Raw genomic sequence first — 288,358 nt, forward strand, 5'->3', positions numbered from 1 at the left:
AAAGGGGGGATGAAGATAGATTGGGCAGGGGATCAGGGATCAATTAACACTTACAGTTGTAGTGTTCTTTCTTCTGCAGGGATTGTGATGCTACAAGCTGTGGCACCACAATACCCAGCACAGGAGCTCTTGCTGCGTCCGACCTCTCTGCAGGAATCCTCAGCTAGAGTGAGGACCCCTGCAGACAGGTCAGGGGCAGGTCACAGAGCGGTCACATCGCTGCTGTGACCTGTCATTGGTGGGATCGAATGATTACATCGATCCCACCAATCCCTGCTCTGCCTGGTGACCATGGTAACTGCCTAGGATCCAGAGCTCACAGCTCTGATTCTAGGCAGGTCATGGCCAGGTCTTCAGCAGGGCACAGAGCGGTCACAGCGTGACCGCAGCTGTGCCCTGTGGCTGGCGCGATCGCCGATCTAATCAATCGCGCCAACCACTTCCTGCAGGCCCTGCTGGGCCTGTCCTAGGCTCTGGCCTAGGATCGGTGCTATTACAGCACCGATCTGGGCCGGTATTGGCAGGGCACAGCGGCGATATTGCGCCGCTGTGCACTGCGATTGGCGCATTCGATTAGATCAGCGATCGCGCCAATCTGGGGGCGGTCCTAGGATCGAGTACATCGGTACTCGATCCTAGCCTAGGTTCCTGTTTGTTTCAGCCAATCTGATTGGCTGAAACAAAGAGAATTGCTGTGATTGGCTGTTCTGAATTGAACAGCCAATCACAGCTCACAGAGGGGCGGGCTAGGGCGGAGACTGCCCGGGATGCCGAGGCCATCTATCCTCAGGTAAGATGGCATCGGCATTTTAATGCGATCACCGCGACTTAAGTCGCGATGTCGCATTAAAGGGCATGACGTAATATTCCGTCCATGGGACTTAGGGCCCAGGTCACATGGACGGAATATTACGTCCAATGTAGGAAAGGGGTTAAAAACAGGGTGGCACATGTTAAGGAGCTTAAAGTCCTAAACCCTTCATCCAATTTTAATGTGGATACCCTCAAATGAAAGCTGAAAGTCTGAACTTCAACTGTATCTGAATTGTTTTGTTTAAAATTCACTGTAGTAATGTCTAGAACCAAAATTGGAAAAATGTTGTCTCTGTCCAAATATGTATGGAGCTAAAGGCCCCTTTACATTTAGCGATGCACCAGCGATTCGACCCGGTCAGGATCGCTGGTGCATCGCTAAATGATCGCTAGTGAGCTGTCACACAGGCAGACCTCACAGCAATGCAGCAGCGACGCTGCGCACGATACTCACCTTTCACACACAACGATCCTGACGTCCTCCCGCCCGCTTCCACGCGTCGCTCGTCGGCGCCAGCAGGAAGCTGACGACGAGAAATGGAGCCGGGCATTCTCGCGCGATCAGCGATGGACAGCGGGGGAGCCGGTCGGAGGTAAGTATCAAAATCGGTGACGTTATAGTGATATCGCTAGCGATATCGCTATGTGTAAAACCCCTTTTACTGTATGTTTGCAAGCTTTCAGAGCACAGTGGCTCCTTCAGGCAAGATAACAAATGGATTAATAAGAAAAAAGGACCTGAAGAAGGAGCCACTGTGCTTTGAAAGCTTGCAAACATATTATTTTCTGGTTAGCCAATAAAGGTATCACTCTGAGAATACTTTTGTCATCATTGGGTGGAAAAGTATTGACATCGATTTTTCTGGCTTACACGGTACCACAATATAATTTGTTATTGTACATCTCTTCCTTTAAGAATGGATTAGGAGGGTTGATCCTACTGAAAGATTCCCTTTACCCCTTTCATGATATGCTCAAGCATCGGAAACCCCCCCCCCCCCCCCCATACCTGGCAGGCGATGGCTATGTAATACAGCCAGGACTTGCTGCTAACAATCATGGGTGGCGCGCACCAACAATCGCACGTTTGCTTCCGCCAAGGGATCGGATCGATCGGACGCTCGCAACTTCAAGCCCCCTTAAAATCAGTCAAAGGTGAAAAAATATTTAAGATTAAAAATAAAACTGGAAATTACCTCCCCCCCCCCAGTGAAAATAGAGCTATTAAAATTAAAAAAAAAATTGGTGTTGCTACATGCAAAAGTCCAGTCTCCAACTATAAGAACAATTAACCCGATTGGTAAACAGTAAAGAATTCAAGAACGCCAAAATTACAGAATGCTGTAGATAAGCCCCTGATGGCTGTGGCCGCAGCTGATACTCGAAAAATGGGGTGATAGATTCCCTTTAAACCCTTGTATTGCAATGAACTTACCACATTGATTAACTGGAACAAGAATGTTTCCATTCAATACCAGTATGCAGGCATGTTTAAAATATTGAAAGTTTATTAGAACATTGCAAAACTTTTCATCACAGAATGATCAAGCTTCATTTATGGAATGATTGATTAAAATCTCCTTTCATTTATTTTATGTTGACCAATCTCTATGATTTGCATGGAGCAATCAGTGGAAATAAATATGTAATGATAAGATACATTGACTCGTGTCAGGATCAGGTGGTCCTGCTGAGCTAGAAATGTCTCTTATGTTACAGGAACCACAACAGAATGGAAGAAGCATGTGACAGTGTCACAAACAGAGTAGTAAAACAAACTGCAGGATGTTAGAGTAACCGTCATTTTTATTTTTCCATAAATCAATAGTACAAGTAAAGATAAGAAACCCTTTGTTACGTTGCTAGAGAAAAGAGTCTCTCTCTCCTCCTAGACTGATTAAAGGGGTTGTCCGGGCTTTTCACATAATCTCAGTACATATCTGGGCTGCAGAATTATGACAATAAGTAATTTACTTTGTCACTAGTTTGCACGATTTTCTAGATATTCTGAACAGAACGTCCAAGGGGGGGTGTTATGGCATTGAAATGAGAACTAGTCGTAACCTCCTACTCTACTCCAAACATGCCCTCTATAGCAACAATCCCACCCTCCATAGCTACAGGCCCTCCCCATCCACATGACATAACTCATTATCAGTAATTCCTTCCCTCACTGTCCCAGGCTGCTGGCAGCAGTGAGAACAGACTGTGTGATGGCCAGTGATGGGGGTCTACAGCTTCTAATCTGCACAGGGGATGGCAGTCACTGATGTAATCTGTTCTGTGACAAAGCCTCTGCTGTGTGAATGGGACAGTTCTGTGTCACTGATGTCTTCACACAGCAGATTTGGTGCAGTGTATGTGTGAGCACTGTGTCTCTAATGACACAAATACTGATGGGAGCAGCCTGTCCCAGAATACAGGACGATTTTCCCTCCTCCTCACTAGTTTCACTTTCCATAGATCACTGTTCAGGATGTGTCTGGGGAGGAGCAGCTGGGTGGTCTGCTCTCTGCAGTGAGGCTGCAAGAGGGGGAGGATTTGTTACTGTGTGATGAGGGCTTCTTCATGTGAACAGGGAGGGCCTGTAGCTATGGAGGGTGGGGTTGTTGCTATAGAGGGCATGTTTGGAGTAGAGTAGGAGATTAGACCAGTTCTCATTTCAATGCCATAACACCCCCCCCTCCCCTTGGACGTTCTGTTCAGAATATCTAGAAAACCGTGCAAACTAGTGACAGAAAGTAAATTACTTATTGTCATAATTCTGCAGCCCAGATATGTACTGAGATTATGTGAAAAGCCCGGACAACCCCTTTAATTACTCTCAAGTCACTGGTAAAATCTGACCTCAGAGAATACGGATTTTTAGGTCACTGAGGCATGAGATGACCGTGCTAAAGCCAGAAGTAGATATTTTGATGCGTTTTCATCTGAAATGACCGTTCCAGTCTAATAGGTAGAAAGGCAATTACATTATGGATACATGGTGCCATTGCCACCGGTGTATCCAATCAGTTTGCCTTTTACAGACATTTTGTGAAAGTATGGATTGCTATGCACATCTCATTGAATTTGTACGTGGTATGGTAATAGGACTTCTGCATTACAATTGCAAAAGGTCAGTTTGTGAAATTTGTTCTCCGAAGTCTTCCATAATCGAATATGGGTGGTGTTATTGAAAGTGTAAGTGTTTAGAAACCTCAGGATGTGGAAGACCACAAAGTTAGAGTGAGGTCACAGATTGCTGAGGTGCAGTGTGTATAAAGGTTGCCAGCTCTCTGCTTCTTCAATAACCACAGAGTTCAAAACCCCCTCTTTCATTAACATTAGCACAACAACTTTTCTCTGGAAGATATATGGCTTGGGTCTCCATATCTGAGAAGCTGAATGTAAGCCTTACATCATCAACCATCCCACGTGTCAGATGGAGTGATATAAAGCATGCCACCATGTCATTGGCGGGCAATTGCAAAGGGAGCTGCCAGCAGTGGCTCTTGATGAAATAAAAGAAGCTTGATCAGATTTTTTATGACTTAATATCATATTACAATTCACTGTGTATGCAGCTGTCGTCTTTTCAGAAATATGGTCTATAGACATGTACCACTTAATAATAATAATTTTTTTTTTTTTATGTGTCTGCTAAAAAAATGTTGGCTGTGAGAATTTTTGATAGCTGTCCAGAAAAAATAAAAAGTCAAGTTGGCAACTCTATGAGCAAGTGGGTATTTGTGTGATGTTCATATTTGATGCTGAATAAATCGAGATATTTTGAAAAAAAAATTTCCATTTTTTATTTGCATATTAACCCCTTCAAAGCTCATGTCCCTGCCTTTGATGCAGGCTCTAACCTCTGATACCTCATCTTTTCCCGCAAATGATAGCTGATCTGATCTGCATAATCGGACTGACATGGGAAAATCATATTGCCAGGTCAGTTTTACTGAAACAGCACAGAAAGAGGGCTTAAAAATCCTCCAATAATAGAAAACAGCAAAAGAGCAAAAAGGTTTACCCGTCCAGGCCTCCAGACAAATGCAGGGTGCAGTGGACCCATATAATTAAGATGGTAACACAGGTGCAAGAATACCGATGAAACCACCGCTCACAGCCTACCAATACATGGAGGGGGCGGTTGCCTGGTATGTTAATGCACAATAAAAAAAAACTTGTATGCGGCGCTGTTCACACTATGGCCATGCACAGCATCCAGGCCAGCTTAGTAGTGACACCCTTCTATTAGCTCAGGCGAGCTGCCCAGCGCCATCAAAATGCATGCCATGTGAACAGACACCGCAGTTTACAAGACCAAATGGGCCCAACTGCACCCTGAAAAAAAGTGCAAAAAACACATTAAAAAAATGTGGAGTATTAGCTGATATTTTGGCCAAAATACGTGAGCCCGCAACCTGCGCCAAAGGTCTCCACGTTTACGGGTACCTAACACTAAATCCTAACACTGAAACAGCACAGAAAGAGGGCTTAAAAATCCTCCAATAATAGAAAAGAGCAAAAAGGTTTACCCCATCCAGGCCTCCAGACAAATGCAATATCAGGGTGCAGTGGATCCATATAATTAAGATGGTAACACAGGTGAAAGAATACCGATGAAACAACCGCTCACAGCCTACCAATACATGGACAGGTCAGTTTTAGCTGACATCAGCGCGCATTGTAACTTGAGGTCAGTACTTTAGGCAAAAAATAAATAAATAATATTGTCATCATTTACATTTAAAAAATTTCAAAGTGAGCTGATACAAAAGTTTGGGGACACTGCATGGTTAGTATCTAGTAGCACCCCCCTTTGCAAGTATCACAGCTTGTAGATGGTTTTTGTAGCAAGACAAGTCTTTCAATTCCTGTTTGAGGGATTTTCATCCATTCTTCCTTGGAAAATTTTTCCAGTTCTGTGAGATTCTTTGGTCATCTTGCATGAACTAGTTTGAGGTCTAGCTCAAATTCTCAGATTTTCAATGATGGTCAGATCAGAGGACTGTGAGGTCCATTGTAAAACCTTCAGCTTTCGCCTTTTGAGGTAGTCTATTATGGATTTTGACTTGTGCTAAGGATCATTAATCATTTGTAGAAGCCATCCTCTTTTCAACTTCAGCTTTTTACATATGGTGTTATGTTTGCATCAAAACTTTGTTGAAATTTCATTGAATCCATTCTTCCCTCTACCCATGATGTTCCCCATGCCATTGGCTGCAACACAACCCCAAAGAATGATTGATCCGTCCCAAGGCTTAATGGTCGGCGAGATGTTTTTTTTCCTGAAATTCTGTGCACTCTTTTCTCCACATATACCTTTGATGCTTGTGGCCGAAGAGTTCTATTTTAATCTCATTGGTCCCCAGGGCTTGTTTCCAAAATGTATCAGGCTTGTTTAGATGTTCTTTTACATACTTCTGAATCTGAATTTTATGGTGCGATAGCAGGAGAGGTTTTCTTCTGATGACTCTTCCATGAAGGACATATTTGTGCAGGTGTCTCTGAACAGTAGAACAATGTACCACAACTCCAGAGTCTGCTAAACCTTTCTGAAGGTCATTTGCAGTGAAGCGAAGGTTCTGATTTTCCTCTAGCAATCCTAGGAGCAGCTCCACTGAAATTTTGCTTGGTATACCATATCTTGACCTCCACTTTTCCTGTTAGCTGCCATTTCTTAATTACATTTTGAACTGAGGAAAGAGCAACTTGAAAACGCTTTGCTATCTTCTTATAGCCTTCTCCTGCTTTGTTGGCCTCCACCATTTTCATTTTCAGAGCTGCTTAGACTTGCCCATGGCCGCTGTTTTGGGCACAAAGTTAGAGGAGGCTGAGTTTTTATAAAACTGGGAAATTTGCATCACCTGGCCTTTCCTAATGATTTATAGTGAATAAGCCATAACCCTAGCAGGTTAATTAAATGTCTGAAACCTTGGTCAAAGTTATCCGAGCACATAAATTTCCAAGGATGTACAAACTTTTGCATTGGCCCATATTCCTTTTTGTAATTTTTTATAAGAAAAAATAACAAGGAAATGTGTCATCTTTAACGTTAGGACTTTTATAGATCACTAGCTGAAGAGCCTGGCGCAGCCCGGGCATAGTAACTAACTACGGTTAGTTATAACAAATTATAATGATTATATCTATCTATATATACACTCACTGGCCACTTTATTAGGTACACCATGCTAGTAAGGGGTTGGACCCCCTTTTGCCTTCAGAACTGCCTCAATTCTTCGTGGCAGAGATTCAACAAGGTGCTGGAAGCATTCCTCAGAGATTTTGGACCATATTGACATGATGGCATCACACAGTTGGCGCAGATTTGTCGGCTGCACATCCCTGATGCGAATCTCCCGTTCCACCACATCCCAAAGATGCTCTATTGGATTGAGATCTGGTGACTGAGGAGGCCATTTGAGTACAGTAAACTCATTGTCATGTTCAAGAAACCAATCTGAGATGATTCGAGCTTTATGACATGGCGCATTATCCTGCTGAAAGTAGCCATCAGATGTTGGGTACATTGTGGTCATAAAGGGATGGACATGGTCAGCAACAATACTCAGGTAGGCTGTGGCGTTGCAACGATGCTCAATTGGTACCAAGGGGCCCAAAGAGTGCCCAGAAAAAATTCCCCACACCATGACACCACCACCACCAGCCTGAACCGTTGATACAAGGCAGGATGGATCCATGCTTTCATGTTGTTTACGCCAAATTCTGACCCTACCATCCGAATGTCGCAGCAGAAATCGAGACTCATCAGACCAGGCAACGTTTTTCCAATCTTCTACTGTCCAATTTCGATGAGCTTGTGCAAATTGTAGCCTCAGTTTCCTGTTCTTAGCTGAGAGGAGTGGTACCCAGTGTGGTCTTCTGCTGCTGTAGCCCATCTGCCTCAAAGTTCGACGCACTGTGCGTTCAGAGATGCTCTTCTGCCTACCTTGGTTGTAACGGGTGGCAATTTGAGTCACTGTTGCCTTTCTATCAGCTCGAACCAGTCTGCCCATTCTCCTCTGACCTCTGGCATCAACATGGCATTTCCGGCCACAGAACTGCCGCTCACTGGATTTTTTTTCTTTTTCGGACCATTCTCTGTAAACCCTAGAGATGGTTGTGCGTGAAAATCCCAGTAGATCAGCAGTTTCTGAAATTCTCAGACCAGCCCTTCTGGCACCAACAATCATGCCACGTTCAAAGGCACTCAAATCACCTTTCTTCCCCATACTGATGCTCGGTTTGAACTGCAGGAGATTGTCTTGACCATGTCTACATGCCTAAATGCACTGAGTTGCCGCCATGTGATTGGCTGATTAGAAATTAAGTCTTAACACACAGTTGGACAGGTGTACCTAATAAAGTGGCCAGTGAGTGTATATACTAGATTATGGCCTGATGCTATTGCATCGGGAGGATGCGATAGCATCACACCTCTCGCCATGTTAACCCTCAACACACACACTCCTCTCACCTTTCACCATCTCCACTCACTCTTTCACTCCACATACGACCCCTTCTCTCACTCCGTCTCTCATACTCACGCCGTCATCGCCGCTGCTCCACGAACCCCGACATCTTCCGCCGGCGCCATCTTGGATCCAGACGTTGTCCACGCCGGCGACATGTTCTTGCGGCGACGCCATCTTGAGTATCGTGAAATCCTGCGATACTCAAGATGGCGTCGCCGGAAGAACATTTCGCCGGCGTGGACGACGTCGGGATCCAAAATGGCGTCGGCGAAATCTCGCGAGTTTTCGCCGACGCCATTTTGGATTCCGACGTCGTCCTCGCTGGCGACATGTTCTTGCGGCGACGCCATCTTGAGTATCGCGGGATTTCGCCGATCCAAAATAGCGTCGCCGCAGGAACATGTCGCCGGGGTGGATGCCGTCGGGATCCAAGATGGCGTCGGCGAAATCTCGCGAGATTTCGCCGACGCCATTTTGGATCCCGACGTCCTCCACGCCGGCGACATGTTCTTGCGGCGACGCCATCTTGACTATCGTGGGATTTCGCCGATCCAAATGGCGTCGCCGCAAGAACATGTCGCCGGCGTGGAGGACGTCTGGATCCAGGATGGCGCCGGCGGAAGATGTCGGGGATCGTGGATCAGCGGCGATGACGGCGTGAGTATGAGAGACGGAGTGAGAGAAGGGGTCGTATGTGGAGTGAAAGAGTGAGTGGACGTGAGTGGAGATGGTGAGAGGAGTGTGTGTGTTGAGGAGTGGTGTGTTGAGGGTTAACATGGAAAGAGGTGTGCGGTGACGTCACCGGTTACAACTGGACGGAAGTTGTTACAACCGGAAGCTGCTTAGGGCATTTATTATTATATATATATATATACACTCACTGGCCACTTTATTAGGTACACCATGCTAGTAACGGGTTGGACCCCCTTTTGCCTTCAGAACTGCCTCAATTCTTCGTGGCAGAGATTCAACAAGGTGCTGGAAGCATTCCTCAGAGATTTTGGACCATATTGACATGATGGCATCACACAGTTGGCGCAGATTTGTCGGCTGCACATCCCTGATGCGAATCTCCCGTTCCACCACATCCCAAAGATGCTCTATTGGATTGAGATCTGGTGACTGAGGAGGCCATTTGAGTACAGTGAACTCATTGTCATGTTCAAGAAACCAATCTGAGATGATTCGAGCTTTATGACATGGCGCATTATCCTGCTGAAAGTAGCCATCAGATGCCTGTTCTTAGCTGAGAGGAGTGGTACCCAGTGTGGTCTTCTGCTGCTGTAGCCCATCTGCCTCAAAGTTCGACGCACTGTGCGTTCAGAGATGCTCTTCTGCCTACCTTGGTTGTAACGGGTGGCAATTTGAGTCACTGTTGCCTTTCTATCAGCTCGAACCAGTCTGCCCATTCTCCTCTGACCTCTGGCATCAACAAGGCATTTCCGGCCACAGAACTGCCGCTCACTGGATTTTTTTTCTTTTTCGGACCATTCTCTGTAAACCCTAGAGATGGTTGTGCGTGAAAATCCCAGTAGATCAGCAGTTTCTGAAATACTCAGACCAGCCCTTCTGGCACCAACAATCATGCCACGTTCAAAGGCACTCAAATCACCTTTCTTCCCCATACTGATGCTCGGTTTGAACTGCAGGAGATTGTCTTGACCATGTCTACATGCCTAAATGCACTGAGTTGCCGCCATGTGATTGGCTGATTAGAAATTAAGTCTTAACACACAGTTGGACAGGTGTACCTAATAAAGTGGCCAGTGAGTGTATATATATATAAAGCTGGGTGTAGAGCCCCGCCCACTCGCATAGCCACAGTCACTATAATATCACACATCATCCCGTCAGTGAGAGCTACCTGACTACTGCCCATAATATCCCACATCATCCCGTCAGCCAGAGCCACCGGACTACTACCACTAATATCCCACATCATCCCGTCAGTCTGGAGTCAGAACCAGAGTGCTGAGTGGAACAGTCCTCATTTAAAGGGATTCCCAGTATGGAAGAGAGGCCTGGCGCAAGAACCAGAGCGCTGAGTGGATCTGCCCTGACTTCCATACCAATGATCCCTTTTAATAGAAGTCTGGGGTGAGAATCAGAGCGCTAAGGGATTTACCCTAACTTCCATACTGGAGATCCCTTTAAGAGAGGTCTGGGGTCAGTACCAAAGCGCAGAGTGGATTATCCCTCACTTCCATACCGAGGATTCCTTTAAGAGGGGACTTGGGTCAGAACCAGAGCGCTGAGTGGATTTGCCCTGACTTGCATACCATTGATCCCTTTAATAGAACCCTGGGGTCAGAATCAGAGCGCCACGGGATTTGCCCTGACTTCTATACAGGAGATCCCTTTAAGAGAGCCTGGGGTCAGTACCAGAGCATTTGAAGGCAATTGCTCCGACTTCCATACCGGGGATCCCTTTAAGAGAGGCCTGTGGTCAGAATTAAAGCGCTGGATGGATTTGCCCTGACTTCCATACTGGAGATCCCTTTAAGAAGGGCCTGGGGTCAGTACCAAAGCGCAGAGTGGATTTTCCCTAAATTCCATACCAATGATCCCTTTAAGAGACCCTGGGGTCAGAACCACAGAGCTGAGTGAAACTGTCCTAACTTCCATACCGGGGATCCCTTTAGGAGAGGCCTGGGGTCAAAACCAAAGCGCTGGATTTGCTCTGACTTCCATACCAATGATCCCTTTTAGAGGGAAGATGTGCCTACGGGATGGAGGATGTGTGATGGGCATGGGAGGGGGGATTCATTTCTGTCATGTGCTCTCTGCTCCTTTCAGGGGGGCAGACAATGGCTGGGAGCTTATGTTCCCAGGGATGCTATATTTCTCCCACCATGTCATTGTCTGCTGAGGTGTTGTCAAGTGGGAAAACTGTTGGTCATAGCAACCAATCACAGCTCAGCTTCTTTTAACCTGCTCTGGTGAAATGAGAGATGCTTCGTGATTGGTTGGTGATACACACACACACACACACACACACACACACACACACCTTTACCACTATATCCGCCATTATGGGCATACTGGCATATAGAATATTAATCGCAGACTGCCGGTTTGGTTCTCCATGCATTGTCAGCTTTCTGACAGGCTGTATGATTTTATTTTTTTTTTTACAATAACCCATTGTATAAGGCTATGTGCACACGCTGCGGATTGGTCTGCAGATTTGTATGTGCGGAACCGCAGGTAAAATGACCTGCGGTTTTACCTGCAGATTGGCCTGCGGTTTTCCCCTGCGGTTTATCACCTCTACAATGGAGGAGATGGTAAACCGCAGCAGAATCCGCAGAAAAGAAGTGACATGTCATTTCTTTCTGCGGATTCAAAACCGCAGCTTTTCCGCAGTTAAAAATCCGCAGCATGTGCACAGCAGACTGTAAATCACATAGATTTACATGCTACTGTACACTGTCTGCAGAACTGCAGCGGATCCGCAGCAAAAACCGCAGCGTGTGCACATAGCCTTAGGTTGTAAAGAAGCAGCTTTTTGTATGCTGTTTTCTGAACAGAGAAGATAAGTCCCTGCTTTTTTTCCTTTTACATACACTTTTGAATTTGGCTAAAAAAAAAAAAAACTGCATAGAAAAAATGCACATGTGATTACAACATAAAAAGCAATGGTTTGGGGGAGTGTGGCCTACAGAAAAGGGTAGAGTGTATGTTTGTAAAAAAAAATTGAGCTGTAATTATTGCTTCAATTATCAAAAAACAAATGTGAGCCGTTATGATATTGGAGTGTGTAGAAATTGAAGAGAAGAGAGACTGCGGAGCTCTCTACACACTCCCTGTGTATATGGTGTAGAGACAACATGTCTATGGTATAGATTGTGCACATGGGCGGACACACCGCATGTGCAGCCCGTGCATCATAGAATGCTGTAGATAAGCTCTGAAAGGTAGTGGGTCACATCTTATAGCGGCCAAAACAGGTGACAGGTTCCCTTTAACACAGTCCCTTAGTACATAGTGTACTTATTATACATAGAACAGGCCCTTAGTATATAGTGTACTCACTTATGTATTGCACAGTCCCTTAGTATATAGTGTACTAGCTTATTATGTATAGCACCATCCCTCAGTATATAGTGTAGTCACTTTTTATGTATAGCAGTCCCTTAGTATATAGTGTACACACTTATTATGTACAGTAGTGGCCAAAAGTATTGACACCCATGCAATTCTGTCAGATAATACTCAGTTTCTTCCTGAAAATGATTGCAAACACAAATTCTTTGGTATTATTATCTTCATTTAATTTGTCTTAAATGAAAAAACACAAAAAGAATTATCCTAAAGCCAAATTGGATATAATTCCACACCAAACATAAAAAAGAGGGTGGACAAAAGTATTGGCACTGTTCGAAAAATCATGTGATGCTTCTCTTTGTGTAATTAACAGCACCTGTAACTTACCTGTGGCACCTAACAGGTGTTGGCAATAACTAAATCACACTTGCAGCCAGTTGACATGGATTAAAGTTGACTCAACCTCTGTCCTGTGTCCTTGTGTGTACCACACTGCGCATGGAGAAAGAAGGAAGACCAAAGAAACCAAATTGTGAGGAAGCATGCGCAATCTCAAGGCTACAAGTCCATCTCCAAAGACCTGAATGTTCCTGTGTCTACCGTGCGCAGTGTCATCAAGAAGTTTAAAGCCCATGGCACTGTGGCTAACCTCCCTAGATGTGGACGGAAAAGAAAAATTGACAAGAGATTTCAACGCAAGATTGTGCGGATGTTGGATAAAGAACCTCGACTAACATCCAAACAAGTTCAAGCTGCCCTGCAGTCCGAGGGTACAACAGTGTCAACCCGTACTATCCGTCGGCGTCTGAATGAAAAGGGACTGTATGGTAGGAGACCCAGGAAGACCCCACTTCTTACCCCAAGACATAAAAATAGCCAGGCTGGAGTTTTCCAAAACCTACCTGAAAAAGCCTAAAACGCTTTGGAAGAATGTTCTCTGGTCAGATGAGACAAAAGTAGAGCTTTTTGGGCAAAGGCATCAACATAGAGTTTACAGGAGAAAAAAAGAGACATTCAAAGAAAAGAACACGGTCCCTACAGTCAAACATGGCGGAGGTTCCCTGATGTTTTGGGGTTGCTTTGCTGCCTCTGGCACTGGACTGCTTGACCGTGTGCATGGCATTATGAAGTCTGAAGACTACAAACAAATTTTGCAGCATAATGTAGGGCCCAGTGTGAGAAAGCTGGTTCTTCCTCAGAGGTCATGGGTCTTCCAGCAGGACAATGACCCAAAACACACATCAAAAAGCATTAGAAAATGGTTTGAGAGAAAGAACTGGAGACTTCTAAGGTGGCCAGCAATGAGTCCAGACCTGAATCCCATAGAACACCTGTGGAGAGATCTAAAAATGGCAGTTTGGAGAAGGCACCCTTCAAATATCAGGGACCTGGAGCAGTATGCCAAAGAAGAATGGTCTAAAATTCCAGCAGAGCATTGTAAGAAACTCATTGATGATTACCGGAAGCGGTTGGTCGCAGTTATTTTGGCTAAAGGTTGTGCAACCAAGTATTAGGCTGAGGGTGCCAATACTTTTGTCTGGCCCATTTTTGGAGTTGTGTGTGAAATGATCAATGTTTTGCTTTTTGCTTCATTCTCTTTTGTGTTTTTTCATTTAAGACAAATTAAATGAAGATAATAATACCAAAGAATTTGTGTTTGCAATCATTTTCAGAAAGAAACTGAGTATTATCTGACAGAATTGCAGGGGTATCAATACTTTTGGCCACAACTGTATAATACCATTCTTAGTTACATAGTTTCCTCTTTTGTTATGTATAACACCGTCCCTTATTGCATACCATCCTCTCTAGTTATATATGGTGCCGTCCCTTATTAAATAGCTTCCTCTGCTGTTATGTACAGTGCTGTCTCTTACATAGTGTATTCTTGTTATTTTTGTTCTTCACGGTGCCCTCTTTTATTACATAGTCTGCTCTCTTGTTAGAAAAAGAATGACTGCTGATGGAGGAGCCGGTGACCAGACTACCAGTACATTATCTTCTCCATTAGAAAAGGAGCTTTTCCATGCTCCATCAGCCATCATTGCATTATATATTTAACAAGAGAGGACGGTATGTAATAAAAAACAGAGCTCTATATAATCCAATATGTAAGGGACAGTGCTGTACATAGCAAGAGAGGGTACTGTATAATAAGGGACGACAATATACATAATAAAGGAGACTATGTAATATATATATACATGTATGTGTGTGTGGCACATATATTATAATAATAATCTTTATTTTTATATAGCGCTAACATATTCCGCAGCGCATTACAATTTTGCACACATTATCATCACTGTCCCCGATGGGGCTCACAATCTAAATTCCCTATCAGTATGTCTTTGCAATGTGGGAGGAAACCCGCACAAACACGGGGAGAACATACAAACTCCTTGCAGATGTTGTCCTTGGTGGGATTCGAACCCAGGACTGTATATATATATATCTTTGTCGCTATAAAAGGAGGGGAAGCCCAGACACATTTCATGCACAGGGGCCCCAAGCTGTCAGTATCCTTCCCTGATTGTGGATATATAGTGTAGATGGTGTGTGTATAATGTGGACTAAGCATGTACACTGTATGTGTGAATCACGGAAGCAGTAGCTGTGGCTCTTTTCAGATCTATAATAGGGGAGCACCACTCCAGATGGCTCCGTTTTCATGGATTCTGTGAACCCATTCCCTTATTTATAAATAAGACATTTTTCCTGGAGTCATGGGTCATATATAGTTTTCATCTTTCATTCTTCCGGTATCCAGAGAATGGTGCATGCTTTTTTAAACTCAAGGTGAATTTTCTGCAAATGTTTACACCTACTAAGTTACAAAGATATGGGCAGATTCTGTTTGCTCAAGCTGTGGCCTATGAGACTGCTTAATCTACTGGCCTTAAAAATCAATTCTAGCATTGCTGTCACACTGAATAACAAATGATTCAGTTACAATAATTTGTGTGTTTAAGCTGTGGAGTGCTAGACATACTTTCACGCATATTTGTACGTTGGTGATTCATTCTTTATAGTTGCATAGCCTGTTTGACTAGTACATAAAGCACAGACGTTCATCAGATAATTTAATGTTATTTTTAATAGTCAGATGTCTAAAGAAACTCAAAAGCACAGTAGATAAGTAATCATAGGGAACAATTTTATTATAGAAACTAAGAACCAATATAACATACACTGTGCTCCGAAAGGGAACATGTCAGGTCCCTCGTGTCCCCAGAACTACCAGCAGGTGAGATTACATCTTTAAATTCCCTGCCTAACAGTCCCTGGATTACATTACATACATAAACAGATCTTTAGAAAAAGTATTTCTAAACTCCGTGTATGATATGTAAATGAGGTCTGTGACTAGCCGATGGGGCGTTAGTTTCCCCAGATTAGCATGCTATCACGACCCTGCGAGCGTGACAACATGACTTACAAGTGCCGCCGTTCTCGCCAGCGATATACATTTCTCACGCTTCTTTCCCTCACTGCATTGATCCTCTGAACCCGGCTGTACGCGTCCCGGCTTCTGAGAGGCACACTGCATATGATTGGAAGTGAACCAAGTATTGTTCATGGCAGTGGGAGGCCTTACTAGAATTCCTTGCAGATATTTCTGCAACGTCTGACGCTCAGGGCTTGATATGGGTACTATGGAGAGTGTCAGAAAAAGCAGGGTAGGACTAATTACTAAAATACTATTTTGTTAAATACGATTAAAATACTATCTGAAGTGACACTAAAACACAAACATATAACACATACAGTACATGAAATCAAAAGTACCCAAAATAGCAGAAAAATTGACCAGCAGGTCAAATTCTTTCAAAAGTTACTCAGCATGAACATCACAACTATCAATGCTCAAATGACAATACTCTTTAAGTCAATGTTGTGCTCATAGTATGAGGTAGAGTGTAGTTATCCATACTGTTTAGTATTCCGGAGTTAATAATAATGGAACAATCTCACCTCATTTGTTTCATCTGTCCAACCTTTTTGAAGGGCCACCGATTCCTATTATCAGAGGGGGGGAGGTATTCATTTTCACCCAGCCAGTACCCCACAGAAGGAATTAATGTGGAACCCCTTATATTATGACCCCATGCTAAGCGCTTCACGACACGTTTCGTTTTAACATACTCATCAGGGGAAGTTAAAGTGCATTGTATTGGGGAGTATTAGTAAAAGTCCATCAAGAATACGGGGATAAAAGGCGTACCAGATTGCACAGTATGCCTGGCTTAAATAGACCGCCAAGAATTCCACGTGTCAGCGGCGTGCGGACGTCACTTCCATGCGTTCCACAGTGTCAGTTCATAATTTGGCGTCTAGTTCCGATCAATATGAGCTGTATCTATCTAATGCACTCACTTAGAATGCGAGTAAACAGTATCGCACTATGTCTAAGGTATACCCAATAATTAATTTTAATCCCTTATTCCGCCTCAGTCAGAGGGGGAAGTTACCTTTTTAAGGGGGAATTGTCCATAAAAAAGATCCTAACAGTACGTCCAAATAGGAGGGAGGATCAAAGAGGTCATGGCATGTGCTGATTCAAGAAGAAGAATTCAATAACCAATAAAATGTTTCTGATTAAAGGTTATGATATTAACTTCAGATTAAATAGGGAAACTCCACTCCAAAAACTTATCAGGTGGAAGGAGATTTTATATAACATTCAAACTACCGGACAATTATGGACAAAAAAAAGGAGAATTGGTAAGGAGAAACTTATGAACTAATATGAGATGCAAGGGCATTCATCTCAAAAAAGGAAAACAAATAGTAGGAAAGATAGATGTATGTAGAACCCCAATGTTGTCCCTCCGCCTGATCTATACGCTGTATCCAACCTGTCAGTGGAGGTTGGCACCCTAGGATAGAAAATGAGAATGCCCCCCCCACTCCTCGATGGCTCACCCTAGCCTAGCTCTGGGTGACCCTAAACCATGTAAAAAAGGAGGGAAAAATAGAAAAGAATTATACCAATGGTATATACGGTGTGTTACTATTGAGAGTGCCTTATTCTCTGGCATCCAGGTGACGATGGACAAGGAACCACGAGAAGGGAAGGTAAATGATCCCGGGTGAACTGTAGGACAGGATGGGAAATCCCAGGGGATGAGAGGGCCAGTGAACATCAGGATAGCCCAGGAGGAACAGATAGTGATTGTGAGGGCATGCTGTGCTAAGGAAACAAGTAACGGGAAGTGTGGTGCCCAATACTTTTGGTTGTTAAAATGAACTGGGTGTCCCTCGATAAATGTGCAGCTTCTCCTGAAGATAGAGGCCTGGAGAAGGCGAATGTGTGTGGCCTACAAGTGAGTGTGATCCACCCTACACATAATAACACATTGGGACTGGGACATGATTTCCTGTAAAGTGCCAGCATGTTATGGAGCAGCAGCTCGGTTATGTCTACTGCCTTTATTCACTTTTCACTTGGATAGTTTTTGAAGAAACTCAGCAGTGAGGTTGTTGTTGTTGTTCCAAATATCCCTTGGTCTTTTCAAGTACGTAAATCCCAGCCTGACTTGATGATGAGATCAGGGATCTGTAGGGCCATATCATCACTTCCGGGACTAATTGTTCTTCATGTTGAAGTTAGTTCTTAAAGGAAATTTGTTGCAAGGTTTTTTAAAAAAAAGGAATCTGAAAACAGCATGATATTGAGCTAGTGACCATGATTCCATTGATTTGTCCCTTACTTGGTGTAGTTTTGTTAAGCTCAGTGTTTTATTAGATTATCACTCGGACTAGTAAAACTGCTGCAATGTAGTCCAACCATGCCACCAAGGCAGCTTTCTGCCTATGCACAGTGTACACATAAAGCTGCAAATCAGGGATATGAGTTGGCATAAGAAGAACTCAGCATTCAGAGAACTGGTAGATTTGCAGACAATAAAATAGTGATTTTACCAAAACTACAGAAACTGTGCTTATATAATTTACTTATATGCCCTTACCCTAAGGGCCCCGTCACACATAACGACTCACCAGCGATCCCGACAACGATATCAACTTGTCAGGATCGCTGGTGAGCTGTCAAACAGACAGCTTCACCAGCGACGCTGAGCGCGTGGCGTCACTGTGTACGTTAGTTACCAGCGCGCTGATGCAGGGAGCTGGTAACTAAGGTACACATCACATCGGGTTTCTAAGGGGCGTGCGTCACTTAGAAACCCGATGTGTACCTTGGTTACCAGCTCCCTGCATCAGCGCGCTGGTAACGTACACATCGGGTTTCTAAGCACCGCCCGGTGCTTAGAAACCCTGCGTTTACCTTAGTTATCAGCGCGTTGATCGCTGGTCTCCCGCCTGTCACACGCAGCGATGCGTGCTGGCCAGTGGGAGACCAGCGATTAAAAAAAATGTCCTGGCTATTCCAGGACGATCAACGATAACCGGCAGGGGGGCCGGTCACTGGTCAGTGTCACACACAGATCTCGCTGGTAAGATCGCTGTTGAGTCACAAAACTTGTGACTCAACAGCGATCTCGCTAGCGAGATCGCTGTGTGTGACGGGGGCTTAGACCTTCAGTCCAGAGTACCTTTGTTGTAGTAATCTGGCTGCCTCTGAGGATTGTAAGTTTACTGAAAGCCCATGTTTATGGGCTGGTAATAAACCTCCTGCCCCTCCAGTTTTCACACCTGAGATAACAGAGGACCTCTACTAACCAAAAGAGCCCTCAGCCAGCAGGGAACTGGACCTAGTCAGCTGGTGGGGAATACTGACATTTGTTGTCGTCATACACGTTATCCCCCACACCAGTCACTGCACAGGGCCTCATATCAGCTCAGTTACTGGGCTTGAAAAGACCAAGAGCATCACACGCCTGAGTCTTGCTGACTCCCAGCCCCATCACAAGGGGAACGTACCATGGGTCCAGCACACAAAAGACAAGCAACCCAAGCTGGCTGAGTTTTCACTTAAAAAAAGGGTGACAGATTCCCTTTGAGATATCATATAATGATATCATTCAATTGTGTGTCACATAAGGATTCTCTGAGTACTTTTGCTTCCCCCTGACCCCTCACCATTCATGCATAAATACCTTTTTAATATCAGTTCAGATGTATGTAAACTTCCGCGGTCCAGTCCGATGGGCGGGGCTTATTCACCTGCTCCCCCCTCCCTGTCTTGCTCTACGCATTTCTTCTTGTGTAGAGCAAGACAGGGAGGGGAGGAGCAGGTGAATAAGCCCCACCCATCAGACCAGACCGTTGCAGTTTACATACATCTGAACCGATATTAAAAAGGTATTTATGCATGAAAGGTGCGGGGTCAGGGGGAAGCAAAAGTACTCAGAGAATCCTTATGTGACACACAATTGAATGATATCATTATATGATATCTCAAAAAAGGGGTGACAGATTCCCTTTAACCCCTGTTCTTGCTTATACATCAGCAGCATTTAACCTTTTACTTCTCTACACTCAAACCCAATCCTGAATTAACTCTTGCTTTCTCTCCCTCCTGTAATCCCTGTATTCATAAATACCCCTTTTAACCGCTATACCCTTGGCTACCTTCTAGAGGCAAGGTTAGTCAGCATTGTTCATTGCTGGAAGAAGAGATGTGGGCAGATAGATGGATTCTTACTGGGATGGTGAATATATTATTTTACTTTTATCTAAGTATACGGATGTCCTATATTGATGGTTATGTGTTCTGAAGAATACTGATATTATACCACCCTAATATACTGTATATATTTGTAATAATAAACTTGTTTTATTTTACCAACACTATGTGTCGTGAATCACTGTGAACACTATATAGTGTAAGAGGGTAAAACCATTAGGGAAACCTATTACAGTAAGTGTCACATCGCTGCATTCATGGTGTCTGCCCCTACATCATGCTGCTCTCAGATGGGGTAGGAAAAACCGGTGACAGATTCCTTTTCATCACATCTGCTGTATGTTTGCGGTCATTGTTCTATTGCAGAATAAGAAACTTGATGGTATTGCATGATGGACAAGTATCTGCCTTCGTTTCTCAGCATTGAGGACTCGACTAATCCTGACCTGATCACTAACTCCATTTGCTGAAATGCAGCCCCAAAGTTGCAAGGAGCCTCCACCATGCTTCACTTTCCTGCAGACACCCATTACTTTACCGCTGTCCAGCGCTTTGGCTAACAAGCTGCCTTTTGTTACAGACAAATATTTTACATTTTGACTAATCATCCTGAGCATCTGCTGCCATTTTTCTGTACTCCCATTCCTATGTTTTTATGCATAGCTGAGTCTCTTGGCCTTGTTTCCATTTCAAAGGTACAGTTATTTGACACAATTCTTTCATGAAAACCGCTTCAGGCCAGAATTCTCAAAACAGTAGCTGGGTCCCACTGGATGCTGCCAATACTGAGCTCGGGGCAACATTGTCCTTTTCATAGAGTTGATTCACAATAGCAGATCTTGAAACGCTCATCTGCTGTGAAATCTTTACATGGGAGAGGCCTCACTGATGCAGTATAACTACTTTGTGTCTTGTTGCGGTGCTCGGCCTTGTCATGTGCATGGTCTATGCCTTGAAACGGTTTTCCTCAACCACACCTTAGCATCCTAGTTTAGCTGTTTTAAGCCTCTTACACACTGGTCAAAAACTGCCACAGCACTGTATATAGTAAGTACTTCTAACAGAGGCCTGAGTATTTTTCTTAGCGGAACAACATGGACCGATAAAATTTGGAGCATCTCCATTGTTCCAATGAGGTCTGTAAGCACTGTGGACCAACCATGTAAACAACGCCGTAATGTAGCTGTAGGGAGTGTAGTGGTAATAGTCAAACTTGGGTACTAGGCAGCACTATGCCATATAAGAGAACACTATTACTATACATGATGTGTGGAGCCCCTTTACCGTTTTAGCATTGGGGTCCAAGCATATAGTTACACTCTAGATCAGTATTCCCCAACTCCAGTCCTCCAGAGCCATCAACAGATCATGTTTTCAGGATTTCCTTGGTGTTCTACAATTACAAAAGGTATAATTTCATCACTTGGTCAATACCATGGAAATCCTGAAAACATGATCTGTTGTTGGCTCTGGAGGACTGGAGTTGGGGAACACCGCTCTAGATGCTCTGCATCCAATGGCTCTGCCTCATGGACATATATGTAGCCACCCGACATCCAGAAGATCAAGGTCACCTCAGGGACTACTAATTTGACAATTTATTAAGGCACAGCACCTTTTTAAAATGTGGTATTACAGGAAAAGCAGGTTTTGATTCTTTATCTTACCTCTTTTCATTTTGTCAGAGTACAGATGACTTTAATGGGGTGGACATTCCACATTTAACAAAGGCAATAATTAACCTTTTGATTATAAATATAAAACCAAGTTACGTGTAATGTGATGTTTCATCATGATGATATTAATGATAATGTTTTCATTTACTAAGGAGGAGTCAGAGAAAAAGCGAAAACTTTGTTCTATAGAGAAATAAATCTTGTAATTAGCTTCACATTTTACAGATTTCTAGTTTTATGTCTATAATGTTTAATCATTATATAGATTAAACACAGCTTTGGACTCTCTCATTTCTCCATTTTTAAGATATAGTATTAGCTTTCTGTTCATTTTAGCTGAGAGCAGTGTCAATGTCATAAATGTCCATCCGGTAGGGGTTCAATCAACTATTCTTAGCTCCAACAGCAATTGCGGGGCTGAACAGCACAGATCAGTAAACTGTGTAGCGGCAGCTGATGGGTACTGCAGATCAGCTCCTATTCAAATACACTGTAGCTGCGAACAGCCAACTGATGAAATTATGGTGCTGTTCTGCGCCACAAGTGTTTACATCCCACTGCTGCCAGGGCAAAGAACAGTTGATTGGTGAAAGTCCTAGGTGTTAGGATCACACCATTCTTATCCAAAAGATAGGTCATTAATATTAAAGTAGTGAAAATCCCCTTTAAATTTCCGGCACTGTGTCTTTTAACGTCTACTTATGCAAGCTCTCTGTGCTGTAGAATAATATTCAGATATTTTGACCTAATATTGGCATATATGATACAGAAGAATAGTATCCTTAGTATAGTAATCGGTTTGTCTATAGTTTTCCTATTTACATAGTAACATAGTTTTGAAGGCTGGAGGAAGACCTTATGTCCATCTAGTTCAGCCTATTTTTAGTGCAGCTGTTCTGCATTGTTGATCCTGGGGAAAGCAAAAAAAAAAACCCACAGAGTAGAAGCCAATTTTCTCCATAGGGAAAAAAAATTCCTTCCCCTAAGCTGGGTCAACCATCTACCTATAATATTCTGTTATTCGTAACCTTCTGTACTGTTACTCACAAGAAAAGCATCCATTCCTTTCTTAAATTCTTTCAGTGAGTTGGCCATCACCACTTCCTCAGGAAGAGAATTCCAGAGCCTCACTGCTCTTACCGTGAAGAACCCTCTTCTATGCTGGTGCAGAAATTGTCTTTCCTCCAAACGAAGAGAATGCCCCCTTGTTCTTGTCACAGTCCTTGGTACGTTTTCATTGGAGAGATCTCTGTACTGCCCTCTGATTTACTTGTACATATATATTAGGTCTCCCCTAAGTCTTCTCTTTTCTAGAGTAAATAGGCCTAATTTTGATAACCTTTCTGGGTATTGTAGTAAACCAACTCCATTTATCATTTTAGTAGCCCGCCTTTGAACCCTTTCAAGTTCAGTAATGTCTTTCTTGAGCACCGGCGTCTAAAGTTGCACACAATACTCCAAGTGTGGTCTGACGAGTGATTTGTACAGAGGGAGAATTATGTTTTCATCTCGTGTCCCCAGACCTCTTCTAATGCATCCCATGACCCTATTTGCTTTGGTGGCAGCTGCCTGACACTGGGCACTCCAATTTAGCTTCTTATTGACTAAGATGCCCAAGTCTTTTTCCATGTCTGATTTCCCCAGCAGTTTCCCATTTAGTAAGTAATTGTAGCATCTGTTTCTCCTTCCTATGTGCATAACCTTACACTTATCTGTGTTAAACATCATTTGCCATTTTTCAGCCCAATTCTCCAATTTACTCAAATCTGTCTGTAGTTGCAAACTGTCCTCCTTTGTGTTAACTACCTTACATAGTTTTGTATCATCTGCAAATACTGATATTTTACTGTGTAAGCCATCCACTAGATCATTAATAAATATATTGAATAGGAGGGGGCCCAATACAGAACCCTGTGGTACCCCACTAGTAACCCTGGCTCAATCTGAGTATGCCCCATTAAAAACCACTCTGTTTTCTATCACTAAGCCAGCTACCTACCCATCTACACACATTTTCCCCTAGCCCAAGCTTTCTCATCTTACTTACCAATCTTTTATGTGGGACAGTGTCAAATGCTTTAGAGAAGTCGAGATAAATGACATCCAGTGATTCTCCTTGGACCATTTGAGAGCTTACATCCTCATAGAAGCTGATCAGGTTAGTTTGACAGGAGCGATCCTTCATAAATCCATGTTGATATGGAGTTAAACATTTATTAACATTGAGATATTCCATAATGGTGTCCCTTAGAAACCCTTCAAAAATTTTACCCACAACAGATGTTAAGCTTACCGGCCTATAGTTTCCAGGTTCCCTTTTAAACCCCTTTTTGAATATTGGTACCACATTTGCTTGCCGAAAATCAAAAGGAACAGACCCTGTTGCTATAGAGTCTTTAAATATAAGGAATAGAGGCCTGTCTATCACATTACTTAACTCCCTTAATACCCGAGGGTGAATGCCATCAGGGCTTGGTGATTTGTCAATTTTAATCTTACTAAGGCGGTTCTGCACTTCTTCCTGGGTTAGGCAGGTAATACTTAATGGGGAGTTTACATTATCACTCTGCATTTCCCCTGGCAAATCCTTTTCCTGTGTGAACACTGTTGAGAAAAAAGTATTTAAAACATTTGCTTTTTCCACATCGCTCTCTATGATTTCACCCTCATTTTTCTTTAAAGGGCCGACACCATCAATTTTAATCATTTTACTGTTTATATAATTAAAGAATAGTTTGGGGTTTGTTTTACTTTCCTTAGCAATGAGTCTCTCAGTTTCCACTTTTGCTAAATGTATTTGTTTTTTTTACACATTTTATTTTTTCTCTATAACTTTTTAATGTTTCTTCATTGCCTTCTTGTTTTAGCTTCTTAATTGCCTTGTTCTTGTTATTTATTGCCCTTTTTACATCCTTATTTAGCCACATTGGTGTTCTCCTGTTCCTAGCCCTTTTATTTCTGTACGGTATGGCTAGCTCGCAGTGGGTGTGTAAAACTGATTTAAATATTTCCCATTTATTTTCTGTGCTCCTATTTTTGAGGACATTGTCCCAATCAATTCGGCGAAGGTCCTCTCTAAGCTGATCAAACTTTGCTTTCCTGAAATCCAGCGTTTTTGTAACCCCCTTCCAGGGCACCTTACTGAAGGACAAGTGGAATTGTATTATATTGTGGTCACTGTTCCCTAGGTGCCCATCGATTCGTACTTCTGCTATTCTATCTGGCCTGTTGCTTAAAATTAAGTCCAGAAGGGCTGTCCCTCTAGTTGGGCCCTGCACAAGTTGTGACAGATAATTATCCTTGGTCACTGACAGAAATTGGTTTCCTTTCTGAGATCCGCAGGTTTCCGTTTCCCAGTCTATGTTGGGGTAGTTTAAGTCCCCCATAATAATCACCTCATTGTGATTTGCTGCTTTGTCTATTTGTTTCAATAATACATTTTCAGTGGTTTCTGTTATATTTGGTGGCTTATAACAAACCCCTATGAGGATTTTATTACTTTTCCCTCCTTGTATCTCCACCCATAGAGACTCCACCTCTTCATTTCCCTCTTGTGTATCTTCTCTTAGTGTGGGCTTTAGTGTGGGCTTTAACCCCTTCACCCCCAAGGGTGGTTTGCACGTTCATGACCGGGACAATTTTTACAATTCTGACCACTGTCCTTTTATGAGGTCATAACTCTAGAACGCTCCCATGGATGCCGGTGATTCTGACATTGTTTTCTCGTGACATATTGTACTTCATGATAGTGGTCAAATTTCATTCAAATAACTTGCGTTTATTTGTGAAAAAAACGGAAACTTGGCGAAAATTTTGAAAATGTCGCAATTTTCCAACTTTGAATTTTTATGCCCTTAAATCACAGAGATACGGCACACAAAAAACTTAATAAATAACATTTCCCACATGTTTACTTTACATCACCACAATTTTGGAACCCAAATTTTTTTTTGTTAGGAAGTTATAAGGGTTAAAAATTGACCAGCGATTTCTCATTTTTGCAACTCCATTTTATTTTTACGGACCACATCACATTTGAAGCCACTTTGAGGGGTCTATATGATTGGGTATTTTCTAACGTGACACCATTCTAAAAACTGCACCCCTTAAGGTGCTCAAAACCACATTCAAGAAGTTTATTAACCCTTTAGGTGCGTCACAGGAATTTTTTGAATATTTAAAAAAAAAATGAACATCTAACTTTTTTTCACAAAAAAAATACTTCAGGTTCAATTTTTTTTATTTTACCAAGGGTAACAGGAGAAATTGGACTGCAAAAGTTATTGTGCAATTTGTCCTGAGTACGCTGATACCTGATATGTGGGGGGAACCACTGTTTCGGCGCATGGCAGAGCTCACAAGGGAAGGAGCGCCGTTTGACTTTTTCAATGCAAAATTGGCTGGAATTCAGATCGGACGCCATGTCATGTTTGGAGAGCCCCTGATGTACCTAAACAGTGGAAACCCCCCCCACAAGTGACCCCATTTTGGAAACTAGGCCCCCCAAGGAACTTATCTAGATATGTGGTGAGAACTTTGAACCCATAAGGGCTTCACAGAAGTTTACAACGTACAGCGGTACAATTAAAAAATCATATTTTTTCCACAAAAATGATCTTTTCACCCCCAATTTTTATTTTCCCAAGGGTAACAGGACCCTAAAAGTTATTGTGCAATTTGTCCTGAGTACGCTGATACCCCACATGTGGGGGTAGACCACTATTTGGGCGCATGGCAGAGCTCGGAAGGGAAGCAGCGCCATTTGACGTTTTTGGCTGGAATTGAGATCGGACACCATGTCACGATTGGAAAACCCCTGATGTACCAAAACAGTGGAAACCCCCCACAAATGACACCATTTTGGAAACTAGAGCCCCAAAGGAACTTATCTAGATGTGTGGTGAACACTTTGAGCCCCCAGTGCTTCACAGAAGTTTATAACGCCCGGGCGTGAAAATAAAAAATTCATATTTTTTCCACAAACATGATCATTTAGTCACCAATTTTTTTTTATTTTCCCAAGGGTACCAGGAGAAATTGGACCCCAAAAGTTGTTGTCCAATTTGTCCTGAGTACGGTGATACCCCATATGTGGGAGAAAACTACTGTTGGGCACATGTCGGGGCTTGGAAGGGAAGTAGTGACGTTTTGGAATGCAGACTTTGATGGAATGGTCTTCGGGTGTCATGTTGCCTTTGGAGAGCCCCTAATGTACCTAAACAGTGGAAACCCCCCACAAATGACCCCATTTGGGAAATTAGACCCCCTAAGGAACTTATCTAGATGTGTGGTGAGCACTTTGAACCCCCAAGGGCTTCACAGAAGTTTATAATGCCCGGGCATGAAAATAAAAAAATCGTATTTTTTCCACAAACATGATCAATTAGTCCCCAATTTTTTATTTTCCCAAGGGTAACAGGAGAAATTGAACCCCAAAAGATGTTGTCCAATTTGTCCTGAGTACACTGATACCCCATATGTGGGAGAAAACTATTGTATGGGCACACGCCGGGGCTCAGAAGGGAAGTAGTGACGTTTTGGAATGCAGACTTTGATGGAATGGTCTGCGGGAGTCATGTGCGTTTGGAGAGCCCCTGATGTACCTAAACTATTGAAACTCCCCACAAGTGTCCCCATTTTGGACACTAGACCCCCCACGGAACTTATCTAGATGTGTGGTGAGCACTTTGAACCCCCAAGTGCTTCACAGAAGTTTATAACGCCCGGGCGTGAAAATAAAAAAATCATTTTTTTCCACAAAAATGATATTTTTGCCCCCAATTTTTTATTTTCCTAAGGGTAACAGGAGAAATTGGACCCCAAAAGTTGTTTTGCAATTTGTCCTTAGTAGGCTGATACCCTACATGTGGGGATAAAACACTGTTTGGGCGCATGGCAGAGCTTGGAAGGGAAGGAGCACCATTTGACTTTTTCAACTCAGAATGGGCTGGACTTGAGATCAGACGCCATGTTGCATTTGGAGAGCACCTGATGTGCCAAAACAGTGGAAACCCCCAATTCTAACTCCAGCCCTAACCCCAACACACCCCTAACCCTAATCTCAGCCCTAACCCTAGCCCTAACCCTAACGGGAAAATGGAAATAAATACATTTTCTTTTAATTTTACTATTTTTCCCTAACTAAGGGGGGCGTTTGATTTACTATTTATGGCGGTTTTTATGTTTGGCAGCTGTCGCACGCTAAAAGATGCTTTTTATTGTAAAAATAGTTTTTGCATCACCACATATTGAGAGCTATAATTTTTCTGTATTTTGACCCACCGAGTCATGTGAGGTCTTATTTTTTGCGGGACGAGTTGATGTTTTTATTGGTACCATTTTCGGGCACGTGACATTTTTTGATCGCTTTTAATTCCTATTTTTGGGACGCAGAATGAACAAAAACCAGCATTTCATGAATTTCTTTTGGGGGGGTGCGTTTACACCGTTCTGCGTGCGGTAAAATTGATAAAGCGGTTTTATTCTTCGGGTCAGTACGGTTACAGCGATACCTCGTTTAGGTTTTTTTATGTTTTGTCGGTTTTATGCAATGAAAACTATTTTATATAAAAAATAATTATTTTTGCATCGCTTTATTCTGTGAGCTATAACTTTTTTATTTTTTCGCTGATGATGCTGTGTGGTGGCTCGTTTTTTGCGGGACAAGATGACGTTTTCAGCGGTACCATGGATATTTATATGCGTCTTTTTGATTGGGCGTTATTGCACTTTTTGCTTGGCGGTATGATAGTAAATCATTATTTTTTGCTTCGTTTTTTATTTTTATTTTTTAAGGGGTTCTCTAAAGGGGTTAACTAATGGGACAGTTTTATAGGGCAGGTCGTTACGGACGCGGCAATACCTAATATGTGTACTTTTATTGTTTTGTTTTTTTATTTCCAAAAAATGGATATATTGGGGGAATTTTTTTATTTTATTATTTTAACACTTTTTTTTTTTTTTAACTTTATTACATAGTCCCAGGTGGGACATCACTGTCCTGTGACAGATTGCTGATCTGTCACATCACAGATCACTGTGACAGATCAGCGATCTGTCACAGGCACTGCTGCAGACTTCCTCATGCCTGCGCTTTGCAGGCACTGAGGAAGCCAGCTCCCTGCAGGCCCCCGAAGGCCCGTCGCCATCTTGGATTTGGGGGCCTGCTGGGAAGGAGCCCCCGCAGCAGCGCTGCACATTGCGCTGCTGTGGGGGGCTCAGGGAAGCACGGAGGGAGCCCCTCCCTGCCGATGCTTCCCTTTAACCCCCAGTACACCGCGATCATGTTTGATCGCGGTGTGCAAGGGGTTAACGTGCCGGGTGTCAGCTGTGATAATCAGCTGACACCCGGCCTCGATCAGCGGCGCTCACCATGTGGGCGCCGCTGATCGCACTAGACGTACTATCCCGTCCATGGGCATAGGGGCCCGGGTCCCATGGACGGGATAGTACGTCTGATGTCAGAAAGGGGTTAAAGTGGACTTTATATATAGACAGACTCCACCCCCTTTCCTTTTTTTTACGATCCCTCCTAAACAAATCATATCCTCGCAAGTTAGCTGCCCAGTCATAGCTGTCGTCTAACCATGTCTCAGTTATTCCTACTATGTCGTATTTTTCCTCATACATTACCATCTCCAGATCTTCAATCTTTTTGGTCAGGCTTCTTGCATTGGTCAGCATGCAGGAAAGAAGTTTTGCTTCCTTTTTCTTAGCTTCCTTCTGAGTACCCTGTCTTGGGTCCTCTTTACCACATCTAGTATCCTTGATTAGTTTGTCCTTCTGCTGCATGCTCTTGTCTGCTGTTTTTCCTCCCATCCCCTCTTCTTCTAGTTTAAAGCCCTCCTGATGAGTGTGGCAAGTCTTCTGGCGAATGTGTGTTTCCCAGGTTTTGTGAGGTGTATCCCATCTCTTGCGAGAAGTCCATCGTAGAGGTGATTCACACCATGGTCCAAGAATCCAAATCCTTGCTGCCTGCACCACCGTTGTAGCCAGTTGTTCACCTCTAGTATCCTATTCCATCTTCTGATGCCATGACCATCGACTGGGAGGATTGATGAGAAAACAACCTGTACTTTCCGTTCCTTTATTTTCTTCCCCAGAATTTCAAAATCTTTGCAGATAGTTGGTAGGTCATTTCTTGCCATGTCGTTTGTGCCTACATTTATCAGTAGGAAAGGGTAGTCGTCCTTGGATTTGAGGATAGTTGGTATCCTGTTGGCCACATCCTTGATTTTTGCTCCTAGTAGGCAGCATACTTCTTTTGTGGTTATGTCTGGCCTGCAGATAGTTGCCTCCGTGCCGCTTAGTAGTGAGTCGCCCATAACTACCACTCTTCTTTTCTTTCCGGATGCACTGCTTGTTGCTCGGGAGTGTTTTTGAGTGTCATTTGTTTCCGCTTTTGTTGACAGAGTAACTTCTTTTGTTGATAGTGTCTTCTCTTGTAGATACGGTATCATCCTGAGCTGTGCCATTTTCGTTCTCCAGCATGAGTGCTTCATATTGGTTGCTAAGCTGTGTGGGTGGTGATGACCACTTGATCCGTTTGCTTCTTTTCGTCACATGGCTCCACTTTTCAGCCTCTGTATGTGCTCTGAAGCTTTTCTCACTTTCCGTATCCTGAATGGTTGCTTCTGCTTCATCCAAGAAGTCCTCATGTTCTTTAATTACCTTCAATGTTGTTATTCTTTCTTCCAGTCCCTGCACCTTTCCTCTAAGAGGGCAACAAGTTTGCACTTCTGACAGGTAAAGTTGAGTTTTTGGTCCGGAAGATCCGTAAACATGTAGCATGTGTTGCAGGTGACCATGTGGATTTTCTTCTCTTCCATATTGCTATTGCTGATGCAGTCTATGATGGGTTTTGCGATGTCCTCAAACAGCGAGACCCGGCAAGTCCCAGCGATCGATCAGCTTAAGGCGACTCTTCTCCTCTTCCCAGAATGCACCGGAAATATGCAGATGAGCTTCCTGCTTCTCCAATCCCATTTACAGTTCTTTATAATTAACAGCTATGGTAAATATTTTTTCACAATTTATCTTGTACATTCTGTATTACAGGATTCCATCTTATTACAGTTACAGGGATATTTCGATCTGAAACAAAACAGAAATGATCACTGTGCTTCCTGAAAATATGATCTCATATGGTGGATATTGTACTAAATAGGCAATCTGCAGCTTTCATTGCTTCTTATCAAATGTAATACTTTTCTAGCAGCAGGGACGTCAAGACGGATTATATATAGATGGGGAGAATTTGTCTCCACACGTGCTCTCCTATCTGTCACACTGCATCCAGCCAAAACAGAGATATGGAATTTTAGTTCATGAATGTCAAGCCATTGGACAAGGGCGGTTGCAATGAATGCTGGGAAATGAGGGAAAAGAAGTTCCAACATCTATTGTGCTGATAGAATGCTGATGGAGAGAACTGCCCTCTCAAAAAGTGGGAAAGAAGAGTTACACAGCATGAGAACGGGGACACTTCCTGGCCATTTAGTACTGGTATGTGCTCCAAAAAGCAGCTTTACCTTGTGGGAGTTTGACCATGCTTTTCTACAAGATTTAGGTAAAAGAATATGGCTTGCATTTCATGTGATCACCTTTTTAAATAGAAGTTTAATGTTAGTGAGAGGAAATATTTTTAAAGTCCAGGTCTGGATCCCATACATAGCTAGTCCTGCTCTCAGCATCAGAAAGGTCATCGGAGTTCAGAGCCAAGGAATTTCAGCTCAATGACGTCAGCGCGAGCGCAGATAGAACTTTTCCCACGGCGCTCGCAGTGACAGTGAGGTAAAAGGAGTTCACGGCGAAGTACTGAGCAAGCACACGCAGCTCAGTGTCTCTGCTGGATGGCAGGTTGCATTGTCGCATCATGCAACAATGCAGCCTGCCATCTAGATGTAGCAGAGCTAGATGTGTCACGGGACAGACAATTGGATTATTATCTTGAAGAACATTGCCTTTGAAAACGATGTATAAATTACAGAGAATTGCTCTATGTAAAAGCTCATGTTAAAATCGCATTGCAATCAGATAGCATTTGCATGTAAATCAGATGCTAGGTGTTAAAAATCGGATCGTACTCGCAAGACACTTGCATTACACTCGTCCCACTTTTCTGGACCAAAATAGGACAGGTTTTTTGTTTGCACGGTAATGGATATGAGCCATAAATGGCATTATCAAGTGTCATAGCGACATTTAAAAGGCCTCCAAAATGGAAGTCATGTATCCCAGAGCAAACATGGTGTGCCAATGGCTTATCGTGGCAGCCGGTAGCTTTCCAAAGTCCTCTATGACTGTGATGATAGAATTTTAAAAAGCACGCAAGTTTAAGTGTGATTTTTTCTGTTTGGTTGTGGTGATGCCAATTTCCTGATGATTTTAGTAAACTGTAAGCCTAAGGTTTTCATGTATAAAGGATGAAAATTGTGTTTGACATTGTTTTATTCCTTTATGTGTTAGTTTTCAAAATTTGCTGGGTCAAATGTTTTGCATATTTTGTCTTGGGCAGTCAAAAATATTTGTTAAATATTTTTTGTTTGTGTGTTTTTAGGTTAAAACATGGCAAAGACAAAGACAAATTTATCACCAGATGTCAGGAAAATTATTCTGAGAGTGAAGTTAGGCAAAAGCCAAAAGGAGGTAGCAGTGGAATTCAACTGCTCTCAGAGTTAAGTGTCAGATATAATAAAGAAAGAAAAAGAAGGTTATGGAACAGCTGACAAACCTAGAAGTGGACGACCATGGAAAACTTCCTCCAAAGTTGGTCACATTATTAAGAAAATGTATCTGATCTGCATAAAACTGCTGTACAAATTTCGCACGAAATGAATGAAGAATACGGGGTCAAAGTGCGTCGCCAAACTGTGGTGTGACAGATAAGAGCAGTAGGGGTGAATGCACGAGTTCCAGTCAAGAAGGCAAGGCTTTCATCTCTACAAAGAACCAGAAGGTCCGACTTGAGTTTGCCAAAGAACACAGCTAATGGAAAGAGTCAGATTGGTCTAAGGTGTTGTGGTCAGATAAATCCAAGTTCAATCTGTTTGGTAGGGATGGCAAGCACTATATATACCGCCCAATTCAAAACCGTAATGAAGTAAGGTACGAAACACCTACAGTAAACCATGGTGGTGGCAAGGTCATGGTTTGGGGCTGCTTTTCTGCATCTGCCCTCTGCATAAAATTGATAGAAATATGAATGCTGCCATGTACAAGAATATACTGGAGAATGTAATGCTGCCGCATGGTAAAACTAAAGTAGGCAGAGGCTGGAAATTCCAGCAAGACAATGATCCTAAGCACATATCCAATTTAGTTAAAAATTGGCTAGCAAAGAAAAATGTTCGCCTGTTGCAATGACCAAGCCAGTCACCTGATTTAAAGGGAATCTCTCAGCAGGATTGTGCACGTAAACCTACAGACATTGTCAGGTCGGCGCCGTTATACTGTTTAAAATGATACCTGGGTTGATGAAATCCGTCTTGTGGCTGTTGCTTAATCTTTGTTTGCAATTTTCAGGTAATGATATGCTTGTGGTCCGGGGCAGCCTGAGGGGGTCTTCATGTGGTGCTCTGCTTAGGTTTTCATCTGTATGGCTTCTGACAGATAGCTGATCCCTTAGTGATCTGTCCTCTAGTTTACATAATGAATATTATATATATTGAGAGGAAAAAAAAATCACATGCAGCAGGCAGGCACCTACACTGTAGCATAATCACGTGTAATGTGCTTTTAAATCTTTAATGCTATAAATTCATTAAAAAAGTGTCTAAAAATGGCGCCGGACGCACCTTCTCAGTAACAGCTATTGGCGATCCGATAGCTTCTATTGCACAGGCGCCGCGGCGCCATCTTGCTTGAGAAAAAAATAGCTATCTTGTAAATGCAACCCTCTTCTCCCTCTCTTAACACACTGATAGCAACACTGCAGAAGAAATGCTAGCACAGGCTTCCAGTATCCGTTGTTTCAGATGCTGCACATCTTGTATCTTCACAGCATAGACAATTGCCTTCAGATGACCCCAAAGATAATAGTCTAAGGGGGTGAGATCGGGAGACCTTGGTGGCCATTCAACTGGTCCACGACGACATATAAACTTTCCAGGTAAGTAGAAATGTTCATGTAGAAATGCTCGAACCTGACACCCATAACTGATGGTATGGTGTGGTATATGGGGTACAAAGATAGTGAGGCCATTCTACATCAATGGAAACCTCAATGCCACTGGATGCCTGAAATTGCTACATGATGATGTGTTGCCCTCTTTATGCACTGAAGATGGCACGTTCCCTGAGTTTTTCCAGCAAGATGGTGCACCACCGCATTATGGGTGTCAGGTCCGAGCATTCCTACAAGGAATCTGACCCCCTTAGACTAGCATTTCTTCTGCGGTGTTGCTATCAGTGTGTCAAGAGTGGGAGAAGAGGGTTGCATTGACAATCCTACATAATGGGCAGCACTTTGAACACATTTTATAAGTGGTCATAAACTTGTAAATAACTCAAGAATAAAGGTACGTTAAAACCAAGCACATCATTGTTTTTCTTGTGAAATTCTCAATAAGTTTGAGGTGTCACATGATCCTCTTCCCACTGGAAAAAAAAAGTTGGATTCAAAATGGCCACCATGGTCACCACCCATCTTGAAAAGTTTCCCCCCTCCCTAATGTGCCACAAAAAGGAAGTTGATATCACCAACCATTCCCATTTTATTTAGGTGTATCCATATACATAGCCCACCCTGTATAATATTCATTATGTTAAAAACATTAAACAACAACCACAAGATGGATTTCATCAACCCAGGTATCATTTTAATCAGTATAACGGCGCTGACTTGACACTGTCTGTAGGTTACTGAGCACAATCCTGCTGACAGGTTCCCTTTAAACCCTAAAGAGTACCTTTGGGATGAGTTAGGGCGAAGAGTTGGGGCCCATACCCATAGCAATAAAGATGAATTGTTTGCAGATTTGCAAATAGAATGGAGCAAGATCCCTCAGGATGTCTTGAATACTCTAGTGGCTTCAATGCCCCGTCGGTGTGGTGCAGTAATTAAACCAAGAGGTTATGCTCCAAAATAATAAGTTATGGCATTGTAAGAAATGAATTACTCACTATGATGTGATCAGTAAATAGTATTTGCAAAACTTTGGCAGTCAGTGGAAGAGAAAAAAAAAAAAATCAAAAAAGTCAGAATTTTGTCAGTGCACTTCAGCTATGAAATGTAATAAAATGTGATTAAAAAAATGTATACACCAGAAAATGGTATTAATAAAAAACAGCTACTTAGCGCACAAAAAGAGAGCCCTCACAAAGAAAAATGTCAAAAGTTATTGACCTCTGAAAATGGCAACACAAGCCTGTTTTTTTTATAATCAGAATTTTTGTAACCATTAAATATCTCCTAGTGCAGAGAATCATAATCCAGGTCATTATTAACCCCTCAGTAAATGGCATAAACGAAAAAAAAAAAGGCTTTAGTGTGTTGGTTTTTTTCCCCTCATTTCACCACACTCAGAATTTTTTTCCCCTTTTCTCAGTACTTTATTTGGTAAAATGAATAGTGTTATTCAAAGTTACAACTCATCCAATTGATGGCTTGATGTCAACGCAAAAACGAAAAGGTTATGGCTCTTGGAAAAGGGTGAGGAAAGAATGGCGTTTCACATATTTTTCAGAACATTCTATTCTGACAAAAACACCTGACAAAATCTGTGACACCATGATGAAAAGCAGACAAACACCGTTATAGTGAGCAGGTCTGCTGGTGTTTGTCCACAGATGTGAACAGAGCATAAAGTTGGGTTTACATTACCCGATTTAACACGACTCCTGCTTGGCAAACATTTCCTGATGGGCGGTCATTTAGCAGTCGGATTACACAGGCAAATCTCACTTGCCGATGGGCACTGAGCAATCTGGAATAGATCTCTCACTGTTTACACAGGACAAGGCGCAGTCCAGAGCAATGATCTTTTGTGAAAACCATACGATCATTTCTCCCTATGAACGAGCATTTTACTCATTCATCAAGTGATCATCTTAGACTGCAAGATTATGGTGAAACGAGTCTTCCTAGGATCTTGCAGCATCAACACACAAACTCAGTGATGCAGAGGGAATTGTCGTCTTCAGCATATGTGCTGACAGAGCTATACAGGACTAATGGAGACTCAGGCTTTTCTAATAGAAAGGAAAGCACTCTAATATTACTATGTAGCAGTCACTACCAGGTCAATCAGGAAATATTAAGCATAAGTTGCAATGAGACTAGCGGTGAACTACCAGTAACGCAGTGTATGGCACTGATATCCAGCCAGAGCAGCGGTAGACTTACCCGCACATGTCATACTCAGTACCATATACAGTATACAGATAAGACATCGGGTACAGATATGCCTGATAATACAGGTCTTTACCACCAACACTGCCAACATACTGTACATTATCCCATGACAACACACATAGGCCTTATGAAAGGCTCTATACCTATATGATATTGCTATGCTTTGACCAATCACCTCCACACATTGCTCTACAGCAGACCTGGGCAAAGTGCAGTCCGCGGGCCACATCTAGCCCTCTGGCTGTCTCTGTCCAGCCCGCGGACCGAGACAGCCGTGCCTGCCTGCTCGCTGTCTCCCTAGGCACAAAAAGCATTAGTGGAGGTGGGGCCTCAGGCCACTTCCTCTACCAATCAGTGTGTGAAACAGCTGACGCGATGACGTAATTTTGTCACGTTAGCTGTGTACCACTGGAGAGTCAGCGCACTGGAGGCAGAGAGAGGAGCAGAGCGCCTGGGAACGGGACCGAGGTGAGTGTTTTTTTTTTCATGTGTATGTATAAATGGGGGTGAACATGGGGATTCTATGGGGGGTGAACATGGGGATTCTATGGTGGTGATGTACAGCACATGGGGATTCTATGGTGGTGATGTACAGCACATGGGGATTCTATTGGGGTGACGTACAGCACCTGGGAATTATATGGGGGTGACGTACAGCACCTGGGGATTATATGGGGGTGACGTGCAGCACATGGGGATTCTATGGGGTGACATGCTGCACATGGGGAGGCTATGGGAAGGCAGTATACTGTCATGCATAGAGTATCTGTAGGCCTATTATACTGTGTATAGAGAAGCTGTGGAACCATCACACTGTATATAATGGAGCTGTGGGACATAATACTGTGGAGTTGTAGATTGGGGGACTCAGTGGACGTTAGCAAATATTAAGTTGGCACTTAAAAAGCATTATTGTTATAGGGGCACTAAGTATTGTTGCCATAAAAGGGGCAAAATGTGGACACTGTTTTTCATGGTATATTCCATATATTCTATGGGACAATTTTACAATATAGAGCAGGGGTGGGCAATTAATTTTCCCAATGGGCCACATAGCTTGAAATTAATTCCACTCAATATTAATGTATTAATATTAATTGTATCACTTAATATTTAGCATAATTAAGTATGCTGACACCCCCCCTATATATATCTTAAAATCCCCCCACTGCCCCTTATGTACAGCATGAGCCTCACACAGCCTACTACATATGCGGCATGAGCCTCACACAGCCTCCCCATGTACAGCATGAACCCCACATAGCCTCCCTATATACAGCATGAGCCCCACACAGCCTCCCTATATACAGCATGAGCCCCACACAGCCTCCCCATGTACTGCATTATCCCCACACAACCTCCTTATATACAGCATGAGCCCTACAGTCTCTCCACATACTGAATGAGACCCCCACAGCATCCCCATATACTGATTAAGCCCCACACAGCCCCAGTTTCCCCATATACTGCATGAGGCCCCACACAGCCTCCCCATATACTGCATGAGGCCCCACACAGCCTCCCCATCTACTGCATGAGCCCCACACAGCCTCACTATATGCTGCATGAGCCCCACACAGCCTTCTTATATACAGCATGAGCTCTACAGTCTCTCCACATACTGAATGAGGCCCCACACAGCCTTTCCATATACTGCATGAGTCCCACACAGCCTTTCCATATACTGCATGAGCCCCACACAGCCTTCCCATATACTGCATGAGCCCCACACAGCCTTCCCATATACTGCATGAGCCCCACACAGCCTTCCCATATACTGCATGACAGTATACAGCATTCCCATAGCCTCACCATGTGCTGCATGTCACCCCCATGGGGATTCTATGTGCTGCATGAGCCCCCATAGAATTCCCATGCCTTGTACGTCACCCCCATTGAAACAACAGACAACAATGGTGGGCACCACAAGATAACTTGAAGTGGGATACACCCGAGGTCAATAGAATACCATGTACAAAGACAAAGGAAGCTATAGACCATATATACGAGGATTACCACAAAATATAATTAAAGTGAGCAAACATTTTTATTGGATACAAAAACAGCAAACAAGACACACATTAGAAACATTTAAAAATCACAACTAGTGACAATAGCAGCAAAATCATGTGCTTACAATAAAGCATGCAGTCCTACACCAACAACAGACATGCGTCGCTATGATGTATACAATATCTGCTATCTGCTGCTACTGTCACTAGTTGTGATTTTTAAATGTTTCTAATGTGCGTCTTGTTTGCTGTTTTTGTATCCAATAAAAATGTTTGCTCACTCATAACTATATTTTGTGGTGATCCCCGTCTATATGGTCTTTAGCTTTCTTTTTCTTTGTACACCCCCATAGAATCCCCATGTTCACCCCATAGAATCACCATCTTCACCCCCATATTCATACACATGGAAAAAAAGCACCACATACTCACCTCGGTCCCACTCCCTGGCGCCCTGCTTCTGGTGCGCTGACTCTCCGGCGGTACAGAGCTGACGCGGTGAGATGACGCTGATTGGTGGAGGAAGTGGCCAGAGGCCCCTTCTCCACTAAAGCTGGCTGCGGGAGACAGCGAGCGAGCGGGCGGTCACGGTACGGCCTGCCGGTTTCCAGCCCCACGGCTGTCTCGGTCTGCGGGCTGGACAGAGACAGCCAGAGGGCTGGATGAGGCCCGTAGACCGCACTTTGATCTAGAGGGCACAAAAGATGCATCATTATTATGTAAGGGGCAGTGTTGGGTATTATTATGTGGGGCACTAAGAGGAGTGCCGTTATTGTGCCAAATAACAGGTGCAGTAATAAGGGCCATACGGCAGCAGAGGCTCAGTATTGGGGTATCAGTAGGATGAGGAGGTTGTGCAGGTTGGGAATAGATGGCGACAGTGCTAGAAATGTGAGAAGTCAAATGTGTCTTTGTTGTAATCTCTGCAGATAAGTTGTGTGTGAAAGAAGTCTGGGCCAGATGAAAAAGACAAGAAAAACAAACTCCATCAGAAAGAACATCAGCTGTAAGCCACTATACATAACTGTACTGCAATCACTTATATTTTATGCAGTACTAGTATCTATCACTATATATCACCATTATCCGTGCACCACCATAGTTCTAATCAGGGTTACCAGGGGCCCATTTATATGTTTTGCCCCTTCCCTGACCTGGGCCCCTAGCTACGCCTCTGCATCAGACTACTGAGCTCAGTGATTGGCTGCAGCGGTCACCTAATGTTAAAACTGCATCCAAATCACAAAGACGGTATGAGAAACAAACAGTCAGCGCTGGAGCAGCAGGAGAAAGTATAGTAATTGTTATTTTTCTTATACATGAACACACTTGACACCTCCATTAGACTGACTCCAGATCAAGCCATCACTTGCACTACCTGCCATTTTTAACAAAATTTCTATATACAAGAAGCCAATTAAAAAAATGTAAACTGTATAATCCCTTTAAGTCACATATTGTTAAATACTACAGGTGCTCCTCACTAAACTAGAATATCATCAAAAAGTTCTTTTATTTCAGTTCTTCAATACAAAAAGTGAAACTCATTATATAGAGTCATTACAAACAGTGATCTCTTTCATGTGTTTATTTCTGTTAATGTTGATGATTATGGCTTACAGCCAAATGAAAACCCAAAAGTCATTATCTCAGTAAATTAAAATACTTTATAACCCCAGCTTGAAAAATAATTTTAAAATCCGAAACGCTGGCCTACTGAAATGTATGTTCAGTAAATGCACTCAATACTTGGTCGGGGCTCCTTTTGTATCAATTACTGCATTAATGTGGTGTGATATGGAAGCGATCAGCCTTTGGCACTGCTGAGGTGTTATGGAAGCCCAGGTTGCTTTGATAGCAGACTTCAGCTCATCTGTCTGCATTGTGGGGTCTGATGTCTCATCTTCCTCTTCACAATACCCCATAGAATCTCTATGGGGTTAAGGTCAGGCGAGTTTTCTGGCCAATCAAGCACAGTGATACTGTTGTTTTTAAACCAGGTATTGGTACTTTTGGCAGTGTGGGCAGGTGCCAAGTCCTGCTGGAGAATGAAATTTCCATCTCCAAAAAGCTTGTCGGCAGAGGGAAGCATGAAGTACTCTAAAATTTCCTGAGAGATGGCTGCGCTGACTTTGGTCTTGATAAAACACAGTGGACCTATACTGGCAGATGACATGGTTCCCGAAACCATCCCTGATGGTGGAAACTTCACACTAGACCTCAAACAGCTTGGATTGTGGCCTCTCCACTCTTTCTCCAGACTCTGGGAACTTCATTTCCAAATGAAATGCAAAATTTACTTTCACTGAAAACAACACCTTGGACCAGAGCAACAGTCCAGTTCTTTTCCTCCTTGGCTCAGGTAAGATGCTTCTGGCGTTGTCTATTGGTCATGAGTGGCTTGACACAAGGAATGCGACACTTGTAGCCCATGTCCTGGATACATCTGTGTGTGGTGACTCTTGAAGCAATGACTCCAGCAGCAGTCTACTCCTTGTGAATCTCCCCAAATATTTGAATGGTCTTTTCTTAACAATCCTTTCAAGGCTGTAGTTATCCCTGTTGCTTGTTCACCCTTTTCTACCACACTTTTTCCTTCCACTCAGCTTTCCATTAATATGCTTGGATACAGCACTCTGTGAACAGCCAACTTCTTTAGCAATGACCTTTTGTGGCTTACCCTCCTTGTGGAGTGTGTCAGTGACTTGCCTTCTATTTATCTCACAAGTCAGCAGTCTTCCCCATGATTGTGGAGCCTACTGAAATAGACTAAGGGACCTTCTTAAATGCTTAGGAAGCCTTTGTAGGTATTTTTAATTATTCTAATTTACTGAGATAATGACTTTTGGGTTTTCATTGGCTGTAAGCCATAATCATCAACATTAACAGAAATAAACACTTGAAATAGATCACTCTGTTTGTAATGACTGTCTAATATATCAGATTCACTTTTTGTATTGAAGAACTGAAATAAATTAACTTTTTAATGATATTCTAATTTTGTGAGAAGCACTTGTGTAATTAAACAATTTAATATTTGTTGGACATTATAAAGACTTAAAATTCTACAAAGACATGTTTTCCCCTTTTAGAAATAATGTTCAGTGTAGACACTTAATACATGACAAAATTTAATTTATTGGGAAAGAGACAATTGAAAATCGTAGAGAATATCAAATAAAACCACTAGATGGCGTAGTAAGACAAAAACTACATATAACAAACTAAAGAGATAAAAAAAAACAATTAATATTAAATAAATGGGCCAAAGTATAATATCATACAAAATCTATTACTTAATACCAACCACTCTTAATTCGATTAATGGCAGGTACACTAGCCTTCAGCTCAGGGGTAAGTAATTAATTTTGAATTCTGTTAGCTACTAAAGAAATCATGGACCACAACTCTAGGAATGAAATCAGCAGTAATAAGGTGACTACCACATTTATTCTTATAGGCATCATCTCCATAGGGCAGAACATCCTGGGTTGTACGTTCTGTGTTATACAACATTTTTGGCGACTGCGATACGTACTACCAGAGGTCAGGATGAGAGTTGGTGGGATTACTGGAGCAGAAAATTAAAGTGGAGCCGGACTGAAAGATGCTTTGTGAAAAGGAAAGATCTCCAACTGCAGCAATTAAGAGAAAGAAAACACAAATAATTTTGAGCTCCTCTTCAAAATCACTGGAGTGAAGGTAAATGTAATTTTGGTGTACAAGTTACACATAATTGGACATTTACATGATGGAGGACCCTTGATGCAGTCAGGATAGGACCAGAGCTGTGGATGACGAATATCATTTAGACACAATTTAGAGAGATAGTAAAATAGAGAAGTGAAACCCTGGAATAATTGGGGTCAGAATATTGACCGGCCACAGGTCATTACTCCAGTGAACATAAAGAATAAGAGTCTACAGCGTGTCATCTGTGTCAGCAGGGGCTGCAGCATAGTAATGAGTCTGAATACAATGGACATATTACATCCGTTTTCACCAACTAAACCTAATATAGTGGGGGCATCAGCTCTGACCCGAGTCATTGATGGCACTTTTGAAGGTGTTCTGTGGTATCTGACACCAAGACATTAGCAACAGATCTTTCAAGTCCTGTAAGCTGCAAGCTGATACTTCCATTGATCAGACTGCATTGGGGAATTTGGAGAACAAGTTAAAGTACCACTCCACCGTTTTTTTTGTTATTGCAGGCCTGGAATGGGGCTACTAATCTAAGGTCCCTGCACCTATCTTATATTGACCGGCCACTGGTTGTGACCTGCCAATTCGTTGCAGTGTTTGCTGGAGCAATCCGGAAGTTACAACTCATTGTAAGAAAATGAGAACCAGAACTTACATTAAGAGCATATGACTCTTAGCTCTGCCTTCCGGTTGGTCAGAAGTTGAGGTCCCAAGATGGCAACGTCGGAAGGCGCTTAAGACCTTGGCTGGTAAGTATAATACTAGAGTTAGGGAACTTCGATTACTAGCACCACTCCAGCTCCCATCTCCTTCAAAGTAGTGTCAACCAAAGCCCCCATTACAGGTATAATGATAACCAAAGCTTTTCCACAGAAATCACTCCAAAGCAGTACACTGAGATCCAGAGGTTCCCTCAATACCCCCATTCAGTATTCTCCCATCAAGGACTCCCAACACACTGTCACATCCAGCTTTGAGCACCTCCTCTAACAGGTTGTACCATCCTCCAGCGTACCATACCTAAAACATTTCTAAACCCCTAAGACCACTATATTTGCTTCCAGATCTGTTCTGTGCAGGGCTACTCACAAAAGTGACCATTTTGAGATGTTCTCTTCATACCTGTTTGCTAGACCTGGAGCTAACGCACCATGCTGGCAGACAGTCGCGAGCCACAATTCATGGGACCACGAGCCACATGTGGCTCCCAAGCTACAGGTTGGGGATCCCTGGCCTAGGACAAAAAAAAAAAATCATCAGGTCACTTGGTTCCATTACGCCAAGGTCCAATTCTAATGCCTTAATGCACATTGTAGGGCGCTTTGGGCAGTGAATGTAGGTCAGGATAGTAACGCTGGTGTAATTCTACAGAAGAAATACAGTACCAAAAATTGCGGAAAAATCTAATATGGTCATAACACACAAGCCCCAATGTATCAAAGCAATTTTGCCAGAATTCTGGTGTAAATCACTTAGAAAGGCCACAAAATTTAGATGCAGCTCGGAGTTGTGCAAAACATTTGCAACTTGCCATTTTAATCCAAGTTTCTCCCAGCCCCAACAAAATGGGCAGAGCTGGGATGGGATCATGATGCCTGAGCTAATCTAATTCATGATGAGATGTGGCGTGTTTCTTAATCCACAAATCTTACTCCAGTCCTGGACTGGAGTAACATTTGTTGCAAAGTGCACATGACTTGTGAGACCCTCCTGATTCATTAAGAGGCATGTGCGTACTAATGAATCAGGATCTTCTGATTGCCTGTCTAGATGAATTAGTCACGACGTATTGAAGCTGCTGCATACTAGTCAGAAATACATCAACACAGTCTATTGCGGTGGGTAGCCGCTAGATAAGAAGAGATTCCAACTAAAAAATATTACATTCAAAATTAAATGTTTTTTATTTATAACAATGGAATAAAATCATAATAAAACATGACCCCGGAAGAGGTGGGCAGCGAAACTGCACCGGACGGGCGTGAGGGAGGCACAGCCTACTACTGGGACCGTCAGTACCTACCCCTAGTCAGCACAGTATAGCTGCACGAACTACTACATCATTTTCTACCCAGGTAATGGAACTATATTTATGAGTATACTATAACTGGCCCTGGGACACTATTGTAAGGGTATGGTCTGAATCTATTCGATCCATGCTGTGGGGCCTTTATGTTGCAGGTTCATCATTGAAACACAGGCTTCACTAAAGCCAGGTTCACATTGCGTTAACACAGCCCGTTCAATGCATAGCGTTGACGGGCTGTGTTAACACTATAGCATAATGCAATATGCGCTATGCTATACCGCTAGCGCAGATGCTCCATCTGCGCTAGCGGTGACGAAGGCTCAGACGCTGCAGCCCGCGTCCGAGGCTCTGTCACTGAATGATAGCACATCGCGAATGGGTGCCGCTTTACCGTATGCGTCGTGATGCGCCCGACAATTCAGGGCAATGGCAGCATTAATGGACTGCGTTACACCGCGTTATGCCACGATGTAACGCAGTCCATCTAACTGACTGCCATACCGCAGTGTGACCCCAGCCTAAGATACCTATATAGTAACTCAGCCCCCTGCATCATTCATACCTACTCACATGGAGTTTTCCTAGGTTTAATATTTATTGAATTACTTTTACAATATACATTTTTTATACTCCCTCTACCAGTAGCACTTTATACCAGCACATTGTACTTTTCGATGCTTTGATAGGATATTCACTTTGTGCATCAGGTACAAGTCCTAGTGGTTCAATCACTAACCAAGGTATATTCCTTTTTTGGTCCCCTATATATTTTTCATGCAATAATACTGGCGTCTCCCTCCGTTTTGGAGGTTTCTTTGCCCTGTCTTTTTTAGGTATTGTAGTTTTATTCTATTGTTAGAAATAAACATTTAATTTTAAATCTAATATTCTTTAGTTGGAAGCTCTTCTTGTCTAGGGACTACCCACCGCAATGGACTGTGCTGATGGATTTGAAGTGTCCAACGATTACTGACCTTTTGGACACATAGGAATTATACTAGTCAGAAAGGCTAGCCTCCACTACCCACACAAGTCAGCGAGTCTCTGACGCCCAGCAGACTGGCTGTCCTTTCTTTGACCACTTCTGGTAGGTAATAACCTCTGAATACTGGGAATATCCAGCAAGAATCACCTTCTTGTAGATCCTATCACCCAGTCATTTAGTTATCACACAAGTCAGGAACCTCAGATAGGTGGTGCCCCATTACATACTATTACGTGAAGATGATTAAAGGCACTGCCATTATGGGCCGGGGGTTACCAGTGGGAGGACAGATGTAATGGACAGTCGCCCTCCTACTACAACTGATCGGGTCAGTGAAATCTAAGCAGCGATCAGGCCTGATTCGCCACTGTACATGTGGTGACACTATAGTGGCCATGATTCCCAGACCTGATGTTACTAGAGGCAGACTGGATTCCCAGAATATCCGAGCAGGTGCCTGTGATACACCGGTGAACATAACATTTATTTCTAGTTTGCTGGCATAATTAAACGAAAATTATTTTTTGGGATTAAAAAAAAAAAAAAAATTATAAAATATTTAAAAAACACTTCTATTACTCTGAAATATACATAAAATTATAAGGTTTCTAATAATGGTCCTATAAGTATTATTTCATTAGAATGAGTCTGCTCTGTCACTATAGTATGTCTCCATCTGCTGGTCACAATGCTGCAGTGCTACACAGTAGCTATAATACAGCAGGGATCTTCTAGGTTTAACACTAGTGTTTCCTCCTTCCACCCACAACCACTTCCCCAACTGCAAGTGTCACATAATACAGTACTCGTGTAACATTTTACTTAATTCGACAGAACACCAAGTGAGTTATCCAGATAGGTGGGATATCATAGACCACTTTCCATGCCTTTAGCCCATTACAGATATTTGATGTACATATACGTCATATGTCGGCTCCTTGACTTTGATATGGCCAGGCAGGCAAAAGAAGGCTGTGCTATACAGACACCATCTGTCTCTAACAGGTGCATGCAGAGTGGAGATCCACCAGCAGCTATTAACCTTTTAAATGCCGCCGTCATTCTCACACAATGGTGTATATATATACACACACACACACACACACACACACACACACACACACACACGAGGGGCGATCCAAAAGTAATGATAATCGGTTATTTCTATTGCACACAGAAATTAAAATAAAATGTTTTCTTCTCTTTTAGTTACCCACTAGTCCAGGAAAAAAAACTCACTGAAATAGGCCACGATTCCCGGGAGCTACATTCATTTCAATATGAACTGCCAAGGCGTGAACATCAAAATTGAAAAAAACGAGCTCAGAGCTGTCATCAAATACCTCTGCTTGAAAAAAATGTCTACCAAAGACATACACAGCGACTTGGTGGAAACATTGGGGGACTCTTCTCCTCCATATTCCACAGTTGCACGCTGGGCCAAGGAATTTAAGCTGGGAAGAACATCGACGGAAGATGAACATCGCGAAGGACGCCCATCCACGTCCCTCAATGAAGAAAACATGAAAAAAGTTGAAGAAGTTGTGTTGGCAGATCGAAGAGTGACTTCAGGCATGTAGCTGAGGTCACAGGGATCTCATATGGCAGTATTCAAAGAATTCTTGCAAAAGAATTGCATATGAGAAAGGTCTCCACGCGTTGGGTGCCAAAAATGTTAACCGACGAGCAAAAGAAGAAATGAGTTGACATTTCAATAGCAAATCTCGAAAAGTTCCAAGCAGACAAGGAGAAATTTTTGTCACGTTTTTTGACCATGGATGAGACCTGGATCCACCACTTTGATCCCGAAACTAAACAACAATCGTTGACATGGAAACGAGCCGACGAACCAACGCCGAAGAAATTCAAAGTGTCAAGCTCAGCAGGGAAGGTTATGGAGTCCGTTTTTTGAGATGCTGAAGGAATTATGGTGGACTATTTGGAGAAGGGAGCCACTATTACGGGCTCCTACTACGCAGAACAAATAAGAAGATTGCGGGAGGCTATCAAGGAGAAAAGGCTCGGCAAACTGTGGGCTGGAGTGCTGTTTCACCAAGATAACGCACCGGCTCACAAAGCTGCAGTTGCCATGGCTACCATTCAAGAAGCGGGCTTTGAACTGGTGGAACACACCCCATATTCGCCTGATCTAGCCCCCAGTGACTTCTTTCTCTTTCCTCGGCTCAAGGAACACCTACGGGGCAAGAAATTTGACGACAATAGCGACATGATAACCGCTGTTGGGGAGTTTTTTGAGGGTCAAGATCAAGAATTTTTTTCGAAGGTAATTCTAAGTTTAGAAAAGGGATGGACTAAATGTATAGACTTGTTAGGAGACTATGTAGAAAAATACATTTTTTTTTTTACTATATTCATTGTGTTTATTATTGATTATCATTACTTTTGGATCGCCCCTCGTATATATATATACACACACACACACACACACGTACAGTATATATATATATATATATATATATATATATATATCTGTTTATAAAGCACCATTGGTTCCATGGTGCTGTACATGAGAAAGGTTACACACAAATTACAGATATCAGTTACAGTAAACAAACTAACAATCACAGACTGTCATTGTAGCTTACATGCTACAGGATGGTGGGGAAGGAGACAGTAGGTTGGGGGGTTGCAGCAGCTCCAGTATTGGTGAGGCGGTGGCGGGGATCTTTGCAGGCTGTAGGCTTTCTTGAAGAGGTGGGTTTTCAGGTTCCGTCTGAAGGATCCGAGTGTGGTTAATAGTCGGACATGTTGGGGCAGGGAATTCCAGAGGATGGGGGCTGTTCGGGAGAAGTCTTGGAGGCGGTTGGGTGAGGAGCGAATAAGTGTGGAGGAGAGGAGGATCGGAGATTACATGAGGGAAGGTATCGGGAGATTAGTTCAGAGATGTATGGAGGAGACAGGTTGTAGATGGCCTTGTGGGTCAGTATTAGTTATTTGAATTGGATACGCTGAGGGAATGGGAGCCATATTGCATGTTTGGTATCGCCCCGACCTGGAAAATCACATTGCTGGGTAATTTTTACTGTATAGTGAGCACTGTAAGTTACAAACAATAAAATAATTGCGGAACTGCGGTTTTTTTTTCCGCAATTATGCCTGTGAGGTGCCAAGGGGAGAGGTACTAGAAAACAGCTATATTTCTCCCCGTTTCATTTCATATGTCTCCCTGTACTGATGATGAAGCCAGTTTATTTCACTGTAATCCAGTCCTGGTTTCCTTAGTGATCAGCATGGAGAGGACTGGTAGTTCCCCTCCACTTATTCAATCCAGGTTTTTGGTTTCCTGACTGGTCCAGCTGATATAATCAGGAGGAGCTGGGATCTCTCAGTCTCTCTCTTCTGCTGAGCTGGGGAGCTGACACAGTAAGGTTACATGGACTTCTTTGCTGTTATATAGGTTTATTTTGTAGTGAGCCTGCTATTGTTAGTTAATGGCCAGATGGCCTTAGATGTTTTATTTCATGTTTGGCATGTGTAACATTGAATAACAAGTGTGCACAATAAATATGCTGTGTCAATATTCATGTGGAACTTGCTAGTCTGCTGTAGTGACTCCATAGCCACACGCTTGTGCCAAAGCAAAGATCCCAGCTGAGCTATCTATTCCCCACAAATGGTGTTTCGAATGCGGGCACTTGTGGCTGCTGGACTGTGACTGCAGAGAAAGCGCTGTGTATGTCCTGGCTGAAAGCTTCTGCGCTTTTGAAGAGCCAAGAGTCCAGTAATATGGAGGAACTAGTGAAGCAGTTATTGCAAGCAAATGTGCAACAACAGCAGACTAATACTTGCTTCCAGAAGGCTCTGGAGCAGCAACACCAGATGCAGCAAGAGCAGTTGGAGGCAATAAAACAGGCCTTGGTTCGGCAACCCCGAGATGAGGGAGATCGAGCACAAAGCGCTGCTAGTGCGCAGAAAGCCGTACAGAAGACTTTGCTTAAAATGACCGCAGACGATGATGTGGAAGCATACCTCACCGTGTTTGAACGTATTGCAGAACGTGAGCACTTACCACTGGACAGATGGGCTGAGGTAGTTGCTCCATTTCTAAGCGGAGATCCACAAAAGGCCTATTACGTTCTGAGTGGAGCGGATGCTATGGACTATATCAAACTCAAAGGCGAAATCCTGGCAAGGCTGGGAGTAAACACGTATGTACGCGCACAGAGGGTGCATTTATGGACTTTTGTGGAGCATCAGCCAGCCCGCTCACAAATGCATGATCTCATCCATCTAGTAAAAAAATGGCTGCAACCAGAGGCTTTGACGTCCGCACAGATGGTGGAGCGTGTTGTTCTAGACAAGTACCTGCGGTCCTTACCCGCTAAGATCCAGAGGTGGGTTGGACAGGGTGACCCAACTACCGCTGACCAGTTGGTGAATATGGTCGAACGCTACAATGCTTCTGAAAGCCTACTCCAAGGGACGTTAGCACCCCACTGGCTCCCCAAGAAATCGCTGGAGAGTCCTGCGAAACCTACTTCATCTTCAAAAGAAGAGAACGTCACAAGGAAGGGTAGCAGACCTACAAAGGACTATGGAGGTGGTACGGGCTCACATCAAGCCAGCAGACCTAGTTTGGGATCTCCATCGAGGAGGCAAGGGCCTATACAATGTTGGCGATGTCGCGGGCTTGGCCATGTAGCAGCTAACTGACCAATGACTACAGAGCCAATGGACTGTAACGCTATGAGGCGTCTTTCGTTATACGTGCAGTCAGTCTGTGTGGCGGAGACCCTCACGGGAAATGAACAACACGTGTGCCACGTCGAGGTTGACGGTTATAGTGTGAATGCCGTCTTGGATTCCGGCAGTCAAGTAACTTTGGTACATGCCAGTTTGGTGGACTCTAGCGCCCTAACGAACTTAACCGCGGGCATTAGTTGCATCCATGGGGATACTAAGAACTACCCCACTGCCTGGGTTACTCTTGCCACGCCAGTAGGGACCAAAAGACATCAGGCGTCAGTCATAAAGTCTATGGCACATAGTGTAATCCTGGGGAGAGACTTTCCCATATTTTGGGACTTGTGGAACTTCAAAAGTGGCATGAACCCTCTAGTTGAAGACGGTACTCCGGAGCTAGCCCCTGAACCATTGCAGCAAGACGACGGAGAACACATCTCAGAGGAAGTACTAGAATCTGCGGACTCTCCTCTGGCTGTGTATGCAGGCGAGGCAGACCAGCTAGAGGATGTTTTAGAAATGCCTGATCTTGAGGTGGCCCGTGGTAAGTTCGGGACCGCTCAGCACCAGGATCCTACTCTAGCAAGGGCGTCTGAAAACATAAAGGTCTCCGAGGGAAGACCATTGTACCCAGGGGCTCAAAACGAGTTCCCACACGTGGCGGTGCAGCAGGATATGTTGTATCACATAGACAAGGTGCGAGGGGTAGTGGTAGAACAACTAGTGGTACCTTAGTCCTTTCGCCAGGTAGTTTTGGAGTTGGCACATAAACATCCCTTGGGAGGACACCTGGAGGTAGAAAAGACAAAACACCGTATCCTGCAACGTTTCTTTTGGCCGGGTCTAGTGGGAGACGTGACCCAGTATTGTCGGTCATGTCCTATGTGTCAATTGACAGCACCTATGTCACATTTTAGAAGCCCCTTAGTGCCCTTACCAATAATAGAGGTGCCCTTCGAGATGATAGCAATGGATATAGTCGGTCCATTAGTTAAATCTGCCAGGGGTCATCAGTACATTTTGGTAGTATTGGAATACGCCACGCGTTATCCTGAAGCAGTGCCCTTGCGGAATGCCAATGCGAAATCAATTTCAAAAGAGCTGGTTAATATGTTTTCCCGCACCGGCATTCCGAAAGAGATACTTACGGATCAAGGGACCCCCTTTATGTCTCGTATACTTAAGGATTTATGTAAACTACTAAAAATCTCCCATTTGCGTACCTCAGTATATCACCCTCAGACTGACGGTTTGGTGGAGCGCTTTAACAAAACCTTAAAGGGAATGTTGAAAAGGGTGGTGGATAAGGACGGGAGAGATTGGGATGCCCTACTACCATACCTCCTGTTCGCTATACGTGAGGTACCCCAATCCTCCACAGGCTTTTCACCTTTTGAGTTGGTTTATGGGCGGTGTCCTAGAGGCCTGTTAGATATTGCCAAGGAGACTTGGGAACAAGAGGTGACTCCTTATCGCAGTGTAATTGAACACATAACACTTATGCAGGACCGAATTGCAGCAGTTATGCCAATAGTTAAAGAGTGTTTAGAGCGCGCACAACATGCCCAAAGCACGGTATACAACCGAGCAGCAAAAACACGAGTCTTTCAGCCCGGAGACAGGGGGTTGGTATTGGTGCCTACCGTAGAGAATAAAATTTCTTGCGAAATGGCAGGGACCATACGAAGTGCTGGAACGAATAGGTGAAGTAAATTATAAGATACACCAACCAGACAAGAGAAAGCCCGAACAAATATACCACATAAACTTGCTTAAGGCCTGGCGGGACAGGGAGAGTCTGGTGGCAGGAGCTGCCCTTGAGGATGGGCCTCGAGGGGCACCACCTTCTAAGGTAAAGGACCCCCAGGTAGCTCAGCCAGAAGTGGGTATTGCAGACACGCTATCCGATAGCCAAAAACGAGAGACCAGGGAGTTCATACAGAGGAACGCAGATATTTTCTTGGAACTTCCTGGCCGGACTCACCTAATTAAACATGACATTGTTACTGATCCACAGGCGCGGGTACGGCTAAAACCATATCGAATTCCGGAGGCTCGGAGACGAGCCATTGCCGGGGAAGTGAAGAAGATGTTAGAGCTCGGGGTCATTGAGGAGTCCCGGAGTGATTGGGCTAGCCCTATCGTACTGGTGCCCAAACCCGATGGGACTATCCGATTTTGTAACGATTTTCGGAAAGTAAATGAAGTATCGAAATTCGATACTACCTACCCGATGCCAAGAGTCGATGAACTGATAGAGAGAATGGGTTCGGCCAGGTACATATCCACTATTGACTTAACAAAAGGATATTGGCAGATTCCCCTCACGGAATCAGCCAAAGAGAAAACTGCCTTTGTTACGCCCCAGGGATTATTCCAGTACCGAGATATGCCATTTGGGTTGCATGGTGCCGCAGCCACCTTCCAACGTCTAATGGATATTGTCCTAAAACCCCATGGCCAGTATGCATCCGCGTACTTGGACGACATCATTATCTTTAGCGATGACTGGGAAACGCATTTGTCAAAAGTACAAGCCGTCTTAGACTCCCTAAAAACAGCTGGGTTGACTGCCAATCCCAAGAAATGTACATTGGGATTGGAAGAGGCTCGCTATCTGGGATATAGCATAGGGAGAGGCGTCGTGAAATCTCAAGCCAATAAAGTGGACGCTATTCAAAATTGGCCACGACCGGTAACCAAAAAACAGGTTGGAGCGTTTTTAGGGATCGTTGGTTATTATAGGCGGTTCATCAAACATTTTGCGACCATCGCAGCTCCTCTCACAGATCTTACTAAGGGGTCGAAATCTGTCACAATAAAGTGGAACGCAGAAGCAGAGGAGGCCTTTCAGCGATTGAAAACAGTCCTCTGTGACCAACCAGTGTTGGTTGCACCAGACTTTAAGCGGGAGTTTATTGTCCAAACGGACGCCTCTGGGGTGGGCCTCGGTGCGGTTTTGTCTCAAGAAGTAAATGGCGAGGAACACCCAGTGGCCTATCTAAGCAGAAAGCTTACGAGAGCAGAAAAGAACTACAGTGTAGTTGAGCGTGAAGCCCTGGCTGTGAAATGGGCCCTGTGCACCTTGGGCTATTATTTACTAGGTCGCCAGTTTAGACTAGTGACGGACCATTCGCCCCTAACGTGGATGTCCCGGGCAAAAGAAGGTAATGCGCGGGTGACACGCTGGTTCTTAGCATTACAAGGGTTTAAATTTTCCGTTGAGCACAGGGCGGGCACAGCGCACAGAAATGCAGATGCGTTGTCTAGAACGCACTACTTGGTGACTCGTCGTGTCCGACCCCAAGGGCTTGAACAGAGGAGGGGGGTGTGTGAGGTGCCAAGGGGAGAGGTACTAGAAAACAGCTATATTTCTCCCCGTTTCATTTCATATGTCTCCCTGTACTGATGATGAAGCCAGTTTATTTCACTGTAATCCAGTCCTGGTTTCCTTAGTGATCAGCATGGAAAGGACTGGTAGTTCCCCCTCCACTTATTCAATCCAGGTTTTGGTTTCCTGACTGGTCCAGCTGATATAATCAGGAGGAGCTGGGATCTCTCAGTCTCTCTCTTCTGCTGAGCTGGGAGCTGACACAGTAAGATTACATGGACTTGTTTGCTGTTATATAGGTTTATTTTGTAGTTAGCCTGCTATTGTTAGTTAGTGGCCAGACGGCCTTAGATGTTTTATTTCATGTTTGGCATGTGTAACATTGAATAACAAGTGTGCACAATAAATATGCCGTGTCAATCTCCATGTGGAACTTGCTAGTCTGCTGAAGTGACTTCATAGCCACACGCTTGTGCCAAAGCAAAGATCCCAGCTGAGCTATCTATTCCCCACAAATGGTGTTTTGAATGCGGGCACTTGTGGCTGCTGGACTGTGACTGCAGAGAAAACGCTGTGTATGTCCTGGCTGAAAGCTTCTGCGCTTTTGAAGAGCCAAGAGTCCAGTAATATGGAGGAACTAGTGAAGCAGTTATTGCAAGCAAATGTGCAACAACAGCAGACTAATACTTGCTTCCAGAAGGCTCTGGAGCAGCAACACCAGATGCAGCAAGAGCAGTTGGAGGCAATAAAACAGGCCTTGGTTCGGCAACCCCGAGATGAGGGAGATCGTGCACAAAGCGCTGCTAGTGCGCAGAAAGCCGTACAGAAGACTTTGCTTAAAATGACCGCAGACGATGATGTGGAAGCATACCTCACCGTGTTTGAACGTATTGCAGAACGTGAGCACTTACCACTGGACAGATGGGCTGAGGTAGTTGCTCCATTTCTAAGCGGAGATCCACAAAAGGCCTATTACGTTCTGAGTGGAGCGGATGCTATGGACTATATCAAACTCAAAGGCGAAATTATTCCCCACAGCCACACTTGGATTTTTTTTCTGCCTTCTTTCGATCATCACATGATAAAATGAATGATGTCAATCAAAAAAGTACAACTCATCCCACAAAAGACAAGCCCTCATATGCCTTTGATCGAAAAATAACAATGGGACTGTCCATGTGTTATAAAGTATTATTAAATGCAATGGGTTTGCTGAGTGCTGTACAGACATGGTGGGTCCTCAGGAGACACACACCCTTTGTAGCAGCTTTTAGCGCTGACTAATAGATAGGTATAAGAGTTGAGGAAAGTCTTTCCATTAACTCAGAATTCTTTAAAAGCATTTCTGAAACAGGATTTCCTAATCCAGACCACCCCCATAGCATCTTGTAGTATCTTTCATAGCCCCAGACCCAGCATGGAGAGCCCCATGTACGTTTCTTATGAGGAGTCTTCCATTATACAGTTACACTCAAAATTAGAAAAAGAAAAGTGGACGTCCAAGTAAATGAGCCAATAAAGTCTGTCATCTGTCATGTATGTTTTATTGTAATCTCTGAAAGAAGTTACCAAAAGAATCCAGTTTATTTTAAAAAAATTATTTCAAGCATGAAAAATGATCTCTACTGCATAAAAAATGAAAAATTTATTCTTGCACACGTAGTTCTTCAATGGGTAATTTTAGCTGTATTGGAGTTCTCAGCCGCCTTAGGCTTTCCTCGGTCTAGGAGAAAAAGGAGAAGGTCTTGTAAAAGATTTATCACCGAAAATGTGAGCAGAACCTGAAGCTGCCTGGGGACGGTGCAGCCCTAGGACATTCGTCACCATACTACACCAACTATCACACACAGGCTTCCTTATACAACCCCTAGCAAAAATTATGGAATCACCGGCCTTGGAGGATGTTCATTCAGTTGTTTAATTTTGTAGAAAAAAGCAGATCACAGACATGGCACAAAACTAAAGTCATTTTAGACCAAGCAAAGTGGAAAAATTATGGAATCATGAAAAACAAACAATAAAACACTCCAACACATCACTAGTATTTTGTTGCGCCACCTCTGGCTTTTATAACAGCTTGCAGTCTCTGAGGCATGGACTTAATGAGTGTCAAACAGTACTCTTCATCAATCTGGCTCTAACTTTCGCAGATTGCTGTTGCCAGATCAGCTTTGCAGGTTGGAGCCTTGTCATGGACCATTTTCTTAAACTTCCACCAAAGATTTTCAAAGATTTTCAATTGGATTGAGATCCGGACTATTTGCAGGCCATGACATTGACCTTATGTGTCTTTTTCAAGGAATGTTTGCACAGTTTTTGCTCTATGGCAGGATGCATCATCATCTTGAAAAATGAATTCATCATCCCCAAACATCCTTTCAATTGCTGGGATAAAAAAAGTGTCCAAAATATCAACATAAACTTGTGCATTTATTGAAGATGTATTGACAGCCCCAGTGCCTTTACCTGACATGGAGCCCCATATCATCAATGACTGTGGAAATTTGCATGTTGTCTTCAGGCAGTCATCTTTATAAATCTCAGTGGAACGGCACCAAACAAAAGTTCCAGCATCATCACCTTGACCAATGCAAATTCGCGATTCATCACTGAATATGACTTTCATTCAGTCATTCACAGTCCACAATTGCTTTTCCTTAGCCCATTGTAACCTTGTTTTTTTCTGTTTAGGTGTTAATGATGGCTTTTGTTTAGCTTTTCTGTTATGAATGAGTCAGCATAGGATGCAAAAGCAGAAATACAAGCTAAGTCCAGAAAACCAGAGAAGTTGGCAACTATCAGATTGCAGACCCCTGAACCTATCAACACAACTAGCAGTAGCCGTGGGGGGTTCCTACGATGCCCTAGACCCCTCGATCACAGCCGGAGAAATACATAGGCCTAAAGAAAGAAAGGGGAAATCTAAACTGCCCCAGAGCAGACCCCAAAGCAATAGGCAGCCCCCAACATATAATGACGGTGAAGCAAGATGAAAATACTAACACAGACAGAAAGATAGACTGAGCAAAGACGGGGCCCCAAAACTACCTAGATAGGAAAGGAAGGCTGCTGTCTGCAATCTGCCAAAACCCTATCAAAGACAAAAGGCAACCAGCTGATAAGAAAAAGGCCCTGAAGCAGCTAGGCTTCAAAAACTGAATCAGCACTCAGGTATTTTCAGAAGACAGAGCTAAATGAATTCAGCACACCCCAGCAGGGAATGGCAAAATCCAGAAAAACAAAGCAAAAAACAAAATCAAAGCACAAAAGCAAAAGGCCGAGCAGCAAACTTAGCTTTGGAGGAGCAGGAATTCATACTGGTCTCCAAGGATCCCACAGAGAAATCACCCGCAGGGCAGAAGGGCGTCGGCAGCATTATATCCAGTCCGTAACTCCACTCAGCCAGTCACAATCATCAGCCTCAGGTGTTTGACAATCAGGCTCACTACCTTTCTTTACCAGAGGAGGGAGTTCCTCGGGCCTCAGTAATGAAGGGGAAAATGAACTCACAACACTTTTCTGTATGTAAATCCCTTTTCCTTTAGGCTGTTTCTTACAGTTCGGTCACAGACGTTGACTCCAGTTTACTCGCATTCATTCCTCATATGTTTTGTTGTGCATTTACTGTTTTGGAGACATATTGCTTTAAGTTTCCGCTCTTGACGCTTTGATGTCTTCCTTGGTCTACCAGTATGTTTGCCTTTAACAATCTTCCCATGTTTGTATTTGGTCTAGATTTTTAGACACAGCTGACTGTGAACAACCAACATCTTTTGCAACATTGCGTGATGATTTACCCTCTTTTAAGAGTTTGATAATCCTCTCCTTTGTTTTAATTGACATCTCTCGTGTTGGAGCCATGATTTATGTCAGTCCACTTGGTGCAACAGCTCTGTAAGATGTGATCACTCCTTTTTAGATGCAGACTAACAAGCAGATTTAATTTGATGCAGGTATTAGTTTTGGGAATGAAAATTTACATTTACAGGGTGATTCCATAATTTTTTCCTCAGAATTGAGTGACTCCATAATTTATTCCCTAAGCTTGGTTTAAAAAAGTAACCATTACTGACTACCACATTTTATGTTATTGATTTCTTTTAGTGTTTCTTAAAGCCAGAAAGTTGCCATTTGAATTGACTTTAGTTTTGTGCCATGTCTGCGATCTGCTTTTTTTCTACAAAATTAAACAACTGAATGAACATCCTCCAAGGCCGGTGATACCATAATTTTTGCCAGGGGTTGTACTAAGCCACGTCAATGTCGTTACAGTGTGGCAGGAAATGTTCTCAGCACTAATCATCGCCATTCTCATAGCTCAGATGTTCGGGGAGTAAGCAATGGAGTCAAAAATCCAAGTCTATGTCTGAAAACCAGTGAAATTAATGGCGATGCTGGAAACCAGTGCACTCACTTGGCTGTCCTTGTTGCTCCCATTCACTTTCAATTGAAAATGATAGTTGGGTTCAGCTCTTACCATTCACATTCATTTCTATAGCCAGGGTCCATGTTAATCTTGCGTTCTAGCCGAGATTAAGGCCTGGGTTCCACCAGGACTTTTTTGTAGCGCGATTTTAACTATTACGTGGCCACTGCAATCCACCCATTTCCATATAACACAATGTATTGCTTTGGACTGCACCTGTTGCTAAATAGTTAATGGGAATCTGTCTGCAGGTTTTGTCTATGTAATCTGAGAGTGCCATGATATAGGAACACAGACCCTAATTTCAGTGATGTGTCACTTACTAGGCTATGTTTTGCTCTTTCAATACAATCAGTGTTTAATGAGCAGGAGATCATCATTACAAGACACCTGGCCTCATGCCTCCTAGTCCAACCACTCCACCAGCACTGATTAGCAGATCTCTGTCACTATACAATGTACACAGAAAGCTGTGGTGTGGGTTATACGCAGCTCAACAACTGAGCTCTGCTAGATTTGCAGCAGAGAAAACTGTCTATCATAAAGGCTGCACCCAGTAAACTATGCGATGCATTTCTGGAATCAGGTTCTCTGTTCCTACCTCATGCTGCTGTCAGATTATGTATCAAACATCAGTAGCATTACAAAAAAGTCATAGCACAGCCGAGGCTTATGGGTTATAAACATATGTACCCTTACTGTATGTTTAGCTAATAGAACGGATCAAAAGGCAACAGCATCCAGCACTAAAAGAGTCTAAGAAAACACCGACCGTAACTGAAAAGTGGCCTGGATTTTATTAGCTTAGCCCTCTGCAATGAATCTGGCACAGTATAAAATATACGCGAGACCTCCAGTAAAGTGTTACTGATCCATAACTGCAGGTCTATAAAAAAAATAATATAATATATATATATATATATATATATATATATATATATATATATATATATATATATATATATATATATATATATATATATATATAAGTATGTTACATAAAATATACTACAAACCTCTGCAAACTCATTTTTCAACCTGTTGTACTTCTCAATATCAAATTTCTGCACTTTGGCTTTTTTGTAGAAGATATGCAGGAATTGACGGTCACTGACTTCTGGATAAACATAGTCCTGCAACAGAGACGCATTATTACCGACATAGCCCAGCAACAGAGACGCATATTACTGACATAGCCCAGCAACAGACGGATATTACTGACATAGCCCGGCAACAGACGCATATTACTGACATAGCCCGGCAACAGACGCATATTACTGACATAGCCCGGCAACAGATGCATATTACTGACATAGCCCAGCAACAGAGACGCATATTACTGACATAGCCCAGCAACAGAGACGCATATTACTGACATAGCCCAGCAACAGACGGATATTACTGACATAGCCCGGCAACAGACGCATATTACTGACATAGCCCGGCAACAGACGCATATTACTGACATAGCCCGGCAACAGATGCATATTACTGACATAGCCCAGCAACAGAGACGCATATTACTGACATAGCCCAGCAACAGAGACGCATATTACCGACATAGCCCAGCAACAGAGACGCATATTACTGACATAGCCCAGCAACAGAGACGCATATTACTGACATAGCCCAGCAACAGACGGATATTACTGACATAGCCCGGCAACAGACGCATATTACTGACATAGCCCGGCAACAGACGCATATTACTGACATAGCCCAGCAACCGACGCATATTACTGACATAGCCCAGCAACAGACGCATATTACTGACATAGCCCGGCAACAGACACATATTACTGACATAGCCCGGCAACAGACGCATATTACTGACATAGCCCGGCAACAGACGCATATTACTGACATAGCCCAGCAACAGACGCATATTACTGACATAGCCCAGCAACCGACGCATATTACTGACATAGCCCAGCAACAGACGCATATTACTGACATAGCCCGGCAACAGACACATATTACTGACATAGCCCAGCAACAGAGACGCATATTACCGACATAGTCCGGCAACAGACACATATTACTGGCATAGTCCGGCAACAGAGATGCATATTACTGACATAGCCCGGCAACAGACACATATTACTGACATAGTCCAGCAACAGAGATGCTTATTACTGACATAGCCCGGCAACAGACACATATTACTGACATAGCCCAGCAACAGAGAAGCATATTACTGACATAGCCCAGCAACAGAGAAGCATATTACTGACATAGCCCAGCAACAGAGACGCATATTACTGACATAGCCCGGCAACAGACACATATTACTGGCATAGCCCGGCAACAGACACATATTACTGACATAGTCCAGCAACAGAGACGCATATTACCGACATAGTCCGGCAACAGACACATATTACTGGCATAGTCCGGCAACAGAGATACATATTACTGACATAGCCCGGCAACAGAGATGCTTATTACTGACATAGCCCGGCAACAGACACATATTACTGACATAGCCCAGCAACAGAGACGCATATTACTGACATAGCCCAGCAACAGAGACGCATATTACTGACATAGTCCAGCAACAGAGACGCATATTACTGACATAGCCCGGCAACAGACACATATTACTGGCATAGCCCGGCAACAGACACATATTACTGACATAGTCCAGCAACAGAGACGCATATTACTGACATAGCCCGGCAACAGACGCATATTACTGACATAGCCCGGCAACAGACGCATATTACTGACATAGCCCAGCAACAGACGCATATTACTGACATAGCCCAGCAACCGACGCATATTACTGACATAGCCCAGCAACAGACGCATATTACTGACATAGCCCGGCAACAGACACATATTACTGACATAGCCCAGCAACAGAGACGCATATTACCGACATAGTCCGGCAACAGACACATATTACTGGCATAGTCCGGCAACAGAGATGCATATTACTGACATAGCCCGGCAACAGACACATATTACTGACATAGTCCAGCAACAGAGATGCTTATTACTGACATAGCCCGGCAACAGACACATATTACTGACATAGCCCAGCAACAGAGAAGCATATTACTGACATAGCCCAGCAACAGAGAAGCATATTACTGACATAGCCCAGCAACAGAGACGCATATTACTGACATAGCCCGGCAACAGACACATATTACTGGCATAGCCCGGCAACAGACACATATTACTGACATAGTCCAGCAACAGAGACGCATATTACCGACATAGTCCGGCAACAGACACATATTACTGGCATAGTCCGGCAACAGAGATACATATTACTGACATAGCCCGGCAACAGAGATGCTTATTACTGACATAGCCCGGCAACAGACACATATTACTGACATAGCCCAGCAACAGAGACGCATATTACTGACATAGCCCAGCAACAGAGACGCATATTACTGACATAGTCCAGCAACAGAGACGCATATTACTGACATAGCCCGGCAACAGACACATATTACTGGCATAGCCCGGCAACAGACACATATTACTGACATAGTCCAGCAACAGAGACGCATATTACTGACATAGCCCGGCAACAGACACATATTACTGGCATAGCCCGGCAACAGACACATATTACTGGCATAGCCCGGCAACAGACACATATTACTGGCATAGCCCGGCAACAGACACATATTACTGACATAGCCCAGCAACAGAGACGCATATTACTGACATAGCCCAGCAACAGAGACGCATATTACTGACATAGCCCAGCAACAGAGACGCATATTACTGACATAGCCCGGCAACAGAGACGCATATTACTGACATAGTCCGGCAACAGACACATATTACTGACATAGCCCAGCAACAGAGACGCATATTACCGACATAGTCCAGTAAGATTGCACAGGAACTTCTTACAAGGTGTCTGATAGATTTTTTTTGCTCCTCATTGATTTCCCTTTCATATTTATTTGGACGGGCCACGGATGTGCTTTATGTAGGGTGTCTATATACAGGGGATATGGCCTGGGTTCTCCATTAGCCTACGGGACTTGGAAGAATGTTTATATATTCATATAAAGAACTATAGGAATTCAAATGCCGAAAAAAAATAGAAACACTTTGTGCCACTTTTGAATTCTTCCTGCTGTCCCTTCTCAAAAATTGGCAGGTGTAATGGAAATAAAGCATCACAAAGGCAGAAGAGAATAATATCATGGCACATAACTAATGATCCATCAGCAGCTCTGTTACAAGAAGGTTTTTCAATTTTAGCTTTACTATGAAGAAATTCTTTTAGGAAAAACTTTTTCTGATGGTTCCATCGATATCTTAAAATTTGTACTTCCAAAGAAATAATTGTTCAATATGTAGCACTCTGAAGGGATACACTGTAGGCCTTAGTCACACAATATTTGGCTTGCAGTTTGGGTCAGTATACAATATGGAAACCAAAATCTGGAGGAGAACCTACAGAGATAAATAGTACAATGGGAAGAATCATTGAGTTTTGAGGCCACTCCAGGTTCTAAAAACTGATGAAATACTGATATGTGAATAGGGTCATATTCTAAGGTACAACAGACTTGACTCACCAGTTTGGTTAGAAGGAAGTAGGCGTAGAAAGAAATGGCACTTCCATACGTAATGAAGTAAGTAACAGGTTCCATGATGTCCCAAGAGTAGACCCACCAAGTCAACCAGGCCAGAGCCCCACCCTGCGTAGACAGCAGTGCTAACCCAACCCACTTGAGTCGCGTAGTTCTGGCCTGCGCTAAAGCCATTATATTCTTTTTAATCTAGAAGAAAGTCAATTAAAACAATGATCAATGGTTGACACCATTACACATACAGGGGTCTGTGGTTACTTGCAGTTTTTTTCTTTTTCATTTACACAGTAGAAAAATCTGAACTTGGTAAAATTAGTGCTGGTTCCTGAAGTCACAATGATGAGACTAGTAATGTAACTAGAACTATGCTCAGATGAATTCCCCAGGAATACTATGGTTTAGCACGGCCGGTGCTTATTGCTCTTTACAATAGCAGTAAGAGAGTAAGACTATATAGTTGCACTAACAACATGACTGAAAAGACCAATAAAAAAAAAAAAAAAAATAAAAAAAAAGAATACAACGTGTCGTAAAATTGGTAAGGATAAGCTTGATGAGTACCTTATTTTTTTCCATGCATTACTACTAATTATCTACTCATTGATTTTCTTCTAGGGTGTAATTTCTTAATAAGGAGTAGTGAACTGTATAGTTGATTATTAATAAAGACCAGATAGAGATACAAATCAAACAGTAAATATTAAATTTTCTGATGATAGTATTTTTCGATTTATAACAGGGGCCCTGGTTATAAAGAGGCCGTATTGCCTGAGCTGCTGTTATAAGCATTCATACCTTCTTTAAAGTGGTAAACTAGAGCGCACTTATGGCTTACTATAGGAAAGTTTTCTTGTGCAGAGGTCACTGTATAGTAGGGGGGAGAGGTGAGCTGTAACCATCACCTATTGATAATGGAGGATCCGGTGTTACGCTACTGGTAAGATGCACCAAATTCATTAAGCAGTGTGCACCTCTTAAAGGGAATCTGTCAGCAGGTTTTTGCTATGTAAGTCGAAAGACAGCAAGAGATAGAGGCTGAAACACAGAATTCAGGGATGTGTCACTTGTCACAGTTGTTTACTAACTGTGAAGGATTTATCACTAAGATATTAACATTGTCGGACTAGTCCAGCAACTAAGCAACTCACTGTATATGGGCCTTGTACAAAGAGAGCCTGGTGTGGGCGGAGTTAGCTTTCTCAGCCCTGCTGCACTGTTAAATCTAAAAGCTCTGATTATGTGAGAACGGCTGCACCCAATAGTCTAAGTGATACATCATAGGATTCAGGGTTTCTTTGCCTACATCATGCTGCCCTCCGATGAGGTAGCAAAAACCTGCTGACAGATTCCCTTTAATGAATTTGGTTCATCTTGTTCTCACACACCCCTCATTAGGACTGGCATACAAAACACCAATCTTATTGAATAGGGGCCTTAGTGGCTTGAGTGAAAACTAAGCGGTTTCAGGAATTTTTTTTTTTTTTTTTCAGAAAAAGAAAAAAATATTTTTTATTACATGCTCACATTATATCCTCTTAAAATATCTTGTTTTATGATCATCGGAAAACTGTAAAGTTTAGATTAGAGACATTTACTGACCTCCTCTAGTGGCTGCAGCTCTTCCTTCAACTTCTCCAACTGTTGGATGAACTTTTGCTCTTTCCGCAGCAGATATTCGTCATAGTAGAAAACAGTATGCAAGTCATGAACCATGCATTTAATTGGGTCCAGTTGTTCAGGGCACTCAGTCTGAAGATTTTCTAAAACGACAAGGGCAAAAACAATGTTGCAAAATAAAAAAATAAATGATAATCATCTAAATGTGTTCTAGCTGTTGTGTATCAACATATATCTTATTTTCTTCTAGTTTCTCAAAATGATACACAACAGCTACAATTTGGAATGAAAAGCAGCTGTAAGGCTATGCGCACACGTTTCGGAATTGCTGCAGAAATTTCCACGGGAATTCCGGAATTCCATTCCGCGGGAAATATGCGAGAAAACCGCATTTTAATTCCCGCCGAAAGACTAGCGATTTGCAAGAGTAATTAGCTTGCAGAATGCTAGCATTTTCCAAGCGATCTGTAGCATCGCTTGGAGAACTGATTGACAGGTTGGTCACACTCATCAAACATAGTGTTTGACGAGTGTCACCAACTTTTTACTATTGAGGCCGCCTATGCAGCATCAGTAGTAAAAAGATATGTTAAAAATAATTTAAAAAAAATTAAAAATCGTGCTTTTCTCACCTTCCGATGTCCCGCGCAGCGCTCCCGATCATCGCGATGCTCCCAGCAGGTCCCGTTCCCAGTGATGCATTGCGCCAATGACCTTTGATGACGTCGCGGTCTCGCGAGACCGCTACGGAATCGCGAGACCGCGACGTCAAAGGTCATTGGCGCAATGCATCACTGGGAACGGGACCTGCCAGGAGCATCGCAGAGGTCTGCTGACGCTGCGAGGGACGCCGGAAGGTGAGAATATGATAATTTTTTTTATTTTACTTCTATTTTTTTTACAGGGATATTGTACCCAGAGCCTGGAGGACAGTCTCCTCTCCTCCGGACCGTGGGTACCATCCGGAAATGTTCTGCTTACTTTTCGCATGGTGGGCACAGCCACATGCGGAAAGTAAGTAGAACAATGCATTCCTATGTGTGCGGATTTTCCCGCGAACCCGAACAAAGAATCATGCAGCGTATTTTTCCGCGATACAATTCCGCCACGGAAAAATTCTCCGCATTAGCACAGCATTGCGGAATCCTATAGGATTGCATGGGATGCTGGTTTTTTTTGCATTTTCGCGGCAAAATCGTGCATTTAAAATCGCCGCAAAAACGCAAAAAAAAAAAACGCTACGTGTGAACACAGCCTAAAGATTCCCTCCTCAGATAATTTTCGTTTTTACGCTTTCATTTTTTCCTCCTCTTCTTCCTTGAACCATAACCTTTTTTTATTTTCCCATCCACATATTCATATGATGGCTTGTTTCTTGCTGGACAAGTTGTGATATTAAACGACACCATTCATTGCATCATACAATGTACAGAAAAACTGGGAAAAAAATCCAAACGTGGGAAAAGAATGCAACTTTGCCATTGTTTTTTTGACTGTCCATGTCAGTACGATCACAATGATACAAAACTTGTAAAAAAAAAAAAAACATTAGTTTGTCTTGCCATGTTCTGAGTCCTGTCAAACGTTATTTTTCTATTGATGGAGCTTGTTTTTTGCGTGATGAATGGTTTTATTGATACCATTTTTTAAACAAGCTTTTGGCTTTTTATGATATTTTGATCTGTTTTTCTTGCATTATTTTAGAAAGGAGTATTGACAAAAAAAAAGCATTTCTGGCTTTTTCTTTTTCTGATTGCAGGGTTTCACAGAAGGGTTTAATTAACCTTAGACTTTGAGAGACTGGACTTTTATAACTGCGATTTATATCAAATAGGTATTTTTTTTTACTTTTTTTATTTTGAATGGGAGTAAAGGGGGTGATATGAACTTCTATATATTTTTTTTATCATTTTAAAAGCTTTATCTTTATTGATTTAGGCCATATACTTGAACCTGTGATCACCTGATTGCTTACACTATATACTGTAATACCATAGTATTGCAGTATAAGGGCTCATTACTCATCTGCCAGAAAAATAGAAGAGTGCAATCTAATAAAAAAATTGTATTGAACTCGGACCAATGTTAATCTGAGTCCCTGCTCATCTGCAATTTTTTTCTCAGCTTAAATTGGACTGCAAAAAATTGCAGCATGCTGCGAGTGGCCGTGTATATTGGGTGAGACTCGCCAATGCAAGTCAATGGGTGCGAGAAAAAAAAAACGGATGACACAGACCATGCGAGTGCGGTCTGATTTTTACAGACACATTACCATTCTGTAGCATAGAACACTGGAAATAGTCCTGGAAATGATTCTACAATAATAATTGCAGAGAAAAAAAACGCATTCCATACGCATGTTATACAGATAATCTGATGGAAAAAAAAAAAAATCACATTGTTCCCGCATGAAAATGGCATGACACTCGTCCCACTTTTATGGACCAATATCAGACTGTTTATTTATTTTTTTTTTTTACAGGGATGGGTATGAACCCTTCGTATAAATTTAGGTCTCTTGAAGCTCTGCACGTAGCTGAACTTCAGATGAGCGCCAAGATGGCGGCGACGGGGGCCTTCAGGAGACCCAGCTGCCATAGTTAGAGACAGATGGAAATAATTTAATATAACCGGTATCTGCCATTTATGGAGAGAGCTTCGCTCCTGAGCCCTCCACACGGGATCACCCGTGTAATCACCTACATGATATTGTGCCAAGCATTTAAAGGGGTTATTCCACAATGGATATTTATGAACTATCTACAGCATAGTTAGGAAATGCTATGCTGGATGCCTCCACACAGGGACTCCAATAATCACTATGAATGGAGATTTATTAAAAGTCTATGGGACTGCTGGAGAGAGCCGAGTGCGGCACTAAGGTATTTTCCATTTGCTCTAGGGATATTGCATAGAGCGACAGGCATGCAAGTATATATTAAGAAATGAACACCAAATTTTCGGTTGCTGCATCCCTTACCCATGGGGGGTGGTGGACGGACGTGATGTGTTGATCTGTTTAGAACTAGCTGGAAGTCATTCTTCAGTAAGACATTCATCAGTGTTGAAGAGGAGAACTTTGTTCCATCTATGGATAAAAGGTTGATGCAATATTTATGCGTAGTCACACAAAAAACCTTAATATATTAGAGACACCACTTTAGGGAGTATACAAGAGAAATTACAGCACATCTACTTATGTTATACAAAGGGTGAGATCTGCAGAAAAAGACTGCAACATATCGGCCAAAAATGGATAAAACTAAAAGACATAAAAGAAATTTCAATCTAATTTTTTAGACAAGCAGATACTTCATAATGTTTCTAGAATATAGTGAAGGTTTCTGCTAGAATGCATGGAAGGCAGAGCTGGAGAAACATCATGGGCTGGACAAACCCAGCCGAATATAAAACCACTGCCAGGGGAACCCACTTATTTCCATGTAAAATACTGTTCGAATTGACATATTGGACTGAAACGTGGAACATGCAGTTCTTTACAAAAATCACCACCTACAATCACCACCTACAATGACTGGAGCAAATCTGGAAAAGCAGTTGTGAGTAGCCACAACATCATCCATACCACCTAACATCACGCGTCTCACCAGTGAAGCAGCTCCGCCCGTCACATCAGGGGTGAGCTAATTAAATGTTTGGCCAAATATACCAGGTCGGGGTCACACTTGCAAGTGTGATGCAAGAAACTCACGTGAGTCCCTCACATCAATACCCGGCACTGCTACTGGCACTCGGGACCGGAGTGTGCGGCTGCATGTATTTCTACGCAGCCGTACACATCAGTCTGAACCGCTGGCGGCAGTGCCGGGTATTGATGCACGAGTTTCTCACATTGTACTTGTAAGTCTGACCCAGGCGTTAAGTTGATCATTTTTATTGGTCTGAGGATGGTATAAATAACCAAATGGCCCATGGCAGATATAGGGTCACAGATATAACACGTCCATATTTAACTTAAACAAGCAAGAAGTATGCTTTACGAGATTATGACCAATACCCTGTTCTTCATACAGTCCTAGCTCCTACCTGCATAAATGGAAAATAAATAACCTAAATTAATATCCAAATGGCCCTTGGCAAAAAAAAAAAAAAAAAGGTTCCCCACTCCCGTTCTAGAGGTTTAACGAAAAGAACCTATTTTGAATCCCACAGGTAACATAACATCAAGTTAATAGACTGACAGACCTCTGTATTTTATGACATGGGAAAATAGTGATATTATAACAACTCAATAAAAAGTGGTGACCTGTTGATATGGCAGCTAGTTTGTCGATTCCTTGGTCCTCCTTTTGAATGTCCTTAAAAAACTGCCCCACGGTTGTGGTCATGGGCTTGATGGTAAACTGGCAGCGTTCATTTCGAGATGGTAGTGTGAGAGTGACAACAGGGAGCCCATGACTGTATTGGACTGTCACATCTAAAAGTAAAAACATAAGAAAAGCTAAAAGTGGTTGTCCACTAGACTGATATTGATGACCTATCATTAGTATTAGTGATGAATATCACATCGGTGGTGGTCGCATTATCTGGACTTCAATACTCTAGAAACGGTTGTGCAGTACCCAGGAGCAGCCACTAATCAGTGTATGGAGCTACCATGTTCCAATCCATAGATTGTTAACATCCAGCTGCCCCCAATGCTGATATTAGCTAATTAATGGGGGGGTCCTGGGTGTCAGGCGCCCAGCTGATATTTGATAGGTCATCATATCACTGTAGTAAGCAACCCCTTTAAATCTGACAATTCATAATTAATTAGCTAAGCATAATGCTCAAGTATACATAATCATGTGTCTCACTATTAAAAATCGCGTTTTTCTCACCTTCCGAAGTCCCGCGCAGCGCTCCCGATCATCGCGATGCTCCCGGCAGGTCCCGTTCCCAGTGATGCATTGCGCCAATGACCTTTGATGACGTCGCGGTCTCGCGAGACCGCTACGGAATCGCGAGATCGCGACGTCAAAGGTCATTGGCGCAATGCATCACTGGGAACGGGACCTGCCAGGAGCATCACAGAGGTCTGCTGACGCTGCGCGGGACGCCGGAAGGTGAGAATATGATAATTTTTTTATTTTACTTATATTTTTTACAGGGATATTGTACCCAGAGCCCGGAGGACAGTCTCCTCTCCTCCGGACCATGGGTACCATCCGGAAATGTTCTGCTTACTTTTCGCATGGTGGACACAGCCACATGTGGAAAGTAAGCAGAACAATGCATTCCTATGTGTGCGGATTTTCCCGCGATTCCGAACAAAGAATCATGCAGCGTATTTTTCCGTGATACAATTCCGCTGGGGAAAAATCCGCAGCATTAGCACAGCATTGCGGAATCCTATAGGATTGCATGGGATGCTGGTTTTTTTTGCATTTTCGTGGTAAAATCGTGCGTTTAAAATCGCCACGAAAACGCAAAAAAAAAAACGCTATGTGTGATTACAGCCTAAAGATTCCCTCCTCAGATAATTTTCGTTTTTACGCTTTCATTTTTTCCTCCTCTTCTTCCTTGAACCATAACCTTTTTTTATTTTCCCATCCACATATTCATATGATGGCTTGTTTCTTGCTGGACAAGTTGTGATATTAAATGACACCATTCATTGCATCATACAATGTACAGAAAAACTGGGGAAAAAAATCCAAACGTGGGAAAAGAATGCAACTTTGCCATTGTTTTTTTGGCTGTCCATGTCAGTACGATCACAACGATACAAAACTTGTAAAAAAATGTTAAAAAAACACGTCTTTCTTTCTACAAATCATTTTTGAATCTCATAAAAGTATATTCATAAACCTTATAAATCTCAGCTTTATTGGTAGCAATATCCTGTGAAATGCTGGAAGGGATGACATATGTAATGATAAGCAAGCAAGGCCGTTCACATTACATTATTGTGCAGCTCCGGCCCACTAAACAACCATGTATCTTGTGCAGTACTAGCAACTTACCACCAGAGGGCGACTGTGTGCTGTATAAAAACCCAGTGCACAACGGCAATGTACGTCTTGCATGTCTAGCCTACAACGCAAGAAGAAAAGGGAAAATTACTAGAAAATATAACCGGCATCACTTTTCAAGCAAAGAAAATTAGGAGAATTTATCAGACCACATAGCTCTGCGATGTTTCTGGCATGCAAGATGAAGCTGGGGGCCGCATATGAAGTGCAGGTTGCGGAAAACCGTTCTGAGTAGGTTCACCCATGTCAGATTATAGTCCAGCATGACATAACTGATGGCAACGTTGTGCTCCGATGCCGCGACATGGCCAAGCACAGCGCGGCCACATACATTATGTCCAGCGATTTCAGAGACATCTGGTGATGGATCGGATGCTAAAAAGGGCACAAAACCTATCCGCACAGGAAACAAAGAGGCCTGCAGTTCTAGACCCACCTCACTCAATGACTGTAGAATCTTTTTTTACATTGCCAAATATTATAGATATAGATAGCTATATATATACACACACACATATACTAGCTGAAGAGCCCGGCGCTGCCCGTGCATAGTAACTAACCGCGGTTATAGCAAATTATAATTATCCTCCAGCCCATAGTCCCGTGCCCATATACCCATCATAGATATCCGCCATCCCATAGTCCCATGCCCATATACCCATCATACATATCCTCCATCCCATAGTCCCGTGCCCATATACCCATCATAGATATCCGCCATCCCGTAGTCCCGTGCCCATATACCCATCATAGATATCCGCCATCCCATAGTCCCGTGCCCATATACCCATCATACATATCCTCCATCCCGTAGTCCAGTGCCCATATACCCATCACACATCCTCCATCCCATAGTCCCGTGCCCATATACCCATCATAGATATCCGCCATCCCGTAGTCCCGTGCCCATATACCCATCATAGATATCCGCCATCCCATAGTCCCGTGCCCATATACCCATCATAGATATCCTCCATCCCGTAGTCCAGTGCCCATATACCCATCACACATCCTCCATCCCATAGTCCCGTGCCCATATACCCATCATACATATTCGCCATCCCATAGTCGAGTGCCCATATACCCATCATACATATCCTCCATCCCATAGTCCAGTGCCCATATACCCATCACACATCCTCCATCCCATAGTCAACCATTATGACATCATAATGAGCGGCGGGGCTTGCAACCTATGATGACATCAGCGTCGCCATGGCAACCATTATGACATCATGAGGGGCGGGGCTTGATACACACACACTTTTTCCCCCATTATGTAGATAGGGGCAAAATTGTTTGGTGAATTGGAACGCGTGGGGTTAAAATTTCGCCTCATAACATAGCCTAGGACACTCTCGGGGTCCAGACATGTGACTGTGCCAAATTTTGTGGCTGTAGCTGCGACGGTGCAGATGCCAATCCCGGACATACATACATACACACATACACACACACTCACATACATACATACACACATTGAGCTTTATATATTAGATATATATAGTCACTGGGTACTTTTTTTATGCATCTCATCTATCTATCCCATATCTACAGTTGTAGCCAAAAGTATTGACACCCCTGCAATTCTGTCAGATAATACTCAGTTTCTTCCTGAAAATGATTGCAAACACAAATTCTTTGGTATTATCTTCATTTAATTTGTCTTAAATGAAAAAACACAAAAGAGAATGAAGCAAAAAGCAAAACATTGATCATTTCACACAAAACTCCAAAAATGGGCCAGACAAAAGTATTAGCACCCTCAGCCTAATACTTGGTTGCACAACCTTTAGCCAAAATAACTGCGACCAACCGCTTCCGGTAACCATCAATGAGTTTCTTACAATGCTCTGCTGGAATTTTAGACCATTCTTCTTTGGCAAACTACTCCAGGTCCCAGATATTTGAAGGGTGCCTTCTCCAAACTGCCATTTTTAGATCGCTCCACAGTTGTTCTATGGGATTCAGGTCTGGACTCATTGCTGGCCACCTTAGAAGTCTCCAGTGCTTTCTCTCAAACCATTTTCTAGTGCTTTTTGAAGTGTGTTTTGGGTCATTGTCCTGCTGGAAGACCCATGACCTCTGAGGGAGACCCAGCTTTCTCACACTGGGCCCTACATTATGCTGCAAAATTTGTTGGTAGTCTTCAGACTTCATAATGTCATGCACACGGTCAAGCAGTCCAGTGCCAGAGGCATCAAAGCAACCCCAAAACATCAGGGAACCTACGCCATGTTTGACTGTAGGGACCGTGTTCTTTTCTTTGAATGCCTCTTTTTTTCTCCTGTAAACTCTATGTTGATGCCTTTGCCCAAAAAGCTCTACTTTTGTCTCATCTGACCAGAGAACATTCTTCCAAAACGTTTTAGGCTTTTTCAGGTAAGTTTTGGCAAACTCCAGCCTGGCTTTTTTATGTCTCGGGGTAAGAAGTGGGGTCTTCCTGGGTCTCCTACCATACAGTCCCTCTTCATTCAGACGCCAATGGATAGTACGGGTTGACACTGTTGTACCCTCGGACTGCAGGGCAGTTTGAACTTGTTTGGATGTTAGTCGAGGTTCTTTATCCAACATCCGCACAATCTTGCATTGAAATCTCTTGTCAATTTTTCTTTTCCGTCCACATCTAGGGAGGTTAGCCACAGTGCCATGCGCTTTAAACTCCTTGATGACACTGCGCACGGTAGACACAGGAACATTCAGGTCTTTGGAGATGGACTTGCAGCCTTGAGATTGCTCATACTTCCTCACAATTTGGTTTCTCAAGTCCTCAGACAGTTCTTTGGTCTTCTTTCTTTTCTCCATGCTCAGTGTGGTACACACAAGGACACAGGACAGAGTTTGAGTCAACTTTAATCCATGTCAACTGGCTGCAAGTGTGATTTAGTTATTGCCAACACCTGTTAGGTGCCACAGGTAATTTACAGGTGCTGTTAATTACACAAATTAGAGAAGCATCACATGATTTTTCGAACAGTGCCAATACTTTTGTCCACCCTCTTTTTTATGTTTGGTGTGGAATTATATCCAATTTGGCTTTAGGACAATTCTTTGTGTTTTTTCATTTAAGACAAATTAAATGAAGATAATAATAACAAAGAATTTGTGTTTGCAATCATTTTCAGGCAGAAACTCAGTGTTATCTGACAGAATTGCAGGGGTGTCAATACTTTTGGCCACAACTGTATCTATCCCATATCTATCTATCTACACATACATACACACAGCTCATTTTAAACTTTTACTACCTGTTCTTTACAGATGACATTTCAGCATTCTCATTATCATCACAGGCAGGATTACACCTCTATAAACAACTAATAAAGAATTCACCCTTCACAACAGAAGTTAATCACAACTGACTCTCCCCTTCACAATGACGTTTACACCAGCTCATTAGATCTGAGTATATCAAATATGGAGTGTAAGGTTGTGGAGAGTGGCAAGTTGGCATAGCGAGGTCTGCAATGCCCCTCTGAGTGTGAATATGCTAGCAGCCTCTTCAAAGAGGAAAACAGCAGGAAGCAGCAGGAAATAGCGCCATCTATTGGAAGCAGTCATTCTAAAAGTCAATACCGACCCTTTAAAAGGCCATATGTCTTAAGATAATGTTTTGGCTTCTGTTCTTAAAGGCCCTTTTAAAGGGGTCTATATTGACTTTTAGGAGTCCTACTTCCAATAGGTGGCACTAGAGTTCCCGTCTTTTCTGCAATGACTCAGACCCGATCTTAGCAATCTATTGTTGCTAATGTACATGTGGATTTCCTAAAAGAACAGGAAGGATTAGTGGCTACTGTGAAAATTGTAAGGTTTCTAACTTTATTTTTAATACAGATAGTGATCTGAAGAAAAAAATACAATTACACAAAAACCTTGTTTCATAGTTTTTAAGGTTGAAGGTAGATTATGGAGATGAGAACACCCCTTTAAGTCTTACCCCAGTATGCAACAGGTGTAACAATGATATTCGCAAATACCTCCAATTAGAAAAGTAGCATAGTACTTCTGATTCGCTATGTCACTTTCACTTACCCCATATACAGGATATTGCAGGAGCTTGCAACTACTAACAATTAACTAACCATCACTAAATGAGTGGTCGCAACCATGGATAACCAAGCTACTGCAATGCTCTGCACATGGGGTAAGCCAGGTAGCGAATCAGAAGAGCTTTACTACATTTCTAATTGGAGGTATTTGCGAATGTTATTATTAAACCTACTACATATTGGGATAGGATCTTGGAGAAGGAAATATTCACATTTAGTCCATTGAGTTCAACCTATAGTCTAATACAGGGGTGGGGAACCTTTAATCTGCCGAGGGCCATTTGGAATTTTATAATAGTGTTCGGGGGCCGCATAAAATTATTAATAATGATGAGCGAGTATACTCGTTGTACGGGTTTTGCATGATTTGCAGCTGCTGGACAGCCTGAATCCATGTGGGGATTCCTTAACAAACAGGCATTCCTCACATGTATTCAGGCTTTCTAGCAGTCATAAATCATGCAGCTGAGGCGACGAAAACTAAATCTCCGAGCACGCCAAAATACTCAGAGGACACCCGAGCAACGAGTACACTCGCTCATCACTCATTAATAACTTAAACATTAGCCAACTATATTTGGTCCCCAATAGGCAGGAAAATGTCCCCATTAGGCAGCACAGGTCCCCAATAGACAGGCAAATGTCCCCATTAGGCAGCACAGGTCCCCAATAGACAGGCAAATGTCCCCATTAGGCAGCACAGGTCCCCAATAGGCAGCACAGGTCCCCATTAGACAGGTAAATGTCCCCATTAGGCAGCACAGGTCCCCAATAGACAGGCAAATGTCCCCATTAGGCAGCACAGGTCCCCAATAGACAGGCAAATGTCCCCATTAGGCAGCACAGGTCCCCAATAGGCAGCACAGGTCCCCATTAGACAGGTAAATGTCCCCATTAGGCAGCACAGGTCCCCAATAGACAGGCAAATTTCCCCATTAGGCAGCACAGGTCCCCAATAGGAAGCACAGGTCCCCATTAGGCAGCACAGGTCCCCAATAGACACGCAAATGTCCCCATTAGGCAGCACAGGTCCCCAATAGACAGGCAAATGTCCCCAGGCAAATGTACCGTATCGCGGCTCTGGAGTGGCTGCGGGACGGATCAGATGATATGGCGGGCCGTATACGACCTGCGGGCCGGACGTTCCCCACCCCTGGTCCAATATGTTGTCCAGGTCAATAGGGTACGGTAATTTTCTGATGATACATTCCATACAAAGGGTTAATGTTACGGCTGATCATTGTATATAGTAGTGGAGTCTGGCTAACTAGTGTAGGACATTGTGTCGCTTATTCTAAGTTTTGTTATGAGAGCCCAGACCCCATTTAGTAGATGTTATATTATGTACTGTTATGGTACTTCTAGAGTATAGATAGAGGCTGCTGTTGGTTTGATGACAGCAAAGGTTAAAGAAAATGTAACTCATCACCTTTGATTGATAAAGACTGAACTTCATGCATTAGAGGTCCAAAAAAAACGGTCCAGGTTTCATTTTTCAGCGTTGTATAAAATTAATTAAATCTGAATGATGACTGGCAGATTTTGGGTGACAGGGCTACTTTTTCTTTTTGACAGTTACTGTATAATACATGAGGTTCTGGTGCCTGATAACAGTGAAGGAATATCAAGCAGATGTTACAATGTCTTCTACCATACAGCATACCATTCACTGTCCTTATTATATATGATCACCAGTCATGAGCCATTGTATTCGGATAAGGTGTTATCCGAGCACACTCGTGTGCTGAGTGTCTTCGGCGTATTTGAAAAATATGTCCGAGTCCCCGTGGCTGTATGTCTCGCAGATGTTCGAAAGCCGCAACGCATTCAAGGAACGCCTCTCCATTACTAAGCTGTGGGTTTGACGTCACCAGAGAATACAAAGGTGACATCAACCCCACAAATATGAACCCCACTTGCCACTGCTAAAGGGCAAATGGGAAGAGCCGGGCAAAGCGCTAGAATTTGCGTATCTAATAGAGGCACTTTTTTCTGGGCGGATGCAGGCTGCTATTTTTTGGCTGGGGGTGGGGAGGCAATATCAATGGTCCCTCACCAGCCTGAAAATACCAGCCCCCAGCTCTCTGCTTTAGCAAGGCTAATTGTCAAAAATGGGGAGGACCCCATGTGTTTTTTTTTAATTATTTAAATCACTTTAAGAAAAAAAACATGGGGACTCCTTTATGCTTGATAACCAGCCTTGTTAACGCCGACAGCTGAAAGTTGCAGCACCCAGCTATTAATTTTGCCTGGCTGGTTATCAAAAAAACTACAGGGGAACCCACACAGTTTTGTTTTTTTTATTAGTTATTTAGAGTGCAGGCTGATGAATACTCCCATCAGCCGCGCCTGCTCTCGCTGTTATTAACTGCAGCAGGTGCAGGCTAATGGGAGCAGTAGTCCCATTAGCCCGCACCAGTGACTGAAGGTAAACTTTATACCTCCGATCACAGCTGCGGGCTTACGCTGTCATTTGACAGGGTAGGCACCGAGGTTCTCTGACGGTAATGATTTTACAGCCGATCAGAAGCAGTGTTTGCTGCACACCGTCATGCACATAACAGTGCAGCAAACTTCTGGAGTTCAGGGGGCCGAACCCGAACAGTAACGTGGACTTCCTGGTAAAATCTGTGTCCGATGTCTGTGCCTGAACAGTAGGTGTTCAGTACGGACGTCATACTTTACAGTTTGGGTTCACCCATCTGTGATTGTAACTGCTTTATATTCCTTCTCATCACTAATGATCGCACGTTCAACTGAAACAAACAGGAAGTATCCATTTACTAGATTACCATGTTCTCCATATAGTTCTAGTTCCTATCTAAATAAATGGAAAGATGCCAGACATTTTAGGTAGAGAACACACAAACTTATTACTTTATTAGGGGAGAGTAGGAAGTATAGTTATGCAAATACACAGTAATGGGGACATTTTTAGACAGGTGTGGAAAAAAAAGCTGAGAAGAATTACTACTTTTTTTTTTAACAATTGACAAAATGCAATGAATGAACTAATCAATACTTGGCAGGGCCAGCCAATGTAAGAAATCTCGCAGATAAAATGCAGGCACTGAAGACTATTCTGTCAGCCACAGATTACAATGAGGTGGGCATTACAGAACCCTGGGTAGACGAGAGCCATGACTGGGTGACAAACTTACACTACATTCATACAGGGCAGGAAAGACAAAAAAGGGGAAGAGTGTGTAATTTCATTAATTCCAACGTAAGACGTGTTCAATGACGACACTGGAAGTAGGGGGGTAAATATACAGTACATGGGGATGACGAAAATAAGCCACTAATTGGCATTTGTTATAAGCTTCCTTATAGGCAGAGATACAGGATGAAATGCTGCAATAAATGGGAAATAAATGGGGGATCTTAACAGTCCGACAGTCAATGGGACATGCACTGTGAGTATTTTGACCACATCATCATCCGCTGTATAAACCTGAATTCTTTTTGGATGAAGCAGTTCAGGTGATTGGTGTTTGTATAATGAGACAGGATGTGACCTAAGGATATAAGCCCCTTTATGAAGGTGTGCAGAATTATTAGGCAGCTTGTTCTTCTCAGGCAAATTGGGCCAAAAAAAAAAAAAGGACAAGGGACTTTGAAAAGTCCATTGCTACAGGTCTTACAGAGGGATGCAGCAATATTAACCCCTTCCCGAACTGTGACACAGCGTATGCGTCATGAAAGTCGGTGCCAATCCGACCCATGACGCATATGCTGTGTCATGACTTCAAAGCCCCCTGTGGGTCAGGTGACTGGGGTCACTGAATGGTCACCTGACCCTCAGATACAGGGGGCTTTGTACTTCACCCCAGGGGCGGTGGCTTAGCCCCCCACCGTGGCTACGATCGCTTTGATTGGTTGTTAAAAGTGAAACAGCCAATCAGGACGATTGTAATATTTCACCAATGAAATTTGGTGAAATATTACAATCCAGCCATGGCCGATGCTGCAATAGCATCGGACATGGCTGGAGACCCAGATCCGACTCCCCCCACCGACTCACAGGGCCGATTGGCCCCCGTTACCGACTGATGGCGGCAATGTGCAGCCGCCGTCATCATCTGCTCCCCTCCCCCTTCCCATCCCCCCTGACCTCCCCGATACCTCCGATGTCTTGCTTTGGCTCCCGGTGTCCCGCCGTTCTGTTTCATGGGCTCCGCCATCTTGGAAAATGGCGGGCGCATGCGCAATGCGCCCGCCTGAACTGCAACGCTGCAGATTCATTCATTCATTTTGATCACTATGATATTCTTTCACAGTGATCAAATAAACCCCCCATTATCACCCCCAAAGCCAGGCACAAGTTAGGGTTAGGGTTGGAATTAGGGCTGGAATTAGGGTTAGGGTTGTAACTAGGGTTAGGATTGTAACTAGGGTTAGGGTTGGAATTACGGTTAGGCTTGTGGTTAGGGTTAGAGCTGAGATTAGGGTTAGGGTTGGAGTTAGAATTGAGGAGTTTCCACTGTTTAGGCACATCACGGGGTCTCCAAACGCGACATGGCGCCACCATTTATTCCAGCCAGTTTTGCATTCAAAAAGTCAAACAGTGCTCCCTCCATTCAGAGCCATGACGTGTGCTCAACCAGTGGTTTACCCCCACATATGGGGTATCAGCATGCTCAGTAAAAATTGCACAACAAGTTTGAGGGTCTAATTTCTCCTGTTACCCTTGGGAAAATAAAAAATTGGGGGCTAAAAAAATTATTTTTGTGGAAAAAAATGATTTTTTATTTTCACGGCTCTGCGTTATAAACTTCTATGAAGCACTTTGGGGTTCAAAGTGCTCACCACACATCTAGATAAGTTCCTTGGGGGGTCTAGTTTACAAAATGGGGTCACTTGTGGGGGGTTTCCACTGTTTAGGAACATCAGGGGCTCTGCAAATGTACATGACGCCCGCAGACCATTCCATCAAAGTCAGCATTTCAAAACGTCACTACTTCCCTTCCGAGCCCCGACGTGTGCCCGAACAGTGGTTCCCCCCACATATGGGGTACCAGTGTACTCAGGACAAACTGTGCAAATAAAAAATAGCGGACTAAAAAATCATTGTTTGAGGAAAAAAAAATTTTTTTATTTTCACAGCTCGGCATTATACAGGGGTTGGACAAAATAATGGAAACACCTAACGTTTTGGCATCATAATCTTCAAACATGTTATAAACATGCAAACCGTGACATATGGTAATGTTTTGTAGTTGATTATTTGTGTTATGTGATATGTGTATGTAAATTAATGGTTTGTTTTGCTGAATTGTAAGAACATTGATGAAAACCTGATACCAATGGCAGACCTCTCGGATTTTCAAAGAGACCAAATTATTGGTGCTCGTATGGCAGGCGCTAGTGTAACAGAAAGTACCCGAATGCTTGGCGTGTCAAGAGGTACTGTCTCCAAAGTAATGACTGCGTTTGATAGAGAAGGAAAAACGTCCGCAGCAAAGGACAGGTCTGGCCGAAAGTTGAAGTTGACAGAGAGACCGTCGGACTCTAAAGCGAATTGTGAAAGAGGATCGCAAGACCACAGCTCCGAAAATCAGTGCTGAGCTCAATGAACACCTACAGAACCCAGTTTCCATGAAACTGCACAAATCTGGATTCCACGGAAGAGCTGCAATTCGAAAACTGCTGCTCTCAATGACAAATGTTTCCAAGCGTTTAGCGTGGTGTAGAAACGGTCATGATCCAGCGTGGATCTGACAGATTAAATGGATAAGGCTAGTTTCACATTAGCGTTTATTCGACACAGACCATGGCGCCGCTAAGCCCCACCCTCTGCCGGCTCCCTGCCCGCCCCATCCGGTCATCGCCGCCTACTATCGCACATGGACGCTTGTGATCTGCGCACCCTATCTTTAGCATAGGGTGCGCAGATCGTGCGCTGGCCGTGCGCTAGTAGGATTTTGGCGTGTGCTGCGCACATTTGAAGGTGCGCGCCGAACGCAGCATGTTGCATTTCGGCGCACCTTCAAAAGTGCGCAGCGCACGCCAAAATCCTACTAGCGCAGAATTGGTCCCTCGGGAAGTGGAAACGTGATATTCTCAGAAAAATCATCGTTTACCCTATTTCCGACCTCCGGCCAAGCGTACGTTTGGAGACAGCCGAAAGAAGCATTCCATCCAGACTGCCTTCTCCCAACCGTAAAACATGGCTGAGGTTCTGTGATGATCTGGGGTGCAATTTCGTGGAGATCCGCCGGGCCAATGATATCCCTTCATGGAAGAATTAACAGCAGCGATTATTTAGGCATTTTGGGTGACCAGTGCATCCAATGGTTCAAGCACTGTTTCCCGAAGGGGAATGGCATCTTTCAGGATGATAATGCACCAATTCATACAGCTAGAATCGTTAAAGCATGGCACGAGGAACATTGTAATGAAGTTGAGCATCTCATCTGGCCCCCACAATCCCCAGACCTCAACATTATTGAGCATTTATGGTCGATTTTAGAGATTCAAGTTAGACGTCGATTTCCGCCGCCATCGCCGCTCAAAGAACTGGAGGGTGTTTTAACTGAAGAATGGGCTAAAATTCCTTTGGAAACAATTCACACCTTGTATGAATCCATACCTCGGAGAATTGAGGCAATAGGTGGACCTACACCATATTAAACTAACTTTTGTGGGTGTTTCCATAATTTTGTCCAACCCCTGTAAACTTCTGTGAAGTACCTGGGGGTTCAAAGTGCTCACGACAAATCTAGATAAGTTGCTTGGGGGGGTCTAGTTTCCAAAATGGGGTTACTTGTGGGGAGTTTCTACTGTTTAGGCACATCAGGGGCTCTGCAAATGTACATGATGCCCGCAGACCATTCCATCAAAGTCAGCATTTCAAAACGTCACTACTTCCCTTCCGAGCCCCGAAGTGTGCCCGAACAGTGGTTCCCCCCACATATGGGGTATCGGTGTACCCAGGATAAATTGCACAACAACTTTTGTGGTCCAATTTCTCCTGTTAACCTTGTGAAAATAAAAAATAGCGGGCTAAAAAATCATTTTTGAGGAAAAAAAATAATTTTTTATTTTCACTGCTCTGCGTTATAAATTTCTGTGAGGCACTTGGGGGTTCAAAGTGCCCACTATTCACCTAGATAAGTTCCTTGGAGGGTCTAGTTTCCAAAATGGGGTCACTTGTGGGGGAGCTCCAATGTTTAGGCACACAGGGACTCTCCAAACGAGACATGGCAACCGCTAAATATTCCAGCATATTTTCCATTCAAAAAGTCAAATGGCGCTCCTTCCTTTCTGAGCCCTGCCGTGCACCCAAACAGTGGTTTATGACCACATATGAGGTATCGGTGTACTCAGGAGAAATTCCCCAACAAATTTTAGGATCCATTTTATCCTGTTACCCATGTGAAAATGAAAAAATTGATGCTTAAAGAAAATTTTTGTTGGAAAAATTAAAATGTCCGTTTTTTCCTTCCATGTTGCTTTAGTTCCTGTGAAGCACCTGAAGGGTTAATAAACTTATTGAATGTGGTTTTGAGCACCTTGAGGGGTGCAGTTTTTAGAATCGTGTCACTTTTGGGTATTTTCTGCCATATAGACCCCTCAAAGTGACTTCAAATGTGAGGTGGTCCCTAAAAAAAATGCTTTTGTAAATTTTTTTGTAAAAGTGAGAAATCGTTGGTCAACTTTTAACCCTTATAACTTCCTAAAAAAAAAAAATTTGTTTCCAAAATTGTGCTGATGTAAAGTAGACATGTGGGAAATGTTATTTATTAACTATTTTGTGTCACTTAACTCTCTGGTTTAACAGAACAATAATTCAAAATTTTAACCCCTTCACCCCCAAGGGTGGTTTGCACGTTCATGACCGGGCCAATTTTTACAATTCTGACCACTGTACCTTTATGAGGTCATAACTCTGGAACGCTTCCATGGATCCCGGTGATTCTGACATTGTTTTCTCGTGACATATTGTACTTCATGTTAGTGGTAAAATTTCATTCAAATAACTTGCGTTTATTTGTGAAAAAATTGAAATTTGGCAAAAATTTTGAAAATTTCGCAATTTTCCAACTTTGAATTTTTATGCCCTTAAATCACAGAGATACGGCACACAAAAAACTTGATAAGTAACATTTCCCACATGTTTACTTTACATCAGCACAATTTTGGAACCAAAATTTTTTTTTGTTAGGAAGTTATAAGGGTTAAAAGTTGACCAGCGATTTCTCATTTTTACAACACCATTTTATTTTTAGGACCACATCACATTTGAAGCCACTTTGAGGGGTCTATATGATAGAAAATACCCAAAAGTGACACCATTCTAGAAACTGCACCCCTTAAGGTGCTCAAAACCACATTCAAGAAGTTTATTAACCCATTAGGTGCGTCACAGGAAATTTTTTGAATATTTAAAAAGAAATGAACATCTAACTTTTTTTCACAAAAAAAATACTTCAGGTTCAATTTTTTTTATTTTACCAAGGGTAACAGGAGAAATTGGACTGCAAAAGTTATTGTGCAATTTGTCCTGAGTACGCTGATACCTGATTTGTGGGGGGGGAACGACTGTTTCAGCGCATGGCAGAGCTCAGAATGGAAGGAGCGCCGTTTGACTTTTCCAATGCAAAATTGGCTGGAATTCAGATCGGATGCCATGTCACGTTTGGAGAGTCCCTGATGTACCTAAACAGTGGAAACCCCCTACAAGTGACCCCATTTTGGAAACTAGACCCCCCAAGGAACTTATCTAGATATGTGGTGAGAACTTTGAACCCACAAGGGCTTTACAGAAGTTTATAACGTACAGCGGTACAATTAAAAAATCATATTTTTTCCACAAAAATGATCTTTTCACCCTCAATTCTTATTTTTCCAAGGGTAACAGGACCCTAAAAGTTATTGTGCAATTTGTCCTGAGTACGCTGATACCCCACATGTGGGGGTAAACCACTATTTGGGCGCATGGCAGAGCTCGGAAGGGAAGCAGCGCCATTTGACGTTTTTGGCTGGAATTGAGATCGGACACCATGTCGCGTTTGGAAAACCCCTGATGTACCAAAACAGTGGAAATCCCCCACAAATGACACCATTTTGGAAACTAGACCCCCTAAGGAACTTATCTAGATGTGTGGTGAGAACTTTGAACCCCCATGGGCTTCACAGAAGTTTATAACATAAAGCCATACAATTAAAAAATCATATTTTTTCCACAAAAATGATCTTTTCACCCTCAATTCTTATTTTTCCAAGGGTAACAGGACCCTAAAAGTTATTGTGCAATTTGTCCTGAGTACGCTGATACCCCACATGTGGGGGTAAACCACTATTTGGGCGCATGGTAGAGCTCGGAAGGGAAGCAGCGCCATTTGACGTTTTTGGCTGGAATTGAGATCGGACACCATGTCGCGTTTGGAAAACTCCTGATGTACCAAAACAGTGGAAACCCCCCACAAATGACACCATTTTGTAAACTAGACCCCCCAAGGAACTTATCTAGATGTGTGGTGAGCACTTTGAAACCCCCAGTGCTTCACAGAAGTTTATAACGCCCGGGCGTGAAAATAAAAAAATTCGTATTTTTTTCACAAACATGATCTTTTAGTCACCATTTTTTTATTTTCCCAAGGGTTCCAGGAGAAATTGGACCCCAAAAGTTGTTGTCCAATTTGTCCTGAGTATGCGGATACCCCATATGTGGGAGAAAACTACTGTATGGGCACACGTCGGGGCTCGGAAGGGAAGTAGTGACGTTTTGGAATGCAGACTTTGATGGAATGGTCTGCGGGTGTCATGTTGCCTTTGGAGAGCCCCTAATGTACCTAAACAGTGGAAACCCCCCACAAATGACACCATTTTGTAAACTAGACCCCCCAAGGAACTTATCTAGATGTGTGGTGAGCACTTTAAACCCCCCAGTGCTTCACAGAAGTTTATAACGCCCGGGCGTGAAAATAAAAAATTCGTATTTTTTCCACAAACATGATCTTTTAGTCACCATTTTTTTATTTTCCCAAGGGTACCAGGAGAAATTGGACCCCAAAAGTTGTTGTCCAATTTGTCCTGAGTATGCTGATACCCCATATGTGGGAGAAAACTACTGTATGGGCACACGTCGGGGCTTGGAAGGGAAGTAGTGACGTTTTGGAATGCAGACTTTGATGGAATGGTCTGCGGGTGTCATGTTGCCTTTGGAGAGCCCCTAATGTACCTAAACAGTGGAAACCCCCCACAAATGACCCCATTTTGAAAACTAGACCCACTAAGGAACTTATCTAGATGTGAGGTGAGCACTTTGAACCCCCAAGGGCTTCACTGAAGTTTATAATGCCAGGGCATGAAAATAAAAAAATCGTATTTTTTCCAGAAACATGATCAATTAGTCCCCAATTTTTTCATTTTCCCAAGGGTAACAGGAGAAATTGGACCCCAAAAGTTGTTGTCCAATTTGGCCTGAGTACGCTGACACCCCATATGTGGGATAAAACTACTGTATGGACACACGTCGGGGCTCGGAAGGGAAGCAGTGACGTTTTGGAATGCAGACTTTGATGGAATGGTCTGCGGGTGTCATGTGCGTTTGGAGAGCCCCTGATGTACCTAAACTATTGAAACTCCCCACAAGTGACCCCATTTTGGACACTAGACCCCCCACGGAACCTATCTAGATGTGTGGTGAGCACTTTGAACCCCCAAGTGCTTCACAGAAGTTTATAACACTCGGACGTGAAAATAAAAAAATCATTTTTTTCCACAAAAATGATATTTTTGCCCCCAATTTTTTATTTTCCTAAGGGTAACAGGAGAAATTGGACCCCAAAAATTGTTTTGCAATTTGTCCTGAGTAGGCTGATACCCTACATGTGGGGGTAAAACACTGTTTGGGCACATGGCAGAGCTTGGAAGGGAAGGAGCACCATTTGACTTTTTCAACTCAGAATTGGCTGGAATTGAGATCAGACGCCATGTTGCATTTGGAGAGCACCTGATGTGCCCAAACAGTGGAAACCCCCCAATTCTAACTCCAACCCGAACCCCAACACGCCCCTAACCCTAGCCCTAACCCTAGCCCTAACCCTAGCCCTAACCCTAAGGCTGTGTGCACACGCTGCGGATTTTGCTGCGGTTCCGCAGCGGTTTTGGATGCTGCGGACCCGCAGCAGTTTCTGCTGCGGTGTACAGTACCATGATTCCCTATGGGAATCAAAAACCGCAGTGCAGACCGTGCGGAATTTTCCGCGCTGATTATCTGCGGTTTTCAATCCGCAGAAAGAATTGACATGTCAATTCTTTCTGCGGATTCTCCTGCGGTTTGCCATCTCCTCTATTGAGGAGATGAAAAACCGCAGGACAAAACCGCAGAGCAATCCGCAGGTAAAACCACAGGTCTTTTGACCTGCGGTTTCACCTGCGGATTTTACAAAATCCGCGCAGATGAATCCGCACCTAATCCGCACCTAATCCGCAGCGTGTGCACACAGCCTTAGCCTGACTCCTCAAAAAAAAAAAAAAGAGAAAATAGACATGTAAAAGTATTGTAGATCTTTATTGAAGGGAATCTGTCTGTAGTATCAACCCTCCTAATCTGTTTATAGAGGCCTGCAAGTCACAGGAAGTTGAATAAACGATACCTTGATATCTGTGAGCTGATGTCTTATTCCAGAGAAATCCACATTTTTTATAAATAAATTACTTCTTGCAGGCCATGGGGAGCATGTTGCCTGGTAGATAAGCTCTGGAGGTGAAGTTCTTTTAATTAAAAGGGGAGTTATCAGTGAGACAACTAACTAACACAGAACAGGAGAAATGAACCTTGTCTTCTTGCAACATAGCAACTCTGCCTGTGAGATGGAAGCTGAAGCAGAGAGGAACCTGTAGATTTGTTATGTATAATCACACACAGCTCTGCAGTGAGAGCAGAGAGCGGCCATTACACATCACACTGGTAACTCCCCCTTCATATAAAATAAGCTCTGGAGGCAGATTTATCTCCCAGGCAGCGCACTCCCCAAAGCCTGGAAGAGGTCATTTATATAAAGTGATAAAAGATGATTTCTCAACAACAAGGCATCTGATATGAGTCATAGAGGGAGGTCTGTTTAAGCATTCTGTAACCTCTATGACCATATTAATACTTTAGATAAAGACAATGTGTCCCCAAATTTGACCATATAAAAACACAAAAACTTAGAAAAGACAAACAAAAATATTGTGCCAGAACCCGTTTGTTAGCCCAAAATTTGGCACTGGGATGCAACCCATATGACCAGTATGATAACATGTATCGCAACAGGAGGTGGCTTCCTTGGGGTGGTGCTGTGAATTCCCTTGCTCGGATTTCTGAGCCGAAGCTCCCTCTGGTGGTTACTGAGAGTAGTGGAGGTGGCCAGGTTGATGGAAGTTCCCCACCTGACGACGATAATTGGGAACCTGGGATTACTGGCTGGGAGCATATAATTGAGATGGTTGCTCTTGGTGGTTGCTGGTGAGTTCCTCCTTGTGCATTTGGAGTTCTTTTGTCCCCTGCCTGAACTGCATGGTTCAGTTAAGTGATTCTTTTGCTAATCCTTTGCATCTAATCAGGTTGTGCTTTTTTTTGCTTTCTGCATTGTTGCCAGGGTTCAGCGTACTCCCTGCTGGGGGCAGTGCTGGGCCCTGCTCCATATGTTACAGCTTGTGTCAGTTTATTCAGTCCCCTGTTATGTTAGTATATTTTGCTTTGCTTCCAGTTTATACCAGAGTGCTGATCTAGCGGGGGTGATGGCGTGTGGCCTCAGGTTTTTTGTATATCATATGTTATGAATGAGTCACCGGAGGGAAAAACAAAAATGCAAGCTAAGTCCAGAAAACCGGAGAGGTTGGTAGCTAGCGGATTGCAGACCCCTGATCCTATTCACAACAACTAACAGTAGCCGTGGAGCGTTCCTACGGTGGTCCTAGACGCCTCTTCACAGCCGGAGAACTAAATAAGCCTAAAAAAAGAAAGGGGAAATCTAAACTGCCCCAGAGCAGACCCCAAAGCAATAGACCGCCCCCAACATGTACTGTCGGTGAAAACAGATGAAAACACAAACACAGACAGAAAGACAGGCAGAGCAAATGATGGGGCCCAACTAACTAGATAGGAAAAGACAGAAAAGATGCTGGCTGCAATCCGCAAAAACCCTACCAAAAATGTCCCAACACGTCTGATTGGAAAAACGGCCCTGAAGTCACTAGACTTCAAAATCCCTATATCAGCACTCCGATATATTCTCAAGACAGAGAAAAAGAGATTTAACCGATCAGGGACAAAAATGGAAATTCAGCAGAGCCCCAGCCGGGGCTGGCAGAAAACAAAACTAAGCATATCAGACAAAATCTCATGGAACAATAACAGAGCAAAACTTAGCTTTAGAAGACAGGAACTGAACTGGAGGCCAGAGCTCAGAGCAGAGAAATCACCAGCAACCCTACAGGGCGTCGGCTGCCTTATATCCACTCAGAGATTCCGGATGTCCAATCGCAATCCTCATGTTCAGGTGACAGGTTTCTCCCATCCAAATCAGTTTCACCACCTCCTTTCACCAGCAGAGGGAGTTCATCGGACATCAAAGGTGAACGAGAAAATGAGCTCACAACAATCATAAGTGTTGGATTTTTTTAGGGTTTTGTGCGTGATTGCAGACAGTATCTTTTCTGTCCTGTCCTGTCTAGACAGCTTGGGCCCCGTTTGCTCAGTCTGTTTTCTGCCTGTTTGTGTCTCATCTTGTCTCACTGCTTAATATATGTTTGGGGGCTGTCTATTCCTTTGGGGATCTGCTCCGGGGCAGTTTAGATTTCACCTTTCTGTTTTAGGCTTAGTTAGTTCTCCGGCTGTGACAAAGCGTCTAGGGCATCGTAGGAACGCTCCACGGCTACTGCTAGTTGTGTTGATAGGATCAGGGGTCTGCAATCCGCTTAGTTACCAACCTCTCTGTTTTTTTGGTGGCTTAGCCCGTTCATGCCATCCTCCTCGGTGGTCCATTCATAACAGGGTGGAGTGTGACTCCCATCACCTCCAATGATCTGCAGTTCTTGGTGACGGCGGTGGCCGGATGTGCTCAGTTGCAAAGCAGAACTACACAGCTCCATCAAATGTACAGTGGCCATGGCCGGGTATTACTTTGAATAGGGAGCTGATGTGCAGTACCCTGCCTTCGCCACCATCACAGCTGATGAAGCTAGGCTGTGCAGTTCCACAATTGAGCACATTGCTGACTGGCATTGCACCCCTACCAATCACATATTGATGACCTATATGAAGGATTGGCCATCAATGTAAAAGTCTTGAACAACCTCTTTAACTGGGAACTTAGTACCACTAATGGGTGGCAATTATTCTTTTGCTTATGGCCATGCGCCTCCAACATGCAAGTAATATTCATTTTTTTGTGTTGTCTGTCTAATCCTGCCCTTTTTGCATTGTCAGTCCTTTTATCATACTCTCATGCATAACATCTTAGAGGACTCATTTTTTTATGTTGTCAAAAGCAGAAGCAAGAAGTACCAATAAGTAAAAACTACAATAAAAGTGGATGTGAACTACAACTGCACACTTGAGTCTTAAATGGGAATAGGTCATCAGAAAATGACCTATTGATGAAATCAAGTTTTTATATAAAATACATTTTTCATTTCTGTCATATTACTCAAGTTAATAATGACAATAATATGCCATTTTCATAACCCCACTAGGAAGGTGAAGCCTGGGCAAGCGGCCACCGCTTTCCTGATACCACATGCTTTATTGTCTACATTCTGCCTGATCAAAAAACGGGAACTCTGATCGGTGGGGTGCTGGCGTTAGAGCCCCCATATTAGGAGACAGCTAAGTAATCAATATCATAAGCCTGGACAACCCCTTTCAATTCTGACGGAGACCCAACTAAGCTCCAATAACATATGACTGGCGAACAAGTTCCTTTTACCTCCAGCACAAACTAATTCCTATGTGAGCAGTTGCTACATTGCATTGTTTTTCTGTCTGGTTATACACACTGGATCAGCGAACTAAATGGGATTAATTGTTCCTGGATTAAGCATAAAACTGTCCGCCAACGTGAGTATAGTCCTATTAGAAGTATACACAGAGTTCTGCTCGTGGAGTACTTTCTGCTCATGCCATAGTATCCCAACATGGTGTATATAGCTATGGCTCTGTACAGCCACATCTGATCCTTGTTAGTCTCATCACTGTATACTGGAGGTTACTCGCTATTTTTCTTTAATTAATAGTTTCCAAGGTAACAGCGATAATTTACTCAAATTATCTGTACAGCCATTAACCTCGGTCAAGATTAGATCAATGGCATTGCACACAGCAGCGGCTGCAACTGGGTGTGGAGGAAATAAAACCAGGCAGTCAGGTCAATAGTTGGGAGCGTGCTGCTGGCAAGGATGAAGGCTGTAGCTCACTCCTCCGACAGCACCTGCATGAACCTGCCAATCGATAAGGTTAATTATATACTTTGTCTAGCTACAATAAATCAGCAGAGGCTCGCACAGTATTGCGCTCCTGGACGATTACAACAGTGACCTGTAATTCCCAAAACATTGGCAACCTTTCATTTACAAAGTGAACAGTTTAACCCTGTGCAGTCCATGACCTACACTAGGCACGTAAATAAACCATAAACTGGGGTAACTGCAGCTGATGTACAAAAGTTCTCTTTACTTAAGAAAAATAAAGCTATAAATGCGCTCTTAACTGCTTCAAATCATTTAAAAAGTGTATTCTTATGTTTTTAAATTGCTTTACTTAATTGAGGACAGCATGAAAATAAGCAGGTTTGCAAATGACTTGCACATTCTCATGCTGTGATAGCTTTTATCTAACAGAGTGTACAGCTTGTAGTTACATTTGAAGAGGAATTAACTCTTAACATCCCAGTCAACTCTCTCCAACCCATTATTCACCTCCCTCTCCATTCTCCACTCATGATAATCTGCTGTTACAAATCTTGTAAAATCACCAGACTCCAACATCAGCAGCTTCCAGAGCAGTTCTTCTAATCATGGCTCTGACTTTCCTGAGCCGCGAGCTTGTTCAAAGTCCATATTGTCTCTATATGTAAATAAAATGATAGCAGTGTATACAACAAACCACTGCTAGCTGAACTATAAGGCTCAGCACAAGTCACGCAAGTGTTACAGCTCTGCTACTGATGACAACTCAAGGAGGAGTGCCCCTGTAATCACCCTTGCCCCCAGAAACCAGGAAATAAGGAGGCTGCAGACCTGTGAGCTGCTTAAGAAACTACCTGAGAATACCCTTTTAAGATTTTTGAGCATTTTCTCTCCAACAATCATAAATGCACAGTCTACAGGTCTATAGAAAATGAACGACTATACCAGACACACACGATAAGGATACCAATCTATCTTACTCTTGGACCTATTGCTAGACGATAGTCATTTACTACTGTAGTGTCTAAGTCTGGAATACGTCTTCAAAGGGAATGTATTATCATAAAATGACCCATTTATAAATCATGATTTTATGTAAAATGTATTTTTTCCCATGTTATGATCTGTCTTAAATAGTAATCTTGCAATGTCCATACTGGCCACTGGTGCCATGTTAGACTCATACATCACATGCAGGATTACAATGCCAGGTAATACCTCTACAAAAAGCTCATAACAATGGAGTCACTAATCAATGTCACCATTGACTCTGCTGTCCTTACTCTCACAATGACCAGGGCAGATGCTCAATAGATGCTTCAGTACAAAAGATAAGGTCTTTTTTAGGCTATTACTGCTATCTCACAATTAGATTTCCTGAAACAACAGGAAGAATGAGTGTAGATCAGCACAGAGGCCAGTGTGTAAATTGCAAGATTTCTCATTTACATTTTTAATACAGATGAAGTGAAAAACAAGTAATGCCAGTGCCACAATTTAAGAAAAAAAATACATTTAACACTAATATTTGAGTTCAACAAAGAATCGGTCATTTTCTAATGATACAATCTCTTTAAGCCAGTCTGACATGCAAACTGCTATATAGTATATATGATGAATTAAGATAGAAACCAGAATCAAGAGCTCTCAGTGTATGAAGAGTTATATGAATAGGCTAAAGACAGGGATGTGAGTAATGATGTTATCTAAAGGGGACATGGAGATTAATCAGAAAAACCCATAAATGTTGTGTCATTGTATGCTTTGTTCTAAAATACATATTTTTCTCTGCAGTAAGAGGTTATTATGTATATGCCCTTTGCCACAATATGTAGCTCTAACCATGTATAAAAAGCCTCTGATACTGTTTGAGGCCACACCATCACCAGACCTTGGCCACACCATCGCCAGATATCCCAGCGTTGTTTTGCTTGTCTACGACACCTGCGCGTGTTTACGTGCTTGGACACGCTGCCTCCTGAACCTGCTGTGTTGCGCTTCTTTGAATAAACCTCATCCTGTGCTTCAATGAGAATTGTCTACAGTGTCTTCTGAGGATCTGTTTATACCAAGGAAGGTGACGGTCTCTGCGTCTGGAGGAGAGAAGGTTTTTCCACCAATATAGAGGATTCTTTCTGTTAGGGCAGTGAGAATCTGGAATTCCTTGCCTGAGGAGGTGGTGATAGCGAACTCAGTTGAGGAGTTCAAGAGAGGCCTGAATGTCTTCCTGGAGCATAACAATGTTGTATCATACAGTTAGTAGGTTCTTTAGAAGGACGTAGATCTGGGGATTTATTCTGACAGAATATAGGCTGAACTGGATGGACTAATGTCTTTTTTCGGCCTTGCTAACTGTTACTACGTCACTAACCTTGGACCATGCCTTTGGCTGTTTGCCTTGACCTTTTGTTCTTGATCCACTACCTTCCTACCCCTGACCTCTTGAATATCCAGCCACATGGCTCATCTGTGAGCAGTGACTAGCTCACAGTAATCCTGCCAACATCAATCTCTGGCAGCATCAAAACAGATGTGCTATACAGAGCTGGGTAATAAATTAAGAACATTGTGTAACATCTTCTAAGCTACAATGGTGGCTTTTAGTGAGCATTCAGACACAAATGTAGTTACATTGCTTTGTTTTTCCTAAGCATGTAACTCTACTTTATATCCTGCCCACAGTGGACATCAAAACAAAGGTGCTTTACTAAAGCAATATAATTAACATAAGTGAACTATTGTGATACCACCTGGTGAGGAATCAGATGCATGTAGCCAGTTTTCTGTGTGGTTTGATTTTATAAGATAGGAAAACCCTTTAAATAACACCCTAGGGTTTATTCACTCACCATGCCCACAGTGGATTTTTCTGCAAATTTTCCAATACTGTGGAGGAATACTACATTTGTTCTCATGATTTTCCCAAACATGATCTCAATGTTCAAATAACTTAGGGGAGTCTCAATACCAAAAGCACATCTGCTTTTTACAAGGGTCTTCTTTGCTCCCCAACAACCCATATTTACATTGTGGAGCGTATGCAGTGCTGTGAGATAATAGGCACTTAACAAGTGACACACAGCAATGAGAAGCACTGCATGTTGTACTGAAATAGAAGCAAGCCTCATTTTTCCTGTGCTAAGGAATGGTTTTCATGCTGTTTTAATTAAAGCATATAAAGAACGTAATGTTCTCACTTGTTAGATGAAGCTGCTAAAAATTTAATGATGCTTTCACAATTTTTCAGATTTACGCCGCAAATGTGTTTTGGTTTCTTTTCTAAAATGATGCTCCATCCATAACAGCAAAACATTTTTCCTATAACTGTACATAGTAAATGCAAAACACTATTTCTTAACGTGTAAGTTGTGGTTTACTAATCAAAATGCACAATTCGCACGGCTACGGACATAAAATTACCAATTTTATGTGTCCCATTTTCTGGCTGCAAAGTACATTAATTCAAAGAAAATGAATATAAATGTTTAAGCATCTGGGAGAATTAGGTGACATCAGAAGGGTCATATAGCAATGTATGGCTGCCAAAGTCAACTCAGAAGCCTCACTGAGCATTTCTTATTTGGCCCCTCGTATTTGCACCAAGACAAAGTATTCCCTGGAAAGAGAATAGCTAGCACATGCAAATTAAAGTTTATTAGAAAGTTGTACATTGAAAACATGACGGGTCCAATTCATTATTGTGACTTTTTGCAATGTTGGAACTTGTCATTTTCACATCAGTCTGATATATATAGGCAGAGCTGGGAGGAGTCGGGGCGGGATGTGAGCGTACCCATCCAATTCATTAGAATTTATGGCGTTTTGTACACAATATTATTCTATTCGGAGTCAGGGAAAAATGGAGGGGCACAAAACTTATTGTATGCACCAGTCTTAATGAATTAGCACCTTGATGTTTTGCATTTGCGCTTAGCAATTTTTTTTGTGCGTGCGTCTTTTTTAAAGCCTATTTTACCTATATGCCCGGCTAAACCACCTGTCCTCCTGCTATTCCCCGGCCTCTCCCCTCTGTCAATCCCTGCACTGGCTCACCATTACCAGAGACACCAGTTCAGAACCCTAACCAAGACATACAAAGCCATCCACAACCTGTGTCCTCCATACATATAACTTCGTCTCCCGGTACTTAACTGCACGCAATGTCCGATCCTCACAAGATCTCCTTCTCTACTCCCCTCTTATCTTCTTTTCCCACAATTGCATACAAGCTTTCTCCTGCACATCCCCCCAACCCTACTCTGGAACTCTCTACCCCAACATATCAGACTTTCGCCTACCGTGGAAACCATCAAAAGAAACCTGAAGACCTACCTCTCCTGACAAGCTTACAACCTGCAGTAACCATCGATCCACCAAACCACTGCACGACCAGCTCTACCCTCGCCTACTGTATCCTCACCCATCCCTTGTAGATTGTGAGGCCTCGCAGGCAGGGTCATCTCTCCTCCTGTACCAGCCCTGACTTGTATTGTTTAAGATTACATGTGAGGAGGGGTATACATAATTAAAGAAAACAAGTACGGTACAAGTGCCATGAAATAAATGACGCTATAATAATAAATAATTTAAGTAGTCATTGTGGATCGAGTTTAGGATTTTTTTGAAGCCTTGAGACTTTGGAGTGTCGGATGTTATCAGCCGTGTCTGATATGATCATATATGAAACAACAATGTACTGAACAAGTAGACAATGTTAACTCGGCATATTTCAAACAAACTTTTCTGGTCCTGTTACTACTTTGTTATTAGGCTTCATGCACATGACCATAATAAAGGCGATTGCATTGCTAAGCTATAAAAGGGCTCATATTCTAGCACATAGTATATAGTTTACTATAACTAATTGAGGGATTCCATGCTAATTTGACAAAATAAGTGTTGCCACCATGAAACATTTAACTTTCACATCTGTCACATTTTTGGGGGGCTCACATTTGAAATCTGTATACTATTTAACAGGTACTTTTGCTGCCTTCGCTATACTTGTGGTCTTTCCTGATGAAGTCTTTTGTACTTTAAAACGCGTAGAATAAAGCACTATTTTGTTTGACAATCTGGGATATACGTCTCATTGATCAGCAAGCACGGAAACCATCCACAAACCTCTCCTTTCTTTACTACATGATTATTGGGAAATAATTCATAGTAACACTCTTTATAATCATGTATTCTTAAACGGCTGCCGATCACTTGACGAATGAGCTAAGTGAAATTATTTTTTGGTATGCTTAAAGCAGGCGTGGGGAATCTAAGCCCTCGATAACCTTTTAACCGGCCCCCAGGCAGATTCCCAGGAACCACAGTGCTTGAGAGGGAAGCTGTGTTTTGCCGGCCATCAAGTTTCTTCTTGCTCTATAAGAGTGCAGAGTTCACTACTGAACTCTGAGTTACGTGCAATGAAAGATTATGTCCGGACACCAGTGCCAGTATTGGGACGAACTTTATAGGAGTGTGATTTGTGAGGCCCCTGAAGGACAACATAAATATCCATTGGCAGAAAAAACATTCCCCACCCCGGCTTAAAAGATCATCAGTCAGCAGCACATCGTCCTGTGTGAAAAGGACCTGTACTGCCGAGAACAATTACAACTTATGAGCCCAGAAGGATTATGAATTGTTCTTTGTGCATATTAAATGTGGTCCGCCCTAACTAAACGACCACTGATCAGCAAACAAATGCCGCAAGCCAAGTAGTGTAAAATCACATTTACAAACTTGCAGGTGTGACACCCCAGAGTCCGGTTGTCACAGTGACATTACCTCCCTCTAATGGGTGAAGTCATGCTTGGAGGCAGAAAAGGGACCCCCATGCCAGGCAGCATAGGTTTAATCACAATTTCCTACTGCAGGTCAGAAAAGGGAGATGTCTTATAAATTCTGGCCAGCAGAGGGGGTTGGTGAGTCAGCTAGAAATCAGCTGAGGGGGTTGTCATGGAAACAAAACAGCTGTGAGCTGTGAGGAGAAATGATGACAGTTACAACGTGAGGAGGTGAGGAAGAGAGATCTTTCTGGAAGATCCTGTCAGTTCAAGACAGGGAGCTGATCGGTGAGGAGCTCAATAGGCAGAGCTGATCTGTGAAGAGGGAAAGGACAAGAGCAGAGACTAAGACTCTAGGGAAGCTAAAATACTGTATATAGCAGACCCCTGAGTGAAGCGCTAATAAAGAGAAAAGGGACAGAGTTCTAGGCTGACAGGAACTGTATGCCCTGATAGACGAATCTGAAAGTACAGGGAATTGTAAATTCCTGTGCACATTAATCACCTGAGGGCATGGCAGCGGATAAGGAGCCCGGGGCCGACGGTGAAGAGAACGGTACCCGTGGAATAGGCTCACGCTGACAGCCGTACAGGTTAGTGAAACCATCACGAAGAGGGTCGCAGCATAGTTATATACATCGGAGACCCACACACAAAGTGCAGAAAGGAAGGTCCTAAATCCCCACTTGGCAAGGTGGATCCCCTGAATGCCTCCAGGCGAGCCGGACTCATTCCATCACCTGCATGTGGTACTCCGGACTGCAAGCTATTACCTATTACAGCCACTTTTACTATTTAACATCTTTGCCCTGGGACTACAGCCCTACCTGTGGAGGGCTACAACATCATAGCTGCGCACAACATCCATCCCAGAGGAACAACACCGCAGCGCTGGTCACCTCTGACCAGATTACCACAGGTGGCGTCACGTATTCCACCATCTAATACATTATTTTCATTTTTACCACATAAACACCACACAACTTTCCCCTATTTTTATTACTGGACGCCGCCGCTGTAAAACACCGTCCCCCATGGAAGTCGACGGGCCCGGTACCGAGTACCCCCAGGCCCCGCGGGGCGCTCCACAGGCACTAGGTGAACTAAAGTCTAAAGTTCAAGCATTGGTTGGTACAGCATTTATGGCCTTTAATAAAACAACGTCTACAAATATAGCCATTCTGCTTACTCCTATAAAGTCTTCATGCTAACAGTAGATTTTAGTTTTCACAAAATTTTCACCTTTGGTCTTTATAGTGGCAACTTGAGTCAACTCTATAATGCCATTATATCATTATATGTATGCCACTATAGTGTTAATTTGTGTGCGTTTGTATTTTATGAAGACAAATCAGATGTATTGTTAAATATTATAAATTCTAAATGTATATATACACACACAATATCTCTCTCTCCCATATTATATATATACATACATACATACACACACACATTTTCATTGATACAAAACCACCTTCTTACAACATTTCAGTGATCTCATTAGCTCAGGAAAAAGTTTTAGTGAGGACAAAGCAGCTGATGATATCGCTGCCATGCTGATTGAATTATAAACGCAGACCGGTCGCTTCAAAACTGGGCTGGTGCTTGAAATAATTGTCTTCTTCTGTTAACCATGGTTACCTCTAGGAAAACACATGGAATCATCATTGCTTTGCATCAAGAGGGCTTTACAGGCAAGCTCATTGCTGCTTGTAAGATTGCCCCTAAATTAACCATTTATGAAATCATCAAGTACTTCAAAAGCAAAAAGATTCAATTGCTGTGAAGAAAGCTTCAGAGTGCCCACGAAAGTCCAGCAAAGACTAGAGTCACATCCTAAAGAGGATTCAGCTATGGAATCAGTCGAACACAAGTACAGAGCTTGATCAGGAATGGCAGCAGGCAGAGGTCAGTGCATCTGAATGTACAGCGAGTTGCAGGCTTTTGGACGCTGGCATGGTGTCAAGACAGACAGCAAAGAAGCCATTCTCCCCAAGAAAAACAGCAATGCTGACATTCTGCTGGAAGTAGAGGGATCGGACTGCAGATGACTAGGGTAAAGTTATTTCCTTTGATAAAGCCCTCTTCAGACTGTTTGTGACATCAAGAAGAATGATTGCCTGGAAAAGGATAGGCGAGCATTATCATAAGTCCTGTGTCATGCCATCAGAAAAACATCCTGAGACCATTCATGTGAGGGGTTGCGTTTCATTAAAGTGTTGTGGGCTCACTCACAATTTTGCCCTAGAACACTGACAATGAATAAAGAATGGTATCAAAACATCCTCCAAGAGCCACTTTTCCCAACAATCCAGGAGCAATTTAGTGATGAACGATACTTTTTCTAGCATTCTGAAGCACTTTGTCACTAGGCAATAGTCATCATAACTACGTAGCTCAGTGAACAAAACAATGACCTTTTCACTCCATCCCCAAGAAACTCCCAAGATCTCAATCCTATGGAGAACAAAAAAAGTAGGTGGACATACAACCCAGAAATTGTGGAAAAACACCAAGCACTGATTAGACAACAATATCCAGCTGCCAGGGTTATTTTTATGCTAATTTTGAAACAGACATACAAAAATAAAATAAAAATGTGAAAACTTCCAGAATTTATTTCTGCATTTAATATAGCATCAAAGCGTAATGAAACCCTTACCTTAAATGCAGACATGGCATGGTTATAGAGAAGGCATATTTGTATGGAGGTAAAAGGTCACACGCGAATACACAAGCACAGGACAAAGTCCCAATCTGTCATATAAGAAGGATAAGCAAACAAACAAACAATCTTTCACAAAATTCTAGATAAAGCTCCCTCGAAGCTGTCCTATACAATAGAGCGGATATAATTTGTTCCCAGTCCCTGATGTGATTTCCAATATGTGATAAGATGATGGAAGGAATAGAGATAAAACTCATATGAGGAATAACAATTCAAAAGAAATGTATTTAGCTGCAAGGACTAAATAGGTCATCCTGCAATTGCTGTATAGTCAGATTACAGTCGAAAATCATTTTATTGCAACATATTGCAATCAGCTTAAAGAGTTAATTGTGCTATTAATTGTAGCTGGGGCGAGTTTGATAAGGCAGCAAAGCTGAATCAAGTGTTTAGATAGTACACATTGAATTCGGCCATATACATTAGGGCACTGATTTATCAAAGCTTTTACGATAAGTCATCGTATACTGGATAAGAAAGTACCAAAAAGATTTCTTAATGAATTACCGAATAAAGTACCCAATTTTTTTTCGATAAATCATGTAAAACATATCCTTTATTAATACTGTTAAGATTTTTATGTAAGTATATAAAGTAAAAACAATTATAGCTATGACCCCAACAATCAAATATTTTGTTTGTATTTTGAGGGGGGAAGGGAAAAAAAATCACCTTAGTATTACACTGGCGGAAGTTGTCTCCCATACACGGCGTGCTGGCTCTCCTGTCATCTCTGGCAGCAGCTTATCTCTAGAGGCCAAAAGGATCAGCAGTGCAGAATCGGACATGTCGGATCCTTATCTCCCCCCAACATCGTCTGTTGGGATCCTTAATACAAAGAGTGTTGTCTGTGCCCGTTGATATCGGCAAGTTTGGCTGACATTAGTCTAATGTGTATGGGGGTCTTAAGCCCCGCAAAGTGCTGGGTAAAGGCTACAAATATAATTAAAAGGTGTTGGCCACCTGTAGAACAACCCCCTCTCGATCTGAATGTTTGGCGGCAATTAAATAAAAACACCTATACTCAGCTCTGGTGCCAGGACTGCTGTGTATAACACAAGCGATCAGATGATCGCAGCTTCAAGTCCCCTAAGGGGACTATCAAATCCATTAAAAGGGAAGAAAAAAAAGGTTTAAAAATATGAAAAACCCCACAAAAGTTCAAATCACCCCCTTTTGGCCCCATAAAAAAAAAACCCCAACATATTTGGTATTGCTGCGTTTGTAAAAGTCCAATCCACCAAAATATAAAATAAATCTATCCAATAGGTAAACGGAGTAACAAGAAAATCAATCAAAAAGACGGAATTATGCTTTTTGGCGGCTGTTAGATTGGAATAAAAAGCAATCAAAACATCATATTTGCCCCAAAATAGTATCCAAAAAAAACATCTGGTCAGGGTGCAAAAAATAAGCCCTCATAAAGCTCCAGATCCTGAAAAATGAAAATGGTACGAAAATCTATAATTTTTTTCTCTACAGATTTCCGAATTATTTTTGAGTTTAATAAAAACTGCACGTTTGGTATCTTTGTGCTTGTACTGACCCAGAGAATCATATCGCCAGTTCAGTTTTATCATATAGACAACATGGTAAATAAAAAAATACAAAGAAACAACTGTGAAATTGAAATTTTTTTTTTGCAATTTCAAAACACTTGGAATTTCTCTCTTTTTTTTTCCAGTACACTAAGTGGTAAAATGAATGGTGTCATTCAAAACTACAACTTGTCCTCAAAAAAAGCCCTCATATGGCTATATTAACAGAAAAAAAATGTACGGCTTTAGGAAGAAGGGGAGAGAAAAATGAAGAGAAAAAAAAAAAAAACAGAATGTGGCCAGGTTTAAAATGATACCTAGGTGGTGGACATTCATTTCAGGCTGGCCATACTTTAAAGATTTTGGAGAGATGAATTAGTACTGGATCGTAGTTGATCTGATTATACCTATAGGTGAAAAATAATGCTATTTATTAACCTGAAAAAATGACAATAAATCTCTGATAATAAACAGATAATAATGGAGCAAGCAGGGCTGTGGAGTCGGAGTCGGTCGGTGCTCATTTTGGTGGAGTCGGTATAAAATGGACAGACTCCTAAAATATATAATAAATTGGGTACAGTAGTTCAATGCAGAATGTGCTGAATATTTTTTCACAGGAATTTGGGAAAGTTATGAAATGTCCTATAAATGGCTGTTCTATTCCTGATCTAAGGCTACATTCACACAAGAACAGGTTCTTGCTACTGTAACGGAAAATGCTTCAAACATGATAAGTACAATTAAACTGATGAATGAGAGTAATGAACAACAGCTAGAGGAAAATTTAGGATTCAGTATGTTTGAGATGGAAGGCCACAGTGCTGTTCATGTAACTGAGGAACAAACAGATATTACAACAGAAGAAAAGCAAAATTATACTTTAGAAATAGATGATCTTGTTGAAGCTGCTTCAAAACACTTTCATATTCATCAATGCGCTGTGTTGTGCACACGCTGCAGCTGGCAATAAGAGATAGTCTGCAAGAGGAACATGATGGAAATCTGATTGGAAAAGTGAGAAAATTGGATATTGCCGCCAGAACCCCTAAAATTGATTCCATCTTGAAGAGACATGCTGGGAAAGGGGCAATTGTCGATCAAGCCACTCGTTGGGGCAGCACTTATTTAATGATTGAGCGATTGCTTGAACTACAAGAGTTTCTTAGATATGATAAACGATATGATAAACCCTCAGGTAACCCTAAATGAAGGTCAATGGACACAGGTGGCTGAATTGAAGGAATTGCTTAATCACCCATTTACCGTGACTAAAAAATTACAAGCTGAGGATTTAACTCCTGGCATAAGGGAGTGGACGAACTTGCTATTTTGCCTGTCCCAAAGAGGAGGTTTAATCGCAGATGGCAGTGGCGCTTAGTTACCCGCTGTTTACCTTGGATACCAGCTCCCAGCGTGAGCACGCTGGTATCGAGGGTACACAGCGTGTAACCAGGGCTGTGGAGTCGGAGTCGGAGTTAGTTTTGGTTGGAGTCGGAGTCGGTAGAAATGTACCGACTCCAGCTTTAAAAAAAATGTATTAATATTTCATAATTGAACTTTCATATGAATTTTATAAATGTTACTCAAATATATATGTTCTATCAAACTATGAACAACGGTGATAAGCAGTTCTGCTGGAGATAGACATTTCTTACTTCTTGTGTGTCACTGTTCTCCACTGCCCTTATCTAATCTTATACTTGGTTAACCTCATGCTGCCCCAACCCCCCTACTTACAATGTATGAAACTGAAAGTGAAAATGTGTTGCAAATTCTTAGTAGTAAAGCTCCTCCTCTAGACTAGATCATACTAGGTGTGCATCTTCCAAGCATCTCACAGCTGCCTGCTACTCAGAAGAGGAAGACTGTAAGAAGTATTATCCTTTCAACAAACTTTGCATCAGTTAACTGTGAGTACATGAGGAATAATAACAGTATTACTGACCACTATATCAGTTGTACGACCTGGCAATAATTTTGTACAATTGTTTTTAGGAAAAACAATTGTCATTTGGATTGTGAATGCAGAATTAAAAACCGGAGAATGTCAAAGAAGCATCACATTAAATCAGCTGTATTTGAACATTTCACCATCACTCAAGATAGAAAATATTATGTCTGTCAGTGTATGACAAATGATCCAGACGAAAACAAATGCTGTGAAGCCAAGATGAGTGCATATTAAGGCAAAGATAAAAATGCTCCTACCAGAGCTTCTAATCTAAAGAGACATTTACAGCGCTTTCATCCAGAAGTACTGAAAGCAGTGGATGAAAAAGACTGCATCCAAACCAATGAACCATTGCCCAGCTCTTCCAGCCAAACAAAGGAGCAGAGAACTTTGCAGCCATCAGTTGCAAGATATTTTGTCAGTGACAAAGTTACTGTGACAATGACAGTAGATACATTTAAAAAACAGATCATAGAGCTTGTTGTAAAGGATAGTGTGCCTATTTCATTATTTTCACGACCAGCTTTTGTGTGTCTGAATGGGGAAATGGCCCGCAAGCTTGGTGTTTCTCTGGAGAGAGAGAGAGTATTAGAAAATTAGTAATCGAAGAAGCTTTTAAACAAAAGGAAGAACTTAAAAAAACTCTCAAGGGACGCTTTCTGTTTCTTAAAATGGATGCCTGCACACGTCACAGAGTGAATTATTTTGCCATCAATGTCCGATTTGTTTGTGACAAAAATGAAATAGTTACCAAGACATTGGCAGTAAAAGACACCAAAGCTCATCACACCAGTGAGTTTCTCCAGGTCTTGGTGGAAAAGGTTCTGCAAGACTATGAACTTAAAAAAGAGCAAGTTCTTTCTGTCGTAACTGACAATGCTTCAAATATGATAAGTACTATTAAGCTAATGAATGAGAGTAATGATGGTGACCAGCAGCTAGAAGAACATTCTGGGTCCACAGACACAGAAATGTTTGAAATAGAGGAACACAGTATTGTAACTGAGGAGCAAACTGAAGTTGCTTCAGATGAACAGCAACATGATAGTTTAGATGATCTTGTTGAAACTGTGTCAATATGTTCTTTCATTCATCACATGCGCTGTGTTGTGCATACGCTACAACTGGCTATAAGAGACAGTCTGCAAGAAGGACATGCTGCTGCACTGATTGGCAAGGTGAGAAAATTGGCTACTGTTGCCAGAACCCCTAAAGTTGACTCAATTTTGAAGAGACGTGCTGGAAAAGGGGCAATTATTGATCAAGCGACACGATGGGGCAGTACTTACTTAATGATTCAGCACTTGGTTGAACTAAAAACCTTCCTTGTAGACATGGCTAACCCTCAACTGACGCTAAATGAAAGTCAGTGGAATCAGGTGACTGAGCTGGAAAAATTGCTAGAGCACCCATTTACAGTGACTAAAAAATTACAAGCAGAGGACTTAACTCCAGGTATTTTCTTAAAGGAGTGGAAGAACCTGATGTTTTGCCTGTCCCAAAGAGGAGGGTTAATTGCAAGTGGCATTGCTACATCAATGAAACGGAGAGAGGAGCTACTATTACAAAATAACATTCTTTTGGCAGCTGTTTATGTAGACCCAATGCATCGGATTCTTCTAGATGATCAACAGCTAAGGAAAAGAAGCTCTGTTTGAAATAGCAGTAAAGATGAAAGGGTTGCAGAACAGTCAGGAGGAACAAGAAGAATTTGGTCGTCCTGCCACATCTTCACCCTCATCATCAACTGATGAATTTAATTTCGAAAAATATTTGGATCACAAGGACCGTGCAAAGCGTTCCCGCAGAGAAGAGTCATCCCCATCAAGGAACACAGCCAGTACATTTCAGCAGAATTTTTCATGTGCACTAAAAGAAATTGAGAAATTTGACCGTTCATCAAAACTAACAGTGCAACAAGCGATTCCTCTGTATCCTGACATTGTCAGAGATGTTGCCCGAGTGGTTACTGCTTTGCCACCAACACAAGTTAGTGTAGAGAGGTTGTTCTCTGCTCTCAAAATAATTAGATCAGATTTGAGGGCATCCATGAAGGAGGATCTGACAGAGGCAATACTTTTTCTGAGGACAAATTTATAGATTTCTTCTTATTAACCGCATAAAAGTGTTTATTGCATATTTACTTACAGTTTAGAAAGTTTATAAAAGTTATTTGCTATATTCTAATTGTATTCTAATAAATGTAGTTTTTGCTCTAAGTGGTCTGATTACTTATATGATGGTGAGAAACTAAATAAGCACGATGTTTAATATTTTACAACAGTAAATTTGTTGTTATGAATTGGCCATTTATGAAGGAGTCGGAGTCGGAGCCGGAGTCGGAGTCGGAGCCTGATAAAATCCAGGAGTCGGAGTCACAACTGTGGCTTACCGACTCCACAGCCGTGCGTGTAACTAAGCCACACGCGCGCGCTTAGTTACCTGCTATGTATCTTGGATACCAGCTCCCAGCATCTGCTTACAGCGCTGGGAGCTCGCTGATCGTTGGTCTCCCACTGCCACAAGCAGCGATGCGTGCTGGCCAGCGGGAGACCAATGATCAAAAAATGGCCCAGGACATTCTTGCACGATCAGCAATACCTGGCAGGGGGGCCGGTCGCTGATGCGTGCCACACACAGCGAGATTGCTTGCGAGATCGCTGATGCGTCACAAAATCAGTGACGAATGAGCGATCTCGCTTAGTGTGAAGAACCCCTTAGTAACTAAACAATTCAACATATCAAGACTATGTGACATCGGTATACCAAAGTAAAATCGAGCTTGAAACCCCCCCATTAATGAAAACAATCGTCTGAAGAGTTGTCCGTGCACTTAAAGACATGACCTGTACCTCTACATCTAACCCAATGTGACAACCAAATCAGAAGACCTTAAAAACATTTTGCCAATGGTCCTATTGTGTTGTGAAATGCTTCGGCTATTTAATCCACAGAATTAAAAATAGTTCCTGTGTAATTTTTGGCCCGCACAGCTGTGTCTTCCGCAGAAGCCAAGCTACTATGTTTAGCAGATTGTTTTATTTCATTGCAAGACCATGAAATTGCGGTCCGGGGAAAAATGTAGAGGTTATATTTAGAGGAATAAAAGCTGTATAAAATATTATATACTTTTTTTCTTGTAAAAGATCTTCAAACATCAATGTTGATTGAAAACAAAAATTTAAAAAAGTATGACAGCAAACCATTAGTAGCATGTGCCCTGCAGTGAAGATGCCGAGGAATTAATCTATTCCTTCTCAGAGTCGCCTAAATGTTCCAATATATATATATATATATATATATATATATATATATATATATATTTTTTTTTTATTTTTTTTTTTTTCACCGTGTTCACCACGCAGTATAAAGTAGTTACATTTTTTCTGCTTTACGATACGGTTACTGTGGTAAAAAATATATATTAAGAATACGCTGTTCTACGTATGTAATATAGTGAATTATCTAAAGGCTAATGTAGAGGTCTCTGCAAATTGGTTAGAGCATGGACCGATAATGCACGGCTCTCCTGACAAAAAGTGACGGCCTCATAGAAACATATGAAGTGGTCAAGCTGGGGTCAGGAAAGCCGCAGCTAGTCCATTGATTGCGGTCCAAAAACTGGACCCAAGATTTATGGACATCTGCATGAGCCCTAGTTTGAGAAGGCTCCAATTGGGTCCCGCCAACATTTGAGCTTTATGACAGACAACAAGTCCATTGCTAGGCCACTGGATTCTAAAGGCAACCCATTAGCACCCTGTAATTATGGTACGAGTGTACTGATATGCTGACATAGGGAGTGCTTTCCTTCTGGCAAACTCTTTACATGCGCTGTCATTGGTGACTGTAGCATGTGAAGGGTTAAGCAGGAATTACACATAGCGGTGATCCTGACTGTTACAAGTGGAGCCCAGTTGTATGCAACAGCCGGCTGCATCTTTGCACGGTACATCTAAGGAGGGGTGCGGTACCTAACACTTCATCATAACGTACAGTTAGGAGAAGAAATATTTGGAAAGTGACCGAATCTTCGTGATTTGGGCTCTGCCTGCTGCTATTTATTTAAAATGAAACAACGGAAATGCGGCTGTAGTATAGACTTTCAGGTTAATTAACACCTTTCCAACATTGGGCGTAATAGTACGCCAATGTTGGACTCCCTCTCTTTGATGTGGGCTCCGTCGCTGAGTTGACATCTTGTCTGGCACATGTCAGCTGTTTTGAACAGCTGACAGTGCATCTAACAGCCGTGGGTGGAATTGTGATCCGCCCGCAGCTGTTAACTAGTTAAATGCTGCTGTGAAATTCTGACAGTGGCATTTAATGCACGCTTCCGGCAAGCGTGCCGGAAATCACGCAAATCGGTGATCACGGGTCACCGATGGGTTGGCTTGACAACCAGAGGTCTCCTAGAGACCTCTATGGTTGTCACTGCCAGCTTGCTATGAGCGACACACGGTGGTCGGCGCTCATAGCAAGCCAGCAATTCTGCTACTTACAGGCGATCTGTTCATCGCCTGTATGTAGCAGAGCCGATCGGGTTATGGCATCTTCTAGTCTCTTATGGAGACTATTGAAGCATGCCAAAAGTAAAAAAAAAAAATAAAAAAAAAATATTACAAAAAATGTTAAAAATATAAAAAAAAAGTTTGTCACCCTCCTTTCGCACCATTCAAAATTAAAAAAAAAAAATAAAAAAAAAAATAAATAAAAATCAAACACACATATTAGGTATCGCTGTGTTCAGAATCGCCGGATCAATATAAAAAAAAAAAAAAATTAACCTGATCGCTAAATGGCTTAATGAGAAAAATAGTCAAAACGCCAGAATTACTTTTTTTGGTCGCGGCAACATTGCATTAAAGTACAATAACGGGCAATCAAAGAAAAAAAAAAAAAAAATTGTATCTGCACCAAAATGGCATCATTAAAAATAAGCTTTCACCCAAACCGAGATCACGAAAATTTGAGACCCTAAGGGTACGTGCACGTGTACGTCCAAAGACCTGCGGATTATCTGCGGTTTTGCCTGCGGTTTGGTCCTGCGATTCACTATCTCCACAATGGTGGAGATAGGAACCCGCAGCGGTTTCCGCAGAAAGAATTGACATGCGGATTCAAAACCGCAGCAAATCCGCGCGGTTTTTTCCGCAGCGTCGGCACAGCGTTTTTTGTTTTCCCATTCAAATGAATGGTACTGTACACCGCAGCTAAAACTGCTGCGTGTCCGCAGCGGCCAAAACCGCTGCGGAAATGCAGCGGAATCCGCAGCGTGTGCACACAGCCTAAGGCTCGTTTCACACTAGCGTTTTTTGCCAGCAGCGCCTGCTGCCACTAAGCTCCGCCCCCTGCCCACCCCGTCCAGTCATCTCCGCCTAGTATCGCACACGGCTGCATGCGATCTGCACATCCTATCTTTAGCATAGGGTGCGCAGACCGTGCGCTAGTAGAATTTAGCGTGTGCTGCGCCCTTTTGATGGTGCTCTGAGCGTGCCAAAATGCAACATGGTGCGTTCGGCGTGCACCGGCGCACCATCAAAAGGGCGCAGCGCACGCTAAATTCTACTAGCGCACGGTCTACCGGTCTACGCACCCTATGCTAAATTTAGGGTGTGCAGATGGCATGCAACAGTGTGCGATACTAGGCGGAGATGACCGGAGGGGTTGGGCAGGGGGCGGGGCTTAGCAGCGGCGTGCGCTGCTGGCAAAAAACGCTAGTGTGAAACAAGCCTTAGGGTATCGGAAAATGGTGCAATTTTTTTTTTTTTTTTTAAACAAAACTTTGGAATTTTTTTCACCACTTAGATAAAAAGGAACCGGTTTCAGTTGGCTCCATGATTGTGAAGCCTACTGAAACAGACTAAAGGGGCCTTTTTAAAAGCTTGGGAAACCTTTGCAGGTGTTTTTTGGTAATAATTTTAATTTACTGAGATAATGACTTTTGGGTTTTCATTGGCTGTAAGCCGTAATCTTCAACATTAACAGAAATAAACACTTGAAATAGATCACTCTGTTTGTAATGACTCTGTGTAATATACTAGTAGAATACCCGCAGCTTCGCTTGCGGAAAAAATTGTTGGTTATGGTAGCTAAAGTAAAATTTTCAGTGTAACCCTGAAATTAACAATTTTCAGAGTGCTACAGTAAAAAAAATTTTCCCCTTTAAATTTTTATTATTTTGGCATTTTACTAATTTGTCATAACATTGATGTGAACAATTTTTTTTTTTAATTTCAACATTTTTATTTATTTTTTTTTTATCAAAAATGACAATTTATGCTCCTTACACAAACATATAAAACATTTACACCCAATTAACAACATAGTGCAACCCTTCCCCCCCTCCCTCCAGTGTAATCTATAAGTAGTTCACGGACAATTGAGTAAAATTGGTTTACAGTTAAACAACTATTTATTGTAGTACTTTTTGGTACACAATGTTTATGGTTTTACCTTCAGGTGCATATATGAAAATATTTTTGGGGTTACCCACTCTAGAGCAAGCAACGTACAACTGTCCGTGTGAAAAACACGGGCTCTCCAAATTAATGCTAAGTGATTGACCTTGTGCTTTGTTTATAATCATAGCAAATGCAAGTCGGATTGGGAACTGCAGATGCTTAAGGCCTGTTTCACACTTCCATTTTTTTTTACGTCGGTCAAAATCTGCCAGTTTTAGAAAAAATAGATCCGCCCCTTTTGGCGGATCCGTTTTTTCCCCCCATAGACTTGCATTAGTGGCGGATTTTGACTGACGGTCGTCCGTTGCATCCGTTTTTTTTATGGATCCGTTTGAATTGTAGAGGTTCCCGGGCTGAGCAGACGGACTCTGAAATTTTCTTTGTAGCGACGGTCCGCTTTTTGCAAGTGCGCATGCCCGGAAGACTTGCTCAGAGAAGCATTTTAACCCTGAATATCGTTCTGGCAGCGGCGTAAAAAAGTCTCTCTCTCTTCAATAACATTGGGCATGAGACTCTGCAGCCCTCACATAGTATTACTAAGACCTGAAGAAGCTCACATCTCAGTAATGAAAACCGCCTAACAGGCAGACTTGTCTAGTTGCCCATAGCAACTAATCAGAGCTCAGTTTTCATTTTACCTCAGCAGCTTCAGTGATGAAAGTGCCCTGTATAATAAGCATGACCAATATTGCTGCTCAGTAATGTTCGTCCATTTGCGTAGGGTGCATCCATCTGAGTGTGTTTGCATGTGTGTGTGTGGTATTTGTGGGGTGGTGTTTGTGCTGTGTGTGTCTAGAGTAGTCTGGTGTTTGTGTGGTGGCATTTGTGTGGTGTTGTGGGTTGATGTTTGTGTGCTGTCTGTGTGATGTTTGTATGGTGTTTGTTAAATATTTGTGTGTGGTGTGTGGTGATGCAGCCCCTTTAGCAGCAACTCTTTGGGCCGTCGCTATAATCCATCCCTGTCAGTCACAACTGTTGTTTTCCCCTCAGCACTTTTACTTTCACCTTCACATTTCCCCTTTATATGAATAGGGCCTAGCTTCAGGGGCTTCAATCTCATGACAGGGGAAGCTAGCGAGATATAACGTGTGCAGTGTTTTGCTCCTGTGAGTGGAGAGGGGGCGTGCTAAATTTCACCCAAATCTGGCAAGAACTGTGGATTTGTATAGAGATTTTGAGTTATGTATATGTACCGTATATACTTGTGTATAAGCCGAGATTTTCAGCCCATTTTTTTGGTCTGAAAGTCCCCCTCTCGGCTTATACGCGAGTCATATACGGGGTTGGCGGGGGAGTGGGGGGTGTCAGAGACCATACTCCCCCCTCCTGGCACGGTCTCTGCAGCCCCCCTGCTTCCCCCATGATCTCAGTGTCCCAGCTATTCCTGCATTCAGCAGTCATGAGGTACCGCTCATTAAACTCATGAATATGCGCATATTTAATGAGCGGCTGCAGTACCACGTGACCGCTGAATGCAGGAACAGCTTGGGACGCCGACATCATGCTGGAAGCAGGGGCTGAAGAGACCGGGCGCCAGGAGGGGGGTGGTGAGTATGACGGGGGAGCAGAGCAATACTTACTGCTCCCCGTTCCATCGCTGCCTCCGGGTCCTCTGGCTGTGACTTAGCGGAGGGTGTGGTGACGTAGTCAGTGCGCGCCCACTGCTAACGTCACTGCACAGGACCCTGGAAACAGCGATGGAACTGGGAACGGTAAATATTGCCAGTGCTGGGGGCCTGAGCCAGCGGCTACACCGGCACCTGGGCCCCAGCAACAGAGAGGTGAGTATATGTCTTTTTTTTTTTGTTTGTTTTTTTTTAATAGCGGCAGCAGTATATGGGGGTATTTATGCATGGAACATCTACTTGGGCCACCATTAACCCTTGTGCAGCATATGGGGGGTATTTATGTATGGAGCATCTACTTGGGCCACCATTAACCCTTGTGCAGCATATGGGGGGGTATTTATGTATGGAGCATCTACTTGGGCCACCATTAACCCTTGTGCAGCATATGGGGGGTATTTATGTATGGAGCTTCTACTTGGGACACCATTAACCCTTGTCCAGCAATATATGGGGGTATTTATGTATGGAGCATCTACTTGGGACACCATTAACCCTTGCGCAGCATATGGGGGGTATTTATGTATGGAGCATCTACTTGGGACACCATTAACCCTTGTGCAGCATATTGGGGGTATGTATGGAGCATCTACTTGGGACACCATTAACCCTTGTGCAGCATATGGGGGGTATTTATGTATGGAACATCTACTTGGGCCACCATTAACCCTTGTGCAGCATATGGGGGTATTTATGTATGGAGCATCTACTTGGGACACCATTAACCCTTGTGCAGCATTTTATGGGGGTATTTATCTGTGGAGCATCTTTTTGGACCACCATTAACCCTTGTGCAGCACCACCCTCAGCTTATACATGAGTCAATAAGTTTTCCCAGTTGTTTTGTGGCAAAATTAGGGGGATCGGCTTATACACGAGTATATATACTCTATATATATATATAAATATATAAAGCTCAAGTGTGTGTGTGTGTGTGTGTGTGTGTGTGTGTGTGTGTGTGTGTGTATGTGTGTGTGTCCGGGATTGGCATCTGCACCGTCGCAGCTACAGCCACATAATTTGGCACAGTCACACGTCTGGACACCGAGAGTGTCCTAGGCTATGTTGTGAGGCGAAATTTTAACCCCGCGCGCTCCAGTTCACCAAACAATTTTGCCCCTATCTACATAATGGGGAAAAAGTGTGTGTGTATCAAGCCCCGCCCCTCATTATGATGTCATAAAGGTTGCCATGGCGACGCTGATGTCATCATAGGTTGCAAGCCCCGCCGCTCATTATGATGTCATAATGGTTGACTATGGGATGGAGGATGTGTGATGGGTATATGGGCACGGGACTATGGGATGGAGGATATGTATGACGGGTATATGGACATGGGACTATGGGATGGCGGATATGTATGATGGGTATATGGGCATGGGACTATGGGATGGAGGATGTGTGATGGGTATATGGGCACTGGACTATGGGATGGAGGATATGTATGACGGGTATATGGGCACAGACCTATGGGATGGTGAATATGTATGATGGGTATATGGGCACAGGACTATGGGATGGAGGATATGTATTATGGGTATATGGGCACGGGACTATGGGATGGAGGATAATTATAATTTGTTATAGCTAACCACAGTTAGTTACTATGCCCGGGCAGCGCCGGGCTCTTCAGCTAGTATATTTTATAGAGAGAGAGAGAGACACAGATAGATAGACGAGATTCACTTTGTGTTGAAGAACTAATAAACTTTTTGATGATATTCTAATTTTGTGAGAAGCACCTGTACTTTTTAACAGCACTGTAGTCATGTCTTTTTGTCTAACTTGATCTAAATTCACTTTAGATCTGATGAATGTGAAACAGCGAAAAGCATAAGACAGAGGTAAAAGTTAGCAAACAAACAAGCATAGTATCAATGAAATCTCATAGTAAGAAAACATTTGATAATTCTGCAGATAAAAAGTCATGCAAAGTAAAACATTAAACAGATTATCTTGGTGAATAATATGCCAACAAAATATTATGTGCACATTTTTTACAAGAGAAAATTACAGCAACAATTAAATTAATGCTCGCCGACAATACTTTCAAAACAAAATCATCATCAAATGATACTACACAATAATCGTCCTACACATCTAAGAGTATAGGGGTAAACTGCACACAACAGGATGTAAGCAAACATTTTATCTGGTTACGGAAGCAAATGAACTTCACAAATGACATCTGAACTGTCCATCACTTCTGCCTTTATTGGCACAATAATTATTACTCTATAAAAACAAGAACGTTCCAGCTGCTTTGTGCTGTTATCAAACTACCAGATGGCAGTGAAACTTGGATATGACATTCTACTATATACCCTTCAAGCACTCATCCATCAAAGTCAGACCAACGGGCATGATACAGAATGGAATGTAAATGTGGTTTCAAAGACACTGCAAAAAACACCTACACAAGTGTGCGCTGCAGCGACAATGCTGAGCAATTGGGACTTGCGGACTGTCAATATGAAAGTGCTGGACATCCATTAGTGTAGAAGTCTTCTTTACAAATCAATCTCCAAACAGTGGGGCTGATTTACAAAAGTGGACCACCTTTCAGGCATTGAAAACTTGGAGACAGGCTTAAAATGTGTCAAATTTTTCAAAGGTGTCTCATGTTGGATAATAAATCTGACTTATATTCACACAGTTTAGTCTAAGTTTATATCATTCGTAAGTGGACTTACTTGGATCCACAGTTAAAACAAATTTTGGCATAGGTAATCATGATTTAGCCTATATCCCATCCTCGAGCCACCATGGTGCACATATTGAAAAAACACATAACAAATGTGGCACAGTATAAAGTGGTCCAAGTTAAGTCACATTTCTGGTGAAGGTATCTTACTTATTTAGCCCCAATTGTCATAGACAGATGAAGGAAATAACAAGTAGCTGCAGTCTCTACACCAGTGTTCCCCAATTCAGGTCCTCAAGAGCCACCAACAGGTCATGTTTTCAGGATTTCCTTCGTATTGCCCAAATGATAAGTGCATCACCTACACAGGCAGGAATTCCATCACCTGTGAAATACTAAGGAAATCCTGAAAACATGACCTGTTGGGGGCTCTTGAGGACTGGAGTTGGGGAACACTGCTCTACACAGTTATAAAGCATTTGGTCTAAACTACTGTACACTGTGTTCCAAATTATTATGCAAAAAGAGTTTAGGAGTGATAAGGTTAGAATTTTTTTTGTCATTTAAACTCATTGATGTGTGTCAGGGATCTTTATATCACTGAAAGCAATTGCAGATACCTGTGCAAATTAGTTTGGCAGGTGTGTCCAAATAAAGGCAAGACTACTTAAGAAGGCTGTTCCACATTATTAAGCAGCCTACATTTTTTGCCAAAAAGGGAAAGAAAAAGGATGTGTCGGCTGCTGAGAAGCAACAAATTGTGGAGTATTTAGGTCAAGGCATGACTACAATCAACATTGCCAAGACACCATTGTGATCATCGCACAATCAAGAAGTATGTAGCTGATTCCCAGCACACACGTGTGCGTGCTGATAAGGAAAATTTGAGGACTCTTTCCAACAGGCAATTGCATCAGGTTAAAAGAGCAGCTGCAAAAATGTCTTGTCATAGCAGCAGACAAGTTTTTGAAGCTGCTGGTGCCTCCAACGTCCCTCGAACAAGATGCAGGGTCCTTCAGAGGTTTGCAGCTGTGCATAAGCCATCCTGTCGACCACCTCTATCCACTGCACACAAGCAGAAATGGCTCCAGTGGGCCAAACGATACATGAAGACTGACTTCCAAACTGTTTTGTTCACTGATGAGCGCCAACAAGGAGGGGGTGGAGTAATGTTTTGGGCTGGAATCATGGGGAGAGAGATTGTCGGCCCCTTTAGGATCCCTGAAGGGGTAAAGATGAACTCCATAATCTATGTGGAGTTTCTAAAACAGCACTTCCTGCAATGGTTCAAGAGGAAGAACCGTGCTTTCCGCAGCAAGATCATTTTCATGCATGATAATGCACCATCTCATGCTGCAAATAACACATCTGCATCTCTGGCTGCTGTGGGAGAACAAACTTATGGTGTGGCCACCATCTTCCCCTGACCTCAACCCCATTGAGAACCTCTGGAGCATCATCAAAAGGAGTGTCTATGATGGCGGGAGGCAGTTCACATCTAAGCAACAGCTCTGGGAGGGTATTCTGTCCACATGCAAAACAATTGAAGCACAAACCATCCAAAAACTGACAAATTCAATGGACGAGAGAGTTCAGAAGCTTCTTTCGAACAAGGGGTCCTATGTGCAAATGTAACATCACCTAGAATAAAGTTTTGACTTGAAAACTGTTTGATTTCATTTTGTAATAAGCTGATAATGCTTATAATTTCACAATTGACCATTTTTTTGTTCAAAATAAAAATTAAAAGGTTACTCTCTGCTGTGCATAATAATTTGGAACATGCATTTTGAGTGTTTCTTATTTTTAAAAATATACTGTTTTCATAGGCAGTTTGTTCAAAAACATTGCAATTATACTAGAATATTAGATGACTGGAAAATAACAATGACTGCAATTCATATAGGTAATTTAGAGAAAATATGAGGAAATATTTTTTGCATAATAATTTGGAACACAGTGTAGTATAGCTGGTTATAACTAGAACACCACAGTCACGAGTCTTGGGCTCGATACACGCTGTGTTCAGTAGTACCATCATGGCTTCCATTCAAAACCCTGAAAGACCAATTCATCTATACTCTTGTGCCCTCTTATAAAGAAGGACAAGGCCACAAAGGAGCACAAATGAAATCCATTTGAACTTGGTTGTATCTGTCGGAGGCAAGTCTAAAGTTTGTTATTCAGGATTCAGACAAAAGAGCCAGTTGGCAGTCGTTAAACCACCACTGAACACAGCGTATACCTAGCCTCAGGTGTCATTAAGATGCTAGCTTATCTTGTACCTGGCCTCCACAGTCACCAGACCTGAACCCAATCGAGATGGTTTGGGGTGAGCTGGACCGCAGAGTGAAGGCAAAAGGGCCAACAAGTGCTAAGCATCTCTGGGAACCCCTTCAAGACTGTTGGAAGACCATTTCCGGAGACTACCTCTTGAAGCTCATCAAGAGAATGCCAAGAGTGCGCAAAGCAGTAATCAAAGCAAAAGGGGGCTACTTTGAAGAACCTAGAATATAAGACACATTTTCAGCTTCACACGTTTTTGTTAATTATATAATTCCACATGTGTTAATTCATAGTTTTGATGCCTTCAGAGTGAATCTACAATTTTCAGTCATGAAAATAAAGAAAACTCTTTGAATGAGAAGGTGTGTCCAAACTTTTGGTCTGTACTGTATATAATATATATATATATATATATATATATATATATACACATATACATACACACACACACACACATATACCAACTGTGGTTAGTTATAACAAATTATAATTATTATATTGCACATAAAAACCATGCATCTAATCCTATCCTGTGTGATACTGACTGCTGAGCCGTGTATCTAATACTATTCTGTGTGATACTGTGTGCTGAGATGCGTATCTAATCCTATCCTGTGTGATACTGTCTGCTGAGCCGTGTATCTACTCCTATCCTGAGTGATACAAACTGCTGAGCTGTGTATCTAATCCTATCCTGTGTGATACTGACTGCTGAGCGGTGTATCTAATTCTATCCTGTGTGATACTGACTGCTGAGCAGTGTATCTAATCCTATCCTGTGTGATACTGGGCTCCCCCTGCAGTCTGTGTCAGAGGGTGGTCTGTGTTGGCACGGTAATAAATTGTGTTATTTCCAGCTTTACAGAAGGACAATAACACCATAGAAATGATAAGAATAATAGGCCTCAGTTAACACAACTGTCTACAAAGAAAACTGTTGCTGATAGCAACCAATCACAGCTCATTTTTCATCTTTTAAACAGCTCTGGGAAAGCGTGGCAAATTTTGAGTGGCAACTTTTCTGTTTCGACTTTTATGTGGTGAGGTTGGTGTATGTGTGGTGAAATGTGTGCTGAGGGTGATATATGTGTTGAAGCACGTGATAGAGTGTGGCGCATTTTGTGTGTGTGTGTGTGTGTGTTCATATCCCCGTGTGTGGTGAGTATCCCATGTCAGGGCCCCACCTTAGCAACTGTACGGTATATACTGTTTGGCGCCATCGCTCTCATTCTTTAAGTCCCTCTTGTTCACATCTGGCCGCTGTCAATTTGCCTCCAACACTTTTCCTTTCACGTTTTCCCCATTATGTAGATAGGGGCAAAATTGTTTGGTGAATTGGAACGCGCGGGATTAAAATTTCGCCTCACAACATAGCCCATGACGCTCTCAGGGTCCAGACGTGTGATTGTGCAAAATTTTGTGGCTGTAGCTACGACGGTGCAGATACCAATACATACATACATACCCACATTGAGCATATATATATATATATATATATATATATATATATATATATATATATATATATATATATATATATATATATATACACACACACATATATACACATACACACACACACATATACATACATACACACACACACACACACACAGCTCTTGTAAAAATTAAGAGACCACTTTCAAATGTTCAGTTTGTCTGATTTTTCTATTTATAGGTAAATTTTTGAGTAAAATGTAAATTGTTCTTTTAGTCTACAAACTTCTGACTGTCTTCGAATTTCCAAGCAATAAATTTTGTATTTGTTTTCTGAAAAGGAGAAATCGTCAAAATTAAAAAACAAACAAACAAACAATGCTTGCAGACCTCAAATAATGCAAAGAAAACAAGTTCATAATCATTTAGAAACAATACTGTTTTAACTCAGGAAGAGTTAAGAAATCAACATTTTGTGGAATAACCATGATTTTTAAAAATAGCTTTTAATGCATCTTGGCATGCTTTCCACCAGTCTTTCACACTGCTTCTGGCGCAAAAATTTAAGCAGTTCTTCTTTGCTTGATGGCTTGTGACTATCCATCATTCTCTTGATTACATTCCAGAGGTTTTCAATGGTGTTCAGGCCTGGAGAATGGGCTGCCCATGACAGGATTTCGATGTGGTGGCCTCTTAATTTTTGCGAGAGCTGTATAAATAATATGCAGCAGGACCGCTACCTCCGCCTTTGTGCAAGGAAGAACAGGAGGAGCACTGCCAGAGCCCTGCAAAATGACCTCCAGCAGGCCACAAATGTGCATGTGTCTGCACAAACGGTTCGAAACCAACTCCATGAGGATGGTCTGAGGGCCCGACGTCCACAGATGGGGGTTGTGCTCACAACCCAACACCGTGCAGATTTGCCAAAGAACACCAGGATTGGCATATTCGCCACTGGCGCCCTGTACTCTTCACAGATGAAAGCAGGTTCACACTGAGCACATGTGACAGAGTCTGGAGACGCCATGGAGAGCAATCTGCTGCCTGCAACATCCTTCAGCATGACCGATCTGGCAGTGGGTCAGTAATTGTAGGTGATAGCATTTCTTTGGATGGCGGCATGGTGTTGTGCTGTGTGCACAACCCACATCTGTGAACGTAGGGCACTCAGACCATCCTCATGGAGACGGTTTCTAACCGTTTGTGCAGACACATGCACATTTGTGGCCTGCTAGAGGTCATTTTGCAGTGTTGCTACTGTTCCTCCTTGCACAAAGGCTGAGGTAGCAGTCCTGCTGCTGCGTTGTTGCCCTCCTACGGCCCTCTCCACGTCTCCTGGTAGCGCCTCCAGCCTCTGGACACTACGCTGACAGACGTAGCAAACCTTCTTGCCACAGCTTGCATTGATGTGCCCTCCTGGATAAGCTGCACTACCTGAGCCACTTGTGTGAGTTGTAGAGTCTGTCTCATGCTACCACGAGTGTGAAAGCACAACCAACATTCAAAAGTGACCAAAACATCAATCAGAAAGCATTGGCACTGAGATGTGGTCTGTGGTCCCCACCTGCAGAACCACTCCTTTATTGAAGGTGTCTTTATAATTGCCAATAATTTCCATCTGTTGTCTATTCCATTTGCACAACAGCATGTGAAATTGATTGTCAATCAGTGTGGCTTCCTAAGTGGACAGTTTGATTTCACAGAAGTTTGATTTAAGGGCCTGTCACACTAAGCGATATCACAAGCAATATCGCTATGTCTGATACTTACCGCTGCCCCGCTGGTTATCACTGATCGCGCGAGAACGTCCTGGACCGTTTCTCGTCATCAGCTTCCTGCTGAGCTTCCTGTGGCGCCGACGAGCGACGCGTGGACGCGGGCTGGAGGACATCAGGATCGCCTCATCTGACAGGTAAGTAGCCACCCCCGACCCCTGCTATCTTGCTGGTGAGATCTGCCCGTGTGGCAGCTCACTAGCGACCACTTAGCGATGCACCAGCGATCCTGACCGCGTCATATCCTGGTTGGGATCGCTGGTGCATCGCTAAGTGTGACAGTACCTTTACTTGGAGTTATATTCTCTTGTTTAAGTGTTCCCTTTATTTTTTTGAGCAGTATATATATATATATATATATATATATATATATATATATATATATATATATATCTGATCCCATACTGATCTTTTCATATAGCATTTGATATTTACGGATACACTGATATTATTAACCTAAGAAAACTGTATATGATCAGGTATATTTTATACTGTTGATGTAGAAATTCGAATACCACCTGGATGTAAAATACGGAGAGACAGATTGTCATTTGTATGCTATCGTCGGAGTTATCCAGATGAATTCTCAGGCTCTTGTTGATTTTCATCCAGAAAACTCGGTCAGTTTTTTTCATCCATAGTGTCATCTGAATGCCAGCTATGTGTCCACATTTTACATCCATATGACATCTGTATTTATAACTCAAAATTTTAATATGTACATAATCAAATACAAATTTTTTTTGTTAAAAAGGCAATGTATTTACAAAACTCAGATGCTATACAGATGTTCCATATGGGATCTTTTTTTCTTGGCACACCCATAGACTTGAACAGAAGAGTAAATCCAAGATATTTAAGAGAATAGTGAGCGCTACAAATTTTCTATGTCCATGCGAAAACTGTAATCAGGGAATAAAATTGATCAGTGAGCCGTCCAATTTCTCCAGAACACGTCCGTATAATACGCTTGCCTGAAAGAGCAGTTAAGCTTAGATCTTCTATATTTTGTGTGTTTCTGGCTGTCATATTTTACATAAAATTTAGCCATTTCTATTTCCTTTTTAAATATTCTCCATTTTCACAAAGAAAACATAGCTACCAACTTCCAGCCCTTTCAGAAGATAAGGTTTCACAGATACTTTGGCAGATTGATATTTCGGTTGGCGTTCTCCAGAATTGGCTTGCCACTGTAAAGGATGCGTGCCCAGGGGATAGGCATATTTCAAGATATCAGCAGTTGGCACATTTGATTCCAGGGATCAAGGCCATAATCAATACTGTTGGAACTTTGAAGACAAATCATCTTAACACTCGGCTTCCTACCCTGGGAACAGGCAAACTGATCAATTTCATCCGCTCAAGTATTTTTTATTTATATCACAATCTTGAACATCTTGCCAGATGTGCATTAACTCGTACACCCAACAGAAGGAACTGCGGTGCACAGACATGAAGAAGATTGTTCTCAGTGAAGAATAAATCTCCCTGCCTCAAAGACGGGAGCGCTTACACAGGCAGCAAACCTGAGAAGTAAGCAGAATCTGCTGGCCGGAGGAGCGCAAGAGGAAAGGGTAGAAATATGATCATGCCTTCTGTAGCACTTTGCTAAATGATCAATTAATAAATGACATTGATATAGAATAAAAAAAAAGTACTATTCTGCAGTCTCCAGAATAAGAAAGCCACCGCTGCTCCTGTCCTAACTCTATCTTTCCTTTTACGCCCAGACAAATGTGTGACTGCTGCAGCCAATCACTGCATCCAAGGAAGGCTCCAGGTTTTTGTGGGCCCCGGGCGAAAGTCTCAGTGGGCCCTTTTAAACACATACCACAATTAATGATGCACAGATACTGTGGAGAAATATAGATATACAACACAGGGCCCAGCCTGCCCCTTCATCAAGCGCACACACTATAAGCTGACATGTGCGCACACGCCGACATGCACATACACATGGTATGCAAACATGCACACATACACAGATACGTACACCTAAAAGCATACGTACATGTGAAGGACAGGACCAGTTCCTCCCACGTCACCAATGCGACGCAACTACACAGGCACAGCTCTCCAGCGTCCCCTTTGTCTCTCAGGTCAGTAAGGGAACTGCACCTAGAGCAAATGGCCGCCAGGGAGGATGTCTTGTTACCCCCTGGGTATTCTAAGATTCGTAATCTGAGTAAAAGCATCAGCCCAAGATTATTTTTATGGTTTAATTGCCTTAAGCGCGCACTAGAGAATTACAGAAATATACAGAAAGCTACACAATGGAATTACAGTGAATTTGCAGTCAGAGTAAAATATAACAATAAGGGTACAAGACTTAGAGATACTAAGCTGGAGGTCAATTTACCAGGTTGTAGGTTGCATGTGGGTGCCGGGAGCTCTGCAGTCTACAGGTACAAGAATCTTAGTTGCCGGACAGACCCCAAAGCGCGGGCCGCTGCTCCCCTTGGCAGATCTGTCCCCAGTTCCTTCTTAGATCATCATCGTCTGGTTCTTCTGTGAGAGAGTGAGTGTCTCTGCCACGTGCTGCTATTCTTAAGCATGCTGGGTCCCTCCCCCTGGGTCAGAGGGTGGGCTAATAATCTCCACCTTTTAGCTCCCTGCAGAACTTATTCCCAATATCCAAGAAAGGGGGTAACTTTCTACAGCATGATCGGATCAGGACACGAGAGGTACCAGTGAATGCGGTTTGTTTTGCCTGTCGTGTGGAGAGCAAACATGGCCCCATTGGGTCGCTGTGGAGGGCCAATCTCTATATCTCAGGTCCCAGAGCCCTCACCGACTCAGGAGTCGCACTGCCAGATGCGCGATTTCCTCAGGGTCACGGGGATAATTTTTATGAGTCTAGTCATAATCCATGATCCTAGGATGGAGCCGGGGAGGCTGGGAGATGTGTATTTCTGTGTCTAGCTGACAGGTTTTTTTCTAATTGAGGCCCCCAGGCACCTTCCTGCCCCATATGGTGACGTGGCTCCTACTCAAGCTTTGAAGTTCTGTTTTGGGCCTTATCTCATTATCATACTAAAAGGCCTTGCTATTCAACATTGGAGCACTAAATCCTGCTTTCTTCAATATGCTTACAGGCCCTGGGGGAGGGGGTAGGGGCAGTTAACTCCTTCATCACAGTACATATTTGAAGACAAAGTCACAAAAACACAAATAGACAAACATACACAGTCATACACAGACATATACATCATACCTGCATAGTCAGACATATCAGAAATATTATTTAATATGGGGAAGCCGGCAACAAGCCTAGCTGACCTGCCCCTGGCTTGTCTCCTGTCTAGCTCCTCTGGCATGTGGCTGTGGAGGGTGCGCTGCTCGATGGCCGTTACTTAAAACAGACATGGCCACGTGTAGTGCGCTGTGCGGCTGTGTCTGCTAGTGATGACCTGGCCGGGCCAGCTCTGCGCGTCTAATAATAATAATTTTTATTTATATAGCGCCAACATATTTCACAGCGTTTGTGTCACGACAGCCGCGTCATTAGTGGCAGACAGAGGTGCACAGTGCAGTGCACGCAGCCATGTCTGTTTAAGTGACGGCAATCAAGCAGCGCCGGAGGCCCTGGAAAGCTGCTGGGGAGAGCGGCCAGGGCACCAATGGCGAGTGCCCCCCCCCCCCCTTTTTTCTAGGTTCCCGGAACTTGCCCGGTTGCTGATGCCGGCCTGACTGCATCCATGTATGCATACAAAAAGTATCCAGTTTGTGGAGGTTACGTCTACTTCCCTCAATTTCCAAAATGGGTCACGCTTATTTATACACAGTGATCAAAAACAAGCATAAAGTCAAAACCGGACAGGTCAACAAACGTCCTTTTGTTTCAGTTTCCATTTGCCCTGTAACGAATACTTATTCCACATGACTTTTTTTCTCTGTTCCTAAAACAGAACTGAAAATACAGGTGTGAGCAGAGCCTAAAAATATGTACATAATATGATGCCCACATGTTTTATTCTGAGTACACTTCGAGATATCAATTAGCAAAATGATGTACTTAGAAGCGACAGGGATAGAAATAGATAAATTGTTTACTTATACATGAGCATTAGTCTACAGATTGGACATGCCGGGGCATTTTACATTACCCTGTAAGCCCGAGAACATCTGCTACAGAGAATATTGAAGCAAATGACATTCATAATGACTCATAATAACAGAATACATACAAAGGCACTAGCCCATTTAGCTGTATTATTTGGGGCATATGTGCAATGCTAGCTTGACATTCACTTGCAAATCCAGCAGCTGATTACTATTGGTCATCCTGTACGGCACACGACAGTTGAAATTGTAGAGCATAAATATGTATATGTATGTTTTTGTCACCTGTTTCTTTATCCCTGAAATGTTATGTATATTTTTTCTCTAGAACTATAATTATTTAAAGATTTTAACAAGTTCTAAAATAAAAGACATTATAACATTGTTTACTTCAACAATACAGGATTCATATAAATCGCACATAAATTATAGCAAACAATGCAACCCATCATTAACTACCCACTGTATGATGTTCCTCACGGATTTACCATGTCAATTATTTTAAAGGGGAGTGACACAAGACAGCCAACAAGGGAAGGAGAGAAGTGGATCAAAATTGAAGGAAAGTATGGAGAAGATAGGAGTTAAGGGCTAGGAATTTTTTATGCCCAAAAATAGTCCCATGGAGCCCACACCGTCTCAAACAGATGTATTTTCGCATTAAGAGTAGCTGTTAAATATTCCATTGGATGTGCATCATACACACTGCTGCAATATTCTAGTCGGTAGGGAGGGGAAACTCTACTCCAATAACACGCAATCATACATCTAGCAGCAACCAACAGGTGTACAAGTAGTTTAGAGGATCTCTTATCCATCCCTTTGGGGGGTAAATGAAGCAAAAAATCAGCGGGATCAGGTTTGATATCAGTGAACCAAACCTCCTGAAGCAGTGCTCTGACTCTTTCCCAAAAGGGGACTATGTTCCCACAAGTCCAAGAAATATGCGGTAAGGTTCCAACTGAGGAGCCACAACACTAACAAAGATTTGATACTTGGGGATTCATCTTGTTAATCAGCTCAGGTGTGCGATACCAAAACATAAAAATTTTGTATTTATTTTCTTTGTACATAATACAAATTGAGGTCTTTTCTGCCCTAGTCCAAATTGTCTGCCAAATCTGGGGCAGAGGCTCTTTCCCAAAAATCTCTCCCACCTAGCCATATCTGAATGACGAGAAGGAGAGCCACCCCGAGGAGAGTTAATTATTTTATAAATATCGGAGATCAGACCTTTAGTGGATGGACCCTTTTTACATAATATTTCAAAATCTGTAGGGCTCGAGACTTTATAGGAACCATAAAGAGATCTTTCCAGATGCTTGATTTGCAAGTAATGAAAAAATTCACAATCAGTAATATGGTTACTAGACTTTAAAAATTCAAACTGAAAAATGTCCATTGTTTTCCTGTCAACTATACCAGCAAACCTAAACAACCCAGCTGTAATCCATGGGACAACCATTGCCGCCTCCAGGCTTCTTGAAAGCAAGGGTTGATACATGAACGATATCATAGGAGAGCTGAAAAGAAAGAGCACATCTCTTACAAGAGATCCAAATATCCCTGGTAAACTGGGCCCAATAGCGGAGTATTGACCCCTGCTAGGACCTCAGACCAAAAGGAGTAAATTCGGGTGAATAGGGGCCATATTTACAATTTCTGTCCATTTATTGTAGGCCCTCATAGAAGCCCAGGAAGGAATCCTCCTCAGGTGCGTAGCCCAGAAATATATTTTAGGACATCCGGTACAGATAACCCCTCTTGCATTCTATCAGAGACAATAATTTGTTTAGAAATTCTATGTCGCTTGTTGTTCCATATAAATCTCATTATATAAGCCTGAAGGGCCTTAAGTTCACCCAAAAGGGACCATAACAGGGAAGGTGTCGAGTAGACTTGTCCTGTGTGACGCGACCCGCAGGTCGGTAACTGAAACAACAAGACAGACAAGGGAACACAGTTAAAACGGTGGGCCCTACAATAGGGAACGAGGACGTAGAGACCTCCTGCACTCCCCTGAGGCAGTGTCCCTGAACATTCCTAACGTTCCCTAAACAGGCTCTTCAACTGTCGCCGATCAGGATACCTGAATCCCTCACTAGCCCTGCACCTATCCCTTACTAGGGAACTGATTAGTGCGGACACTGGTCCCACCGCTGTACTAATATAACATTAGGGAAAACAATAAACAGGGAAAAACAAACAACTTAGCTTTCTCTGTTGCCAATGCTCCTGAGGCAACAAAGTACGGCACCCGGATACAGCTTCCAACTTTACCGCTGAAACACCAAAGCTCTGGATGAGCTGCAAAGCACTGCTCCCAATAGCTCCTCTCTCCTCCAAGGTTGGTTGGAGAATGAACAATATCACCAACAGTGATTCAGAGCACCTGACACTTTTTTTTTTTTAGGAATGAGGGGAGGGTTAACACATGCTGACTAATTTACACATGTAGTAACGTCAACGGCCACCGGGGGCAACCCATTAGCAGCAAGCAAGGTTGTAATAACCCAGCGGCCACCGGGGGCAAAACTAACATTAAGCCAGAGGTTTGAAGAAAAAAAAAAAAAGGTTATATGTGAGCCAGATCTGCCACAATCCATACATGGATTGTGACAGTGGGTCTCAAAATATTATAACAGTTTAGGAACAAGGGTCATTTTAACTGTAGATATACGGCCCAGAAACAATATTAGGAGATTGGACCATTTAACCAGTAACCTTTTTACCTCATTAAATAGGGCTGAAAAGTTATAGGAGGAAAGGGTTTTATAAGACGAGGATAAAATTAACCCCCCAAATATTTTATAGTATCTGTCATCCATTGAAATTTACAGTTTAATTTAAGATGATCTAGCTCCACTTTATGTATATTTTTATGCCATTATAATTTTTCTATTATAATGCTTCTAAATACCTGTGACTGACAATTCATTATATATTGTGAGGTGAGTATGCAGAGGCAGCCAATAGGGTAAGGTCATGCATAGGACAATGATCAGCTATGGAATGACAGACAGTCATAGGAACACTCATTCCCAATCACTGCCCAATGTAAACATGGCCAACAATTAGCTATCAAACAAGCTGATGGGGGTGGAACACATCTTTTTTATGTGTGCGTAAAAGTTATTATGGATTGGCAGCACATTTACTATTGTAAACATGGATTTGCTGCCGGCAATAACAGAAGGGGGAATTACATGGATCAACCTTGGACCTCTTGACTCGAAGTAAATGTCCCCAAAAAAACTAATAGCAGGTCAGAAAACGAGAAACATAATTTGCAATTAGAAAAATTGCCTCCAACCATACTTTAAAAAAAAAGTCAATGCATACCAGTCTAGGACTCCTGTTTCAGATACACCAGGTGAATGGGGTCCTGCAATGCATAGGTTTGATGTTCAGCATCAGCAAAAAGTTTGAACACACTTGTTTATACAAATATTTTTGCTTTTTGGAATCTGCACATTGTAGATTCAGACAGAAGGCAGCAAAACAACAATGGGAACCATGGAATCAGGGAGTAAAGAAACATGTGAAACAAACCAGAATATGTTTTAAACCTTTGAAAAAATCTAAGTATCACCCATCCTCTCAATTTACCACCTCCTTGGCATTCTCTCAAGCAGCTTCATCAGCAAATAGTCAGCAGATAACAGACCTCATAAAAGATGCAGTCATAAAGCGTTAGACACCGTCATGGTTTGGACAGGGTTCTTGCCCTGCACTCGCAGAGTTGTGTATATTTCCTCTTTCTGGATCTGGGAGGGGCATTTATACTCACTCTTCACCAAGGTTCTCTGTCAGCTATATTTTTGCCTTTGGCTTAAGGCCCAGTTTAACATAGCGAGATCGCTAGCGAGATCACTGATGCATCACCGATTTTGTGACGCAACAGCGATCTGGCTAGCGACACATGTGTGACACATAGCGGTAACCGCCCCCCCCCCACTGGATATCGCTGATCGTGCTTGAATGTCCTGGGCCTATCGTCGGCGTCCCACTGGCCAACGCGCATCGCTGTGTTTGACACAGAAGAGCGACCTCGTTGGCGACGCAGAACTCAAGGATGCAGGCTGGAATCGTTCAGAATAGCTGCTGTGTGACAACACACCAGCAATCCTTACCAGGTCGTATCGTTGTCGGGATCGCTGGTTCGTCGTTGAAGAGATCTGCCTGTTTGGCAGTTTACTAGAGACCATGATATAGCGACGCACGAGCGATCCCTGCCAGGTCGTATCGTTGTTGGGATCGCTGGTGCGTCGCTATGTTAAACGGGACCCTTAGTTTAAGTGACCCCTGTGCGTTTGTGCCTTGTGCAGTGTGCATGCTTCTGTGTTTGATATCTTGGCTTCTGACCCGGTCTGCTCCCATTGTGCGCTTACCTGCTGATTCAGCACTGTGTCTATTTTCCTGGTTTCTGACTTCGGCTACGTCTCTGGAGATTCTCCAGTGTACGCCCCTGGTACTTCTGCTATCCGTACGGATGTGACGTTTAGCCTGTCCCTGACATCCCTCCTGTCTAGCGCTCATCGGCGCTTCTGTTTGTGCTATACCTGCTGTTAGAGTCTTTATTCTCAGCCAGCATCTCTCTGCTCCTGCTCTCTCTGGGAGACCTGTGGCCGGCTCCGCCCCCTGGTAGTCATGTGGTGCAGGTCCTGCTAGTGTGACCCCGGTAAGCTCCTGCAGCAGCGTGGATTTCTCAGGGTCCAGACACTGACTAGATGTCAGTTCTGTATATCCTGACATCTCAGAATCCACTGCCCAGAAGCCACTATTGAGGACTACAAACAATGAGGCCAAATTTACACTTTCCTATTTGGTCAGTATTTTACATCAGTATTTGTAAGCCAAAACCAGGAGTGGAACAATCAAAAGAAAGAAGTATAATAGAAACACGTCACCACTTCTGTATTCATCACCCACTCCTGGTTTTGGCTTACAAATCTGATGTAAAATACTGACCAAATACTGAAGATGTGAACGTGGCCTAAGAGACTTGTTTGGGTCAAACACCACAAGTACTCAACATTAGATCAGTTGAAATCAGTACTGTGGTCTGATGAGCCAAAATTTTAGCTTTTTGGAAACAACCACCAACCATGTCATTGTGAGACAGACACAGAAAAAGTATGTGAGTGGTATCCACATGTGTGGTGCTTTGTTGGTGAGAATGTTGGTAATGTATTCCAAATTCAAGGCACGCTTACCCAGCATAGATACCACAGCATCTGGTTTGCACTTAGTGGGACCATCATTTGTGTTGAAACAGGGCAGCATGCTGTCCAAATCCCACCAAGGACAACTTCTGCAAGGAGTTTGTATGTTCTCCCCGTGTTTGCGTGGGTTTCCTCCACATACTGCAGTTTACTCCCACACTCCAATGACATATTGATAAGGAATTTAGATTATGAGCCCCAATGGGGGCAGCGTCATCACTGGTGTGTGTCAGTGTTCGTTTTTTTTTTATTTATGTGTTCGTTTGTAGCACCAGTGTTTCTCAGGGATGGATCAAGAAAGAAGTTACAAAGCTCTTCCTATACTTAGCAATGTTAACCCATTAACCCCCGGAGGTATTTTTGTTTTTGCGTTTTCGTTTTTCGCTCCATTTCTTCCCAAAACCATAACTTTTTTATTTTTCCGTCAATATGGCCGTGTAAAGGCTTTCTTTTGCAGGACGAGTTGTAATTTTGAACGACACCATTGGTTTTACCATGTTGTGACCTAGAAAACAGGAAAAAAATTCCAAGTGCGGTGAAATTGCATAAAAGTGCAATCCCACACTTGTTTTCTGTTTGTTTTTTTACTAGGCTCACTAAATGCTAAAACTGATCTGGGTGGCACTCACAGCAAGCCGGCAGTGACAACCATATAGGTCTCCAGGAGACCTCCGGTTGTCATGCCAACCCACCGGTGACCCGCAATTACGTGACTGAGGTCACCGATGGACGGATTTCCGGTGTGATTGCCGGAAGCACATGTTAAATGCCGCTGTCAGCGTTTGACAGCGGTATTTAACGGGTTAATAGCCGCGGATGGATCGCGATTCCACCCGCGGCTGTTCCGGGCACTTGTCAGCTGTTCAAAACTGGGAAAGATGTGGGCTCACTGCTGGAGCCCACATCAAAGGGAGGGAGAGTCTAGCATCAGTGTAAATGTTAGCCCGATGTCGGAGAGGTGTTAAACAATGCCATCCGGGTGCTGTATGTATTTTTCATCCATGCCGCTAGAAAAAAAAGACACGTGAAACGCACCATAGATTACAATGGGTACATGTGATGTCTGTGAGAAAAATGGATACAACATGCACACGCAACATGGGCAACTGAATCAGGTCAAAGAATGAGATGTTTGAAATACTGCATCAGAAGACATAGCCCAATTTTAACCCAAGAGAACAAAAGGCTCAGCACCTCTGGAACCTCTTTCAATCTGTTGTAAAGCCATTACAGGTTACAACCTGATGAAGCTGCTGGAAAGAATGCCATGGGTTTGCAAAGCTATCATCACAATAAGACAGATACAATACAGACCGCAATGCCCAAACTGACTACAGGTCTCCCAACGCAAACTTACAGCCTCAGACACATATGGGGCTGTAAGGTTGAGTTGGGAAACCTGCCGTCAGTCTGTGCATTGTTGTCTACATAATGTCTGAGAAACTTGGCCTAAGAGGGGTACTTTGAGGAATCTGAGGTTTAAACACATATTTTGGTTTGTTTAACATGTGCTTCAAGAACAAGGAATCTAATTGCTTGAACAGGTCAAGTTTTCAGGATATCCTTAGCATTGCACAGGTGATTTCAACACCTGCTCAAGCATTAATTCCATCACCTGTGCAATACCAAGGAAATCCTGAAAACATGACCTGTTGGTGGGTCTTGAGGACTGGAGTTGAGAAACACTGATTTAGATTGATCATTTTTATGTTTTATTGTTCTCAACGCATTCCACTATGTAATGAATAAAGATTTGCAACTGGAATATTTCATTCAGTGAGATCAAGTATATGGTATTTTAGTGTTCCCTTTATTTTATTTTTTTGAGCAGTGTACAGCAGTACAATAACTCTTGCCAGGATGACTGTTTGTCGCCATCTCCAATGAACAGTATCTCCATACCCTCTGTAGATGCCTTCTCCAATTTATTTCAGAGCAGAGTTTATGTTCTCTTTAATGTTCTGCCCTTGTATTTTCCGTGCATGAAAAGCACATAAACAAGATGAAATGTGCAGCTTTGCCGCTGTGAATTTAACTGGACACGCTGCAATGGAACTTCTAGCTATGTATTTATTACCAACACCAGGAGGGCTTCCTTTTTTCAGCATTGTTGAGTTCATAGTTTTATTTTGCTGGGTCATTAGTCCGTTTTAGCTATATACTATTAATGGAAATTAAGGTCCCGATTCATCAAAGCAATTACTTTTTGACGTAAATCGCCTAGAAATGTCACAAGTTTTGCACAACAACTTGTCTAGTTCATGATGAGCTATGGTGTTCCTCATGCCAGAAATCTTACTTGAGTCACTGACTGGAGTAAGATTTGTGGCAAGGTGCACTTGTCAGATGCTCCCATTTCATTAATAGGTGTGGGCTTCTTAAATGGAGTCAATCACCTCCAAAATGAATTTTAAAAAGGCTAGTATACAATGTTGTAGGGGACTAAGCCCCTACACTAGCACTGTACCTGTTATAGCTACAGTGCTTGAGAAAATAACTTAATTTGCATCCAAAAAAGGGGGATACAGTGCACCCTTGGCATGAACAAAAGTTTGGTGCACCATAATGCCTCCACATTTGCATCCCCCATTTCTGGGAGCCAGCATTGTCTGAATGTTGCCGGCGTGTGTGTGCTCGCACACCGCCTGTACCCAGACGTGCGCACAGTGCCCAGGCATGTTCTCATCCGCTTCTTTCTGCTGATGATGCTCACTACATGAATACACTCAGTGTAGCAAGCGACTCTACATTGAAGAGTTTTCAGAAATGTACGCAAATGATGAGGTGTAACGGTGTACCAAAATCTTGGGTGTACCGTAGCCCCCTCATTTGCATAAAATTAAAAATTATTTTCTCAGGCACTATACCACCAACAGGTACAGTGCTAGAATGGTTTTTATAGGGGCTAAGACCCCTACAACACTGTGGCCCAATTAAAATGTATTTTGGGGGTGATATACTTCCATTAATGAATCAGGGCCTAAGATTGCATTAAATAATCCTCATATTGTTTGCAGTCCACTTCAAATCACGGGCTAAAATAAGCCATTAGACATTTTCAGTGAGGGTCCCTTTTAAAGCCAAGTATGCATGTGCCAGACCTGTCTGGCAATTTTATATTACCCAAGGGAAAATAGAACTGGGAATGTTGAAATCCAAGTACAGGAGTTTTGACATTCCTCCACACTGCGGAAAAATAATGGAGTGGAGAACACATGGCCAATTTCATCCATCAATGAACATATCTTCAAGTCACATTTAGGCTGGTTTCACATTTGCGTTCAGGAGGGCTGCGGATGGCAGCCTACTTCCTCCCTGAAGCTCCACCCACAATCCAACTACTCCGGCATGCGTCCTGCGTTTCCCTGCATACCTATCTTTAACATTAGGATACAGAAAAAAAAAAAAAGTCAGCTCACCACTAGTAGTCCACCTCAATGTCCAGCTTGCTTGCTAGTGCTCCGCATGAACAAGGGTGAAGCAGCCACAGCAGAATCCAATAAACATAGAAGATGTCCAGCGGATCATAAGAGTAAAAATTAACTTTTAATGCAAAAATGGTTAAAATTCCATATACGGTAATTAATGTTCAGCACAATGCACACACTGGCTCAGTGCCACTAATGATCGACACGTTTCGACTTTTTTTTATTATTATTTATTTATATAGCACCATTGGTTCCATGGTGCTGTACATGAGAAGGGGTTATATACAGATTACAGATATCACTTATCACTTTTCTTTGAGAGCAAGTGAAACATTTTGCTGAAATATGGTCAATCTGCTTGCTATAGGAGACGGAGTGAAAAGTCTTAGTTACTCACCGGTTAACGGTATTTTTCGGAGTCCATGACAGCACCACCTGAGAGAGGGGATCCGCCCTTCAGGAACAGGAAACCTACAGATACAAAAGGGCGGCACCTCTCCCACGCATCAGTTGGATTACAGAGCACAAGAGGACCACAATGGTTAATAGCAAAATTTATACACAGTGTTTTTTATACAACTATTCCTTACTAGTGTACATATAAGAGAAAGAAGTGCATATCCAAATTTAAACTACAAAAGGGGGGGGGAATATACGGGTGCTGTCATGGACTCCGAAAAATACCGTTAACCGGTGAGTAACTAAGACTTTATTCGGTCGTCCATGACAGCACCACCTGAGAGATTTACAGAGAGTAATAACTATTTTAGGGAGGGACTACAGCTTGCAGTACCCTTATACCAAAAGAGAGGTCTGTGGAAGCACCCAAGTCTAGCCTATAATGATTATAAAAGGTGCTCGGAGAGGACCAAGTAGCCGCCTTACATATCTGGTCAATGGAGACTTCTGATCTCTCGGCCCACGAGGACGCCATGGCTCTGGTGGAATGCGCCCTCAGTTTTGCAGGTGCCGGTCTGCCCTTTGAGGTGTATGCAATTGAAATAGCCTCTCTAATCCACCTAGCTAGTGTATTTTTTGACACTCTACAGCCTTTCCTGGGACCTTGATGGGAGATAAATAGGGCATTCTCCTTTTTCCAGGGGTCAGTAACCGCCAGATATTCTTTAAGGCATTCTCTAACATCTAAGGTGTGTAATTTCTCTTCCTTCTCATTAGCTGGATTAGGGAGGAAGGATGGAAGGACTATTTCCTGTGTTCTATGAAAGCTAGAAACTACCTTCGGTAAGTACGCCGGGTCAGGTCTGAGTATTACCCTATCGTCCTTAAACTGTAAATAAGGAGGACGCCTAGATAATGCCTGGATGTCGCTTACTCTACGAGCTGAGGTTAGAGCTACCAGGAAGGCTACCTTGAGGGACAGGTTTTTTATAGAGGCTGATGAGATGGGTTCGAATGGAGCTTCTGTCATGGCTGTGAGGACTAGGTTCAAGTCCCATGGCATGAATCTATCCTTCACCACTGGCCTGGATCTACCTGCTGCCTTGATGAATCTACTGACCCAGTAATTACCCGCGATGTTGCAGCTAAAGAGGGCCCCCAAGGCTGAAGCTTGTACTTTAAGGGTACTAGTGGAGAGCCCCATTTCTAGACCTTTCTGAAGAAATTCTAAGATTTGATTTATAGGAGCCGAACCCCCAGCGACTACTCTAGAGTTCTTTAGGAATCTCTTCCAAATTCTGACATAGATCTTGGTAGTAGTGATCTTTCTACTTTTAAGTAGAGTGTCAACCAGGTCTGGGGAGAAGCCTTTATCTTTCAGCAGTGTCCGTTCAAACTCCACGCCGTCAGATGTAGGCCAGCCACCTGAGGATGAAAGACTGGGCCCTGGGATAGGAGATCCGGTATCTCCGGCAGGACCCAAGGATCGGACACTGACATGGTCCTGAGGCATGAGAACCAAGCCCTCCTGGGCCAAAACGGAGCGATCACTATAACTTTCGCTCTGTCTCTCCTGATTTTCCTCACCACTAGAGGTAATAGCGATAGGGGAGGGAAGGCATAGGATAGCCCGAAATCCCACTTTATCAGCAAGGAGTCTACCGCCAGGGGGTCTTCTCTGGGATTTAGTGAGCAAAATTGCCTTACTTTCCTGTTTTCCTTGGTGGCGAAGAGATCTATCTCTGGCAGTCCCCACTTCTGTACAATCAGGTCGAAGATAGAGTTTTTTAGGGACCATTCTCCTTGCCTTAAGAGATTGCGGCTCAGGAAATCTGCCGTGGTGTTTTCTTTCCCCTTTATATGTAGAGCTGTTAATGATAGGAAATGCTGCTCTGCTAGCTGGAACTGCCGTTCTGCTACATTCATCAGGGATTTGGAACGGGTCCCGCCTTGGTGGTTGATATACGCTACGGTGACCAGATTGTCGGAGAACACTCGCACATGATGGCCCTGTAGATACACAAGCAGTTCTTTAGCCGCCAGCTCTACTGCGGTCAATTCTTTCAAGTTGGATGACATCTCTATCTGATTATGCTCCCATAGGCCCTGGACCAGAATTTCCCCCATATGAGCCCCCCAACCGGAAGGGCTAGCATCCGTGATTATGCGGGATGTGTCATATTCCCAGGGAACCCCTCTGGATAATTTATTCTCGTCTAGCCACCATTCTAGGGACTCCCTTGTGTTTCGGGACAAGGTTAGCTGGCCCTCTAAGTAACCCCCAAGCATTTTTTGATGCCTTAAGACCTCGCCCTGTAGAGTTCTTGAATGAAACTGGGCCCACTGGACCGCCGGGATACAGGAGGAAAGTGAACCTAGAAGGGACATGGCTTTCCTGAGGGACATGGTCGGGTTATTGGAAGCGTTCAGGACCTGATAGTGTAGGCGAACCAGCTTCTCCGGGGGCAGACGGCATTCCTGTTTTTCGGAATCTAGGATGAGGCCCAAGAATTGTTGGATTCTCATCGGCTGTAACCGAGATTTTTTAATGTTAAGCAGCCATCCTAACCGTTCTAGGGCAGACCTTGCCTTTTGTAGCTGTTGCAAACAATGGTTAGCTGTTTTCCCTACAATCAAGAAGTCATCTAAGTAGGGAACTACTAAAATGTCTGATTCACGTAGATGGGCCATAACTTCCGCTACTACTTTAGTAAACACACGGGGAGCGACTGCCACCCCAAAGGGGAGGACCGCATACTGGAAATGTTGAACTGACCCATCTAACTGCACTGCCACTCTGAGAAAACTCTGATGATCTGCATGAATGGGTATATGGTAGTAGGCATCTTTCAAATCTAACACCACCATGAAGCAGTTTTGAAACAGTAATTTTATTGTTGAATTAATTGTTTCCATCTTAAATGGACGTGTGACCAGGAATTCATTGAGGGATTTAAGATTTATTATGGTCCTAAAGGAACTGTCTGGCTTGCGGACCAGGAACAAAGGGGAGTAGAAACCTTTCCCCCTTTCTTCCTCTGGAACTTTAGTTAGGACCTTTTTATGGCAAAGATCCCGAACTTCAGCTTCCAGGGCAGACTGTTCTGATGAGGATGACCTAAGAGGAGTGACCTTAAAACGATCTTGGGGAACCCGGGAGAATTCTAGTCGCAGGCCCGCAGTTACCACCCCCAGTATCCAGTTGCTATTAGAGATTAATGCCCAGGCCGGGTAGAAGGCAGCTAGTCTCCCCCCTACCGGAGCAACTAGTCATTGGGGCGGCTTTTTAGTGTCCCGTGCTGGACCTTCCTGGCGCCCCCCCTCCTCCGAACATGAATCCAGTACCTCTCCTTCTTTTGTCGTCCCATCTGCCCTGATCCCTGGACGGCCTCCTACGGAAATATCCTTTCCTGGTAAAGGGGCGTCTAAAAGAGGGGTTCGGCAGACTGGGGAACTTCTTTTTATCGTCCCCGGCCTTTTCTAAAAGTTCATCCAGGACGGGCCCAAACAGGTATTCGCCCTCACAAGGAATGGAACAGAGTCGAGATCTGGCCTGGATGTCTCCTGGCCAGCATTTTAACCAGAGAGCCCTTCGAGCTGCGTTGGATAAACCTGCGGTCCTAGCCGCCATCCTCGCAGAATCTGCTGACGCATCAGCCAGAAAAGCAGCAGCACTTTGGATAACTGGTAAAGCTTTTCGAATGTATGCTCTTGAGGTTCCATCCTTCAATTGGGAATCCAGCTGATCCAGCCAGACCATCAAGGATCTGGCCGTACATGTGGCCGCTACCGCTGGTCTCAAGGCACCCGCTGACATCTCCCATGTTCCTTTCAGAAAAGAATCCGCTTTTTTATCTAGCGGGTCTTTTAAGGAGGCCATGTCATCGAAAGGTATGGAGGACTTTTTGGAGGCTTTGGCCACTGCCGCGTCCAGCTTAGGGGCCTTGTCCCATTTGGTTACCACTGGGTCATCAAACGGGTACCTTCGTTTGAAGGCAGGTGGCAAAGAACCTCTTTTTTCAGGCTTTTTCCATTCTCTATCTATTAGGTTCTGGACTTTATCATTCAACGGGAAGGATCTGCGCTTTCTGGGATCTAGGCCTCCGAACATCACGTCCTGTGCCGAAAGTTCCGGTTTTGTGTCTGCTACCCCCATGGTGGACCTTACTGCTTTAACTAACTTATCCATCTGGTCTAAGGGAAAGCAGAAACGGCTCGAGTCTTCCTCTGAAGATGATGAAGTGGAGGCCGGGGAATCTGAGGAGATATCGATTCCAGGTGCGGCCGAGGACTCTGAACCAGAGAGGTTAACATCTCTTCCCTTAGAGGAGTCTTTTTTAGATAGGGCCTTCATTTCTGTCCTGATTATCTCCCTCAGGCTTGTGGTGAAGTCCGGTGTTTCTTCCGCCACCTGTATGGACGGGGAAGAGTTTAAGGGCCTGTCAATCTACCCCTAGGGTACCCCTATCCAACCCCTACCGTTTGTCGCACGCATGGCTGACACAACTTTTTAGGGTGTCCGTCTGGCAAAGGGCAATTACAGAGGGCACATTCCCTGTGCTTCTGCTTCCCCGTAGCTTTCCTTGCCTGCGAAAGAACAAAATAAAACACTGCATCAGGGTACATTCACGGAGATCTCTTACCCATGCAGATGAGGCAGGTACCGGGTCAAGGAGGGAGGCAGGAGGGTCCTTTAGCCTGGAGGAACTTCTGTGGCTTTGTTCGCCCGTCCGTTTCTTCTTCTGCTGGCCACTCGCATGTAAATTCACTGTGGCCTGTTTCTCTGGGCGCTCCTGCGCCTCGTCCTGCTGCTCTGTGGGGGCTTCTGTCGAATCCATTGCTGGGCCTTCAGAAGCACCCCAGCAGCGTCACCTCCTGTGCTTTTAATGCCTCCCACAGTGTCCGGGTCAGCAGGGCTCTGGCGCGGCACCTCCCCCCGGGTCCTCCCCCCCCCCACATGCTCCGTCCCCCCCCCCCCCCCCCGGGTACCGCGCGCCGCCCCAGACCGCCGAGCACTGGCGGCGCATCCCGGAAAGCCGGCCGGCACCCGACTTCCGGTTTCGGCGTTCCCGGCCCCGCCCCTTCCGCTGCGTCACTTCCGCCGCGCGATCAAGACCGCGGGAGCGCGCGGAAAGGAGCCGGCACGGCGCCCCCGGCTCCGGAATGCCTGCCGCCCCCACATGCGCCGACCTGCGCCCGCCGCACAGGCGCGACCGCCAGCCCCCGGCGTGAGAGAGAGAGGAGCAAGCGGAGACCGGGTGAATGCAACAGGAGGGGTTCCAGGGGTCATACATACCTTGTGCCGGCCCTATGGAGACGGCTGTCCACCGGACCCTCTGCTCCGCCTGCTCCAACCACTGTCGTGGTGACCTACCCGGCCCCACCGTGGCGCATCCAGGGACCCGAGCTTGACCGAGGTAGGAGACCCCCCCGCTACCTGGGTCGGTCAGCCGGCCTGGGAATCCCTCGACGACTCCATGATGGACCATCTGTAGGAAGTCCCGTCCTATAGGAACAGGAAACCAACTGATGCGTGGGAGAGGTGCCGCCCTTTTGTAACTGTAGGTTTCTTGTTCCTGAAGGGCGGATCCCCTCTCTCAGGTGGTGCTGTCATGGACGACCGAATAATCCTTTTCCTTGCAGCAACGCTTTGCCTGCTCCATATCATCCAAATACTTGTCAAAGTCAAACTCCTCATATGAGGAGGATGAAGATATAGCAGCAGTAGCACTGTCAGGACCCAAGTCCTCTTGCGCCTGTCAGTCCTCCTGTAGGCCACTCATCCTAACTGCTACCTCAGTCAGAGCTTCTTTTCCTTTAGTAAGCTGTTGATCATCAAGCAATATACGATGAATTGGGTCCACATAAACAGCTGCCAGAAAATTTTTATTTTCCATTAGCTGTGTCTCTCTCCGTTTCAATGAAGCAGAAATTCCATCTGCGATTAAATCTCCTCTTTGGGACAGTCAAAATAGCAAGTTCTTCCACTTCCTTATGAAAATGCCAGGAGTTAAATCCTCAGCTTGTAATTGTTTAGTCACGGTAAATAGGTGATTAAGCAATTCCTTCAATTCAGCCACCTGTGTCCATTGACCTTCATTTAGGGTTACCTGAGGGTTCACCATATCTATAAGAAACGGTTTTAGCCAGGATCAAAACTAGGGGGGGGGGGGGGGGGGCAGAACCTCATACTGTTCTGCAGAATCTCATACTGCACACCTCAGCTGCTGCAGAACCTTATACTGCACACCCCTACACTTGAAAATAAAGCCTGCACCTTAAGATGTGGTGAATGCAGTCTATTTATTCCAACTATCAATTGATGTTGATGTGTTACTGAAGACGAGCAATGCCTGTCCTGGGCGTCCTTTTGGGCAGCTATGAGGTGTACCTGACTGGTGCTATAAAAAAAAAAAAAAAAAAGGAGTGTTAGTCTGTGTGCTACCCGGCTTTCATTCTTTTTGGTACAGATAAGATATGGATAGACAGATATGGATAAATGGATAGAGCAGATTTCTAATCTGCTTTTGCCATTGAAAACATTATCTATGAGCTCAAAAACCTTTCAGGTGATGCGGTTTTTTAAAAAGCTGATCTGCTTTTGCAGCTGAAAAGCGTATCTTCAAAAAACCATTTTATACCGACTCCAACTCCACGACTCCACAGCCCTGCTAGTGGGCTCACATAATGCGATTGCGTTATGTGAGTAGCGTTAATGCAGTCCGTCAACGCTGTGCGTTGAACGGACTGCATTAACGCTATGTGAACCTGGCCTTGGGCATACATAATTTTTGGGGAATACATTGTAAGTGATCAGAGCTTCTAGTCCCTCTAGGGGAATGCACAAAAAAATAAATATACGGCAATTATCCAACTAAAGGGTATTACATTTAAAAAAAAAAAGTTATCACGTCTGAACAAGCATTCAATTGTCCATCCTATCTTTTCACACAATAGATGGATGGCCATAAAACATACTTCACTGTTAAAACATCAAGCACTGGCCGTGACAGAATTTTTACAATATTCTCACTAGGTAGTATGATTACTACAAGTATATGAAATACATGAGTTATGCTTGGCTTTAATAAAATAATGTACACGGTGTCAAATAAACCCAAATAACATCCACGAGAACATCTTCTAACCAGTGTTAGTCTTCAGCTCAATCACTTCTAAAATAAGTCCGAGGCCATTTAGTGATCAGTCATGGGCAAAAGTTTTAAGACGGACAAATCTTGGTCTTTTAAAAACACTGAAGCAGCATAGTTTCTGATCTTTTAGTCAGATGTTTCTATGAGATTCTGAAGCACAATTATGGGTATGTGCTCACTTTTAGTATTTGCAGCAGAAAACTGACAGGAAAAACGCTGCATAAGGCCGGTTTTACACGTCCATTTATTTCCAGTACCGAAAAAACGTTACCGGATATATCAGTGTCCGTGTGTGTAATACTTGCAGCACACGTGTGGCAACCGTGTGCCGCATCAGTACCACACGGACGGCCGACGGGGAAGAAGCGTTACAGTAAGCGCTATTCCCCGGCAGCGAGTGCTGAAGATGGCTCTCATCATTCTCCCCTGCTCTGCCGGCGATCGGCGCAAGCAGAAGAGAATGATGAGAGTTAGGCTGGAGTCACACTAACCTGTGCAAAGTACGGTCAGTATTTTACATGCGTAATACGGATCAATGACCACTAAATAGTGGTCCATAGGTCATCCGTAAGCAAGGTGAGGTCGCGTATTTTGCGCATGTGTGTCTCCGTATGTAATCCGTATGGCGAGATTTTCTCGCAGCCTTGCAAAATGGACATTTAACGGTTTTGAGGCCTGCAAACAATTTAAATCATTAGCCTGCACCCTATTTAGACACTCAGAAACAGGTGGCTGCCTACATTCTGTACATTTCTCACCTTGCTTTCAAGAGGTGTGTTGGTGTTCTTTGTGCAGCATGGCAGAGGGTCTGACATTCAATACAACCGAGCAGGTTCTCTTTACCTGGCTTTTGTCACGGCGCTTTGGGCAACCATATCCTATGATAGTGGATCCGCGGAGGAGGAGACGCATGTGGGTACATCCACTTTTGAGGCAACGACTCACAAGAGGGCATTTTCACCGCCTCTATTCGTCTCTGCGGGAGCATCCGGACAAATTTTACCAGTACTGTCGAATGAGCATTTCCACATTTGATCGCCTCTTGGAGACAGTGCGCCCTTGGATCACCTTTCAGGACACTAGGATGCGCATAGCCATATCTGCAGAGGAGCGACTTCTACTCACAATACGGTATGTACTCCACAACCACATTCTCTATGTTCATAATGTGTGTGTTAATTTATGTTTTTTTGGCCTTCTTGGACAATGTTTAATACCCTCATCTTACTCAAAATATGTTTCACCTGACACAGCAGAATGTTACATCTAATATGTCCTGCATATCACTTAGTCATTGTGCCACCACATATGTGTGTGTTGTTATCTCTCATTTCCTACCAAGTTTGGTCGGCATGTAACTGATTTTTTTTTACTTTAGCCATTCTAACCTGTACAATTTCTGTTGTTCTACAGCTTCCTGTCCACTGGCCTGTCTTATGCCGCCCTCCACCATGAGTTTCTCATTGGAAAGTCCACCATTTCAGGCATAGTGAGGTCTACATGTGCAGAAATCTGGACAAGACTCCATCAGGTGGTCCTACCCGAGCCCAGGATGGAAGACTGGTTAAGGATTTCAAGGGACTTTGAGGAGGACTGCCAGTTTCCAAATTGTATTGGGGCCCTGGATGGCAAACATATCAGGGTGCGTAAGCCGCTGAACTCAGGGTCCCAATTCTTCAATTATAAGCAATACTTTTCTGTTGTATTGTTGGCTCTGGTAGACCCTCAATACAAGTTTATAATTGTTGACATTGGGGCCTATGGAAGGACGGGAGACTCTAGAGTCTTCAATACTTCCATAATGGGTCGGCGGCTACGCACCAACCAGTTGGATCTACCACCACCACGCCAGCTACCAGGCTCCCCCGAACAATCAGTCCCTTATGTCCTTGTGGCAGATGAGGCCTTTCAGTTATCACGTAATGTCATGAGGCCATATCCCCGGCGCAACCTTGACCACAGGCGCAGAATTTTTAACTTGCGCCTATCACGTGCTAAGCGACTGGTGGAGTGTTCCTTTGGGATTCTTTGTGCCAAATGGCGGGTACTCCAGTCTGCCATTCAGTTGAGTGAGCAAAATGTGAATGAAGTTGTGAAAGCCTGTGTTGTTCTGCATAACTTCACCAGGATCCATGATTGTTCCTCCTCTGATGGTGTTGTGCGTAGGCCGGACAATGTGCGCAGGGTGAGACCACCTATCATCCCTCAACGTAGACCGCTCTCTGGCCTCAAAGTGCGTGATATATTCACGAATTACTTTATCTCACCTGAGGGGGCAACGTCTTGGCAAGATAATGCTGTGTCTATGTTATAATTTCTTTTTTTCAAAGTGTGTCTAAATATATATTACTCAAGCCTTTTTATGATTCTATGAGTGTTTCTTTGCATTGGTTGGTGTCTGTAAGTATGTTGTGATGGATAGTGAGAAATCACACAGAGACGTTAACTAGAGTAGACAAATTTTTAGTTTTGCCTTTTTTTTGTTTGTTTTGCTTAAAGGCAAACATAATTTTGCCAGAACACAAATTTGGCAATGGCCAAAATGACCTTTTGGGCCTTCTTTAACTTGGTGTAACATTAACATTACGGAAAAAAAATGCACCAAACATTATGCAATTACAACATTGCTGCATGCCTACATTAACCTTGATTAGGCAACAAAGGGTGAGCTCCATCACCTAAATAAAGTGAATAAGATAACACTCACATTTCCTCATAATGTTTTCCAATCATAGAAAGATTCCACCATGACAGGCAAGGCTACCTCACATCTTTCACACAGATATTACCTGTCTGTAGAACAGACAATATTTAAGCATGCTATACTGGAAAGGATGAAAATACAAAAATCACTTGTTAAGACATTGAGAGAGCGTGATATTGTGAATGCTGGTCGCCTCAAATTGGTTTACTAGAGAATGCTAATAACAAAGTTGACTACTTAACTAAAGGCAAGCACGCCTTTCCTATGCATTAGCAAGTGATTAGTGTATTTTCATCTTTTCAGGTAAAACAGCATAGCGCATTTAAATATTCTCTTTTATACACACATGTAATATCTGTGTGAAAGGCGTGAGGTAGCGTTGCCTGTTATGATGGATTGTTTCATATGTTTGGAAAACATTGTTTAAAAATGTGAGTGTTAAATTATGTTCTAAATGTTGGTGAAGGAGAACACCTGTTTTTTTGTCTAGATTAGGAGCACCAGTTACATGTCACTGGACATCTCCAAATTTTTGAGTCATAAATCCTCATATGTAGGGGAAGGGGAACGGGGAGGAACAGCCTGTGGGTGCTGCTGGACATTGTGGCCAACATCGCCCTGTGTGGGGCCATACTGTTGCCCATGATGCTGTTGTTGTCCAGCCTCCTGGGCCTGTTGGTGATACTGCCCAGAGTAATAATGATGATGGTGAGGGGCTTCTTGTTGGCTCTGGTAGGCCCGTGGCTCATACCCACCAAGATAGCCAGATCGTCCCCAACCAGGTTGGGACCAGCCTCCAACACTGGGTGGGTACAAGTGGCCATATTGGTGGGGTTGGCTTGATGAAGACATTTGGGGCTGCGGAATAGAAGGATGGGTAGGGGGAGGAAGGGGTTGAGGTGTTGGCCCACGTATTAGGGGCTGTTCAGACCCTGCTTGAGCAAGCATCTGTGTGGATGGTCTCATGCACATTAAATTTCTTGGTGAGAGCTGCCACCTCTCCAGAAATTCAAACACCTCATATGGGGTATTGGGGGGGTACTTGCATCAAGCAGGATCTGAATACACCCCCTAATACGGAGCCTGACCTCACGGGTAAGGGCACGGAGATAAAGGGTGAGGCTACGTGCATAGGCCTCCTCACCATCATCTGTAGTGACTCTGGACAAGTAATTCAGCACCCCAGTGTCCACATGGGTCCGGCTCTCTTGAATGGCGACCTGGCGCCTTCTTCTTATTCGCCGTGATGCAAGAGCAGCCTGTGGGGAGGGCCTGATCTGGGCAGTTGGGCTGCTGCTCAAGTTGCCCATCTCTTCCAGGATGGGTGAGGTTGCAGCTGCAGACCGTCCTGGTGGTGTGTTGTGTCGGGCAGCCATTGTGTGGTCTTGTGATGCCTCCTCTTCAGACATCCTTCTTGTAGGGGGAGAAGATGGGCCAGCCACCTCATCCCCTACAGGATCAATAATGGGCTCTGCCTCTGAGGCCGTTCCTCGATCCGTAAGGTTGGATTGAGTTCTGTTATGAAATAGAACAGAGGCAAAAATACATCAATATTTTTGTCCCTGTAAAGTATTTGTGTAATGTTTTTGTGTCATGTGGTGTGAGGTATGTACTTACGGTCTCAGAGCCAGAATTGGGGCGAGGAAGTTCAGCCGGTCATAATATATATTTCCGCTTTACATGGCCAGCATCCCCACTCCTGGACCGCTGCTGGCGTTCCTGGCGGTACTGGTCCCGGATGCTTCTCCACCGTTTCATCACATCTTCCACTGCAATGTGACAGGAAAGATTGTCAAAATCACATATTTGAGAGGTCACATTTTCAAACAGTAGTCTAGGCATGGGGCCTTATGGGGTGTGCGTTCTACCCATGGTGGCATATGTAATTGGGCCGATACCCAGGGTCTCATTAGCTCCCCTGAAACTAATTTTAGTGGCTAGGAGGATGAGGAGCTTGTGGCCTAACCCCTAATTATGGCTGTGTGAAGCCACGTGTCACATCCTAATGTAACGGCCTCATGAGGCTAAAATTACATGCCCAGGAAGGGGGGGGGCTGATTGTAGAGTCATTTTATAGCGCGCGCTAACGTTAATTATATTTTTATGGTTGCACTTACGAATTTTCTGCTGCTCATCACGTGGTCTGTCACCGAAGTCATGGTACATCTGGCGACAGATGCGACTCCATGACGCCTCCTTTCTTGTGCGGTTCGCATAGTTTGCGTCGTGTGGGTCCCATATTTCTGGACGCTCCTGCACCAGCACAATTAGCATCTCCACATTTATGTAAGTGGACGCCATGCTGCTGCTGTACTCCGTGGAGGCTGACTTCCTGGATGTCTGGAGCGCTTTTTGAGCTCATTTGCATGTCTACGCTTCCTGATGATGGATTGGCCCATTTCCTGTTCACCAGCCAAAAGACCTGCGTATTGCTCGCAGGTCACACGTGTGCTCAGTGTGTAATCCGTATTTTTTGCGCACCCATAGACTTGCATTGGCGTGCTACGGGCGTAGTACGCTGACAATCGCAGCATGCTGCGAGTGGCACGGAGCGGAGGATACGGAGGAGAAATATACGCCTGGTGCGAGTGACCCCATAGAGAATCATTGGTCCGTGTCTAATGCGTGCTTTTTGCGCCTCTCACGCACCCGTATTCCTCGCCAGTGTGACTCCGGCCTTATATTAAAGCCAGAACGATGACAGCAGGTGGGGGCTTTTGAGACTATTACTCCCATCATCCGACACCTGCTGCCGCTAACAACAGTGACAGCAGGAGCGGATGATCCTCACTCGCAGCCAGCGCTATAACTATATAAATGAAAAACCCGACGTGGATTCCCATTTTCTTTAACCAACCAGGCAAAACTCAAAACTGGGGGCTGCAACCCTCAGCTTCAGCAAGGTCGGTTATCAAGAATAGATAATTTAAAAAACCGGCGCAGAGTTCCCCCCCCCCCCCCCCCCCAATTTTTGACAACCAGCCTTGTTAAAGCAGAGAGCTGGTGGCTGATATTCTCAGGCTGGAAATGGGCCATTGATATAGGCCCCCTAGCCTAAAAATAGCAGCCCGCAGCTAACCAGAAAAGGCGCATCTATTAGATGTGCCAATTCTGGCGCTTTGCCCGGCTCTTCCTACTTGCAGCGGTGGCAAGTGGGGTGATAGTTGGGGGGGAATTGATGTCACCCTTGCATTTTCAGGTGACATTAAGCCCTGAGCTTAGTAATAGAGACGCGTCAATAAGACGTACCTGTGTTGGTGTCTCCGGTACATGTGAAATCTTGTCACCACACGTACCGGAAACAGGGATGTGTAAAAGAGGCCTAAAATACAGGCTGTTTTATGCCCCACCCCCACCCCCCACTCAAACAATAGAAGACTTGACATGACGCTAATTTGTAAACATGCTATGAAAGTACAAATCGGCAAGAAAAAAAGTAGAATGTGCACGAGATTTCAGAAATCTTATGCACTTTAACCCCTTCACCCCAGTGCAATTTTACGTTTTTTTCTCTCCTTCCAAGAACCAATACTTTTTTATTTTTCTGTCAATAAAGCCGCATGAGGGCTAGTGTTTTGTAGGACAAGTTATACTTTTGAATGACATCATTAATTTTATCATGTGATGTCCTGGAAAGCAGGGAAAAAATTCCAAGTGTGAAATTCCTAAAAAAAAAGTGCAATTCCACATTTTTTGCGCGTGCACTAAGGGTATGTTCCCACGTAGTTTTTAGTCTCTGCGGATTTTGTAGAGAAAACCGCAGGAAATCCGCAGGACAAAGTGCTGCGGTTTTTCTGTGGATTATCTGCGGATTATCTGCGTTTTTTCTGCGGTTTTGCACTTCATAATGGATGAGGTGTAAAACCGCAGCGTTTCTGCACCAAACAATTGACATGCTGCGGATTGTAAACCGCAGCAAAACCGCGCGGAAAAAAAACGCAGCATGTGCACAGCTTTTTTTTATTTCCATAGGAAATAAAGGTACTGTACAACGCAGCAAAATCTGCTGCGTTTCTGCAGAGCCAAAAACGCTGCGGAAACGCAGCAGAATCCGCAGCGTGTGCACATACCCTAAGCATTCATAGCTAGCGCACGCGCAGTATGCTTTGCCCAACTGCGGGCAAAGCCGGACTGCGCATGCGCCGGTTAACTAAGCCCCGGAACACAGCAAAATACTTCCGGGGCTTAGTTAACCAGCACATGCGCAGTCCGGCTTTGCCCGCAGTTGGGCAAAGCATACTGCGCGTGCGCTAGCTATGAATGCTTAGCGCACGCGCAAAAAATGGCGTACACCTACTCCAATTCAGCAATAACCTGCGGACGGCGGGCAAGGATGGGGAGGTGGCACACATCGGGAACACCGCCCATCGGACCGGACCGACCTCGTTTTTATCGCCCGCCAAAGGGTAGGCGTCTACTCCTTAAAGGGAATCTGTCAATGTTTAGATCAGGGTTCCCCAACTCCAGTCCTCAACGCCCACCAACAGGTCATGTTTTCAGGATTTCCTTAGTATTGCCCAGGTGATAATTGCATCACCTGTACAATACAAGGGAAATCCTGAAAACATGATCTGTTGGTGGGCCTTGAGGACTGGAGTTGGGGAACCCTGGTTTAGATCGCCTCTTATTGCATTTTCTTGCAATGTTACAGGGACCATGTTTTTGGAATGTGGGAGGAAACCAGACAACCTGGAGGAAACTCACGCAAATGAGGGAAGATCATACAAACTCATTGCAGATGCTGTCCTGGCGTTTTCATTTATTTTTCCTTATGCTGTTTACTGATCGGATTAATTTACTTTATTTTGATACACTGCACTTGGGCAACGGGTGGGGGGGCAATTTAAACTTGTGCTTTTTTTTAATATTTTTAAACACTTTTTTTTTCCTACTTTTTACAGTATTTTATAGTCCCGTTAGTTGACTTCAAGCTGCGATAATGCAATCGCTTGTGCTATACATAGCAGTGCATCAGCATTGCTATGTATAGAGAAAATAACGATCTATGAACGTCAGCCATGGGCTGGCTTTCACAGGAGGATCGTAATGACAGGCACGGGAGTTATCAGTAGACTCCTGGTTGTCATGACAACCCACCGGCGCCCCGCGATCATATCAAGGGCGCACAGATGGGAGCATGTAATAATGTACCCCCCTGCCGGCGTGTGTTGAATGGCACTGTCAGAGATTGAGATTGAGAGGTTAAGAGCTGCAGGCTGTGAAAGGCACATGATGGTTGATTAAATCAGCCATTATGTGCAGGGAAGGATGAGAGCTCAGCATGCGAGCCCCCATGTCAAAGATGACATTTTAAGTCAAAAGTCATGCAGAAGTTAAAACGTTGAAAAAAATGCAACAGTGGAATACAAACACATGTAAACAAGCCCTATAATTTTATAACCTGTTCCTGACCAGGCACATAGTCAGCTTTTAAATTGGCTCTAAAAAATTATCATTCGGATATTTAAATAATTTTTGCCCTTTTTTTCATGATATATAAAACTAAATGTCATTTTTATATTCTGTATTTTTATATTCTTTTTTGTTGCTTTCTTATTCATTTATTTTTTTCATTTATTTTGTACAGTTCCACCTTGACCCCTGACCATAAGGTCTTAAAATACTTTAGGGGGCATTTCAACATTAATATATTATTTTTATTGCTGATCTCCCCTGCAACTGGGGCTAGTATATTAGCCCCAGCTGCAGGAGAAATTCAGCTTCTAGGTTCATCATTGAGTACAAAGAAATGAGGAGGGTAAATATAACAAATCATGTTTAACTTATCTGTGTGGAGTCTGGCTGTGTCTGACATTCAGTTTCCCAATATGCTACAAACTACTTACTTTGTACGTCCTTTTAGAACATCATTGCAGAGTAAAGGTTGGACTGTCAATATGTTTATAGTCTATGGGAAGTCCTGAAGACTACAGGTTCTCAATGGGATTGAGATCTGGGGAGTTTCCAGGCCATGGACCCAAAATATCAATGTTTTTTTCCACTGAGCCACTTAGTAATCAATTTTGCCTTGTGACATGACGCTTTGTACATTGCATACATCCAGTTATTACTGGGGCAGAATTCAGTTGATTAGTGGGAATGTGAGGTGTCGGACCCTTAAGGCCCCGTTACACATAACGATGTCCCAGCTATCCGACATGGATGGGATCGCTGGGACATCGTTAGAGCCCCTCCAGTGATCAGGACCAGCGAGCAAGCTGGTTTCCCGATGTTTACCTTGGAAACCGGCCTACACGCTGGTTTCCAAGGTAAACATCGGGTATCTAAGAGCCGCGCGGCTCCTGGATACCCGACATTTACCTTGGAAACCGGCCTACACGCTGGTTTCGAAGGTAAACATCGCGCGGCTCCTGGATACCCAATGTTTACATTAGAAACCAGCGTCGCTGATCGCTGGTCTCTCGCTGCCACACGCATCGATCAATTCTGGTCTTGATGAGGAGCTGGGCTCTATGCATTTAAAAAAAAAAAAGCCCTAGTTAGTGGAAATTGCAACATTACGATTCTTGTCTTTTTTTTTTTAAATTAAGACCATGATATGAAAAAAAAAAAAAAATTGCCAAATTAAAAAATAAATAAAATATATATCATTCATATATATCACAAAAACCTGTTAGGCTGTGTTCACACACAGCGTTTTTTTAGCGGTTTGTACCGCGGTTTTCACTATAAAACCGCTATAAAACCACTAAAAATAAGGTGCACAGTCATTTCTATGCATTTTGCACTTTTTGTGCACATTGATGCGTTTTTTACCGCGAAAAAAACGCATTGCGGTAAAAACCGCAGCATGCACATTAATTTTGCGTTTTTTTCCGCGGTTTAGGCTTCTCCTATGCTTTTAGAAACCGCTGCGGTAAAAAACGCATCAAAACCGCGCAAAAAACCGCCGCGGAAAAATAGGTGCGGTTTCTGGGAAGGGATTCAGGTTTTTGTGCAGAAATTTTCTGCAACGTGTGCACATACCCTTATAAAGGAAGAATAAATATTTGAATCTGTTTTTTTTTTTATCTCTTCCCTCTCAAAACAGCATCTGGTGAGTATTTTATGCCATTCTTGGATGATCTCCAGTAACACTCTGTTCTTCCCTAGTACAATTTTTGAAAATGATATCCATCACGAAGCATAAAACAATTGCAATTCACAGCCATGAGAAAGAATCTCATAGGTAGATCTCACTCTTCATATAAAGGATGACAGATCTTGTAAAATGCTTACTGAACAAATACATAAAATTCAACTAAAAAAAGATTATATTTTGTCATTTTTTTGACACGGTCAGTGAATTTAAACTTGCTTTGCATGCTTACAAATTCAATTACAGTTCATACACCTGAAACCTTATTCTACTGACCTGCCTGTATGACAAGTATGCCAAGTATTGCACTGTCCTTGTTAGACCTCCCCTGGGAGTTCTGGTTTACAAAAAAAAAAAAAAATCACACCTTCCCGGCGCTCCCTAGTATCTTGTTCCGATGCCAGCAGCTGCTTTATGCTTGTAAGCAGCGCATGGCAAGGACGTCATGCGCTGCTCACAAGCAGAGCACAGCTGCCGGAATACTCCCTGCTCTGCACGCCTGGACTGTGCGCGCAGAGAGTAGTGAGTATTCATTGCTCTTCAGTAGAGTGCAGTGTCAGTCACCGGCTTCCTGCTGCTGCCGGCTGTCACATGTGCAGCTACTTGAATGAGGTGAATATTCATTTCTCTTAAGTAGCGGCACACATGACAGCCGGTAGCAGCAGTAAGCTGGTGGCTGACACTGTGCGCACTACTGAAGAGCAATGAATACTTACTGCTCTCTGCGCACACAGTCCCGCCGTGCAGAGCACTGAGTATTTCGGCAGCTGTGCTCTGCTTGTAAGCAGCGCATGATGTCCCTGCCATGTGCTGCTTACAAGCATAAAGCATCTGCTGGCAACGGAGCAGGACGCTGCGAGGGAGCGCCAGGAAGGTGTAATGGTTTTTTTTTTTTTTTTTTTTTTTTTTTAATGTTTTCTGTTGGGGCAATCATACAAAGATACTATTAAAGAGAAATGAATATTCATTGCCCTCCATGCCCATTTGCGTGGAATGCTGTGAATATTAATTTCTCTTTAGCAGCGGGCACAGTTACAGCAGCAGCCGGTTCCAGCCTCCTGTGAACCGCTGCTTCGCCAATGCCGCTCCCCTACCTACCCACCACAGCCAGAGCAGGTACATCTGGACTATAAGATGCACCCCCATTTTCCTCCACATTTTTGGATGAAAAAAGTGCGTCTAATAATATGAAAAATACGGTAATTATATGTAGCAGTAAAAGGAAAAAACTTTTTGACATCATAGAAACAAGAGCCAACTACAAGTTTTCATTGTCAGACAGATTTGAATTCAGGAGGTCAGAATCATTAAGATATGGCTCATTTCATTACTAAACCTGACGAAGTTTGAAAATATTTAGAACAGTGAAATCTATGGCAGGTAATAGCTGACCTAGATTTTCATTTTCAAGCTGTCAGTCTACTCTATGCAATGTACATATTGAGTTTTTCAGTCAGTTTTTGGAGCAGAAACTCTCCAAATCCTCCTCCAAACTCTGTTCAGTTCTGCCCCGAACTCAGGATTGAGGAACTATGCACATAGCCTAAGGCTGAGTTTTGATGTTGCAGATTTTCAGCAGCATTTCTGTAAGGCTATGTTCACACATTACTTTGTTGCGGCAGGTCTTTGTGCTGCATTTTTATGTAAAATTAAAAGCTGCTTTTTAGAGTACCAGCAAAAGCTATGAGATATCAGAAATCTCATGCACAGGCTTAATTTTTTTTCCCTTAACTGAATTGGGAAACTGCTATGGTTTTGAAAACTGCAGCATATCGCTCCTTTCAGAATGTTTGCAGCATTTTTTCACACAAAGCAATGAGTAAATGCAAAAACGCTGCTACAGCAGGGTGTGATCCCATTTATTTTTCCAATTTTCGCAAGTATAATGTCTTGGTATTGGTCACATCAGCATGGATATTAGTATTTATTGTAATGTAATTTGCACTTAATATTTTAATAGCAATCCTTTTGTATCTCCCCACTGTAAGCATAGTTTAATTAAATTAGTGGTAAATAAATTAGAGATAAGTGGTAGGGCCCCGTCACACATAGCGACTCACCAGCGATAACGACAACGATATCACCTTTGTCAGGATCGCTGGTGAGTCGCTATGTGATCGCTGGTGAGCTGTCAAACAGGCAGCTTCACCAGCTACCCGCAGTGTATCTTAGTTACCAGCGCGCTGATGCAGGGAGCTGGTAACCAAGGTACACATCGGGTTTCTAAGGGGCGCGCAGTGGAAACCCCCCAATTCTAACTCCAACACACCCCTATCCCTAGCCCTAACGGGAAAATGGAAATAAACACTTTTATTTTTTCCTAACTAAGGGGGTGATAACGGGGGGTTTGATTTACTATTTATGGAGGTTTTTATATTTGGCAGCTGTCATACGCTAAATTACGCTTTTTATTGTAAAAATAGTTTTTGCATCACCACATTTTCAGAGTCATGTGAGGTCTTAATTTTTGCGGGACGATTTGATGTTTTTATTGGTACCATTTTCAGGCACATGACATTTTTTGATCGCTTTTTATTCCGATTTTTGGGACGCAGAATGAACAAAAACCAGCATTTCAAGAATTTCTTTTGGGGGGTGCGTTTACACTGTTCGGCGTGCGGTAAAATTGATAAATCGGTTTTATTCTTCGGGTCGGTATGGTTACAGCGATACCTCATTTGTCATTTTTTTATGTTTTGGCGCTTTTATGCAATGAAAACAATTTTATATACAAAATTATTTTTGCATCGCTTTATTCTGTGAGCTATAACTTTTTTATTTTTTCGCTGATGACGCTGTGTGGCGGCTCGTTTTTTGTGGGACAAGATGACGTTTTCAGCGGTACCATGGTTATTTATATCCGTCTTTTTGATTGCGCGTTATTGCACTTTTTGTTCGGCGGTATGATAAGAATTATTTTTTGCTTTGTTTTTTTATTTTTATTTTTTAAGGGGATCGCTAAAGGGGTTAACTAATGGGACAGTTTTATAGGGCGGGTCGTTACGATGCGGCGATACTAAATGTGTACTTTCATTGTTGTTTTTTTATTTCCATAAAAAGGAATTAGGGATTTTTTTTTTTTAATTTAGCGATTTTTTCTAAATTAATTTTACACTTTTATTTTACACACACTTAATATTCCATAACTGTCATGTGACAGAACGCTGATCTGTCACATCACAGATCGCTGTGACAGATCAGTGATCTGTAACAGGCAGTGCAGAAGGCTTCCTCATGCCTGTGCTTTGCAGGCAGTGAGGAAGCCAGCTCCCTGCAGGCCCCCGAAGGTCCCCGCCGCCATATTGGATCCGGGGACCTGCAGGGAAGGAGGCCCCCGCTGCAGCGCTGCACATTGTGCTGCTGCGGGGGTCTCAGGGAAGCACGGATGGAGCCCCCTCCCGATGCTTCCCTAAACCCCCGGTACACTGCGATCATGTTTGATCGCAGTGTGCCAGGGGTTAACGTGTCGGGGGCTGTCCCTGACCGTCCCTGACACATAGTGCAGGGTGTCAGCTGTGATAATCAGCTGACACCCGGCCGTGATCAGCGGCGCTCACCCCGTGAGCGCCGCTGATCGCTATGACGTGCTATCCCGTCCATGGGCATAGGGGCCTCGGTCACATGGACGGGATAGTAAGTCAGATGTCAGAGAGGGGTTAAGCTTGCAATGTGAAAGCTAAACTGAAGGTAAACATCGCGCCTCCTGGATACCCAATGTTTACATTAGAAACCAGCGTCGCTGATCGCTGGTCTCTCGCTGCCACACGCATCGATGCGTGCTGGCCAGCGGGAGACCAGCTATCAAAAAATGGCCCAGGCCGATCAAGAACGATCAGTGATACCCGGCAGGGGGGCCGGTCGCTGATCCCCGTCGCTAGCGAGATCGCTGTGTGTGACGGGGCCTTTACTATATATGATACAATTTTTTATTTTTTTATTACACTGGCCACTGGGGCCTTTTTAAACTCCAATTACCTGTTTCAGAAACTTCACACGGAGGGCTATGACATCACCTATTGTGAATGGTGGATCTGGTGTCATCAGCTGTGTAGGTATGTCACCTGTCATTGTAATCCTACCTCTGATGATGAGCCTTATTGAAAACTCTTTCGGATAAGAAGCATGGGCCCAATTCAAAGCTTTCAAGACAGAACTTTTGGTATAAAAGCTTTGAAAAGTTGCATAATTTAGGCACAATTCCAGAGTTGCACCTAAATTGTGAGACGTTGTGTTTTCATAACAGCTTCTCCCAGCTCTGTCAAAATGGGCTGAGCTGGGTTAGGACAGGGGAACGGCGGGGCGTGACAACAGCTTGTCCAATTCATGACGACAGGGCCTTCCCCAAAACAGAAATTGAACTACAGTCCCAGAATGAAAAGAGGCGCGTGCCACTCATCAGATGGTTCAGATTTTTGAAGAGGCATGCACCTCTTCGTAACTCAGGGCCATCGGACTCCGGCAAGCACCCTCATCAAGAACTACACAAACAATTCTGGTCTTGATGAGGAGCTGGGCTCTATGCATTTAAAAAAAAAAAGCCCTAGTTAGTGGAAATTGCAACATTACGATTCTTGTCTTTTTTTTTTTAAATTAAGACCATGATATGAAAAACAAAAAAAATTGCCAAATTAAAAAATAAATAAAATATATATCATTCATATATATCACATAAACCTGTTAGGCTGTGTTCACAAACAGCGTTTTTTTAGCGGTTTGTACCGCAGTTTACACTATAAAACCGCTATAAAACCGCTAAAAATAAGGTGCACAGTCATTTCTATGCATTTTGCACTTTTTGTGCATATTGATGCGTTTTTTACCGCGAAAAAACCGCATTGCGGTAAAAACCGCAGCATGCACATTAATTTTGCGGTTTTTTCCGCTGTTTAGGCTTCTCCCATGCTTTTAGAAACCGCTGCGGTAAAAACCGCATCAAAACCGCGCAAAAAACCGCCGTGGAAAAATAGGTGCGGTTTCTGGGAAGGGATTCAGGTTTTTGTGCAGAAATTTTCTGCAACGTGTGCACTTAGCCTTATAAAGGAAGAATAAATATTTGAATCTGTTTTTTTTTCTATCTCTTCCCTCTCAAAACAGCATCTGGTGAGTATTTTATGCCATTCTTGGATGATCTCCAGTAACACTCTGTTCTTCCCTAGTACAATTTTTGAAAATGATATCCATCACGAAGCATAAAACAATTGCACTTCACAGCCATGAGAAAGAATCTCATAGGTAGATCTCACTCTTCATATATAGGATGACAGATCTTGTAAAATGCTTACTGAACAAATACATAAAATTCAACTAAAAAAAGATTATATTTTGTCATTTTTTTGACACGGTCAGTGAATTTAAACTTGCTTTGCATGCTTACAAATTCAATTACAGTTCATACACCTGAAACTTTATTCTACTGACCTGCCTGTATGACAAGTATGCCAAGTATTGCACTGTCCTTGTTAGACCTCCCCTGGGAGTTCTGGTTTACAAAAAAAAAAAAAAATCACACCTTCCCGGCGCTCCCTAGTATCTTGTGCCGATGCCAGCAGCTGCTTTATGCTTGTAAGCAGCGCATGGCAAGGACGTCATGCGCTGCTCACAAGCAGAGCACAGCTGCCGGAATACTCCCTGCTCTGCACGCCTGGGCTGTGCGCACAGAGAGTAGTGAGTATTCATTGCTCTTCAGTAGAGTGCAGTGTCAGTCACCGGCTTCCTGCTGCTGCCGGCTGTCACATGTGCCGCTACTTGAATGAGGTGAATATTCATTTCTCTTAAGTAGCGGCACACATGACAGCCGGTAGCAGCAGTAAGCTGGTGGCTGACACTGTGCGCACTACTGAAGAGCAATGAATACTCACTGCTCTCTGCGCACACAGTCCCGCCGTGCAGAGCACTGAGTATTTCGGCAGCTGTGCTCTGCTTGTAAGCAGCGCATGATGTCCCTGCCATGTGCTGCTTACAAGCATAAAGCATCTGCTGGCAACGGAGCAGGACGCTGCGAGGGAGCGCCAGGAAGGTATAATGGTTTTTTTTTTTTTTTTTTTAATGTTTTCTGTTGGGGCAATCATACAAAGATACTATTAAAGAGAAGTGAATATTCATTGCCCTCCATGCCCATGGGCGTGGAATGCGGTGAATATTAATTTCTCTTTAGCAGCGGGCACAGTTACAGCAGCAGCCGGTTCCAGCCTCCTGTGAACCGCTGCTTCGCCAATGCCGCTCCCCCACCTACCCACCACAGCCAGAGCAGGTACATCTGGACTATAAGATGCACCCCCATTTTCCTCCACATTTTTGGATGAAAAAAGTGCGTCTAATAGTATGAAAAATACGGTAATTACCGTATATGTAGCAGTAAAAGGAAAACTTTTTGACATCATAGAAACAAGAGCCAACTACAAGTTTTCATTGTCAGACAGATTTGAATTCAGGAGGTCAGAATCATTAAGATATGGCTCATTTCATTACTAAACCTGACGAAGTTTGAAAATATTTAGAACAGTGAAATCTATGGCAGGTAATAGCTGACCTAGATTTTCATTTTCAAGCTGTCAGTCTACTCTATGCAATGTACATATTGAGTTTTTCAGTCAGTTTTTGGAGCAGAAACTCTCCAAATCCTCCTCCAAACTCTGTTCAGTTCTGCCCCGAACTCAGGATTGAGGAACTATGCACATAGCCTAAGGCTGAGTTTTGATGTTGCAGATTTTCAGCAGCATTTCTGTAAGGCTATGTTCACACATTACTTTGTTGCGGCAGGTCTTTGTGCTGCATTTTTATGTAAAATTAAAAGCTGCTTTTTAGAGTACCAGCAAAAGCTATGAGATATCAGAAATCTCATGCACAGGCTTAATTTTTTTTCCCTTAACTGAATTGGAAAACTGCTATGGTTTTGAAAACTGCAGCATATCGCTCCTTTCAGAATGTTTGCAGCATTTTTTCACACAAAGCAATGAGTAAATGCAAAAATGCTGCTACAGCAGGGTGTGATCCCATTTATTTTTCCAATTTTCGCAATATAATGTCTTGGTATTGGTCACATCAGCATGGATATTAGTATTTATTGTAATGTAATTTGCACTTAATATTTTAATAGCAATCCTTTTGTTTCTCCCCACTGTAAGCATAGTTTAATTAAATTAGTGGTAAATAAATTAGAGATAAGTGGTAGGGCCCCGTCACACCTAGCGACTCACCAGCGATAACGACAACGATATCACCTTGTCAGGATCGCTGGTGAGTCGCTATGTGATCGCTGGTGAGCTGTCAAAGAGGCAGCTTCACCAGCTACCCGCAGTGTATCTTAGTTACCAGCGCGCTGATGCAGGGAGCTGGTAACCAAGGTACACATCGGGTTTCTAAGGGGCGCGCAGCACTTAGAAACCCGATGTGTACCTTGGTTACCAGCTCCCTGCACCAGCCCGCTGGTAACTAAGGTACACATCGGGTTTCTAGGCACAGCGTCTCCCCTTAGAAACCCGATGTGTACCTTAGTTACCAGCTCCTACTCGCTGGTCTCCCGCCTGTCACACACAGCGGCAGGGATAGATGTCACACACAGCGATCTCACTGGTGAGATCGCTGTTGCGTCACAAAACTGGCTGGCGAGATCGCTGTGTGTGACGGGGGCTTTAAAGGAAACAATGCCTGACCAATTCTACTTCTATTGCTGTTTTTACGTTTGCAATTGTGTATTTTTTAATGCACTTATACAACCTTAGTTCAATGTTAAGGGGGTTTTACACTAAGCGATATCGCTAGCAATATCGCTAAAACGTCACTGGTTTTGTGACGTTATAGCGATATTGCTAGCGATATCGCTATGTGTGATACTTACCAGCGACCGGCTCCCCCGCTGTCCATCGCTGATCGCGCGAGAATGTCTGGCTCCATTTCTCGTCGGGCGCTTCCTGCTGAGACTTCCTGCTGTGACGACGAGCGACGCGTGGAGGCGGGTGGGAGGACGCAGGATCGCTGTGTGTGAATGGTAAGTATCGTGCGCTGCGTCGCTGCTGCATCGCTGTGAGATCTTTCTGTATGAAAGCTCACTAGCGATCATTTAGCGATGCACCAGCGATCCTGACCGGGTGGGATCGCTGGTCGGATCGCTGGTGCATCGCTAAATGTAAAAGGGCCTTAAGTGCGCTTCATACATGCATGATGAATCCAGCTTATTACTTCAGAAAAGTCACTATTTTTTTTTTTTTTTACAGACAAACTTTGCTTTGGTGTCATATACATCTGCACTGGTGGCCTAACTCCTTGTATTGTTTAACCCCTTTACCCCCAAGGGTGGTTTGCACGTTCATGACCGGGCCAATTTTTACAATTCTGACCACGGTCCCTTTATGAGGTAATAACTCTGGAACGCTTCCATGGATCCCAGTGATTCTGACATTGTTTTCTCATGACATATTGTACTTCATGTTAGTGGTAAAATTTCTTTCAAATAACTTGCGTTTATTTGTGAAAAAAGACAGAAATTTGGCGAAAATTTCGCAATTTTCCAACTTTGAATTTTTATGCCCTTAAATTACAGAGATATGGCACACAAAAAACTAAATAAATAACATTTCCCACATGTCTACTTTACATCAGCACAATTTTGGAACCAAATTTTTTTTGTTAGGAAGTTATAAGGGTTAAAAGTTGACCAGCGATCTCATTTTTGCAACACCGTTTTATTTTTACGGACCACATCACATTTGAAGTTACTTTGAGGGGTCTATATGATAGAAAATACCCAGAAAATACCCAAAAGTGACACCATTCTAAAAACTGCACCCCTCAACGTGCTCAAAACCGCATTCAAGAAGTTTATTAACCCTTCAGGTGCTTCACAGAAATTTTTTGAATGTTTTTAAAAAATGAACATTTTCATTGAATTATGAATCAATGAATTATTTCAGGTCCAATTTTTTCTTATTTTACGAAGGGTAACAGGAGAAATTGGACTGCAAAAGTTATTGAGCAATTTGTCCTGAGTACGCCGATACCTGATATGTGGGGGGGAAATCACTGTTTCGGCGCATGGCAGAGCGGAGAAGGGAAGGAACGCCGTTTGACTTTTTCAAAGCAAATTTGGCCGGAATTCAGATCGGACGCCATGTCACGTTTGTAGAGCCCCTGATGTACCCAAACAGTGGAAACCCCAAACAAGTGACCCCATTTTGGAAACTAGACCCCCCCCAAGGAACTTATCTAGATATGTGGTGAGAACTTTGAACCCCCCAAGGGCTTCACAGAACTTTATAATGTACAGCTGTACAATTAAAAAAATCATTTTTTCCACAAAAATGATCTTTTCACCCCCAATTTTTATTTTCCTAAGGGTAACAGGACCCTAAAAGTTATTGTGCAATTTGTCCTGAGTACGCTGATACCCCATATGTGGGTGTGAACGACTATTTGGGCGCATGGCAGAGCTCGGAAGGGAAGCAGCACCATTTGACTTTGCGCCATTTTACTTTTATGACTGGAATTGAGATCGGACGCCATGTCACGTTTGGAAAGCCCCAGATGTGCCTAAACAGTGGAAACCCCCAACAAATGACACCATTTTGGAAACTAGACCCCCCAAGGAACTTATCTAGATGTGTGGTGAGCACTTTGAACCCCCAAGGGCTTCACAGAAGTTTATAACGCCCGGGCGTGAAAATAAAAAAAATCACTTTTTCCAGAAACAAGATGTTTTAGTCCCCAATTTTTTTTATTTTCCCAAGGGTAACAGGAGAAATTGGACCCCAAAAGTTGTTGTCCAATTTGTCCTGAGTACGCTGATACCCCATATGTGGGAGAAAACTACTGTAGGGGCACACGTCGGGGCTCGGAAGGGAAGTAGTGACGTTTTGGAATGCAGACTTTGATGGAATGGTCTGCGGGTGTCATGTTGCCTTTGGAGAGCCCCTGATGTACCTAAACAGTGGAAACCCCCCACAAGTGACCCCATTTTGGAAACTAGACCCCCTAAGAAACTTATCTAGATGTGTGGTGAGCACTTTAAACCCCCCAGTGCATCACAGAAGTTTATAAGGCCCGGGCGTGAAAATAAAAAAAATCATTTTTTCCACAAACATGATATTTTTGCCCCCAATTTTTTATTTTCCTAAAGGTAACAGGAGAAATTGACCCCAAAAGTTGTCTTGCAATTTGTCCTGAGTAGGCGGATACCCCATATGTGGGGGTAAAACACTGTTTGGGCTCATGGCAGAGCTTGGAAGAGAAGGAACACAATTTGACTTTTTCAACACAGAATTGGCTGGAATTGAGATCAGACGCCATGTTGCGTTTGGAGAGCACCTGATGTGCCCAAACAGTGGAAACCCCCCCAATTCTAACTCCAACACACCCCTATCCCTAGCCCTAACGGGAAAATAGAAATAAACACTTTTATTTTTTCCTAACTAAGGGGGTGATAACGGGGGGTTTGATTTACTATTTATGGAGGTTTTTATATTTGGCAGCTGTCATACGCTAAATGACGCTTTTTATTGTAAAAATAGTTTTTGCATCACCACATTTTCAGAGTCATGTGAGGTCTTAATTTTTGCGGGACGATTTGATGTTTTTATTGGTACCATTTTCAGGCACATGACATTTTTTGATCGCTTTTTATTCCGATTTTTGGGACGCAGAATGAACAAAAACCAGCATTTCAAGAATTTCTTTTGGGGGGTGCGTTTACACTGTTCCGCGTGCGGTAAAATTGATAAATCGGTTTTATTCTTCGGGTCGGTATGGTTACAGCGATACCTCATTTGTCATTTTTTTATGTTTTGGCGCTTTTATGCAATGAAAACAATTTTATATACAAAATTATTTTTGCATCGCTTTATTCTGTGAGCTATAACTTTTTTATTTTTTCGCTGATGACGCTGTGTGGCGGCTCGTTTTTTGTGGGACAAGATGACGTTTTCAGCGGTACCATGGTTATTTATATCAGTCTTTTTATTGCGCGTTATTGCACTTTTTGTTCGGCAGTATGATAAGAATTATTTGCTTTGTTTTTTTATTTTTTAAGGGGATCGCTAAAGGGGTTAACTAATGGGACAGTTTTATAGGGCGGGTCGTTACGATGCGGCGATACTAAATGTGTACTTTCATTGTTGTTTTTTTATTTCCATAAAAAGGAATTAGGGATTTTTTTTTTTTTAATTTAGCGATTTTTTCTAAATTAATTTTACACTTTCATTTTACACACACTTAATATTACATAACTGTCATGTGACAGAACGCTGATCTGTCACATCACAGATCGCTGTGACAGATCAGTGATCTGTAACAGGCAGTGCAGAAGGCTTCCTCATGCCTGTGCTTTGCAGGCAGTGAGGAAGCCAGCTCCCTGCAGGCCCCCGAAGGTCCCCGCCGCCATATTGGATCCGGGGACCTGCAGGGAAGGAGGCCCCCGCAGCAGCGCTGCACATTGTGCTGCTGCGGGGGTCTCAGGGAAGCACGGATGGAGCCCCCTCCCGATGCTTCCCTAAACCCCCGGTACACTGCGATCATGTTTGATCGCAGTGTGCCAGGGGTTAACGTGTCGGGGGCTGTCCCTGACCGTCCCTGACACATAGTGCCGGGTGTCAGCTGTGATAATGCTGTGTGCGCCGCTGATCGCTATGACGTGCTATCCCGTCCATGGGCATAGGGGCCTCGGTCACATGGACGGGATAGTACGTCAGATGTCAGAGAGGGGTTAAGCTTGCAATGTGAAAGCTAAACTGAACTTGGGCACCCTTAAAAATGCAGCAAGAAAAGCAGCAAAAACACAGAAAAAACTCAATTTTACTAACAAGATTTCAATTTTTGGCTGCAAAAAAAACCTGCAACATGTGAACATAGCCAATTAGCTAAATTAGGCTACATGCAAGTTTTTATCACATTTTTGACAATGAGGTTTTTGACTTTTTAGGCTATAAGGTTTTAAATACTGCCGCTTTGTTTTTGATAGTTCTTTTACCAAACTTTATTGTTCGGATATTCGCACATGTTGAGTATTTGTAGTGGAATTTTCTGGTAGAAAAACGCAGTGTACAATACAAGCATTTTACGTGTGTTTTCATTGCTTTTTTATTTTTTTATGCATTGAATTGCATGGATCAAAAACACTACAAAGTATGGATATGCAAAAGTTTTGAGAAAAAAAAAAGAGCTTTTTTTGCGTTTAAGCGTTTTTACCGGAAAAAACGCTTAAAAGAAGCATCCCATTCATTTTAATGAATTCTGCACTTTTTGTGCATATTGATGCGTTTTTTTCCGTGAAAAAACGCATCGCGGTAAAAAAACGCATCATGCTCATATGCTCATTATTTCGCAGAAAAATCCGCATTTCTAACTATTTTCTATGAGACTGGGGATGCTCGGGGAAAAAAAACGCATTAAAAAAAGTGTGTTTTTTATGCAAAAAAAGCACAAAAAACATGCGTTTTCTGGGAAGGAGTCCGGTTTTCAGGCAGAAATTTTCTGCATACGTGTGCACATAGCCTTATTGATTAAAGTACGCAAGATTGCTGGTACTATAAAAGTGTTTTTTTTTACCCACTCTTCCATAAAACACACTGCAAATACTCAACATGTGCACAAGCCCATACTGTCATGTGCGGGTTAAATGTGCTTCCAGCGCTTTTCCACAGCAGAAATGCCTCTAAAAACATGTGGTTTTTTTACCTATAGATTTTCCGCATCTAATGCAATTTTATGGGGAAAATCAGCACATGACAATCAAAGTAACTGCAAGAGAAACTGACATGTTTCAGTTTAAAAGAAAATGCACCGCAGGTCAGTTTACACAGCGTAAAAAAAAAAAAAAAAAAAAAAAAAAAAAAAAAAAAAAAAGCATGATGAGCAAGAGCTGGTTTTTTTCCATAAATCCCATCCAATTAGCTTGAGCTGTAAGGGTGTGTGCACATGTTGCGGATTCTGCTGCGTTGTTGCTTTAAAGTCAATGGCACGGATTAGCTGCGGATTGAAATCCGCAGGATGTCACTTTGTGCGGAATCCGCAGCTTTTTGACACCTGCTCCATTAAAGGAATCTGCAGGTGTCAAAACGCAGGGGAAATCCGCACTAAATCTACAGGTAAAATGCAGGTTATTTTACCTGCGGATTTATCCAAATCTGCGCGGAAAAATCTGCAGGACAATCCACACCGTGTGCACAGACCCTAAGGGTCTGTGCACACATTGCAGATCTGTGGTGTTTTTTTCCTGTGTAGAGGTCATAAAACCAGGGCTGTGGAGTCGGTAAGCCAAACCTGCGACTCCGACTCCTCAGTTTCCCTTACACCGACTCCAACATATATTGCTTAGATTTCATTGAAAAATGTATTTTAGTACAATGTGAACATCAGACATTTAATCATCTTTATGATACAATAATCAAGATATTTAGATAGAACATATTTACTTTGTACCCATGTCTGTAGAGGATGAGCTTCACTGGTGCTGGAGTGCATCACTGACGACGAAGCTGACGACGAGAAGCGGTCCAGGACGTTGTTGTGCGATCAGCGATAGCCAGCGGGGGAGCGGGTCGTAGGTAAGTATCACACACAGCGATATCGCTAGCAATATCGCTATAACGTCACAAGTTATAGTGATATTGCTAGCGATATCGCTTAGTGTGACAGTACCTTAAGACTAGCATCCTCCATAATCCAAACCTCGCAATTCCATCTCCAAGACATCTCTTGTGCTGCACCAGTTTTCTGGAATGCCCCTACCCTGGATGAACAGTCTAATACCCAACCACCACGTCTTGAAGCGCGCTTTAAAAACATCTCTCTTAGACATGCCTATCATTTCACTTACCTAACTCTCCCCTGTGCCCGCTTTCTAAATTTTCATTTGTCTCCACATCCTTCATGCACCCAATAGAATTTTGTAACTGCACCCAGACGGATGATGAGGAGTCGTACATAACAAGCGCGTCCCCCCATTTCCCCCATAGATTGTAAGCTTGCGAGCAAGAACCTCACTCCTCCTGTAACTGATGAACTATGTTACTTTGTATAGTTTTTGTTGACAGTACATGTCCCCGCTTAATTGTAAAGTGCTGAGGAATATGTTGGCGCTATACAAGTAAAATTATTATTACCGTATTACTCACTGACTACAGTGCAGTACCATCTCCTGTCCGTTCACAACAGGGGAATAAGGCTATGTGCCCATGTTGCAGAAATGCTGCGGAATTGTCTGCAGCATTTTGGCAACTCCCCGCCACAGGTAAAATGCATGTGGAATTCACATGCGTTTTAGCTTGCAGAATGCTAGCGCTTCTCCAAGCGATTTGAAGCATCGCTTGGAAAAGTGATTGACAAGTGTGACCAACTTTTTACTATTGATGCTGCCTATGCAGCATCAATAGTAAAAGTTATTTTTAACATTCTAAGTTAAAAAAATATGGATATACTCACCTTCTGGCGGCCCCCGATCTCCTCAGTGACGATCCCGGTCCTCAACGGCCCTGCCACCAAGTTCTGTTCCCAGGCATGCTTTGCGAGAATGACCTTTGTGACATCACGGTCGCGTGACTGCTACGTCAGAGGTCATTCTCGCAAAGCATGCCTGGGAACGTAACTTGCCAGCAGCGCCGCTGAGGACTCCAGGGGCCGACAGAGGGTAGGTATATCCCTATTTTTTATTTTAATTCTATTTATTACAGGAATATGGAACCCAGGGCATGGTGGAGCGTCTCCTCTCCTCCAGACCCTGGGTACCATCCGCACATGAAGCGCTCACGTTACGCATGGTGGGCATAGCCACATGCGTAAAGTGAGCATTTCAATGCAATCCTATGGCGGCGGACTCGCCGCGATTCTGCAAAATTAACGGACATGCTGCAGATTTTTTTCCGCAATTCGATTCCGCAGTGGAAAAATCCGCAGCATTGGCACCGCAACTGCAGAATCCCATAGGATTGCATGGGATGCATTTTGTTAGCGTTTTTAAGCGTTTCTGCAGCGGCAAAAATGCAGTGGAAACGCTTAAAAAAACGCAACGTGGGCACACAGCCTAAAGGGATGCACAAGCGGTGCTCATGCATGGATCTTGGAGAACTATTAGGCTATGTGCACACGCTGCGGATTCACATCTGCGGATCCGCAGGTAAAATGACCTGCGGTTTTACCTGCAGATGGGCCTGCGGTTTGACACCTGGACAATGGAATAGGTGGCACACCGCAGCGGAATCCACAGAAAGAATTGACATGTCAATTCTTTCTGCGGATTCAAAACCCCAGCTTTTCCACAGTTGAAAATCCGCAGCATGTGCACAGCAGACTGTAAATCACAGACTTACATTGTACTGTACACTGTCTGCAGAACTGCTGCGGATCTGCAGAGGCCAAATCTGCAGCGGATCCGCAGCAGAATCCGCAGTGTGTGCACATAGCCTTAAAGAGCTCAGCCTCATGACAATCCTCTTTGAATAATGTTAACCACAATTTAGTTGGCAGTGATTACTCCCAATTAACATAGATTATAATGCCAAAGACACAGCTCCAACATTACTTATCTTCAGGAAAGTGGCTGTCTGAGCAGCTGGTGAGAAATAAACATGGCTGTCATCAATAGGACCTCAGGATCTCCCTCTACGCAGATTTTATTATCAGCAAGTGAGACAAAAAACTCCTTGCACAGAAGGCCACAGACAAGGGGAAGTAGATGCATATAGATAGTTCAATAAGGCAATAGGGTTTTGCCAGGAGACATTGTGAATATATGAAAAGAATGCAATGTACTTGCTGCAGTAATATATGAGACAACGCTAGACACTATATAAAGTAGAACAATGAAAAAAATAGTTTGTGCATTCATCATCTACATAAAAAAAGCCATACACAATGCAAAATCCTATGAAAAAAAACAAAACAGATGAGTAATATCATGTCAAGGCAAAAACTGCTTATAAGCCAGTAATTTCTCCTTATTCCTCACTCAAAATAAGGAAACAGTTTTGACACCCTTTAGCAAATATTAGCTCAAGCAGATATGTGAACACCAAAATCTAATCTTAACCCCCAGGCAATTTTCAGTGTTCGTTTTTCACTCCCCTTCTTCCCAGAGCCATAACTTTATTTTTTGGACAAGTTGTACTTTTGAGTGACACCATTGGTTTTAATAGATCGTGTACTGGATAACAAAAAAAATTCCAAGTGCGGTGAAATTGCAAAAAAAAGTGCAATCCCACAGTTGTTTTTTTGCCATGTTCACTAAAAGCTAAAACTGACCTGCCACTACGATTCTCCTGGTCATTACGAGTTCACAGACACCAATCATGTATAGGTCCCTTCTAATTTTTTTGATTAAAAAAAAATTTGTTTAAGAAAAAAAGCGCTATTTTCTGAGACCTGTAGTTTCTCCATTTATCATGATCTGAGGCTGTGATGGTTTATTTTTTGGCACAGAGCTAACGTTTGTATTGATAACATTTTGGTGTAGAGACGACCTTTTGATCCCCCGTTATTGCATTTTATTTCAATATAGCGGCGATCAAAAAAAAACTTAATTTTGGCGTTTTGTTTTTTTTCGTTACGCCGTTTAGCAATCAGGTTAATACTTTTTTCATATTGATAGATCAGTCGATTCTGAACGCAGCGATACCAAATATGTGTAAATTTGATTTTTTTATGGTTTTATTTTGAATGGGGGGTGATTTGAACATTCATATTTTTTTATTTTTCTAATATTTTTAAAAACTTTTTTTAAAATTTCTGTATGCTTCAATAGTCTTCATGGGAGACTAGAATCTGCAGTACTTCGATAGCTTTTGCTACACACAAGCGATGATCAGATCACCGCGTGTACAGAAATGCTCACTTGCTATAAGCGACGATCACGGGGTGGCAATGACAACCACAGAGCTCTGCTGCAGACCTCTGGATGTCATGCTGACCCGTCGGTGACCTGCAATCATGTGCCAAGGACACCGATGGGTGGAGCCAGTGACGCTCTTCCTGTAAGCACGAGTCAAATGCCTGCTGTCAGAGACTGACAGCAGCAATTAACTAGTTAACAGCCCCGGGTGGATTGCGATTCCACCCGAAGCTGTTGTGGGCACATGTCAGCTTTAGAGATCAGCTGTCATGTACCCACAAAAATGCAGGTTCGGCACCAGAGCCCACACCAAACGGGGAGTCTGACATATGTCATATCAGAGGCTAAAAGAAGATGTTCACCACAGGACAATCACTTCTTAAATGCTACAGTGACCCCAAAAAGTTAAAACGCAACAAGTATGTTGCCCCGAGTTACAGCCTTCACAGTTCTGTCACACAAAATGCCACCTGGTGGAAGACTGCAACCCATCAGTGGCCCCAGGCTGTAGGGCTCACATGAGATAACATCACATAACAGCCTGGGGAGAAACCATACAAGTCAGTCAGGAAATGTCGGATGAAAGACTTTTGGCAATATTAGTTTACATGACGGACTAGAATGTGTGTGGGATTATCTAAATTCTTAATTGGAAAGAGCTGGTTCTAACAAAATACAGTTGTGGCCAAAAGTACTGACACCCCTGCAATTTTGTCAGATAATACTCAGTTTCTTCTGAAAATGATTGCAAACAAATTCTTTGGTATTATTATCTTCATTTAATTTGTCTTAAATGAAAAAACACAAAAAGAATTGTCCTAAAGCCAAATTGGATATAATTCCACACCAAACATAAAAAAGAGGGTGGACAAAAGTATTGGCACTGTTCGAAAAATCATGTGATGCTTCTCTAATTTGTGTAATTAAAAGCACCTGTAACGTACCTGTGGCACCTAACAGGTGTTGGCAATAACTAAATCACACTTGCAGCCAGTTGACATGGATTAAAGTTGACTCACCCTCTGTCCTGTGTCCTTGTGTGTACCACATTGAGCATGGAGAAAAGAAAGAAGACCAAAGAACTGTCTGAGGACTTGAGAAACCAAATTGTGAGGAAGCATGAGCAATCTCAAGGCTACAAGTCCATCTCCAAAGACCTGAATGTTCCTGTGTCTACCGTGCGCAGTGTCATCAAGAAGTTTAAAGCCCATGGCACTGTGGCTAAACTCCCTAGATGTGGACGGAAAAGAAAAATTGACAAGAGATTTCAACGCAAGATTGTGCGGATGTTGGATAAAGAACCTCGACTAACATCCAAACAAGTTCAAGCTGCCCTGCAGTCCGAGGGTACAACAGTGTCAACCCGTACTATTCGTCGGCGTCTGAATGAAAAGGGACTGTATGGTAGGAGACCCAGGAAGACCCCACTGCTTACCCCGAGACATAAAAAAGCCAGGCTGGAGTTTGCTAAAACTTACCTGAAAAAGCCTAAAACGTTTTGGAAGAATGTTCTCTGGGCAGATGAGACAAAAGTAGAGCTTTTTGGGCAAAGGCATCAACAGAGTTTGCAGGAGAAAAAAAGAGGCATTCAAAGAAAAGAACACGGTCCCTACAGTCAAACATGGCGGAGGTTCCCTGATATTTTGGGGTTGCTTTGCTGCCTCTGGCACTGGACTGCTTGACATTATGAAGTCTGAAGACTACCAACAAATTTTGCAGCATAATGTAGGGCCCAGTGTGAGAAAGCTGGGTCTCCCTCAGTGGTCATGGGTCTTCCAGCAGGACAATGACCCAAAACACACTTCAAAAAGCACTAGAAAATGGTTTGAGAGAAAGCACTGGAGACTTCTAAGGTGGCCAGCAATGAGTCCAGACCTGAATCCCATAGAACACCTGTGGAGAGATCTAAAAATGGCAGTTTGGAGAAGGCACCCTTCAAATATCAGGGACCTGGAGCAGTTTGCCAAAGAAGAATGGTCTAAAATTCCAGCAGAGCATTGTAAGAAACTCATTGATGGTTACCGGAAGCGGTTAGTCGCAGTTATTTTGGCTAAAGGTTGTGCAACCAAGTATTAGGCTGAGGGTGCCAATACTTTTGTCTGGCCCATTTTTGGAGTTTTGTGTGAAATGATCAATGTTTTGCTTTTTGCTTCATTCTCTTTTGTGTTTTTTTCATTTAAGACAAATTAAATGAAGATAATACCAAAGAATTTGTGTTTGCAATCATTTTCAGGAAGAAACGGAGTATTATCTGACAGAATTGCAGGCGTGTCAATACTTTTGGCCACAACTGTAAGATCAGCAATATACTAGCATATAACTAGCTATAAGAAGATTGCACAGTTCACTAATGAATATGAATTTTGAAGGACTTTGCCACACACTTCAAAAATAAGATTGACCAAACAAGGCAAGTCTTCATCATTCAACCACCACAACCCCTTTGTATACCAGACCAATGCCCAAACCCTATAACCTCACTCTCCAACATCACTGAAGGGGAGCTTAATTGTCTCTTCTCCAAATCGCACCTCACAACCTGTGCACTCGACCCCATCCCATCACCACACTTATCCAATCCCTAACCCACCTCTTCAACATATCACTAACGTCCGGTACCTTCCCTTCTGCTGTAAAACATGCCATAATCACGCCTATCCTTAAAAAGCCAACCCTCAACCCAACTGCTATGTCCAGCCATCGCCCAATGTCGTTGCTCCCATTCGCTTCCAAACTCCTGGAGCAGCACGTCCATGCTGAACTTTCAACCCACCTATCATCTAACTTGCTCTTTGACAATCTACAATCTGGTTTCCGCCCCCATCACTCCACTGAGACAGCTCTGACCAAAATTACTAATGACCTACTTACAGACAAATCAAATGGACAATACTCTATACTCCTGCTTCTAGACCTGTCCTCTGCATTCGACACAGTTGATCACTTTCTTCTACTACAGATCCTCTCCTCCTTTGGCATCAAAGACCTCGCCCTATCCTGGATCTCCTCATACCTTTCCAACCGCACATTCAGCGTCTCCCACTCTAACTCCTCATCCCACCCTCTCTCTGTTGGAGTCCCCCATGGCTCTGTTTTAGGACCCCTACTCTTCTCAATCTATACACTTGGCCTGGGGCAACTCAAAGTCCCACGGATTGCAGTACCACCTTTATGCTGATGACACTCAGATCTACCTCTGCCCCAGACGTTACCTCTCTGCTGTCCAGAATCCCAGAGTGTCTATCAGCCATATCCTCCTCCTTCTCCTCTCGCTCCCTCAAGGTCAATGTGGACAAATCTGAACTCATCATCTTTCCTCCATCTCACAGATCTTTCTTACCCGACCTAGCTATAGCAATTAATGACATCAGCCTTCCCCTGTACCGGAAGTCCGCTGCCTCGGAGTAACCTTAGACTCTGCCCTGTCCTTCAAGCCGCACATCCAAGCTCTTTCTACCTCCTGTCGCCTCCAGCTCAAAAATATTTCCAGAATCATTCCTTTCCTCAACTCTCAATCTACTAAAATGCTTTGCATGCCTCTCCCACCTCGACTACTGCAACATCCTTTTCTGTGGTCTCCCTGCCAAAACCCTCGCACCTCTCCAGTCCATCCTCAACTAATTTATCTCTCTCCTCGCTACTCCTCAGCTTCTCCCCTCTGAAAATCTCTTCACTGGCTCCCATTCCCTCAGCGTATCCAGTTCAAATTACTAATACTGACCTACAAGGCCATCTATATCCTGTCTCCCCTATATTTCTCTGAACTAATCTCCAGATACCTTCACTCACGTAATCTCCGGTTCTTCCAAAACCTCCTTCTCTCCTCCACACTTATTCGCTCCTCACCCAACCGCCTCCAAGACATCTCCCGAATTGCCCCCATCCTCTGTAATTCTTTGCCCCAACAAGTCCAACTATCAACCACATTTGGATCCTTCAGCCGGAACCTGAAAACCCACCTCTTCAACAAAGCCTACAGCCTTCAATGACCCCGCTACCTCCTCTCTCACCACTACTGGAGATATCACGTCAACCAACACCAGAACTGCTGCAACCCACCAACCTACTGTCTCCTTCCCCACCATCCTGTAGCATGTAAGCCCGAAAGGGCAGGGTCCTCTCCCCTCTGTATCAGTCTGTCATTGTAAGTTTGTATACTGTAAGTGATATCTGTAATTTGTCTGTAACCCCCTTCTCATGTACAACACCATAGAATCAATGGTGCTATATAAATTAACTAGCTGAAGAGCCCGGCGCTGCCTGGGCATAGTAACTAACTGTGGTTAGTTATAGCAAATTATAATTATCCTCCATCCCATAGTCCCGTGCCCACATACCCATCATACATATCCACGATCCCATAGGCCCGTGCCCATATACCCATCACACATCCTACATCCCATAGTCCCATGCCCATATGCCCATCATACATATTCGCCATCCCATAGTCGAGAGCCCATATACCCATCACACATCCTTCATCTCATAGTCCCATGCCCATATACCCATCATACATATCCTCCATTCCATAGTCCCGTGCCCATATACCCATCATACATATCCGCCATCGCATAGTCCCGTGCCCATATACCAGTCATACATATCCTCCATCCCATAGTCCAGTGCCCATATACCCATCACACATCCTCCATCCCATAGTCAACCATTATGACATCATAATGAGCGGCAGGGCTTGCAACCTATGACGACATCAGCGTCGCCATGGCAACCATTATGACATCATAATGAGGGGCGGGGCTTGATACACACTTTTTTTCCCCCCATTATGAAAGACAGGGGCAAAATTGTTTGGTGAATTGGAACGCGCGGGGTTAAAATTTCACTTCACAACATAGCTTAGGACACTCTCGGGGTCCAGATGTGTGAATGTGCCAAATTTTGTGGCTGTAGCTGCGACCGTGCGGATGCCAATCCCGGACACACACACACACACGAGCTTTATATATTAGATAATAATAATAATAATTAATAATGTATATTGAACCCAGCATTTTTAAAGGGAATCTGTAGATAAACCCCAGATGTAACCTGAAAGAGAAGAAAAACGAGCTATATTATACTCACCCAAGGGCGGTCCGGGTTCGATGGGTGTTGCGGTCCGGTGCCTCCCATCTTCTAGCAATGACGTCCTCTTCTTTACTTCCCATCACGGCTCTTTTCTTCTCTTTCAGGTTACATCGGGGCTTATCTACAGCATTACAGAATGCTGTAGGTAAGCTCCTGATGACGGTGGCCGTAGCTTATAGTTGAAAAAATAGGTGACAGATTCCCTTTAAATAAGGGATCAGAAATATCACTAATGTATGACAAGTGATAAGAGTAGAATCAGACCCTTCTAATAATTAATTAGAAATAGGGCTGTGGAGTTGGAAAGTCAAACCACTGACTGACTCCACAATTTCCATGACTCCGACTCCACAGCCCTGCCTCACTACTGAGCATGTACATAAAGTGCATGGATATTGGTATTTTTTAACTCAATCAATGGTGCTTATTAATTCATAAATCGAGGCTTGTAGATATTAAAATGATTTCTAAGGCTCTAAGCTTTGGTAACAGAGTCTCTGTGTGATTCTATTTAATCCTTGGCTTGGAATTTGCAGATCAAAGTCGTATGACTCAGAGCATTACCATCACATGATGATTCACCAATGCATCGGAGGAAAATCTAATTAGGATCTGTTAGCCTACATTCTTTGCCTAGGCCTTTAGGCCACTCTGCCTTAAGACGCAGCTGTCATTTCACAGTGGACACACGCGGCATGAGAGCGGAGGCCTGGGGACATAATTCAAAGGGCTGTTATAGGAATGTTCATAAAGCTGGAAAAAAAAATAAACCATGCCTGCAGAAGTGAAACAAATTATAAAAACCAATACTAACCTGTAAACATCACATTGTGATATTATTTCTGTAATGAAACTAACCATTAAACTGTAATATTAAATAGATGAAGACTCTCAGTACCATCAAGAACACCTGACCCTAATGCCATGTCAGAAAAACAGGCCTTAAGCTACATTCACACATCTGTGTGCTGTCCATATTTATCTTGGACAGCACAATGTACTATAAACACACAAGTCATCAAGGTAAGCCGCTGGCAGCTCCCTTTGTAATTGCTGGCCAATGACATCCCATATATACTCAATGGGACACAAGTCGGATATTGCAGTGGCACAAACAACGTGCAGCCTGGTATTGTCAACTTGAAAAACAGGTTTTCAGAAACTTTCATTTGGTTGTGGAACCAGTTTTTTACCAATGTAAAGCCAAGCTGTTAGTGTAAACCCCATTATCCCGGTAGCAGGACGAGTGTGCGATACCCTTGTGAACGTCTCTGCATAGAGTTTTCAACGTAGTCTCATCAGATTAAAAAAAAATGTCCATATTGTGATCCATATTGTACTGCAAGTGACACTATATACCAAGCCTAAAGCGTCAAACATTGTCTACACAAACCAGCAGAAGGTGTTTGGCTACAAGCCAGATGTCCAGCTACAGGTGTTCCATGGCCCTCATGTCACCACTCAAAAGCTATGAAGGTATGGAGCCAGAAGGCAATGGAGGTGGGAATGGAGGTCTATCCTCTTCAGCAATGAGTCCTGCTTTTGTCTTGGACGCAACGATAGGTCTGAAGACCATGTGAGCAACGCAGGCTTGATGTTTTCCTAAGGGAACGTGAAAGTGTCCCAGGAGCCATTTTGAACACGATATCACCAGGCCACAAGGCCTAAAAAAATGCTACCATCTACCGATCCAGTGATTTTCATAATTCAATGACTTTTCCTTCTTAGTTTAGCAATTTCAATAATGAGGAGTATATATTCTAACAAACCTTGTTGTACAGCTTTATAAAATTGCTATGACTTATTCAGGACAAAATATTCAACCATACACTCCTAGGCTTTGTTCACCCAGGTTTTTGCCATACATCAGTCTTGGGGAACGTGCCCACCATCCACAGTTGCTGCGGGTTTGACGCTGCAAATTTATGCAGTGAACACATGCAGATTCACCAGCGTTCAACAGAAGGCAGGGCTTGGATGCAGCGAACATGTGCTGCATCCAAAGCGCTGCTTTTCTGGATCGTGGGCACATGGCCTTAGACATGATTTATGCATATACTATAATGTACTCACATAATGCCAAACATATTCTGTTGACATACAACTGGGTGGGGTTTGTTAAGACACTTTGTTTTTGAGTTATGGAAAAAGCACAGGCTGCTATTTAATATAATATCAAATACAGTGTCCATGTCCTTTCACAAGCTTGTTCTTGCTGCCCTCATCCCCCACTACAAGTTGGTGCAAATACCTGTTTATTATGACTTGGAACTTACCTTATCTGACGCTCTAATCTGCCACTGATCTTTTTTTAATGGGTTATCCCAATGAAGGATATCAGCATTCTGCCAGCACTTTAAGTGCAGGAGCATCCTTTCCCAACATGCAATGCTCCTCCGATGCCTTGCTTGACCTGAACTAAAAGGCCGCCTTTATGGTATGATTACAAGTTTAAACAACTCTACGTATTGTAATCTGTCTTGGTGTTTCAGCTCCTAGAGATGATTACACTTGGCAATAGGCAGAAGAAAGTAAATTAGACTTTAAATTAGGACGGAAGACAACTAATGGATGGTGCTTTTGTGTTATTTTTAGGGGTGTTGGACAAAAACAAAATTATCTATGAAATTATGCAACACATTTACTCACCTGTCTATTTGTCCCCAGGTACATAGGAAGTGGAACAATATTCTAGTTATAAAAAAAAAAAAAATAGTAATATAAACAGTAAAAAAATTACATTAAAAAAAATCAGAAAAGGTGCAGAATTCTGAAAGAGGGACCAAGACTTGCATCTGTTATCAATGGTAAGATGTAATGGAGTCAAAGAAGCTGGGTGAAATGTGCGCGTCAGGGCAGTGGGATGAGACTCCATTATGGTACACTGCGAGACGAAATGAAATGGCTCAATTGCCCATATTTACTGCAAATATCTCCATCTTACTATTGATAACAAAGTAGGTGTAACAAACACCATTGATAAAAATCTGGATGGTTTCTAGGTCCACTGCAACAAGTGCAGCTGTTTGTTATGTGAGGTTTTGTTATAATTGATTTCATACACAGAGATAAACTTGTCTAATGATTTCTTACTTGGTTCATCAATTATATATTGGCTAATTTAGGTGCTAGCACTCATCGAATATTTCTTACCAAAATTCCTAAAAACCATTGCAAAGGAATAACAGATTGTGTTTAGGAATTTTTCAAGCACTTTAATTAAACTGCCTATTTGCATTGTTGATATATAATTTATGGTATTAATCTACCGTATGTTGTAATTTCCAGAGATAATTATTCCAGATATGAGAATTAAGCATATCTCAGTCCCTATTTCAAAATTCTGCACCTTTTCTGATTTTAATGTACTGTTATATAAAATATATATATATATATATATATATATATATATATATATATATATATATATATATATATATATATATATAATTTTTTTTTTTTTAACTAGAATATTGCCTTACTCCCCACATACCTGGGGACAAATAGACACCTGGATAAACGTGTTACATGGTTCAGTATTTAGGAAGTGGCCCCCATGAAATTAGGGTTGCCTTACTAATAGGACTAAAAGTTGTATAAATATTATCTAGCAAATTGTCTGAAGTGTAGTGAACATTTTTTCCCCAATTGTAAGATGTGCACTTGGCTTTACATCACAAAGGGAAAAAAAACAAACACATACCATAACTCAATTACATGAGAGAATTAAAAAATAATCTCCTGCGAAATTGATTTCTTAAATCACCTCTGTTTTGCATGGTGGAGGATTTTGGAGCGGCTGTCACAGAATCTATCAAATGTGACAGGAAAACTAGCAGTGCAGTCAATTGGGCCCGCCAGGCACTGACAGATCCAGCTACGCTTTGTGCTTGGCTTTATGTGGAAAGAAAGCCAACACTCTCACGACTGGAACTAGCCCTGCAGGGCCACACAGAATTTCATTTACATTTATCACAGACATTTCTGGGTCACATGCGGAATTAGAACGTTTTCTATTTAAGCATTGGATTGTTTACATTTTATTAATTAATAGAAAAATAGCTAAGAGTGTTGGGGGTCTCTAGATTTTTAACTGCCTCACCAGACGGGTCACAAGACTGTTCTTCACATGGGTGTAAGATCTGAAAGTGGCAGCTGCATTTCTTATTAATAGCAGGTCATCATAGAGATCAATGCTCCATTAAGCGTAGAAATGTTCAGGTCAGAAAAGCAGAAATCTGTAGATGGATGTAAACCACTGACAATAAAATTATGGCCTTAAGCTCTCCCCTCGCCTCCTCCCACCAGCTGCTGAGTATTAAAGAGAATCTGTCACCAGGTTCATGTTATGTAATCTTAAGAAAGCATGCTGTAGATTTCTGCAATGCCTCTCTTATCAAGCTCCATGGTTTTGTTTGCTTGCAATGATTGTTTCAGCATCAGGAGTTTATTATTGCTGGGACACAGCAGTGGCGGGCATGCTAGTCGGACACGCCCCTCCTGTGATAGGCACCTCACTGTCTATAGACATTATACAGCCTGGTGTGGGCGGAGGCAGCATTCTCAGCTCTGCTGTATTGCTAAAATTAAAAGCTCTGATTGTGTCAGAACGGCTGCACCCAGTAATCCAATTGATACATAATTGGATTCAGGTTCTCTTTGTCTACGTCATGCTGCACTCAGATGAGGTAGAAAAAAACCTGCTGACAGATTCCCTTTGTTAACTCCAAGATCCTCATAACTAGGAGTGTCATATGCAGTCTTGGACGCAATTAACCAAAGAAAACAATATATTTGTGCCATTTGACACAGCTGTTGGACAGTAGGGTCATTAGAATCCGTTGCTCTAAAATAGGACACCATATTGTGATGACAGAACAGATTAACATCCTACAGTCCTGACTCATCCAATTAGGAATATGTGGATAAAGATCCAAATAGTTCCTCACTTTAGGCGGGCTGCAGATGAGAACATGGAGAAGAAAAAAAATAAATAAATAATTGTCTGCATTTCCTCCAGAAAGCTCGGACAATTTTCATCCTTGTGATATCTACATGTCCGTTTTTCAATGTCTGTGTGACATCTGTACAATCTGTTTTCATAGTTCTACATCAAAAAATGTACATGATCAAATACAGTTTCCTAGCTTTATAATAGACTAGCTGAAGATGCCGGCGTTGCCTGGGCATAGTAACTAAGTGTGGTTAGTTTTAACAAATAACGGCGGCATTCCTCCTGCATCTCATGCTCCTTTTTACACAGCCTCCTCCTGCACCTCACGCTCCTCCTGTATACACAGCATTTTTCTGCATCACAGCTTTTATATACACACAGCGGCAGGCAGTGTCAAAGGGCAGACAGCGCCGCCCTGTCCCTTCCATGACAGCACTGTCCCGTCTCCTTCCTGCCAGCAGTGACCCTCTGCGGCTCTCAAGTCATTGTCATTAACCCCTATTAGGGCACGGGTGTGACTTTCGCCTTCTGCACGGGTTTGCGCCTCTTCCTGCTGGCGTACATGATGTTGGTGTTCATGTCGCTGCTCTTCTCCAGCGGAGACTGACAGCAGGGGCTCTGCCTGTGTGTGGTGGGTTTCTTCTTTCCTCCTTCCTGCCAGGCCAGCAGCTGGTGCACAGATCCAATCTCGGGTCCGAAGAGTTTCTGGGCTTTATGTCCCAATCAGCAAATTGGCGGCGGCAAGCAGCGCAGACAGAGTGAAACTCTGGAGAGGGGCCATCACTGCTACCGGAGAGGATGGCACCGCCTGCTGCTTTTTTCCTGTCTTCCCTACCTGAACTCTCGGTAGATGCAAGATCCTGAGCAGCTGAAGGACCTGTGATGTCACAACCATGTGACCAGTCACGTATTGGGAGGAGGAGTCACATAGGGCTGTACTGGTGCTGGAGTAGAAGTATTAGCTCGTGTCACAGAATAGGGTCTTATATCACATCACTGGGGGGGGGATGGAGGAGTATAGGTACCCTGTATACTTGGGATCAGAGGGTCCCTGCAGCAGAGCTGTGTGTGCAATGTATGTGAGGCCAAGCTGTGTGTCACAACTGTTGTTGGATGTCCCTGGACCAGGGGCACTTTCCCTGTGGCTATGCGAAGTGGGCGGGGCTCTGTGGAGTGGATATAGCTTGATACATACACACATACATACACTCAGCTATATATATTATATATACATATACAGTGCCTACAAGGAGTATTCAACCCCCTGCAGATTTAGCAGGTTTGATAAGATGCAAATAAGTTAGAGCCTTCAAACTTCAAACAAGAGCAGGATTTATTAACAGATGCATAAATCTTAAAAAAACAAAAAATTATGTGGCTCAGTTAAATTTTAATACATTTTAAACATAAAAGTGTGGGTCAATTATTATTCAACCCCTAGGTTTAATATTTTGTGGAATAGCTCTTGTTTGCAATTACAGCTAATAATCGTCTTTTATAAGACCTGATTAGGCCGGCACAGGTCTCTGGAGATATCTTGGCCCACTCCTCCATGCAGATCTTCTCCAAGTTATCTAGGTTCTTTGGGTGTCTCATGTGCACTTTAATCTTGAGCTCCTTCCACAAGTTTTCAATTGGGTTAAGGTCAGGAGACTGACTAGGCCACTGCAACACCTTGATTTTTTCCCTCTCGAACCAGGCCTTGGTTTTCTTGGCTGTGTGCTTTGGGTCGTTGTCTTGTTGGAAGATGAAATGACGACCCATCTTAAGATTCTTGATGGAGGAGCGGAGGTTCTTGGTCAAAATCTCCAGGTAGGCCGTGCTATCCATCTTCCCATGGATGCGGACCAGATGGCCAGGCCCCTTGGCTGAGAAACAGCCCCACAGCATGATGCTGCCACCACCTTGCTTGACTGTAGGGATGGTATTCTTGGGGTCGTATGCAGTGCCATCCAGTCTCCAAACGTCACATGTGTGGTTGGCACCAAAGATCTCGATCTTGGTCTCATCAGACCAGAGAACCTTGAACCAGTCTGTCTCAGAGTCCTCCAAGTGATCATGAGCAAACTGTAGACGAGCCTTGACATGACGCTTTGAAAGTAAAGGTACCTTACGGGCTCGTCTGGAACGGAGACCATTGCGGTGGAGTACGTTACTTATGGTATTGACTGAAACCAATGTCCCCACTGCCATGAGATCTTCCCGGAGCTCCTTCCTTGTTGTCCTTGGGTTAGCCTTGACTCTTCGGACAAGCCTGGCCTCGGCACGGGAGGAAACTTTCAAAGGCTGTCCAGGCCGTGGAAGGCTAACAGTAGTTCCATAAGCCTTCCACTTCCGGATGATGCTCCCAACAGTGGAGACAGGTAGGCCCAACTTCTTGGAAAGGGTTTTGTACCCCTTGCCAGCCTTGTGACCCTCCACGATCTTGTCTCTGATGGCCTTGGAATGCTCCTTTGTCTTTCCCATGTTGACCATGTATGAGTGCTGTTCACAAGTTTGGGGAGGGTCTTAAATAGTCAGAAAAGGCTGGAAAAAGAGATAATTAATCCAAACATGTGAAGCTCATTGTTCTTTGTGCCTGAAATACTTCCTAATACTTTAGGGGAACCAAACAGAACTCTGGTGGTTTGAGGGGTTGAATAATAAATGACCCTCTGAATAAACTTTTCACAATTTAAAAAAAAATTAAACAAAGAAATAACATTATTTTTTGCTGCAGTGCATTTCACACTTCCAGGCTGATCTACAGTCCAAATGTCACAATGCCAAGTTAATTCCGAATGTGTAAACCTGCTAAATCTGCAGGGGGTTGAATACTACTTGTAGGCACTGTATATGCCCATACATACACTTTTCCTTTTTAAGCACCCATAGACATGAATGGACGAGTCTTGTCCAAGACTTGGAAAATAGTAATGCATGCTCTGAGTCGGACAGAGAAACATCGCTCATTTGAATAGCCCTGTTGAATACCATGGGTCAGTGTGCTGTCCGTTTGCTGGCACACGTCTGATTTATACAAAAAGAAAAAAAGTCAGAAAACTCAGGTGACTTTTTCCCCTCACGTTATCCGTGTTCAGTCCATTTTTCTTTATTTATTTTTTTTTACAGCAGCAGCTATTCATAATTTACAAGACCATTTAGGCTGAGTGCAGACGGACCTTTTCCGCGCAGAATGGAAGAAATTCGCAGGTCAAATGACCTGCATTTTTCCTGCGGATTTCTTCCGTTTTTCCTGCGGTTTTTGTGCGGTTTTCCACTGTGGTTTTCCCCCTGCGGATTTGGTGACAGGGGAGATGGAAAACCGCACAAAAGAAGTAACATGCTGCGGATTTTGTACCGCAGGAAAACCGCGCGATTTAAAGGCTACTGTATATCACAATGCGGATATGCAACGTTTCTGCGCGGTAAAATCTGCTGCGGAACCGCTGCAAATCTGCATCGTGTGCACACAGCCTTACTGCTTTCCAAGTTGAATGGGTGAGTCTGATCTGATGGCAAGGGACCAAGTTCACCAAAGCAATTCATGCAGTGGTGGGAATTATAGTAGAAGTGAACGACCCATCGATGACTGGAGTAACACTTCTGGATGTGACGCTTGGCAGTTGGAAGATGTGCCAAATTCATTAAGGAGCGCATGCATCTTACTGCAGCGCACAATTACGCAAGTTTGGAGTACAAAACATCAGTCTTGATGAATCTTGCCCCATGTTGTGGAAATGCTACAGATCTGCTTTAGCATTTTGCATTGTGAAGGGTGAAATCTGAAGCATAATATGGTGTAGATCTCTTAAATTCTCATCCACAATGCTGGTACTATGTTATATTGCGTATTTGAATCTGAAAATCTGCATCGACAAATCCACACCAAATATGCCACCTGTTTGTGCATCTTTAAGGTGTACATGCTGGGTGACTGAGACGTCTCAGCTTGGGGTCTGATTACTATAATGATGCTCAGGAGATGGGAATGATTTATTCATAACATCATTCTCCTTCACACCGGATGTCATTCCTTTTTGTGCTGATGACTGAAAAACACTCCTGTATACACATCCCAATTCGCGGGATAGCTGGACAACACAAAATTCAAACAGATTCATGTCCCTTAGGTAAGGGTCACACAGGCCTATTGTCTGGCCATTTACTAAATAATACAAGGGAATCAAAAATGGACAGCCCCAAGACTACAATGAGCTTTCCACGTTACAGATTTTCTTCACCCATTAGCTCATCATACACACAAAAGAAATTGACATGTTGCGGATCTGAATCCAGCACCTCAGCTCAGTTTACGTCAAGGAAAAAAAAAAAAAAAAAAGCCCAATGGACATGAGATTTATATAAATCCCATCCACTTTGCTGGAACTGTAAGACGCTGCGTTTTTGTTTTGATGCAACAAAATTACGTAGCATCATAAAGTCACCTAAAACCATTGGTACACAGCCTTATAGCTTTTTCACACGTCCCGATATTTCCGGTACTGGAAAAACAGTACCAGAGAGATCCGTGTCTTGTGGGTTTAATACTTGTGGTATACGTGTGGCCCAGCCCCAGATCCTCAAAAATGGAGAGGCTATGAGTCTTGAAATAAAGTGATTTGTTTGTTTTTTTTCTACAATTCTTGTATTACTTTTCAGGGGGAGGGGCTGTGCTGATGAGGGGGAATAAAATGAGATGAGGGGCTTTGCAGAGAGGAGATAAAATGAGGGGCTACTTAGAGGAGGGGGAATAAAATGAAGGGATGAACAGAGGAGCGGGAATAAAATGCAGGGAGGCGCAGATGGGGAAATAAACTGAGGAGATGCAGATGGCGGGAAATAAACTAAGAAGCTGTGCTGATGGTGGGGAATAAACTGAAGGGCTGTGCGGGGACCATGAAATGAGGGGGATGTGTGTGTGTGGGGAGTGGGGGGCAGTAAAGTATATGAGGAGCTGTGGTGACCAAAGTGTATATGGAGCTGTGGAGGGCAGTATACCGGGGGATGTGGTGACCATACTGAATAGGGGCCTGTGGTGATGATCATACTGTTTGGGTTGCTGTTTGTGGGTCATAATATTATATGGGGTGTTGAGGGGATCATCATAGTATACATGGGGGTTGTTTGGTCTGTGGTGATCATCATACTATATATGGGGTCACTGGTGGTTACTACACTATATATCGGGGGGTTGTTGTGGATATCATCCTGTATGGGCAGCTGTGGTCAGCATCATACTGTGTAGGGGGGACAGTGTGAGGAGTGGTTACATTTTGAAGAGGGCTACGTAGTGGGAAGTATATCAGCATAGTGTGAAAAGGAGCACAGAATGGATATGGAGAAAGGACAGTGTGAACTGGAGACCCAATATGGAGAGGGGTTAGGATAGTGGGGGGACAGTGTGAAGATATAGAAAGTGCAATGGAAAATTAGAGAGGGGACAACTGTGGAATAGGCCATGGTTCATAAGGGGGGGGATAGTGTGGCGGTTATAGCTGATAATCGTAGACAGTATGGAGGTCATATAACAGGTCATATCACCATACAAAAATTAAATAGGCAAAAAACAATGCTTTATCATCATATCGCCAAACAAAAAGCGGAAAAAACGTGATTAAAAAGACAAATATAAAGGGTAAGTGCACAAGTAGTTTTTAGGTTGTGCGGATTTTGTTGACAAGAGGACAAAAGTCCTGCGGTTTATCTGCGGATTAGCCTGCGGTTTCTCACCTCACAATGGTGAAGGTAGGAAACCGCAGCGGAATCCGCACAAAGTATTGACATGCTGCGGATTGTAACCAGCAGCAAATCCGCGCGGAAAAATCCGCAGCATGTGCACTGCGTTTATTTCCATAGGAAATAAAGGTACGGTACAATGCAGCAGAATCTGCTGCGGACCCGCAGGGCCAAATCTGCTGCGGATCTGCAGCAGAATCCGCAGCGTGTGCACATACCCTAAATAAACCTGGTACCGCTGAAAACGTCATCTTGTCCCGCAAAAAAAGAGCCATCATACAGCTCCATCAGCGGAAAAATAAAAAAGCTATAGCTCTCAGAATAAAATTATGCAAAATAAGTATTTGTATAAACTAATCTTTTATTGTGTAAAAGCACCAAAACAAAAAAAACCTATACAAATGAGGTATCGCAGTAATCGTACTGACCCGAAGAATACAACTGTCTTATGAATTTTACCACCCGCGACACATAACACACAAGAAAATTCCTTAGTTGCTGGTTTTTGCTCTTTCTGCCTTCCAAAAATCAGAATAGAAAGTGATCAAAAAATGCCATAGGTCTCAAAATGGTACCAATAAAAACATCAACTCGTCCCGCAAAATACAAACCCTCACATGACTGTGGGCCGAAATATGGAAAAATTATAGCTCTCAAAATATGGTGAAGGTTTGCAAAAAAAAAAAAAAAAAAAGTCATTTAGTGTGTGAGAGCAGCCAAACATAAAAACCCGATCTAAATCTGGTAACGCTGTAATCGCACCGACCCGAAGAATAAAGTCGCTTAATCACCTACACCACACAAGGAACAGCGTAAAAAAATAAATAAACCGATTCTTCACCTGCTGTTTTGTTCATGGCCCTACAGGACCGATATCAGTAAATAAATGACACCACACACTTTAATAATGGCAGAAAAGTGGCCGTGCGTTTATTTTGGGTTAATAATGAATAAACAAACCGTTAAATAAATAATTCCATAAAATTATCCAATATTACCATACCAGAGAAACAATCCGCCCCTTAACGGGTGATTTTCCCACAATAAAACATCACGACAGATAATCTGAAAATTAGGGAGGGGGGGGGGAATCTTCTTTCTTCAGAAAAATGTTGTCTGAGGTAAAAACTGCCAGTGCAGGGTTTTTTATAAGCACAGAAAAACCGCCAAATTTCTCCAGCCAATCCTGGCCCGTTAAAACGTCGCCAAGGAAACCAGTCAGAAACCAGATATGCCTTTCTCCACAAACCATACTGAGGGCGCCCAGCCCACTTTTAACCCATTTTTTTTTATTATTAAAACAAATAAATAGATATTATTATGGCCCGTATGGCCATGGGACCCCCCCCTTTATGTATTCCTTTATTGCGGGGGGGGGGGGGGGTTTGACATTCTGCCCAAAGATCACAGTAAGGCTCGTGCACATTTCTACTGCACTCCGCGCTTACACCGGGGTTTCCATGTAAATCTCTGAAATACGTGACTCAGACAGAACCCTGGCGGAAGATTCCTATAATGAGGCAAATGGAGGCACTGTGGACGCCATAAGACCTGTGATCCAGAGGTGTCGTCTTCTTAGGACTGAATAAAAGGGCAGTTGTCCAGAGTTTTGTGCACTTTTGAAAAGGGCATCTGTTGTGAACACCTTTGACCTGGCTTCTGAGTTTGGGCTCCCTCTGGTGGTTGCTGCTGGTAATGGAGCTGGTCTGGTTGACAGAAGTCAATCATCTAAGGATGATGATTGGAGGTCAGATGTTACAGACTGGAGAGATTTAAGTGAGTAACCTTCCCTCAGTTGTTGCCGGTAATGTGGTTTGCTTCCTGAGCATTTTGGAAGTCTGCTTGCCTCCTGCTCCGCCCTGCATCATTCAGATAAGTTATTTGTCTGCTTGAATCTTTTTTGCATTTGGATTCATTTTTGCTTTTCTCTGATTTTTGCTCTGCTGGTGTGAGTTCAGCCTGGTTCCCTGCTGGGAACTGTGCTGGACTCTATTTCATATGCCACAGCTTATGTCAGTCTTTTCTGTATCTCTAATCCCCTGTTATATCAGTATCTTTGTTTTGCATCCAGTTCACACCAGAGTTCTGATTTAGTGGGGGAGAGGTCGTGTGGCCTCAGTATTTTTGCATATCAGACGTGTTGGATTTTTCTTAGGGTTTTTTGCGCAATTGCAGACAGTATCCTTTCCTGTCCTATCTAGACAGTTTGGGCTCCATCATTTGCTAACTCTATTTTCTGCCTGTGTTTTGTGCCTCATCTTGTCTCACCGGCAAAATATGTTCGGGGGGCTATCTATTCCTTTGGGGTTCTGCTCCGGGGCAGTTTAGCTTTCCCTTTTCTCTCTTTAGGCTTAGTTAATTCTTTGGCTGTGCCGAGGCGTCTAGGGCATTGTACACGGTGTGCAGAATTATTAGGCAAATGAGTATTTTGATCACATCATCCTTTTTATACATGTTGTCCTACTCCAAGCTGTATAGGCTTGAAAGCCAACTGCCAATTATGTAAATCAGGTGATTTGCATATCTGTAAAGAGGAGGGATGTGGTCTAATGACATCAACACCCTATATAAGGTGTGCTTAATTATTAGGCAACTTCCTTTCCTTTGGCAAAATGGGTCCGAAGAAAGATTTGACGGACTCTGAAAAGTCAAAAATTGTGAGATGTCTTGCAGAGGGATGCAGCAGTCTTGAAATTGCCAAACTTTTGAAGCGTGATCACCGAACAATCAAGCGTTTCATGGCAAATATCCAACAGGGTCACAAGAAGCATGTTGATAAAAAAGGCGCAAAATAACTGCCCATGAACTTAGGAAAATCAAGCGAGAAGCTGCCAAGATGCCATTTGCCACCAGTTTTGCCATATTTCAGAGCTGCAACGTTACTGGAGTATCAAAAAGCTCAAGGTGTGCCATACTCAGGGACATGGCCAAGCTAAGGAAGCTGAAAAACGACCACCTTTCAACAAGAAACATAAGATAAAACGTCAAGACTGGGCCAAGAAATATCTTAAGACTGATTTTTCTAAGGTTTTATGGACTGATGAAATGAGAGCGATTCTTGATTGGCCAGATCGATGGGCCCAAGGCTGGATCAGTAAAGGGCAGAGAGCTCCACTCCGACTCAGATGCCAGCAAGGTGGAGGTGGGGTACTTGTACGGGCTGGTATCATCAAAGATGAACTTGTGGGACCTTTTCGGGTTGAGGATGGAGTGAAGCTCAACTCCCAGACCTACTGGCAGTTTCTGGAATATACCTTCTTCAAGCAGTGGTACAGGAAGGAGTCTGTATCGTTCAAGAAAAACATGATTTTCATGCAGGACAATGCTCCATCACATGCATCCAAATACTCCACAGTGTTGCTGGCCAGTAAAGGACTAAAAGAAGAAAAAATAATGACATGGCCCCCTTGTTCACCTGATCTGAACCCCATAGAGAACCTGTGGTCCCTCATAAAATGTGAGATCTACAGGGGGTGAAAACCGTACACCTCTCGGAACAGTGTCATGGAGGCTGTGGTGGCTGCGGCACGCAATGTTGATCGTAAACAGATCAAGCAACTGACAGAATCTATGGATGGAAGGCTTTTGAGTGTCATCGTAAAGAAAGGTGGCTATATTGGTCATTGATTTTTTTTTGTATTGTTTTTGAATGTCAGAAATGTTTATTTCTAAATTTTGTGTTGCTCTACTGGTTTACCTGGTGAAAATAAACAAGTGAGATGGGTATATATTTGTTTTATTAAGTTGCCTAATAATTATGCACTGTAATAGTTACCTGCACAAACAGATATCCTCATAAGATAGCCAAATCTAAAAAAAGAAAAAAACACTCCAACTGCCAAAAATATTAAGCTTTGATATCTATGAGTCTTTTGGGTTGATTGAGAACATATTTGTTATTCAATAATAAAAAGAATACTCTCAAATACAACTTGCCTAATAATTCTGCACATGGTGTGGGTACGTCCCACGGCTAATTCTAGTTGTGTTGTCAGTTTATGGGTCTGCAATCCGCTAAGGCCTCTTTCACACATCAGGTTTTCGCCGTCAGGCGCGATCCGGCGCTTTTGACAGAAACCGGATCCGGCGAAATGCAATGCCGGATCCGGTTTCCCCCCCATTGACTTGCATTTGCGCCGGATCGCGCCGGATGGCCATGCGTTTCATCCGATTTTCGCATGGCCATCCGGTTATCGCCGGATCCGGCAATGTGTCGCAATGTGTCGCGATCCGGCGTCTGGAAAAAACGTCTACTGTAACGTTTTTTGTCTCCGGCGAAAAAGCCGGACACGCCGGATCCGGCGCGTCCGGCTTTTTCACACAATGAAAGCCTATGAGCACCGCAATGCGCCGGATCCGGCGAAAGCCTGATCCGGCGGCCGGATCCGGTTTTTTGGTCTGAGCATGCTCAGTAGCTCTGCCCACAAGACATATATAAAAGCAAGACAGTGGGACCCACAGCCACACCCAACATGCCACCCAAGACAGCAACCAGGCGCAGGAGAAGGCAGGAGACCACTGCAGCACCATCCGCACCACCACCACCCCAAATGGAGCAGCAAATAGAACATGCTGAGGAGGGGAGGCCAGCAGCAGAGGAGAGACGGTAATTATCAAATAACCCATTCCTCCAAACTAGGGCTATTGAATATCAAGATATTCATTGGCCCTTTGTTTCTCTTTATTCAACAGCCGCCCAATAGATGCAGCAGCAGCAGCAGCAATGGCAGCAGCTTCAACACCACCCACAGGCATGGAGTATGGCCACCAGGAAGACAGCACATCATCTTCTGGGAGCCCTCCCTCGCATCGTCAGCGTTTGACGGTAAGTTTTTATTTCCAAAATCCATCTTCTCTGTAATATATGTCTATTCATGGCCTTTTATTTCAAAACAGGAATCACAAGATGAAGAGGAGCTCCCAGAAGAAGAAGGAAGGGGTGGACAGACACCTGGAGTGGGCTCACAATTGGTAAGTTTTTTGCATCAAACGCAGAAACACAACATCACACTACACACAACACATAGAAAACAATGTTCTGCAGACCACACACAGCAAACAAATGCCTACATCCAAAGACATAACTTTTTTTGTTTTCTTCTCTAGTCTTCCCAATCTGGTGCTTGGCCAAGAGGTGCTCGCAGTGCCTCCCAGGGTCGTCGGCGACAGCAACGCGGCGGTCACCAGCGTGTAAGTATAAATATTTTTGCTTTGTTTTTTTGCACTTTTTATTTCATTTCTTTTGTGGAGGCTAATTATGTTATTTTTGTCTTTTTCTTTAACAGCCTTCACAGCGTGCTCCCGACTCTGACGGTGAGGATGGAGGGATTGATATGGACCGCCTCATCGATCTTGTCAGAGAAAGGGAGCCGCTCTGGAATATGGCTGACCGCCGCCACGCTGACCTGATCGTTACCCGACGACTCTGGGAGGAAATCTGTTCGCTCCTTGTGGGCCGCTGGGAGGACCTCGATGTTCGGGCCCAGATTACAGAGCGTAAGTATATACAGTACCGGTTGCTTGATGTAAACCAGTGTTTCCCGAACTCCAGTCCTCGTGGTCCCCACGGATCATGTGTTCAGGATTTCTATTTACTATGGAAATCCTGAAAACATGACCCCTGGGGACCATGAGGACTGGAGTTTGGGAAACACTGATGTTGTATACTAACCACTCCTTTCTCGTTTCAGGGAACAGAATTGTGAATCGGTGGCAGTCTGTGAGGGATCGTTTCAAGAAGGAGTTCAATAAAGAGATGCGGGCCCCGAGTGGATCTGGAGGACGCAGGAGCAAGTACAAGTACGCAGAAGCCCTGTCGTTCCTCCGGGAAACAATGGTCACCAGAAGGTAAATATTACACACCACATGTGAAAAAAAATGTTAGATGTAAATTTTTTTTTCAGCCAGGGCCATACCATGTCAGTATTTTAATTGTTTTTTTTTCTCTTTATTCCACAGCACGGTGAGCAGCACTCGGGAGCCTGCACGATTGGACCCTTCTGAGGCGATCCCTGAGGAGACCGGCACCGAGGGAGACTTCGACCGCCCCGGTACATCTGCACCTTCCCAGCCTTCCCACACATTCGACCCATCTGTCCCATCCACCAGCACAGGAGCATCGTGGCCGCCTACATTACATGAAGCTGCTGGTGAGGAGATCGCTTTCCCTTTACCCCACCCTTCTGCCCCTGCCACCTCTAGTACACCTGCGGGTACTGGGCGGCAGAGGGGTCAGGAAAAGACTTATGCGCCAGAGTTCTTGCATCTGAATGCATCTTTCCAGAACTGTCTAAAAGTCTTGTCAGAGCAAATCTCCGCAGGCTATCAGCAGATCAACTCCAGCATTCTGGAGGTGAAGACCCTTCTGCAAACCATGCATTCAGAAGCAAGATCTTCGCCAAACCACACCTTTTTCAGGTCTGTTGTGGAGCGCATGGAAACGCTCTCTCCTGCCCAGCAGATGCATGTAATGCATTCATGCCACGCTGCTCTCCAGCAAGTTACCTCCCAACCTCCTCCTCCTCCTCCCACCACAGTAGTTCCTCCACCTGCACCCCCTCCAGCCACTTTCCATCCTCCCCCTCCTATTACATCTACACCCCCTCCAGCCACTTTCCATCCTCCCCCTCCTATTACATCTACACCCCCTCCAGCCACTTTCCATCCTCCCCCTCCTATTACATACCATCCACCTCCAGCCACTTTCCATCCTCCCCCTCCTATTACATACCATCCACCTCCCCAGCACCATCCACCTCCCCAGCACCAGCCACCTCCCCAGCACCAGCCACCTCCCCAGCACCAGCCACCTCCCCAGCACCAGCCACCTCCCCAGCACCAGCCACCTCCACAGTACCTGCAAACTCCCCAGTACCAGCAACCTCCCCAGTACCAGACATCTCCCCACTTCCAGCAACCTGCCCCGTACCAGACATCTCCCCACTTCCAGCAACCTGCCCCGTACCAGACATCTCCCCACTTCCAGCAACCTGCCCCGTACCAGACATCTCCCCACTTCCAGCAACCTGCCTCGTAAGAGACATCTCCCCACTTCCAGCAACCTGCCCCGTACCAAACTCCTTCCCCATACAACTTGCCATCAACATCATCTGCTCCTACAGTCCCTGCCCAACCCTCCACTCCACCACCCACCACCTCTTCTGCTTCCCACATGTCCACCCATTCTGTAGTTTTTTCCACACCTTCACCTCTAACTGTTCCTTCCCCACAACGATCCCAGTCCTCTCTCCACACTCCCAGTGTCGAAGTGTCCCGCAGCCCCTACAGCAGTATTTCCACCACACACTACACAGAATTATAATGTGTGTTTTTAAATAAAAATGACCAGTTTTATGGTTTCAGTTTTATAGTTTCAAATTTTTATTAAACATGTTTATTAAAATTTTAAAAAAGTTTACTAAAAAAAACATTTTTCAATAAAAGTTAAATTATTTTACACTGGTTGTCTGTCATTTCTTTCTGCGGCGAAAAAGCTTAAATACAGGGTATTTAAAAGGTGAAATGGTATTCAAAACTAGGTATATAACTGTGGGTAAATTTTAGCTTTTTGCCACAGTTGTGTTCCTGGTTGTGTTTGAAGCAAAGTATTTCACCTAAAAAGTTGTGTTTATTGTTGGTGATTTCCTAACAATGTACACAACTTTTGTTAAAAGGTGAAATACTTTGCATAAAACACAACCAGGTACACACCTGTGGCCTAAAGCTAAAAATAGAGACCATGACAAGATAGCCAACTTTGGTTGGCAAAGGTATATACTGTTGGTACAGAAGGTACACAAGTTTGGGGCACAAATCTTTCACACTCTGTCATCCTGCCAGTGTACTCTGCCTTGAGGTGACAAAGTATAGTGCAAAATTGTCCCTCATTACTGAAACCGTCACAGAACTTCTAGTGGTAATGTCATGGTAATCTTGCAAGGTGGTTTCTTCAGAGGTGTCCTCAATGGAAATGGGTTCCTTGCATATAACAAAATTGTGGAGTACCACGCACGCTTTGATCACCTCGTCCACAGTTTCTGTCTTGAGGTTGATCGCAGTCAATAGGACCCGCCATTTGGCTGTCAGAATACCAAAGGTACATTCAACCATTCTTCTTGCTCTTGTGAGGCGGTAATTAAAAATGCGTTTTGGTCTTGTCAATCCTCTGCTAGAGTACGGTTTCAAAAGGTGTTCTGACAGCTGGAAGGCTTCATCCCCTACACAGACAAATGGCATAGGTGGACCAGATGTTTGCGGCAGCGGTCTAGGTGGTGGGAACTGGAAGGTGTTTCCATACAGTTTACGCCCCATGGCAGACAGTTTGAAAACTTGAGAGTCATTGGAGCGGCCATAGGCCCCAATATCAACCGCAATAAATTTGTATTCCGCGTCAGCGATGGCCATGAGGACAATTGAAAAATATTTCTTGTAATTGAAATATTCCGATCCAGATCCAGCTGGCTTTACAATGCGGATATGTTTCCCGTCCACAGCGCCCAAGCAGTTTGGAAACTGACATATCTGTTGAAACTTGTCAGCAATTTCAATCCACCTCTCTGTTGTGGGCTCTGGTAAAAACTCTTCAGCTAAGGAGTCCCACAGTGCACGGCATGTGTACTTCACAATTCCAGATATGGTGGAAATCCCGAGTCTGTACTGGAAATGCAGTGACGAAAGTGATTCTCCAGTTGCAAGAAATCTGTGGGGAATTAACAAACAATAAATTAGTTTTAAATCACAGCATTATACCAAAACTGACCTAACACTTGGAGATACAAACTACCACCAACAAGATTGCAGTGAAAGTGTGCTCTGATGCGATCATATCCAATAAATGTGGCTTACCTTAAAGTCACCATCAGACGCTCTGCGGGTGAAACGGAGAAGCGGCAATAGGTGTCCGCTTTTCTTATGAGGTGTGCAATGCGCTCCACCAAGTAATCAAAATTCTCCATTTTCATCCTAACATATCCAAAAAATTTATCCGGGTTTCGTCGAAGGTCCATGCATAGTGTAGAATAGACCCCACGCGTCATTCTCTTGGCTGTGATGGGGTGGATCCACAAACGTCGTCTACGATGCCTGATGCGCTGCTGTCTCGCTCACTCCTTCTCCAGAACAATCACCCTCAAACGATTTGCCTCCGCTGTAAAATCCGCCAAATTCTTCAAAATATTTCCAATGACAACATCCATCTTCGCCAGTAAACTTGCTCTTCTCTCCAACCTGCACTTTCTCCTCTACAACCTGTCAAAGAAGGGCTGTAGGAACATGCTATATATAGTTTTCCAGTAGCCAATCCCGTTCGGAAGGCCACAAGGGTCAATTTTAAAAACCGGATCCGGCGTAATCCGTCGAAAAACGGATAGAAAAACGGATGAACCGGATGAGACGGATCCGGTTTTGTCTGTCAAGAAAAAGACGGATCCGGCAGAAAACCGGATCCGTCACATCCGGTTTTACTAAACATTTGCCGGATCCGGCGTTTCGGCACGACGCCGGATCGCGCCTGACGCCGAAAACCTGATGTGTGAAAGTAGCCTTAGCTACCAACCTCTAAGGTTATCTGGTTACCTAGCCTATTCACCTGCTATCCTCCTTGGATACCTAATCATAACAGACACCCATGAACAGAGGCCAGAGAGAGTCCAGAGATACTCTACTTCCTTACTATAGTGAATGGATCCCTCAGAGGTTTCATCTGAATCATGTCACTCAGAGATTTAGATGTAAACTCCAGTGTAAGTGATCAGCGTAGAGCACTAGATAAATGTGATCCCAAACGTAATGTAAAATGTTCCCAATAAAAGCTTCAACTCAATCCTAAAAAAAAAAAAGCAAGTCGCCACTCACATCTGTCACCTGTTGTCAGAAATATAGGGGGCTTCCACTTTACTGGTAACACAAAGGATCTGGAAAAGCGAAATGGCTCCTCGACCATCAAAAGAAATTCAGGAAATACTCTGCTCCTAAATCCAAATGCTCCCCCTCCCTCCCTTCTGAGCCCACAGTGTACCTAAACCACATATAGGGTACACCTATTTGGCATTTCTGAAGCGATGAGATCCGGCTCAACTCTCCATATGGCTAAGCACTACTGTACAGCCACATATGAGTTATTGCCACATTCAGCAGAAATTGTGGAACAAATTTTGATGCCATTTTTACCCACTTCTCGTGAAAAATCTGGGGCTAAAACAAACTTTTGGTGGTAAAAATGTAATTTATTCTTTCTTCACCGCTCAATGATATAAAATTTTGTGAGGCACGTGGTGTCAATATGATCACTGCACCCCTAGATGAATTAATTGGGAAGTGTAGTTTGTAATATGAGGTCACATATAGGGGGTTTCTGATGTTTTGACACCTCAGGGGCTCTGCCAATGTGACATGGCACCCTCAAACCATTCCATTCTTCCCTTCTCAGCTTTGCAGTGTGCCTCAAAAGTAATATTCCTCCACATATTGGGTATCAGTGTATGCAGGATAAATTGCACAAGTTGTATGGTGCAATTTCTCATGTCACCCTTATGGAAATGCAAAATTTGGGGTTAAAAATAACATTTTTGTGCGGAAAATGTGATTTTATTATTTTTATTTCTCAAAGCTATAAACTTCTGTGAAGCACCTGGGGGTTAAAGGTGCTCACCACACATCTAAATACGCTCCCTGACGGGTCTAGTTTCCACAATGGGGTCCACTTGTGAGGGTTTTCCACTGTTGAGGCACATCAGGGGCTCTCCAAACGCAACATGTGTTCACCAATTGTTCCAGCAAATTCTGTATTCAAACAGTCAAACGGCGCTCCTTCCCTTACAAGCTCTGCTATGCCCCCAAACAGTGGTTTTATTCCACACATGGAGTATTGGAATGCTCAGGAGAAATTGCAAAACAAATTTTGGGGTGCATTTTCTCCCGTTACCCTTGTGAAAATAAAAAAAAAAAAAAAATTGGGTCTAAAGTAGTTTTTTTGTGAGAAAAAGTAAGAATGTTCATTTTTTTCCACATTCCAAAAATTCCTGTGAAGCACCTGAAGGGTTAATAAACTTCTTGAATGTGGTTTTGAGCACCTTGAGGGGTGCAGTTTTTAGAATGGTGTCACTTTAGGCCTCTTTCACACATCAGGTTTTCTGCTTCAGGCGCGATCCGGCGCTTTTGACTAAAACCGGATCCGTCGAAATGCAATGCCGGATCCGGTTTCCCCCCCATTGACTTGCATTAGAGCCGGATCGAGCCGGATGGCCATGCGTTTCATCCGATTTTCGCCGGATCCGGCAATGTGACGCGATCCGGCGTCTGGAGAAAACGTTGACTGTAACGTTTTTTGTATCCGTCGAAAAAGGCGGACACGCCGAATCCGGCGTGTCCGGCTTTTTCATACAATGAAAGCCTATGAGCGCCGCAATGCGCCGGATCCGGTTTCTTTGGTCTGAGCATGCTCAGTAGCTCTGCCCACAGGACATATATAAAAGCAAGACAATGGGACCCTCAGCCACACCCAACATGCCACCCAAGCCAAGAACCAGGAGCAGGAGAAGGCAGCAGACATCTGCAGCAGCAGCACCATCAGCACCACCCCAAATGGAGCAGCATGCTGAACAGCGGGAGGGGAGTCCAGCAGCAGATGAGAGACGGTAATTATCAAATCCCCCATTCCTCCAAACTAGGGCTATGGAATATCAAGATATTCATTGGCCCTTTGTTTCTCTTTATTCAACAGCCGCCCAATAGATGCAGCAGCAGCAGCAGCAGCAATGGCAGCAGCAGAAACACCACCCACAGCCATGGAGTCTGGCCATGAGGAAGACAGCACATCTTCTGGGAGCCCTCCCTCGCATCGTCAGCGTTTGACGGTAAGTTTTTATTTCCAAAATCCATCATCTCTGTAATATACAGTGGGGAAAAAAAGTATTTAGTCAGTCAGCAATAGTGCAACTTCCACCACTTAAAAAGATGAGAGGCGTCTGTAATTTACATCATAGGTAGACCTCAACTATGGGAGACAAACTGAGAAAAAAAAATCCAGAAAATCACATTGTCTGTCTTTTTTTCATTTTATTTGCATATTATGGTGGAAAATAAGTATTTGGTCAGAAACAAGCAATCAAGATTTCTGGCTCTCACAGACCTGTAACTTCTTCTTTAAGAGTCTCCTCTTTCCTCCACTCATTACCTGTAGTAATGGCACCTGTTTAAACTTGTTATCAGTATAAAAAGACACCTGTGCGCACCCTCAAACAGTCTGACTCCAAACTCCACTATGGTGAAGACCAAAGAGCTGTCAAAGGACACCAGAAACAAAATTGTAGCCCTGCACCAGGCTGGGAAGACTGAATCTGCAATAGCCAACCAGCTTGGAGTGAAGAAATCAACTGTGGGAGCAATAATTAGAAAATGGAAGACATACAAGACCACTGATAATCTCCCTTGAACTGGTGCTCCACGCAAAATCCCACCCCGTGGGGTCAGAATGATCACAAGAACGGTGAGCAAAAATCCCAGAACCACGCGGGGGGACCTAGTGAATGAACTGCAGAGAGCTGGGACCAATGTAACAAGGCCTACCATAAGTAACACACTACGCCACCATGGGCTCATATCCTGCAGTGCCAGACGTGTCCCACTGCTTAAGCCTGTACATGTCCGGGCCCGTCTGAAGTTTGCTAGAGAGCATTTGGATGATCCAGAGGAGTTTTGGGAGAATGTCCTATGGTCTGATGAATCCAAACTGGAACTGTTTGGTAGAAACACAACTTGTCGTGTTTGGAGGAAAAAGAATACTGAGTTGCATCCATCAAACACCATACCTACTGTAAAGCATGGTGGTGGAAACATCATGCTTTGGGGCTGTTTCTCTGCAAAGGGGCCAGGACGACTGATCCGGGTACATGAAAGAATGAATGGGGCCATGCATCGTGAGATTTTGAGTGCAAACCTCCTTCCATCAGCAAGGGCATTGAAGATGAAAAGTGGCTGGGTCTTTCAACATGACAATGATCCAAAGCACACCGCCAGGGCAACGAAGGAGTGGCTTCGTAAGAAGCATTTCAAGGTCCTGGAGTGGCCTAGCCAGTCTCCAGATCTCAACCCTATAGAAAACCTTTGGAGGGAGTTGAAAGTCCGTGTTGCCAAGCGAAATGCCAAAAACATCACTGCTCTAGAGGAGATCTGCATGGAGGAATGGGCCAACATACCAACAACAGTGTGTGGCAACCTTGTGAAGACTTACAGAAAACGTTTGACCTCTGTCATTGCCAACAAAGGATATATCACAGAGTATTGAGATGAAATTTTGTTTCTGACCAAATACTTATTTTCCACCATAATATGCAAATAAAATGAAAAAAAAACAGACAATGTGATTTTCTGGATTTTTTTTTCTCAGTTTGTCTCCCATAGTTGAGGTCTACCTATGATGTAAATTACAGACGCCTCTCATCTTTTTAAGTGGTGGAACTTGCACTATTGCTGACTGACTAAATACTTTTTTTCCCCACTGTATGTGTATTCATTGCCTTTTATTTCAAAACAGGAATCACAAGATGAAGAGGAGCTCCCAGAAGAAGAAGGAAGGGGTGGACAGACACTTGGAGTGGGCTCACAATTGGTAAGTTTTTTGCATCAAACGCAGAAACAACATCACACTACACACAACACATAGAAAACAATGTTCTGCAGACCACACACAGCAAACAAATGCCTATATCCAAAGACATAACATTTTTTGTTTTCTTCTCTAGTCTTCCCAATCTGGTGCTCAGCCAAGAGGTCCTCGCAGTGCCTCCCAGGGTCGTCGGCGACAGCAACGCGGCGGTCACCAGCGTGTAAGTATAAATATTTTTGCTTTGTTTTTTTTGCACTTTTTATTTCATTTCTTTTGTGGTGGCTAATTATGTTATTTTTGTCTTTTTCTTTAACAGCCTTCACAGCGTGCTCCCGACTCTGACGGTGAGGATGGAGGGATTGATGTGGACCGCCTCATCGATCTCGTCAGAGAAAGGGAGCCGCTCTGGAATATGGCTGACCGACGCCACGCTGACCTGATCGTTACCCGACGACTCTGGGAGGAAATCTGTTCGCTCCTTGTGGACCGCTGGGAGGACCTCGAAGCTCGGGCCCAGATTAAAGAGCGTAAGTATATACAGTACCGGTTGCTTGATTTAAACCAGTGTTTCCCGAACTCCAGTCCTCGTGGTCCCCACGGATCATGTGTTCAGGATTTCTATTTACTTTGGAAATCCTGAAAACATGACCCCTGGGGACCATGAGGACTGGAGTTTGGGAAACACTGATGTTGTATACTAACCACTTTGTCCTTTCTCGTTTCAGGGGAGAGAATTGTGAAGCGGTGGCGGTCTGTGAGGGATCGTTTCAAGAAGGAGTTCAATAAAGAGATGCGGGCCCCGAGTGGATCTGGAGGACGCAGGAGCAAGTACAAGTACGCAGAAGCCCTGTCGTTCCTCCGTTAGACAATGCTCACCAGAAGGTAAATATTACACACCATATGTGACAAAAAAATGTTTAGATGTAACTTTTTTTTTTTCAGCCAGGGCCATACCATGTCACTATTTTAATTGTTTTTTTTTCTCTTTATTCCATAGCACGGTGAGCAGCACTCGGGAGCCTGCACGATTGGACCCTTCTGAGGCGATCCCTGAGGAGACCGGCACCGAGGGAGACTTCGACCGCCCCGGTACATCTGCACCTTCCCAGCCTTCCCACACATTCGACCCATCTGTCCCATCCACCAGCACAGGAGCATCGTGGCCGCCTACATTACATGAAGCTGCTGGTGAGGAGATCGCTTTCCCTTTACCCCACCCTTCTGCCCCTGCCACCTCTAGTACACCTGCGGGTACTGGGCGGCAGCGGCAGAGGGGTCAGGAAAAGACTTATGCGCCAGAGTTCTTGCATCTGAATGCATCTTTCCAGAACTGTCTAAAAGTCTTGTCAGAGCAAATCTCCGCAGGCTATCAGCAGATCAACTCCAGCATTCTGGAGGTGAAGACACTTCTGCAAACCATGCATTCAGAAGCAAGATCTTCGCCAAACCACACCTTTTTCAGGTCTGTTGTGGAGCGCATGGAAACGCTCTCTCCTGCCCAGCAGATGCATGTAATGCATTCATGCCACGCTGCTCTCCAGCAAGTTACCTCCCAACCTCCTCCTCCCACCACAGTAGTTCCTCCACCTGCACCCCCTCCAGCCACTTTCCATCCTCCCCCTCCTATTACATCTACACCCCCTCCAGCCACTTTCCATCCTCCCCCTCCTATTACATACCATCCACCTCCCCAGCACCAGCAACCTCCCCAGCACCAGCAACCTCCCCAGCACCAGCAACCTCCCCAGCACCAGCAACCTCCCCAGCACCAGCAACCTCCCCAGCACCAGACATCTCCCCACTTCCAGCAACCTGCCCCGTACCAGACATCTCCCCACTTCCAGCAACCTGCCCCGTACCAGACATCTCCCCACTTCCAGCAACCTGCCCCGTACCAGACATCTCCCCACTTCCAGCAACCTGCCCCGTACCAGACATCTCCCCACTTCCAGCAACCTGCCCCGTACCAGACATCTCCCCACTTCCAGCAACCTGCCCCGTACCAGACATCTCCCCACTTCCAGCAACCTGCCCCGTACCAAACTCCTTCCCCATACAACTTGCCATCAACATCATCTGCTCCTACAGTCCCTGCCCAACCCTCCACTCCACCACCCACCTCTTCTGCTTCCCACATGTCCACCCATTCTGTAGTTTTTTTCCTCACCTTCACCTCTAACTGTTCCTTCCCCACCACGATCCCAGTCCTCTCTCCACACTCCCAGTGTCGAAGTGTCCCGCAGCCCCTACAGCAGTATTTCCACCACACACTACACAGATTTATAATGTGTGTATTTAAATAAAAATGACCAGTTTTATGGTTTCAAAGCTTTATTAAACAAGTTTATTAAAATTTTAAAAAAGTTTACTAAAAAAACATTTTTCAATAAAAGTTTAATTATTTTACACTGGTTGTCTGTCATTTCTTTCTGCGGCGAAAAAGGTTAAATACAGGGTATTTAAAAGGTGAAATGGTATTCAAAACTAGGTACCGTATTTTTCGCTTTATAAGACGCTCTGGATTATAAGACGCACCCCAAATTTTGAGGAGAAAAATAGGAAAAAAACTTTATTTTTAATAAAATGGTGGTGCATCTTATAATCCATGCGTCTTATTGCTTTCCAGGGGTGGTGATGGAGGAGGCCGGAGTGGAACATTGCTGCTGGGATGAGGGGGTGTTTTGATGTGCAGCGTGCCGCTGCCGGTGTCTGTTACTGCCGCCGCCCTCTGTCCCCTGATGCTTGCCACCACCGCCATGCTCTGTCCCCCGGTGCCTGCTTGCCACCACCGCCGCACTCTGTCCCCCAGTGCTTGCCACCACCGCCACGCTGTCCCCCGGTGCCTGCTTGCCACCACCGCCGCGCTCTCCCCCGGTTCTTACCGCCACCACCGCGCTCTGTCCCCCCGGTGTTTGCCGCCATCGCCGCGCTCTGTCCCGTTCTGAGGGTACTTGCCGCGGCACTCTGTGCCCTGATGCTGCCGCTGCGCTGTCCGCCACCGCCGCGCTCCTGTCCCCCGGTGGTTTCTTCCGCCCCACCGCCGCCGCCGCGCTCTGTCCCGTTCAGCGTGGGGGGGTCTCTGTCGCTCCATGCCTGCTTTCTTCCTGGAAAATGGCCGCCGCGCATGCGCAGACGGACATCTCGGCACTGAAATCTCGGGAGATGAGATTTCAGCGCTGAAATCTCATCTCCCGAGATTTCAGTGCCGAGATGTCCGTCTGCGCATGCGCGGCGGCCATTTTCCAGGAAGAAAGCAGGCATGGAGCGACAGAGACCCCCCCACGCTGAACGGGACAGAGCGCGGCGGCGGCGGTGGGGCGGAAGAAACCACCGGGGGACAGGAGCGCGGCGGTGGCGGACAGCGCAGCGGCAGCATCAGGGCACAGAGTGCCGCGGCAAGTACCCTCAGTGGCAGCGCAAATGTATATCCTCTTTGTAAGACGCACCCCCTTTTTCCCCTCAATTTTGGGGGAAAAAAAGTGCGTCTTACAAAGCGGAAAATACGGTATATAACTGTGGGTAAATTTTAGCTTTTTGCCACAGTTGTGTTCCTGGTTGTGTTTGAAGCAAAGTATTTCACCTAAAAATTTGTGTTTATTGTTGGTGATTTCATAACAATGTACACAACTTTTGTTAAAAGGTGAAATACTTTGCATAAAACACAACCAGGTACACACCTGTGGCCTAAAGCTAAAAATAGAGACCATGACAAGATAGCCAACTTTGGTTGGCAAAGGTATATACTGTTGGTACAGAAGGTACACAAGTTTGGTTGGGCACAAATCTTTCACACTCTGTCATCCTGCCAGTGTACTCTGCCTTGAGGTGACATAAAGTATAGTGCAAAATTGTCCCTCATTACTGAAACCGTCACAGAACTTCTAGTGGTAATGTCATGGTAATCTTGCAAGGTGGTTTCTTCAGAGGTGTCCTCAATGGAAATGGGTTCCTTGCAGATAACAAAATTGTGGAGTACCACGCACGCTTTGATCACCTCGTCCACAGTTTCTGTCTTGGGGTTGATCGCAGTCAATAGGACCCGCCATTTGGCTGTCAGAATACCAAAGGTACATTCAACCATTCTTCTTGCTCTTGTGAGGCGGTAATTAAAAATGCGTTTTGGTCTTGTCAATCCTCTGCTAGAGTACGGTTTCAAAAGGTGTTCTGACAGCTGGAAGGCTTCATCCCCTACACAGACAAATGGCATAGGTGGACCAGATGTTTGCGGCAGCGGTCTAGGTGGTGGGAACTGGAAGGTGTTTCCATACAGTTTACGCCCCATGGCAGACAGTTTGAAAACTTGAGAGTCATTGGAGCGGCCATAGGCCCCAATATCAACCGCAATAAATTTGTATTCCGCGTCAGCGATGGCCATGAGGACAATTGAAAAACATTTCTTGTAATTGAAATATTCCGATCCCGATCCAGCTGGCTTTACAATGCGGATATGTTTCCCGTCCACAGCGCCCAAGCAGTTGGGAAACTGACATATCTGTTGAAACTTGTCAGCAATTTCAATCCACCTCTCTGTTGTGGGCTCTGGTAAAAACTCTTCAGCTAAGGAGTCCCACAGTGCACGGCATGTGTACTTCACTATTCCAGATATGGTGGAAATCCCGAGTCTGTACTGGAAATGCAGTGACGAAAGGGATTCTCCAGTTGCAAGAAATCTGTGGGCAATTAAAAAACAATAAATTAGTTTTAAATCACAGCATTACATACCAAAACTGAGCTATAACACTTGGAGATACAAACTACCACCAACAAGATTGCAGTGAAAGTGTGCTCTGATGCGATCACATCCAATAAATGTGGCTTACCTTAAAGTCACCATCAGACGCTCTGTGGGTGAAACAGAGAAGCGGCAATAGGTGTCCGCTTTTCTTATGAGGTGTGCAATGCGCTCCACCAAGTAATCAAAATTCTCCATTTTCATCCTAACATATCCAAAAAATTTATCCGGGTTTCGTCGAAGGTCCATGCAGAGTGTAGAATAGACCCCACGCGTCATTCTCTTGGCTGTGATGGGGTGGATCCACAAACGTCGTCTACGATGCCTGATGCGCTGCTGTCTCGCTCTCTCCTTCTCCAGAACAATCACCCTCAAACGATTCGCCTCCGCTATAAAATCCGCCAAATTCTTCAAAATATTTCCAATGACAACATCCATCTTCGCCAGTAACTTGCTCTTCTCTCCAACCTGCACTTTCTCCTCTACAACCTGTCAAAGAAGGGCTGTAGGAACATGCTATATATAGTTTTCCAGTAGCCAATCCCGTTCGGAAGGCCACAAGGGTCAATTTTAAAAACCGGATCCGGCGTAATCCGTCGAAAAACGGATAGAAAAACGGATGGACCGGATGAGACGGATCCAGTTTTGTCTGTCAAGAAAAAGACGGATCCGGCAGAAAACCGGATCCGTCACATCCGGTTTTACTAAACATTTGCCGGATCCGGCGTCCCGGCATGACGCCGGATCGCGCCTGACGCCGAAAACCTGAAGTGTGTAAGTAGCCTTAGGGTATTTTCTATCATATAGACCCCTCAGAGTCACTTCAAATGTGATGTGGTCCTTAAAAAATGGTTTTGTAAATTTTGATCGAAAAAGGAGAAATCACTGGTCAACTTTTAACCCTTATAACTTCCTAACCCCAAAAAATTGTTTCAAAGCTTGTCTGATGTAAAGTAGACATGTGGGAAATGTTACTTATTAACCATTTTGTGTGACATAACCCTCCGATTTAAGGGCATTTAATGTTTGAAAATTACAAACTTTTCCAAATTTCCATTTTTTTTTCACAAATAAACGCAAGTAATAATCAAAGAAATTTTACCACTAACATGAAGTACAACATGTCACTAAAAACAATCTCAGAATCAGGGAGATCCGTTGAAGCATTCCAGAGTTATTACCTCATAATGTAACACTGGTCGGAATTGCAAACAGTGGCCTGGTCATTAATGTGCAAACCACCTTCGGGTGTAAAGGGGTTAATAACACATTTTTAAGGGCACCGTGTCAGGAAGTGCTGCAAAAGACCGAAAAAAAAGGGAGGTCTGCAGAGAACAGCTGTGGATGGGAAAAGTCAATATGGCATCTAGGCAAGATGGAGATGAAAAGAGATGACTTAGGCTACTTTCACACATCAGTTTTTTGCCGTCAGGCAGGATCCGGCTATTTTTAGAAAAAACGGATCCGGCATAAATTTTGGAGAACTGTAGAAACGGATCCGTTTTTTTGCTGGATCCGTCTCTGTTCCTGGGGGCTGGCCAATTGGATCTGAGCATGCGCAGACTTAAAAAAACCGGATCCGGTGGCTGGATCCGTCTTTTTCTGGATCCGGCGCATTCCGGCGCCCATAGACTTTCATTGTAGCAAAAAGCTGGAAGCGCCGCATCCGGCGCTTCCGGCTTTTTCGCCGGAGACAAAAAACGTTACAGTAGCCGTTTTTTCCAGACGCTGGAATGAGACAAGTTGCCGGATCCGGCAAAAAACGGATGAAACGCAATGCCATCCGGCACGATCCGGCGCTAATGCAAGTCAATGGGGAAAAACTGGATCCGGCATTGCATTTTGCCGGATCCGGTTTTACAAAAAAAAGCCGGATCGCGCCTGAAGGCAAAAAACTGATGTGTGAAAGAGGCCTAAAGATTGCATGTTACAAAGTACCTGGATATAAATGTCTATTTGTGATACTGACATTCTCAACAGTACTGTGGTTCCTGTATGGTCCACAGTCTGCTGATGATTTTTAATAACTCCCAGTATTTCCTTACCATTGTTAAGGACATACTGGGAGCTGTAGGTTCATGCGATACAATCGTTTATGGGGATGATTAGATATTACACTTGATTGTTGTACTAAGCTTGGTTCTTGCATTCAAAAACTTTTGGTTCATGTACTTATGCTGGTTCTGGTGACGTATTCATGTAATGATGGAGGTTCAGGTGATGTATTTATTTACTGGTGATGTTTATAGTGCCATAGTCATGTACTTTTCATGGCTCCAGTTCTCTATGTACTGATGATTCTGGCTTCGTATTCATGTACTAATAATGGTTCTGGTGATGAGTAAATCACTAGAATCATCATCACTACATGAATAGAACACCAGAACAACCATCTCTACATGAACATGTCACCAGAACCGGAATACATCACCAGAAATACCATCAGATTGGTGCAAGCTGTATTAGTCGCATGACTGACATAAAAATCATCATACATATCCCTATATTTTTAAGGGGGGGGGGGGGTGTTTATTGTCCATTTGGTTATTTGCTAAATGCTGGACTCCTTAACTCAGGGGTCTCAAACTCGGTAGAGTAAATGGGCCGCACATAAAAAAATAAAAAATTTAAGCTGGCGGGCCGCATTCCTTTCAAACTTAATACAGTCACAATTGATAGCGGTATCTAAGTGGCTAAACGGCCGCGATCGTTGCCGTTCAAATAGGTTGTCAGCTGCGATGTACAGCTTACCTCAGTGGATGATATTGTTGGCTCTGCATGTGAGCCGGCGCTATCATCTCGCTGCACACGCACAACCACAGTCACCTGCAAAATCCAGCAATGGGGGGGAAAGACACGCCTCTGCTCCCTGCGCGCTGGCGTGATGTCATTACACAGCGCCAGAGGGATGTTATCACGCAAGGCCACAACCAATACGGAGCGGCGCACTCCTCCTCTCTTCTAGCATGAGCAGTGGCAAAACTACAAAGTTATGGGCCCTGGTGCAAACTTTCAAATGGGGCCCCCCCCCCATGCCAAAATACACACACATTCCCACTCCGAACACCTCGCACACACGCGGCTCTGCTACATCCACCCTGTAAACCCCTCCTGACCCCACACAGAAACTTACCCAGCACCGTGACAACCAGTACAGACAAAGACAGCAGTGTTATGCATACAGAGGCTCCTGATCATGTGACCCCGTGACTCCTCCCCCTCCTGTGACCTCATAACAGGTCCTGTCCACACAGAACACACAGCCATCACGCGCTCCTGGATGGCTGCCTCAGGGGGTTAGACATATGGTGCACCGCAGGCCGCAGATGACTGCCTCAGGGGCCACATGCGTCCCGCGGGCCACGTGTTTGAGACCTCTGCCTTAACTGAAACCTAACGGCCTCTATCACAATTCTGCTTTATTAGTTTCCATAACTATCCTTGGGTTCTACATTTAAAATATAAGGCGTCAGAGATGAATATCGCTATTTTTTCCTCTGTATTGTGTAATTGGTCAGACAAAAAATGATTGAATCTGTATCTAACTTTGAAATTGGACTCCCTGTTAAGTCAAATCACTAAAGTACACCACTTTTTTTTTTTTTTACACTTTTGATGACTTTTTTTGTTCAAATAGTAACATTTTTAGTGGAAGTGGTCATCAGAGTTTGCTACTTTAGCCATTGGCGTTGAAGGGGGGGGGGGGGGCATGTGCATTAATGGTCCTACTACCTTTGTCTGAGGCCTTCCTTTGCCTTTAAAGCCCCCGTCACACACAGCGATCTCGCTAGAGAGATTGCTGCTGAGCCACACGTTTTGTGACGCAACAGCAATCACACCAGCGAGATCGCTGTGTGTCAGCTATCAGCGACCGGCCCCCATGCCGGGTATCGCTGATCGCTGTTGAAATGTCTGGACATTTTTGGGGTCACTGGTCTCCCGCTGGTCAGCACACATCGCTGCGTGTGACAGGCGGGAGACCAGCGATCAGGAGCTGGTAACTAAGGTACACATCGGGTTTCTAAGGGGACGCATTGTGCCTACACTGCGTTCCAAATTATTATGCAAATTGGATTTAAGTGTCATAAAGATGTAATTTTTTGTTTTTCAAATAAACTCATAGATGGTATTGTGTATTAGGGCTCTTTGGATCACTGAAATCAATCTCAAATTCTTGTGATAATTAGTTTACCAGGTGAGCCCAATTAAAGGAAAACTACTTAAGAATGATGTTCCACATTATTAAGCAGGGCACAGGTTTCAAGGAATTTAGGAAAGAAAAAGGACCTCTCTGCTGCTGAAAAGCATCAAATAGTGCAATGCCTTGGTCAAGAGATGAAAAGATTAGATATTTCCCAAAAATTTAAACGTGACCATCGTTCTGTTAAGAGATTTGTGGTTGATTCTGAGCACAGACATGTTTGTGCTGATAAAGGCAGAATGAGGAAGGTTTCTGCCAGGCAAGTTCATCGGATTAAGAGAGCAGCTGCTAAAAAGCCATTACAAACCAGCAAACAGATATTTAAAGAGTCCCTCGAACCTCATGGTGTAGGATCCTTCAAAGGCTTGCTGTGGTGCATAAACCTACTATTCGGCCACCCCTAAAAAGTGTTCACAAGCAGAAATTGTAGCAGTGGGTCCAGACATACATGAAGACTATTTTTCATACAGTCTTGTTTACTGATGAGTGTCGAGCAACCCTGGATGGTCCAGATGGATGGTTGGTGGATGGCCACTATGTCCCAACAAGGCTGCGACTTCAGCAAGGAGGAGGAGGAGTCATGTTTTGGGCTGGAATCATGGGGAAACAGGTGGTAGGGCTCTTTAAGGTTCCTGAAGGTGTGAAAATGACCTCTGCAAAGTACTGTATATAGAGTTTCTGACTGACAGCTGTCTTCCATGGTATAAAAAGCAGAAACGTGCCTTCAGGAGCAAAATCCTCTTCATGCATGACAATGCACCATCTCATGCTGCAAAGAATACCTCTGAGTCATTGACTGCTATAGGCATAAAAGGAGATAAAACTCATGGTGTGGCCACCATCTTCCCCTGACCTCAACCCTGTAGAGAACCTTTGGAGTATCATCAAGCAAAAGATCTATGAGGGAGGCAGTTCACATCAAAACAGCAACTCTGGGAGGCTATTCCGACTTCATGCAAAGAAATACAAGCAGAAACTCTCCAAAAACTCCCAAGTTCAATGGATGCAAGAATTGTGAAGGTGATGTCACAGAAGGGTTCCTATGATAGCATGTAACTTGGCCTGTTAGGATGTTTTGAAGTTAAATAGCTTTTTTGTTCAGTGAATGTGACCTCCTAATGCTGCAAATTCCGCAAATGAACATTTTCAGTTCTTTAAAACAGATCAAATGTTTAGAAATTCTAATGTGCCTAATAATTTGGAACAGTGCAATTTGAGTTTTTATTCATTTTGGAGATTATACTGTTATCATTGGGAGGTTTCTTCAATAAAATTTGATGTATACTCTAACGGGTGATGACCTTTATTAGACTGACTGTCATTTGTACCGACTATTTAGGAAAATCATAGAAAAATATCATTTGCATAATAATTTGGAACACAGTGTAGAAACCCGATGTGCACCTTAGTTACCAGCGCGCTGATGCAGGGAGCTGGTAACCAAGGTACACATCGGGTTTCTAAGTGCTGCGCGCCCCTTAGAAACCCGATGTGTACCTTCGTTACCAGCTCCCTGCATCAGCACGCTGGTAGCTAAGATACACTGCGGGTAACTAAGCGACGTGCGTCGCTTGTTACCCGCGTGTTGCTGGTCCTGATCGCTGGTGAAGCTGCCTGTTTGACAGCTCACCAGAGATCACATAGCAACTCACCAGCGATCCTGACAAGGTGATATTGTTGTCGGGATCGCTGGTGAGTCGCTATGTGTGACGGGGCCCTAAGTGGGGGGTGTGGGGGGTGGGGCACCATTGGCTTCATCTGCTTAGGGCACCAAAATACGTTGTCCCAGCTTTGAATGGATCCATCTGGACTTTTACTGGAATATATACGCGCTGGTGGAAGACTTACAAGTGAGAGCATATGTCTAGAATTAGATGGTAGTTATCACTGAATTAAGTTAAATGGATGGGGATAGTGATTAAGTGTGAGGAGACTGTAAATTGTTTTTAGTGCTAAAATATGTATAAAACCATCCATAGGCTACAATGCGATTTGATCTTACAGATTTTCTGAACAAAGTAAATTAGGCTACTTAAGTTTGTTTCATTGCGTTTTTGAGTGCGTTGCTTAACAAGTGTTTGTTATTGCATTTTTTTGTCTTTTGTTGGCATATCATGTTTTAAATAAAGCTACTTTGATTTTGATACTTCCAGGTATTTGGCTTTGACAACTTTATTAATACAGTCATGTGCCGATTATATGTGTTTTTGATGAGTTTAGAACTGCCTTCACTTTTTTTTGCCAATATGCCAGCATTTTTACTTTTTTGGTGTTCAAGTACCTCAAAAAAAACTCTACAGTATGGTTTCTGTTGCAGATTTAGGCCACCTCAGCCATGCATAAAGAGAGAATAAAAACGCAGTCAGTAAGGTGTAATTGGTATTGTATGCTATGACTTGGAAAATTTGCAGAACAAGTTAATTTTCTGCCTGAAAACAAAACCAAAGTGTGAATGAGATCAGAAAAATCTCATGTCATCCACCCTGCTAGCAATGTGCTCTGCTGACATTTGTCTTCTGCCGCACTATGTATATTAGGCTCTTTTTGGATTTTAGATTGAATGCTTTAATGTTTAGTGTAACAGATATAAAAGACAAATGGGGGATAAAGCTGGCTATGCATGGTTCCATCACAGGCGGAAGCGGCTTGGAAAGAAACCCTGCACACATAATTCCCTCTATTCAGCTTCAGTGAATTGTCAGCAGCTCACTGTGGTCGGGACTGTGCTGAATACAAATGCCGGCTAGAAAAGCTGCCACTCCCCATAACATAATACATACATAATGAGAGCAAATATATGGCATATGCTCAAGCAATACATCTGCAATGTACACATAAAGGCACAAGATGGCTATGTGCCAGTCTATGGATTAACAGAAGTATGGTCACACCTACAGAAGCAAACACGTGTGCAACATTCACAGAGTCCAGTTCTTGTACAGTGGAGAATTACCGATCCAGTTAGGCCAGTTTGTGGCTAGCGGTACTTGGGCCGCCTTTCATCTCACAGCAGCAGTCTGATAAAAGATCAATAGCATAGGTAAACTCACAAGGAGGACACCACAGGAACATGAAATCAGCGCTTCAGTCACCATCTTATATTGTCCTGAAAGTGGTGACTGAATCAGTTTAAAAGGACTGTGTCCCTATAGACAAGCCCAGATTTCGTCTGGAAAAGTCAGTCTGACACTTTCCAACAGACACCACAGTATTACAAGTAGGGTTGTGGAGTTGGTAGCCAAACCCCTGACTGACTCCTTAATTTATCTGATTCCCGACTCCACAGCACTGGTCACTACTGAGCATGTGCATAAAGTGCAGCACAGATTCATCTCCACTACGACTCCACAGCACGGCCTCACTACTGAGCATGTACATAAAGTGCAGCACAGATTCATCTCCACTACGACTCCACAGCACTGGTCACTACTGAGCATGTACATAAAGTGCAGCACAGATTCATCTCCACTACGACTCCACAGCACTGGTCACTACTGAGCATGTACATAAAGTGCAGCACAGAGTCATCTCCACTATGACTCCACAGCACTGCCTCACTACTGAGCATGTACATAAAGTGCAGCACAGAGTCATCTCCACTATGACTCCACAGCACTGCCTCACTACTGAGCATGTACATAAAGTGCAGCACAGATTCATCTCCACTATGACTCCACAGCACTGCCTCACTACTGAGCATGTACATAAAGTGCAGCACAGATTCATCTTCACTATGACTCCACAGCACGGCCTCACTACTGAGCATGTACATAAAGTGCAGCACAGATTCATCTCCACTATGACTCCACAGCACGGCCTCACTACTGAGCAAGTACATAAAGTGCAGCACAGAGTCATCTCCACTACGACGCCACAGCACTGCCTCACTACTGAGCATGTACATAAAGTGCAGCACAGATTCATCTCCACTACGACTCCTTAGCACTGCCTCACTACTGAGCATGTACATAAAGTGCAGCACAGATTCATCTCCACTACGACTCCACAGCACGGTCTCACTACTGAGCATGTACATAAAGTGCAGCACAGATTCATCTCTACTACGACTCCACAGCACTGCCTCACTACTGAGCATGTACATAAAGGGCAGCACAGATTCATCTCCACTACGACCCCACAGCACGGCCTCACTACTGAGCATGTACATAAAGGGCAGCACAGATTCATCTCCACTACGACCCCACAGCACGGCCTCACTACTGAGCATGTACATAAAGGGCAGCACAGATTCATCTCCACTACGACTCCACAGCACGGCCTCACTACTGAGCATGTGCATAAAGTGCAGCACAGATTTATCTCCACTACGACTCCACAGCACAGCCTCACTACTGAGCATGTACATAAAGCGCAGCACAGATTCATCTCCACTACGACTCCACAGCACAGCCTCACTACTGAGCATGTACATAAAGGGCAGCACAGATTCATCTCCACTACGACTCCACAGCACTGCCTCACTACTGAGCATGTACATAAAGGGCAGCACAGATTCATCTCCACTACGACTCCACAGCACAGCCTCACTACTGAGCATGTACATAAAGTGCAGCACAGATTCATCTCCACTACGACTCCACAGCACTGGTCACTACTGAGCATGTACATAAAGTGCAGCACAGATTCATCTCCACTACGACCCCACAGCACTGCCTCACTACTGAGCATGTACATAAAGGGCAGCACAGAGTCATCTCCACTACGACTCCACAGCACTGCCTCACTACTGAGCATGTACATAAAGTGCAGCACAGATACTGTACATCTCCACTACGACTCCACAGCACTGCCTCACTACTGAGCATGTACATAAAGTGCAGCACAGATTCAGCAAGTGGAGCAAGTTCAGAAAAGAGCGACCAGAATGGTGACCGGTCTGCAAACCCTGTCTTATGAGGAAAGGTTGCAGGATTTGGGAATGTTTAGTTTGCAAAAGAGAAGACTGAGAGGAGACTTAATAGCTGTCTACAAATATCTAAAGGGCTGTCACATTGTAGAAGGATCAACTTTATTCTCATTTGCACAAGGAAAGACTAGAAGCAATGGGATGAAACTGAATGGGAGGAGACACAGATTAGATATTAGAAAAAACTTTTTGACAGTTAGAGTGATCAATGAGTGGAACAGGCTGCCACGAGAAGTGGTGAGTTCTCCTTCAATGGAAGTCTTCAAACAGAGGCTGGACAGACATCTGACTGGGATGATTTAGCGAATCCTGCTTTGAGCAGGGGGTTGGACCAGATGGCCCAGGAGGTCCCTTCCAACTCTACGATTCTATGATCCCCACTACGACTCCACAGCATTACCTCACTACTGAGCATGTACATAAAGTGCAGCACAGATTCATCTCCACTACGACTCCACAGCACTGCCTCACTACTGAGCATGTACATAAAGTGCAGCACAGATACTGTACATCTCCACTACGACTCCACAGCACTGCCTCACTACTGAGCATGTACATAAAGTGCAGCACAGATTCATCTCCACTACGACTCCACAGCACTGCCTCACTACTGAGCATGTACATAAAGTGCAGCACAGATACTGTACATCTCCACTACGACTCCACAGCACTGCCTCACTACTGAGCATGTACATAAAGTGCAGCAAAGATTCATCTCCACTACGACTCCACAGCACAGCCTCACTACTGAGCATGTACATAAAGTGCAGCACAGATACTGTACATCTCCACTACGACTCCACAGCACTGCCTCACTACTGAGCATGTACATAAAGTGCAGCAAAGATTCATCTCCACTACGACTCCACAGCACTGCCTCACTACTGAGCATGTACATAAAGTGCAGCACAGATACTGTACATCTCCACTACGACTCCACAGCACTGCCTCACTACTGAGCATGTACATAAAGTGCAGCACAGATTCATCCCCACTACGACTCCACAGCACTACCTCACTACTGAGCATGTACATAAAGTGCAGCACAGATTCATCTCCACTACGACTCCACAGCACTGCCTCACTACTGAGAATATGTACATAAAGTGCATTCTCTAACTCTAATGCCAGAGCTGTCAAAGAAGATGGGATGGATATTGTTGAAAAAAAACTAGGTGGGAAAGTGCACTGGACATGCCAAGGGTGCACCGAATGCATAGTCATTATACACTAACAGAATCCCTTTACGTTTGGTGGAGTAGGGATAATGCTATGTAGTTTTTCAGGGGTTGGCCTAGGCTCCTTTCAGCATACTACGTTTTTGACAATTTGTATGCTTCCAAATTTGTGGGAACAGTTTGGCAGAGGCCCTTATCTGTTCCAGCAGGACTGTGTTCCATTGTATAAAGCAAGGTCCATAAAGGCATGGCTGGGCAAGTTTGGGGTGGAAGAACTTGACTAGTCCAGATAGATCCCTGACCTCAACCCCCCCTCAAACAAAAGGTGGGATGAACTACAACAGACATTGGGAGTCATCTCATTCAATATCTACCACACAAATGCTCTTCTGGGTGAATGGGCAAAAATTTCCAGACACCCTCCAAATACTTGTGGAAAACCTTCCAAGAAGAGTGGAGGTCGTTTTGTCTGCAAAGTGGAGGCCAACTCCATATCATTGGCTATGGATTTAGAATGCGATGTCAAAAGCTCCTACAGGTGTAACGCGTCAGTGTCCCAATACTTTTGTTCCATTTCGTGTGAAATTGGCACGCTTTAATGGCACTATAATGAAATTTTTCATTATTTATAATAGCAGTAAAGATTTTAGAGCCACTTAATATAATGACATTGTCAGAATCCCTGCCAGAATAATGTAATAACTAGAATTTCAGCTGTTCATATTGTACACAATCTGAGGAAACTACAAATATATAATGTAACAAGACTTTCGGTATATATTTTTTCCCTCGCCCCTATGCAATTGAACATTTTTTTGCCTACAACCCTAAGCAGTTACAAAGGACGGACATCATCTATATGGAGAACGCCATCGTGAAATTCAACCTTTAGGGCCATTTTAAAGTAGTTGTCCTAGAGGTTTAAAAAATGGCTCTGGGGGACTGATCCAGAGAGCACTGGATTTTATTTATCAACTTTCTTAGTTTTTTTTCCACTAAATACATTTGTCATAAGTGATAAAAGGATCACTGCTGGCCGGCCACCATGCCCCTCGAAGATCATGAAGGGGAACCCCAAATCCTTCTAGGTGAATAGAGCAGTAGTACGTATGCGACACTTTTGCTTTATACAGATCTACAGACCTGACAGTTTTGCATTGTCCGTCAGTTCCTTAGAAGTGAAAAGGTTGTCCACATCTACTGGAAAACTTCTTAAGAAGATGTTCCACCAAAATTTGTATTCAATAATTCATCCCAATGACTTCCATAATGATATGTAAGTGCATTAAAATACTTACTGATCACAGTCTTCTCTGGTTTCCAGCGCCACTCCGGTTCCCTTTTGGCCCACATGACCATCAAACAGACTGTCCGGATCACACAGGGGATAAAGAGTGAACCGGAAGTCACTTTCTTAATGTAAGTCTGGAGACCCTCGTTTGGAGGCTCCCCAGGCTCTGCCACACACAACGGTCACTATACGGGCCTGCAAAGACGACGAGCGCTCACTGGGGCTGGAACAGTGTTTGAAACTGAAGGAGATGGTGATCGGTAAATATTTTAATACACTTCCAAATCATTACGTAACTGTAGAATAAAGTTTTCATTGGACTTCTTAAGAATTCCACTGTGCAGCAGAAAATAAAATGTATACTTGCGTCCTATAAGTCCGATCTGACAAAAAAGTGAAGACTGGAGAAGTGATGTGACGCGGTTTGTCATGTGACCACCACTGATTGGACAAACAGCGCCAGTCCAGGAGGGAAACAGATGTTTAGATTTCTGATGCTGCACAGTGTCACTATTAATAAAGGGTTGACCGACGTGGAGAAACCCCTTAATACTGCGGTGGTCATGCATATATATTTCCACTACAGTCACCAAGACTATGATACCTCCTGATCAGTAAGTGTCCCAGAGCACAGAGCTCCAGCTCCTGTGGATAAGGCTATAAAGTGGAGGGGGAAAAAAAGCCCTTTAAAAAAAAGTGTTGTCCAGTGAAAACAAGTTAGGTCCACCTATTGATGGACTGCTGCTTCTTTCATTGAATATGGGGCTGCTGGAGAAAGCTGAGCACAGAACCCGGCAGCTCCATAGGCAATGAACGGCGATCAAGCAAGTGCACTATCACCGATCTAAACGTGTTCTGCTCTGCCCATGGGTGCAGATCCCTACAGTTGGCCCCCGACCGATCAATACATTATCGCCAATGCTGTGGATGAGTGATGACATATTTATACATTGGAGCACACATTTGATGATTAAATAGCAATTCCCACCTATTGTTCCCAGTGCTCCCAACCATGCCATTTTCTGGACAAGAATGCTGCCCAGAATCCAGGAAATCGGCTGATGATCAGCTGTCAGAGGTGACCCGGACAGATGACACCCTAACCAATACCGCACCCGTGGGTGATCACAGGGAATTCAGACATGCCTGGGTCATACCCTCATCTGCTCCAGATCGGACCCTTTCCCAAGTGCATGTTGTAGAGGCTGAGGTCCCTGCTGGGCCTGCTGGGGAGCAGTACTGGACACTACGGGACCAGACATGATCACAAGGAAACCCCAGTGACAGACCAGCAGTAATGCTGAATTCCTGCAGGAGTCATGGAATGGGGCTGCAGGGGACAGGGATGCCAGCCGGGACGGGAGAGGGCAGCTATGGGTGGCGGGAATACGGAGAAGGCACGAAGAAGTCATGGAGCAGAAGGAAAGTAAGTGAGTGCAGCCGTAGTGGGACTTGGGTCTCACCTGGTAGCCAGCAGCCAGGGGAAGTCTCCTGCACAGCTCCGCGAGTAACGGCATCGTTCAGACACGGGGCACCGGGCTCATAGCAGGTCTCTGCCGCTCATAGCACAAGTTCCCCAGCTCCAACAAGCCGCCGTGACCGCGGTACGAGGCGCCGCACTTCCTCCTGCCACTTCAGAGCCGCCTCCCTCCGCTCCTCACAGCTGCACCCTCCTCCGCCGCCGCCAGGGGGAGCAGCGCGGATGTTGTGTACGTGACATCAGAGCTGTGCGGTGGGCGCGGGGCTCCGGGCTGGGTGTCTGTGTTTATAGTGGGGGGCGTCTTCCTCTAACCCTAAGGAAGGGTTAATTATGCTGAAATAACAAATGAATCACCAGGGGGGAGCACATAGAGAAGAACCCAGCGCGGAAATCAGCATGCGACCCTTCAGCCACATGTCCCCTCTTCTAGAAATACATTTACCGAGATTGGGAAACAGTGTAAAGAGGGCACCAAGCACCCGACCTCCGACAAAACACTCATGGGTCAGGTGACCCAATACGAAAAAGCGAAGTGCAGGTTATATGACCGCCAGTCAGCAAACAAGCAGAGAAAGGCCCTGTCACCACGTCAGAAGTGGCTAGTGTGTGCTGTACTTTCCACCACTCCTCTGACCATTCCCGTGTTTGTCAAATCCGCCATACAGTTACAGAGATTTGGACTTTTATGTTAGTGCTAGTTTATATGGTCTCTAGCAAGGGGGTGCAGCTCTCAGGATTCCCTGGGGGTGTGGCAGTGAGGATTCCCTGGGGGTGTGGCAGTGAGGGTTCCCTGGGGGTGCAGCAGTGAGGATTCCCTGGGGGTGGGCAGTGAGGATTCCCTGGGGGTGTGGCTCTCAGGATTCCCTGGGGGTGCGGCAGTGAGGATTCCCTGGGTGTGTGGCAGTGAGGATTCCCTGGGGGTGTGGCAGTGAGGATTCCCTGGGGGGTGTGGCAGTGAGGATTCCCTGGGGGTGTGGCAGTGAGGATTCCCTGGGGGTGTGGCAGTGAGGATTCCCTGGGGGTGGGCAGTGAGGATTCCCTGGGGGTGTGGCTCTCAGGATTCCCTGGGGGTGCGGCAGTGAGGATTCCCTGGGTGTGTGGCAGTGAGGATTCCCTGGGGGTGTGGCAGTGAGGATTCCCTGGGGGTATGGCAGTGAGGATTCCCTGGGGGTGTGGCAGTGAGGATTCCCTGGGGGTGTGGCAGTGAGGATTCCCTGGGGGTGTGGCAGTGAGGATTCCCTGGGGGTGCAGCTCTCAGGATTCCCTGGGGGTGTGGCAGTGAGGATTCCCTGGGGGTGTGGCTGTGAGGATTCCCTGGGGGTGTGGCAGTGAGGATTCCCTGGGGGTGTGGCAGTGAGGATTCCCTGGGGGTGTGGCAGTGAGGATTCCCTGGGTGTGTGGCAGTGAGGATTCCCTGGGGGTGTGGCAGTGAGGATTCCCTGGGGGTGCGGCAGTGAGGATTCCCTGGGGGTGCAGCTCTCAGGATTCCCTGGGGGTGTGGCAGTGAGGATTCCCTGGGGGTGTGGCTGTGAGGATTCCCTGGGGGTGTGGCAGTGAGGATTCCCTGGGGGAGTGGCAGTGAGGATTCCCTGGGGGTGTGGCAGTGAGGATTCCCTGGGGGTGTGGCAGTGAGGATTCCCTGGGGGTGTGGCAGTGAGGATTCCCTGGGGGTGCGGCAGTGAGGATTCCCTGGGGGTGCAGCTCTCAGGATTCCCTGGGGGTGTGGCAGTGAGGATTCCCTGCGGGTGCGGCTGTGAGGATTCCCTGGGGGTGCGGCAGTGAGGATTCCCTGGGGGTGTGGCAGTGAGGATTCCCTGGGGGTGTGGCAGTGAGGATTCCCTGGGTGTGTGGCAGTGAGGATTCCCTGGGGGTGTGGCAGTGAGGATTCCCTGGGGGTGTGGCAGTGAGGATTCCCTGGGGGTGCGGCAGTGAGGATTCCCTGGGTGTGTGGCAGTGAGGATTCCCTGGGGGTGTGGCAGTGAGGATTCCCTGGGGGTGCGGCTCTCAGGATTCCCAGTAGGTGTTGCTCTCAGGATTCCCTGGGGGTGTGGTTCTCAGGATTCCCTGAGGGTGTGGTTCTCAGGATTCCCTGAGGGTGTGGCTGTGAGGATTCCCTGGGGGTGTGGCTGTGAGGATTCCCTGGGGGTGTGGCTGTGAGGATTTCCCGGGGGTGTGGCTCTCAGGATTCCCTGGGGGTGTGGCAGTGAGGATTCCCTGGGTGTGTGGCAGTGAGGATTCCCTGGGGGTGTGGCAGTGAGGATTCCCTGGGGGTGTGGCAGTGAGGATTCCCTGGGGGTGTGGCAGTGAGGATTCCCTGGGGGTGTGGCAGTGAGGATTCCCTGGGGGTGTGGCAGTGAGGATTCCCTGGGTGTGTGGCAGTGAGGATTCCCTGGGGGTGTGGCAGTGAGGATTCCCTGGGTGTGGGGCAGTGAGGATTCCCTGGGGGTGCGGCAGTGAGGATTCCCTGGGGGTGCGGCAGTGAGGATTCCCTGGGGGTGTGGCAGTGAGGATTCCCTGGGGGTGTGGCAGTGAGGATTCCCTGGGGGTGCGGCAGTGAGGATTCCCTGGGGGTGTGGCAGTGAGGATTCCCTGGGGGTGTGGCAGTGAGGATTCCCTGGGGGTGTGGCAGTGAGGATTCCCTGGGGGTGTGGCAGTGAGGATTCCCTGGGGGTGTGGCAGTGAGGATTCCCTGGGTGTGTGGCAGTGAGGATTCCCTGGGTGTGTGGCAGTGAGGATTCCCTGGGGGTGTGGCAGTGAGGATTCCCTGGGGGTGTGGCAGTGAGGATTCCCTGGGGGTGCGGCAGTGAGGATTCCCTGGGGGTGTGGCAGTGAGGATTCCCTGGGGGTGCGGCAGTGAGGATTCCCTGGGTGTGTGGCAGTGAGGATTCCCTGGGGGTGTGGCTCTCAGGATTCCCAGTAGGTGTTGCTCTCAGGATTCCCTGGGGGTGTGGTTCTCAGGATTCCCTGAGGGTGTGGTTCTCAGGATTCCCTGAGGGTGTGGCTGTGAGGATTCCCTGGGGGTGTGGCTGTGAGGATTCCCCGGGAGTGTGGCTCTCAGAATTCCCTGGGGGTGTGGTTCTCAGGATTCCCTGAGGGTGTGGTTCTCAGGATTCCCTGAGGGTGTGGCTGTGAGGATTCCCTGGGGGTGTGGCTGTGAGGATTCCCCGGGCTCTCAGGATTCCCTGGGGGTGTGGCAGTGAGGATTCCCTGGGTGTGTGGCAGTGAGGATTCCCTGGGTGTGTGGCAGTGAGGATTCCCTGGGGGTGTGGCAGTGAGGATTCCCTGGGGGTGTGGCAGTGAGGATTCCCTGGGAGTGTGGCAGTGAGGATTCCCTGGGGGTGCGGCAGTGAGGATTCCCTGGGGGTGCGGCAGTGAGGATTCCCTGGGGGTGTGGCAGTGAGGATTCCCTGGGGGTGTGGCTCTCAGGATTCCCAGTAGGTGTTGCTCTCAGGATTCCCTGGGGGTGTGGTTCTCAGGATTCCCTGAGGGTGTGGTTCTCAGGATTCCCTGAGGGTGTGGCTGTGAGGATTCCCTGGGGGTGTGGCTGTGAGGATTCCCCGGGAGTGTGGCTCTCAGGATTCCCTGGGGGTGTGGTTCTCAGGATTCCCTGAGGGTGTGGTTCTCAGGATTCCCTGAGGGTGTGGCTGTGAGGATTCCCTGGGGGTGTGGCTGTGAGGATTCCCCGGGCTCTCAGGATTCCCTGGGGGTGTGGCAGTGAGGATTCCCTGGGTGTGTGGCAGTGAGGATTCCCTGGGTGTGTGGCAGTGAGGATTCCCTGGGGGTGTGGCAGTGAGGATTCCCTGGGGGTGTGGCAGTGAGGATTCCCTGGGAGTGTGGCAGTGAGGATTCCCTGGGGGTGCGGCAGTGAGGATTCCCTGGGGGTGCGGCAGTGAGGATTCCCTGGGTGTGTGGCAGTGAGGATTCCCTGGGGGTGTGGCAGTGAGGATTCCCTGGGGGTGCGGCTCTCAGGATTCCCAGTAGGTGTTGCTCTCAGGATTCCCTGGGGGTGTGGTTCTCAGGATTCCCTGGGGGTGTGGCCGTGAGGATTCCCTGGGGGTGTGGCAGTGAGGATTCCCTGGGGGTGTGGCAGTGAGGATTCCCTGGGGGTGTGGCAGTGAGGATTCCCTGGGGGTGTGGCAGTGAGGATTCCCTGGGGGTGTGGCAGTGAGGATTCCCTGGGTGTGTGGCAGTGAGGATTCCCTGGGGGTGTGGCAGTGAGGAATCCCTGGGGGTGTGGCAGTGAGGATTCCCTGGGGGTGTGGCAGTGAGGATTCCCTGGGGGTGTGGCAGTGAGGATTCCCTGGGGGTGTGGCAGTGAGGATTCCCTGGGGGTGCGGCTCTCAGGATTCCCAGTAGGTGTTGCTCTCAGGATTCCCTGGGGGTGTGGTTCTCAGGATTCCCTGAGGGTGTGGTTCTCAGGATTCCCTGAGGGTGTGGCTGTGAGGATTCCCTGGGGGTGTGGCTGTGAGGATTCCCCGGGCTCTCAGGATTCCCTGGGGGTGTGGCTCTCAGGATTCCCTGGAGGTGTGGTTCTCAGGATTCCCTGGGGGTGTGGCTGTGAGGATTCCCTGGGGGTGAGGCTGTGAGGATTCCCCAGGGGTGTGGCTCTCAGGATTCCCTGAGGGTGCGGCTCTCAGGATTCCCTGGGGGTGTGGTTCTCAGGATTCCCTGAGGGTGTGGCTGTGAGGATTCCCTGGGGGTGTGGCTGTGAGGATTCCCCGGAGGTGTGGCTCTCAGGATTCCCTGGGGGTGTGGCTCTCAGGATTCCCTGAGGGTGCGTCTCTCAGGATTCCCTGGGGGTGTGGCTATCAGGATTCCCTGGGGGTGTGGCTATCAGGTTCCCTGGGGGTGTGGCTCTCAGGATTCCCTGGGGGTGTGGCTCTCAGGATTCCCTGGGAGTGTGGCACTCAGGATTCCCTGGGGTGTGGCTATCAGGATTCCCTGGGGGTGTGGCACTCAGGATTCCCTGGGGTGTGGCTATCAGGATTCCCTGGGGGTGTGCCTGTTGGGCTGGCAGAACGCACCAAATATTAAAAGATGGTAACAAGGTGCGTACGCAGCCCGGGGTCCACCGTGCAGGGGTGGTAAACTGCTGCTCAGTAATGGCGGACGCTATATGGCGATATAATAGAAAAACACACGCGGGTTAACGTCACCAGGTGTGAACAGGGCGAACTCTGTTACCTCACAGAGCCGCACTACCGCAGAACATAAATGCCGGAGCCTGTTTAAGGCTATGTGCCCACGTAGCGTTTTAAACCGGACACTCAAAACCGGACTTCTTCCCAGAAAACGCGCGTTTTTTTCCGCGCGATTTTACCGCGATTATGTTCACGTTTTTGTCGCGATTTTTGCGTGCGGAATTCAAGCACTTTCCAAGCAATTTGAAGCATCGCTTGGAAAGTGGTTGACAGGTTGGTCACACTCGTCAAACATAGTGTTTGACAAGTGTGAGCAGCTTTTTACTATTGAGGCCGCCTATGCGGCATCAATAGTAAAAGAAAGAATGTTAAAAATGATAAAAAAATTAAAAATCGGGGTATATTTACCTTCCGACGTCCAGCGCAGCCTCAGCGAGGCTCCAGTTCCCAGCAATGCCTTGAGAGACGTGATGACGTTGGTCTCGCGTTGCTATAGCGATCTCACGAGACCGCTAGAGTCACGCGAGACTACGTCATCACAGGACCTTGCCGCAAGGCATTACTGGGAACGCTTAGGCCGGGAATGCAGCGCGGGACGTCGGAAAGTAAATATACCCCGATTTTTTATTTTTTATTCATTTTTTTACAGGGGTATGGTACCCAGGGCCTGGAGGACAGTCTCCTCTCCTCCACACCGTGGGTGCCATCCGCACATGAGACGCATGCGGGAAGTAAGCGATTCTCATACATTCCTATGGGTGCGGAATCGCGGCAATTCTTTGCGATTCCGCACAAAAGAATGAGCATGCTGCGATTTTTTCCGCAATGCGATTCCGCCGCAGAAAAAAACGCAGCATTAGCACAGCATGTGCAGAATGCCATAGGAATGCATGGGGGGCGTTCTGTACGAGTTTTTTAAACGTTTTCGCGCTGAAAATCGCGGCAAAAACGCATCGTGGGCACACAGCCTTAAGCTCACAGAGCTCAGCAAGGGAGCGCACAGAATGCGGTCACAGAACTCTGCCCCAAGGACACGGGGTCAGAGTTCCTCTAGACCTTCTTGGCGTGTAGCGTCGCACCTGCGGACGCCACTATAGACGCTGACTATGGTGGAGTGTCGAGCACGTGCACCGTGGCGTGCAGAGCCAGCGGTGGACACTGATGCCAGTCTCAGACTCTGCCTCTACCTACACCTAAGCCTGGGCGCTTAACAGGCTAGGCTGCACAACACATGCGTACCAAGGGTAGGGGTTTCTTAATGAGTCATTCACCAGAGACATTCATATCTGCATATGTGGCGCCCCTGAGGGTTCAGTCGCCACAGAGGTACTGCACCACCTCCTGAGGTGTGGTACCCCACTATCCAGGTAAGTTGGAGACGCCTGACCACACTACAACAACCGGAACCCAGCACAGACACTTTAAAATGGATGGAGCGGGAGCAAGTGCCGCAGCAGACTGTTGTGAGTCGGAGCTGTTGGCACGGGAAAGAGCAAGAGAAAGCCTAATTCTTCAGAAGGAAGATAGATTAGTACAGAACGTTGGGAGAAGAGAACTGAGGACAAGGGTGAGAGCAGAGCCCTTCCCTAAGTTAAAGCGCATGATTTGGAGTCCGGTATCTGAAGTTGTATGGATGCTGATGGTCCTGCAGCAGAAAACGGAGGAATAGAAATTATCATCACTTTATTCCCACCTAAGACTCGGGGGCACAATAGCAACGTGTGTGAGCCGGGACCTGATAGTAGGAAGTCCCCGAAGTGGGCTACAGCTGTCTGCCGTACGAGTGGGGTTCCAAGTAACATCTGGAAGGAGGAACTTGAGTTTAATTCACAACTACAAGTACTTCAGTTTAGGCACTAGTGAGGAGACGTTCAGGAAAGGCATATGTTGGAGGAGTGCTGGAAAGGTGTACTCTATCTTGCCTGGGAGTTGGCCGAGCCCCTGACCTGGAGGACATGGCACCGAAGTGGGCATCTGTATGCGCAACAGACTGTGAGTAAAGCCTTGGAACTACAAGCCCTTGTGTCCTCCACTTATTCCTGCGCCGCTGATCCAGCACTGCTACATCTCTGTGCCTAACACTGCACCATCTACCTCAACACCTATTACTACTGCCCTGGGACTACAGCTCCGCCTGTGGGGAGCTTCATCATCATTGCTGCACCACACCATCTGTCCCAGAGAAGCAACCCTGCAGCGCTGGTCAAACTGACCAGAAACCACAGGTGGCGTCACAAATCATCTCAATAACTTTTCCCCATCACTCTACCCCTTTTACATTGACTACCTGGGCCACGGACCGGGTCACTGCCACTGTGACATCTCCCATTGAAATCAACGGGCCCGGCACCGAGTACCCCACGGCCTCCGGGGGGCGAGTCACATACAACACTCACTCCTCATAGTCTGGTATTGCAGTCTATACTAGCGCAGGGCCGAGCGGCCATGCAAGCCTTTTATAGCAGCGTCCTTCCAGGACCTTCCTGACCTTTCTGATGGTCCAATCCGAGCTGGAGAAGGACCTGAGCATGTGACCTCCGATCTCCACTGAGAGATTGTCCCACGGGCATGCTCAGTGGACCGAAAGGAGGACTTAGTCCCTGGAGTAGCTTGCTGCTGACCAGCATGCGTTGCTATAGGTGGACCAGAGGTGGCAAAAGCAACCAAACCCACAGAGCTGGTCTGAGCAGAGCGCTGAAATCGACGAGTCTGCTGAGCAGCCTCCTCTGCGGCTGGAGAGGAAAGGGAGACTGCCGAATGCAAGGCTCGGGTTCATGCTGTGCAGCAATAGGAACCCGGCGCCTAACATTACCCCCTCCCCTCCTCTCTGAGCCTCGCTACGCTCAAATGCCGCAATGAGAAGTGGAGCGCAGATGTTCTCCACTGGCTTCCAGGTCCAAGCCTCTGGACCATGACCCTTCCAGTCCACCAAATAAAAATTTTTACCACGCACAACCCTGCATCCCACAATTGCTTTAACCTCAAACTCGTTCGAGGACAGGTCAGATGTCCCAGCAGATGACTCTGAGAACCTGGACATGAGGACAGGCTTAAGGAGGGACACGTGGAAAGTGTCAGAGTAGCCAAATGTGCTGGAAGGGCCAGACGGTAGACCACAGGGTTGATCTGCTCAAGGACCTTGAAGGGGCCAATGTAGCGAGGTACGAATTCTGTGGACTCGACCCGCAGTCTGATGTTACGGGCGGAGAGCCACACCAAGTCGCCAGGAGCAAAGGTTGGAGCGGGGCGCCGGTGCGCGTCGGCGGAGGCCCTCATTCTCTCCTTGGAGGCCCGGATAGCATCCTGAGTATGATCCCAAATGCCACGTGCCTCCACCGCCCAGTCTGCCACCCTGGAATCGGTGGGTGACCAGAGACGAGCCCTGCGATCACGTCAGCAGCTGGAGCGCGGTATCATGGGTGACTCGCGGTCCCAAAAAGACCTGCTTCAGAGTGCCCAAGAACCGCGAGGCACTCTGCACCACATGATCACCACGCTCCCACAGCGGTGTGGCCCACTCCAGAGCCCTACCCGACAAAAGGGAAATAACAAATCCCACTTTAGCCCGCTCGGAGAGGAATCGTGCAGCCAGCAATTCCAGCTGTATGGTACACTGGCTCACGAAACCCCTACAAAAAGCACAATCGCCCGAGAACTTCTCGGGCAATGGGAGGCGGGACAAAGTCGGGGCAGGGATGGCAGGGGACACACGGGACACAGCCTCTGTGACTGCCTGAACAGCGACTGCGGTAACATCCACAGCTGAAGCTGAGCGCTCAAGAGCCGCCAGCCTACCCTCCAGCTGCTGGATGTACCGCTGCAGTCGTTGCTGGTCCGTCATTACTAGCCAGACCCTGGGGCTAGTATAATGTTAGGGCTGGTGGAAAGCACCAAATATTAAAAGATGGTAATAAGGTGCGTTCGCAGCCCGGGGTCCACCGTGCAGGGGTGGTAAACTGCTGTTCAGTAATGTCGGACGCTATATGGCGATATAATAGAAAAACACACGTTAACGTCACCCGGTGTGTACAGGGGAGGACTCTGTTGCTTCACAGAGCCGCACTACCGCAGAAGATAAATGCCGGCGCCTGTTTAAAGCTCACAGAGCTCGGCAAGGGAGCGCACAGAATGTGGTCACAGAACTCTGCCCCAAGGACACGGGGTAAGAGTCCCTCTAGACATTCTGGGCGCATGGTGTCGCACCTGCGGACGCCACTATATACGCTGACTATGGTGGAGTGTCGAGCACATGCACTGTGGCGTGCAGAGCCAGCGGTGGACACTGATGCCAGTCTCAGACTCTGCCTCTACCTACACCTAAGCCTGGGTGCTTAACAGGCTAGGCTGCACAACACATGCGTACCAAGGGTAGGGGTTTCTTAATGAGTCATTCACCAGAGACATTCATACATGCATACAACACTCACTCCTCATAGTCTGGTAATGCAGTCTATACTAGCGCATGGCCGAGTGGCCATGCAAACCTTTTATAGCAGCGTCCTTCTGGGACCTTCCTGACCTTTCTGATGGTCCAATCCGAGCTGGAGAAGGACCTGAACATGTGACCTCCGATCTCCAATGAGAGATCGTCCCACGGGCATGCTCAGTGGACCGAAAGGAGGACTTAGTCCCTGGAGTAGCTCGTGTCAGGAACACCGCACTGCACTTGCACACTGAGCCAGTGCGCGTGTCCTGAGTACAAAAACAGTGCTCAAAGATACCTGTGGAGTGGGCAGCAGCGGTGACGATGCATGCTCCAGGACCTGAAGCACGTGACTGCTGGGGGCGTGGCCTAAGCTTCCCAGAGCTAGGAGCTGCAGGGAAACTCCTAGAAAGGTAACTACAGGACAATGTTACCAAGGGGCATAGACAGAGACAGAAACCAGATCAAGCCGGGTCAAAGCACGAGATAGCAGGACAGTACCAAAGGGGTTAGACAGAGCGAATAGTCAGGACGTAGCAATAGATCACAAAACCAGAACGGGCAATGGACGGTACAATAGGGACAAACTGCAACGGAATAACAATAGCCAAGCCAGGAGGTCAGAACCGAAGAAGACAATAGTACCAAAACGAGAGACGGAGTACAGAGTGAGGGAACAGGCCGGGTCATACACGGGAATCAAACAAGCAATGCAGAATACATGCACACCAGGGGGGTCGGTCAGACACACAGCCAGAATAACAGTATAGCTGACAGAGAATGCTAGTCTGGAGTGAGTATAAATACCCCTCCCTGATCCAAAGAGAGGCCGGCAAAAGTTAACCCTGTGAGAATAGGGCATTAACCATGTCCTAACCATGACAGTACCCCCCCTCTTAATGGGGGGCCACTGGACCCCCAGGTTTCTCAGGGTATCTGGCATGAAAAGCCCGCACCAGTCGATCAGCGTGCACCGAACTGGCCGGAACCCATGACCGATCCTCCATGGAATGTCCCTTCCAATGAAAAAGGTACTTGCAAGCGTGGACGGACTACCAAACCTCACGTACCACATGTGCACCTGCTCCGAATGAAGGTAGTCAGCAACGCTACATCGCTTCCCCCACTGTAACACCACCGGTTAGCACACCACCAGCAGCAAATGTCGAGGTGTCGTCACAAGGGCAAAGCAGTCATGGAATCACAATGTTATTGCTAGGAAAGACTGAATCTAGGTCATCAGCAACACCACCAACACCATCACCAACCCTCTCTCAGTCCGCCATGTCCACCGCTGGTTCCACCAAATGCAGCTCTCAAGTCCAGCTCACCCTACCAGAGACTCTGAGTAGTACAAGAAAGTACTCATCCTCTCATCCGCGTACACTGGCTTTGAACGCCCACATTGCCAAACTAATCTCGTTAGAGATGATGCCCTACCGGTTGGTTGAAAGCAAAGCTTTCCGCGAGCTCATGGCCTACGCAGTAACACGCTATGACCTACCCAGTCGGCACTTCTTTTCGCGAAAAGCCATCCCAGCCCTCCACCTGCATGTGAAAGACCGCATTGTCCATGCACTCAAGCAATCAGTGAGTGGAAAGGTGCACCTCACAACAGATGCATGGTCCAGTAGGCATGGCGAGGGACGTTACGTGTTCATCACTGCGCACTGGGTTAATGTGGTGGATGCAGGGTCCACAGGGGACAGCGGCGGTGGGACAGTGCTGCCTAGCCCACGGTATAGGAAACAGTTGGCTGTAGGCGTTCGACCCTCCTCCTCCTCCAGAAGCGAAAGCTCGTCCACAGCGCGCAGTCGCACGACCACTCCATCCACAGCTGCCAGTGTTGCACACGAGGTGTTCCTCTATCGAACAGTTAGTGGTAAGCGTCAGCAGGCTGTATTGAAGATGATGTGTTTGGGCGACAACAGACACACCGCGGAGGTACTGGCCGACTATTTGCAGCGACAAACCAAGTCATGGCTGGGCAGTCTACATCTTGAGGCAGGCAAGGTAGTTAGTGATAATGGCCGGACTTTTGAGGCAGCCATAGCCCTTTCAAAACTCAGACACATACCTTGCCTGGCTCACACCTTGAACCTGGTGGTGCAGTGCTTCCTCAATAATTATCCGGAGTTAACAGCCCTGCTCCATAAGGTGCGAAGACTGTGCTCGCACATCCGCCGGTCGCCCATACACTCCAGTCGTATGCAGAAGCTGCAGCGATTGCTCCACCTTCCCAAGCACCGCCTAATTATCGACGTTGCAATAAGGTAGAACTCCACACTGCACATGGTTCAGAGGCTGTGCGAACAGAGGCAGGTTGTAATTCATTTGTGGGAGGATACACGGTCAGGCAGTTTGCGGGCAGACATGGAGTTGTCTGGTGTGCAGTGGTCGAAGCTGAAAGACCTCTGTAAAGTCCTTCAGTGTTTTGAGGAATGCACATGGCTGGTAAGCGCAGACGACGCCATCATAAGCATGAGCATCCCACTTATGCGTCTGCTCATGCAAACTTTGACGCACATTAAGGAGCAGGCGTCTGCAGCCGAGGAGGAAGAGGAGGAGGGAAGCCTTGATGACAGTCAGCCATTGTCTGCTCAGGGAAGTCTTGTGGACGAGGTGGAGGAAGAAGAGGAGGAGGATGTTGGGGATAATTATTTAGGGGAGGAGGATGCTTCTCAGGGGGCAAGACAAAATGTTGGCGTGCCAAGGTCAGGGACAGGGTTTGTGCATGACTGGAGGGTGTCAGGAACACAGCACTGCACTTGCTCACTGAGCCAGTGCACGTGTCCTGAGTACAAAAACAGTGCTCAAAGATACCTGTGGAGCGGGCAGCAGCGGTGACGATGCATGCTCCAGGACCTGAAGCACGTGACTGCTGGGGGCGTGGCCTAAGCTCCACAGAGCTAGGAGCTGCAGGGAAACTCCTAGAAAGGTAACTACAGGACAATGTTACCAAGGGGCATAGACAGAGACAGAAACCAGATCAAGCCGGGTCAAAGCACGAGATAGCAGGACAGTACCAAAGGGGTTAGACAGAGCGAATAGTCAGGACGTAGCAATAGATCACAAAACCAGAACGGGCAATGGACGGTACAATAGGGACAAACTGCAACGGAGTAACAATAGCCAAACCAGGAGGTCAGAACCGGAGAAGACAATAGTACCAAAACGAGAGACGGAGTACAGAGTGAGGGAACAGGCCGAGTCATACACGGGAATCAAACAAGCAATGCAGAATACATGCACACCAGGGGGGTCGGTCAGACACACAGCCAGAATAACAGTATAGCTGACAGAGAATGCTAGTCTGGAGTGAGTATAAATACCCCTCCCAGACCCAAAGAGAGGCCGGCAAAAGTTAACTCTGTGAGAACAGGACATTAACCATGTCCTAACCATGACAGCTCGCTGCTGACCAGCATGCGTTGTTATAGCTGGACCAGAGGTGGTCTGAGCAGAGCACTGGGATCAACGAGTCTGCTGAGCAGCCTCCTCTGCAGCCGGAGAGGAATGGGAGACTGTCAAATGCAAGGCTCGGGATTCCTGCTGTGCAACGACAGGAACCCGACACCTAACAGTGGCTCTTAGGATTCCCTGGGGGTGTGGCTCTTAGGTTTACTTGTAATTTATACAATATGATATTCCTTATTTTATTTTTTATATTCTATTCAATGTTAAAATTAACCTACCCTTAAAACTCTAGACTGTTCATGTCTTTGTCAGTGAGCAAACTTACAAAATCAGCAAGGGACCAAATACTTTCTTCCTGTATTATTTCACTGTTCATATACAGTATATATATATATATATATATATATATATATATATATATATATGTAGCTTGGTCGCCATAAAAGGATCGGGGCCAAACACATTTATTGCACAGGGGCCCCAAGCTGTCAGTGTCCACCCCTGGGAGCCATCATACTGTATTCAGGGGAACTATTGGGACATCACACTATGTTGGAAGCTATGGGGGTATTGCACTGTGTTGGGAGCACTGTGGCAGCATCACAATATGTGGGAGCATTGTGAGGGGATCATACTGTGTTGGGGGCACTGTCACAACATTATACTGTGATGGGCACCGAGTGGGGTCTTCATACTGTGCTTGTTGGACTTCTGTGGGTGCAATCTGTGTGGCAGAATTCTTTGTGGGGCATAGTGTGTTGAGGGCATTTTGAGTGACATCATACTCTGTGAAAGCCATAAAAGGGGTACTGTAGTAGCTGAGAACATTAATAGGCACACTTACTGTTACTGTGGGTGATAAATGTCCCACTCTTTAAAAGCTGTGAGGAATGTCCTTGCGTAATTGCTCCTGTGCGCCGTGGCCCCACCTACTCCACCAAATATATTTTTTGGGGGGACAGATAGAGAAAGAGTGTTTCCGTTAGGACAGTTCTATTGTTACGCTCCCCCATGATTTGTGTTCTGCCCATTTTGTGCAGCTAGATATTTTTAAGTGCTGTTCCAGCTATCGCCAGTAGGTGTCATAAGTTGCCCTTCTTCTTTTGTTCCTATGTTTGGAATTTTCTGTTCCCCGAATGGTTAATTGTTCAGAACCGCCCCTTCTTGTAGCCTTGGTCAACAACATGTAACCATTCTCCAGCGTCTCCTGAGCAGCCCACATGTGTTTAGCTCAGCTCTTTGCAAAACCATTGCTATAACAAGTGGATTTCGGTTAGGATAATGCAATTATGAGTTATGCATCTGTGTTAGAAGCCATAATGCGGCCCCCCATGATGTTTGCAATGCATGCTCAGCTCCTGTGATGTTATTTCTCTGCATGTTTGTTAAAAGCATTCTCTAGTTATGCATCCTCTGATTAGTCAGTGTAAAGCTGGCAGCCACTAATTGTGTTAGATATTTCTTTACCCTTTGCTGCTGTGTATGTTATATTGCCCAGCTCTTATATAATGCATGATTGCAGCATCCTGTATCATTGCTACTGTTGTGATAATACCCTGCATTGCTATTATCTGCCAGTATTCGTGTATTGTATACTGTCTACTAGTACTGATATGCTGTATTATCTGTCTTTTGTAGTTTTTACGTGAATCATCCACACTTTAAAGGTACAACAACTCCTGATCTCATCTACTACTGCTACTACTAATTCTACTATACCATCTGTTATCATCTCCCATCATTGTCCATATCATCCCAATAAATAATAGACTTAAGCACCCATACAGTCTTGTTTCTTGGAGTGGATGGAAGGTTAAGCCGTATGCTGGAATCCACACAGCGTCATACTTGGAAGAAGGCAGAACAATTTGTATGGATGACTGCACATCTGCTTTCCCTTAAAGTGCTCTAAGATCCTCCCTTCTGCACTGCACTCTCACTGTGGTTGTACCATTACAGTCACATTGAGAGTGCTGTGCAGAAGCGAGGATCCTAGAGAGCTGGTTGGGTCGCCCTCCCAGGGCTGGTGGGGTACCGGGCCCACGGATCTTCAAGAGGGGGTTTTGTCACAGCAGCTGTGACCCGGTCCATGGCCCTGGGCGCCCATTGCAGACAGCAGAAATGTTCATTGCACGTGTGGACAATGGTTGAAATTTGGTATAGGAATGATTCGTGATGCCACCTGTGGTGTTCGGCAAGAGTGGTGTTAAGCCAACGCTGCGAACAGATCCTCTGGGACAGATGGTGTACAGTGCCGGCAAAAAAAATCTTTACAAGTTCAATGAAACCACAAAATCTTAATATTCAAGTGGATTCAAGTGTTTTATTGTGGATATTTTATTACAATTAGTATTTTGTCATGTCACTCTTACATTTTATCACCATCTGCAGTCGTTTAGGCATGGTTTCAGCAAGGCTGGCTAAGTATGTGGAGTCCATGTTTACCCCACAGTATCTTCAGCACCTCCTTTAGATTGTTGATGTTGCTGGGTTGTGTCTCTTGAACCTTGCTTTTCATTAAATTCCAGGCATTTTCTATGGGGTTAAGGTCAGGTGAATTACCTGGCCACTCTAAAATGTTAATGTTATGGTCACTGAGAAACTTTCTCACGGCCTTGGCTTTGTGGACAGGGGCTCCATCATGCATAAAGTAATCACACTGATGTATGACCCAAAAAGTAAGCATGTGTTCTTCCAAAACAGTAATATAATTGCTTGCTTTCATAGTTACATTCTTGGGAAGGAAGTACAAACCTGGCCTGCCCATGCTTCCACTGCATGCACCCCACACCATCACACTGTCAGGGTGTTTAACAGTCTTAACTGTATATTTTGGGTCATACCGTGACACGGTACTCGGACGACGCACAACCTTTGAGCCTCCCCTGACCAGCCTGAAAGAGCTCTCATCACTAAACATCACTTTCTTCCACTCTTCAGATGTGGAATCTTGATATTTCTTACACAAGGCAAGCCTTTTCAACTTCATTGCTGATGTGAGCAGGGGCTTCTTTGCGGCACGGCAACTTGGTAGACCCAGGTCCTTCTGCAGGCGGTGATGAATTGTCCTAGTTGCGATGTTCTGGAGGAGCATAGGGTACTTGTTTTTTAGTTCAACAGCAGTTATAGAAGGATGTGACATCACTTCACGCTTCAGAAGCTTATCAGTCCTTGGTGAAGTCTTCTTAGGTGCACCAGAGCCTGACTTCCTCTGCGGTACCATCCCAGGAGGCAATGATGCCGCCGACCACTTCAGTTGATAAATTGCTTCTCTTGACACTCCCAGATCTCTAGCTACAGCAATCACCGAATCCCCCTTCTCAAGCAGAACCAAGGCACAGGATTTCTCATCCATTTTAAGCTTCTTTCGACCCATTGTGGGAGATAATAAAAAACTGAGGGAGGTAATAAAAGACTGCCTAATAGCAAAACTGGCTGAGCTGCAGATAACAACCAATCAGAGTGCAGCTTTCGCTTTACCAGAGAAATGAAAACTGAGCGTTGATTGGTTGATATTTGCAACAAAGCCAGCTTTAATATTAGACAGTTTTTTTATTATCTCCCCCATTGTGTACACTTTTAAGAAGTGAAATTATGATGTGGATTTTATATGTAAAGTTTTTTTTTGCTGCGCAAGTGTAAAGATTTTTTTTGCCGGCACTGTAGTGCAGCAATGATGTTGTGGCCCTCCACAGGTAGGGCAGTTGTCCAAGGGCAGTGTAGGTGAAGAGATAGAAAGGAGACGTAGATGGTGCAGTGCCAGGCACAGAGATGTAGCAGTGCGGAGTGTGTTGGCGCAGGAATAAGCGAAGGACACCAGGGCATGTAGTTCCAAAGCTTTACTCACAGTCTGTGATGGTACAGGTGCCTGCATCCGTGCCGTGTCCTCCGGGTCAGGAGCTCAGCCAACCTCCAGGCAAGATGAAGTACTCCCTTCCAACACTCCGCCAACATGTGCCTTTTCTGAATGTCTCCCTTTTTGCGCCTATAGTGAAGTACTCTCAGTACTGAGTTACACTGGAGTTCCTCCTGTCAAATGACCTCTACTTGTACGGCAGACAGCTGTAGCCTGCTTCGGGGACTCCTTGCTACTAAATCCTGGCTCACTCACATTGCTGTTGTGCCCCCAAGTCTTGTGTGGGATAAAGTGGTGACAACTCATATTCCTCCGGTGTCTGCTGCAGGACCATTAGTATCCATACAACCTCGGGGACCGGACCCCGGCCTTGCGCTGTGAACTTGGGGAGGGTTCTGCTCTAACCCTAATCCTCAGTCCTCCTCTTCTCCTTACATTCCGTTCAAAACTATCTTTCTTATAAAGAGTCAGGCTTTCCATCAATGTCTCTTTCCTGTGCCAGCAGACCCAGGTCACTGAGGTCGGCTGCAGCACTTCCTTCGTCCATCCCACTCCGGGGATCTTCTTTCTCCTTCTGACCCTGTCAGACTGACTAAATCCTAAACTCTTCCCAATATTTTGGTGCAGACTAAGCTCCACACACCTCCCAGCACTCTTCGTGTTCCAAGCAGGGAGCCACCGAAGGGTGCTTTGCTACACTACTATGTTGTGTGGGATGCAGGTGTTGGAGTGTGGTCAGGTGTCCCCACCTTACCTGGATGGTGTGGTACCACACCTCAGGAGGAGGTGCAGTACTTCTGTGGCGACTGAACCCTTAGGGGCACCACACTTGTGCTGAATGCAGATAGGCAGTCCGTGGCTCTGGTGATAGCAGTACTGTAGCATGTTCTTTCCTGTAATGGAGAAAATGCTATAGCCACAGTGAGAGCATTATGCAGAACCAGCTCCTGCGCTCCTCTATTTGTAACTGCAGTATACAAAGAGCTGCTCTCCCACCTCATAAATAGTTGGAAGATACGTGCATGGTAGTGTTATGATTACTCCTCTCAGTGTGTCTTGACGCAATTAATGACAATTCTGACGTCCAATCTAGGGCAGGAGAATGCTAAGCTGTTGGTATGTGATTGACAGCTTAGCCATCCAATTGGATACAGGGGAGTGCTGCGCTGTCAGCGTCATGAGTGACAGTTTAAGGCCGGTTTCACATTTGCGCTTCAGGGCGCAGCGACGGCCTGCGCACGGCCGCCGCTAAGCCCCGCCCCTGCCGTGCCTCCACCAGTAGCTCCGCCTCCCGGCGCATGACGCTGCATGCGTCATGCGTCCCCTATCTTTATCACTGAGGATGCAGGCCGTGCGCAGTACGCGTTTGGCGGCACCTGTGTCCTTTTGACGGTGCGCCGAGTGCAACCAAATTGCAACAGGTTGCGTTTGGCGCTGGTCGGCGCACCGTCAAAAGGACGTAGGCGCCGCCAAACGCATACTGCGCACGGCCTGCGTCCTCAGTGATAAAGATAGGGGACGCATGACGCATGCAGCATCATGCGCCGGGAGGCGGAGCTACCGACGGAGGCGCAGCAGGGGGTGGGGCTTAGCGGCGGCCGTGCGCAGGCCGTCGCTGTGCCCTGAAGCGCAAATGTGAAATCGGCCTAACCATCAAAACAGGACCAGTGCGAGCCGGGGCCTCATCCATGTGTCTCCTGTTCTCAGTAATTACCTCTCTGTCTTAGATTGCTGCCATTTGTAGCTGTGCTCAAGAGGTGTGCATTTGTCCTGTGCTCATAGCCTTGTATTCTGATCTTTGTTTTTCGACCTTAGATTTGCCTTGACCGTCCATTTGCCTAGCCTTTTTGTCATGATCTGCTGCCTTCATGGAATTGTGACCTGAGACTGTTAGTAGACTAAGCCTTTGTCTCACCCCTCTGTCTATGATGTACTTTCCTGGCTTTTTGGCTTTTGACCTCGAACCTTTTAAGTACCCAGCCTTGCAGTTTGTCTGTGAGTAGTAACTAGCATCACAGGCAGACAATTGTCCTGTATAGGCTGATTCTACATGGCAATTTTTGGCACAAGTCGAATGGTCATTATTACTTTATGGCTCTGCTACATCACAACGTAATGCAGGTGAAAAGTGTCATTATGTCCCCTAGGGTACTGCAACAAGCAAGATGAAAGGAGATGGTTGGATTTTTTCTGAATTTCTTGTTGCAATCACAGTACTCTGCATTATGCTACGTTGTACTAGCAACATAAAGTGATTTTTGGCATCACGACCTGTGTCGCAGTCAAAATCACCACGTAGCCAGCTGTGAATAGGACTTGTGCTGCTGAAAGCAATGACATTCTGTGCAATCTAATATCATCATTCTGTGCATATGGAAACACGGTCCGATAGTCTAAACAAAGCTATGAATCATCAATTGATCAGCGTGCTTGTAGCCATTCAGCGGTCTTTTAATGGTTGCTGTAAGCCAGTATAAATGTGTGGCACCCCTGAGGATTCAGTTGCCACAGAGGTACTGCACCTCCTCCTGAGGTGTGGTGCCCCACCATCCAGGTACTCGGGGACCGAGCCCCGGCCTTGCGCTTAGAACTTCTAGGCAGGGTTCTTCCTCTATCCCACATCCTCTGTTCCCTTTTACTCCTACGTTCCGTACTCGTCTTTCCTTCTTATGGAAGATCAGATTTCGGTTCAATGTCTTTCTCCTTTTTTCCTTTCTCGTGTCAGCAGACCCAGGTCACTGAGGTCTGCTGCAGCACCTCCTTCCTCCATCCCACTCCCAGGGATCTTTTCTCCTCTCTCCTCGCTGACTCACTGACTGACCGACTGACCCCAATTCTAAACCTTCCCACTCTTTTATATATTCTAACTCCACCCGCCTCTCAGCACGTTTAGTGTTCCAAGCAGGGAGCCACTAAAGGTGCTCTGCTACACGCCAAGCAGGGAGCCGCAATGTGGCTTTGCTGAACTACTGTGTTGTGTGGGATGCAAGTGTTGGAGCGTGGTCAAGAGTCTCCAACTTACCTGGATGGTGGGGCACCACACCTTAGGAGAAGGTGCAGTACCTCTGTGGCGACTGAGCCTCAGGGGCGCCACATACCCCCCCGTTAAACACAGCACGTCCGCGGCTGCAAGGTAAACAAAGTTGACAGTACAGGAACATGCAAATTTTACAATGCTGAATAAACTTTTCTTATACTAAACTTCCCAATGTGAGAGGCACTCATTCTTGAATGTTACAAACTGTTATTAATTAACTACCTAAAATTCTAAGTCAAAAAGTACAATTCTTCCATACCACACTTAATTCAAAGTGCTATTATCCGTTACTCTCTATCACTTCAGTATTCTTCATCTTTCCATCTCTAGTACACATTTTCTTTTCTCTCTCTAGTGCACATTTTCTACTTTCTTTCAAGTGACAACCGTGATGCCTGGTTCACCATATACATTTTCAATTCTTTATTCAAATCTCTCATCTCTGTATCAAAAACATTCCTAATTCTATATAAAAGCTATCATAAGACACATTATCAAATACTTCACATTAAAACTTTCAACAATAATTCTTGTAAGTGCTGGACACCGCTCCCAGCCGAGATCTCTTGCAGTGTCCTTTGATTGGAGTCATGCTCCAAATGAGTTAGACGTAATCTTCGCAAAATGTCCATATGTAAAACCAAGAGAGGGCACCTAAAGAGGTGCAACTATTTACAAGTAAATGTTTTCGGATCACTCCAAGTTCATGATCGCTAGTTCACTAGGAAGGCTGCCAAATGCCGGATGGTGGCTTGACAACTAGCCCAGTTCTCATCATACTCCTGCTCATCCCGGGACCGATCTAGGCTGGTTTGGTACTGCGGTGCCACCTCCAGTGGTACCGGTTTTCCCCCCGGGGACTGGTATCCTGGTCCCAGACCAGATCTAGCACGACCTGGCCAGCCGCTGCGACCGTGGTGCACCCCAGGGCCTTCCTAGGTTTCGGGACATTGGACGTACCTGAGGCCTCCTGGCGGCGTGGTTTCTGCTCCGGTGCTGGTGAAAGTGGGCCGGTGGCAGCGGGTGGTGGCTCCGGGTCCGCGGGGGCCTCTGGTGGGACCTGCGCAGCCGCGGCAGGTCCAGGCGGGAGCTTCTCTTCTTCCTCCTCAGCTCCCGGGGCCTCATATAATTCTTCCTGTGGCGGCAGCAAAGGGACTTCGGATGCTGCCGGCGATGCGACGGCAGAGGCAGGCTCCACTGCATCTGCCTGAGGAAGCTCCGGTGCAGCGGCGGCGGTCACCGCAGATGTAGGCCCCTCCTGGGCGCGCTGCCAGTTCAGCCTCCACAAGGCCTCCTGCCTCAGCCGCAAACATTGGGTCAGCCGGGTGATTTCGTCCTCCAGCTGCTGACGGTTCATCTCTGCTACGGGGTTGAAGACTTCAGCCATGGCGCAGGGGAGATCCACTTCCCCGCGCTCCGCAGGCCTCCTTCCCTCTCTCTCCAAGATGGCGTTCTGGCGTTCTTCTCCATCCTCTCTCGGCCCCTTTCCCGCCACTGACTTCTGCCCCCTCCTTCTTGGGGCAGCGTCTTCTTCCAGCGCCTCCATACCAAGCCAGTATACGAACCCCTCGGGGGGTGGGCCATGTTGCTGTTACATAGTAATTCAGGCAGGGGAGGCCCAAGACTCTTCGCTGTCTTTTCCTAGGACCTCCCATCTCTCCACGCCAACGGCCATTTTTAATGTTCATTTTACAGTCCATTAAATTGGGTCTTCTGCACACTCTCAAAAGGTTTAAGTCCAACAAATCTCAGGCGCACAGAACCCGATGGCATCGGGTCTCGTCATCCTGTTCGTGATGCCAAAATTGGGTCGCCCTCTCAGGGCTGTGGGGTACTCGGTACCGGGCCGGTGTCAGTGGGATGTGTCACAGCTGCGGTGACCCGGACCATGGCCCTGGGCGCCCAAGTAATAGAAAGATGTGAGTTAAATGAATAGTTTGTGACGCCACCTGTGGTGTTCGGCAAGGGAGGTGTTAAGCCGGCGCTGCATACAGATCCTCCGGGACAGATGTTGTGGTGCAGCAATGATGGTATAGCCCTCCACAGGCAGGGCTGTAGTCCCAGGGCAGTGTAGATGTGGAGACGCTTAGGTGATGTAGTGTCCGGCGCAGGGTATGTAGCAGTGTCAGGCGGACGGACGCAGGAAGGAATGGAGGACTCCAGGGCATGTAGTTCCAAAGCTTTACTCACAGTCTGTAGTGCCCGCTTCTGTGCCGTGTCCTCCGGGTCAAGGACTCAGTCAACCTCCAGGCAAGATGGAAAGCTCCCTTCCACACTCCGCCAACTTATTTGCCTTTTCTGAACGTCTCCTCTATAGCGCCTTTAAGTGTGAAGATCTCCAGTACCGTGTTACACTGGAGTTCCTTCTGACAGATGTTCCCAAGAACTCTACTTGCACGGCAGACAGCTGTAGCCTGCTTCGGGGACTCTCTACTCCTAAGTCCCGGCTCTCTATCCGTGTTGCTGTTGTGCCCTCAAGTCTTAGATGGGAGTAGTGCATTTATAGCCCACTACTCCACCGGTGTCTGCTGCAGAACCATTAGTGTCCATACAACCTCGGGGACCGGGCCCCGGCCTTGCGCTTAGAACTTCTAGGCAGGGTTCTTCCTCTAACCCACGTCCTCTGTGTTCCCTTTTACTCCTACGTTCCGTACTTGTCATTTCCCTTCTATGGAAGCTCAGGCTTCAGGTCAACATCCTTCATCTTCTTTCCTTTCCCGTGCCAGCTGGTTCAGGTCACTGAGGCAGCTGCAGCACTCCTTCCTCCATCCCTTCTTCCAGGGATCCCAATTCCTCCCGAGTGGCTTCCTTCCTCACTGACCTCCTGTCAGACTGACCTTTCATCCTAAACCATCCCGCTCATAAATATATTCTGAACTCCACCCTCCTCCCAGCGCATCTAGTGTTCCAAGCAGGGAACCACCAAAGGTGCTCTGCCTCTCTCTAAGCAAAGAGCCGCAATGTGGTTATGCTGAACTACTCTATTGTGTGGGGTGCGAGTGTTGGAGCGTGGTCGTGGAGCCTCCAACTTACCTGGATGGTGGGGCACCACACCTTAGGAGAAGGTGCAGTACCTCTGTGGCGACTGAGCCTCAGGGGCACCACACATACGCTTTCATTACTCCGTCATTTCCTCCAAGATGTTGACAGCATCTCGGATAGAGAGGTGGAAGTGCATGCCCCCAGAGAAGACTGAAAGATACAAACAGTTGGTCTTCAAGCAGAGAATTCACATACTGCTCTCCAAAACAATAAACGTGAATATCTCCATGATGGAGCAACACAGATCAAAACGGAAAAGATTGGCAAAATCAGGGAAGCTCAACAGTTTTTACTAGATATTAAAATCATTTTTTTTGAGCAAATGACAGGTCCTCTTTAAAGATCAACTATTTGTTCCCTTAGCACTTTTAAACTGCCCCATTTACTTTTTAAACCTTTAGGCTATGTGCCCACGTAGCGATTCTGAAGCAGAATAAACCTGAGCAGAATCGCACACCCTGCTCCCAGGAAAATGCATGTGTTTTTTGCCGCGCTTTTGTAAGCGTTTTTGCATGCGTTTTCCTAAGCGTTTTTGCCCATATAATTGATGGTATGCGGAATCGCGTGCGATTCCGCAAAATTAATGAACATGCTGCGTTTTTAATTGCTAAGCGTTTCCGCAGCGGTTAAAAATGCACCATTGGCACAACATGTATGTTTTTCATTAAAAATCAATTGGATGCTTTTCTTAAGCGTTTCTGCAGCAGAATCGCTTGTCTAAAAGGGCTGCAGAAACGCTTAAAAAACGCTACGTGGGCACACAGCCTTATTCAGATATTCCAGGATTGTGTTTAATGTTTTATGCTACTGTGGATATTTGAGAAAAATTTGATGTTAAATTACTGAGAATAGTCCATGTTCGGTAGCTGTGGTCACGGCCGCCAGATGTCATTGACAATCCTGTATGGCCCGGTCTTTAGAATGCTCCTTCCACCATCCCTCTGCCCTTGTCACAGCTCTGCCCTACAATGGGCTTGCCGAAGCATCTGCTTCTGGATCTGCAAGCTATTAGGACAGCTGTGTCAGGGGAAGAGAGATCCAGGGAGAAGCACAAACAGTAAAATCTTGGCTATGCTCTTGCTGTCAATCTATGGGCATGACTGCTGCTAATGAACCCAACTAGTCTCAGTGTGTAAACTCCTATGGCCGGAGTCACACTAATAATAATCTTTATTTTTATATAGCGCTAACATATTCCGCAGCGCTTTACAGTTTGCGCACATTATCCTCACTGCAGTGCTATCCACTGAGCCACCGTGCTGCTGCACTAGAGAGAAATACGGACGAGTGCTATGGGAGAAAAAATCGCATAGCACTCGGATCAATGTTAATCTATTGGGGAATTTCCCATCATCCGTTTTTTTCTCGGTCGTAAAAAATGGATTACACACGGACTATGCGTGTGACTTGCGAGAAATATGCACCGGTGTCCTTTAGAAAAGCCAGCAATTCAGTGCGCTATACTGTAAAATCACACTGACAGGTTAAAATAGAATAGTTAGAATACATGTATACACATAGTATAGGTATATATATATATATATATATAGATATATATATATATATATATATATATATATATGTCATTGACACACATATATATATAATTATCTTTCATAGAGATACAGATAGCAGAATAGGTTAAAATTCAATTGTCGCCATCTGTAAAATCATTGCAGAACCCCACAGGATATGAGACATGGTTTACATATAGTAAACCATTGCATATTCGTTTTTTGTTTTATTTGTCCCTCACTAATAATGTTAGTAATGTATGTGTGTTAAATTTTGGAGCTGTAGGTGTTAAATTAAAGGGAATCTGTCACCTAATTTTTGGATTATCAGCTGCCGACACCGCCATCTGGGGCTTATCTACAGCATTCTGTAATTCTGTAGATAAACCCATGATGTAACCTGAAAGATAAGAAAAATCAGTTAGATTATACTAACCGGGGGGGGCGGGTTACCGCTGACATGACTGAGGCTGCGCAGATTCCCCGCCTGACCCGTGGTGAACTGACAGCGTGGGAAAGTATTCAGAAACTTTCCCACGCTAATGAGTTCATCTCCGGTCAGGCGGGGAGACTGCGCAGGCAGCTTTTCCTTCATTCCTCCGTGGTTTACAGCCAGGATGGTCGCATTAGCACCGATCTCGGTTGTAAACAATTTAACCCCTTGAGATGGATTGCGGCGTGGGACTTAACTGTATGGCGGATAGGTATGGGATATTGTAGCTTTTTTATTTTGGATTTTTTACAGCAGAACGAGGGCTTCGATTGGATTGAGAGTGAAATAAAGATGGAAAAATTGTGTGTTTATTTTATTAAAAGTCTTTTTTCTTAATGTGTGTGTGTTTTTTTATCCCCCTTTCAGACTAGTGGATTAATAATGGAGCGGTGTGTTATTGACACCTTTCCATTATTAACCAGGCTTAATGTCACCTTACAATAGCAAGGTGACATTAACCCCTTATTACCCCATATGCCACCCACTACAGGGCAATGGGAAGAGAGCGGGTAAGTGCCGGAATTGGCACATCTTACAGATGCGCCATTTCTGGGGTGGCTGGGGGCAGATTTTTTTTTTAGCCAGGGGGGCCCAAAACAATGGTCCCTCTCTTGGCTATTAATGTCTGCCCTCAGTCACTAGCTTGCCCTCTCTGGTGGAAAAAATTGGGTGGGAGCCCATGCCAGTTTTTTCCATGAATTAATTCTTACACACACTACTAACATTAGTAGTGAGGGACATATAAAAAATATATACATATAGACTATATATGTTGTCATGAATATTTGAGACTATGGACCCATTATATGCCCATTTTGCAAGTCGGCGAGAAAATCTCGCCGTACGGATGCCATACAGATGTCACATGGATACTTTGATGCGAGGAAATCACATCCTCGCATTGCACACGGATGACATACGGATCACTGTTCATGACACATTTGTGCGATTCTCGTCCGTGAAAACGGACCAATTTTTTATACGTCTAGTGTGACTCCGGCCTTATCGGACTAGTTCTGATTCATTAGCTCTGTGTTATGGGGGCAGTTTTAAAGTATTGGGAACTTGACAGGTTCTATTTAAAAAAAATGCTACCCGATGAACAAGACACTGAGTTTTAATATCCTGTAAAACCTATAAACAGGAATGGCCATATGTCTGATAATAGCAGACCTTTTATCTAAGCTTGTGCAAATACCTTTACGATTAGTTGACGAAAAATAAAGATACATGGGCAAGGCCTAATGTTTCCTGTGTAATGAATGGCATACAGTATCCATATGGAGTCAGTTATTTTATGCGCTCGTTGAATATGATGCACTAGTCTCATCTGAAAAGCAAAAAAGACTAGTGAATTCTGCTTTTTTTTTTTCAAACACATTAGGTCTATATGAGACAACCCTTGTCTGAACTATTAAATGAAATTGTGAAAATGCAGTGAAACAACGCGGATTAAATTGTGAAAATGAAGTGAAGCAACGCAGTATGTTGGGTGCTGTCACATAGAACCATAAAGTGAAAAATCCCCATTATTAAAAGCAACGCGTTTCGCAGTTGAGCTGACTTCTTCCTAAGGAGATTCTTCTTTTTCCGCTTTAGTTTTTCACACTCCTTTTTCTAAGAGCCATGCATTTTTTACTTTTATGTCAAGGCAGCCATATGAGGGCTTGCTTTTTGCAGGTTGAGTTGTACTTTTGAATGATGCTATTCATTTTACCATATAATGAACTGAAAAAAACAACAAATATTCCAAGTTGGTGGAAATTGTGGGGAAAAAATTGCAATTGCTCCACTGATTTTTGGGGTTCTGTTTTTATGGAATTTATGGTGCAATAAAAATGACCTGGCAACATGATTCTTCAGGTCAGTGAGATGTTGACAATACCAACCGGCGATTCGGCAAGACAGTGTGTAACAGTAAAGAACATAGACTGTTCTGTCCGGGTCCAGAGCTTCCTTTCGCCATGTGGCTGTCAGGGTTGCCCACTAAGCATAAATTGATGCAGAGTACATAAAAATAGGACACTTCTATTTATGGAGAAATTGTGATGTGTCTGTATTTCTGCTTTGAGCAGGTTATTGTGATTAATTATCCTAATTTTCCAGCGCGCAGTGAGTGCAGCTACAGCCATTATATTCATACTCCAGGCTGCAGAAAACTATCATTTATAATCTACATGAGACATTTCAGGTTTCCAATGTGCCTGGAAAAAAAAATGTGGATTTTTTTTTATCTCAGATCTTTGGGTGCGTTGTCCAGAAAACATCAGATGGGCAACCCATGTGGCCATACAAAACGCTATCCTTATTGGCATGCAGGGGAACAGAGATGGTGCAGTCACATTATTTTAAAAACACCTGCCCCAATGCCCTTCCTGTCACAGTCTATAGCTGCCAGCTGTTCTGCTCTCTGTCCAGCACCACTTTCTGAATGCTCCTACCCCCTCCTCCGCCATCCTGCTGAAGTGGCTGTAAAGATGACAGCTCAATGCGATCTAGACCATCAGTGAAATCTAGCATGTCAATTAGGGGGGCGATGCACGCGCCTGACGGACTGATTGGGTTCGACAATATGAAAATCTCCATTCACAGTGCTAATGGAAACCACAATGACTGCATTTCTCTTTACTGTTAATGGAGGCTTGATTTAGCAGTAAAACGGCGGTTTACTTGCAAAATCAAGTCACTTCAAATGCTGCATCTCAGCTGCCACTATTTGTGCCCATATCCCAATATCTCTACCATCTGCAATGTATGTTCTATTATCTACAGCAATCACTACACCCTTGCGTGGCGATACATCCCACTTAGCTGTTTAGTAATTTGCTGGAGTGACATTACAAGCAGGTTTAGATAGGCATCGTACAATGGCGAAACTAGACGTTTGTGAGGTCAATTGTAAAATCTCCCAACACGCCCCCAACTATCACAGTTCCTCAAAGAAATCCGTCAGCAGCAAGAGGTAAGGGTTAAACACATATTCCCGCTATATATCACTTATCAAGCTGTATGCTGTTGGTTGCTGAAGGTTTTATCACTAGGACATGACCAGGACTGTTGTGCCCTTCTTCGAGTGGTAGTCTGTCTCCACTCCTTTTTCTGTGATAAGAAACTCGCTGTTTATAGACATTGGAAATACAGAGTCTGGTGTGGACAGAAGCAGCTTTCTTAGCTCTGATGCATTGCCAGATCTAAAAGGTCTGATTCTGTCACAATGGCTGCACCCAGTAAAATAAGTGAAACATTGTTGGATTCAGGGTCTCTTTTCTTACAGCAATCTCCTCTCAGATCAGGTAGCAAAAACCTGCTAACAAATTCTCTTTAATACTACTGGTCTTCTCATATGGGTCACAGAGACCTTTTGACAGTTTCTTCCAGTACTGCAGGCTGAATGTTAGGCCTGTGAGCATGCATGCTGCTGCTGTCTTCATTAGCTCATATATCAGTATAGCTTCTATCTTGCATATCCTTTATGTTTGGTATCCTTCGCGTTTATAGCCTGTTTTCTCTGCCTTCCATGAGATACTTTCTCTCCTCTACACCATAGATACAGTATGTACACAGCTTTCTCCCTGCTGCTATCGCTAACACTAAGAGAAGACAGGGGATGGGAAAGTAGAGATATATCAGAACCAAAAAAGGGTGAAGGGAGAAAGGGAATGAAGTGAGAAATAACCAGGTGTAAGATGAGTTAAATTATTTCCAAATACAGGAAGGGAAATCAAAGCGGGACGTACGGAAAAAGGATGATGCGGGATCGAATAGGACGATATCCAACCCAACAGATGGCCCTTCAGGATTCAAGTTTTGAAATACCGGTAAATAGTTCCAAAGGCAAAATAACTAAAAGAAGCAAGCATTAAAATAAACATAAAAACAATATAAAACAAAGATGTGATTAAAAGTTAAATAATCCTATAAGAAAGGGACAAAGCTAAAAGTCTCATTAAGACCCTTAGGGGTCATAGAATCCAGAGTGGTGATCCATTTCACCTCTCTCTGTGCCAGGACTTTCTTCCAATTTCATCCAATAATATCAACAAATTCTTGTCAATGCCCATTGCTTTCAATTGGGATGGATCGCAGTTGTGGTAAAGTTTAAAATGGCGAGTAAGAGTTTTTAGTTCCCTAATATCAAATATTTCTTCAGCTGCTCTAATGTCCAGGTGTGACGGATCGCACAGGGGAAGGGGGTGTCGACTTTGCTCAACTTGGGGGAGGGGAGAAAAGGACCAAGCAGGGATCGGCTCTTTGGTGCCACCACTTGCCCCAGGTCAGTCAGGGAACTGCACCGAGGGCAAATAGTCGCCAGAAAGGCTTCCCTTATAGGTACGAGTTACTGAGGTGCTCCCAGTGAGGGGGGATATACATTACCAGTCCAGGCTGGGGATATATATACCTCCCAGCCATCACTGTCAGGGCTCCTCACTAACACAGTACCGTATACTGCTACCAGTTCCTCATTCGACATAAGCCCCGTCCGACAACAGGCTTATATCAGGTCTGAAACCAACCTGGGTAGCGTATAATATAATCAACCGAGCATGGGGACATGGTGATTAGTGTATCGAGATAAAAGAGCAGCACAAGATTAATTTTATACTTAATCTCTGAAAGGCGCACTAGAGATATACAGGTGTATATATATACACTCACTGGCCACTTTATTAGGTACACCTGTCCAACTGTGTGTTAAGACTTAATTTCTAATCAGCCAATCACATGGCGGCAACTCAGTGCATTTAGGCATGTAGACATGGTCAAGACAATCTCCTGCAGTTCAAACCGAGCATCAGTATGGGGAAGAAAGGTGATTTGAGTGCCTTTGAACGTGGCATGATTGTTGGTGCCAGAAGGGCTGGTCTGAGTATTTCAGAAACTGCTGATCTACTGGGATTTTCACGCACAACCATCTCTAGGGTTTACAGAGAATGGTCCGAAAAAGAAAAAAAATCCAGTGAGCGGCAGTTCTGTGGCCGGAAATGCCTTGTTGATGCCAGAGGTCAGAGGAGAATGGGCAGACTGGTTCGAGCTGATAGAAAGGCAACAGTGACTCAAATTGCCACCCGTTATAACCAAGGTAGGCAGAAGAGCATCTCTGAACGCACAGTGCGTCGAACTTTGAGGCAGATGGGCTACAGCAGCAGAAGACCACACTGGGTACCACTCCTCTCAGCTAAGAACAGGAAAATGAGGCTACAATTTGCACAAGCTCATCGAAATTGGACAGTAGAAGATTGGAAAAACGTTGCCTGGTCTGATGAGTCTCGATTTCTGCTGCGACATTCGGATGGTAGGGTCAGAATTTGGCGTAAACAACATGAAAGCATGGATCCATCCTGCCTTGTATCAACGGTTCAGGCTGGTGGTGGTGGTGTCATGGTGTGGGGAATTTTTTCTTGGCACTCTTTGGGCCCCTTGGTACCAATTGAGCATCGTTGCAACGCCACAGCCTACCTGAGTATTGTTGCTGACCATGTCCATCCCTTTATGACCACAATGTACCCAACATCTGATGGCTACTTTCAGCAGGATAATGCGCCATGTCATAAAGCTCGAATCATCTCAGATTGGTTTCTTGAACATGACAATGAGTTCACTGTACTCAAATGGCCTCCTCAGTCACCAGATCTCAATCCAATAGAGCATCTTTGGGATGTGGTGGAACGGGAGATTCGCATCAGGGATGTGCAGCCGACAAATCTGCGCCAACTGTGTGATGCCATCATGTCAATATGGTCCAAAATCTCTGAGGAATGCTTCCAACACCTTGTTGAATCTCTGCCACGAAGAATTGAGGCAGTTCTGAAGGCAAAAGGGGGTCCAACCCCTTACTAGCATGGTGTACCTAATAAAGTGGCCAGTGAGTGTATATATACACCTATATATATATAAAGTGCTGCGGAATATGTTGACGCTATAGAAATAAAATTATTGTTATTATTTTATATGTATATATATATATATATATATATATATACATACATACACAGTACGATATACAGTATGCAATCAAGAGTGTAGTACAAGTGGGGAGTGGTGGGTTAATCCCGTTTGACCAACTGGCTGCTGAGTTTCCGGCCATCCGGAGGTGTTTTTACCAATACCTACAAATACGTCATATGTTGCATAATTCACCGGACTCGGTTTTTTCAATTCACAACTAAATAACACAGTTAACGGTTATTTTCTGCTGCCTGATTCTGGCCCGAGAGGTATCTCATTATTATATAGAGCCCTGAATGACCCGCCGGATAATACAAAACTGCCCTATATGATCAGGTCGGAGCGGGATCTGGGTTTTCTTTCCGAACCTGTTGACTGGGAGGAAGGATTGTGTGAAGTTGTACGGGTCTCTTCATGTGTGAACCATCTGGAGCAGTTGAAAAAGACGCACCTGAGATGGTACCAGTTCCCGGTCCGAACGGCACATTTTGGAGCTGGTGGGTCTGGTGAATGCTGGAGGGGGTGTGGGATGAGGGGTACTCTTGAGCATACTTGGTGGTCCTGTCCGGTGCTCCAGCCTTAGTGGAGGGGTGTTGATTTATTGATCTCACAAGTCTTGGGTATCCAGATGACTCTGACCCCAAGCCAGGCCATTTTACACATTGGCCTGAACGAAATTCCTCATATTCTTAGAGGTACGCTGTCACATATTTTGATAGCTGCTAGAGTGTTGACAGCGGCTAGATGGAAAGATCCCACCCCCCCAGTGGTTGCAGGACTAATTGATAGAATTAACACTCACTGCCAGCTTGAACTAGCACTAGCTCACTCGATGACCGCCATAATAAAAAGACAGAACATTTGGCACCCCGGATACATAGTAGACACTCCACGGTTGCCCCGCTCCAGCCTGCTTAGCCGTATATAATTAAGATGCCAGATATTAGATATTGGATGTTGTTTGTTTTCTTTCCTTTTTGGAATATATTACTGTACTGCAGAACACTGAGACTTATTATGTGTACTTGCTGTTACACATAGTTCTATCGATGCCACTAATGCCTGTTCCTCCCCTCACCCCTTCCCCTTCCCCCACCCTTCCTTTCCTGTTTTTCATTTGTCAGTCCCCACTTTCTGCTCCTTATTTTCTCCTCTCGTTCCCCTAGTTTCATATATATGGTGGTTGTAACTATGGTTGTCATTGTTTTGACTTGTTTTCTTGTTCAACCTCAATAAAAATAATTGAGGAAAAAAAAGAGTGTAGTACAAGGATAGGGTATAAATACGTTGCAATTAGCGTGTTATGTAGCATGTGACTACAGGAAGGTGCTGATGTATCACAGGTCCAAATCTTAGTTACGTGGTTTTCATGGCTGGTAACGGATCTTCCTGCCAGTAGAAAAACTAAGCTCGAAATGAGCAGCTGTTTCTAATCTCTAAATATGCGTACCGTATGTAATTTCTGGTAGTTATGCTTCATAACTCCATAACGCAGAGTGCTACAGGTGGCTGCCGGGCACGTGGGGAAAGGAATGCCAGTTCAGATTATGTGCTCGGCTAGTCTCAGAGATATTGCATTCTGTTATTATAGGTCATTTTCCAGATTCAATACCTCTGAGCCTTACTATGACCTGTAGTGCCTGAGTTACACAAAAGTAATTTAGTTTGGCTGTGCTTGCATTAGAACTCACACCCTTGTGCTAATTGGTGGTCACTGAGCTTCAAAGAGCTTGTTCCTGGAGATTTTAATTTAAGAAAAACATTGCATTGCTTTTTATGGCCTTGGGGAATGTATGCCAAGGAAGGGGGGCTGAGTGGTTTGAAGTAAGTATTTTTGGGCCAAACTTTATCTTGATGGGGAATTCCATCAGAAATCAAAATTATATCATTTTCCCATGTCTCACACCAGGACATGTTCACGAGTTCTTCTACAGAGTTCTCTGCTTGTTAAGCCAATATATATCATGTTACATGTGCATCGGTCACTGTATATTACTCCTATTGTAGCACAGCAGATACTATGTGTGATTTTATAAATTTTGGTGTTGGACGAGTCAGTAAAAGTCTTAGTTGACACCACATTTGGGCAAGCCATACAGGAGCTACACGGATGGCAACCCCAACTGAGGTCTTTTGAGCCGAAGAGCGTATGGGTCTTTAGGCCTCCAGCAGAATAACTCCCCTGCCTCTGTTATTTTAAGATGTCATAATAAAGCATTGGAATTTTAAGACATTGAGTGCCATCTATTCTCTTTTTTTCTCATATGTATGCTGTAAAACTATGGACTTTTTGTGGATGTTATCCATATTCCACAAGAGTGATACGCTCCTTGTGAACATGGGAATCTCTGACACTTTTTTTTAATAAACAGCTGCAGAATATAAGATGGCGGCCGCCTTCAATCCAAGGCAAAGGGAACAGAAGGGGCCCTCCAAATAATGGAATGGCTGACAGCTAAAGACATTCAGCCATACTAGGAGGCCGATAATCTGCAAGTGGCAGTTCTACTTAGTACCAGGTTGGGAGACCTGGACAGTAGCCCCTGTGATGTACTGGATGGGTCAGACTCAGACCAGACAGTAGGCTCGACTGTAAGTGGGGCTTATGACCGCACCAACTGTGGGTGGCGGCTATGAAGAGAAAGGTTGGGTGAAGGGGCGTACTTGAGAAATGTGGAATCTAAAAGGGGTCTGGTGACACAGACGGACTGTGACTGAAGGGCCAAAGCTCAAGGCCTACATACAGACCGCTGGGGGTGGGGGAGGCCTAACATATTGACTCTGAAATGTGAAACGGCAAAGTCGATACAGTGACAGTGATGGACTATGTTTTGGGAGCTGAGAAGATGACTGAGAAGGCCCTCTCGACTGGTAGGGCAAGGTGATGTGGGAACCCGGTCTCGGGGCCCCTGTTTTTGACAAGTATTCAACCCCACAAGTTTGAACAGAGTGGGGGGTATGTGAGGCAGTGACCCCTGTTACAGCTAGGGGGCACTGTATGTGCTCAACAGGATACGCATGGAGGCATAACTGTGATGGTGAGACAGTGACCGGCATTATTGTAAATGGCCGGTATGTGTTGCAGATGAGATCCTCTGCACTGTAAGCCTGAAATGTTGCTCTGAGACTTGTAGTTCCATAAGTGTTTGTTTACGTATAAGGGGGGCTTACAGGGTTAGTCAGAGAGCTGGGTGGGATTGACTAACTACACACCGCCCACCTATGGGAATAGTTACAGCTACATAATGTGACCAGGGTTTGGGTCACATGTTCAGAGTGTATGGACCTGAATGGTCTATGTGTTGGAAGGTCCCTGAAGGGGACGGACTTCTTGAAGAGCACAGGTTGAGACCATGGACTGGCAGAGTCTGTGACGGCACTGTGTTAGGGAAGCTAACGTCCGTCTGGGGGTCTGGAACTGTCAAGTAGCCTGGTGAGCAAGGCATTGTCCGGGACGGTGATCCCAGTTCGGCAACAGGAGGTCAGTGTGTGGAGCTGGAGCTCCAGGAAGGTAACTCCAGACAAGGGGGTAATAATAACAGCAGAGAAGTATCTGCCATTGCAACAGACTGTCAATGGTTATCATGTTCCGTTGATGTATATAATGAATTGTTCAATGTGCGGTCACCCACGGTAACGGGACGAAGGGAGAAGTCCGGCGTGTTTAGTGACTGCGAGGTAAAGCCGTATATTATCAAGTGCTATGGACTATATGCAGGGCCGGAATGGGACAAAAAAGCAGCCCTGCGACACACAAACCCCACCAGTCCACATACTATAACATTCCCTCCACACCCGATCAGTGGATTTTGCTATATTTTGTCATGCCCTTCAACACTCCTCTTAAAGGCGTTATTTGAAGTGCCATGTGTGAATGCCGCAGCAGTGCGCATGATCGACCTCTTTAGAGCGCCGGTTGTCAGGATCATGGGGTCCCAGCGGTCGGACCGCAGCAACTACATAGGTCTCGGGATAGGGCATTGTGGCGCCCCTGAGGCTCAGTCGCCACAGAGGTACTGCACCTTCTCCTAAGGTGTGGTGCCCCACCATCCAGGTAAGTTGGGGTCTCCTGACAATGCTCCAACACTTGCACCCCGCACAATAGAGTAGTTCAGCAAAACCACATTGCGGCTCCTTGCTTAGAGAGAAGCAGAGCACCTTTGGTGGTTCCCTGCTTGGAACACTAGACATGCTGGGAGGTGTGTGGAGTTTAGAATACATAAAAGAGCGGGATGGTTTAGGATTACAGATCAGTCCGCAAAGTCAGTCAGACAGAGAGTCTGGGAGAGGAAGCCACTCGGGAGGAGTGGGGATCCCTGGAAGAGGGATGGAGGAAGGAGTGCTGCAGCTGCCTCAGTGATCTGAGCCAGCTGGCATGGGAAAGGAAAGAAGGAGAAAGGCATTGAACTGAAGCCTGAGCTTCCATAGAAGGGAAAGGACAAGTACGGAACGTAGGAGTAAAAGGGAACATAGAGGACGTGGGTTAGAAGAAGAACCCTGCCTAGAAGTTCTAAGCACAAGGCCGGGGCCCGTTCCCCGAGGTTGAATGAACACTACGCTAATGGTTCTGCAGCAGACACCGGTGGAGTAGTGGGCTGTAAATGCACTACTCCCATCTAAGACTTGAGGGCACAACAGCAATACGGATAGAGAGCCAGGACTCAGGAGAGAGAGAGTCCCCGAAGCAGGCTACAGCTGTCTGCCGTGCAAGTAGAGTTCTTGGGAACATCTGTCAGGAGGAACTCCAGTGTAACACAGTACTAGGAGATCTTCACACTTAAAGGCGCTATAAAGGAGACTTTCAGAAAAGGCACATAAGTTGGCGGAGTGTGGAAGGGAGCATTCCATCTTGCCTGGAGGTTGACTGAGTCCCTGACCCGGAGGACACGGCACAGAAGCGGGCACTACAGACTGTGAGTAAAGCTTTGGAACTACATGCCCTGGTGTCCTCCATTCCTTCCTGCGTCCGTCCGCCTGGCACTGCTACAACCCCTGCGCCAGACACTACACCATCTAAGTGTCCCCATATCTACACTGCCCTGGGACAACAGCCCTGCCTGTGAAGGGCTATAACATCATTGCTGCACCACACCATCTATCCCGGAGGATCAGTCTGCAGCGTCGGCTTAACACCTCCCTTGCCGAACACCACAGGTGGCGTCACGAACTATTCATCTAACTACATTCCACCATTCACATCTTCCTATTACTTGGGCGCCCAGGGCCACTGTCCGGATCACCGCCGCTGTGACACGTTCCACTGTCCCACTGATACCGGCCCGGTACCGAGTACCCCACAGCCCTGAGAGGGCGACCCAGCATTACCTGGCATAATCCATTTAAATGGGTTTTCCAATATATACACCATATTTTTCGGACTATAAGACACACCTTGGTTTTAGAGGAGGCCCCTCATCCCTATCCTGGTATGCATGGCTCCCTCATCCCTATCCTAGTATGCATGACTCCTCATCCCCATCATGGTATGCATGCCTCCTCATTCCCATCATGGTATGCATGCCTCCTCATCCCCATCATGGTATGCATGCCTCCTCATCCCCATCATGGTATGCATGCCTCCTCATCCCTGGCCTGGTATGCATGGCCTCCTCATCCCTATCCTGGCAGGAATGATCGCCCTCATCCCTATACTGGTATGCAGGGCCCCTTCTCTATTCTGGTATGCAGGGCCCCATCTCGTCCTAGTATAAATGGCTCCTCATCCATATCCTGGTAGGAATGGTCCACCTCACCCTTATCCTGGCAGGAATAATCACCCTCATCCCCATCCTTATCCTGATATGATTGGTCCCATCCTTTCTTTATCCTGGTATGCATGGCCCCATCAGAAAAGATTTAAAAAAAAATAAAATATTACACTTACCTGCCCAGCACTCCCTCACAGCATCCTGCTCCGTTGCCTGCAGCTGCTTTATGCTTCAGAAGTGCGCACAGTATCAGCTGGAGCCTTCCTGCTGGTGCCAGTGGTCATGTGTGCCAATACTTGAGAAATTAATATTCTGAATATTCATTTCTCTTAAGTATTGGCACATGTGACCGCCAACTGCAGCAGGAAGGCTCCGGCTGACACTGCGTGCTACTGTAAAGCAATGAATACTCAGAGCTCTACTCACAAACAGTCCCTGCGTACTATTTTCCCATAGTACTCCCATAGTATTCCTGAAAATAATAAATCAATATTAACCCTCCCAAAGACCAATGTCGCCTCTCCAACAACAGGACAGGAGTGGAACTGTGCAGTTTATATATACAGGACAGGAGTGTTACTGTGCAGTGTATATATATAGGACAGGAGTGGCACTGCGCAGTGTATATATACAGAACAGCAGGAGTGGTACTGTGCAGTGTATATATACAGGACAGGAAAAGTGGTACTGAGCAGCAGGGCTGCCACTAGGAATTTCGGGGCCCCATACTGGCATAATTTTTGGGTCCCCTTGAGACTCCACCCCAGCTCCGCCTCTACCATTCGAACCTTCCACAGTCACACTGCTCACTCTTGGAAAAATTCAACTTCTCCACCACATCCTCATCAATCAGAAATGAACAGTTCCCATCAAACACCAGATCACATTTATAACCAGCAGCTTTTGTTCTGGCCAAAAGAATTTTTAAGCCGCCACCACGACACGGTAGACTTTTTTGGCCGGATCCTACTCTACTCTAACCTATTAAATATAAATATATTTTTATGTATTTTGCTTTAAGGTAATGAGTCACATAATTTTTTTTAAATGACCATTAATACAACATACAAGGAACAAATACCATCACACCATGACCAGACCACATATTACCACCACATAGTGACCTATAATACCACATACAAGGGACAAATGCCGTCACATCATGACCAGACCACATATTACCACCACATAGTGACCAAATAATACCACATGCAAGGAACAAATACCCTCATATCATGACCAAGCCACAAATTACCACCACATAGTGACTGAATACTACAATACTGATCACTAATTAAAAAAACACAATACTAAGTGACATTATACACAGTCCCCCTTTAACCCCATTCCCACATCATCATGTGCAGTCCCCCTTTAACCACCCACATCATATGTGCAGTCCCCATTTAACCCCCCACATCATATATGCAGTCCACCTTTAACCCCCTCCCCACATCATGTGCAGTCCCCCTATAACCCCCCACATCATCAAGTGCAGTCCTCCTTTAATCCCCTCCCCACATCATCATGTGCAGTCCCCCGTTAACCCCCCACATCATATGTGCAGTCCCCCTTTAGCCCCCCCACATCATATGTGCAGTCCCCTTTAACCCCCTCCCCACATCATCATGTGCAGTCCCCCTATAACCCCCCACATCATCTGTGCAGTCCCCCATTAACCCCCCACATCATACGTGCAGTCCCCTTTTAACCCCATTCCCACATCATGTGCAGTCCCCCTTTAACCCCCCACATCATATGTGCAGTCCCCCTTTAAACCCCCACATCAAATGTACAGTCCCCCTTTAACTCCCTCCCCACATCATGTGCAGTCCACCTATAACCCCCCACATCATGTGCAGTCCCCCTTTAACCCCCTCCGCACATCATCATGTGCAGTCCCCCTTTAACTCCACATATCATATGTGCAGTCCCCCTTTGACCCCCCTCCCCACATCATGTGCAGTCCCCCTTTAATCCCCTCCCCACGTCATCATGTGCAGTCCCCCTTTAACCAACTCCCCACGTCATTATGTGCAGTCCCCCTTTAACCCCATTCCCACATCATGTGCAGTCCCCCTTTAACCCCCCACATCATATGTGCAGTCCCCCTTTAACCCCCCACATCATATGTGCAGTCCCCCTTTAACCCCCTCCCCATATTATCATGTGCAGTCCGCCTATAACCCCCACATCATGTGCAGTCCCCCTTTAACCCCCTTCGCACATCATGTGCAGTCCCCCTTTAACCCCCCTCCCCACATCATGTGCAGTCCCCCTTTAATCCCCTCCCCACATCATCATGTGCAGTCCCCCTTTAAACCCCTCCCCACATCATCATGTGCAGTCCCCCTTTAATCCCCACCCTACGTCATCATGTGCAGTCCCCCTTTAATCCCCTCCCCACATCATCATGTGCAGTCTCCCTTTAACCCCATTCCCACATCATCATGTGCAGTCCCCCTTTAACCCCCTCCCCACATCGTCATGTTCACACTGCACCCAGGGTTGGAGCCGCAGGTGGCATTATCAATCAATCACTGCATCTAGTAAAGTTTTCCTAAACTTGTTTCTGGCCTGGAGTGCGGTAGCCAGGAGCAGACTCACCTGTAGCTGGCTGCTGACATTGGCCGGGCTGGCAGGACTCCCTCGCAGCACAGTGATGTGCAGTGTGAGCTGAGCAGCACAAGTCCCAGCAGCAGCAGGAGCTCTGCTGCCAGCCGCACCATCTTCTGGGTCCAGGGAGGCTGGCTGGGTGGAGGAGCCGCCGCCACCACTACCACTGTTTGAAAAGCCCACCGCCGCCCTCACCTGAAGCTTTCCCTGGGGCTGCTGTTGCTGCGGAGGCGGGCTTTTCAAACGTCTGCACAGGCCCTGGCACGCTCTCTTCCCTGCACTGACACGGGTCGCTGTGGCCCTGGCCAGCACGTGCACCGAGAGAGTATGCGCGCACCAGGGCCTGTGCAGAAGATTTAAAGGACCGGCGGCCCATTTTGAAGCTCAGAGCCGCCATGGGGAGATTATCAATCCGGGCCTGACTATGTGTGTGATGTGTAACATGGTGGTTTATGCTGAGAAAAATTAAATCCAAATAGACTGTTTTGTGAGAAAAACATGCCTGTGTGCCTTCATCCCGTTGCTAAGCGAGTGTCCCCCAACACATGCAGTAAGCGCTGTCTTACAAACCCCAACCCATCTTGTACTGGAAACTTTTGCCTATGCACAATGTACACAAAAAGCTGCCAATCAGTGATGTGGGTGGGTTATACTGAGCTCAGCATTCAGAGAACTTCTAGATGTGCAGCAGATAAAACAGTGATTGTATGGAAACTACAAAAGGCTGTCATGCATAGAGTAGGACAGACTAGGTGCAACACAAAGGGATAAGGGAAGGGGAACCAAACCCTAGGGAAGGGGTGAGTGGAGACTCATAGGCAGATCTAACGTCACCCTGTCTTTCCTATCGTCCCTATATAGGTTCCGCACCTATCGCCAATCAGGATACCTAATCCCTGCCTGACCCTGGCGATAAGCCCTGCATTGGGAAGGACAGGATGACTGTTAGTCAATCCCCACTACCGCTAAAGACAGCTAATATACCAAAATCAAGGGAACACTTAGCTTGAGAAGACTCAGAGAGAAAGGCAGACATCCTCCAGCAACACCAAGACGGAAGATAGCCGACTGCAATAGCTCCAAGTCTCAACGGGGTAGTGCAAATTGAAAATGACACCCGCAACTCCCAACAGGAAGTTGGGAGTTATAAACACCCAGATCCAGGTGACACCATTAAGGCTGGGGGAGGTGGCCACTAGTCTGCAAGGCTAACCGCTGAGACTTCTGCAGCCAGATGCAGTGCGACCATCTGCAGCCTCTGACATACCTGTGACAAAGGCAGCCCAGTAAGTGACAGATCGCTGGAATCAGATTCTCTACCTTTACATCAAGCTCTTCTCAGATGGAGTATCAAAAATCTGGTGAGAGATTCCCTTTAATAAAATTTCAATGGTGTTTAAACCCTTTAAAGCATAACGAATTAATATTGTAATGCAGTCCAGTTGTAGAATAGTTTATTTATATAAAAAATATTGCTTGCTACTTGATCAGCAAAATCATAGATGTAAGAAAGTATACAATGTCTTTCTAAAACCTATCCAGCTCATGACCAAGCCTTCAATTTTACCTTTATGATTCCCATAGCAGCAATGATAAAGCAGAACCTCTGCAGTAACTCTGTAATTTATGTAATAACGCTGAATCTCTCTATTTCTGCTTTACTGAACAACCGTCATCTGGTTGCTGCAGCGCTCCGTCAGATATCCGTGATGGCTCATTTCTCCCAATAACTGGCACTCATACTGTGACAGGCGTCCTATGGAGGTCGACTAGAGCCATAATGCCATGTGTGTTCCACATGGATAAAGACAACTATACCAATGGAGGAGGAAGAGGAGGAGGAGGTGACCGGTAATAACAAACTGCAGACAAAAGAACAGATGAGATCTTGAATCTGCAGGACATAACAATGGCACGGAGCAACTCTGAGTGCACTGCCAGACAAAAAATGAAAAACTTGGCTTCAGTTATAAACCTATACGAAGAGAAATTATATGTGGTCTTTTTTTTATCGATCAGCTGTTGTAACGTCACACTAAGGCTAGTTTCACATTAGCGTTTTTTTGCGCAGCGCATCGTGCGCATAAAAAACGCAAAGAAAAACGCAAAACAAATGTGCGTTTTTTTTTCTTCATGCGCACGCTGATGCGTCAAAATAACGCAGTGTTACTTGCGTTTTACATGCGTTTTTGCATGCGGTTGCGTTTTTTATGCGCATGCGTTTTTAGGTGTGACATTTCACAATAGAAAAATCCTTGACCACCAATGGGTCACCAGTGGGCGTGTGTCATTGGAATGTTTTATAGACCCTGTACTGCTGAATTCATCAGATTTTGCTGCTGTTTCCGGTGTCAAGATGGACCTGCGTCTGGATAATTTCCGCTTCAAGCTGGATCTTGACATTGCGCTGTCTCAGGCGTATGTCTTTTGTTGCCAGCAAGAAAAGGAGAGGGAGAGACAGCAGAGACGGCAGCGGCGTCGGTTTTGGAGGCATCCAATCATCGAACTCCGGCCAAGCCGTGGAGCATATCACACGCTGTACAGCGAGCTACAGGAAAACCCGGAGAAATTTGCTGACTATACACGGATGTCCCAGGAAAGCTTCCTTGACTTGCTGGGTATGGTTGAAGGAAACATCCGGAGAAGGGACACTCAGCTCCGGCGTGCCATTCCTCCCGAAGAAAGGCTCCTTGTCACCTTACGGTATGTATGTTGTTATGTTTGCATAATTTTTTTGGCTTTTTGCTTTTTTTTTTTGGTCCAAAAAATTTGGGTTTTTTTGGCTATTGAATTTGAACATTATTTTTGGGAAATTGCTTTTTTGCATAATGGTTTTTCTTCTGTCATGTACTAATCCCAAGCCTTTATAAAATGTTTTTTTGCTATGTTGTATTAAAAAAACATGCAAAATAGTTATGCCATGTACTTTTTTATTTTCAGTGTTTTTAGTAATACCCAAGACAGAAATACAATTATTTTTTCTTTTTATGTTTGGCAGGTTCCTGGCAACTGGAGAGAGTCTTTCATCCCTGCATTTCCAGTACCGGCTGGGAATCTCTACTTTATCCGGGATTGTTGCCGACACCTGCAGGGCTCTGTGGGATGTTCTGTGTCCGGAGTTTCTGCCATTGCCCACTGCCGAAAAGTGGCTTCAAATATCGGAGAAATTCTGGGCAGTCTGCAATTTCCCGAACTGCCTAGGAGCGGTGGACGGGAAGCACATCCGCATCACAAAACCCGCAAGAAGTGGCTCCGAGTACTACAACTACAAGAAGTACTTTTCCACAGTCCTAATGGCCATTGCGGATGCAGACTGCCGGTTTGTGGCGGTGGACATAGGGGCATTCGGACGGGGCAACGATTCCCAGACTTTTAAGAACTCTGATATGGGCTGGAGGTTGTACGGCAACCATTTCAATTTTCCACTGGCACGGCCTCTTCCCCAAACCCAAACTCCACCACTGCCATTTGTAGTGGTTGGGGATGAGGCATTTCAGATGTGCCCAAACCTGCTGAAGCCGTACTCCAGCCGTGACTTGGACCACCGCAAGAAAATTTTCAACTACAGGCTTACGAGGGCTCGCAGGACTGTAGAGTGCGCCTTTGGCATTCTAGTGTCCAGATGGCGAATTCTCAGCACCGCCATCAATCTCAAAATGGAAACAGTAGATGAGGTGGTGAAGGCATGCGTGGTTCTCCACAATTTTGTTATGGCAAAGGAGCGGCCGAACTTTGACATGGATGAGCCTGCTGCCAACCCTTTGCCAGATTTTACTCAGCACCCTCTTCGGTCCTCAGTCGAAGTTGCCCAAATGAGGGACCAATTTGCGGACTACTTTTTATCCGATGTTGGTCGTGTAGCATGGCAGGATCAAATGGTTTAATAGTTTTGTTGTTTGTTAAAAATAAAATACATGGTTTTTTCTACCTGTACCCAGTGTACTGTGTCTTAATAAACTCCACTACTCATCTGCCCAGGTTAAATTGAAGAACGGGAAACCACCATAAAAAAAATAAATATATATATATATATATATAAATATATATATATATATATATATATATATATATATATATATATATAAATATATATATATATATATATAAATATATATATAAATATATATATATATAAATATATATATTTATATAAATATATATTTATATATATATATATATATATATATATATATATATTTATATATATATATTTATATATATATATAAATAAATATATATATATATATATATATATATATTTATTTATATATATATATATATTTATATATATAATTTTTTTTTTTTTTTTGGTGGTTTCCCTTTCTTTACTTTATACCGGATGGTCAGCCATCCAACTCTGAAAGGGATACTATCCGGTATAAAGTAAAGAAAAACAAACCATAGTGTAGGGCGCAGTGTGTGCAGGCGGCGAAAGACACAATAACAAAACATTATTTTGGAAAAAAAATATAACATTTATTTAACTTATTTTTTAGTTGCTGGAAACTGGGGGGTGTGGAGGGATGAGGAACGGCTTTGGGTGGAGTAAGGGGTTCTAGGGGAAGGAGGAACCAAAGAAGTGGGGGAAGGGAGCCGAGGCAAGGAAAGTTGTGAAGTGGGAGGTGAGGGAGGAGGGAGGGTAAGAGTCCTCCTCTTTGTTTTTTTAGGACGGTGGCCCGTCGTCTTCCTGCTGTCCTCGCTTGAGCCTGAGGACTGGCTAGACCCCGGGGACCGACTTGAGCCTCTGGACCGCCTTGAGCCTCTGGACCGCCTTGAGCCTCTGGAACGCCTGGAGGCTGTGGACTGGCTGGAGCTGGGGGACCGCCTGGCGCTTGTGGACCGCCTGCCAGGATCTTGTTCCAGCTGTGGCATGCTGGTGGTGGTGGATGTCCTGGCAGGGGCCGTAAATATTGAATGCGGGTCCCCCAGCTGATGCTGCTCCAAGGTGGTGGTGGTGGTGGTGGCGGGCCATGCAGGCGTGGTGGCTGTGGCGGTCTATACCGGGGTGGTCCTCCTGCTGGTGGTGGTGGCGCTACAGGCAGGGGTGGTGACGACGGGCCATCCAGTGGTGGTGGCGGCAGCAGTGGTGGGCCAGGCAGGAGCAGCGCTTGGCATGGTGTTGGCGGGTAAGTGTCCAGCTGCACTCGGACTTGTGGCGGTATATTGGTGTCCGGCGAGGCTTGGAAGTGTGGTGGCTGTGCAGTGATATGCAGCAGAAGTAGGTAATGCTGTAAAACGAGTCAGTGGTGGCACCGGTGGAAATGCCACCACTGACTGCTGCATAATCCTACTCTGCTGCATAGCCTGCATAAAAGCATTGTTGCAGGCCTGCATGACAGTCAACTGGAGGTCAGGGGTAAGGTGTTCCGCCGTGTCCCGAGCTATTTGGGTATAAAAATGATGCGCTGGTCTGGCGAGGTCGACTTCCAGGCGCTCAAGGCGACCCTCGATAGACTTGTAGCGTTGGTCCAAAAGGAGGAAACCACTCTCAAGTCTATCGGAGAGTGCCTTGAGGCTACTCTGAAAGACCGAGCTCAATTCAACGAACTCGGGCATGAGAGGCCTGTCCAAGGTCCTCTGCCGCTGCTGGCGGGAAGTGCCCGCAAAACCAGTGGCAGAGACCTGGGACAGGGGAACACCTGAGCGACCAGCTTCCTGGTCTCCAGATGACTGTGGTGCAGACCTGCAAGGTGCTTCCTCGCTGATGGATGGCTGGGAGGGGTCCGGGGCAGCTTGATGAAGGACCGCTTCGGGACCAGGTTGCAGGGTGCTGCTCCAGGTGCTGTGAAAAGAAAAGAAAGAAATTACTACCATAAATTAACAATCGCCAACTCCTGTGGAATAGAAAAGCACAGAATAAAACACAATACAACTAGAAAATACTTACGTTCGGGAGGCAAGGACCGGTCTTAAAAATGCCAAGGCACGATGGTATCGGTACTTCGTGCCGGTCCTTGCCGCAGCACCACTGCGAACCTTATTCTCCTGACGGATATCCCTGTTGAAGCGGTCCTTCATCGAGCGCCAACGGGTTCTGACTTTGTTCACTGTGATGGAAAAAAAAAAAAAAGAAAAAAAGTAAGACTATGCACTGGAGGCTGTGATCATCCAACTGTGTGTGATGATAGAAACTCCATGGAGTTAATAGCATCACACACAGTTGGGTGATCCCGGCCAAGATCACTGCTGCATCACACTGCATTTAAATACTTACGAAAATCCTTGCGGACCCGGGGAGAGGCGTTGTCCCAGCCATCCATCAGCGATGCGGCCACCTCGTTCCAGAGCCGCCGGATCACCACGTTGTCCGAGTGCAGTTGGTGACGGGTGTCCCACAACGGGACTCGCTCCTGGACTAGACGGATGAGCTCGTCGTTGTCCAGGGCGAGGTCCTCCTCCCGCTGTGGAGCCTAGAAAAGAAAGACAAACATTAATCTTTGAAAGATTTTAAAATAAAAAATATCGAAAACTAGCTGAAGAGCCCGGCGCTGCCCGGGCATAGTAACTACTGTGGTTAGTTATAGAAATTTAAAATTATCCTCCATCCCATAGTCCCGTGCCCATATTCCATCATACATATCCTCCATCCCATAGTCCTGTGCCCATATACCCATCATACATATTCGCCATCCCATATGCCTGTGCCCATATACCCATCATACATATTCACCATCCCATAGTCCCGTGCCCATATACCATCATACATATCCTCCATCCCATGCCCATATACCCATCATATATATCCTCCATCCCATAGTCCCGTGCCCATATTCCATCATACATATCCTCCATCCCATAGTCCTGTGCCCATATACCCATCATACATATTCGCCATCTCATATGCCTGTGCCCATATACACATCATACATATTCGCCATCCCATAGTCCCGTGCCCATATACCATCATACATATCCTCTATCCCATGCCCATATACCCATCATATATATCCTCCATCCCATAGTCCCGTGCCCATATACCCAAACAAACAAACATACACACACACACACACACAAACACACACACACACATACACACTTTGAGCTTTAGATATTGATAAACAAGCCATGAAAAAATTATTTGTTTTAAATGAAAATAAATGCAAAAAAAGCAACAAACATCGAAAAAAACAACCATGAAAATTAAAAAAAAAAAAAAAAAAAATACCAAAAAAAAAAAAAATAAATAAACCAGACTAGAAAATAAGTAAAAAAAAAACAAAAAACAGTCCGTCTGTACTTACATCACGTCTACCCGCCCGCACTTGGCCTTGCTGCTCCTGCCGTTCCTCCGGTGGTGGTGGCGTGATGGAGGATGAGGTCTGAAAATTAAACAGAAAAAATTAATCACATGTGTTTATTTTTTCAAATCCATACGGAAGCATAGTACTCACTTCTTCTGCCTCTTGCCCTGTCCCGGGGACATATTCTTCACCAGATGAAGACATGCTGCAATAAAAAAAAAAAGAGACATAAGTACATAGAAATGTATTGAAATTTCAGCCAGACATTAGGTTTTTCATACTTACATTGGTGCAGCTTGTGCTGTGTGTCCACTAGTGAGCAATCCTTAAAGTATTGTGGAATCCCAGTGCCCACACCATTTTATCACCTTGGTTTTTTTTTTTTTTTTTTACTGTCTAGACCAAATTTCAGTCATGTTTATTTAAAAAACGCATGCGCATAAAAACGCAAGCGTGCGCAAGACCATGCGCAAGTATTGCGCTCCCATAGGCTCCAATGTGGTGTTTTTGCGCATTCCGTGCGCATGCGTTGTTTTAACGAGACAGGGCGGAACCAAAAATGCAACATGTTGCGTCTGACGCGCCTGGCGTGAAAGACAAAAAAACGCATGCGCACGAAAGCGCAAATATGCGCAAGACCATGCGCACATCATGTAAAATATAGGTGCGCAGTGCGCATGCGCACTGGTGCGCCCGATGCGCTGCGCACAAAAGCGCTAATGTGAAACCAGCCTTAGGGCTTATTCACAAAATGAGGTCAAAATGCATTTTTATAGAAATTGTGTTTTTTCTCTTTTTTTTTTTAAATGAGACCCCCCTGCCCCCCCAAAAAAAATAAAAATAAATGATATGGTACTACTATGAACAGTTACAATAGTGATAATTGGCTTCTTTCCTCACCGTTTACTCACATAAGCCATGCAACCCATAGTTCTCGAGGACATTTATGCTCATTTATGCTGGGGTCCGGCTACATTTTGATTTTGGTTGTTGTGAGAATGTTGCATTCAGATGTCACACATCATAAATGTCATATAATTGCCCAAGCCTGCTGGGTGCTTGGTCGCAGGTTACATGTGACTTTCCTAACACAGAGCAGACCTCAAAATTAAATTTACTTTTGAAATCTCTCTTCAGAGAGGATGAGGACTTGAACTCTAGCACCAGCTATTGGTAGTAGCATTCCTACAAGTCAATAATGACCCTTTAAGGGGAACCTGTCAGCAGGATTGAGCACAGTAATCTACAGACAGTGTCAGGTCGGCTCCGTGATATTGATTAAAATGATACCTTGGTTGATGAAATACATCTTGTGCTTGTTTAATCTTTATTTTCAGTTTTCAGTTAATGAGAATTAATCACATTTATAATATTCATCAAATTATTTTATTTAGTGATACACATTACTACAGAAAAAAAAAATATTTCTCAAAATGGCGCCAAAAGTACCTGCACAGTAGCATCTATCGGCAAACCGATAGATGCTACTGCGCAAGTCCCGCAGGCGCCATCTTGGGGGAGACATTTTTTTTCCTCTAGCAAAATGGTGCCGGTGATGCCTTCACAGTAGCATGTATCAATCACTAAACCTGTTCATAAAATTCCAAAGGTGTATAATTTCCAAAATGGAGTCACTTTAGGGGGAATTCTGCTCTTCTAGCATGTAGTGGTACTGTAAATGAGTCCGTAAACTACTCTAGGAAAATCTGCACTCCAGGAGACAAATAGCGCTCCGTCCGTCCCTCCCGAGTCTCACCAAGTGACTAAGCAGTACTGTACAGCCATATATAGGGTATTTCTACATTAAGAAGAAATTGTGGGACAAATTTTGATGCTATTATTACCCATTTCCCATTGTGAAAACTTAAAATCTGGGCTCAAACTAAATGTTGGTGGTAAAAATATAATTATTTTTTTCTATACTGCCCAATTCCTGTGGTGTCAATAAGACCACCCCTAAATAAATTCATTGAAAGGTGTAGTTTGTAAAATGGTGTCTCTTTTGGAGGGTTCTGCTGTTCTGGTACCTCAGGGGTTCTGCCAATGTGACATGGCACCCTCAAATCAGGCTAGCAAAATCTGAACTCCAATATGGTGCTTTTTCCCTTCTGAGTTTTGCAGTGTGCCTCAAAAGTAATTTTTGACCACATATGGGGTTTCGGTGTACTTAAGAGAAATTGCTTAACAAATTTTGGGTCCTGTTACCCTTGTGAAAATAAAAAAATGGGGATGAAATAACATTTTTGTCGGGAATTTTTTTTTTTCTCACCTCTACGTTTAAAACTTCTGTGAAGTACCTGGGGGTTCAAGGTGCTCACCACACATCTAGATACATTCCTTGAGGGTTCTAGTTTCCAAAATGGGGTCACTTGTGGAAGGGTTTCGCTGTTTAGGCACATCAGGGGCTCTCCAAACGCGACCTTACATCTGCAGACCATTCCATCAAAATCTGTGTTCCAAAACGTCACTCCTTCCTTTCTGAGCCCTGCCGTGCTCCCAAACAGAATTTTTTCACAACATATGGAGTATCTATGTACTTCGGTGAAATTGCACAACAAATTTTGGGGTCCATCTCATTTTACCTTCTGAAAATAAAAAATTTGGGACTAAAAAGATTTTTTTTATGGGAAAAATGTGATTTTTTTTTATTTTCATGGCTGTACATTATAAACGTCTATGAAGCAGCCATGGGTTCAAGGTGCTTGATACGCATCTAGATAATTTTCCTGAGGGGTATACTTTACAAATTGTGTAATTTTTGTGGGGTTTCCACTGTTTAGGCACATCAAGGGCTCTTCAAACGCGACATGGCAACCGCTCATTATTCCAGCAAATTTGGCTTTCAAAAAGTCAAATGGCACTCCTTCCCTTCCAAGCCAAATAAAGGGAACACTAGACACTTACTGAGCAGACACATGGATGGTAGTTGCCTTCCTGTCAATTCTATCTATTGTTTATTCCATTGGCATAACAGCAGGAGAAATTGAATCACAATCAGTCTTGATTTCACAGAAGTTTGACTGACTTGGAGATACATTTTGTTGTTTAAGTGATCCCTTTATTTTTTTGAGCAGTATATATATATATATATATATATATATATATATATATATATATATATATATATATATGTATGTCAGCGACACACACACACACATGTCGTAATATTTCATAGAGAGATATATATAAGAATAGCCGGTAATTAATTTGTCGGCTTCTGGAAAATCACTGCAGGAGCCAACAGGATAGGAGAGATGGATTACATACAGTAAATCCATATAGAATAGGTAGATATATACATGTCAGGGACAAATACAATTAGTATAGTGTGTGTACAAAATGTTAATAGCCAAATTGCTACCCCAGGAAAGGCGCATCTCTAAGGTGTGCCAATTCTGGCACATAGCCTTGCTCTTCCCACTGCCCTGTAGCGGTGGCATATGGGGGTAATAGTTGGGGGTGTGACATCAGGTGACATCAAGCCCCTAGGTTAGTAATGGAGAGGCATCAATAAGACCCCCTATTACTAAATCCATAGTCAAATTGTAAAGAAAACAATAAAGACAGAATTGTAAGGCTAAATACTGCAAAAGCTATTCTTCTGCCTAGACCAGAAATCTCACATAACACTGTAACCTGCCAGAACCTGCTAGAAGCAACTTCACTTCCCACAACGATACATTTAGCAATAAATCCAAGCTTGTGGCTGCAGATAGTGAGTACAGTTAAGGTCACATAGTTAGCACAATTGTCAAGTCTTCAGATTTGGTTCACGGTGAATTGAATAAAAAATAAATATATTGCGAAGTTGTTTTTGCTATTCTGTGTAATCTAAATACATAAATTTTACCCACAATTATAAATACAAAAAATTATTATTGTATAACTTAAATCGGGCACAAATAATACATGAATACTCCTTGAGAGGATTGACTTCTTTTCATATTCACTTTCCATCACACATCCTTCAGGAGTAGGGATGAGCGGAAGTTTGCCGTCTGGTACCCGACCTTTAGTCTAAAGTTTTGGTTTGGGTACCAGAACTGTACCCAAACCCCACTGAAAACAATGGGAACCCGAACTTTGGTGCAGGAAATCTCTCTCTTCTGTAATGGCTTGAGGTTTTTCAGTACCGGCAAAGTGAGTGAGAGGCCTGAAATCTTATGCTGCTAATTGTTCCCTTGTGGATTTGAACCATCAAAGCAGTTTTTCAAATCTCCAACAAGTCAATGTCTTTCATTGTTATTGAAGTGTTTTTCACATATTCAAATGAATGGTAAAAAAAAAGCAAGTTTTTGATGCAAAAATAATCTACTGCAAATACTTCATCGTGTGTACTCATTCTTTATTTCTTGATTCTCCTTGTACAGTTCTCAGGTTTTATCGCTCTTATTGTCAATGATCGTAAAGGAGCCCATACATCCTACTTCACGTTAGAAGTAGATTTTCTGAAGGAACTTCAACTAGCACATTACTGCATTATGGTAGTCCCCATCCTGATCACATAAAAAGAGCAATCCCCTATAAATTAGGAAAAAATCAATAGTAACGATGACACTTTTGAGAAAGAAACACAACTTAAAACATTTCCTTAGAAGAGGTTATCCAAATAGTTCTCTAGATGAGTCACTAAGACGTGTTATATGCAAATTGCCTCTTCAGAAAGAAAGAGGACTTTTACTCTACAGCGCCACCTATTGGTAGTAGCGATCCTACAAGTCACAATCAACCCTTTAACGAGTCTTGTATTTGGCTTGTATCCTAAGTCATACTACAAGACTCGTTAAAGGGTTGATTGTGACTTGTAGGATCGCTACTACCAATAGGTGGCGCTGTAGAGTAAAAGTCCTCTTTCTTTCTGAAGAGGCAATTTGCATATTATTTTCCCAGAGGAGCATTGCACGGCGAATAAGTCTCCTTACCTTGACAAGCCACAGCTGGCACGTCACTCTCCGCAAGGAGAAACCTTACTTCTAAGACGTGTTAGGAATTTTTCATAGCAGGATTTCCTTAGAAACAATTTCAAAGATATGTCAGCAAAAACAGACTAACACGTGTTTAAAGGGGTTGTTCCCTTTCAGTAAATGAATGTACTTGGCTGCAGGTGATTATAAAGTAACAAACCGAGCCGTGCTCAGCTGTTCCAGGTCTACCGGTAAGTCTCCGCTGTTGCTTCTGGTGTATGGTGTTGGCTGCGGCACTGTCACGTTGTGAGTCCATCAGTGACCTCAGCGGCTCTCCAAGTGTAGACGATGCCCCCTTCAGCACGGCAGTCAGTGCTAGGCACCAGGAGAAGTGGCAGAGACTCGCCGGTGGCCCCGAGGAAGGAGAGTACAGCGCGGTTTGTTGCTTTACAGTAATCTGTAGCTGGGAAAATTAATTTAACAAAAAGAAGCAACCACTTTAAATAAAATCATTTCAAAAGATAACTATAGAAGGCTTTCATGAGCGAAATGATCTCATGTCTCCAATATCCAGATTTTTTTTTTTGTTTTACGTTTTTTAAACTTTATCTTTACTTTATATTACTTCTTAGGATTTGTACAAGAAGAATTAGTCTACATTTGTGGAGTGCAATTCATTTCTTCTGTTCTCACCTACTAGAACATCTCTGTACGCATGAGGCTAGCGCACCGCACCAACTTGCAGTGATAATGGAGGTTGTGACAAGTTGTTTTCTATCAACATATAACCAAGTTTGAAAAAATAATAATCATAGAATTGTAGAGTTGGAAGGGACCTCCTGGGCCATCTGGTCCAACCCCCAGCTCAAAGCAGAATTCGCTAAATCATCCCAGTCAGATGTCTGTCCAGCCTCTGTTTGAAGACTTACAGTGGGGCAAAAAAGTATTTAGTCAGTCAGCAATAGTGCAAGTTCCACCACTTAAAAAGATGAGAGGCGTCTGTAATTTACATCATAGGTAGACCTCAACTATGGGAGACAAACTGAGAAAAAAAATTCCAGAAAATCACATTGTCTGTTTTTTTTTCCTTTTATTTGCATATTATGGTGGAAAATAAGTATTTGGTCAGAAACAAAATTTCATCTCAATACTTTGTGATATATCCTTTGTTGGCAATGACAGAGGTCAAACGTTTTCTGTAAGTCTTCACAAGGTTGCCACACACTGTTGTTGGTATGTTGGCCCATTCCTCCATGCAGATCTCCTCTAGAGCAGTGATGTTTTTGGCTTTTCGCTTGGCAACACAGACTTTCAACTCCCTCCAAAGGTTTTCTATAGGGTTGAGATCTGGAGACTGGCTAGGCCACTCCAGGACCTTGAAATGCTTCTTACGAAGCCACTCCTTCATTGCCCTGGCGGTGTGCTTTGGATCATTGTCATGTTGAAAGACCCAGCCACGTTTCATCTTCAATGCCCTTGCTGATGGAAGGAGGTTTTCACTCAAAATCTCACGATACATGGCCCCATTCATTCTTTCATGTACCCGGATCAGTCGTCCTGGCACCTTTGCAGAGAAACAGCCCCAAAGCATGATGTTTCCACCACCATGCTTTACAGTAGGTATGGTGTTTGATGGATGCAACTCAGTATTCTTTTTCCTCCAAACACGACAAGTTGTGTTTCTACCAAACAGTTCCAGTTTGGTTTCATCAGACCATAGGACATTCTCCCAAAACTCCTCTGGATCATCCAAATGCTCTCTAGCAAACTTCAGATGGGCCCGGACATGTACAGGCTTAAGCAGTGGGACACATCTGGCACTGCAGGATCTGAGTCCATGGTGGCGTAGTGTGTTACTTATGGTAGGCCTTGTTACATTGGTCCCAGCTCTCTGCAGTTCATTCACTAGGTCCCCCCGCGTGGTTCTGGGATTTTTGCTCACCGTTCTTGTGATCATTCTGACCCCACGGGGTGGGATTTTGCGTGGAGCACCAGATCGAGGGAGATTATCAGTGGTCTTGTATGTCTTCCATTTTCTAATTATTGCTCCCACAGTTGATTTCTTCACTCCAAGCTGGTTGGCTATTGCAGATTCAGTCTTCCCAGCCTGGTGCAGGGCTACAATTTTGTTTCTGGTGTCCTTTGACAGCTCTTTGGTCTTCACCATAGTGGAGTTTGGAGTCAGACTGTTTGAGGGTGTGCACAGGTGTCTTTTTATACTGATAACAAGTTTAAACAGGTGCCATTACTACAGGTAATGAGTGGAGGAAAGAGGAGACTCTTAAAGAAGAAGTTACAGGTCTGTGAGAGCCAGAAATCTTGATTGCTTGTTTCTGACCAAATACTTATTTTCCACCATAATATGCAAATAAAATGAAAAAAAAACAGACAATGTGATTTTCTGGATTTTTTTTTTCTCAGTTTGTCTCCCATAGTTGAGGTCTACCTATGATGTAAATTACAGACGCCTCATCTTTTTAAGTGGTGGAACTTGCACTATTGCTGACTGACTAAATACTTTTTTGCCCCACTGTATATTAAAGAACTCACCACCTCTTGTGGCAGCCTGTTCCAATCATTGATCACCATCACTATCAAAATATCTAATCTGTGTCTCCTCCCATTCAGTTTCATCCCATTGCTTCGTCTTTCCTTTTGCAAATGAGAATAAAGATGATCCTTCTACAATGTGACAGCCCTTGAGATATTTGTAGACCGCTATTAAGTCTCCTCTCAGTCTTCTTTGCAAGCTAAACATTCCCAAATCCTGCAACCGTTCCTCATAAGACAGGGTTTGCAGATCGGTCACCATTCTGGTCGCTCTTCTCTGAACTTACTCCAGTTTGTTGTTTTTTTTTTTTAAATGTCATGGCCCAAAACTGGACACAGTATTTGGGAGTGGACTGAGCAGCCATATGACCGTTGATTGCCAGTTGAATATAGGAAGATATTCTTCGGAGCAGAAGGCAGCGTCTGAGGTCATGTGTCATGGCAGGTTGTATCTGGTACTTCTACTTTACTGAATGTTTTCTGGTGTTACGCAAGTATAGGTCAGTAACTATAAAATTAAAAGTCCCGCAACTCTATAGTATATCTTATTTCACACTTTCAATACCTGTTTGCACTCAAGGGATCAAATGATATCTGCTCACAGAGGCTGAAAAGCTGCACTTTCCCAGTCCTGTGGTCAACCAAGAAGTGGTTTTAATAGGATTCAGGCTAATCCATCATCAAAAGACAAAACTTAAGGCTGGTTGCTCACATCCAACATTCACGGTCAGAGTACAGAACGGGACTTCTGCTCCAACCACAGCCTCGTAGGCATATGAATGTTTAGTTTGCGAATATAAGTCAAAAGTCCAGAATAATTAGCACACAGAATTGAGTAGCAATATTGTAACTGTAAGGGGTAACAGCTGTGACCAAACCCCATTTGGCCCTTTAGGGCCAGGTACCAGCCAGTTTTCATCAGGATATTGTTTGGACAACGCAATGTTCTGACATTGGAAGGCATGAAAAGCCTGTGTGCATGGCCCCAGACAATAAGAAGCCAGGAGTAAGGAGAGGACAATAAATGTCTTATTTGCCTTATCTATATCTGGGTCTAAACCCAAATTTAAAAGCAACCTGCTATGTTGAAAATCTGATCTGCAGACAGGATGTTATAGAGCGTGATGAGCAGAACAGATTGAGATACATTTTTGTCAGAAAAGTTTCAGTACAACTTGCAATTTTAGGCTGGTTTCACACTTGTGTTGGGCAGAGCCGCGGAGGGCTGCGTACTTCCTCCGTTAAGTCCCGCCCACTGCCTCACCTCTTCCATTCAGCTCCGACTACGTTAGCATGCATCCTGCGTACCTATCTTTAACATTGGGTACACAGGCCACGCGGATGTATGCGGCAGCCTCCACTTGTGTCATTTTGACACTGCGCCGAATGCAACATGTTGCATTTTGTTGCGGTCGGTGCGTCAAAACGAAGCAAGCGGAGGCATCCGCATGGCCTGCGTACCCAATGTTAAAGATAGGTACACAGGCAGACGTAGGTGGTGCTGAACGGAGGTGCGGCAGTGGGCGGGGCTTACCTGAGGAAGTACGCAGCTCTTCCCAACACAAGTGTGAAATCAGCCTTATTCAGTGAAATTCCTGGGGTTTGTATGATTGAGGCCAGTGGGTTGTCTTACTAGTGATTTATCATCTTCCCTGTAGGACTGTACCTGCAGACATAGCAGTCAATCACTAGTAGGACCGCCCACTGGACTCTTGTACATTCAAACATCAGGAATTTAAATATTTTTTTACTTAATCTTTTCCAACAAACCTATAAGTCATTCTCAGCATTTGTCACCCACTCCTGATTTTGGTTTACAAATACTGATGTAAAATACTGATGAAATACTGAACGTGTGACCGTAGTCTTAAAGTGAGGCTCAGCACTTTCTAGTTTTGCTTCGGTCGCCTAGATAGAATTAGCTATAGTTGTATCCAGTTGTCAGATGAGAGCAGCACTACACAAATTATAAAAATATAGAAGCATTGAAAGAAATTCTAGTAGAAAGTTGCGCAATTTATATAGCGATTTCAGCTTCATTAATATAAACGCTATTTCATTTTTTACAGCATAACTAAGTAACAGCTCTTTCTCCATGTCTTACACAAAAAACAGAGAACTTAAGATTGGTACGATATCCCTGTAATTTTCTATTTTTTAACTCAAAGGGGTTTTCAGAAAACCTGCTGCATAGAGCCGTTTGTTTTAAAACCGAACCAAAAAACCCCAAATAAACCACTTTCCTTCCTCACCCTCCCCATGTGCGGCACTGAATCTCCGCTGCTGCTCCTAGTATCTGTTATTGTCTGCAGTGAACTCAGTGGCTCTCCCAGAGTAGATGACACGAGCTGCTGAGCTCACTTACTGGCCACAGTGCTGTTGACAATTACAGGTATCGGGAGCCGCAGACACTCAGGATTTTTTTTTTTTTTTTTAAACAAACTGTACATATCATCCCCTGAGGAAGAAGTGTTAACTTCGAAACGCGTTGGGAATTAAAAGTATATAAGTATATTATCTGCAAGGAGTCGTTTGTCCAGCAGCGCACGTTTAAATCCAAAAATTCTTTCTTTGTAAATCTTTACATGGAGCTTGTAATTACTAAGTATGCAGAGCTGAGCGGAGTTTGCTGCCTGCTGCTGACAGATCAGTGATGTGAAACAGAAAACGCTGCATGGTTGATGCCTATGGCAAAAGAAAGTCTTCTGCCAGATGCATCGATAGAGCAGCTCAGTCAACTCTGCACTGCCTAGTAGTGGATAAGCGAGTATACTCTTTGCTCGGGTGGTCTCAGAGTATTTTGGCGTGCTCAGAGATTTAGTTTTCGTAGTCTCAGCTACATGATTTGCGAGTGCTAGACAGGCTGAATACATGTGTGGAATGCCTGTTTGTTTGGGAATTCTCACATGTATTCAGCTTGTCTACCAGCCGCAAATCATGCAGCGGAGACGACGAAAACTAGATCTCCGAGCACAGCAAAATACTCAGAGAACACCCGAGCAACGATGCTACTTGCCCATCACTACTGCCTAGTTATTACAAGCTCCAGTTAGGAGAGCAGGAGAGTTTCTCTCTGAGAGAAATTAGCTAAGAAACATTCTTTTGGGGTGATATATGCAAAACTGGCTAGCTTTAAAAATGAGTTAGTGACAAAAATAAATATCTGTATATTATTATAAGACCACATTGTGATTTTGGGAAAAAAAAAACTTTATCTGAACAGATGTATTTTTGCAATATTTAGCTGCATGAAAAATTCACTCCTGAAGATGGGTAACATAGAATCAGCGCTAGATATTCACTCAATCTGACATCAAGAATGCAGAGAGCGACTGGATATTGGGCAGTACAACTGCAACAGTGTCTATCGAGTATGGATTCTAATGAACTGGACCGTGTCTGTTTTATGACTGCTTTGTCAGCTGCACCACGGAGTGTGCAGTTGTGTGTCTCAACACATCATTTCAATGGGTGGGAGAGTTTTCCTTGAGGTGCACTTAAAGGACTCGATCACACAAGCATATAAATCGGACGAGTGCAATCTGATAAAAAAAAAAAAAAAGGATTGCATTCAGACCAGTTATGAGGCAGTGCAAATTTGCGATTTTTCTTCTCAGCTATATTCGGCATGAAGAAAAATTCGCAGCTTGATGTAATTTGACTCTGAAATCGGTACGGTGCACAAAAAAAAAAATTCAGCTGCCATAACGACCATGAGTATGGCATCTGATTTTTACGGACACATTACAATTCTGTAAGATGGGAAACTGTAACTGGTCCTGTAAAAGATTAATAGCTGCGGAGTAAAAAAAAAAAAAAAAAGACGGACTGCATTCTGACTGCACAGGGATGACAAGTTAGAAAAAAAATCGTGCCACTTTTCTGGATAAGAATGGGTCCGATTTTTTTACACGCTCATGTGAATTCAGCCTAGGCAAGGAACTGGGCATGCCAGTAATACGCAAGTCAAGTTGAAGTTTGAAAAGTTTACTTGTAGTATTCACAGAAAAAAATGGCATAATTACATTTACAATAAAGGGTCTAAAACTTGAAATGTTGGGTTTTTAAAATAGATATTACTTGCATAAGTATAAAACACATGTTCAAGCAAAAAATGTTTAATTAGGATGTCCGTTCTAAATAATTCCACAGTTATTTTACCAGAGTTTTTTTTTTTTTAAATATATATCTGTGACAAATGTATCTGTAGAAGGATCTACATTCATCAAGAGTTCACAAATCATTTGTTTAGTTACATTTTTACACTTTATAAATGCCTTCATATATACATGATCTAGTTTCGCTCTATAGTCACATATGCCAAGTCATATCTTCCCGGTCAAGAATGCCAAAAGATCATAGAAGTTTCTTCAAGCATAGTAAACACTACCACTGGTCTTTGGCATCTCTTCATATCAGGAAGGAGAATAAAAAGAAAAAAAAAAAAAAAACAGTTGCAACCATAGGAGAGAAAAAAAAAAAGTACAAGTCATTCATCACATAAGAGAAACACAAAATTCCACACGATTTGACATACATAAATCCGTCTAAAACATAAACCACAGAACGATGGCCATTCTCAAAGGCTTGGAGATTGTAGAAAAGGACTTTGGTGTGGCCTATTCACAGGAAACAAAATTGATGTACACCAAAGGCCAGGACTCTCGGTATTAAGTGGAGCTATTTTACAAGATGAGGGCTCCTCCGCATACCCTTGTCACTTGCATATTTGTTGTTGGATGTGAAGTAAAAATTCATAGTAGGAAAATGCCGCCTCTGAACGGTCTTCAATTAAGTGTTGGAAGAATTCAGTCTTCCCAGCACTGTCGTCCCTGAAATGACAAAGACGAATTCCTTCTATAAAGCGGAACAAGGCAAGTATTAAATTACTTTCCATTCACCCAAGATTAACATTTTCTGGACGCCTCAAATGGTAGAAATCATTTATTAAAAGAAACTTTAGCGCATCTAAGAAAACTATTCCCACAGAATGCACACATAAATCAAGTCATCATACTCGTTAATTCTAAACTGAAGTAAATTTCTGAGGATATCACATCCTCAAGAGTGGCAAGATGCTGGAGTAGACAGATGTAATAAAATTGAAAAGATATAGGACTGGATTCATCCCAAAAGTTTCCCACAAAATTTAGTTTACAAATTGCACAAAAAATTGCGTTTAATCAGTCACAACTAGTTCATCATAACTTACACCACAAACGTTGTGTCAGGACAGAAATGTGCTCTAGACTCTGACTGTAGGTTTCTTGTAGCACATGCCAGATAAAAGATGTGCCAAATTCATTAAATGTGTCTACAAAATATGACCTACTGTTTGCGTAAGGATCATGTGTTAAAGGGAATCTGTCAGCAGGATTTCACACCCCAATCTATATCTAGATGTGCATGTAACTGTTTCTAAGACTAGTCCAACAATACCTTTACAATGCCAGTCCCTACCTCTGTTATTGAGAAATCAATGTTTGGGCTGATATGCAAATGAGGCTGTAGATCTGTAGCCTCCGTTAATCCAGCTCTATTTCCCACACAGTGCTGACTCCTCCTGCTTGACAGACAACCTCTATATGCTGGGTGACTTCAGGCAAATGAGTAGTCAGTCAAGAAGGAGCAGCTGCCTCTAGGTGAAGAATAGGGCTGGAGTGACGGAGCCTTCAGATCTAATGAATTTGCATATCAATTCAAACACTCCTTTCTCATTAACGGCCTGTCCAGGTAAAGGACTTGTTTTTAAAAGAGCTACATGCACATATATAGTTTGGAGAGGTGGGGCGGGGAGCGAAATTATGCTGACAGATCCCTTTTAATTTTTTGTGTTAAATATTTTTGGAAATATCACCATATCACAATCTTTATTAAAAATGATAAAATAGAAAATTTGCAGCCACTGGGGCTTTTCTTAAACTCCTAACCTCTGGTTTCCGGAAATCCTATATTTGAAGCAATGAACAGATTCCATCCCTATCTTTTGTATTGAAGCATATGAGTGTGTGAAAAGGTCATTGAGAAAAGAGGAGGAGCAGGGTAAGATCACCTATTCTGAACGGTAGAGCCTGTTCTATCTGCTGTGTATAGAGGTGTTAGCAGTCGTATTCCTGCCTCGGATAATATCACTAGTTTGGGGTATCTCCCTACCAATTTTAAACTGCAATCCAATTATGGCCAACTGTGGCTTACTATGGAGATTCACCGTTTCCTTATAGATTGTAAGCTTGTGAGCAGGAACCTCACTCCTCCTGTAACTGTTGAACTATGTGTTACTTTGTGAGATCATTATTGTCTATACGTGTCCCCGCTTAATTGCGAAATGCTAAGGAGTATGTTGGCACTATATAAATAAAATTATTATTATGAATTGTAATACTAAGCTATGAATTTATGTATACATTTCTAGGAGGGATAACAGGGGAACAAAAACAGACATAAGAATGGATGCTCTAGGATTGGTATTTCATGAAACATACAGGTATTTAATTAAGAAAAAAAATACACATACTTCAACACATAAAAAAGAGGGTTTAACGGACTGTCCTGCGTAAGCCATGATATAAAATTTCTTGTTCTTTCAGATGCCACAGTGTCCAACTCTGGAAGCTGGGTCTACAGAAGAAAACACCGGGTCAGTGAAATCATACACACTAGATGTAAACTGCTATAAAACTCATTAACATACAAGACATTAAGGGCAAGAATACTATATTTTGTAAATTAAACTACGCAAGAAAAACATTTTTGCTGGAAAGTGTGCTTGTCTCAAACAGTAAGAAGGGTTGAGTAGCTCTGGAAGTTTATTACATTCCCAGCTCAACCTTGCAAATGAATGGGAGGCCCGAACATTCGGTGTTTCCCAAACTGTCATCTATGTGACAGCGCGAGAAACACCGGCTCTGATCGACAGAGCTCTGCCGTTCCCACGCTATCATGCAGATGACCCCGTGTGAGCCAGCAGCTGTGACAGTCAGTAACAGGCAACGCTGATTAGAGTACTACTCATCATCTCACATTTGTGAGAAAGTTCTCAAGTTGCCAGCACTGACGTCATTGAGGTCACCGGAGTTCATAGATTCTGAACTTTGCGCACCTTACTGTCGTCACCGCTCTGAGCTGCAGCCGAGTTCTCAGGCTCAGCACTCTACTGGATTCACAGCTACATCACGCCACTGCTCAGCCATGTAATTCAGATGTAGCAGAGTTGGGAGTGCATCATGGAACATATGGCTTATTTTACTGTCGGGACAGGTGAGAAATATGTTTTTTTTATTTTACATTTTTGAAAATAAATGGGTACAAGATTACATAGTAATTAAGGTTGAAGGAATACTTTAAGTCCATCTAGTTCAACCCATATCCTAACCTAACCTGCCCTAACATGTTGATCCAGAGGAAGGCAAAAAAAAAAAACCCATGTGGTAATCAGTAAGCTTCACATTGGGAAAAAAAAAAATTGGGGAGTTTTATTTCAGATAATGGACTTTATTCTGGCTGCGACTTCTTTATTACAATCTGACTATGGGGTTAGTAATGGGGGTGTGTTATAGACGCCTCTCCACTACTAACCTCTGGACTTGATGTCAGCTGAAAATACAAAGCTGACATCAACCCAACAAATTTTACCCTACTTGCCACCCCACCAGGGCAAGTAGGAAGAGCCGGGCAAAGCGCCAGAATTGGCACATCTAATAGATGAGACTTTTATGTTGTGGGTGCAGGCTGATATTTTTAGGCTGGGGTGGGACCATATCCACAGTCCCTTCCCAGTCTGAGAATACCAGCCCCCAGCTGTCTGCTTTAGCTTGGATGGTTGTCAAAAAATTGGGAGGGACCACACGCTAGTTTTTAAAATGATTTATTTGAATAATTCAAAAATACGGCGTGGGGACCCCTCTATTTTCTATTTTTGATAACCAGCCAAGATAACGCTGACAGATGAGGGCTGAAGCCCGCAGCTGTCGGGTTTTGCCTGCACTAGTTATCAATATAAGAGGGGACCTCACACCATTTTCTTTTAAATGTATTTATTGCACAGGTGCTGGCTGATGAATACTCTCATCATCGTACGTCTACTCTCGCTGCTATCTGCGAGACCGGGCGTACAATGATGAGAGAAGTACTCGCATCAGTCAGCGCCTGTGACCAGCGGTAAACTTTTTGCCGTTGGTCACAGCTGCTGGCTCATACATCATACAGATGACAGGATTGGAAATGCAGTGTTCTGACCAGTGGTAACTTCAAAGGTTACGTTGATCAGAGCCCGTGTTTCTCACGCTGTCACACACATGACAGTATGGAAAACACTGGATGGTCGGGATTCCGAACCCAAACAGTAACACTGACTTCAGGGAGTAGTCCATGTGCGGGGTCTGTGCATGGACACTAAGTGTTCGGTACGGACCCAGAAATTTACCTTTTGGGTTCCCCCATCCCTAATGAAGAGGAGAGTACATTTACAATGGTATATAAATAAATGTGTTACCATGTATATTCTTTGTGTTTTATATCTTTTACTTTCGATTGACAAAGGCTGTTATGGGAAGGGAATCTGCCACCAGATTTTTGCCACCCAATCAAAGAGCAGCATAATACACAGACAGAGACCCTAGTTCCAGGGATGTCTTAAGGGGGTTTTACACATAGCGATATCGCTAACAATATCACTAAAGCATCACCGATTTGGTAACGCAGCAGCGATATCGCTGTGTGTGATACTCACCTCCGACTGGCTCCCCCGCTGTCCAACGCTGATCGCGCAGCTCCATTTCTCATCGGGAGCTTCCTGCTGGGAGCGACGCGTGGACACGGACGGAGGACGTCAGTCTGAAAGGTAAATATCGTCCGCTGTATCGCTGCTGCAACACTGTGAGATCTTCCTGTGTGGCAGCTCACTAGCGATCATTTAGCGATGCACCAGCGATCCTGACCGGGTCATATCGCTGGTCGGGATCGCTGGTGCATCGCTAAATGTAAAGGGGCCTTTACTCGCCAGCTTGCTCTAGTTTTGATAAAAATCACTGTTTTATCAGCAGGAGATTAACACTCGAGAACTAGTAAACCGGCTTCCATATTCATGAGCTCTGTATAAAATCACCCAACCAGTGATTGGCAGCTTTCTGTGAACATTGTGCAGAAGTAGAAAACTGTAATTCAGTGGTGTGGAGCGGTTAAACAGAGCATGCATTAAGAGAACTGCTAGATATGCAGCAGATAACAGTGAAAATCAGTAGTGCGCATGGCCACAAAATACTTCCGGTACATAAGAAACAACTATGTATGCCGGCGCATGAGCACTACTGATTTTCGGCTTTGTCCTCAGTTGGACAAAGCATACTGCGCACGCGCGAGGTCATATTTCAATGTGCACGCGCAAAGTCTGTATGCGATCTGCAATTTTCACAGCGAAGAATGCGTACATCAAGCCGAGGAGGGGTGGAGTGCCGAAACAGAGGCAACTCCCACCGGACAACAGATTAAGATACAGCGCAGGACAAATAAAAAAAGGTATGGGTGATACATGGGGAGTCAGGGGGTTTCAGAACTAGTTGTGGAACGCATAGCTGACACTCAATGTTCCCTTTAACCACTCCACTGCCCTATAACACCAAAAATTTTCTTTTTTGTTGTCCAACATTGACTGGGTCGAAACACTGAAAACATGGTAAGTCTTTACATCACTTAATTCTGAACACTTTACTTCCATATTAGGAAGCACCATGAGTTGCAACCTCAAAATTAAATTAGTCATATCCGAAAGTCTTGGCACCCTTGAAATTGTTCCAGAAAATGCAGTATTTCTCCCACGAAATTATTGCAATTACACATCTATTGTTATACACATTTATTTCCTTTGTGTGTATTGGAACAACACACAAAATCCCAAAATGGCTTGAACAAAATTGTTGGCACCTTTCCAAATTAGAGTAACTAACTTTGTTTCAAGCATGTGATACTCATTCAAACTCACATGTGGCAAGTAACGGGTGGGGGAAATATGAAAATCGCAACAAAATTATAGAAAAAATAGAGAAATATCAATAATTTCAAGGTTGCAAGTCCATCTCAAGAGATCTTGATGTTCCTTTGTCCATGGTGCGCAACATAATCAAGGAGTTTACAACCCATAACACTATAGGTAATCTCCCAGGATGTGGACAGCAGAGAAAAAATGATCATCGATTGCAACACATGGTAGCTTGGATGGTGAATAAGCAGCCACAATCAAGTTCCAAAGAAATTCATGCTCTCCTGCAGGCTTATGGTGCATCTGTGTCAGCACAACCAACAGAAAAGCTATAACAGGAGACCCAGGAGGATCCCACTGCTGACACAGACATAAAAATGCCAGACTGCAGTTTGGCAAAATTTATGTGAGCAAGCCAAAATCCTTCTGGGAAAGCGTCTTGTGGACAGATGAGACAAAGATATTAGAATGGTTATGTGCTTTATCAAAAAGCTCTGCTTACCAAAAATAGAATGAAACCTACAAATAAACACAGTACCTACAGTCAAATATGGTGGAGGTTCAAAGATGTTTTGCTGCTTCTGGTACTGGGTGCCTTGACGGTGAGAGCAAGGCATCATGAAATCTAAAGATTACCAAAGGATTTTGGGTCACAATGCAGTCCCCAGTGTCAGAAAGCTGGGTTTACATCCTAGGTCATGGGCCTTCCAGCAGAACAATGACCTCAAACATACTTCAAATAGTGACCAGAAATGGATGGAAACAAAACGATGGAGAGTACAGAAGTGGCCAGCAATGAGTCCGGATCTAAATACCATTGAAGACCTGTGGAAAGATCTTAAAATTACTGTTGGGAGAAGGCATCCTTCAAATATGAGAAACCTGGAGCAGTTTGCAAAAGAAGAATGGTCAAAAATTCCAGTTTAGAGGTGTTAGAAGCTTGTTGATGGTTATATGAAGCGACTGATTGCAGTTATTCATTCCAAAGGGTGTGCAACCAAATATTAAGTACCACCAATTTTGTCCAGACCACAGTTTTGGGATTTTGTGAAAAATTACGTCCAATTTGCCTTTTTTTCCCCCTCTATTTTTCTGTGTTGTTCCAATGCACAAAAAAGGAAATAAATATGTGTATAACAAAAAACGTATAATTGCAATAATTTTCTGGGAGCAGGGCTGTGGAGTCGCCAAGCCAAACATCCAACTCAGACTCCTCAATTTCCCTGACTTCAGCCTTAGATTTTGAGACGCAGACTCTTGGACTCAGACTCCACAGCACTGCCTCACTACTGAGCATGTACATAAAGTGCACCACAGATTCATCTCCACTACGACCTCGCAGCACAGATTCATCTCCACTACGACTCCACAGCACAGCCTCACTACTGAGCATGTACATAAAGTGCAGCACAGATTCATCTCCACTATGACTCCACAGCACTGCCTCACTACGGAGCATGTACATAAAGTGCACCACAGATTCATCTCCACTACGACCTCGCAGCACAGATTCATCTCCACTACGACTCCACAGCACAGCCTCACTACTGAGCATGTACATAAAGTGCAGCACAGATTCATCTCCACTATGACTCCACAGCACTGCCTCACTACGGAGCATGTACATAAAGTGCAGCACAGATTCATCTCCACTATGACTCCACAGCACTGCCTCACTACTGAGCATGTACATCAAGTGCAGCAGAGATTCATCTCCACTACAACTCCACAGCACTGCCTCACTACTGAGCATGTACATAAAGTGCAGCACAGATTCATCTCCACTACGACTCCACAGCTCAGCTTCACTACTGAGCATGTACATAATGTGCATCATAGATTCATCTCCACTACGGCTCCACAGCACTGCCTCACTACTGAGCATGTAAAGTGCAGCACAGATTCATCTCCACTACGACTCCACAGCACTGCCTCACTACTGAGCATGTACATAAAGTGCAGCACAGATGCATCTCCACTACGACTCCACAGCACAGCCTCACTACTGAGCATGTAAAGTGCAGCACAGATTCATCTCCACTACGACTCCACAGCACAGCCTCACTACTGAGCATGTACATAAAGTGCAGCACAGATTCATCTCCACTACAACTACACAACTGCCTCACTACTGAGCATGTTCATAAAGTGCAGCACAGATTCATTTCCACTATGACCCCACAGCACTGCCTCACTACCAGGGCTGTGGAGTCGGTAAGCCACAGTTGCGACTCCGACTCCTGGATTTTATCAGGCTCCGACTCCTTCATAAATGGCCAATTCATAACAACAAATTTACTGTTGTAAAATATTAAACATCGTGCTTATTCAGTTTCTCACCATCATATAAGTAATCAGACCACTTAGAGCAAAAACTACATTTATTAGAATACAATTAGAATATAGCAAATAACTTTTATAAACTTTTCTAAACTGTAAGTAAATATGCAATAAACACTTTTATGCAGTTAATAAGAAGAAATCTATAAATTTGTCCTCAGAAAAAGTATTGCCTCTGTCAGATCCTCCTTCATGGATGCCCTCAAATCTGATCTAATTATTTTGAGAGCAGAGAACAACCTCTCTACACTAACTTGTGTTGGTGGCAAAGCAGTAACCACTCGGGCAACATCTCTGACAATGTCAGGATACAGAGGAATCGCTTGTTGCACTGTTATTTTTGATGAACGGTCAAATTTCTCAATTTCTTTTAGTGCACATGAAAAATTCTGCTGAAATGTACTGGCTGTGTTCCTTGATGGGGATGACTCTTCTTCTATGCGGGAACGCTTTGCACGGTCCTTGTGATCCAAATATTTTTCGAAATTAAATTCTTCATCAGTTGATGATGAGGGTGAAGATGTGGCAGGACGACCAAATTCTTCTTGTTCCTCCTGACTGTTCTGCAACCCTTTCATCCTTACTGCTATTTCAAACAGAGCTTCTTTTCCTTTACTTAGCTGTTGATCATCTAGAAGAATCCGATGCATTGGGTCTACATAAACAGCTGCCAAAAGAATGTTATTTTGTTATAGTAGCTCCTCTCTCCGTTTCATTGATGTAGCAATGCCACTTGCAATTAACCCTCCTCTTTGGGACAGGTGAAACATCAGGTTCTTCCACTCCTTTAAGAAAATACCTGGAGTTAAGTCCTCTGCTTGTAGTTTTTTAGTCACTGTAAATGGGTGCTCTAGCAATTTTTCCAGCTCAGTCACCTGATTCCACTGACTTTCATTTAGCGTCAGTTGAGGGTTAGCCATGTCTACAAGAAAGGTTTTCAGTTCAACAAAGCGCTGAATCATTAAGTAAGTACTGCCCCATCGTGTGGCTTGATCAATAATTGCCCCTTTTCCAGCACGTCTCTTCAAAATTGAGTCAACTTTAGGGGTTCTGGCAACAGTAGCCAATTTTCTCACCATGCCAATCAGTGCAGCAGCATGTCCTTCTTGCAGACTGTCTCTTATAGCCAGCTGTAGCGTATGCACAACACAGCGCATGTGATGAATGAAAGAACATATTGACAGTTTCAACAAGATCATCTAAACTATCATGTTGCTGTTCATCTGAAGCAACTTCAGTTTGCTCCTCAGTTACAATACTGTGTTCCTCTATTTCAAACATTTGTGTCTGTGGACCCAGAATGTTCTTCTAGCTGCTGGTCACCATCATTACTCTCATTCATTAGCTTAATAGTACTTATCATATTTGAAGCATTGTCAGTTACGACAGAAAGAACTTGCTCTTTTTTAAGTTCATATTCTTGCAGAACCTTTTCCACCAAGACCTGGAGAAACTCACTGGTGTGATGAGCTTTGGTGTCTTTTACTGCCAATGTCTTGGTAAGTATTTCATTTTTGTCACAAACAAATCGGACATTGATGGCAAAATAGTTCACTCTGTGACGTGTGCAGGCATCCATTTTAGGAAACAGAAAGCGTCCCTTGAGAGTTTTTTTAAGTTCTTCCTTTTGTTTAAAAGCTTCTTCGATTACTAATTTTCTAATACTCTCTCTCTCCAGAGAAACACCAAGCTTGCGGCCATTTCCCCATTCAGACACATAAAAGCTGGTCGTGAAAATAATGAAATAGGCACACTATCCTTTACAACAAGCTCTATGATCTGTTTTTTAAATGTATCTACTGTCATTGTCACAGTAACTTTGTCACTGACAAAATATCTTGCAACTGATGGCTGCAAAGTTCTCTGCTCCTTTGTTTGGCTGGAAGAGCTGGGCACTGGTTCATTGGTTTGGATGCAGTCTCTCATCCACTGCTTTCAGTACTTCTGGATGAAAGCGCTGTAAATGTCTCTTTAGATTAGAAGCTCTGGTAGGAGCATTTTTATCTTTGCCTGAATATGGACTACAGGGCGGCACGGTGGCTCAGTGGGTCCTGGGTTCGAATCCCACCAAGGACAACATCTGCAAGGAGTTTGTATGTTCTCCCCGTGTTTGTGTGGGTTTCCTCCGGGTACTCCGGTTTCCTCCCACATTCTAAAGACTTACTAATAGGGAATTTAGATTGTGAGCCCCATCGGGGACAGTGATGAGAATGTGTGTGCAAACTGTAAAGCGCTGCGGAATATGTTAGCGCTATATAAAAATAAAGATTATTTATTATTATTATGCACTCATCTTGGCTTCACAGCATTTGTTTTCATCTGGATCATATGTCATACACTGACAGACATAATGTTTTCTATCTTGAGTGATGGTGAAATGTTCAAATACAGCTGATTTAATGTGATGCTTCTTTGACATTCTCAGGTTTTTAATTCTGCATTCACAATCCAAATGACAATTGTTTTTCCTAAAAACAATTGTACAAAATTATTGCCAGGTCGTACAACTGATATAGTGGTCAGTAATACTGTTATTATTCCTCATGTACTCACAGTTAACTGATGCAAAGTTTGTTGAAAGGATAATACTTCTTACAGTCTTCCTCTTCTGAGTAGCAGGCAGCTGTGAGATGTTTGGAAGACGCACACCTAGTATGATCTAGTCTAGAGGAGGAGCTTTACTACTAAGAATTTGCAACACATTTTCACTTTCAGTTTCATACATTGTAAGTAGGGGGGTTGGGGCAGCATGAGGTTAACCAAGTATGATTAGATAAGGGCAGTGGAGAACAGTGACACACAAGAAGTAAAGGTACTGTCACACTTAGCGATGTACCAGCGATCCCGACCAGCGATATGACGCTGTCAGGATCGCTGGTACATCGCTAAGTGGTCGCTAGTGAGCTGCCACATAGGCAGATCTTACTAGTGACATCGCTGGGGACGGGGATCGCTACTTACCTGTCACACCAGGCGATCCTGCGTCCTCCCGCCCGGTTCCACGCGTCGCTCGTCTTCACAGCAGGAAGCGCCGCAGGAAGCCGACGACGAGAAACAGTCCTGAACGTTCTCGCGCGATCAGCGATAAGCAGCGGGGGAGCGGGTCGTAGGTAAGTATCACACACGGCGATATCGCTAGCAATATCGCTATAACGTCACAAGTTATAGCGATATTGCTAGCGATATCTCTTAGTGTGACATGCCCTTAAGAAATGTCTATCTCCAGCAGAACTGCTTATCACTGTTGTTCATAGTTTAATAGAACATATACAGAGGGGCAAAAAAGTATTTAGTCAGTCAGCAATAGTGCAAGTTCCACCACTTAAAAAGATGAGAGGCGTCTGTAATTTACATCATAGGTAGACCTCAACTATGGGAGACAAACTGAGAAAAAAAAATCCAGAAAATCACATTGCCTGTTTTTTTTTCATTTTATTTGCATATTATGGTGGAAAATAAGTATTTGGTCAGAAACAAAATTTCATCTCAATACTTTGTGATATATCCTTTGTTGGCAATGACAGAGGTCAAACGTTTTCTGTAAGTCTTCACAAGGTTGCCACACACTGTTGTTGGTATGTTGGCCCATTCCTCCATGCAGATCTCCTCTAGAGCAGTGATGTTTTTGGCTTTTCGCTTGGCAACACGGACTTTCAACTCCCTCCAAAGGTTTTCTATAGGGTTGAGATCTGGAGACTGGCTAGGCCACTCCAGGACCTTGAAATGCTTCTTACGAAGCCACTCCTTCGTTGCCCTGGCGGTGTGCTTTGGATCATTGTCATGTTGAAAGACCCAGCCACGTTTCATCTGCAATGCCCTTGCTGATGGAAGGAGGTTTGCACTCAAAATCTCACGATACATGGCCCCATTCATTCTTTCATGTACCCGGATCAGTCGTCCTGGCCCCTTTGCAGAGAAACAGCCCCAAAGCATGATGTTTCCACCACCATGCTTTACAGTAGGTATGGTGTTTGATGGATGCAACTCAGTATTCTTTTTCCTCCAAACACGACAAGTTGTGTTTCTACCAAACAGTTCCAGTTTGGTTTCATCAGACCATAGGACATTCTCCCAAAACTCCTCTGGATCATCCAAATGCTCTCTAGCAAACTTCAGACGGGCCCGGACATGTACAGGCTTAAGCAGTGGGACACGTCTGGCACTGCAGGATCTGAGTCCATGGTGGTGTAGTGTGTTACTTATGGTAGGCCTTGTTACATTGGTCCCAGCTCTCTGCAGTTCATTCACTAGGTCCCCCCGCGTGGTTCTGGGATTTTTGCTCACCGTTCTTGTGATCATTCTGACCCCACGGGGTGGGATTTTGCGTGGAGCACCAGATCGAGGGAGATTATCAGTGGTCTTGTATGTCTTCCATTTTCTAATTATTGCTCCCACAGTTGATTTCTTCACTCCAAGCTGGTTGGCTATTGCAGATTCAGTCTTCCCAGCCTGGTGCAGGGCTACAATTTTGTTTCTGGTGTCCTTTGACAGCTCTTTGGTCTTCACCATAGTGGAGTTTGGAGTCAGACTGTTTGAGGGTGTGCACAGGTGTCTTTTTATACTGATAAGTTTAAACAGGTGCCATTACTACAGGTAATGAGTGGAGGAAAGAGGAGACTCTTAAAGAAGAAGTTACAGGTCTGTGAGAGCCAGAAATCTTGTTTGCTTGTTTCTGACCAAATACTTATTTTCCACCATAATATGCAAATAAAATGAAAAAAAAAAAAACAGGCAATGTGATTTTCTGGATTTTTTTTTCTCAGTTTGTCTCCCATAGTTGAGGTCTACCTATGATGTAAATTACAGACGCCTCTCATCTTTTTAAGTGGTGGAACTTGCACTATTGCTGACTGACTAAATACTTTTTTGCCCCACTGTATATTTGAGTAACATTTATAAAATTCATATGAAAGTTCAATTATGAAATATTAATACATTTTTTTTTAAAGCTGGAGTCGGAACATTTCTACCGACTCCGACTCCAACCAAAACTAACTCCGACTCCACGACTCCGACTCCACAGCCCTGCTCACTACTGAGCATGTACATAAAGTGCAGCACAGATTCATCTCCACTACGACCCCACAGTACTGCCTCTCTACTGAGCATGTACATAAAGTGCAGCACAGATTCATCTCACCTACAACTCCACAGCACTGCCTCACTACTGAGCATGTACATAAAGTGCAGCAGATTCATCTCCACTACGACTCCATAGCACTGCCTCACTACTGAGCATGTACGTAAAGTGCAGCACAGATTCATCTCACCTACAACTCCACAGCACTGCCTCACTACTGAGCATGTACATAAAGTGCAGCACAGATTCATCTCCACTACGACTCCATAGCACTGCCTCACTACTGAGCATGTACATAAAGTGCAGCACAGATTCATCTCCACTACAACTCCACAGCACTGCCTCACTACTGAGCATGTACATAAAGTGCAGCACAGATTCATCTCCACTACGACTCCACAGCACTGCCTCACTACTGAGCATGTAAAGTGCAGCACAGATTCATCTCCACTACAACTCCACAGCACGGCCTTCACTACTGAGCATGTACATAAAGTGCAGCACAGATTCATCTCCACTACAACTCCACAGCACTGCCTCACTACTGAGCATGTTCATAAAGTGCAGCACAGATTCATCTCCACTACGACTCCACAGCACTGCCTCACTACTGAGCATGTAAAGTGCAGCACAGATTCATCTCCACTACAACTCCACAGCACGGCCTTCACTACTGAGCATGTACATAAAGTGCAGCACAGATTCATCTCCATTACGACTCCACAGCACTGCCTCACTACTGAGCATGTTCATAAAGTGCAGCACAGATTCATCTCCACTACGACTCCACAGCACGGCCTCACTACTGAGCATATACATAAAGTGCAGCACAGATTCATCTCATCTCAACTAAAAGCCCAGATCCTTAGATCGGGAACAGAACAGACATTTATAGGATATTTCATAACTTTCCCAAATTATTATGAAAAAATAACATCACAAACTGCATTGAACTACTTTACCAATTTATTTATATAATTTTAGGAGTCGATCCATTTTATACAGACTCCACAGCATTTTCTGGAACAATTTCGGCTATGACTATATGCAAATAAAACTATTTTGTACGGGCTCTTTGCAGATGAATATCCAATAATTGACTTGTAATGGCATCCCTAGCGATAGGATATCACTGGAAATAGAGGAGAAATCATTTTAATGGGATACTCGTCAAAAGAATGACATTTGCATTCACACCATAATATAGGTTTATCTCAGTTGAGGCAATTCAATGAAGGATTCAAAGTCAAAGTTAATTAAGTAAATGGGATTAGAAAAAAAATGTGTGCTGTACATTCTTTTTAGAAAATGTCTCTTTGCTTATTGCTCATGTAGCAGTTTCACATTTATCCGGCAAAAACATTGTAATTAAACTGAATATGCACCAAGATCCCTAAAAAAAAAAAAGTGTCTTGAGAAAATAAAAATTGTATATATACACACAACCCATTTTATAAAAACGCTTACATTTCCAGTTTTTGTTTATATAATTGGGAGGCGCTGGACCCGGACCGCTTCACCCATCGGATCCGGACGGCCCCCGGGTGAGTATAATATAACTCGTTTTTCTTATCTTTCAGGTTACATCGGGGGCTTATCTACAGCATTACAGAATGCTGTAGATAAGCCCCTGATGGCGGTGGCCACAGCTCATAGGGGAAAAATGAGGTGACAGATTCCCGTTAAGTTTTGTCTTAAACATGTGAAAGGCTGCTCCATGGAGTTGCAACCTGGTGAATGACTATTCCTGGGTTTCTTTCAAAGAATGTTTTTTGTCCATCTGTACTTTGAAGCGCCGTCCAATCAATCTTGCTGCATTTGGTTGCATCTTAGCAGAAAGTATTGCCCTGTACACGTCAGTATTAATCCATCGGCTACTGTCTTCAGTTACATTATCAATAAACACTAGTGACCCAGTGCCATTGGTAGCCATGAATGCCCAAGCCATCACACTGCCTCCACTATGTTTTACAGAGGATGTGGTGTGCTTTGGATCATGAGCCGCTCCAAGCCTTCTCCATTCTTTCATCTTCTTATCATTCTGGTAGACGTTAATTTTAGTTTAATCTGTTCAAACAATGCTTTTCCAGAATTGCGCTGGCTTCTTTAGATGTTTTTTGGCCAAGACTAATCGGCCTATTTTTAAGGCTGATTATTTGTTTGGACCCCTGAGGCGTCACTTGGACTAAACACGTCAGACCACCAAGAAGGGAGAGTGCAGGGCCTCCTATTCAGGGATAGCTGTGGACTGCCCTTGTTAGGGCAGGAGTTTTGGGGTACAGATAAAAGTGAGCAGCTGCAGGGACCTATAGGGCAAGTCGGCACTCCTTCAATTTATGCCCCTACGGACCGCATTGGGTACACAGCTACACCCATCCGACATCAAGGACTTCAGATCGGGTGAGAGAATTCCTTTTCATTGGTCTCTACTTGTTAATATTTGATTATTTTTACATATATGTATAACATGAACAAGGATATGTCCTCTTGCTAATAGGCTGACAGTATTTTGACCACTGTCAAGTCTGTATGACACTGATCACCTGTAAGCAATTGGATTTGCTAGCATATATATCCCATACACCTACTTTAAGGAATAGTTGACTGTCCTTTCACTGTGGCTCCCTTATTGCAGGGGTAGCCACATGGATTACTTTATTATTAATATCAGGGAGGATAGACCTTCAGAGCCTTAGTGTATATGGGTCTCTGTATGGGCCTCCTTCCCTTTTTACGGTGGCACCTAATTTTATATTTTAGCGACATTTTTTATTTTTAAAATCATGAATTCCATAATATTCTAAACTTAAAGGGAACCTGTCACGTCCCCAGTGTGGTGTTAGTGATGCAATGTGCATCACTAACACGCTCTTTTCAATCAAAATGGTACTCTACACTAATAGTCTAAAAAAAAAAAAAAAAATCACTTTCTATAGTTATATAGTACCATCTGGTTTCAGATATAGGGGTGGTGCTTCCTTTTCTTTCAGTCAAGGGCTCGTCATATTGTCGATGCCCACACACTGATTAAATAATATATTTGAATTTTCATTATTGTGCACTCTGTGCATTAATAGCTACCATATATACTCATGTATAAGCCGAGTTTTTCAGCACTTTTTTTGTGTGCTGAAAACGCCCCCCCCCCCCCCTCAGCTTATACACGAGTCTTTGTCCCAGAAGACAGCAGGGGAGGGGAAGCGGCAGAGCAGCGAGTCACAGGAGGCAGGAGTCGGCGGCTGCAGCTAAAGCCTGTGCCCACCGCTATAGAGAAGTGAATATTCATTTTTCTTATAGCGTGCACAGTGTCAGCCACAGATGCTGGCTTCCAGCAGCAGCCTGGCTATCATGGGTGCCTGCTCATTAATGTAAAGAATATTCACCTTTCTCCACTCCCATAGGCATGGGGAGAGGTGAATATTCATTCCCTTAATGAGCAAGGACACGTGAACGCCCGGCCTCATGATCTGCTGGCACTGGAACAAGATGCTGCAAGGCACTGGCGTAGCGTGGGGGGGGCGGTCCGCCCCAGGCGGCATGTGTGTGGGGGCGGCGCGGCAGCAGCAATTCCACCCTGCAGTGCAGTGCAGCGGCGGGCAGGGAGCGATGCGATCACGGCAGCTCCGCTGCCTGCAAGAGTGAATAGCAGGAGCGGAGCGGCAAGGGTCCGTCCTGCTTCCTGCCCGGAGGCCGCGCTTCCTGTTTCACACAGAGGAGCGCCGCTGAATGACGTCATCATTCAGCGGCCGCTGCTGTGTGAGGGAGGAAGCGCGGGCGATGCTGCGGACAGGTGAGAGGAGAGAGGTGGTGTCTTGTGTGTATGTATGTATGTATGTCTGTGTGTGTGTGTGTCTGTGTGTATGATGGAGCAGGCAATGATGGGAGTGATGGTCTAGAAGGCAATGATGGGGTGATGGAGCAGGCAATGATGGGGTGATGGAGCAGGCAATGATGGGGGTGATGGAGCAGGCAATGAGGGGAGTGATGGAGCAGACAATGATGGGGGTGATGGAGCAGGCAGTGATGGAGCAGGCAATGATAGGGTGATGGAGCAGGCAATGATGGGGGTGATGGAGCAGGCAATGATGGGGGTGATGGAGCAGGCAATGATGGGGTGATGGAGCAGGCAATGATGGGGTGATGGAGCAGGCAATGATGGGAGTGATGGAGCAGACAATGATGGGGTGATGGAGCAGGCAATTATGGGGTGATGGAGCAGGCAATTATGGGGTGATGGAGCAGGCAGTGATGGAGCAGACAATGATGGGGGTGATGGAGCAGGCAGTGATGGGGTGATGGAGCAGGCAATGAGGGGAGTGATGGGGGTGATGGAGCAGGCAGTGATGGGGTGATGGAGAAGGCAGTGATGGGGTGATGGAGCAGGCAATGATGGGGTGATGAAGCAGGCAATGAGGGGAGTGATGGGGGTGATGGAGCAGGCAATGATGGGGGTGATGGAGCAGACAATTATGGGAGTGATGGAGCAGGCAGTGATGGGGTGATGGAGCAGACAATGATGGGAGTGATGGGGTGATGGAGCAGGCAGTGATGGGGTGATGGAGAAGGCAGTGATGGGGTGATGGAGAAGGCAGTGATGGGGTGATGGAGCAGGCAATGATGGGGGTGATGGAGCAGGCAATGATGGGGTGATGAAGCAGGCAATGAGGGGAGTGATGGGGGTGATGGAGCAGGCAATGATGGGGGTGATGGAGCAGACAATTATGGGAGTGATGGAGCAGGCAGTGATGGGGTGATGGAGCAGACAATGATGGGAGTGATGGGGTGATGGAGCAGGCAGTGATGGGGTGATGGAGAAGGCAGTGATGGGGTGATGGAGAAGGCAGTGATGGGGGTGATGGAGCAGGCAATGATGGGGCGATGGAGCAGACAATGATGGGAGTGATGGGGTGATGGAGCAGGCAATGATGGGAGTGATGGGGAGAAGGCACAGTGATGGGGTGATGGAGAAGACAGTGATGGGGAGAAGACAATGATGGGGTGATGGTCGAGAGGGCAATGATGGGGTGGTGGGTGAGAATGCAATGATGGTGGTGGTGGAAAGGGCAATAAATGGGGGTGGTGGAGGAGGAGGAAATGATGGAGGTGGTGGAATGGGCAATGATGGGAGTGGTGGGGGAGAAAGCAAAGATAGTGGTGGAGAAGAAAATGATGGAGGTGGGGGAGAGGACAATAATGGGATGCGAGGGGAGGAGGACAATGAGGGGTGTGGGGGATTGGGATGGGAGGAAGGGGGACTTATAATGGCCTTAGGAACAGGGGGAGGTGGAGGAAGACATTATCGTTTATTATGTCTAACACAGTCCCTTAGTATATAGTGTACTCACTAATTCTGTATAACACCATCCTTAGTTACATAGTTTCCTCTTTTATTATGTATAACACCGCCCCTTATTACCTACCATCCTCTCTAGTTATACATGGTGCCGTCCCTTATTATATAGCTTCCTCTGCTGTTATGTATAGTGCTGTCTCTTACATAGTGTATTTTTGTTATTTTTGTTATTCACAGCGCCCTCTTTTATTACATGGTCCCCTCTCTTGTTAGGCTGTGTGCACACGCTGCGGATTAGGTGCGGATTCATCCGCGCGGATTTTGTAAAATCCGCAGGTGAAACCGCAGGTCAAAATACCTGCAGTATATATATAGACAGAAAAAAAAACAAAGTACAAATTATTTTGGCGGACAGGGGGCGGACACTGACAGCTTGGGGTCCCTGTGCAAGAAATGTGTCCGGGCCCCCCTCCTTTTATGGCGTCAAAGCTACGTGTGTGTGTGTGTATATATATATATATACACACACACACACACACGTAGCTTTGACGCCATAAAAGGAGGGGGGCCCGGACACATTTCTTGCACAGGGACCCCAAGCTGTCAGTGTCCGCCCCCTGTCCGCCAAAATAATTTGTACTTTGTTTTTTTTTCTGTCACATTATTAAAAATTATTATTAAAAAAGCCATTAGGTCTTCATCCAGCATCATCAAGCTAATACATACATATATATAGAGAACTGCA

At 44.3% G+C, this 288,358-nt stretch overlaps 3 protein-coding genes and 1 long non-coding RNA gene across 7 annotated transcripts in view; 1 reads left to right on the forward strand and 3 right to left on the reverse strand.

The window, feature by feature from the left end:
- The first annotated feature begins 30,242 nt into the window (after positions 1-30,242).
- Positions 30,243-35,038, forward strand: LOC141086163 (uncharacterized). The gene is made up of 3 exons (XR_012231525.1): positions 30,243-30,338; positions 30,441-30,606; positions 32,152-35,038. It is a non-coding gene; the product is annotated as an uncharacterized lncRNA (long non-coding RNA).
- Positions 35,039-54,237: 19,199 nt separating this feature from the next.
- MCUB (mitochondrial calcium uniporter dominant negative subunit beta) lies at positions 54,238-211,307 on the reverse strand. Of its 2 annotated transcripts, XM_073571972.1 has the most exons (9): positions 211,023-211,307; positions 171,605-171,646; positions 69,296-69,365; positions 67,594-67,764; positions 66,307-66,414; positions 63,309-63,469; positions 61,695-61,898; positions 58,155-58,271; positions 54,238-54,435 (listed from the first exon to the last, which is right to left on the reverse strand). In XM_073571972.1, exons 1-9 carry the CDS (start codon positions 211,074-211,076, stop codon positions 54,358-54,360), a joined length of 1,005 nt encoding a protein of 334 aa, XP_073428073.1. In that variant the 5' UTR covers positions 211,077-211,307; the 3' UTR covers positions 54,238-54,357. The 2 variants fall into 2 exon arrangements, with proteins under 2 accessions (XP_073428073.1, XP_073428074.1); XM_073571973.1 differs by lacking the exon at positions 171,605-171,646 and having other exon boundaries at positions 211,023-211,306.
- A 43,319-nt stretch (positions 211,308-254,626) lies between these two features.
- On the reverse strand, positions 254,627-257,368 carry LOC141086165 (uncharacterized). The gene is made up of 3 exons (XM_073571974.1): positions 256,447-257,368; positions 256,120-256,279; positions 254,627-256,014 (listed from the first exon to the last, which is right to left on the reverse strand). The coding sequence occupies exons 1-3, from the start codon at positions 256,490-256,492 to the stop codon at positions 255,228-255,230; spliced, it is 993 nt and encodes a 330-aa protein (XP_073428075.1). The 5' UTR covers positions 256,493-257,368; the 3' UTR covers positions 254,627-255,227.
- Positions 257,369-268,898: 11,530 nt separating this feature from the next.
- SEC24B (SEC24 homolog B, COPII coat complex component) overlaps positions 268,899-288,358 on the reverse strand; it is a 162,302-nt gene continuing 142,842 nt past the window's right edge. For all 3 annotated transcript variants that reach the window (XM_073571976.1, XM_073571975.1, XM_073571977.1), the window contains 2 exons: positions 271,442-271,545; positions 268,899-269,759 (listed from right to left, as the gene is read on the reverse strand). In XM_073571976.1, the coding sequence (XP_073428077.1) occupies positions 269,645-269,759; positions 271,442-271,545 (219 nt within the window). In that variant the 3' untranslated portion in view covers positions 268,899-269,644. The remainder of the gene's footprint in view (positions 269,760-271,441; positions 271,546-288,358) is intronic.

Source organism: Dendrobates tinctorius, unplaced genomic scaffold (assembly GCF_039654945.1).
Source record: "Dendrobates tinctorius isolate UK_male_01 unplaced genomic scaffold, ASM3965494v1 ptg000030l, whole genome shotgun sequence".
Classification (NCBI taxonomy): Eukaryota; Metazoa; Chordata; class Amphibia; order Anura; family Dendrobatidae; genus Dendrobates; species Dendrobates tinctorius.

Coding starts and splice junctions, on each gene's coding strand:
- LOC141086165 (XM_073571974.1), bottom strand. CDS start 256,492: ATGGATGGCTGGGACAACGCCTCTCCCCGGGTCCGCAAGGATTTTC. Junction 256,280..256,446: donor CCGGGTCCGCAAGGATTTTC/GTAAGTATTTAA, acceptor TTTCCATCACAG/TGAACAAAGTCAGAACCCGT. Junction 256,015..256,119: donor CCGGTCCTTGCCTCCCGAAC/GTAAGTATTTTC, acceptor TTCTTTTCACAG/CACCTGGAGCAGCACCCTGC.
- MCUB (XM_073571972.1), bottom strand. CDS start 211,076: ATGCCGTTACTCGCGGAGCTGTGCAGGAGACTTCCCCTGGCTGCTGGC. Junction 171,647..211,022: donor CCCTGGCTGCTGGCTACCAG/GTGAGACCCAAG, acceptor TTTTATAACTAG/AATATTGTTCCACTTCCTAT. Junction 54,436..58,154: donor TGAAAAATGAGTTTGCAGAG/GTTTGTAGTATA, acceptor TTTTTCTCCTAG/ACCGAGGAAAGCCTAAGGCG.